Source organism: Pleuronectes platessa, chromosome 6, assembly GCF_947347685.1.
Source record: "Pleuronectes platessa chromosome 6, fPlePla1.1, whole genome shotgun sequence".
Classification (NCBI taxonomy): Eukaryota; Metazoa; Chordata; class Actinopteri; order Pleuronectiformes; family Pleuronectidae; genus Pleuronectes; species Pleuronectes platessa.
The window spans coordinates 20,506,459-20,793,610 of record NC_070631.1 but is presented as its reverse complement, the minus strand read 5'-3'; the positions used below and the strand labels follow the sequence as shown (position 1 = coordinate 20,793,610).

Below are 287,152 nucleotides of genomic sequence, written 5' to 3'. Positions count from 1 at the left end.
GGATCACATTTTGTAGATAATACAGTTAATTCAGCCTGTGTTACAAAAACTGGAAGTGTGGTCATTACTGAAATGGACATTTTAGATAACAGGCTTTAATGAAAGAAATTAATGACTTATTGGAAATGTAGGATCTGGGTGTTTCGGAGCATTAACTGCTATATTCTATTTTGACCATGTTAATTTAATTCTGTGTCTCTGCACAAGTGTCAATTTTACGCAGTGAATAACAGATTATCATCCAAATTGAATGGATTCCTCCCTGACACATACAACATCCTTCCACCAACAGGGGTGAAAACGTAACCTCCATGGCTGAGGTAACTACAGCAACTATACAGAAAGATTTTTTTTATGTAAATCATCCCATTACTGGATTATGACACATGAATAACACATGACACAATATATGTTATTACTCACATGAGAAGGTTCCTGATTAACGTTCATAGTTTTGCTGATGTGTATAAAAGAGGAAAGATAAAACAGAAATGTCTTTGTATCCTGATGATAGTGAGTGATATTAACATTAATGACCTGACTATTGGCTTGCACAGTCAAGTCTTTGTCATCGTGGGTTAATGATTAAGGACCTTCAGGTTTATTGTGCTTTGTTCTGCTTTGCTGCGTCACAATGAGATTTAAAAGAGAAAACACATGTACAATCAATGTTAGCAAAATAAGAGCTTGTGTGTGTGTGTTGAATTTTAAATGATGAGCTGATGTTCACTCTGGGAGGTGAGATGGAGAGAGAGCATCTTGTTGTTCTCTGCAGCCTCCCAGGCGGACGACAGCTACCTGGTTGCCATGATGGGATTCCCACTGATGCAATATCGGCCGAGCTCCGCTCCCCTATCTGGGCGCACGCACACGGCCTAATTTTAGTCTGTCATGTTTTCGCTCATGATATTACAGTTGTTATGGGAGAGGTGTAACAAGAACCAGTTTCTTTGTGTGTTTCCTAGCAGCAGATCATGTTTCATGTTACTTCGTATCTGCTATAAAATACATATCCACTATTTATTCCACTTCATACGCCTCTGTGTGACAGTGAATCACCAGAGCAGCCATGTTTCGATGCATAGCCTTCTTTTTTAACTCCCTTCAGACCAGCCCCACCTTTGTGTACCTGCTTAACACTTCAATGGCCTACCCATGCTGCGACTGGTGGCCCCCCCTCCTCCATTCCACCCTCATTGTAGTCAACCTGCTGTTGCCTCGGCCCAGAGGCCTCTGCCGCAGCGGATTTGTTAAGAAGGTGGTCATTACATTTCCTATAGGGGAATACAGGCCATATGTAGACAGACTCGCCGCAGCAGATGGGTAAATTGGATGGGAAGCAGGCTAGTTAACGCCTGATGAGACCCAGATAACAGGTGATGCCTTTTCTTTGGAGATTACTTAAACAATTATATACACGCAGGAGGTTTAAAGTCCAGTCTGTTGATTTTTTGAAAACCATAAATAATATCAGAAAATGAAAGGATTTTATTTTTCTGTCTTTAACAACAGAGCCTTAATATAACTCATCAAGAAACAGACAAAAACAATACACAAAGCAAGCACAACACCAAAATCCCACTAAACAATACCAGACAACTTTAGGTCCAACAGCCTACTTAAATAACAAAGGGAATTCCCTTAGGATTTTAGATATTTTTTGGGGGGTTAATCAAAGTTTTGTTCAACTCCTCAGCTTCAATAAACTTTCAACATCGATTGAAATATTTTCTAAGTTCATCATCGTAATATCCTTCCAAAACAAACACCGGCTCAGTCTCACCCCCCTTAAATGTTCAGTATGGTGTCCCGCAGGGTTCAATCCTAGGTCCCATTCTATTTTCCATCTATATGCCAAGTGAATTAAACATTGGATTGCAAACAACTTTATCCAACTGAACCTCTCCAAATCCTGTGTAATTCCATTTACCAAGTCCTCAACTAGAAATCTGTTTGTGGTCTCTGACTGAATCCTGAGCTTCAAACCTCACTCTAAGAAGGTTGTGCAATCGTGTTTTTATCATTTAAGAAACATTAAATCGTTTATCTCTCACAGACCTGGAAACAAATCATTCATGCCCTTATTTCCTATCTTCTGAACTGTAACTCCCTTTATATTGGTCTTTCTCAGAAATCAGTCCGCTGTCCACAGTTAGTCCAGAATGCTGCAGCTTAGCTTTAAACAAAATCCCCAAAATGCAACCATATCACCCCTGTTTTAGCATCCTTGCACTCTCTGCCTGTTGATTTTAGGATTGATTTCAAAATTCTTTTAAATATATTTAAAGCCAGGAATGGGCTGGCCCCGCCCTATATTTACGACCTTTTATCTCCTTATGAGCCAGGAACACTTTGTGAATTTCATATTGTTTGTTGTAAAGCACTTTGTAACCTGCATTGAAAAGCGCTATATAAATAAAGGTATTACTATTATTCATTTTATTATTAAAACAAATTTGTCCTTCCTTTCCTCCTCCCAAAACCATCTGCATAGTTTTAAATGAACATCTCAGTCGGTTTCCTCTCACAAACTGTAGAAGACAGAGTTTTTTTATAGCTTCATCTGGTGCTGTTGAAGCAGGTTTTGCATCTTGGTTTGACTTGAACAAAAGATGAGGAAGAGACCCGGGCAGGAGAGAGCAGCCTTGTCTCCTGCAGCCGTTGCAGCAGCCGAATAGTTAATGCAAAGTTATTTGCATAGGAAAATACAAGTCAAGTCTTTGGGAGTAGGGGAGTTTGAGTGTGGCCCACCACTCGAGGATTCACTAAGGGTAAAAAGTGGATGTATACTTATACAAAAAAAATGTGTGTAAATGTGTATTAGAAACTGTATTACATATTACTAGAGCTTTTTCTAGAGCTCTGACAGAAAACTCCCTTTCAGCTGCTTTACCTTTTATGTTTCTGCCACATGCCTTTTACAGTGTGATCTGCTCTGTAGCTGCAGCTCTGCTAATAGGCACAGTCTCTCCCACTCGTACAGGCCGACTGACTGATTTGCCTCTGATGCAAATATCAACTGAAGATGGTGCAGCTATGACGCAGCTCAGACAGCAATGAAAAAACCCCAGCTGTAGGCAAAAAAGAGAGAGATTTGACTTTCAGTACCAGCAGGCAGGAGTTATCTGTTCACCTGGTGAAACTTTGCTTCTACTGAATCAAAACAGGTTTCGTTATTCCATGTTCAGTTTTTCATTTTCAAGATATAGTATATTGGTATATGGAATCTGAAAACACACTGAGTAATAGACATTTATTTGTAGTGTTTGCATCGACCTCACATAATAAGTGTGACCATTTAAATGGTATATTTTCTTAAAAGATGTTTTACATCAGTACTGCACTGAGATCACGTGTCAATCACACAGCTTTGCCGAGGAACTATAATGCTTTATTTTGAGTTTTTTAGAAAACAAGATTAGTTTCATTTTTATCGACGTGCAGAATATATAGTGCAACACAAAAAACATTCTCTCTAAGCCTCTTTTTTGATTCTTCCAACATTTTATTGGCAACACCATGCAGCCTGTCCTAAAGTGTGTTTAATCCACATTAGTTTGATTAGTGATCCTAGAGAAGCTAGCAAGAGCAGGCCACACTTTGAGAGGTTCCATCGCCTCCCATGGGACCTCTAAGGAAAGTTACGCCCATATTGACACAAACTGCGTGACAACGGGCAGGGCAGGTTGCGTTCAGGCAGGCAGGCAGGTACAGTAAGTGACAGAGAGGTTCCTCAGCCAATCATTTTATTTGGTTCAAGTTAAATAATTGCTCGTGTTCATTACAGTCCTCTGAGGGCCACAGACACAGTTTATTAACTTTATTTATTGATAGCTTTCAGCACGTGAGGATGATTTCAACAAGTAAGAGAAATCGTGTTGCAGAAACAAATTACCAACCCTACCTTCAATTTGATCTCCGTGACGGTACAGATGAATTCGGACTTGAATGAAACCACCTTTAGAAACCACATCAATAGCTCCTGGATGAATGATTCTTATACTGTAGTTCCAGATGTGATTGACCATAAAAAATAATTTTCGATAAAATATTCATGACATACCATGTAATTAATGTAGCTGCCTCCAGTCTGTGTGCTAAGGTAGCTAAGCTAACATGTTGTCGGTACTAGACACACAAAGATGAGAGCCATTTAAAACCTCTTACACAAGACAGGATAACAAACAGGGGCAATTCCCTAAATTTTGAAATGTTCCTTTAAAGTGCAGAGCCTGTCTGAAAACAGGAAGGGAACTACAAAAGCAGAGAGCTACTAAAGAGATGCACCGTGCATCAGGTATTGTAGTTCTTTCACACCCTCTCCATGACTAATACATCAGGTTATGTGAACAGATAACGTTCGTCCCATTAATGTAAATAAGGTTATGTCCCGTGATATAATAATAGTGTGAATCTGATGGAACAGGTTCCACACACACCTTTCTTTGAACTGTGTGTGTGTATGTGTGTGTGTTTGTTTGTGTGTGTGTGTGTGCGTGCACTGGCGTGGTCCCTGTCTGCGCTCCCCCCCACATGAATGGAGTCGGGCCTTGTGCAGTCGACAGCTGTCTCCTTTGAACGACCAAAGACAAAAAAGGCCTTAAATCCAGCAACCTCCCGCTTTCATGTGTTCATCCGATACCAGTCTTCCTCACCTGACTGTCACTCCATTCAGCTCTGTGGCCTGAGGCTGCAGCTTGTTACCGCACTGTGTTCTACCTGCCGTCTATGTGGAATCATTAGGTCCCCCTGAATGTTTACAGGAGAGAGAGGGAGAGAAAAAGACCAAAGTGCAGCTGTGTTAGAAATGAACAGCGTTGTTATACCAGGGGTCAGGAACCTTTGTCCAATCAAGGCCCATTTCCATTTTTATTACATCCTTTGTGGGCCACTCTGAATTATTGAACATGTCACACTAACATCTTCCATGTGATAGCTGGAGCTGCTTCTCCACAGAGAGCCGTCTGATGTCGATGATGATGATACTCGCACCTTTGAATATTTTATTTTTGTTTGAATATTTTATTTAGACCTCGGAAAACACATTGAGGGATAAGACCCTCATTTTCAATGGTGCCGAGGGTACAATAAAGAGTTGATACATAGAAGAGTTAATACATTGAATAAATAAGAATGAAATAAATATGCATATATATATACAGTAATACAAGGTATAAAACAATTCGTCAGTATAAAATAATATGGCCAAGTCAACTAGTAGTTACAATCAATGCAGGAGAAGTCAGCTGTACATGAGACCAGACTTGAGAACTCCGTCAATGAGACAAATGAGGACAACTTTAAAGATTTTTGGACCTCATTCCAAATGTATGGTGCTTTAAAACAGAAGGCTGTCTTCCCCAAGTTAGACTTAACACGCGGCAGATATAGTGAAAGCCAGCTCTGGGAGCGGGTATTGTGGGTACTACAGTTCCAGCTGATGAGAGAGGAGAGATAGACTGGCAGTAGCCCAATGATTGTTTTATAAATATAAATCTTCCAGTGACCATCCCTTTTGTCAGACAGGGCTGGCCAGCCAACCTTGTTGTAAAGAGTACAGTGGTGAGTACCATAGCGGTCTCCGGTGATAAAACGCAGAGCAGAATGGTATACCGCATCCAGAGGTTTCAATGTGCTTTTGGATGTGTTCCCATAAATAACATCACCATAATCTAAAACTGATATAAAAACAGACTCAATAATTCATTTTCTTGCTTGGAAAGTGAAACATAACCTATTTCTAAAGAGAAATCCCAATTTTGTTCTTAGCTTTTTTACGAGTTGATTCACATGTGGTTTAAAATCGAGCTTCTCATCAACCCAAATGCCTAGGTACTTATAGCTGGTGACCCTTTCCAGAGTGGTACCATTTCTAGAGCAGAGTTTTAAACTGTTAAAATCAGTGCTTCTAGCTTTAGTAAAAATAATCCATTGGGTTTTGGCACAATTCAGGACTAGCTTCAAGTCACTTAATTGCTTCTCTAGCATGTGGAAGGAGAGCTGCAGTCTATTTATAGCGGAGTCAATGTTGGAGGCACTACAATACAGAACTGTGTCATCCGCATAAAGATGAACTTGAGAAAGTGGAGTGAGTGTGGAGGCAATTTCATTGATATATATTATAAAAAGTAAAGGTCCAAGGACAGAGCCTTGGGGTACCCCCTTACCACCTGATTTGAACCCGGATAATAAAACAATAACAATAGTTAAAAATCTATGTATAAATAATTGCCTTTTTATATCGTAGAATTAACTAATAATTCATAACATACTCTATACCTATTTCTGTTACTGTTGTGGTCCTCAACAGTCTTCACTCACTTCTCAGGGTAATGCAGATTGTTGTACTTGTTAAGTGATTTGAGGCGTGTGTGAACTAGTTGTTTGTAAACACATCCTGCATCCTGATCATTTGTTGTTGTAGAGCTGCCTCCAGGAGGGAATATAACTGCTATAACTGTTCTCTGACTCCAGTTGTTTTAATCAAATTACCGCAGAAATTAAGACTAGGAAGGAATCGATCGACCCTGAGGCCTCCCAACCTGTAAATCCAGCCACGCTAGACACAAAATAAAAAGTAAGTTAAAATACCCCCCGAAATTCTGAACATATGTGTGAGGCAATTGACAGAGTGAAAAGCAAAACTAAAACATTGTCCAAATGCAAAATTTACGTTTCAGTCTGCATATTGTCCTTCAAGACCCCCACCCCATGTTTGATGTTTCCTTTTTTTCCATTTGAGAGCGTGTACTTGAAAATGTCAAGACGTCTGTTTGTTTAGATCAAGCACTATTTTTTTCTGAGACATCTGCGGATCGTTTCTTCTGAGCAGGAGAAGAAGAGGCCAGTGCATTTTTTTCGAAGATTTTTTTTTACATTGTGGCTCAGGGTACAAAGTTTCAGTTAAACAAGTTTTATATTCACCGTGCCTCCCATACACCTAATGCCCTCTCGGGGAAGAAAGTTAGAGATGAAAGCTAAAAATAGGACATTCGGAAGAAGATCGGGGAGTCATTGTGTTTGTGTGTGTGATAACCCAGGCAGTCAGCTCTCTGTGTGTCTGACTGCCTCCCTTCACTGAGGGTAATTAGAAAATCCTTAGGGCAGGATCTGCTTGGCTCTGAGTGTGTGTGTGTGTGTGTGTGTGTGTGTGTGTGTGTGTGTGTGTGCGTGTGTGTGTGTGTGTATGTGTGTGTGTGTGTGTGTGTGTTTGTGTGCTCGTGTGTGTGTGAATTTCCTCTTTGCGAAAGGAGGCTGAGGCCTAACACTGTACCAGGCAAAGGTTTCCACCGAATCGTTCTTGCATAACTCAGTGAGTGATAACACCGGTGCATTCCTCTCAACACACATCACAGCTGCCAGCATCTTTGGTTTTCTCCCAGTTCCCAGTCAAATACAGTCTGTCTCACAGCCCAGGATGAGCAGAATCAAGCTGGACAGAACAAGATTCCCATTCTGAGCCTTTTCAAGAGGAGACAGGACTTAAGGCGTTGTGTTTGAAGATTCTCTCTCTTGAATAGACGGAGAGGCCTGGTGATCTGCCAGGGCAGAGGTCATATTCATCAAGAGGTAGGTCAGCTGGGGTTATAGCTGAAGGTGTTCCCACATCTATTTAGTGTCTGTAGCCTCCGACCTGATGGAGACAGAGTGTGGAAAAAGAGGATGGAGGTTTCTCTCATGGGAAATGTACAGACGTCGGTTTTGATGCTTCAGTCTTCTTCAGCGGTATAAAGAGTAGATGAAGGCAAGTGATTAGGATGCATTTGTAATTTCAAGCCGTTTATATACAGCTTGTGATATATTGCTACTGCACAGCTAACTTCCACAATGTTGATTCAGAGCCACTTCCTGAATGATCGTGGATTAGACTCTGTAAACTTTACAAAGTTTACAGACTGTAAAACACCTGCACCAGCAGCTCAGTGTATACACTCCACCTGCACCCTCAACACATCCTTGCCCATCACCGTCCGACGAACAGCTGGTCTCCATGGCTCCTGCTCTCCTACAGGCTCTCATGGGACTGCGTTGCACCTAGCTGCCACTCTGTGATTGGCTGGGAGAACGAGACAAACCAAGGTTCCTGGCGTCTGGAGACCACAGTGTTGACAGAGCGGCACCCAAATCCAAAGGGTGTGTTTGGAGGGTTGTAAAAGCCTGGCTGAGCTTTGAGAAGGGCCAGTGTGTTGAATGTGTTAATGTGTAGCTCTTTACAGTGACGGCTCTGCGTAACAGAGAGGCTTAGGTAATGTTTAGGCCTGTGGACTTTGATACGCGTTTCTGCATGATTCATACAAAAGAGGGAAATCTGCCGATCATTTACCTGCATACAAATTCAGGACAGACTCAGGGCTACTCAGAGTCGAAGCTGATCTGGGAATTTTCCAGAGTAGGATGCCTTTATAGGAGTTTTCATTTTTTAACCTCACTTCTATTCACCCCTTCATAGCAACCTGCAACTCAGGGCAATTGCCATCACATTACATTGCACTGATGTTTTTCCACTGAGGCTGAAGTTACTGCAGACGATTGGCTCATAATCATTCACAAAATACAGCCTTTGTACAGAGGCTCCATGTGTTATAAAGCAGGTGTAATTGTAATGTAGTTTAGCTCCTGGCGGCTGAGGTTCAGGAGGTAGAGAGGGTTGTCGGTTTGAACACCCTCTCCCCTATTCCGCGGGCCGAAGTGTCCTTGGGCAATATGAACCCCAAATTGCCCCTGACCGATATGCATAATTGATGTATAAAAAGGGCTCCACATAAATGCACTGTATGAATGTGTGTGTGAGTGGTCATCAAGACTGGAAAGGCGCCGTATACTTACAGACCATTATCAGACATGGGGTAAAATCGTTGAATCACAACAGGAACTAATCAGCGAAGCGAATCAGTTCCCTTTAAAATAGCCACTCAAACACCTTGATCATGTTTTTATATTTGAGGAACCTGAGCATTGTCGGCACGAGGAACAAGAGAACCAAAGTCATTAACTTAATCTGCATAGATAAGATCTGTAGAGCTCTCAGTAACACTTTCTTTTATGATAACTTCAAGAAATCAGTGCTCCTCTGTTTCCCATTGCCGGTCAGATGAGGTGAGGACTACAACACCTTTAATCGATTTTCTTTTTAAACATCCTCGAATCATAGATGTTTAAGATCTCCTCCTGATATTCTCCTCCCTATTAATATTTATGTCCTTTGAGTGGGAAGGTTGAATTTCCTGGTATCTCTCTGGGCTATCAGGGTTTCAGAGAGCAGTAAATGTCTCCAAGCTATAAATCTCACTTAATTGCAACGGCCTTACATTTCTCAGTGGTAATTTACTGCCAACAGGCCTTGATGGGAAACAATTCTTTCATTTTACTTTTATCAGCTGAAATCATGCAGAAACATAAATAAGTGGATTGTCATAGTTCTGTGTGCAATGCATGTATCTTTTGTGTTGAAAAAAATCTGGTTTGAGGAAGATCTCTGTGCATAAATGCATCTTCCTGTGAGGAACAATAAACAAGTGAAAGTTAAATTGGAAAGAACAAGCTAACAATTTCATGCATGCAGTTAGTGTCACCTGTTATGTTTGAATTGGCAGAATTTAGCCTGATCCAGCAGGTTTCTCACAATGACGATTTTCTCCAGCAGGAAACTTTGAGTTTTATCTGACAGTTGTTCTGGATGATGAGGAACACATTTGAACATGAGGGACACGTTTGACAGCTTCCATTTTCTTTTTCATTGTATTTAATATTGTGTGCAGTCAAATCAGATTTGCAGTCCCATTACTGTCTTCCTTCTAATTCCACAAAAGTCTGTCAGAGTGTAAAAGTGGACCGCATATCTCACAAACTGTTCATTTTATTGACTTCACACCTCTGTGTCCTTAGTGGCCCAAGGAAGTGCAGTGTTGCAATTTGGACACACAATATGTTCATTATTAATAGGATTTGGATAAACAGGTGGATTCAGTGGGGGCAGGGCAGTGTGCCTTCAGTCTGCGGACTGAGTTGAACATGTCTTCCTCTATGTCCTCAGGTACACTCAGTAACTGGCTGCCTGATCTTGGATCTAAAGGTCTGAAGATTGTGTCAATTGCTAAACAGAACTCTGAATTGTTGACCTGCAATGTATGAAAAAAAAACACCAGTTTAGTAAATAATTAAAATGTATATGTAAATCATACACATGAACTGTAATGAAGCAAATTCAGTTTCAGTTTAGGAAAAATGCTGACTATTGAATCTTGACTGCAGATAAACCAGTTAGGACAAACATAGCATTTTCTAACTTCCCTCTGCATCATAGACAGTTTATAAAAAATCTCTGCACACAACATCCAGCAGACAAACAATAAAAACTGGCAGTTTATTGTTCAACTGTTTGAGGAGGACTCACTGATGACAAGGCATCATTCTGAAGTACCTGAAGCATTAACATGGGAGATCAGCCCAAACAGGCAGGTTTAGAATGACTCTGCAGTAGTTCCTTTACCATGCACAGAGTAAAGAGGGCGTTGTTCTTCAGTAAAAGGCGACTGGAAAATCTGTCCTGGCATGGTGATTGTTTTTAGTTCAGTAAATGATGCAGGAAGAGCTGGGGAGAGTTCTGGGAAATGTGGTGATATGGTAACAGACCCCCAGATATTTGAGTTTATATGTTGATTTTAAAAAAGAGAAAAAACATACTACAGTAGATTTATGTTTATTGACCTACTTCCAATTTTCCTCAGGCATTTTAAAATGTCTGATAAAGTGTATGATTTTACTCTTGGCTCAGCCTTCGCCCTGACACACACAGAGGAAGTGGAGAGGTGCAGTGTACAGGTGAGGGTGTTGGGAGGGGGCTGGTGGGCAGTGTTTCTTGGTAACTGGTCCCACTGGGCTGCTTCCCGACTCTGGCTTCACCTGAACCCTGCCTCCCCGGAGAGCCTCCACATCAAAAACATGTCTTGCATCATTAGCAGGGGCTGCTGTTATCCTGCAGCCTGAGCCCATGATACACTCAGTGGGAGAGATCAGTCATTATCCAGCTCACAGTGAATACCCTCTCTGCCATGGCCTCATATCAACCAGCAGGAGCACACAGAGAGATGGAGCATTACACTGAAGGATGCAACAATATAAAGTTATTAAACATTTATATTATAAAAACCTCTACATTGTGGGTTATACAGTTGTGTCCTATGATTAGCTGTACAGTGTTTGAGGAGAAAACAATTCATGTCACCACAAAACTGAAATCTTCTAAATAAAACCAGCTCAATGAATCTTTTTTTAAAAAATAACCTCAATGGTAATTGTCCTCAATTGTCACATTGAGGAATAAGTTCCTTAAATATGTCACAGCCTCCTTGTTCAAGTTTCATTACTTTGAAGAGTTGTGTTACAGGTGAACAGTATGTACAGTATAGGATTACAGCATATGTCATACATCTATCGATGGTGATGATAAAAGTACAAATAATGAGGTAATAAAGTAATAAAATACAATGTACTCCCACATCCGCTAGTTCTTATTGATGATGTCCTTCAGAATCCTTTTTGAATTCAGGTCTCCTTCAATTACAGTAACGTGAATATTTCCACTTGTGTTCTTTTTAACCAAATAGTGATTTTTATGTCTCAGTGCCGGCGACAGCCAGGTTGTCAATCTGTCCATTGTTGTGAACACAATATCTCATAAACACCTACAGGGGCAATTTCTTCAGATTATCTACACATATTAGATTTGGGGGGGGGGGGGGAGGTCAAGGTCACGGTGGCTTCAGAAAATAAGTTTTTGGCCTTTAAAGAATTTCAAATATTTTGACCTGATTCAGGTTCAATGGTTAAAGGTCAGGGTTAGATCATGTGATTCTGGAGAATATGTAGACTGAAACTGCCCTGGTTGGCGACAGAGTGGATATTCTAGTTCTATTATCTTTTTATCTTTTCAAGAGATAAACTAGTTATTCACAAAAAAAATGCTAAATGGTTGAAGCAGGTATGAAACCACCTCTCTGCATTGTGTAAAGAGACTTGTATATTTCCACTGATAAAACCCTTGAGGACAGAGGTGGGATGTCAGGCTGACACTGTGATCCAGCAGGAATCCTTTTTACAGGTGAAATTCTTGGTAGTTCGGGGCATTGATACAAGGAGCAGGTTATTAGTGTGAATAATGGTGAGCAGACTTAGGTCTGAAGTCCTGTGATGCTTTATTTTGAGTTGACTTTCTTCTCTTTGATATAACATCATGTTTCCCTTTTCCACCACAGGCACCTTTTCTGGTACTTTTTTTAAGAACTTAACCTGTATTTCAGTAGAACTAAGTAAATTTATTTCCTCCTCCCTTCCCTGAAACGGCCCCTGCTTCAGAGATGGCACTCAGGAACTTTCGGGGCGGAGTTTGGTTGGGTACGAGCCATTCATGACATTATGGCAGCATTCATTCGGATAGGAAGCCACTGAGCGAATCAGTGAGAGGACATTACTTGCCATGTTTCTCGACATTGAAAACGTGTGCAGTGGACTTCCTGTCCGTTGTGTGTTTGTGATCTCTAACAGAACAACATGGTTACTCTCTCTTCTTGTAGCATCATGAGCAAAGATTGCAAAACAGACTTTCAGTGAAAAGGGAAAGTAGTGACACGTTGCCTGATACACAAAGAGGCCAAACCAGATTCATCAGCCATGTTGCTTACAATGAAACTATGATCCTATAGAAGGATTTCTAAACCAGTTTTGAATCTCCTACAAATTGTTCTGGAGCGAGAACGGTTCTCTGGACTGATCTGGAGGAGACAGGAGTTCCTATTTAATGTTAATGTAACTGTAAATATTGCTTTTGTTTATCTCAAGTCTTTCCACTAATCTAATAAGTGTGAAATTGACTCAAATGATCCTCAGCTGAACAGCTTCAGCTTCACAGGATGACGTTTCCAGCATGGAGGATTCAAACGGCTCATGTAATGGTACACTCCCTCTCTGTCTGTGCCATTCATATGTTTTCATGCCTGTATGAATTCAACATACAAACACGAACTAAGGCCTATAGCCCTTTCTCTGAAAATCATTGTCGTTCTGCACATGCTAATGCCTCAGTAAACACGTCAGACAGTGAGCTAATTACCCCACAGAAAGTCTTATGGAAGAAACAGGCAGGTGTGTTTGGAGACGGTATGCTATCATAGCACCTCATAATGCCCTCAATGGACACACACACAAACACACAAACACAGACACACACACACACACACACACACACACACACACCCACACACACACACACACACACACACACACACACACACACATGCACGCACCCTTCACAGCCTGACAATGCCATATTTGGCCACGAGGCACTCAATGGCTGACATGCTATTTAGAGTCGGTCACAATGAATGATGACCTTGAGGTCGGCATTTAAGCTCATTTCCTAAACAAACTGCAACGTCTCGGCTGTGAATGACTGAAACTCGACCCGGCCAGCCCTGCAGGTGTGTTTGACAGTGACTGTGTGACTGTGTGCATGTGTGTGTGTGTGTGTGTGTGTCACTGTTTGTGTAAGATGTGTGCACATGGATGTTTAAGGAGGAAAGGGTTTCATACAAAAATACACAAAGAAGTTTTTGCCGTTGGCAGTAACAATGCATCTTTTATTGTTGCACCAAAAGATACATCATGTGTTTCCGATCATTAACTATACAGAACTAATGTTTAATTTAGCTCTGCTCTCTGGAAAACCATTACAAACTGTACACTGGTTATACTCTGAACCCCAACACTCAACATTTCCACTACCATCATGCATTGCACATGATCTGAATAGTGTCAACTACTGTTTTTTGCCTCTGAAACACTACATAAGATTATAAACAACTTTCCTTTGGCTTTTCTAATGACCTAAATCTAGAGTCAGGTCACTGATTATAACTGGACTATATTTATAGTTGCATCAACCAACATCTTGGCTGAGGGGGTAGAGTGGTCGTCCTCCAAACTGAAGGTCGGCAGTTCGATCCCCAGTCTGACCCATCTGCATGCCGAAGTGTCCTGGGGCAAGATGCTGAACCCCGAATGGCCCCCCATAGAATAACAAAGTGCTGCGAATAGATGCACAGTATGAATGTGTGTGTGAATGGGTGAATGTAGAACTGTACTGTAAAGAGCTTTGAGTGCTCATCAAGACTAGAAAAGTGTTATATAAATACAAAACCATTTACCATCTTCCTCCTTTTTTGTGAGCAATTAGAGGATATGGAGGCGTAAACATTTAACTATGACCAACCTCCTTCTCTGATTTACAAACCTTTCTCAAAAACATATTCTGCTAAAGTGAAAAGCGATGTATATGATTGTATTTCTAATGCTTTGGGAAGTTTATTGTACATTTATATATCCTTACTATTAAATATATAGGCAAGTTTATATTATTGAATTAATGAATATTAGTCGAATTTTCTTGTTCCTTGTCCTGAATGTCGGACTCATCACAGCAGCAGTTTGGCTCTCCGACCTAGCAGATGAGCCAAACAGGTGTGTTGTGGAATAAGATGCAATAATAATTGGTATGCCTCGCTCTGTCTCTCTATGGCAACGTGCCCCATCGGAGATTATGGGATACGACCGCACCATCCACACACACCATCCCGCCCTAAATCCTTCGGGGGCCAATTACCCGCTGCTGGTGGCAGGCGGCAAGTCAGAGCACGGCTGTGGCTTCTGGACCGCTGGTGTGCACGTTGCTCCCCCGAGGATTCTCTGGCTTTTGTGAAACTAAATCACGCTTGAATCACCTCACATCACCAGGCAAATACAAAAATGTAATATAATACAATTTTAAATATTGCAATAAAGGAAAAATCCAAACTCCTAAAAAGGGATGTAATTCATATATCTGCTATCTACTATAGAGTGACGTGGTGTGGGGCTGTGCCGTCCCGGTAGTGGGGCAGACAGAGAGCTAATTGGTGAGAGACTTGGTAAAAATCAGTGGTTGAGTGCTGATCAGTGTAATGAGGGGCCTTTATACATCACACCTGGGCTAAGTCCTCCAATTTCCTCATAGACAAAGTAAATCTCTGTAATTATCCCACAGTCACCTGAGCAGAAGGGCCGTGTGGAGGAGACAGGTGGATAAAACAACAGAGAGGACTCAGCAGACAGATGCTGCATATTGAGAGAGATGAGGCCTCTAATTTGGGGGAAACCTATGAGAATATCATCTGTTGATGGCTTCTCACCACGTCTATGAGTTTTCACAGAGCATGGAAAGATTGTTATCCATTATTCATCACTGACGAGTTTGTTATAACACACTGGGTAGTGTTCAGGATCAGTTTCATGAGCTGCCTGGTTTACAGTACGAGGTGTCTCTTTACTTCAGGACATGCAAACACAGCCTCATCTGAGTGCTTGTCCGCTACATGCAACATTTACTGCTTTAATAATCAGAATCGGTTTGAGTTGCATTCACACTGTCTGTTCAGAGGACAACGTCAGAATATGCGATAGGGTATATCTTAAGTGTTTATATAAAGAACAAAAATATTCCAGATGCTACAGCATACATATGTGTATATATATATATATATATATATATATATATATATATAATGAGTTGGGTAAAACATGCCAAGCTCTCTTGAGACAGTTTTTCTCTAATATCTCTGATTTGTTTTGTCTCAGTCTCAGTTAATGAGATGTTGGGCACGTTTGTATTAAACACTAAAACTAATATGGTTTCTAAAGTACTACACTGACTTTAGCATTTATCTCAAAGCAGCACCATGTCCCTGTGAACAGACTCATACAGGCTGTAAACCAGCGGCACACTGGTACATTAAGGTAGATTCATTCTTTCTATCAGGCTTGAAACTGTCCTACATTCAGACACTATGTGGGTGAGTTTAGAAAACAACAGTCTTTTAAATACCTATTGTTGTTTATTTGTTGTTATTGTTTTGGGCTTAGTTCTGGCACGATCTCAAAGTGCTTGGACACAGATCTCTAGGTAAGTCTAGCAGGCTCTAAATTTACTTTATCCAATTTTGTGCTGAACCAGATGATCGTTAAATATGAAACATTATAATATTTTAATATGAATGCTTGTTAACACAGGCTTGTTTATGCGAGAGTAGCTTAAAACAATTTAATACAGTATTGTAGCCATTTTAACACAAATTTAATATTTAGTGCTTTACACTATTTCCTAAATGATGCCACATTAAAATTCGTTATTTCTTTATTGAATACCTAGCTTTGCATGCTTCCCCTGGTTTCTGTTAATGTCAGATCATTTGTATGAAAAACAACTTGCTGAGGCGTGTCACTCACTTCAGACAATCAATATAGCAAATTATACGTGGTATCCTTGGTTGTAGCTTTCTCCCCGAAACTGTGAAAGTGACCTGCAGTCATTTTGTGGCAGTTAGTGAAGACCGACTGCAGGACCCTGCACAGCACTGAAGCTGCATAAAGAGCTGTTCACCTGTTTATTCAAAGTTAAGGGAAACTCTCCTCAGAAACCAGGACCCAGAACTCAAAAATCAGCTGTCATTGTTCTTAACGTGTTGCTGTTGAACATTTCACGTGTCCAAATCACACCAAAGTTGACACTGCACTTCATAAGGCCTTTAACAAAGTGTGAAGACAATAAGATGAATAATTATTTAGACACGCGAGCCAAATTCAGACAAACAGAGATTTCTGGAGGCATTTAAAAAAAAACTGTAACAAAACCAGGTGAAAATACCACCAGTGACGAAATAAAATAATGATTAAGTCCTACTTTAACATCCAGTTGGTGACATAAAGACACAGTATGCTGAGGGATTGACTGATACGTTCAAGTTAAATGATTTATTCCTTTATCTTTCTCGTGTTTGATGATTAAAGAGGTTACACTCTATCTTCTGTTTAAAGTGAACCTCCAAGGTCACCTCTTATAATTTAACTCTAAGCCTCATAAAAGCTCCATCATGACTTCAGTTAAACGGCTGAGGGGAGATTCATGTCCAGCTTTACTAGTAACCTTGGATACTGAACGAAGACAAGTGGAGGTTTCTGCCACAGCGCACGGGGAAAGATCGAAACAACATGAGTCACTGTCTTTCTTCTCTCCGTTGACGGAGCTGTGGCATGGATCCAGACCGTGATCCCCACGTTGGCTGTTGCTGTCAAACTGTCCTGTTGTGTGTCCGTTAATGACGTTAACTGTTTTCTAGTGAGCAAGCTTGTACATGCCACAGGTTTGTCCCCACACGTCAAACCTCAGTTTCAAATTACAAACTGAAAATGTAAGAAATTAAAAGCGTGACAACAACAAAACAGTTCAAATACAGTGAGATTTATCATATAGAGCAGGGAGACGTCATGGAGATTTGTTTCCAAGTTTGTGTGAACAATTTAATCATTTTATGATTTCAAATAAAACATGTTTGCACCTGAACTACTCATTAACATTGTATATTTCGCCGCTACCCCTCTTGCATAGGCAGCGGTGGAAAGTAAGTACATTGATACAAGTAGACTTTGAAGTGTTTATATTTTAATTGTGTCATTTTTATTTTATGATTCTTTATTCTCATACGCTAAGCCATGAAAGAAAGAAATGTCCTATATAATCCACTAGAGTTGTATGATAGCTTTAGTTAGTTACTTTTCTGATAAAGATGTATATATGTTAAAGCCATATGATAATATGATATAATACAATACAGTACTAAAGCTTAAACCAGTAGTTCCCAACATTTGACTTTGACTTCTTAAAAAGACATGTGACTATAGGTCAGTTGTATTTCGAATAGCGATTTTCGTAAAAAAGCAAAAAGTCTTATAAAATCTGATAAAATATATCCCCTGGACTGACTGATCTGTGCAGTAAGCAGAACAACTACAGCTCAGAATGTGGTTAAAATTTAAAATATTGGACTTTTCTCTAAATAGAGAAACTTTTTATAATTTTGCATCAATGTTACTTTTACTTAAGTAGGGATCTACATCTTCCAGTACTGTGTGAAGGACAGCATGTAGTCCTTTAGATTTGTTTATGGTCAAAACTATCCACATTTCTCAGTCCAATATCAAAATAAATCCAAGAGATGTATAGCGTGAGTCTAAAGCTTGCACGTGACAAGACTTGTGGCATTGGGTGATAATTCATGCTTCAGTGAAAACAACGATTATTATTGTTTATGAAATTGTGGACAAACGTTTACATTTTTTTTCCTACATTACTTCCTTTATGTTTTCTCATTAGGCTTTTTATATATATAAATCCTTGCATACAAGTGTTGTAAGGCAGAGCTTGAGCGTGTGTATGTGAGCATATGTGTTTGCTCCTGGGTGTTTGTAGTAGCGATGTATCTGTTGGGTCAGTGCTGCCGATGCATACATGCATATCCTGCCTTGCGTGACCTGCAGGCAAGATAGCCATCAGTACCCAAATAAGTTCAGGTCAGGCCCCTGTGCTTCACTCCACATCTCATTTGGCTTGCAAATGAAGAACCTAAACAAGGCAATGCTTTCAGCACAGAGCCATTTACCAACCTGTCCCTTTGAAGGGACTGAGCTGCACTCAGGTTTGACGCAAAACGAATAGGTTACCTTTAACGCCGAAGCATATCCTTTCTGCCACTACTTACTAAGTCTAAGTCTATTTTGTGGCTTTAAACATAACTCATATCTAGACGATTGGTGGTTTTGGTTGTTTCATTCTTTTATTTTGTTTTGTTCGGCAGTGTGGATATATTCTATTGAGGAAACTAACCATTCAGTCTGAATGAGCTCATTATCCGCAGTTTAATTTGAACCAAAGCTTTATTGTAATGCCTTTCCTAGAATTGAAGGTAGAACTTTTCGATTGGTGGATAATAAGTGATTTATGGATGTTTGGCCCAGTATTTTCCAGACTCCTGTTTGTTTTATGACTTACAAATTCAAACAATCGCTGTCCTCCAGCTTTGCCGGGTAGCTCCGCAGCAGCCCTTGCCACGCCCCTGCTGAAACAGGATACGGTTCTGGCATTGTGCTCATTGTGAGAGACTTATCCCGACAATTACACCTCAAGACCGAAAGTGGCTGCCTTGCCCAGCATCCAGGCAAGCCCTGGCCATGCAGGCTCTGGACTGGGCCCCTGTTTGCCCCGAGGGGGCCAAGAACCCCCCCCCCCCCCCCCCCCATTCCCCCTAGTTGCTGCTCCCCCACCTCAGATTGACATCACTGTGCTGGTGGATCTTTCTTAACTTTACTCACCTGCACTTTGTTCACCTGCCGCTCTCGCTGTAACTCAGTCAGATTATTGTCAGGACAAAAAAGGTGTGTGAACACAAAGAGAGGGAAGGCTTGAGAGCAAAGGGCAGGTATTTCAGGTTATGGCGGAGCTATACAGCTGAGAAGCAGGTGAAGGTTTATGCATGTGAAAATACCTCACAGTTTTACAGACAGTATTTCTGAATAGTTAGGCCCCCATGGTGCATGTCAGGCCTCTTGATTTATTTTCTTGGTTTGGACAGGATGGGTGTGTTCTCCAGTTGAGGATGATGGTGGTTTTGCTGTTGTCTGTGTAGTAATAGGAGCAGAGGAGGTTGTTCCCACAGAAGCCTGAGCTGACATCATAAAATAACACACAACATGGTACCTGGGGGCTGATCAGGAGGGTGGAGGTGAGCGAACAGGTGAGGTGGGGGTCGGGTGGGGGGGATTTGGGTTTGGTCTCAAACGCCATTGGCTGAATACTGCATGGGGGACACACCTGTGAGCGCCAGAGGCTAAGGACATTGGCTGCGACCTGAAAATTACACCTGTGGGGGAAAACGGGAGGAGGGGGGGTCAGGCTACATGTAAACCAAGCCCTTTACAAATTCAGTCACTGTCTACTCCAGGAGCTTAACCGCCTTACACCGCTGACAAGAGCACCTGGGAAAGAAAGACAAGATCTGCTCGGGCAGCAGGAAGATAGCTGACGCTCTTCAAACTGGTTGGTTTTGTTCCGGGGTTTGTCTACAGCCGCATCGACCTGAGAGGGACGGCTTTTCTCCTCCTCACCACCACTCCAGAGGTCGACTGTCCTTCAGCGGGAGCAGGAAAGAGGAAGCCCAGCCAACGGGGCGTCAAGAGCCCTCATACAATGCCGCCTCTTGTCTTGGGTTTATGGCTCGCCGACCACACCTGGGAAAAAAGACGGGGTAAATTCACAAACGTGATCCCTTCTTTGTCTTCTCTCTCCATCTTTGAAGCTCGAGCTGTCGTCACGACCTGTTGAATAGCGCTGGCATAGTTAAAAAACTTTAAGGACATTTTTTCGGCGGCTAAGATCAGGAAATGTGCGGCAAACAATTTAGATCATTGTACGAAGCCCCCGGCGATTGTGAGCAGGTCTAGCAGGGTAGGGGTAGTTTCGATGGGAAGCGAAAATAATGTGTATCGAATTCCAGTTCCATTTAACCACAGAGAAAGAACAGGAAACAATAGAAGCCAACGCTCATTCCTAAACTGGATCGACCAGTTGGGGCAGGTACAGGCAAACTGCCAGACTTGTCAAAGGATATGAAGACAGCGGCTGACTCCTTCTTCTTTTAGAGCGCTCAAATATGCTTTACGAGGACACATCCACCAAATTACGGTATGAAACAGTTTTTACGATTTATTATCTATCAACAACAACACACTAGCTTAACAAACATTATTGTTATGTTATAATTAAATTAGTTCAGAACTAATTTTCTTCACAACCTGTTGAACTGTAAAGCCTTAGTTACCTGTTCAGAGTTTTTATTTCCACTGTCAACATGTTTCTGCTTTTCTCTATTAGCATTTTACGATAGATATCTGATAGAACAGGGACAGCTCCGTGCACTTTTAGAATGAAAAAAAGGAAGAGGATAATGAAGCGGATCTCTGTCGTACATAAAATGTCTGCTCGTGTGTTCTCCTTGCCTCAGAGGTTTTGCTGCGAGTCTAGACAGACGGCAGTGTTGGAATTATCAGAGCAGAGAGTTTCGACTCGACAGAGTCGAAACTCTATTGGGTACTGAGTTAGATATTTTTTAAGATGATGAGGACGGATGCAGTCTGGGAAGAAGGAGGTAAAATGGAGGGAAAATATCCACCGCTTACTGTACGGCGGCGGCCCCAGAGCGAGGTGGAGGATTGTGATTGGTGGAAAGAGAAACATTTGTTCATTTCTTTCATAAACCTGAATAGCAGCGAGTCACATGAGCGCGAGTCACTCAGCCAGTGTGTGACGACGGGGGCGGGAAGTGCAGAGTAGAATTTCAGCAGAACCCGGATTTGAGACCAGATGAAATGGTGGAGCGGTTTAACGCTGTTTGTTCCTGTTCCCAGTCGCAGGGTTGAGAGGAAGGGGAACTGTTGCTCTTATCACCTCATGGGGTGAGAGGTGAAGTTAGAGCTGCAGTTTGATGCAGCTGATAGGAGGAATGACCCAGCATTATGGGCCGTTTAATGGTATGCTAATGTTTGAAGAAAGCTGTTTGCTTTTTTCATCAAAAGGCCATGGTAATAAGGAAATATAATATATATTTAAAAAATAATATCCTCTTTTTGGATTTATTCCACATTTAATCAACTTTGGCAGAAGTTATGTTACCTTTTGTGCCTCCAGGGAGCCATTAATACATAATTATTCATAGTGTTATGAATGATTCAACTTTTTTTAAACCACTGAAGCTACCAGTAAAAAGGAGGAGCCATGGCTAGGTAGCTAAGTTTAAGTCTTGTAAACTTTAACTCTAATAAAAAAAAAAGTTCAAACCCCTTTTTGATAAACCCGTTGAATATTTTATTCCTTATTTAAAATTAAACAAACCCCAGAGGTTGAGTAACAGGAAGTGAGAGGTAGGAGCGCCTAGATTTTAAGTGGTTTTTAAATTATAACTACAGTATACATTCATAAAAAAGGTAGGTGCAGACGGTTGTGGTGATTATCACTATCATAGCCTGAATATTACAGGCTGCTCCTCAGTGGTCTGAGGGCCCAGTTAGGTGGCGCTGAGATAAGGTCCGTAGTTAAATAAGGTTTTGGGTTTCCCCCCGCCATTGTTTCCTCACAAAGACAGCAACTATTGATTAAGGGCCAGGCCAGTTTGCCTATCGGGTTGTTCACTTCACAGTGGAGTCACATTCCAGCACAGAGGGCAGAGTTACCTGATCACGCCTCACTTCCAACAGGCAAAACGCACGGGCAGCCGTCAGTGGCTGAAGCTCCCGCATGTAAATGAATGAGGAAAAGTCTGAAGTGTTTAACCTTGAGAGGGAGCAGAGGAAGAGATATTCGGACTAAAGGAAGGACAAAGTGAGAGGAAGTTTGTTGGACGCAGGGGTCAGACATTTCGAAAGGTAACACAGGACGTGCTCCACTTTGATCTTTCTCTTTAGAATTTTCTGGGCTAATCTTTTTTTCACTCTCTCTTTCTCTCTCTCTCTCCCTCTTTTCTTCCTCAGAGGGCCTGCAGATCTGGTTTATAATGCTGATGATTAACTAAATAGAGTCTGGGAGAGCAGGTCTGCTTGGCTTTCTCATTTCATGGGGCCTGACTGACCGGGAGGAAGACGGAGCATTCTCAGGCAGCGGGCTGGAAATTCAAGATCCTTTTTTTTCTCTCTCTTTCTTTTTTCAGCCCCCTCCCTCCAAATATACTCACTTTACTTTGGTTTTGTTACATTCTTTCCTTGGGGTACCTTTCATGACGGTAAGGTTACAGGTGCATTCTCCATTTTCCTTCTCCACCTTCTTTCCCTGAGCTTTTCCCTCCCTTATAATCTTTTTTCTTTCTTGTCCTTCCTCCCTCCCCCTCGTGCTTGTGCTCTACTTTTGCATTGCTTTCAGTATGACTGGAAACCTGTTCTTTCTTACTGAACACAATAAGATCTCAACTTATCATCAGGAGGCTTCTGTTCTGAAATAATTTTGTCATGTGCTTTTAAGAAGAGAAGAAAGATGTGTTTTTTTTTAAACAAAATGTTACACTTAATCAAATCTTTGTTTGAAAGAAAAAGGGAACTCTCCACTAAAACCAATTGCTTATGTGATAACGTATACAGTACAATATACAGATTTTGGACGGATAAGTGGATAAAATATTACTTTAATGTTTAAGTAATTAAATAATAATGTATGATAGAGCGTCCGTCTGGGGTGTGAGGATTTCACGCAGTGTACCTGTGAATGATCCACGTTATTCAGTAAACGAGGGCTGTTTCAGTGACCTTCTGCATACATGGTGTAGCCTCAGGTCGAGCTGAGCAGCATTCCATCAGCCTTTCATCACTCAGCAAACAAAGACAACGGCCTGAGAGGTCCACTAACGAAAAACTGAAAAAGAAAGAAAAATCTTTTAAAAGAATACGACGGTATAGCTTTATTAGAGCCAAGATGAGATGTTGCAGCAAAAAAAAAACACAGTTTCCCATCCGCTGGGCTACAGGAGCAGAAACAGCCTGAGGCATGCGTTTGACTTGGTGGCATTTTGGTTTGCACCTATGTGATGTGCTGTGTTTAAAATTAGTAACCTCCGTGTATTGTGTGAAAAGCAGCCCTCCCAGACTTGCCGTGCCATAGATTTAGACTAGTTGGAACAGGTTTGGGCAATCATTAACAACTACTGTGGCCCAGTCGTCTGTGACAGCAAGTTTAAGCTAAAAACCTCCACCACAACAAGGACTCAGTAATTATACTACAGAGAGGTGGTCTCCAAATATGGACTTGCACACTCTTATTTCCAATTATACTCTGCTTTTCAAACCACATATTACTCAAGGCTGAGTTCCCTTTTTTCTTTCAGACAAAGATATGTAAGTTTGGCGTACTGCTCTCACCTCAGACTGATATCCCATTGATTCATTCATTAACCTTTAATAATGGGCACTGATATCACATTATGTTCCAGAGGCAAAGGTATCTCGGCCTAGTATCAGTGAGTGCTGTTCACCTCAGTGGGTTTAGTTACAAGATGTTTTTGTGTTTGGGTGATTATCTCCATCTTACGAGGCAGCATTGGATATCATCACTCTCTCTAATACTGCCTGGTAATGATGATGATAGTCATCTGCGGCCTGCAACCAGACAAACCACCGTTGCAATGTTAGAAGCGGCGTGCCCCTGGCGGGGGCCCTGGGACGGCTCAGGTGCTTGAGCGGCAGAAATGGCTCTCAGGATCCATCTTACCTTACAGTGATGGATGTACGACTGTTGTTCTAACACTGTCTGGTAACGATGTTTCCTGGGGGACTCCTTGGTCTCCGGCGTGACTCTTGGGTAGTTGCCCATTGAAAGGTATCTTTTAATCCAAAACTGTTCATATCTGTAATTCTCTTTTTGATGTTGTCACTGGGGGTAATCACATGGTTAGCTCTGTTTTCTGAGGTTGAAAGCTTGGAAAAAAAGTGAGAAACTTAAGTTTCTCACTCGAACTTAAGTTTCCTCTCTGGAGTTAAATCTTTGGAAAGAGATGGATTTCTGTTACAAACAGGTCTTTTACACAGTGATAGCCCTAAAGGTCAGCTTTCATGTATTTTTTTTTTACTTCTTTACTTACTTCCCTGTCTTTTTTTTTTACTTTTATGGCAACCCCGCCGCACCCACAGAGTATCAGTCGGTTGATGGTTCCACCGGTCCTGCAAGGCCCTGCTTCCTTGTTCCCTCCCCTCAACACTGTTGGTCTTTGTGTTGTGCAGCATTTATTGGTCCGACTAGCCCTACTTGCGTGGCACATCTTGAAACTGACACATGAGCTCACCTGAGAGCGCTTAACTGGTTAAAGAGGAAGAAGAAGAAAAACTGCTACAGCCGCTTTTGCCTCCTCTCTGGTTTCTGAGGCTTTTCTAAGCTGATTGAGAGATACTTCAATGCTTCAGGCAGACACTACACAGAGTTCTTACCTCAAAAAAGAACTTCAGGTTTTACAATTAAATATGTAGAAATGTAAAACCTGCACTGATTCCGTTGCACTTTTGATTTAAAACAATGGAGATTAAATATGATTTAACTGAGGACACTGAAAAGACAGAAATGCAGAAATGCTAAATTAATGCCTTTCAACAGACAAAAGAAACAAAGGCAAATAATAGACTGAGGCGAGCAGAAACCTAATATTTGTTTAAGGAGGGAGAATTACCCCGCAAACATTGAGCCGCACCTTTATTTGCCCACCCAGCTCCATTATCCAAGCCACAGAGACATTTGCGTTGGCGTCACATATTTGTGTTTTACTGCAATAATGTAGAAAGATTGGAACAGAGTTAACCAAGCTTACTCTTCTTCTTTCCTCGATCGGTGTACTCTCGCCTTTTATTCTGGCTGTGCATGAAGGGTTGTAATTTAAATGGATGAATGGATGAAAGTACAGCTTAGTACGTTACAGCATCTGTGATTGCAATAAAAAGAGGAACTGCTCATTTCACTCTGTCTCTGCTACACACTGCTCTGTTTCCTACAGCACTTTGTTCTTCCTCCTTGCACAGGTGAAAGCTCAGAGGTCATCCTTCCAGCCTGTTGATAGGCGTCTTACCAGACATGGTTAGATGTAATAATTGGTGTCTAATACTGTCTGGTAATGCCGTCCATTAAATGGCATTACCTTCTGCTCTCTTACTTCCCCCTCTGTCGCTTTTCCTGCAACTGACGTGCAGCGTATTGACAAAGGGCAGTCCAGGGAAGCACATGAACAAATTGACAGTAGTGGCAGATCGGGCCAAATGAACATGACTATGGAACTATGATCCTCGCACTGGAAGATTGATTGATTATGGGGGTTTCTTCCATGTGACTTGAGTCAGAGTTTCTTCACTGAGCAGCAGTCCAGGTTACAACTCTACTTACAATAGGCTTACTGACAAAGTCTGCACCGTGGAACCGCAGGAGGGTTAATGTGTTAATAAGTGTGGAAGCCATGTAAAAATAAATGTGGAATAGAAAATACCTTTATCGGTTAAAAGTTCCTATACCTCTAACCACAATAAATAAATTCCTTCTAGGTGCTTTCAGGTAACGTACAACAATGTGCACAAGTTTTGGAACATCACTATCTTCTGTACATTACTTTAAATGTTTTTTTTTATATATGATGTAATGTAAACAAAAAGATTAAATAAAGTTGGATCAAATTTGAAATGTCTGTTCCGTTCATTTTTTCTTCCCTGAGAAGTTTTTACAATCTTTATTCTTCACATCTCCCGTGCTCTGGCCCTTTGTTGCAGCTTCTGAGGATTGTGAACTCTTCCCTCGGACAGACCGGAATGTCGAGGCCCAGTCAGGTGTGGATCAGGTTACCACTGAACAGAGCTTCTTTTTAAATGCCTCAATTTACCCATGAGTCCCCCCCACCTGCTAAGCCCTCATTGTGTCCCAGTCTATAGCCGCACACAGTAGGCTAACTTGATAAACCGAGAAGCACAAGGCGTGTTTTCACTGCCAGGAACCAGGCGACTTACAGTGGGTACAGTGCAACTGAGATCCATGTACTCAGTCTGTTGAGTCACTGGTTAAATTACATGGGATTTTTTTTCTCAAAGCACTGCTCTTTCCCTCTCACAGTGACTCACACATGGAGCCAACATGGTGTTTAAATAGACCTGTTAGTTCATGGGTTCAGTTGACTGGTTAAACGCACCTCTGATTTTATCAGCAGGAGCACAAACACAAAAACCATTTAGCAGTTTAACATAATGGGCCCCAAGCCTCATTGATGCTGGGGAGGAAGACATTATTGTGTTTTCACATTCAGGCTCAAAGACCCAGATTCGTCACATCCTTTGCAGCAAAGTCCAAATATTCAGAAGAAATAAATACACTTAACTCTGGAAAAGTATCCTTTAAGTTATTAATATAAGCTTGTTTGACACCAACATTTTCTCTGCACTTTGTAAGATGTATGAGGAAAAACTGAAAAACTGTAGTGAAATATTTGTGTGCCTTTGCAGCTGCTCTTTCCCCCTTCCTACTTAAATATTGTTTTTAAACCATCAAACTCTGCAAAGAATAAAAAAAAGAAAATAAGTAGAAGACACATTATCATTATTGTGTCCCTTCTTTTTCATGTTGGTTATATATTAGTTGAATGCAAATAGACATGTGTGTTCAACAAAAAACTAACGTCACACGTGGAGAAACACACATCAATCAGTTATATGGCTGAAATCAGTTTTAGGGCCCTTGTTTTGCTGGCTCAAAGTGAAACTGGTCTGACTTACTGGAACATTTGAAAAGTAAAAACAGAGCCACATGCACATCTTCTTCTATGACAAGTCAAAATGCGAACAAGTGTATTTATAGGGCTCAAACATAAACATAACTAAAACCAATTTGGTTGTGAAGCTTTATTTGAAGCGCTTGCTTTATGTGGACCAAACTTTCTTCATAATTAACAGGAAAATAAATTAGTCACATAACATTAAGCTCAACAACCATTCACACACATGAAAATAAAGCTTGACAAATTTATGTAAAACTCTATGAAACTCCTCAATATTCAGATATTGCCAAGTGTATGGCTTATTTTGTTTTACCAGCATTAAGTTAAGCATCAATGTTGGTTAGAGAGGTTTTTCATTTTCTATTCTCAACCTTTCAACCAGTATAAAACCATTAACCCTTTTATAATGAAAAATGTATCTTATTCTATTCTGAAATTGCTAGAGAATAGTTGTTTCTTTTGACAGGAAGTAATCTCTTAAAAAGGTTATTTACTTTGTGATGCACATGGTTTGACAAGGCAGCAAACAGAGACTTACAAGTTAAAGCATGTATCAATAAAGTTATGATGTAACCATTTCAAATACTGGATAACAGGAGGTAACTGTAATTAGTTAGTTCCCCCTTTGGTGACGTAGCACGACTGAATCACATTCCTGGCTGGCGCAGAGCCTGTCGAGGATTCCTGCGCTGGTCTGTGCATGCTTGGTGCAGTCAGACCAGATTCCTGCACCACTGCTGTCTGTGGATCAGGAGGCCAGGTTTACTGAGGAGGGTTTGTCACCAGGGTGGAACAGCTGCACAACCAACCTTAACAGGATGTGACATACCTGACAGGGTGCTGATGAACATTCAAAGTGATAAGCTGTTGTACGCCGGCAACTCCTTTAATGGTTAATCACAAAGCAATGGGTTGGAGCTGACGTACGTGCAGATCGGGTAAATATGTCAACTGCATCTGTCCCATCCTATTAATGAGCAGTGAGGAGCCACAGTGCAGCAGCCAGGACTAACTCCAGACTTGAGGTCAGTGCCTCACAGACAACGGTACGAGGCACCACTGCAGATTGTGTCCTGCGTTACACTCAAGCCCCTTTTCCATTGGTCAAAAACACACAAACACTGGATTTGTGTCTGCATTCACTCCCGGGTCAAATGCCTCTGCAGTAGTTGTGGGTTTATCAGCTCTGACTCCAGTCGGCAGTGATAGAAACGAACCACCCAGGTGAATGTATTTGATAGCCATGTGAAAGAGCGCGTCAGTTTTGCCTGACAATGGGAATGGGAAAAACGCCAATCACCTTTTTAGAGAGTTTACCCGCATTTAAAAAACCGTCAAAATGCTGCACCATTAGGACTTAAATAACTAAACAAAATGAGCATATTAGAAACGTGCACAAACATTTAACCATCTTCAGATACAATCAGAATCCACTATGACATAGTATTATGAGATACTTATGAAGTGAATGACTAGGCCTCCTCTCAAACCTGGGGCCCCTGAGTAGTGTTATGGTTTTACACACTCCATCCACCACCCCCTCTTACAGAAAGTGGTCCGATGTGGTACTTTGTAGGCGCCATCTTTTGTGTATTTTGTGTTCAGGTCTTTTCTGTTATTTCTGAAAAGCAACATTTGGTACCTGAAGACTTGATCACTGTTAGGATGCGATATAATCAGTCGGCCATTGTCAGCTCAGTGTTTGAACAGAAGACATAAGAGATCACATACGCACACACACACGCATACATACGCACACACACACACATGCGCATACGCACACGCGCACACACACACACACAGCCACACACACAAACAAACACACGTTTTTTTACGCTTTTGCATTTAACAAGTACATTTGTCCGTCACTAGTAATTCAGTGTGCGGAAAATTAGTAATTAGATTCCTACCAATCATTAAGTTGATACCCTATAAATATAGATAAGCATTTTATTATTAAAAATGAGCCATGTAAACTTCACACATGTGTACAGTTTGTGTTGTTAGAGTACTGCGCTGTGGCTTAGTTGACATACAGACACAAACCCAAGAACATTAGAGGAGATATTACTCTTCCCAGTGTGTTTGCATTGTATCTGATTTCATTTTAAACAGGTCCTTCGGCTGATAAATTCCTTAGTAGCTGAATGGACTTAACTCAGGTACACCGACATATGGCGGCCTGCAGCTGGTAGTTACTAGGAGTCAGAATGCTTAGGATTAATGGTTAAATAGTTTTAATGCTAATTGATGCATGTATGGTAATTTTCACAGGTTAAAATACGATTTGTCTTTTAGAACATGTACGATGAGTTTCACTATCTCTGGCTATATCTCTTTATATATTGTTGCTGCTTGTGTCCCATTAACTGAGGCCTAAATATTCAGCAGAAAAACCACCATAGCCCACCTCACCTCAAGCAGTTTGAATACCTAGACTGTGTGTCAGTGGTGCTGGCTTCCTTGACCGATTTCTGAAGTACTGGTCAGTGAAGTGGTCTCTGCACTCCTCGCATCAAGCACACTTCTCCTTAGTGGGTGTATTTTAAAACTGAACCTGGAGAATCTCACCAACTGCTGCTGTTATTCCTGTTCTCCATTCTCTGTCATATTATTGTCTGCTGTAGTTTGATTGGTGAGTCATTTTCCACTGTGTCTTCCCGTTGCTCTGGAGGGTGTAACCATCATCATGAGTGACGTTAGTCCAGGAGGCTGCCTTGTATCACCTGAAAACAAGCACCTTGCATGTTTCCCTGCATTTAGAGAAACCACCGAGGCTAAACCCTATCCCTCCCTTTGTGATGATGGCGAGATGCACCCAAGTTAAATGGATCACATGAAGTCTTTGTTTAAGAGCCATTTCATTACATTGATATGACTCAAACTACGTCTTTTCAGATGTTCCCTATGCCACTGCCATGAAGTCAGGCTCTGGTGTTAAAGACTGATGATGACCTGTGGATGTGTTCAGTCAACAAATATTGCACACAGACGCCTTGTTGATAGAATAATACGTCTAATACAAGTCTGACCTAATGATGTATAAAGACAATAACGGCACCACCTTTATTTAGCTGTTTATCTGGTTTAAAAAACATGTTGTACATTTTACCATGTTAAAGTCAGTCTTGGCTTCGTGTCTCCATCTCCAGCGAGAGTGAGTGAGTACACACCCTGGGAACATGGTGTTCCCCCCCGCCTCTACAACCCTCTCTGCTGTATTGGTGTAATTCTATAAGGAAATCATGAATAGCAGGGGAGTGAGAGAGAGACCCTCTTTAAATGGCCCTTTCTTTACATTGTAACTTAACTCCATTTCTTCCGCTATAACACCTTGACAAGGAGAATCCCTGCAAATAATGGGTTGTGCAGGGACACCATTGCTGCAGGCTGCATCCCTGTAATTGCTAAGCACTTCCTGGTACAGACGGCAGTTGAGATGACATGGGAATAGGCGAGTCTCCAAAGACACACACACACCTTATGGTGTCACCGCCCTGAGACACCCAGACTAGCACACACACACACACACACACAAACACACACACACACACACACACACACACACACACACACACACACACACACACACACACACACACACACACTTTGACAATAATTCATTTCTATGTGTTTCATTTAATTTTCATATTGCTGAATATAAGTTTTGTTTCTCTGATCAAACACTTAAACCTTATGAAGAGCCTTGTACATTTTCATTCCCCTGCCTCCACATGGAAAAACCTATGATGTGACGTGATGTGGGGATTTTGTGTAAAAAAGAAGAAAGGCCGAAACGAAATAACAATCATCAACAAAATGCAAATAAAAGGAAGGGAGCACAACAATAGGAACACAGACACACAAATTACACAGGCATGTACATTTACACATTCATGCATGCGTTTTCACACGCACACAAACACACACACACACAAACACACGCACGCATGCACACACACACACACACACACACACACACACACACACACACACACACACACACACACACTCAGCCTCTTGGCAGATGGTGCACCATGAGGTTGACAGGGCTGTAAAACAAGCCCGTTCTCTTTGTCCACCTACGCAGCCCTTTGCACACTGTGTCTATCAGATGGCAGCGTTTTATCAAGGTGTGGTTGACACTGGCTCCATACAAAGCTCTGTTCAACAGGAATACTGGAGGCCTGCTTCCAGCTACTGGGGTGTCGGTGCTGGACTCACGTTATTGCCTTGCAGCTCTCGGTTATCGCTGCCATTTTGCGCCCACAGTACAGGGGACATTTACAGCCATGTGTGTGTGTGTGTAAATGACTGATCTGACGAGACTGTCGGCTGACAGCTGCTTCCCTCTGGTGCATGTGAAATGTGTAATAACCCTTGCTGCAGGTTGTGATGACAGCTGCATTTTTTTCTTTAATCTGAACTATGGAGCAATAGAGTAATACGGACTCAGTAGCAGTTTACGGGGCATGGTCGGTAACCTGCGTCCCCATCCGATGTGAGCCTATTGATGATGGGGCAACTTAATATGACTAAATATGACCTGAACCATGTTCTCCTGTACTCTTCACATTGCATTTTAAGTGTCAGTGGGACTCAGTTCTTGTCAGGATTAAAACACCAGCTCCAGAGTGACTCCAGACTTTGACTCGAGGCTCCAAACATTTTCCAAATACACTCTGCTAGACATGATGCACTTTATCTACATCAAACTGAGATGTATGCATTGCTCAGGGTGACCAGACTGCATGTGTAATTATACAGATGCATAGATGCCGGGTCTTAGAGGCACCCACCCTGTCAATTATCAGGCAGTTGGGAGGAAGAGGGGAGATTATGCATAATTGCCAATGCCGACCATGGCTGTGTCTGGGTGTTATCTCCTGAGTCAAATCACTGAGACAGAAGGTGATTAGTGGATTTGCCATGCGAGCAGACAAATACTATGTTGCTCAACTGCATACTCGGTACTGGATTTGGCAGTAGACAGATTGAGTAATGACAATGTCTGCTAAATAAAATCCAAGAATGATTCGACCCGATGAATGGATAAATAAATAAATCAGGGTTAGCAGTAAAATGATGTGTAGAGGCTTTAACAAGTGGTCAGATGAAAGTGGAATTTATTTTGGCCTTTTGCACTTATAACTAATATTTTTTAAATAATATTAAAATATGTCGCCTGTCAAGATTTTTTTTCGGTTTGCGGAACAATTATTTCTGAGCCGGCAGAAAATATTATTTTACATTTTGTGTGGCAGGATATAATACCGTGGAAAACTGGCAAATCCGTTTTGATTGACACTCCACTCTCATGTTACCATCGGGTTCATACAACAGAGGCTTACAGGCAATTAATATTGTATGAAGCTAACCTCAGAGGCGGGAGGGGAGGGGGGGGGGGGGTCGCAGTTAGCTGTTGTTGTAAGATTCAGTGCGCAAGGGGCAACTGTTGCTAAGGGACCCGTTACCCAAGTAACCGCTGACTGTTTACTCCGGTCTGGTGCGCAGAGGACTGCAGACGGGCCGAGTGATTTCAGTCTCTGTCAAGTCCGTGGGTTTGATGCTTGTCTGCAGACGGACTACAAGGTTGAGCACACATGGCGGAAAGAGAGTGGACTGAGTAGGTCTATGAGGTCAGACGGTGCACGTGTGTGACACTGGAGTGGCAGGTAAATCCATTTGCTTCCAAATGTAGCTACAACAAGCTTAAGGTCATAGTTCAACTCCTGCTTTCTGTCACATTACACTGCATTTGTTTCCAGATGCTACATGTTCTTAACATGACGTCTTTAAAAAATGTTTTTGCCAAATGTTACATTAGTGGGCAGGTTCCCGGTTTGAATCCTGGGTCAGACAGGGCTTTTGTCTGTGTGTTTGCATGTTCTCCCTCTTCCAACAGTCCATAGACGTGCAGGTTGGGGTTAGACAAATTGACTGTAGCTGTCAGGCACGTGCACAGATAGACCCCTATTGGTGCTCAAGCACTGGCCCTTTTGCCCTGGATGAGAAAAGTGCCCTTCTGCTAGAGCCCAATTTTTTCTTCATTCATCAATATTTAAGAATCTAAATTACTCTCTCTGTCATCAATTCCTCCCAAATGTGTTTTGATATCTGACGGGGCATTTATTTGAGTTCTTGTGAGAATTTCGCCATACATGCTCCGCGGCACTCACAAGCTCAACTTGTAAAACAGATGAGGGAGAATCAGTAACCCTACCTGGTCCAGAGGAGCCCATCACATCACTAACTCAACCCTAACCCTAACATATTATTTGATTATTCAATATGGCCTTGATTTGTCTGTTTTTGCCTGTTATTCATTTATTTATTCAAATTGATAATTTGAGTTAGTTTGTTAACAAAAATAAATGTATAAGTTGAAAATATCCTACTGTGTATTTTATTTGTTTATTATTATTATTTTTAATTTCATAAATAATTTTGGCGATGGGTTCCCTTTTTTGGGGTTATAGCACCTGCCCCCTAAAATGTCTGTGCACGTGCCTGGTAGCTGGAATCATGAGTGTGTACCGTGTTTGCATTTGTATGTTGACCCTGTGATACACTGGCAACCTGTCAAGCGTATATTCTCACGTCTTTCACCCAATTGACTCCGTCTTCCCCCGAGACCCTCAACAGATAAGCGGTATAGATAATGGATGGATGGCTATTGTAGACAGAGTCAGTAACCATGGAGATTGAGGTAATCTGGCATGAGCCTTAACAACTAGACAAACACAGGGACAACATCCAATTGTTAGATATTTCAGTCTGAACCAAGGCATTGAACCGACCAACATAACCCCTCAAAGCAATGAGTCTATTTAAAAAGAATAATGTCACGTATCCTCTCACTCAGATGAACAGCGTTCTTAATGAAGACTAAACTGTTCAGCATATTGTGACTAAAAGAAAAGAAGATCTCATACCTAATCCCATTTTCTCACACACTAACACAGGTCTACTCTCCTCCCCTGGTGGAACATTTCTAGCCATCACCATCAAGCTGCCCATGTCATCTGAGTCCTGGCTGGAGTCGTGCACTGAGGGCACGGGGCTCGAGAAGAAACAAGATGGAGTGCAGACAGAGGAAGTGGAGGTTCCCTGCCAGGACGACCAGCCTGCAGAGCCGGCAAACCTGAGGCAAGAGGTATGTTCGTCAGTTGAGCCCAGTGGAACGCAGGAAGTGACATCAGAGGACGGACTGGAGCAGGTCCAGAGGGAGGAGATGAAGAGAAAGAAGTTTTCCCACATGAGCGTCAACCGAGAGGGCCGAGCTCGAGGGTCAGGTGCGTGTGGGACATGAAGGGAGATTTGTAATTGAGATCCTGTCTAAATGTGTTATCTGTTATTAATCATAAAAATACAAATCTACACATCTGCACATCTTCAGAAGCCACCTGAAGCTGATGAAAAACTGTTGTAATCCACTGATTTCTTTTTTTTTACATTTTTATTATTCTGCAGTGTATTATAAGTGTTCGACAAGGTTAGTGCATTAACACCATATACTGACATGATAGAGCTTATGTGAGTGTTTAGATGACTGTATTCCTGCTTGATGACAGGTGCTTGCTCAGTGCAGCGATGTCACCGGAGGTCCTTTCCCAGGGGCTTGTCAATTTGCTCCTACCCAGACAGGGACAGAGAGCGGCATCGAGATGAGCCCCGGGGGCCTGGTCCTTTCTTCTTCTTAGGTGGAACCAATGGGGCCGAAATGTAAATAGAAGTGCTAGTTTTTTATTAATTTTTTTTCCTGTGATCGTGATGGAAACCTTAAGAAAGTTGATCATTAATAAAGAGAGGTATTGTTAAAACAAAATTAAATGTTATGTGTTCAGTTTAGTTTTTAGTTTCCCCTGTCGTGTGGTTAGAGCTGAAGTGTGATTGATTTCCTCTGGGGGTTTTCCTTCAGCGTGAGCAGTTACTTTGAGAGCAGAGGGTGGAAGAGGATTTACAACAAGCACAGGGAGGATTTCAAACTCAAGTGGTGTGAAACCAAATCACCAGCCAACTACTGCAACTTTAGAGAAGGTATAAGAGTGCCTAGGACAGAATCTTGATTAATGTGTTTCAATATATCTACTACCCCCATACATCTGTGGCTGAAACACACATCTGATGTATCATTCCTCTTTCTATTCCTGCACTCATTATGCTTTTGCTAGAAATAGGTGCATGGCCTTTTGTTCACGTAAAGAAACCCTCACGTGTTGTTTCCAGGTGAACAGTTGCTCTACCAGATTCCTAACAACAAGGTGCTCACCACTAAGATCGGCCTCCTCAGCAGTCTGCGGGAATATGAGCGAGTCAGCAGCAAAGTCAACCACGGTCAAGGACTGAGGTGAAGTGTGTCCCTGTCTCCCTGCTGTATCCATCTCTCTTATCCAGACGCCTTGTATCTATTAAAAGCAGACGGATGTAACCGTCGATTCACAGGACCGACAGTTGTGGCTCAGATCTCTCAGCAACCATCTGGTACCACCATGGAGAGTCGGCTCTGCCAGACTCTGCAAACATGGAAACACGTATCAGCTTGTGATACTATTTAATAAACACAGGCAAATTGCCTAATCAGGAATTTGGGTCTACACATCTGAATCACACGACCACGGTTTTAAGTTTTTAATATGGCAACTACATAAAGTTCTTCAGGCACTAACACATACCTTTAACACAGGAAATATGACTTAAATACCAAACATGTAATTTGGTGTTCTTGTTTATAAGCAAAAGGAGGTAGAGCTGGAAAAAAAAAATGTTCACCCAAACTAACAGAACTTTTATGGTGGAATAAAACAAACCAGACACAAATAATTTTGAAAAATAGAATCAGATATTAGAGTTGGAAGTAGAGACTGACTACACTGTCAAGTTTGTATGCTAAATATATACTTCCACCCAGCAGTATAGCTTAGATAATAGATGGTGATAAAATGTCCCTGATACCTGAAAATATCAATTTATCAGACCATTAAGCCTAAAATATGACTGCTGCTTTTAAATCAGGTTAAACATTTATTTGTCTCTGGAAGGTCTGACTACACAACTAGCTGAGGACATATAGACATTTACTCTCCTGGTTGCGTTGTACTTCACAGGAGGCTGAAGATGGAGGAGTTCATTCCCATCACCTACCGCATGGATGTGAGGGAGGAGAGGGAAGCTTTCTTTGCCCAGCAGGAGGGTAACACATCCTGATGCAACAACAACACAACACCACTTCAGTTGAACATGTTTTGTTGAAGACTCCCGATCAAACATGACCTGTCCTGCATCCAACAATGAAAAGAAGCAGTATGCGCTCAGCAGTGTTAAGACAACAGTTGCCTTGGTGATTGTTTAATCAAGAGGTTGAGGACGTTGGGAAATAATAATGCACTTCACCTCCCATAAGGCCCTGATAAAATCACCTAGGGAACATGCTGTTTCCATAGAGATGAGTCAGCAGAGGGCTGAGACACAAACACAAGGAGAGACGCTCTGCCGGATCCGGGTGTAGAGTCGCTGCAGCTCTGTTCTGAACTGAGACAAATAATAACACCTTTAAGATTGTCACACGGAAACCCAAAAAGGATTTTCATTATATTACAGACTGGCTATTAAATGATTTACCTGATTCCGTGTTTTTGTAACAGCTGATAGCACAGCATTATGACCAGTGGTGTGCAGGTTATGACAAACATGGTTATCACTGAGTAAACAGGAGAAAGATGGACAGGTGGGTTAGAATCTCAAAGTGATGGATGAATCTACGGCGGGGAAGAGAGGAGAAAAGGAAAGGAAAGAAAAAGAAACAAAGAAACAACACAACCATGAAGGAAATAAATACTGGCCACACTGAAATCGCTTGATAATTCTCCTGTTGAGTATTTTTTCAATATAATATAGCCACTGCCATCATGAAACGTCAGTTGTTACAAGTCCTGCATTCGTAAGAATACTGTTATTTTCAGAAGCTATCACTTGATACACACACACACACACACACACACACACTCACATTCACACAAGATTAAAAATGTCATTACTTTTAATGATATCTGAAATGCTATCGTATAGATGACAATAAAATCTGAATCATAAAATACTCATAAGACATCGAGTGTCCCCTGTCAGTGTTATTATATATATATATATATATATATATATACTTAATGTTTCACTACTCCATAATGCTACGTTCAAATTGGAAGAACTGCATTGTGGGATTTTTACAAGCACAAATGTTGAGAAACAGAGGTTGATTCCACATACGGAATAAAGATTATTCACAGAATAATTTGTTTTATATTGTTGCCTTTTCACAAAAAATACTTTATAACAAAATACAACATTTAAAAAATTGTACAGAGCAGAACAGAAATACCGAGAACAGCACAGATTAAGAGTAGCATTTACCTTTTGTATCTGTGTGACTGTAAGCAGCTGAGAGGAACAACGAGAGCCGCATGTGGATCTGCAAACCGACGGGTCTGAACCAGGGCAGAGGGATCTTTCTGCTGAAGAGCCAGGAGGACTTAGCCGCCCTCAGACTGAAGCTGCAGCACATGGACGACAGTCAGGCCGACAGGAAGCTGCATCAGTGCCAGGCTCAGGCTCGCATCGTCCAGCAGTGGGTTGGGTCCCCTTAACTTAGCTCCAAAATGAAATGGAAAGTTTGGAGAAGTTTTAACAAGCACCGAAAGACTCGGAAATTAAATTAAAATGAAATACAAATCTCCACAATTGCAAAAGTGCATGCCACAGAATGTTGATGCCCTGTCGTTCTTACTGTCTCGAAGCTAAACTGACATTTTTGCCCTCAGTTACATCAAGAGTCCTCTCCTCCTAAAGGGGAAGAAGTTTGACGTTCGCTCTTACCTCCTGATCGCCTGCACGGCACCTTACCTGGTCTTCTTTCGCCATGGCTATGTGCGACTGACCTGTGAACTCTACGACCCCAGTTCCAACAACCTCTCTGCCCACCTGACCAATCAGGTACACCCAACAGAACGGTGCAGTTACAATGTCTTAGTGATAATGGGCAAAAAACATTAAGTGGTTATCTGCACTGGGGAAAAAAACCAGTGTGCCGATGTAACTATTTTGACACTGAGTTTATTTGGGGACTTTGAAAGTTCTCTGTCAGTCATTCACAGTGTGATTTTCTGTGTCGTAATTTCAGTGTACATCATTTCATTTGTTTTCTCTAAAGGATTTCTAATGTTTACACAAAAAAGACTAAATTCATCAAGATGATAGTGAATAAAAGCAGCACTCGCCTCCATTACTTCCAGTGAGGCTGTTTAAATCAAATGCAGTTCTTTCACCATCTGTCTCTCTGCCTCTGCTCTGTGTGTCTGTGGTCCCCCTGCTGTCCGTGTCCAGTACATGCAGAAGAAGAACCCTCTGTACAGCCTGCTGAAGGAGGACACCGTGTGGTCCATGGAGAGCTTCAACGCCTACATCAACGACTGCTTCGGGGTTGCCAAGGGTCTACCCAGGGACTGGGTTCTGGGCATCTTCGCAGTGAGTTGCTGCTCTGTGATGGAGCTCTCAGGGACCAATTACCATTTTAATGATGACTGCTAGTGCTCGCCGCTAATTGAGATGGTGGTTTGGTTTGGGTGATTTCATCGCTGTCTGAGGATGAATCATCCTCTTACTGAAATGAAGCATCACACTAACTGTTTGTTTGTTTAATCCGATGAGTCGTACATTAAACAGCACGCTGTTTAGTATCAGTGGCACATGTCAAAACAAATCCTCGATCCCTGACAGTGACACACTTTGAAATGAGTCTGTTTAGTTCAACATAAAACTGCTGCTGCGTCACAAAGTTAGGATGAGCAACTTCTGCAAACACGTGCACGCACACACGCGCACGCACACACACACGCACACACACACACACGCACACACACACACACACACACACACACACACACACAGAAATGTAATTCTAAGACAATAATGTAGGCCATTTTAATTAATTGAAAGACACTATGTTCACCAAACAAGTTCTCAACAAAATACATATGAATAAAACACGCCGTTAGCCTAAATTAATAAATGATAACTTTATAAAGGGAAATATAATAACTACATTATTTACGTCACTGTCAGGCATACAGGCTGTTCTGCTGCCCCCAAGTGGCCAAAAAACGATATATTGCATTTATATTAACACGAGTCCAGTCATGTGAGTCATTCAAAAAAACAGTCAAATAAATGAAGAAATGCAACTTTTCAATGATGAGGAAAAGTTGCAGATGAAGCTGTAGATCTCCAAAATGGCCGCTGAAGGTGGCGCTCTCTTGTGTGTCTCTGTGAAGCCTAATGAACAAATGGCTTGACTGTTTTTCTTCCTCCCCATGCATCAGAAGCACATGCAGCGGATCATGACTCAGTGTTTCTTTGCAGTCAAATCTAAGTTAGACTGCCGTCTGGGTTTCTTTGACTTGATCGGCTGCGACTTCATGGTCGACGAGGACTTCAAGGTGGGTGAGGAGGTGCCGGTGAATGTCTAAACGGGGGGGAAACTGTCCAACATGTGTCTTAATGATGTCTCCATGTGATGCTAACAGGTGTGGCTTTTGGAAATGAATTGCAATCCAGCTCTGCACACAAACTGTGAGGTGCTGAGGGAGGTGATACCCAGCACTGTCGTGGAGATGCTGGGTGAGCTCAGACCTAACGTCATCCCCAGAAACTCACGTTTAGCAGATAGCCATGTTGTTACCATGCGTATGGCCTCCTGAGCACAGCCTGCTCAGGATGCTGCACCTCTCACCAGGTGTGCGGTCAGAAAGTCAAAATGTTCTCCTTTCCTAACCACTATTCCTTCAACCCGATGGATAACGTCAGACGAACCACTGAGTAGAGAAAACCCAACTTTATTTACAACATAAAATATGTTCTCACTTTATGGTCAAGTGTCAAATAATTCTGGTTTCCTGTCAAAAACACAGTGGCACCTGTTAATAAACAATGTTTTCAGTTTACAGAGGAAACATCTCATAATTTAACCATATTCACAGGAAGCATTAAAAAATTAGATTTATTTGAAAAAACAAAACAAAAGGAGTAAAACATTATAATAATATAATAACATGAGGAATATATGTAACATAAGTAAATACAATTGTTAGTTTCATGTATTCCCCAAGAGGGAATGACTCTAGTATTTAGTGTTGCTGATGGTATTATGATATTTAATTTCAGTGTGCTTGTTGTTCACTGTGAGTCCTGACTGGACAGATGCCACAGAGACGAAATCAGGAGCTTAGATAATCTGGAACTGGTTTGTGTCAGGAGAATGAAACAGTTGTTCTCTTTTTTATATATTTACGTGGGTCTGTCCGGGTGCAACTATGATGACATGCTTTAAATGTTGCTGCTGCAATGAATTGAGGGTTAGCATTTTCTCCTATACTCGGTTAAGAAGGTTCCTAAGCAAAATGGACTATTCGAACACACCCCTGGTCTCGACTCTTATAGTTTTAAAAATCCTGATACAAAGAATACACAACCAAAACACAAAAGGATAAGATAGAGCCCCCCCTTGAGGCCATCACAAAGTCAACCGAAGACAAACTCATTATTTTATTGTTTGCATGACACAGTCACAGTTCCTTTAATCAAATGCTACATTTAAAAAAAAAATTGTGTGTGTTAAATTTTTTTAATTATATTTGCTGTGATGCTTTTCTTTAGATTTAACTCTGGAGATCTTCAACAAGTGCCGTCTCAGGCAGAGAATCCTTCCCTTGGCCAGTCAGAGAGAGTTTGTGCTTCTCTACAATGGAGTTTTTCCTCCTGATTCAAGGCTGGCCTGCAACAAGAACGACACAAACAGTGAATCCCTCCAGAAAACCACCAACAAGACACAAAAGGCTGAACCCAGAAGGTGCAAGTCAGGATTGGAGGGTAAAAATGTTACAGAGAGTGTTGCAGGAAGGGGCAGTTCAAAGTCCGGCCATCATCCTACCTCCTCATCATCATCAGCGCAGAGAGCTTCACATCCACACAGCAGCAACTACAGCACACAGAGTGTCAGGAGTAAAAACCTGAAGCCTCAGCTCCAGCTCAAGCTGAGCAAATGTACTCTGCATCCCGATTTGAAGGCCACGGGTGACGTGAAGACGCAGGTCATCATGTCACCGCCATCATCAGAGCTGAGGGAAGGGATCTCCGTCTGCGTCTCTCAGAAAACAACACAGTTTGCTCCTCTATCTGGACTTCCTGAGTGTGTAGACGAATGTGAGAGAGGAGAGGAACCCGGGGAGGAGGAGCTTGTAGAGGATACAAAGAGTTTAGTGTTAGAATGAAAAGAGGAAGTGTGAAATATAAATGCAAACAGCAGTGATCCAAGCAGCTAAAAACAATTGACACCTCTCACGTGGTGCTTTTAATTTCAGAGAAATGACAAGAAATGCTCACTGTGACAATAAAGAATCTATTTTTGTCTTCAATACGTTTTTTTTTGTGTAGGGACTATGCCATAAAGACTTGAATTCAACCTTAATTCAACTTGAATCCAACTTGAATTCAACTTGAATTCAATTTTAATTCAATTTTAATTCAACTTTAAACTGTAATTGCTGTTACCTCCAAGGTGCCGAGGCCCAATAGTCCCCTTAAATTCAAGCTGCACCAAATTTTACACACTCATAGATATTAGTTTCCTATACAACAGATTTTTTCATGTAGATCCATGAATTATTCCCCGGGCAATTGGTGAAAATAACCCCCAAAAAACCTCCTCTATTTCACAATGTAAAATAACGTGAAAATAAATCATAGATATTTGGGATCTGCACCAAAATGTAATGGTTTTGTGGTAATGTGTGCAGTAGTTTTTGTGTAACGCTGCTCACTATCAAACAATCTAGAATGGCATCAGTGGAGCACAAACCTCCTCTAAGCCCACAGTCCTCTAATGAAACCACATTTAAAGGTCCCATGTGTAAGATTTAGTTGAAAGGGATCTATTAACAGACATTTTATATTAAATAATCCTAGTGATGTTTTCACGAGTGTTTTTCATCTAAAATATACAAATTGTTGTTTTATTTATCCTAGAAAGGCCCCTTTATATTTAAATACTTTATACTTACATCAGAAGCAGGTCCTCTCTATGGAGGCCGCCATGTTGTTTGAAGTAGCCCAGACTTGACAAACTAAACACCATTTGAGTTTTTATGAAAACTGAAGATTCCTACAGGTTCCCTTTCATGTTTGGAAGGGGAGGGTGAGGTGAGAGGTACTCAACTGCAACATGCACCTTCAACACTTTATCTCACTAAATTCTACACACTGCAACTTTAAATATCAGTTACAAAAATCTCTTGATCTGCACCCTTATCTGGAATCCATACTTAAATGTAATGGGTTATTTCGTTATCTATAGAGAATCTTTCGTTTCGTGATAATCCATCCAGTAGATTTTGTGTAGTCATGCTAACTAACAGACAAACAAACAAACACAGATTGAAAAAAACTACCCTCCTCGGTAGAGAGGTAAAGAGGCTTTTCTTCCTGTATTTATTTTCTGTAACTGAACCACGTGACCAACAGCATCAACAGGACAAAACATCCGTCATGTTGCATCAAGCTTGTGTCCCTTCCAGACACAGCAGCTCACTAAGACACGGTTTTGTACAAACCCTCCCATCGTCTAATTCTAACCAGTAAGATCAACGTGAGGCTCCGCTCTGCAGTTGTTGTGTCTTGTTGTTTTGACTGCAGACGTTTACCTCTTACCATTTCATAACTCATAATTATCTGTCCAGACCCAGGGCTCCTTGCTTGTAAACACAGGCAGGCATGCTCACAGCTCTCCTGACAGGATGCTTGCCTCATCCACGTTTCTCAATGAGGAGGCTGAGAGCATCCGAGAGTCTAAAAGACGAGCTGCTCAAGGGATGTTTTCTCTCTCCGTCTCTTTTGTTCCTTGTCCCGCTGAAGCATCAGCACGTTCCCTGTGTGAGTTCAGGGTTTCAAAGTGAGGAAGCTGCTCTGCTCTGTGCAGACAGCCAACTGACAGGAAGGAAGGAACAACTTCGACTGCTACGCCACAACTCAACAAAAACTCCTCTGCCCTTTTATCTTCAGTTCTCCTTCAGAAACATCAGACACTGGGCGTCTGTGGAAACAGACACTACACGCTGGCACAAAGGGGGAACTGGAGCTTAAGCAGCAACCCCCCCCCCCCCCTCCCTCCTCCACCCGCAATATCCTCTTTTGGACCCAACCAGCCCCCGTTTTAATGTTATCTCTTTGGTTTTAGCGTGGTTCTCGCTCACACACAAACGCACGTGTGAGGATGATTGCCCGGACAGATGGTGCTCAGTGTGTGGACTAGAAGCTGAGACGAAGCTGAGAGGGACAGACTCCTCGTCCATCATGGGATGCTGCAGTGTGACCCAGAGGCATACTGGGGTGGACGAGGTGGGCCCCGATGAGATCGAGCTCCTGGAACTCTCTGGAGACAACTTAGGGTAAGACACAAGTTCATAGTTCAAAGCTACAGAAATGTTCAGAAGTAGAAAAGTCCTGGTAGGAAATGGATATTCTCATGACAGCACTTTGATCCTGGAACAAAGTTACAATGGAAACAACTAGAGCATCATCCAAAATGTGAATGAAGCCGTGTTCACAGCTTTAGAGAGAGTGGATTGTTATGGAATGTTAAAATGTGGTTTTAATGCATGTTCCGAAGGAGGAAGCAGTGTCTCTGACGTGAACAGTGCACCGTCCTTCAGCAGCTTCTCTCTAAACGCTGTGGTATACTCTGACATGTGATTTGTCACGTTGTGGAGATGAAAATGTAAAAAGTGTGTAGAGCTTGTGTGTAGCCCTTTTCAAAGCTGCAGTGACACCAGGAACTTGTTGTCACACGGTAACAGGATGTGCTCTCTGACCGAGAACCTCCAGGTTCTGTGGTGAAGAAAAGGTTCAATTACAAACCATCATGGTAACACCTGCAGAACAACAGGTCACATCGACGTGATTTTCACCCGTCAGCACCCAGCACAACAACTAGCCAGCCGAAATAATTGGCTCCTATTTAGTCAACATGAACTTGGGAACTCTGTGATGCTGCAGTGATGTGATTATCAGATTACTATAAGACAATGGCTGCAGCGTGGAGGGCTTTAATACAGAGTCGGGGCGGGACAGATCTCCACTGGTTCTCAGGCCCAGGGATTAACTGAGGCTTATTACAACAGTGGCTACTGGTCCGTGTGTGTGGCTGTGTAAGGATTCAAAAAGAGGAAGATGTGCTTTATTCAGGCGCACACTCAGAAACCAGACATAGAGTTGATCAGGTGTGTGTAGTGTGCTGTGATGCATTGATCATTTGTACAATTGACATTTTTCCATAATATTAATTGAACGATTGTATGGAATTGAGATCACATTTTCCTCTGACTCTCAATTCCATATATGGTAATGGTTAGTTTGCAAAAAGGGAGGCACTCGTGTGACGGGACATTTATAGACGGACGTCAGCAGTGGCATCTTATCACTTAATTAGCATGGAAAGTTTTCTGTGGTATATTGTGGCAGATGCCATACCCTTCTATTCTATTCCATTCTTTTAAATAGATAGATAGATAGATAGATAGATAGATAGATAGATAGATAGATAGATGAAAAGATGATAGATAGATAGATAGATAGATAGATAGATAGATAGATAGATAGATACATAGATATAGATAGATAGATAGATAGATAGATAGATAGATAGATAGATAGATAGATAGATAGATAGATAGATAGATACATAAACATCCAAATGTTTTAATAAATAGTCATGATTGATCTGGTGCTTGCATTTGAGGTGTATTATATTATGGATATTAAGGATTATGATTCCATATAAATTGACTCAGAAATACTGTGTACTGTGTAATAATGGCAAATTATAAAACAGAAAATATTTAGTTAAATAACTTCTTTGATTTTGTTTCACTTTCTGACTGTTTTGAAACTGCTTTTTATTGCCTCTTTTCTGTGTTTGTAAATCCACTAGTTTAAGAACCTGCTTAGCATTAGTTCGTGGTGACACTGAGATAATTGAGGCAAAGCTTATGTTTGCAACGGAAACAGGCAACAGAATATGGTGGTGATGGGTCAGCAGGTGGGTCTGTCTCGGCTGTGACTACTCTAAGCAGATTATGTCTGGCTGCTGCTGCTGCCGCTGCTGCTGCTTGAGGGTCGGGGCAGGTCATTGAAATAGTTGCATCTCCTCTGTTGTATTTTCCTTGGAGCTGACTGAGGGCTGCATCCAGCCCGGGCTCACACCATCTGGAGATGCAAACAAACAGCGACTCATAATTACAGTTTCCACAGTTGAAAGCCTGCAGTCAGCGTGAGTCATGTGTGTCTAAAAACTGACCACATGCAAAATAAAGTACACAGTGAGCCCCTGAGGGTTTAGTGCTGCTGCACTGACAGTGACGTCTGGTGAAATGTTCTCTTACGTGTGTGTGTTCTTTCAGGGTGTGGAGTCTGGGAGAAACCAGGCTGCAGTTGAGGAGGAGCAGCAGAGATGAGCAGCAGCCGCAGCCGCCACCGCCACTACCGCCACTACCGCCGCCACGCTACCCTTCAGTACGACACCTGGCGCAAGAGGTCACTGTGTGTGTGTGTGTGTGTTTGTGTATTTGTGTGTGTCTCTGCTTGCATGTTGTGCACTTTTCACAGTCAGAACACTCTCACAGCACTCTGCTTGGTGTTTAAGTGTGCTGAGAGGTGCCTCGCATGAATAGCAACAGTTTCCACTTGGTGCAGTTATTTGTGTTTAGGCCGGACCCAGTCTGTACACACACACACACACACGGTGGGAATTTCCATGACAAATGCGGGAGATGCCACATTTTTGTGTTTGGTGTGATTCAAACTTCAAATGAAATAAGGAAGGCACACAAAAACTTGAGTTTTCACATGTCCTTCCACTTTGATGATGAAGCATCCAATCAGCCTGCAGTTGTTTTCAAATGTATATCTCAAATTCCTCTGATTATGTGACATTTTTGAGAAAACAACAATTACTAGAACAGTTAAACACTGTAATGCATGAGTCACTGTAATGTTGAAACACGTGGACACACACACACACACAGACACACACAGACACACACACACACACACACACACACACACACACACACACACACACCTACACACACCTACACACCTACACAACTACCTTTGGGTCTCATCATGAACAAATAAAAAACAGACAATAATCAGTATGTATGGACTGACAGAGTTTTGTGTTTGCAGGTTGTCCTGTGGGGCAGGAGCAGAGATGAGCTGCACCATAGGATTTATTCCCAGCAGCCAATCATAGGCTGGGAGGGTCAACCAGCCCACATGTATGGAGAGGTTACCCACTCCTCTCTGGTGTCTCTCTACAACAGCTACACACAGGTAACATGATGGAACATCCCACTCAGCTGAGAAATTAAGACTCGAAGATTCTATAATCTACTCAGGCAACATATCCTATAAATCATTCAAAGATAGTTATAGTTTCTATTGTTGGATGCAATTAGTATGACAGGATGTAGGTCTTCATACACCCCCTAAAACTGAACGTTAAACTTGTATGTGCCATACTTTTTTTGATATATTGTAAAATATCTTAATTTTATCGACGTGAACAGAAGAGGAATGACACAAAGTTGAAGAAACAGTTTTAAAAGTGATGAAATCATGGGCTCCTTTGTCTCTGCAGGAAACCAGCGAACACTTCCTGGTGCTGTTCTCATTTCACCTGCTGATCCTCTCTCTGGACCACTCTCGACAGGACTTCATCTATCAGGTATATTCTACCACTTCAGAGAGACATCTCTTCACCAAGGTCAAACAAGTCCTGGATATTGAGCAAAGACTCAGGTCAATCCGCTCTTGGCAGCACTGCTGTCTGCTTCTGTTTCTAACAACAGATTACATGTCTGTTAATGTAAAATGTGAAGTTGTGAATCTCTGCAGATGTTTTTACATCTAAAGAGTCTGTTCTCCTTTGATCCTTTTCAGCAACATTAACTTCTTTTAAGCAGAAATCGTCTCAGAAGCAAATTGTTCAAACTGCCCTGAGGTGGTGGAGAAGAACAATAATATAAAATGCCTGTGTCTTTAAAACACCAAAATGTAGGTTTCTCTTGAAACTTATTTTTCTTCAAACGCTAAACAAATTGTCTTAATCAGAATCTTTGACCTGACTAATCTTTAGAGACACAGGAGAGATTACACAGTATATCTGAGTCTTAAACTTTAAATTGAGCTTTGCATGTTCAATTTATTGAAATGTACACATATGGAAGAAGGAAGAAGGAAGAATGATTAAAATTTGTGAATGTGGGCAGTGGTGGCATCTGATCGTGGATTATGATTTAGATTACAAATAGAAACATTTTCCACATTCTGAACACCACTTTTACTATTAATACCACCATCATTTCAGTTGTCATTGCGCCTCCCTCAATCTCTGTAAGACTTTTTCTTTTGTATAAATACTTTAAACATTGATACTCTTCTCCATTATATTAAACTATAATGCTATTTTGTTGATGTTGCTGTTACACTTGACATCTACTGCAGTTTTACTCGTCCTGGGAAAGGGATCCCTCGTATGAGACTGTCACCAGAGTCATTAATGTTGGTCTTACGCTGATTTTTTAAACTGAAGCACAATGGCAGAAATAATACAGCTTTCTTTATTTTTGTCTTTTCTTTTCTTGCAGGGCATCCTTCCTCTTTCTGGCCTCACCTTACAGGCTGTCTCCCTGGAAGCCGACACGTCACACTCACCTCACATGTTTGAGATCAGCGGTGAATCAATGGAAATTACCAAACTCAGTTGAAACACAGCGACACAATGAAGAAATGCTGAGCTTGATCTATTTCTGTTCCCTCTTTTAATCCAGGACCAATGGTGGATTCCAAGGTGTTCATCTGTGACAGTGCTGCAGCGTTACAGACATGGACGCAGCAAATAGAAGACAGGAGATACAAGTCAATGACACAACCCATGAGTCCCTCTCACTGCGCCCTCTCCTATCTGGTAATCCCCTCTTCTATATCTGGTTGTCACTGTGATAGTGGTTAAATTGTAGTTTTGAATTGGTCACTCATTTCTCCTGTAGTTACCGTGTGATATGGGCTGGAAAAGAGAAGAACTGCTCAAATACTTACTACAAGCTCCAATATGGCAGTGGGAGGGTTCACCCATACAGCACATGGGTCAGCCAGGATACATATCGATCATCCATATCATCAACTCACAGAGACAGGTAATAACTACTCTCACTCTGTTGGGATAATCTGCACTATCAGTTCAACTAAACATTTCTGACCAGAGATGACTTTTGTGTGTGGTTGGTTCAAAACTGCCCCATGTTTTCACTTCCACTTTTAGTTTTTCCACTTTATTGTCATTACATTAGACAGATGTAAAGAGGTAGTTGACGTCCAGTCTGTTCACATTCTGTAAAAAGGTCAGGCTGCATAGACACAGGTAAGGAAAGCAGGAAGTATGAAATAAAAGATACTTCATTATTTTTATATGATCATAACTTAGGTCTTATTTTAGTTGACAAACGAAAAAACAATGAGAGTTAGACAATGAGATTGGTTGTAAGCTTACTATCAGTATATATATTGTTTACAGTATTTTGTATTACCGGCCCTCCTCCAACTATTATTATCATTACTAAAGTTTCAATAGCATATTATATAGAATAATACAAATTTTATACAAGTTGTACTACATGTGCATATGGTTAATTAACATGAGTATTCATGAAGGGAGAATATCTGATGTGTTTATGTGTCACAGTTCTTCTGCAGTAGTATTAACTGTAGACAGCTGCCCCAGTAACAGTGGCCTTGTTCTCTCAGGGACGCCAAGAAAGACTGATGGTTCTCTTCCCTCAAGACGTCCTGCTGTTGTCAGTGGACAACAAGCGGCTGAATGTACGATATGAGGTAGTGTAAAATGACTCTATTGGAAAATCCATAATAACGCCTCCTCCGCCACTGTGGCATTACCGCGTGTCCCAGTAGTCATTACAGAGTGCTTGTTATTTTGACACATGACATATATCAGGGGTAGAACATTATGTAACTCAAACCTGCTGCCTGAGACATCACTGAATGAGTCTGCAGATAAGATGAAGTGATACTGACTGTACAATCAGTTGAATAATTCCTGCACATTTCATTTTCCTCTGGTCGTCTCTAACAGGGCAGGTTGCCCCGACACAGCATCAGAGCAGTGGAGCGCTCAGCCTTGCATGGACGGCTGGAGTTTGAGCTGACAGGTAATCTGCTCAAACCTGTGACTTTTTTCTTTATATATTTATTTCAGTTATTTAATATAATCTGTGTTTTGTTTCAGGTGATCTGGTGGAGCCCCTGCAGGTCTCCTGCACCTGTCTGGAGGATTACCAGAACTGGATTTTTCAACTACAACAGGTAAGACTGTATAGAGAATATATTGTATATACTGCAGGAAAGAGCTGAACATACAAAATAACTGATTACTACTTATTTGAAACTGCTTTAAGACCCTTTTCTGACATATGCTGCAACGTTTGCTCCTGGGCAACAATTTTTGGCTACAATTTTAGCCCTGTTCCTTGATTCAGGATAAAAGAGTACATTCTGAAGTTGCAATACAAATGCACCAAGGTGACAAATGCATCAACAAGGTTTTTGTCTCTGATCTGCAGCCGGACAGAAGCAGCCACATCACCGGGATTCAGGCTGCACCTCCAATCCTGCCAAAGCTGCAGAGGAGCAGGAAGGAGTCCCAGGAGCCTATGATAAAAGCCGACCAACGTCACATCAATGGACGCAGCTGACTCACCAGAGAGTGAAAGTGCACTGGAACTAACTGCGTAGATAGCTTGTACATATTGTATGTACATCTAATTTCTGCCACAGAGTTGAGATGAAGATGATCTGGAAAGTTCTCACCCTAATTTTGATGCATGAGGTTTCGTCACAGAGGAACTGAAAATACATTTAGTTCTTTCATGTGGGGACAAACTGAGGCCATGACCTGGATTCTGAGCAGATGTAGACATTGTAGAGCTGTATTGGTTTTAACAGAAACAGAACTGATGAACATACTTTTGCAGAATAAACTGTTTATAAAAAGAGTTCAAATTCATTACTTCAACACAACGTAGAATGGAAGTGTTTTTATTTCAGTGGTTAAACATTTACAGTAGTGTTGAGATATCCAGTAAACATCCAGTGTATCACAGTATCTTTATTCACTGTGGTATTAGAAATCACTCTGAATGCAAAGTTTCTAACTATGGAATGCCATCATATCTTTTTATATATAAATTACTGTTAAAAAAAGTAAATGAACAATTTTCTACTCTTTATACATGTGGCCATCTACAGAAAAGTACATTTACATCAAGAATCTCCTTAGAGAACAACCAGCTAGAGGAGTATAAATACACAGGCAACCATAGCAACCACTTAAATTACAACTAACAACTTAGAGAAAGAAAAAAAAGTTGGGTTATAAACATTTAATGTGCCACTAGTAGATTTTACATTTGAATGTTGATTAGAGTGGTTCATTAACAACAGATTTAGCACAGTTAAACTGCACTATGGATCATATGGGGATTTTAACACTATTGATATAAAGGCTTTGATTCAACTCAGTGCTATTGTTTTGTGTTGTATTAGTGTAATGCAGTAACATCAAGCCTCACTGATCTGCTGCTAAATTGATCTGTACTTTGAAGCTACATTTGCACATTTTGAATTTGGTATTGATTTTTTTGCTTTAAATTACAAGTCCATTATATCCTGCCAGGGGCTCAATGCCTTTAAAAACAGACATGTCATGAGCATATATCAAAACAAATATTTCATAAATCACTAAAATAACTCGGAACTGAAGTTTTTACCAAAATATTATTTCAACCTGAGTTAACAGTGAATTTGTCGGGGACTATATTCACAGGCAGATTAATATATATTTAATACTCTAGTCGGTATTTACAACAGTGGGATGGTGTGAAGTCCCAGTAGTAACTTTATGAATCAGGACAATAAGCTCTGATAGACAACACTTGTCAGTAAAATAAATGTATTGTTGTGCTTTGGTTCTTTCATGGAATTAAAAAAAATATTTACTTTAACAATCCTATTGGAGCATTGAAAGTATTTGTGTAGTGCAGCCCTCTAAAGAGACAGTCAGACATTACAGTTTCAGTAAAAATAATAATAACTAAACCTAACCCAATTGTGAGTGTTCATGCAGTTCGGATTACTGTTACTACACACCATTTACAGTACATACAGGGACAGTGTTTTCCTTTTTAATAAATATTAAGGCTTATTTTAACAATCCATCTCTTTAACACATGGAGGGAAACTAACTGGTGCGCTGTAGTGTTTCTGATGTGTAGTGTACTGAAATGAAAGCAGCAGAACAAAGACCAAAGATAAGAAGCCTGTGATGTGTGGGATGAAGCTCAGCAGCAGGATCTGCCTCAGGTGACTTTCTACTGTGGTAATAATACATGAATAAATGTCCTGCACGTCACAGAGCTCAGTTTACTGCATAAGAAAAAGTCACAGACGCTAAATTATCCACATGCTGCGGATAAGAGTTGGGTTAGGGTTAGGGTTAACCCTTATAGTTAGATGTGTTAAGGATGCATTCTACTTAATGTGCATTCATGCACAGTGTACTCCACATTTATAATATAGATACTAGATTTTTTTCTCTAATTTTGAATCGTATTAAAATGCCTTCACAGACAGCATGCGTCAACAGACTTATGTTGTATGAATTAGTGTTATTGTAAAACTGTGACGGAAAAGCAGAAGCTTTGTACTGTAATAGTAAGCATATTAAAGGCAATTAGTAAGAGCAGTCAAAAGTGTCAGCTTTTGGAAGAACACGCAAACTACATAAGGCTCCCACATCCATCTAGAATTAAAAGAATGATCCAGCAGCCTTAAAAATTAAACGGTTAAATTGCACCTCTGACACAGGACGAGCTGCTGTTAAACTGGTCACTCATCTCCCTCCAGTTTCTGTGTGACACATTTGATGCGGATATTTTCCCGGAGGTTGCGGAGGCGCGCGCTGCGACTCGTGATTTCCTCCACGTAGGTTTTGGGGAACCAGCCCCGTTCCCCATCTGACAGTCGGATGCCTTCCACCCAACCTGGGGAAATACAACAGGCTTCAGAAATCAAACAAATTAAGTAAATCTAGAATAAGACTTAATCCAAATTCTTACCATCACTTGTAATGGTCTTAGCGTGAAGAATGTCGGCCTTTTCCAGTGTTAACTCATCGTGCTCCTGGGCCTGATAGCTTTTGATGCACTGGACCTGGGATATATCTGAGAGGAAAAGAAAGAAAAGATGAATGAAGGCACTTTGGAGGATTGTTCATGAATGTGCAGCTCTCTACTGACCATCATTCTCATTGGCCTGCTCGATGTCTTCCAAAGGGTCGGACGGAAACATTGCTGTGATCCATCTCTGCTTCCCGCTCCTTGGAAGCCACAAAACCAGCAAAGCCAGTTAAAGCACCATCTGCTAGCATCTTGTTTTCATATGAGTTAAGTTATCATTGAAGGGATGAAGGGTTGTTACTCACTCAGTGTGGGATTTGAGCAGGATCTGGTGTTTGAGCTGCTGGCCTACACACAGCTGCAGGTGGAAGATGAAGCCTGAGATGCCCTGCAGCTTCTGACTGAGATCCTTCACTTTCAGCTCTCCTATCTTGGCATGTACGAACACCATGAACTTCAAGGTACTGCAAAAAGATGTCCATTGTTTTCATAGTTAGAATAGAGCCTTGTTGTGTTGATTTGAGCCCATTTAATTTCACCGTCTTTGCATCAGATCAATGGGGATGTGCATCAATGTCTCCTACAAGGTTGAGATGCCTACTTTGCCGAAGTTGGAAATATTTAAATCCTCTTATAAATCCTTCATATGGAATTAGAGAACATTCAGCAGCTGATTAACTTAGCTTAGCGTAGGTCATTTTAGCTGGTGTCAACCTCATTGACAACAAGACACAAAGAAGTCTTCGCATCAAGCCTAGAAATGGTCCAACAAATAATCCCCCAATAGAACCACAATGTTGTTTCTTCTACAATTTGGTTTCTGCTTGAAGTAAACTGATGAGATCTAAAGCTGTTTGCCCTTGCTTCCAGTCTTATGCAAAGCTATGCTAACAGGCTGCTAGTTATAGCCTCACAGTTAGCAATTAGTTAGTTACAATCATGAAGAGTATGGTATCAGTCTTCTCATCTAACTGTCATCTAAAACACAAGTGTATGTCAACAACTTTATTTCTATAATGTGATGCAATGTCATTTTAGTTACAGTTGATCAATGGTTCTTTTGGGTATAGCTAATTCTAGACTTTACACATTGGACCAGAAAAGGGCAGAAAAAATCAGAACATTTAATAGAAACTTTTGTTTTATCTCAAATCCATATTGACTGAAGGTTTAAACCTATTTAAACCAGTGTTCGCAGAATAGACTGTAGGATGGTTCAGAGGGATTAGTTCACTGCCAGTTTGAAGAGACCCAGTGACTTATTGAACATACAAAAAGTATCTGGCATGTGATCACTGCATTTGAATGTCTTCAATCATCAGGTCAATATCTTCCATCGACTGAACATCACTTACTCCTTCCTCCTGGACAGCAGGAGACAGTCGTTGAACAGGTGCAGGTACACAGGCTTGGTGGGTAACTTCAGCTTGGATCCAGAAATACTCATTGTTTGCGTGTCCACCTCCAGGAGTTCACCATGTTTCACCAGCCAGCGAGACTGAGAGATCAGAGGAAATATCTACAAAGAAAGGAAATAAGCTGTTTAACAATAACAACAGTGCAATAAGATGGTATATGTGGCATATATGGGACATTGTGGGTAAAAATTTAGGCCCAAATCACATTATCATTAGCATCCAGACACAATAAAATGTATTTGTAGGATGAAGCAACTTTTGAGCTTTAGCAACCAAAGTTTGACCTAGAGGTGAGGCCAGGGGAGGTGAGAAGGGTATCTCCAAAATACCGACATCATACATTTTATGCCACCGGTTTATATTGTTTTGTATTCTTATAACACACATTATTTAGAAGATTGTGCTAATATATTAACTGTGTCTTCATTTTTAATGTCGTAGTCTAATGTAGTTTTAGCAGATCTCAAATCCGAGATATTTCCCCATAAAATTATGACAAATTTACAGTTTCATACTTTTTTCTCCGAGTATTAACCTCGCTCCCATGACTCCTTACGTTTTTTCAAACCTACATACCCCCGATATGATACAGCTCTATGATGCGTTGATTCACAATTTTAAAGGAAGAAAGAAAAAGTTAATTCTTCACCATCCAGACTTTAGATCAATGCACACATATTTCAGTCACCTTTCCCTCGAAATTTATTTTCTTATTGAGGTGAATCAGTTCCTCCATCCTCTTCATCGACTGTACACTGGAGTTACATTCTTTGATGATCTAAGAAGACACACACCAACACAGTCATTACTGTTGTGCCTCACCAGCCATAATACTGAAGCTTATCCAACTGACTATTAGGGATGATAATCACCACCTTTTTCAGCTCATTGAAAGCTTTCGTGGCAGTGTCCTCATCTCGGGAGCCCGGTGTTGTCCTCTTTAAGATATTCTGAAAAATAACAACGTTTTTGAAGATATGCCGAGGAATGAAAAATGCTCTACTTATGTTCTGTTAGGGAAACAAGCCTGCTGGGGCAAATTACTTGGCCAGTCCCAATATTAACCTATTTACAGTTTCACATAATTGGGTTTCAAGTGCCAACACGAATCCTGCAGTGAACATTTAATCATGTACCTCCACCAGCATTTTAAGCCGTGTGATCCTCTGAAATGGGAGGATTAGAAAAGAGGTCAGGGGAAGTCTTTGGCAGATGGGGTCCTCCTCCAAACGAGCCAGGATGCCGGGGAAACGAGGGTTGTCGTGCCTGAGATGACAGGATGAGCACATTTAGAGAAAACCCCTTAATGACTTTATGAAAAACTCAGAAGAAGATTCAAGTTCTTTGTTTGCCTTGAGAAAAACAATTCTTAAGAAGACATTTCAATGAATCATGTGCAAGTTAAGTCATGCAGGTGTAAAACAACACGCTCAGAGGAAATTCTGGACACACTGCATGAAACAATTAGATGTTCTGCACTACAGCCATGAATGTCCACAGAGAAAGCCTGCATACATATACATATAAGTTCAAGTTTGGTTTCCAAATCAGGCTATGTTTTCATTATACTGTACATACAGTGGAGGCAGCTACTCACAGCAAACGCTGGTATGTCTGTTCTTGGTAGGCCTGGTTGGTTACATAAGGTAAATAAACCCTTCTCAGAGCCGGGCAGTGATCCAGGACAATGTCGCACACATCAAAACGCAGAATGTCTAGCTCCAGTCTGCGCTCCAGGTGCTGAAGGAACCTGCAAACAATAAGTGAGCAGAAAAGACAGTCAATGAAAGAACAAAACCTGGTCCCTGAGACCAGGCACAATGACCTGATCACAGCAGAAATATATTTAATATCAGTTGCAATTTATTTCACCTCTCACTGACATCTTTGACCTCAGGCAACTTGGAGAAGAGCCACTGCCGATCCTGAGCTCCAAGACACTCAGCGAGCTCCTGCGACAGCATGAAGTGGTCCACAGCGATGGTTAGGCTGCGGATGTACGATGCTTCAGAGGTCACCAGCTCAAACTTTGCCTGAGTGGAGGACACAGGATGTCAGCCTGCCATACAGTGCATGAACAGCTGTAGCAGTTCAATAGGAAAAAAAAACTAATGAAAACCCAAATGTAATCCATCATAAGATGTGAAATCTCTTAACTCACCTCTTGTAACTTCCTCTCCTCATTGCTGAAATTGTCAAGCTGACCACTGGTTCTTACATCGGGTATATCCTGCCACAGGGCAAAAGCAGAACCTCGTGAGGAGCGGAAGGAGCTGGATGGAGACAGGTTTGATGGAGACGGGTTCCCGTCAGACCCCTCGTCCCTGAGCCCCTCGTCCTCTGTGCCCGGCTCCTTCCCCTGTTGCCTCTGAATCTCTCTGTTGATGGCGACGTCACTGTATTCCTGGTACAGAATCGCTGCAGGAGGAAGCAGGAATCAAATAAATAAAAATACTGGCTATGGAAAAGACAGTTAGGGGAAAACATCTGGATAGACGATATAAATAGATGAAATTCAAACACTTTGAGAAGTCTTTCTTGAAGTTAAACTTACAACTCGGTAAAAACCTTGACAGCCGATTTGAATTAGCTACAGTTGGAAGTGTGGCCAAGTCGTCTTCAATGGATTTCTTTCGCATTCTGTAATGAAAATGTGAAATGACATTTATCTTTGAGTTTTGCAAATTTTTGTGTTGAAACAACGGAAGTCTGTATTTACCCGAGTTTTGTGCTCCATCTATTCAGCGGCATCCCATTGTCACTGCTGGGCAGAGGAGGTGCAGGTCCTTCAGGACTGTGGGGGGCGCTGTTACTAGAACCTCCTGAGCTTTGGTGCCTGGAGTTGGACTTATCTGAAAAAGATAAGAAGCAGGACTTGAAGATGAGGTCATGGGATGAAGCAAGACACCTCATGTAATAAAGGGTCAAAAGGCCCTGTACTGTAATATTCTTAGTTTACACCTGTCTGGATATTTTCAGACATATTGTTTGTTGTTTCATGCTCAACAACCTTCTTAAGCCATGTACCAAATATATGAATGTCCAAGCTTTTAATAATAACGTCTAGCTGCAACTATATATTCTATTAGTTTCAGGCCTTTTTAGCTCTTTACAATCAAATGGCCACAACCTACTTTTTTTGCCAAGTCTTTCCTATTGACTAATTATATATATTATATTTTATATTATGGTTGATGGAATTGCTCCCCTTTTTCATTACTGACCATTAAAATAACCCTTTGTAATATGATTCTGGTGGAGGTCCTGGGAAAATAGTGATTTCTGTGTGTTTGAGTTTATCTGAAGTTAAAATGAGAATGTGGCCTGTTGGATATGTTGCAGAATGATATATATATATCATACACATATACATTATATATCTTTCCAATGAATGTAATATAGACTATGTAAAGATGAGTGGCATGACTGCTCCCCAAAATTAAGCCAAAGCATCTCAATCGCCTCCTGGTGGCTGGCTGCAGTATAGGGTTAATCATAAATCCTACCTCCTCCATGTTAGTGGATGGGACCCTATGATGAAACGACATTAGATCTTTTGTCTACTTACAGTCAGGGTTGGGACAGAGGCTGTTGGAGCCCTGTCTTTCCCTGGAGGCTACCCGTGCTGACAGCGACTTCCCGAGCTTCAGGGTGAAGGAGTTCTTCCTCTGAGACAGCTGAAGTCTAGATATGAGTTCTGAGGCTGAGAAGCGTCGCCGCTCTTGGTCCCCATGACGACTGCGTGACAAAATGCTCCCCCCCGAGGCACTGGACATCTCTACACTCCCGCTCTCTTCCCTCATCCCCAGTATTGAGTCCTCTATTATCTGCAGTGGTTCTGTGGTTAGATCAAAAATATCCTCATGACTGAGGCCTGGGAGATCTGTAGCACCGTCTGTGGATGTGGGACTTGACATAGCCTCCAGGGAGGATAATCCACTGAGGTCCTCCTCCAGAAAGGATGCAAAAGGTCCAGGGAAGATGTAGTCCAGGATCGGGCTGCTGAGGGACTCATCACTCGTGCTATCTGGAGAATAAACCTGCATCTTTCGCCCTGGAAACCAGAAAAAAACCTCAAGAAGAGCATATAAAGCGTTTTTTTGAATCGTAATTTGTTACGTCAATCTTGTCAATTATGAAATGAGATGCACACTCACGGATAGACTTTTCTTTCACTGAACCCTGTGATGTTCTCCTCTGTAGCTGGCAGGAGTTTTGGCTCAGACACCCTGGACCTTCAGGTGAGGATGGTGAACAAGGTAACTGAGATTCCCATGAGTCTGTGTTTGTGTATAGAGAGGACAGAGGGAACGACAGAGGGAGGCTAAGAGCTGTGTGGGGGGGATGACATACCGTGGTGACAGTTTGTGGCTTTTCAGTCCGCTCGGGTTCGCCATCGCCCACTGCTGTATGAGAGTTTAAATTCAAAGTTGTTTCATGTTCATTGTCTGTCCTGTGGCAGCCGTTCTTCATGTCGTTCAGCTCATTTAGTGTGTGTCTGTAACCACTCAATGAAAGAGTGTGTGTTATGCATTGTGCATCTGGAGTAACAGCCTGCCTTGGGGAGCTGAGGCCGTTTAGTTTCGGAGTCACTGGTGGTTGTAGCTCAATAAAAGCCAAGGTTTCCTCCTGGCACACTGCAACATGCTTGAGATGGCACGGGTGCAGGAGAGGCCTGTCCTCCTGGACCTCGCTCAGAGCCTGGGACTCTCCTGAGCCAGGGATCCACATGCTGGGGCTCTCTCCCCCGCAGCGAAAAGCATGAAGGTGAGGTTGGAAATCAGGAAAAGGTGAGAATCCATACCCAGGGAGCATGGCTGAACGAAAACATGGGAGCTGCAGAGGGAGAGTGAGGGGAAAATAACTTATATTTACTGTACACTTTATACACCAAGATCCAATCAACACTTCACAGTGACATAGTTTGTTGTTTCACCTTATGACAAAACTAGAGGAGGTGTGGACCCAAACCTGAGAAAGACGATTAAAAAAAAAAAGTTGACCAATTATCTTATATATTCTTCTTGATGTTAAGAAACTATTGAATTCAAAATTATATAAATGAATTACACAACTAAAATGGCATAAAAACTAACAGAATATATACACAAAGACATTTTTAGTTTTAGACATATTAAGCTCATATTCAGGTACATCATTTTTACTTGAAAAGGTTGACACACTCTAATGTTCAGAACACACGTGACTTTCCTCGTGCCGTCCAGTATTGCGGCTTCCCTTTTCAGCCTCTGTCAGAAACACTTGGCTTTAGCTCCAATCACTTTATCACTTTTGGTTATTGTTTGTTGCTCTTTCTACTACGCTATGTGGATGTTTAAAAAAATTGACATATGATTTTACTGCCTGGGGACACACTGGGGTACACTGGAATGTTTCAACAAGAAACAAATCAGTGCCTTAGTATAAACCAGTACAGCAGCAAACCACTTATCCTGCAATCAGGTACGGTCGACTGGACACAATTCACTGTTAGCTACTTAGCTGAGACTCGCCGGAGATTCCTCAGACCCAACTGAGTGTTACACAATATATACGGTTATAATGAACAGTAATCAGACTTGTGTAAGTTTAATAAACTAGACAGTGTGTGGATGTTCAGTCGACGGTGGTCTAAAAGGGCTTCTGCACATTTTTGGGATTCATATATCAAGCGACACACACACACACCGAGCAGACACCCTCAAACTATTGACACGTGCAGGATGTTTCTGAACCAGTCCTCACACACACACACACACACACACAATCTCCCACCCTTAAGTCTAGAGTAGAGTGTCTCCGGAGCTCTGTCTTCCTGCTCTAATTAAAGACCTCTCTCTACACACAGCATCCAACCCCTGTATTTAACATCTTTCTGTCACACACACACACACCGACACACACACAACACACAAACCAGCTCCAGACAGAATACCACAACAGATGCAAAGACGAGAGGAAGAGAGCACATCCACACTCTCACCTTGCACCTGAGATCTACACTCACCTGTCACTCTGGTTGTTGATCTACCTTCCGCTCCGCCCACAATAGCGAGCAGGCACCATTCCTGATTGAATATTTACAGGGAGCGTGTGTAAGAACCCAGCAGTGGGTCATAAAGTTGGCTCTCCTGACAGGCTGTTTAAACACACAACAGAAGAGCTCAGAGTCTTCTTCCTGAGCAGGTAATCCTTAACTTCTGCCAGGTAAACACCAGGTAAAATGAATAGTACGGACACACACACACATGCGTGCATACACACACAAAGGAGTACAGAGTTTGCTTCAATTGTTTTGAAATAAGTTTAGATAGCAGCATCTATTAACAAAAATGATTTACTGTGAACCATTCTTCTTTTTTTAGAAATAAAAATGGGTACATTGATATTTCAGGTCCAGCAGCAGAGATATTTAGTATTTGTCATGGGGATTAAGAAAAGTCTTTTTGAGAAGCACTAAGCTAAGTAGCAAAAAAGCAACTTTCAGAGCTGATTTCCTGTGTGAATATCACAAGTCATGGTGTATTTATGTGTTCTATTGGTTAAGAGGGTGTGAAAAACTAACACGATAACACTCCACATAGAATAACAGACACGTTCGCAAGTACATTTTTAAATATCAGCTTCCTCCGTTGAACCACTCACTCCACAATGTCAAGTCTGTTTGAATGTTTTGTAAGATGTTGACAACGCTGCAGCGCTTCTTTACCTCTTTTTTTCCCTCTCCCTTTACTGCTCTCCCGGAACCATTGTGTGAGAGAAAACTACTTATCAACTCTACACTTATAACTCGTGCTTTTAGTCAGTTATTCCATGGCAAACCGCTATATTCTCTCAAAACACAAAATCACTACACTAAATTGATGCATTCGTAATTGTAATTTAGACTTTATTTATGATATTAACAATTTTTTTTACAAGATAGTTATATTTGACATTATAGTTATTATAGTAGTATCATGTTACAATGTATTAAGCTGTGCACCTGTAAAGTATCAGGGTTTCCCTTGAGGGGATACAAGCATAAATGAATATATTTCCTCGAAGTATAACTTTGTTTGTTTACTGGAGGGTTTATCTTCCTTTGTTTGTGCTGTATGTGACTATGAGGTTACAGAAAAGCCACACCTGTTCTTGTGGAAACTGTAGGCTGAGTCCAACCGCTCTGTTTCTCTCTGAAAAACACACAAATGTTTGCATGTATGGTGTATACACACAGACACAGACACACACACACACACACACACACACACACACACACACACACACACACACACACACACACACACACACACACACACACACACACACACACACACACACACGGAAGTGCAGGCACAAATGGTTACCTGTTCCCGACTGCAGACAAAGGCAGCCTTTATGTGGGAGCCTGGACCTGGCTGCCCTGAGCACAGGACACCTGAGAGGGTGTGGGAACTGCTTATACTGATCCACCCATATAGTGCAGCCACTGAACCATATAAACACATCCAGACCACAGCTGCATAATGACTCAAGCTTTTTGGTGTCTGGATGTGGTTACAGTATAGGCCTGCTGTAGATGTGCACCATTGTATGAACTCTACTTTGTTCCCTCCCCAGTCTGTCATATCAGATCGAATAGGAATTGCTTCCGTGTTTACAGAGTATTTGCTGACAAAGTATTGTGTCTCATCTTTCAACACTGTCATAACGAATGAATGTTGACGTAATCCTCCACAAACAGCCAACTCGTCATCAATCAACCTAATCTTTGGAGATAATTTGTTATTCTGAACGTTCAAGATCCCAGAAAGTGACGATAAGCCTGACCGTCATATTTATCAAAACATGAAAGCATCCGATCACACGTACTACACATTCATCACACCGCCAGCAATATATCACATTATTAAAGTTTCAATTCCAAAGACGTGTAATTTCCCTTGTCATAGCAGGCTGTTATTTATGACTGTTATGGACTTTGCTGCCAGCGTTTCCCCCTGTAATTTCACAACGCTGCTCTAAGACGACATGTCTGCGTACAGCAGTTAATGAGTGGCCCTCTGGCATGACTTTATTGCCAGCAGCCATATGAGAAGCATTTCTTTTAATTGTGATATTTTTCATCTCAAAGGTCTCAGAAAAATCCTTTAATGGAGTGTATCACATGAAGATGAGCATAAAATCTGTTGCTGATTCAGCTTCACTACAGAGTCGATGTTGTGTAATCGGTTCATAAAAGTTTGCACGGAGTTTGTCGCGGGGAGCTGTGTTAGAGCTGGTTGAGCTTTGTCTAATGTTAGGGAGTGTGATTGTTACACTGCTTTAATAAAGAGGCAGTATGGAGGATTGTTCTTTCACAGAGAACTATTAATGCAAATTATTGTAAACTTGTATATTGACTGCAGCATTATCAAAAGTGTAAACATTAATTGTTACTCACTGACTTGGTTAACATGATGAATTATGTAGAACTAGAATTGAACTTAAATTTAAATTAAACTTACACACACAAATTCCAGATTCCAATTCAAGATCTATACATTTTTTTCTGATAAATTGAGGAAAATGTGGAAAAAAACTAGAAAAATCCTGGATCTGTCCAGTAGTTTTTGAGTAATCCTGCTATTGAATGAGCGAACCAACAAACAAACAAATAAACGCAGCAAAATCATTACTTCCTGGGTGGATGTAATGATCTGGTTTCATTCAGAAAACGTTCACACTGACGCTTTCCACTATCTGTTTATTTACATCAAAAAAAACATTTGCCAAATGTCCTTGTTGACTAACTAAACCACAGGTGGGAGTGTACGCACCAACCGTCATCTCTGGTGTGACAGTTTAACTTGTTGTTCACCCACAGCCACCTCAACCATCTTCTCACACTCCACTACTAATAATAAAGGTGTGCTTCATTATTCAAAACAAATATTTTCCTAATGAGATGTCTTAGGTTGGAAACAGCAATCTGCTTTGTTCAGTGTGGCCAACTGTCAGACAACAATTCCAACATCAAACATCCTGGACAGTTTGTCTCTGACACTCTAATGGAAAAAAACACAATTCCACCTAAACTACAAAACAATCGTTTAAATTCTTCTGAGAGTTAATAAAACCCTCATGAACAAAATCTACAATGATTTGAAGTAACTATTATTATATAAATATGGACGCTGTATTTTGCATTAGTTTATGCCCTTATATAGTGTCCCACTGCTGCTCCCCTGATGAGAGTACAAACAAACTCACTTCTGATTTAGCTGAAATCTACAGTTTCATGCTGGTCCAACAAATAGTGTAGCCTCAAATGAACTTAGCCTCCTGTGACCCAGTGTTCAGTTTGGGGATCAGCGCCACCTCCAGTGTGGAGAAGTCAGACAGAAATGAGAGTTGGAGAATCACATAACAGAAATACGGCATATGAGGAGCCTCATCATGTAATCGTGCTGAGCCATGGCAGACTCACAGGAGGAATAACAGTGTTGAGTGGTGCTGTTGCCTGGAAGCTGGGTCCGAACCGGAGGACGTCACAGGCTGCCACTCACCGGACTAATATTCACATCTGGTGCAGGCCGATTTGAGACGTTGGTCCAGTTTTATGCAACAAACTGCATCAGTCATCTGTCCCTGTCCATGTTCAAAGGCGAACTGATAACATTTCTCAGTTTTATGATTATTTACCTAGTGTGTGTTTAGTTTCTCTTTGCAGTGGGTCCAGGGTTTATTAATGCTGGGTGGTTATTTTTTCGTGCAATGGGTTTTGTTTTCTTTTGTTGCTGTTGCACCAGTAGCCCACAATTTGCTGCTCTTATTCTCGAGGGATGTTTTCCAGGCTCAAACTGAGCTTGTGAGATTAGACCTGCAGGCTTTGGCAGGACAGAGATTTCACACTATCCTTTTGTGCGATATAAAATAAAATTCCTAAACTTTTTGAGTTCCTAGACGTGTCGAGTCTCCGTCAGCTTTAAAGTCTGAAAAGCTTAAAACAAGGCTAATTTGTAAAAATACTACAAGGTGATACACAGGATAATTAACCTGGTTACAGATATCTAGATACTGGTGTATTCACTATGAATAGAGTTGTTGGGCCAACCTAAAAAAACTACTTTGGCTGATAAAACACATATTAATTTAGCTTGTTCAACTTATACTTAAAAGTTGCTTGCAGCTGTTTTACTAATTTAGATGTTTATTCTAAGTATTTATTTCAAGTTGGTAATTCTTTTTTATTTTTTCATTGCTGCTTCCCTGGTTGAGAAAAAAACATAAAGCTCATTCTAGCTTTGAAGGCAGGATAAGGAAGTGTTGGAAACTATCTCCCTGTGCCAGAGGTCAAATAAAGATAACATGTTTATCAGGTCATCCTGATGCTCTAGTGGTGAAGATGAATACCATGAAGATGAATAACATAGTCTACATAAACTACAGCTCGTTCCAAAACGCAGGAACCAGAATTCTCACTAAACTACTAATGAAGAGCATTTTACTCTGATTTTAGCTTCCCTTCATTGGCTTCCAGTCAATTTTAGAATTGATATTAAGATTGTATTGCTGACTTGTAAGGACATTTCTGGACTTTCATCTAAGTATATTTCAGATCTTTGGACACCATATGTGACCCTCAGAGGGCCCTGCTTACCATTTCACAGTCCCGGCTGAAGACCAGAGGTGACCAGGTCTCTTCCGTCCGAGCTCCCACTCTGTGGAACAATGTCCCTGAGGAGATCCGTCTGACAAGTCCTTATCCTCTTTTAAATATTTCTTAGACACAAATATTATAGGTGTATTTCCATCTAATCGTACCCTAACACCTATTTTAATCTTTAATAATGTTTTATCTTATCTTGTTTTTACTGTTTTTCTCATCTATAAAGTTTTTTTTTCTGTAACTAAGCACCTTGAAATGTGTTTTCAAAGGGGCTGTATAAATAAGTTTTACTCTGTATTATCATTATATCATGATTGATTTGGGCTGCAGACCTTTGTTGCATGTCATTTCTCACTTCCTGTTTTCTGTCAAATAAATCAAGACAAAAAGTAGCACCAAATCAAACCATAAGTGTGCAGCATATAGCGATCAGTGTGGCAATGACATCAGAATATAGTTTCTTAACGGGTTATACATGGGGGTCATTCTGAGTAATTTGCACTGCTGAGGTGTTCAAATCTGGATATATATGGATATTCAATCATTTCCCAAATTGGGATCAACAAAGTTCCTCTATCTTACTTATACTCCCCATCAAATCCCAGTGCTCAGTGTGGAACTTACAATATGACAAAACCTCCTTCGGAAAGTGAGAGTGTCTGCTCCTTCCCCCGCACGCTTTCTGCCTGTGAGCATGAGTCCGGTGTGTTTGGTCAGACAGACTGGGGTGTCCTGACAGTGTGGTGCGACCAGCTCATGTGTGTGTGCGAGATCGCAGTTTAACTCAGTCACATCGGACCACTAATTGCCAAGCAGCAGACTCAAGTGCCGGCATTGTCTGCCGAGACAAGACGTGACATCATTCAGCGTCACTTTTGCTCCATGTGCTCTGTGCTGCCAAACCAGTTTTAATTGTTTTTGCAGTCAATCAAAGTTCCATCAAAGTCTGTTTTAAATGTATCTGTGTTAGAGAATACGTCAACAATCTCAGGTGATTAGTGAGTGATGGAGCAGTGTATACACTTACAGTCAGTAATTACCTGCTGCTGTCAAACTTAAACCACTTTAAATGGTTATCCATGGAATTATTGTGACGTCAAATATTGTATTATCATAAAAAGTGCAACTGGGTACTTGATGTTTCAATTCAGACATCGTGTAATACATTTGTGTGCTTGTGTAATGTTGGCAGGTTTTTATCGTTGGTAAAGTATATGGCTTTGAATATTATGAAACAGTCAAACTTCTATTCCACGTGTTCCCCCTTCTGTCTGTATGATGATAATGTCACGTTGATTATTGAAAAGCTTCAGAATTCCTCCTGCAGATGCTGAAGGCAACGCATGTGACTTAAATTTGATCCTGCAAAAACATTTTTTAATGATTACCTTGTTTCACCTTGTTTCACCTTGTTTCACCTTGTTTCACCTCGTTTCACTTTAAATACCTGGAATGAAATCCAGCAGCTATCATCTTGGTATTTTAATGGGCTTCATCTGAGTCTCTCAATCAAAACAAACTCCTCAGCGAGACTCGAATTCCAATCGGTGAGAGCGCACCAGATGTGAAGGGGACGATGTCTGCGCGGTGTGAGAATAGTCGAGTAAATTCAGGTCAGGGAGTTTCTTGGCATTCATTCCTCTTCCAGCCTCAACCCACCGAGACAGGTGAGCACCACAGAGGCTATTTGGGGGGAGGGGTTACACAAATGTTTACACATGGTGTGGGACCTCCTAATCCTCTCCTGTAGCCTCAGGCAACTTACCCACGACCTTCTGAGACACCATGAAGATGCATACTGACAACCTGACTTACGATCATACAAAGCTAAGACACGCACACACAATCACAAGGCACACCTGATGTGAGTTTGTGTGTGCTTGAGACGCTATGAGCCCTCCACTGAAAGTGACAGGACACAGAGAGGCTTCGTCTCACTCAGGGGTATTTCCTGAAAAAGGACAAACAGCAATCTCTTATTTAAAAGTCTGAAAAAATGGTGAACATCTCACATGTAAACGCCAAGACTTTTTGACCTTTAACCTCCCCTCCCCCCGCTTTTAGTGCCCCACCATAACAACTGCAGGAGGAGAAGCTGACATGGGAGAGGAGACAAACAGCCCGGGTAGTGCAGACACAAAGGGGCTATTGACGAATCTATGGAAATAACCTGATCTAATTATGGTGCTTTATGATAAGTCACAAAAGCTACCAAGTAGATTGAGGGGCAACGATCCAACACACAGTAAATCCCGAAAATCCCATAATCAGCAGCTTCTGACAGACGACGGTTGTTCGTATGAAACGAGTTTCGAAACAATAGAAGCTCTGATTTAGAATTTTTTTACTGCAGGTTCCATGAACATATGAAAAGTTAAATCCAACCCATTAGTTACATATCTAAACCCTGAAGATTTTCAGTGTGTTTCTCAAACAACGTGTTCAAAAACACACACAGGCCATTTTAACTCAACATGAGACCATTGTATGTTTCGAATACAGCTAAACAACAATGTCTCCAATAATACATATCTAAAATGCAATACAAATTATGTGCCAGTGTGTAATTTGTCAAATTGCCTCATATAACACAGATATTATCTCAAATATATTAAACATCCGACATTGAACTTTTAACTTTCGTGGATTTTAGCACCTCTGTAGACAAAGCGGTGTTTCCACTGTCACCAGTCGTAATAACCTCGGTCCAAACAGCGTGAAATAAAGACACATGTAGCTAGTTCAGGACACAAAATAAGAAAAAATGCTTTGACACTACAGCCATTGAGTAGTAAATACATTCGTACAGGTACGAGAAATCCATACTTCCCCCTTTTATTGTGGACAAATGGAACAATCCCACCTGAGACTATACCAAGTCACAAAAATTTTTTAGGCGCTTAAAGTTGGCTGGAATATCAAACCACACCGTAACACACAGCTGTTTGCAGGATGCATAGCAAAGAGATAATGTATTGTAATTCTCATTCCGATCTCAACCATCTTGTTCGTAAGAGACGTGGAGTTGGCGAGGGAGAGACTGGGGAGTGCTGGTCTGTACGGGTTAGACTTTACCCTTTAACCTAGCGTGTAGCCCGGCTAGCTACCCTCACTTCTGTTTCCTCTCTCTCCACCACCTTAGGCTTTTCTCGCCTGACCATCATAAATCGTTGCTCTGACCTTGCAGGTAAACTGTTCCGACAACAGTCATTGAGAATACTTGGTAAAAGCCAATTTTCTCCCTGATTGTCTCATTTTCCTGTTGTAGGTCATAAAGTAAAATAGGACTGTTTCATAACCAGTTAAAAACTCCTTGTAGGGGCTTTAAACACTCATAAATTATACACTGAGTGACTTTTAAGTCATTACCATGAGGCTAGGCACTGTTGCTCATTCCAGTATATCAAACACACACAAATATGTATCACTCCACGGCTGAATATAGTCCCCTACAAATGGACAATTTAATAATTTCTACTAAAAACTACAGCACCCATTTATTAGGAAATTGCTCAGCCTTTATTAAAAACACAAAACTCAATATTTGTGACCTATTTTAAAAGAATCACATATTCAGTGGGAACCATTCAGGCTGAAAAGAGACAGAATAAAAGCATCTTTTGTTTTGTTCTTTTTAAGGGATTTGCTGACGGTATGAACATGTTAAATATAACCAACCTTATCTGTTAAATGTTAAATTTACAGAACAGAAATGCCAAACTATATTCTTTGATATCTTTCTCAAAGAGATACATTTTCTGTCATATCATAACAGAACCAGGTTTTTTTTAGTAAGTGGGTATAACATAAAAAGTGCCATGAATGCCATTAATGGCACTTTTTATGTTATACCCGCTTACTAAAAAAAACATTATGAAACTAAAAAATTATGAAACTTAATGACTGCAGAGCCATTCATTTAGTTACATAATTTTTTTCTTCAGCTATAAAATAATTAAAAAAATTAAGTGGCTTGCTTTGCTGTACTCTAATCGTCAATCAAAGCACTTTCATTTCATTCTGATCCTTTGCAACCGAGCTGACCTACTTTACGTCAAATTGCGGGAGCATCTCTCGCTTTCATCTGCCCTTGTGTTCACTCGCCTGCTCTTCAATGCTGTTATTGAGCTCCCTGCTCCACTTTTTCCCATCTGAGCACCAGCAGTTTCTCCTCAAACCCCCTCCTCCACCTCCTCCTCCTCCTCCGCTTCTTGCTTTCATTATCTGGACAGGTATGCACAAGCAATCTGCCGGCCTGCGTGTTGTTTTGAAAATGCGATCCTGACAATCCTGAAACAATTCTACCTTAGCCCACATCTAAAGCTATAAACTATTGAGACCCCAAAACCAGCAGTGCCAACAGCATTAGAGCAATGGATTAAGAGAGAGGCTAAAATGGCCTAAAAAGGAAGGGGTAACACCTGGTTTGTCTTTTGTTTTTGAGAGCAAGGAGGCACAAAAATGCAGTTCAGGGAAGAGGCAATGTCTCCTAAGCCAGAAACTGATTATCTTGCATGAGTGAAAATGTGAAACACAGACCACGCTGTATTGGATAAGTCACCAAGTAAAATGACCGGAGGGCTGCAGTGCTAGACAGGTGTGCAGCGATCTGCACACAGCAGCTCGAGGCTACACTTTTAACCCTTTGTCTGTTTTAACCTTCACATCTGGGCTGAATATTCCCAGAAACACAGGTTTATATCAAGTAATGAAGCCTGTGCACTCCTGCTTTTCAAATAGTTTTCCATCTACGAGTCGAAGCAAAACACAAGATCATATTTTAATTAACTGAATGCACGAGTAGCACCTCAGTAGGTGGTCTGTTCTACAGTCCAGTTTTGAAGACAAGTTCATGTCCTACTTTAGAAGTGCCCAACCCCAAGATGAAACCCCCTGAGACACTTTTCCACATTCCCTGCATGACTCCGCAAACTCATTCCTCTGAAATTGACTACTAAGCTGGCCAGGAGACAAACAAAGCAACTCGAGGATACACGTGCAGGAGCGAGGGCTGTTATTACGGGCCATTAGTGGCACAGTTATTTAGGCCACAAGTCAAAAAGCTAGGAAAGTGACTGTGTCTCCAGAAGATATCAGTGTCACTGATATTTACAGGGCAGATTCGCTTTCAGTCAATGATGCCTGTAATGATTTTAGCCTGGTTTCGACCAAAACAGGTAGGTGCAAAACACAGAGTATAGACAGCAAGTCACGTTCAAATTGGCAGCTGAGCTTGTGTGTGTGTGTGTGTGTGTGTGTGTGTGTGTGTGTGTGTGTGTGTGTGTGTCTGTGTGTGTGTGTGTGTGTGTGTGTGTGTGGTAAGGGGTAGGATGAGGGCAAGGTGTGGCATCCTGGATCGCTTTCCTGCAACACACTGCATGCACGCACGCATCTGCTACAGATACACCTGGGGTCCACAATGCTCTGGAGTTTTGGAGTCAATAAAATTGGAGAAGTTTGGAAACGCTGCTGGCCCTTAGTTTTAAAACTCCAATGCTGCGTTATGGTATAGACGGGCAGAAACTGAGATGTTTGGAAACGATGATGTAGACAATCATAAACGTTGTCTTTTCTGTCACGAAAGAAGAAAGCAACCAGCATTAGCCTGAGGTACCTCACAGAATGAAAAGTGTTGCTGACCCCTCTTTGCTAACAGCTGTTGTTCACTTAAATTCTGTATTTTACAAATATACAAATGCCTACATGTAGGAGACGAGTAATTATTCAAGCAATCTGTGACAATCAGGAGCACACATGTCCAGAGATTGTTTTAGTTTGAACCCGCCATATTCAAAAGAAAATGTAGTGGTGTGAATGTAGCCTATAGATCTACAGAAGTGACAAAAACAAGAACACTCACACACGCTCAGACAGACAGACAGACAGACATGTCAGAATGGCAGGTGATGGGGCAGGTGCTCTCCAGACGTATAGTCGTGGGGGGAGGGAGGAAGTGGGAGGAGGAAAGGGCCCTGCGGTGAGCTATAAATCTCTGAGCGATAGGAGGAGGCCTAAAGAGTGACATCAAATCCACAGCAGAGTGCTGACAGAATGGAAACTGAATTCACAGCTAAAGGAAATCAAACAACCTTGATTTAAAAAAAAAAAAAAAAAAGTATTGTTTTGAAGACTTGTACTGTGGATCTCCAGTCTGTAGTAAAATCCCGACTCAATGCTGATGCACACCTAGCACAACATCCAGGTGGTGCATTCGCGTCAGACATGCCGTAGTAAACCAGCTAATCCAGAAAACACCCATTGCTGTCTAATTGCGCTCCAGCCAAAATATGCACCTTTCAGACGGTCCATACCCACAACACACATGACAGTTCCCTTACTCATCAGGACACCAGACGTCCCCTCAGCTCACCCTCATGCTGATGTTGAGCATATGTCTGGACAGCCGTAGAGTGTCTCGCAATCTCCACGTGAAAAAGGTGGAGGGGAGCAGTTTTATGTGTCGTATTAAAAATGAAACCCTGGTTGCTGAATGTCATCACTGTGTTAATGTGTATCTCTCAAGAAGCCGTGTCAACAAATTGACCCGCTGGAGGCTTCACATGAGTGAACAAACAAACAGAGGGAGACAGAGGAAAAGAAAACCCACTCATACACACCGAACCATGCGCAGGCCTCAGTTAAGTACCACAAACTCTTACTTCATCTCTTAATACAGGCCGAGAAGGTGTTTGAGTCGTATGCTAAAATGTCCCAGAGTGTGCGTGTGTGTGTGTGTATGTGTGTGTGGCGCCAAGTTTCAGCCATATACAGTTTTTAACAACCCCTCATCCAACATACTCCAGACAAGCACTTACCTGCCCTGCTCTGCAACAACTCATTGCTGCACTGTAAGCATCACATTGGAGGCTCAGCTCTCTCTGCACTGCCTACAGGGAGCTTCCTGCTGGGAACACAAGCGATGCAAGCTGCAACTTCTTCCAGGAGAATAAATGAATAGAGAAGCGAACCCTCGCCCTGGCAGGATTTATGCATCTACTTGAGCTGGATATTTGCAACATTTTGTGATGCAGGAAAAGTGGGAACGGTGTCGGGCTTGTGCTGAAGGGCTTTGCTTAAATCGCTGGTTTGTTTGGTAGAGAAGAAACTGAAATCCAGGCAAACAAGAGTGCAGATAACCCCTCTCATGGTGGTATTGTTTACGGACTCCCATTCACAGACAGTGTCTCCCTTTGTTTTCGGAGCATGTAGGTTGTCACATGTATGCAATGCACCTGGCAGGCGGCACAACAGTACTTTCTGCAAGTTGCACCAAACAAAGAACTATTTGCACTCTCGGCCCAATAACGAGACTCAACTTTCCTTTCCAGCAGCAAAATCCTGCATCTCTGAGCATAACGTTATTGGAAAGGTAGTGAAATGTGTGTATAGATTTTCGGCTTTTTATTTTTCATTTTCGTGTGTCGAAAGGTCTGTTTCTGTTTTCCAGTACTGTACCTCGTTGGCGTTAGCAGTCTAGTGCGTGTGCTGGCTGGTGGCCAGCAGCAGTGTGAGAATCCAGGCCATCCCAGGGTCAGACTGAGCCACTCTTCTATCCATTGCTGCCTTGTGTTCCTCCTGGATTCTTTCCCACTTCTCCTCCTACAGCTTCTTCTCTCTATCTTTTAAAAAAAACACAGCTGAGACTTGTTCAACTCTGTGTTCTTCCTCCTGACACTTCTCCTTCTCGTTCTCCTGCTCCTCGAGAAAACAAAAACAGGTTGAAAAACGGCCACCACCACTTGCTGCTCTCAGAGCTACTTACAATGCAGATCCCCTCTCTAAGCTCCTCTGCTCTCCCTTCCCTCTCGTTCCCTCTTCCTCCCTCCCTCCCTCCCTCCTTCTCTCTCTCTCCCTCTCTCTCTCTCTGCTACTGTTGGGGAGGTGCTCTCCCATTTTCTCTTTCTCCTCCCCCTCTCGCCCATCCTCTAACTCTAATAGTTATTTAGTTTCTAATTTCAGCACCTGCTTTGAGACATAGAGACAGTGAGCTAGCAGAGATTGTGTTCCTCATCTGAATAAAACGTTGCGTGATGCTAGTTGGGTCTAATTTATCAGACAAAATGTGTTGTATCCTATGTTTGTGTTATTTGAATGTGTGAGAGGGGAAGTCAACCAAAACAAATTCAGGGCACCAGTCCTTGCATGCTAGTGCAAGTGCACATTTGCATGTTCGTCTTTGTGCATATATGCATTAGCATCACTGTGGGAGCAGATCTATTATTGCCTGTGGCTGTTGTGTGTGTGTGTGTGTGTGTGTGTGTGTGTGTGTGTGTGTGTGTGTGTGTGTGTGCATGTATGATGTGCACATGCACCAACATGGAGCTTCCACTGAAAGTCTGCCTGTGAGATAGAAAAGATGGAAAGAAGCCGCTACTCCCTCATCTGTTTGAGTGCTCCCTGATGTATCAGCTACATTCACTAATCAAACATGAAAAGAATGGTAGTGGGTGGTGTTGGGGGAGTTAGATTAGCCCAGCACAGCAGTTTACATAGAGGTGGTGGACGTCTGATTGTCTCCATCTTTTGCTGGAGGAAAACAGGTCACTTAATGCCCCTGTTGGCATTTCCCTCTTGTATAAACATTCTTACTAAGAAACAATGTTTTTCTGGCAAAATTACTGAATGTGTCGTTCATTAATCTCTGTCTGAATGAGGCTTGCATATCTCAAGAATTCTTCATCGTCTCGGCTTCACACTTGGCATATGTTTAGCTTTGGACCCCGAGGAAGATCAGTGTCGAATTTTGCACAATTTGAACAAATGGCAGGTTCAATATTGATCAATTTTGAAAAAACAAGCGGCCAGCTGCATCATCAACAACAACGGATTTTCCAGTTCAGGGTCGTCTCTACACTTTGAATAAACAGGTGAGTTTCTCTTAGTGCAGCAGCGGTGGTGGTAGAGCAGCTTCAGGTTTCTGTGGTCGGTCTCTACTCAATTATCGAAATTACAAATACTGGTCACTTTCACAGTTTCAGCAAGAAAGCTGCAGCCAGCACCAACGCAGGCAAAGCAAACAGCTCATTGAAGCAGGCGGGTTATGATGGACACTGCTTTTCAAATTGGTCATTTGATAGATGTGCTGTACAACGGTATTGAGTTTGTGAAGTCTAACCAACTGACAGGGCTGTAAGGTCCACAGGTATTTATTAGGGGACTTTAAATATTAATCAATTTGTGTTGATTTCAGTATAAAACCTTGATATATCTGCATAAAGGTGGATGATAATTATGTATCATTGATAAATGATCAATACAGGATTTCTATGATTTTATACATGAAAATGTAACAATGTGTTTATGGATAAATCTCTCTCATGGGCAATGTTGCATTGATTTGTTCACTGCAGTTAACATGTGGTTGACTCAGACGTCTGTTTTGCATCTCTCTCCATATTCCACCAGAAGGTGAGAGAGGCAGCCGGTGTCCACCGCCGGTGCATACCTGTGCACACGGACAAGTACCAACTCAATCTTCCTGCAGGCCATGGCAGAGGAACGCACAGCAATCATAACAACCAGCAGACGAAAGTGGCAAAGAGAGACAAAGGGAGAGAAAAAGAGCATAAATTAAAAAAAATTAAGCAAGACAAAGATAAAACGAGAGAGACGGGGGAATGGGAGATAGAAAAAGGTAACAAGGAAGAGATTACATAAAAGTCTGGAGTTGCCCAAGGCCATTTGGGTGGGTGTGAAGGGAGGAGGGAGAGGAAGAGAGAAATCATTAACCAACACCTGTCTGTATCTGACTCCTAATAAATCAGTGTCCTGCAGGGAGCGTGGCAACTGAACATCCTGAGGTGAGATGAACAGAAGAAGGTGGAGAAAGTAGATGGAGAAGAATGATTACATTGCAAGTTCACCCCTACAGCAGAGCGAGTACAGTAACTACCACCATTTCAGAATCCCACACTGAGGAGCCATTGATCAAACTAGATTTATTTTAATGCAAAACAGCTCACACACAAAATATGTACTATACTGAGGTACTGTTTCACTCCTGTTTGTACAGGTACGTACCTTTGTAACTCTCTGAAATGCTCCATATGAGGACTGTGCAGATTCAAGTAAAAAGACAGGCATGCTCAGCATTCATGGACAGTTTACAGTATGTGCATTGCATGAACATAGTGCATACATTGCAGCTGTAGGTGTAGATAATTGCATATTTTTTTGTCACAACAACAGATCATCAACTTTTACTAGGCAGGTAACATAGTCTAATCAAGCTGCTTTTTAAAATGAAATCCTAAATGTTCTTCAACACAGAAACACAGGACGCTCCTGGATAGTGCAAGCATAATATGTTGATGTTATGGTCAACAGGTAATTGTATAATTTAATTAGTTAATTCAATATGTATCAAGAAACTCTGTTTCTAAGAAATTCTTTTGTATCTGGTTTGACATGGCTAATCATGTAAATACCATAGTCATGAGTTTCGACCTTTGTTGCTATGGAGAAGAACTTGGTAAAAAAAAAGACACTTTAATACATTCATCCAAATTTGTTATTTATAATTTTTATAAATGCACCTTTTGAGCCTTTGGAATAATTTGTATTTAAAGGCCCACTGTGTTAGATTCAGGTGAAAGGGGTCTACTGGCAGAAATGTAAATAATCCTAATGATGTTTTCACTAGAGTTTAATCATCTACATTTTATGAATTGTGGTTTTCTTGACCCTAGAATGGTACCTTTATATTTAAATACTTTATATTGACATCGGGAGCGGGTCCTCTCTACGGCGGCCACTATGTTTTTCACAGTAGCCAGAAGTGGACAAACTAAACCACGTTTTCTTTCATGTTTGGAAGAGGAAGGTGCGATGAGGGATATTCAACTGCAACATGCAACTTCACCACCAGATGTCCCTAAATTCTACACACTGAATCTTTAAACAGGCTTGTACCCTTGTATCTTTTGAAGGAAAGAACTATTTCCAAATGCTTTTACTCATCTTTTGTATCGATTAATATACCAGGGGAGTCTTCATGCAAAATTATTTGCCTCCACACTGTGCCAGATTTACCAAATAACTCCTCCTGCTATATAAAATTGCCATGAAACTGCATTATGGTAAAGATTAATGGAGTCTGACCCACACTACTGGTCAGCCTCTGCTGTATTGCCCCGTCAGTGCATAGTGTGCCTTTAACATTATGGCCTTCACTGTTCAACCTCAGTCTGAGTCTGACTCACACTGCTGCAGGTGAAACTATGTCATGTTAAAATCTGTCTCGCCCCGATGAACCCTGACGACAGTGTGAGAGAGCGTTAATTATGCTGCAACTTTAATTATCCAGTAGAAACACAGTACAAATATTGACATGGTTTGTGGCGTCATTGTGGTAGATATTGTGCCTGTTACTTTGAGAATGTAGCATTTTAATACTGTTTATCTTGTAAATTTAAATTATATTTATGTTCTATTTGTGCATTTTTCTCAAGACAAAAGAATAAATAAATGCCCTTGTTCCAACAAACCATTTAAATTGTATCTTATGACGTATTAGCCCCTTCAGGCTGAGGCCCAGTTGCTGTAGTCTTTACCCAGTGTGGATAAATGGTTATTTTTATATCAGGGACAGATTGTGAAGATATTACCTTCAATGTGAGGCTGAAAGGGTCGGTGAAGTGGTTAAACTGACCTGGCCTCTATTACATAGCTATTGATCATAATGTCTGTGCAGCAGTATACATTTGTGACAAAGAATCCCAGTGCGAAGACAGTATTTCACTCCGGGAAAAAGTTGACTTCCAGATGCAGAGGTGTGTCTCTTACTCCTCTGATATTCTCTCCCACCACTGCTTTTCCATGGTTGACTCCTATCTCATGTTTCCAAGGGATGTGTGGCTTGCTTCAGGGGAGGCAGTGCAGTTGGGTTTGGACAAGGCAGGAATGGGGAGAGGAGAGACAGGAGAGAGAATCAGTTCTGACAGACTAACCACTGTAAGAGGTAAAAAAAACTGCTGACACATTCAATCTTTGCTGCAACATGCTACTGAATTACAGCCTGCAACCACGATCCTACACCATGGTGACACATACTGGTCATAAAAGTGACACAGGCAATAAAACATGTACTTTAGTTACTCTGAGTTTGAAGGCAAGATTGGAATTTCTACGTATTTACTTTCTTTTCAAGGGTGAGAAATAGAATCGATGCCAATCTCATCTCTGATAAAGCTAGAGTCACATTGTGTTCTGCCTGGCTAGCTTAGCTTATTATATAAACTGGAATAAGGGGGGGGGGGGAGCCACTAGCTTAGCTCTGTGCAGAAAGAACAAAGTCCACATCTCAGAACATATAATGCTCATTATTCAAAACGTTTTATTTTTTACTTAATCTGATTAAAAAACAAAACACTAATATAAAAGAGATTATGTGTTGGACTAATGCTTGCAATTTTTTGTTCCAGGCAACAAGAAGACTCTGGTCCCTGTTTCCAGTCTTTATGCTTCGCTGCGTTAAGCGAAGCTAAACTAGTCATAAGAGTAGCATCTCATCTCAAGCGTCTTCTCACTCATCACCAGCTAGCAAATTATTATATTCCCTAAAAAGTGAAATATTCCTTTAAAAATATCACATAAACTGAAGTATAATCAACCTAAGGTTGTTTTTTTTACATATGATCATAGACTATTAATAAAGGTGGATGAATAGACAGTTCCATACAAGTGAATACCACCATATTTGTTGCCACCTGGTGGCAGGCTGCAGTATAGGGCATACATCCAACCTCCTCCACGTTAGTGGATCGGTCATGGCTCAAACTAATTGAAAGTGAATATCAAATACATTTTTCTCAAAGATGGCTTCCGTCATTCTCACTATTTATAATAACACTGATGTATATTAAAGAGCCCAACATTCCGGTGAGCTTTTTTGATGCTATAAAAACAGGGTTTAATATCACGATTGACAGCTGAGACCGACTCGTGATTGGTCGAGGGGTTATTTCAGCAAGACCTTGCCCCCACGGCTCTAATCCCCGATCACTGCTGGTTTTATTTTCATTCATTTTAACTAGAGTTAAACTATATTTGATTTAATCTGATAAAATAATGAGGTCCACCTAGAGAATTCCATTTACTTACTTGTGATGTACTCACCTGCCATCATCTGGCATAATTCACTACATGAGACACATGACAACAGCATGGGTCAGAGCACAGGGACACACACACACACAAACCCGAAGATGAGTCTACACTTTGGTGTGGGACACTTCTCTTTTTGAATGCAATGGTTTTTCTTTTTTTCAGGTAAATTTGAGTCCTAGTCTTCAGTGAAACGCTGACATGTAAAACAAGCCACCAGACTCCAGCCATCGGTCTGTGGATACAATCGAAATGCATCAAACATCGATATATTTGGCTCCGATCCCACACAAATTACCCTTAATGATCATGTTGTGTGCGGTGTAGTGGGTTTATAGCAGCTAGTGGAGCTGCAGGTGACTCACAAACACTCTGAGGAGGTGAGCTGGTGGGCGGGTGAGCTTTTAAAAGTCATTAATTGTGGAATGTATTTACGGGAATCAACAGCATTATTGTCAGGTTTAACACTGTGTGTGACCTGTGAACTCTGCTGGTGTTGTTGATTGCCTGTGTGGATCCATAGAGACCACAAAGATACTGTCTGTACAACACGTGTATGACTGATATCTGGGTCAGATCTCATAGAACTGAATAGAGGGAATTAAGTATTTTATTACCAACGTCAAAACAGTGAGGTTAGTCATTGAAGGCTGGTAACACCTTGAGTTTCTAGTGTGTGTGTTGCATGGCGTTGCTTGTGTGTGTGTGTGTCCCATGTTCTACTGACCTGGGCTAGCGGTGCCCGCACAGGCAGAGACAGCCCCTCGGTTTCGACTCACCAACAGAGCCTCCTGGTTTTCAGCCAGTGCTTGCTTGGCCAGGTAGCGCTCCCTCTTGATCTTCACCTCCAGCGACTCAGGGACGTCAGGTACGATCCAGTCGATGGCTCGCAGCACAAAGAACACCACGTGCTGGAAGATGGGAGACACCCAGACAACAAGATATAAGACCTCCACGTCATACTGAGGAAAGAGACTTGTCCTGTAACTCAATCTACGGTTTGAACGGTTAGTAAACAAGTAGTTGGACATTACATAAAATAGGACAGCAGGAGATGGGGCCCCTGTGCTACCAGCTAAGCTAGTAGACATTCCAAGATGTGATTTTGTGTTCGAGTTGGTATTTCAAGATAATTCCCATTCCCATAGATAATGATAAATAAATAATAAGGTGTAGGAATGTAACTATACTTGTGGATCTTGTATAACGGTGTCAACCAGATAGCAGACATATCAGTTCAAGCAAAGAACAGAGGAGGATGGGAGAGACTCTTTTAAGGGAAGATGAAGCAAAGGTAGATGCTCAACAGGAAATTTTAAGATGAACGGATGCGTCACAGAAATTGTGATTAAAAATGAATAGTGATCGTAAGACAGGAAATATCATCATCTACAAAATAACATAAATTAGTAAAAACTAAAAAGTAAATACACTAACAGAGGGTTAAATGACAAGAAATTCAAGTGTACTTGTGAAAACAAAGGGACAACTGACAAAAGAGATGTGGATGAAAGATCAAATAATAAATAAAAAAACAGTAACATCATTCGAACGACAATAGAATAACAGAGAGACTGAGTAGCTTTCTCGTACCTCAAAAGCAATGATGAAACTAAGTCTGACAGCGAGGAGCTCCCAGTAGAATAGTGAGTGGTTTCCATTGTTGTCTCTGTACGCTTTATATCTGGAAAAGAAAAGTAACATCGCAACAAACTGTGTAATGGTTGGTATGTTTGTGTGTGTGTGTGTGTGTGTGTGTGTGTGCGTGGGTGCGTGTGTTCTGCAGCAGAACAGATGTTGGTCACATCTATAACATGAAATCCGCATGATAAAAACTGAAACTCTGACTCTTTAGAACTTTTCAAGGTTTTAGCTTAGAGTAAAACAAAACAAAACATCTTTGAGAATTTCAAAACCAATGATTGTTTCCCCACTTCAGATTACAGTAAGTGAAAGAATCAGCATACCTGCAGTTTTCAGTGTGGTTGAGTGGGGCGTAAGCCAAGGTAAAGTTGACGTATCCGTGGAGCTCATTATCGAATTTGTACTGGTAGAGCAGACGAGGTAAGAAATCGGACGTGAAGGCTATTAGAAAGGCCTGCAGAAAGACAAAATATGAAGTCAAAGAAAAATCATGTCATCAACAGTGAGGTGCTGTGATGATGCCGTTATCTCACATTGGCGATGACAGACAAGTGCGACAGGGCTTCCAGTATGTTGAACCACACTCCGATGTTCTGGGCACGCTCGGCCACCGGCCTCCGGTACTCGCACACAAACTTGTGCGCGTCCAAACGGATTTCCACCCAGTTGTTGAGGAGGGCGAAGAGCGGAGCGAGGGGGAAGGCAGCCACGAAGATGGTGATGAACCCGAACTGGAGCACTGCAGCACAAGAGTCGTTTTTGTATATTTGTCCAATGAAAGACAGCCGACAATTTGCACACGCAGATTAAACTGCACCACATTCTTTACAGAGAGTTCCAGACTCTCACCCATTTCCAGATACTCTTCAAAGAGGCCTTCACACTCCACCAGCTTGTAATCTTCCTCCCAGCGCTGAGGCTCATGGGATGCCTTACTCCCCAGAACCTTGGCCAAAGTTCTCTTCTGGCGCCAGGCCTTCACTTTACTGTCAGAGCAGAGAGAAAAAAGTATGATCATCGATTTGAAATACACATGAGCATAGTGTTGAGATGAAGTGTTAATCAGAGGTCAGGCTCATTTACAAAACAACGGTCTGGAGCTGGTAGAGATACTGTTGTTTTATCTCATTCTAATTTGATTTGTATATTTTTTATTTCCCACTGCCTTTCGTTTATAATTACTTTTCTGGTCTTTTCCCCTGCAAACTGTGATTCAGATCTAGAACTCATATTGAAGATCTTATATCACATGGCTAACTGAGTTAACTTGTGTCAGTTTTAATAAATTGGGAGGAACGTGGGTTTTTCATTCTTCAAAGCTGGATTCAGTTAGTGCTGTTGTTGCAGTAACTAAGAGGCCTGATCCTTAAAAAGGAGCTGATTTGAGCTTTTCTGTAACACATTGCCTCAAATCTCACTGCACATGTTCAAGCTTCCATATTTTTCCATTCTGAGACAAATGCACAATCTTATTCCTTCCATCTCCAATCCCAAAGACAAACAAACAACCCTGTCGTCCATGTTCACTCACATGGAGATTTGTCACAGGTCAAAGCAGTTAAAGTTAAAGCCAGTATGAAACACATCAAGGGTTTTATAGGTTTTATTTAAAACAAGACCATTTTCTTTGCTCTGTGGCAGCAATCCTCCCAGGTTTAAGCAAAAGAGCACAATAGGAACATGTGCGCTGATCCAAAGAGGAAGACGCTGCCTCCTGAAGGAAGTCCTGCCAACGTCAGGGTTAGATTAAGCCAGTGGTTAGTGAATAGCATAGAAACTCTGTGGGCTGTGTTCCTCAAAGGATTTGGGCCCTAAATGTGGATACAGCTGCAGTAAAGAAGAAAGAAGCTAAAAAACCTCATAGACAAGCAGACAAAACCTGGCTCCAACTCACTCAGCTACAATCAATCACGTGATCGATCAAACTGCAGCAGCTTCAGTGTTAAAGAATCAGCACAGAGATCTACGTTAAACACAGTATATACACTCCTGATCAAAATCTTAAGACCAGTTAAAAAATTGCATGAATTTGCATTTGCACTGTTGGATCTTAGGAAGGTTCTAAGTAGAGCTTCAAAATGCAAAAAGAAGAATTGGGAACAAGAGACCAAAAGTTGTGAGCAGGCAATTTATTGAAAACAACAATTTAACTCAAATAGGCTGTTCATCAGCTGATCAAAAGTTTAAGACCACAGCCTTTAAAAGCCAAAATCTGTGCAAAAATTTGGATTCCATGTCATTTCCTGTCAAGTAATCACACTGTGAAGATCTCTTGATGGCAAAGGCAAAAAAGCTCACTGTCTTTGAACGTGGTAGGATTGTTGAACTGCATAAACAAGGCCTCTCACAACGTGCCATCGCTGCTGAGGTTGGACGCAGTAAGACAGTCATTTTGCATTTCTTAAAAGATCCTCAGGGTTATGGAACAAAAAAATCAAGTGGTAGACCCAAAAAAATCTCACCGGCGCTGAGCCGGAGGATCCGAATGGCTGTCCGTCAAGACACGGGACGATCCTCGTCCCAAGTTAAGGCCATTACTGGTGCTGACTGCAGCCCAATAACCATCAGACGGCATCTGCGAAGGAAGGGCTTCAAAAACAAGAAACGTCTTCAAAGGCCACTTCTCCTTCAACGCCACAAAATTGCCCGTTTAGACCTTGCAAGGGAGCACCAAACATGGGACATTCACAGGTGGAAGAAAGTTTTATTCTCTGACGAGAACAAATTTAACCTTGATGGTCCTGATGGCTTCCAACGTTACTGGCATGACAAGGAGATGCCACCTGAGATGTTTTCTACGCGGCACAGTGGAGGGGGCGCCATCATGATCTGGGTGCTTTTTCCTTCAATGTAGCTCCAGGTTGTGCAGGGGCGTCAAACAGCAGCTGGCTATGTGGAGATGTTGCAGCGGGCATCCCTCATGACTGAGGGCCCTCGTCTGTGTGGTAACGACTGGGTTTTTCAGCAGGACAACGCTCCAATTCACTATGCCCGTCTGACCAAGACTTTTTTCCAGGAGAATAACATCACTCTTTTGGACCATCCTGCGTGTTCCCCTGATCTTAATCCAATTGAGAACATTTGGGGATGGATGGCAAGGGAAGTTTACAAAAATGGACTTCAGTTCCAGACAGTGGATGCCCTTCGTGAAGCCATCTTCACCCCTTGGCGCAACATTCGCACTAGCCTTTTGGAAACACTTGCATCAAGCATGCCAAAACGAATTTTTGAAGTGATCAACAATAATGGTGGAGCTACTCATTACTGAGTCAGTTTTTGACACTTTCATTTCTGTTTTAGGAGGGTTTTTTTTTTTTTTTAGCTGTGGTCTTAAACTGTTGATCAGCTGATGAACAGCCTACTTCTGTTAAATTGTTGTTTTCAATAAATTGCCTGCTCACAACTTTTGGTCTCTTGTTCCCATTTCTTCTTTTTGCATTTTGAAACTCTACTTAGAACCTTCCTAAGATTCAACAGTGCAAAATGCAAATTCATGCAATTTTTTAACTGTTCTTAAGATTTTGATCAGGAGTGTATATATATATATATTGTTTGTTTTACAAAAATGATCCTCTCGTTGCGTGTTTATGTGCAACATGTCAATTGAAAGCCAAACCCAACATTAAACATGCCATTAATAGCTAATGCCTTGGAAGAAGCTCAAAATGTCCAACTGCAGTGTGAGACTGGGTGTGATCTGTGTTTTCTATATGATGAGAAAAGGGAGAGTCACTGGACCACCACACATTTGTTATCAGTTTTTCCATGAGCTTTCCATTCTGCTTTCAGTTGCATTCCCTTTCACTGCGCCTCATAAATCTCTTTTTACATCACAGTGCCACCGGTGGTCAAAACCTGGAAGAGCAGCCTCTTCCTAACTTTTCTTCCACATGTTTTGTTTCCTACAGCCCCCTGCAACCCTGATTCGGCACTATTGTCTGAACACACCCTCTGTGCCAGCGCTGCAGAGGAACCAGGGTGAGCATCACTGCACCAAAGAAACACAGCTGCAGTCAGGATGTCGAGCAGTCTAATGCATCACTTTCACTTAAAAAACAGCCATGACAACACCGAGAAGGTCCAGTACAACAAAACACGGATCAATATGATTAATATTATTTTCTCCATTGACGTTACAGAAGAGCGTTGTAACCCTGGAGCCACATCGACCAGCTAAGAGAAAAGTCGTGACCCAAAAAAAATGTATTCAGAGCAAATAAACTAATATTAGAAAATGGGAAAAAGGTATAAAACTGTGTACATATTTTTTTTAAAGTGAAGGAACTTTGCATCCCATAAACCATTGCGAATGATCCCTTTCCAACGGCAGTATTTCTTCTTGAATTTTGTGACTCTCACCTTTAGACTCTTTTCCTCATCTCTAAAAAAAACGCAGCATGTCAGAAAGTGGAATCATGGTCACTCTGTGGGGAACGCAGTGTAACACTGAACGAGCCGATCCTAGAAGATAGGATTTTTGCATTTCTGGTAGACATTTCTATGGTAACAGCAAGCTTCACCATCACAGCCGTCACTACCTGAGGATTGTTGGTAGTATAGTAATTCTCCTCGACATTCTGAATATAAACTGCTATTCTTAAACAATCTGCTGATATCATAAGGACTTATATATTTATATATATATATTAGGGCTGTGAAATGATTAACATTTTTAATCAAATTAATCACAGGTTTCTATGGATTAATCATGATTAATCACATTACCGATTTTTTCGGAATATTTTTGTGAAAACAAGATTTATGACATTTAACTTTTCTTTTGTGCTGCAACTCAGCAGTTCTTCAGCAGTTATCATTGCTTTTCCATATGGAACATTAATATAATCTTCATCCTAAACAGAATTCGGGTTCCTTAGCCATTGTGTGGTTGAATAAAACTTTTTTTTTAAAATTAAACAGAAATTATTTGAGCTTCTTAGCCATAGGATGGTTGACATTTTTTATATTTTTTGTCACACAACCATTAACCACACCATGATACAATCTAATGCCTCTAAAGGCCCTCTTAGCTACTCGGTCTTTAGCCAGTTGGTGAGGCAAACTAACTTGTTCAAATTCTCTGACAGTAAAGCTGACCGCTTCTTTTGCACAATGTGTCCGGCGAGTGAGTCTGGTTTGGCGCATTCCACTTGAACGCCCCTCGCCGACCAACACATGCTTCGCGTTGCGGTGGTTAGGCGGGTATTGCTACGGTGAAACGATAACGTCTTCTCGCAGAGTGTGCATATCACCTTGGTTTTACTGAATGTTCGATCTTTGTTTTTTTGGAACACGATCTTCCCGTCCAGAAGGTCCTCAGGTTCATCAGAATTATCCATGTTGTTTGTTTGTTTGAATGGCAGCTGCCGTCTGACTGCATTAGAGCGGCGACTAGTGCAGAGGCGGCGGAATTGGAAGGTCCTTCTGCGCATGCGTTAAATGCGTTAAAAAAACCAAACAAATTAATCCTGTAATTTAATCATAACACGTTAACGCGTTATTTTTCACAGCTCTAATATATATGTATGCCCACTTTTATTTTTAATACTTTAGATCTATCAGAAACCGATAGTGGAACATCACAAAAATGATAACATACGGGATAATGAACTCCTGGATGTTGTTGATGAGTTGCTTTCCCACCATGATGATGAAGAGTTGTTCAGCCAGTTCAATGAGACAACCCCCAGGACCACACTGCAATATGAAAACACACAGAAACACAAACACAGATAGATGTAAGTTTTATTTTACCTGCTTGGATAAAAAGGAAAAGAAAACACCAAAAACAATTGCAGGTTCAATATAATCACCCTAATGATACAAAAGCATTTTGACATTTATCATCCAATAGTAGAAGAGGAGACTTACATCCTCATTTCTCATCCCAAACAAGGTCCCATAGTTGGTCGGGTAACCAACAAACCTGCACACAAGCAGAAAGAAAGACACTCAAAATCGTATTGATCACAACTTTTTCTAACTTTCTTTGTGCCTGACTCAAGTCTCACCTTCCTTTAAAGAAAGCCACGTAGAAAGGAGAAGAGTAGAAGTTGACAAACTGGAAGATGAACACCTTGAAGATGAAGGCATTGTCATACTGGGTTTGTGTTCTGTGCATCTCTGCCACAAAGAAAACAAGGATGCACAGTGTTAAAGACTCTAAACCCTGGATATCAGTTTTACCTTTGTTTTCTCTCTCTGATGATCTGAATTAACCTCAGGGTCTGTTTAAAACCTGTCTGATCATGTGACTCCCCATCTGACTTTTCATAGCAGTGTTGCAACGTTCAGAATGCTGCCAGATGTGGTGCTACTGTACTTTGTAGAAATAAGCACCGAAAACAACAAGAAAGATAGACGGGTTTGACGCAGGGTGCTCAGCAATCTGCTACCCTCCAGGCTGCACTGTGTGTTTATGTCCTAAGTGAAAGACTATTTCAAGATGATAGCAAACTTCAGATGTTATGTGATCTGTGAGAATCCTCCACCTTTAGTGAGTTTAGTTGAGCGTTTAGCCTCAGTCAGATGCTGATATCATATTACAGAGCAGTAATGGTTCTTACCCCATTTAGTGAGCTGCTCTGCTAAAGCAGTGTAGACCCGGCCCATCAACAGGATGAGGCCCAGATTCACGATACTGCTGGAGATGTTGGCTATGGTCCCTGCCTGAGGAGGAAGTCATACACATGTATGAATGTACCTACAGTACAGTGTATGTATGTAGCATAACAAGAACAGCACTGCCTTCAAAATAAAATAGCAAATTAACTACATCAGTTAAAATACAGCATATAAAATGCACACATCCACGGTAGACACAATGTGTGGCGCGGATGTACCTCTGTACGCAGGACCGGGCTCTCAGTGTGGAACATCATCACAATGATGATACCGCGGCACATGACTACCGTCACCAGGAAGATCATCACCACACACAGCTGAGAGGAAAGACACACGGAAATTGATTTACAACAATGAAGTTGGTGATTTGTATTTTTTCTTAGATGCACACCATTGGCTGCTATGTCTGATGTGGCCCACTGTGCTACTTACACCACTGCCAGACTCAGCTTTAGTAAATTATTAATTATCACACTCAGTTCACGAGAGTGTAGGGAGCTGTACTGTATTGATCCTAGTGTGTTGCTGTAATCGGCATGAGTCTGAAGAGATTTGTGAAACATGAACTTTGTGTGTGTGTAATGTAGTGTGGTTGCTAGTGGGATCTACTACACACATGGGCTCCTGTTCAACTCCTGTTCATGTGAATAAATATGCAGTTTGCTTTTTATAGTGACTCATAGTCAGGGAAACAACAGGCAGTAAGTTGGCTTTATGCAGCCCAATCAGAAAACTTTCAGGAAGCACTGATTAGCTATAAATGCTTATTATCTCCTTTCAAGATGCCCATGTTTGTCTTTGACTGTCTCGTAGCAAATCGTATTTAGCCGGCAGTTCTCAATTCTCATATGTTGGAGTGTTTCCCAGCAGCCCAGACATACACCACAGCAGCAGATCTCCACAAATTGTATTTAAAAATAGATTCTCTTAATGAAAAGCACTTATTAGTACAATATGCTTATGTTTTCAAGGTTGATCCACAATAAACCAAGTGCTTTCACAGTTTCTGACCTCTCAAGAGAAATTGCTTCATTTAAGTAGATAGCAGGAAGTAGTTCCTTGCCGAACTTTCTACAAAACTGAATCAAGATTACATAACCCTGATGCAGAATTTTACACTTCCCACCTCTGTCACTACCGTCAGAAATAAAGGCTGAGGGAAAACTGATCCTCAGATTCTTGTCCAAGAGGAAGTGAATCTTGGATACAGTATGACAGCGTGTTGCTGAGATTATCAGATCATATCCAGCCCTGTGGGCAAATGACCTGGATTCATTATTAGAATAGGGTTCAGTTACAACTTTAGGATTCAGTGGGACAGCACACAGGTGTAAACCCCACCTCTCTTTTTCTTCAGGATGTAAAGAGTCAAAAGACACCGAGACTCTTCACTGAGACCAAGACTAATGAGACTGATTATACCAATAAGACAATGAGAGTTTATGCACACAGTACATGTGTGGAGGCTAATCAGGATGTTGCAGTAAAAAAACATCATGTGACTCTTGGGAAACAAGTAATTAATCCAGTGACACAAGGTGTATTATATTCATGAGATTAGAAGTTTGACACCCAATATCAGACTGATATAAAAAACTGTTGAATATTCTTGATGTCAAACTAGGTCTTAAGATGGACACAATGAAAGAATGTTCTAATAACCCAAGTACTTCCATTTACGGTATGGCTACTATAAACTGATGAGCCTGAAGTTCATAACAGCTCCAGAGCTGTCTTTTAAACATTGTAAAAGTGTCTCACCATCATTATGATGACCATGGAGCCTGTGAACATGCGGGTCAGCCTGGTTTTTTCTGGAAAGTAGGGCTCTTTGACTCCAGTCACTGGGTTCTGCTCCATAGTCGGGGCCTTGGCTGCAAACTCTGGCCGAGGACGCTCCTGAGGGAACATAGTGATGACAACAGCCTCAGTGGTAACGTGTAATTTACTTTTTCCCCGTGTTGTTTACTCCTGTTTGCTCGAAATGAGAAGTCAACTGTACTGCAACTTAAAAAAAAATATTGTCGATGGAAGATTACGAGGAGGTTATGTATTCACCCCTGTATGTTTGTTTGTCCGCAGGATGATATAAAAACTGCAGATCACGTTTTAATGAGACTTGTGGGGAGGATGCAACACAGGTCAAGAAAGAACTCAATACATTTTGGAGCAGATCCATGAAGGGTTTCGAGTTGGTTCGATTTTTTTATACATTTAGGTCTTTTTGACAATCAGATTTTCAGCCTGGGTGGAGGGATGTGCCCTTCTAGGTTAGTAAGTAAGACAAATACTAAGATTGCTCTGTGGCTGTTAAACTTTCCTGTGTGGTAAACTCATTGTTAAATCTTGTTAAGTGAAGTTCTTTTGGAAAAGGTCTAGAAGCCCAGAGGTTTGACCAATTGGGATGTTCGCAGTTACCAACTGCCTTACCAGGACTTACCCAAGAACCATAAGACCAATGTGGCCAGACTAATACTGAGTTCAAAAAAGAAAGGAAGGGTTATGAGACCTCTTCTTCATGGAAGTCCATGCAGTCCCAGTGATGGGCCAGGGTGGACATCTTTCGCTTCCAGTACTCCAGAAAGGTTACGGCCCAGAACGACATGAACACACTGAAGAGGACCGTACCTGGGTGGTCGAATAAGTAGCCCATCTGCAATGCAGAGAGGTTCACACATTAACTCATAGTCTGTCAAATTCTAATCCGTAGAAACTGTTTTGTTAACCAGTGAAATGTCTGGACAGTTCTTTACCTTAGCCATGGTGCAGATTTCAGACATGTTCCAGGCGTTACAGGTGTTACACAGAGGACACATCAGATAAGTGTCTCCACTCGTACAGATTTCCTTACTGCTGACAGACACACAGATCAGTCACATCTGAGAAAAAATGTTTTATAAAGCTTTCAGTCTAGGAGTGCCTCTTTTCAGATTTTTAATGATTGGTGGGGTTAATCACATCTACTCATAATTATTAATGGGAGAGCCGAAGGACAAACACACACACACACACAAACACACACACACACACACACACACACACACACACACACACACACACACACACACACACACACACACACACACACACACACACACACACACACACACACACACACACACACACACACACACACACACACACACTTTGCAATGGGGAGATTATCCTGCACTAATAGTGTATTATCACATGAGACGACTGCAGTTTATTGCTGCTGGAGGATTCTCTCCATCCATTCTCCACTAATCAATGGTTTTAATCTACAGTGTGAACTAATGAACGTCATGAATCTAAGCCATTGGATTGTCTTCCTTCCTAATGTATCGACTCATCTTTCATTCTCTCTAACCTCGTGTGTTATGCACCATAGTGAGAGGAATGGTCTAGTACTGAAAACTTCAGGATGTCACAGAAAGAAAACAGATACTAAGTCAATATTAGATATACACAGTATAGAGAGCCAGTCCACAGTGCTGTGAATAATGTATAAAACACTGGGCACAGACATACCCCATGTGAATTGTATTGTAGTTTTGGTTTTTGTGCAGGTCAGACTGCGCTTTCAACTGTTTGCATCTCAAATTGTAATTGTTGGATTAAATGTGGGATGAAAGAAATTTCTGGCCAAACATTTTAGGAACTAAACTTATTATTTTTTTACTGGTTAGATCGATACTGATATCATGCCCGAGGGTTGACTTCAGAGCTGCACGGTGGCTATGGTGCCAGATGCCCCATATGGACTGCAAATCCAGGTTCTGGTGCAGGCACAATGATGCGTCACTACTAGTGATATCAGGACTGAGGAAAGTCTCTGTATCCATGTTGTTCAGGTATACACAGGAAAACATGTATTTTCTACAAGGAGAGGATGGAAAATGTAAATAGTGAGATATGTCCTTGGCTGATTATAATTTATGTCCTGGGGAACATGATTTACTCACAGTAGCTCTCATTGCTTCTTGTTTATTTGGTGATGATAGAAATTGAAGAGAATTGTATGCCTTAATGATGAGAGTGAGATGACAGGATATGAGGAGAGACAGGCATGGGAGAACTATATGCAACAAAGATCATTTCAGTTAAAGCCCTTAATAGATGAACTAAATCAAACCCATCACTCAATCAACTGTGTTTTAATGTGTGTTGGTTTGTGTAATGCTCCGCTGCTCCTTGTCTTGTCTTGTACAATTAGGCATGTAATTAGAGTGTGTGCGTACTCACGCTGGTGTGTTGGTACCCATGGACATGACTCCTGAAACAAAGACTAGGGTTCCGACCACTGCTGCCGGCAGCAGCCAGGCTGTGTAGAAACCTGCAGTGACATAAAGCTACATTAGGCCACAGCTCTCAGCTGATGCAGGGGGATGGTGCCATTACACTGCTGCACTGCTGTTTAATGCTGGAGAGTCCTTGATCGAGACGTCATGTTGGCATCACAGAAAAAATACAATGTTTCTCATGCTGTAGAGATTTTATTCTCTTTGTTAAATAGGAGGGGGAAAATTGAGACCAAAGGACAAAAACAGTTCATTCCCCAATCAGCTTAATATGCATTCAAAAATAAAGGGTGATGAAGGTGTGTCACAATAAACAAATACATTTTTTACAAAATATTTGTATTTTTTAAATAATTTGAAGAACTTTGGTTTCTGTTCTTCAGTTTCGAGATAAAAATCATCACGGGAGAGTTGAATGGGGCTGAATAAGAATGTATATTTACCCAGCCATGCAAAGTAGAGTGCAATCTTCTCTCCAAAGTACTCCCTGATGTGGTCCAGAGGTTGGTACTTGTACCATTCGAACCAGCGGGCCCAGTAGTGGTAAAGAACCTGCCTCTGGTTGAGTTCTTCAGGACGGATCTCAAACTTAGGTAGTTCAAAAGGGCCCTGATGGAAAAAAACGAAACAAGCCAAAATACACATGCAACTGTTAAGAGAAGGAGGACAACACAAAACCTTCCATCAGATTTAAGAGCAGATAAATAGTATCTGACCTCATGGAGGGGGAAGGCTGCAGTGTACGCCCCTTCATTTATCAGTCTGTCCACTCCAACTTCAGACCTCTTCTTTCTGCCGTAAACCGTCTTGGTGAGAATCTCATACACCTGATATAAAACACAAACTTTCACTCCATTAGATTAAGTATACATTATGGATACATTAAATACGTCGTGGAGGAAGTCCTGCTACTCACAACACGGTGTCTCTGTGTATTAGTGAAGTAGGATTCATGGTCCTCACCACCGAGGAATCTGTAAAAGCCAGTTACACTCTTACTGTATGTTCACAATGCAATGTGAGCTGATTCTCTTATTGATCGACGTTAGTGAACTCACCTGCTCATCTTCGACTTGCGAAAAGCACATGTGTAATAGTCCAGTGGCCTGTTTGGCACCGACTCTGTCATTATATTAGGTATGCATAGTCTGCTCAGTACCCGAGCAGAGGTGTTTAAATCCAGATTTGGCTGTGCCTGGAAGACCAACACACACGGATTCAGTATTCATAATATTTGATCAACATATTCCTTATATTCAGTGAAGTTGTAATACTTAAAATCTCATTTAATTGTGTGACAACCACGGTTGTACCAGCATTTCATTCAAATGAGAGATGTCCATTGAGTTTTAGTAACAGCAAACACCTTAAGAGGTTAATCTGTCGGTGATGCAACAACAAACCGAGGACTGGGAGGATTCACGGTGTCATTAGGAAGAGGATTTCACAATCAATGATGTCGCCCAACACAGTAAGACTCTATATCCTCTACAATAAATCCAGGTTGTACCCACATAGCTCGAACAAATTCAACCAGAATCAGAATCAAAGAAGGGCTGTGATGTAATGAGAACTTTAAGGATTATAACTATTTAATAATATTTAGTTCTAGACTGCTGTGTTGACCTGTAATGGAGCTCTGAGACAGAGTTCCTCAGCATAGCACACCATCACATCCCAGGGAGCATTCACTTTCAGAAAGTGTATTGTTTTCTTTTCATTCGCTGTTTCCTCCTAAAATGACGACAGGCCACATTGAGAAGTTGTTAGTGAATATGTACACAGAAACAATGATCAGATTTGAACCTCATGACTAAGATAAATAATCTGATGTACTGAACCTTTTCCATGAGCAGTCCAGCACTCTCCAGGTTCTGAACAAACTTCTCCCTCCACTGTTCCAGCTGGGCCTTCCTCCGCTCAGAGCGGCTGGTCTCCTCGGTGGGCACGGCCTCCCCCTCCTCGCAGGTCGCCTCACTCTTCCCCTTCCCTCGCTTCTTCCTCCGCGAGCGAACCTCCCACACCAGCACGAAGTCTGAACTCAGATCAACCATAAAGAGCCACACGTTTCGAAAGGGACTGACCCGGTCACACATTAAACAGTGAGTGAATAGAAAGTGCTGCTGCTGCCTACCAATTTTAGTTCTTCCATCTCTGAAGTATATCCCCGGCTGTGGAACTGGCTGGTTACTTCTTGTATTCCAGTGACGGTCAATGGGATCGTCACCGTCCATATCTTCGTCAGCAGCTGCTGCTGAAAGCTGAAAGCATCCACAGTTTAGTTATGATGATTAAAAACCAGTTAGAGCAGCAGGCAAAATATTATTTCAGTTGTGCAAGTAAACCATCTGTTCTGTATGAGGATGGTTCATTTCATTTGGATGAGGTGTAACAATAAATTCCTGCAAGTGCCATTGCACAGCATCATAAAAACCTCCTCTTAGAGTCAAGGGAGACATGATAAGAACCATGTATGACTATATCTCAACAAAAACGTGATTTTAATATACCACACTGCCTGTGGATATCACATTAAGAAGAAAACCCTTCTAGATTCACTGCATCAGGTTTGAGGTGTGAATGCATGAGGGAGAGAAGCAGCCGTATAAACCAATGTACAGTTATTATCAAAGTTTTCGTCATGTATATAAAAGTAGCAGTATGAGGAAATAGTCAAACTGTGCTCACATATCTTGGGGGGATGTAGACTCCGTTCTGCAGACTCCCATAGCTCTCGGTGGTTTGTGCTTCGCCTCCATAGTCCAGATCCAGGAGGACTTCTCTGTCTCCCTTCCTCAGCATGATGTGTCTGGACTCGTTAAACTAGACGAATCGCCTAAACTGTACAGCCCAAGAAATTAGTGCTCATCGCTGAAGTATTTCACAGCTGACGACTCCAGACATGCTGGGAAAAGAGACTAAAAAAGGAGGTTGATACAGAACCTTTGCTGGAGAGAAAATGAGGCTGCTGCTGAGGTTTTGCACCAACCTGTGCTTTTCTCTCCCTCGTCTCTATCTCTGCATCCGTCTGGTTCCTCGGCTCCACTGATAAATAGCTGTGAAACACCGTAATGGACGTAGAATACAGTCAGTGGCGGAGACTTTTGCTGCCTGCGTGAATGGAAATGTACTTCAGGACCTACACTAGTGGCTGCGCACATCCCCGCCTCATAAATAATGCAGCAGCCAGTCAGGGGGCAGTGGATGAGAGAAAGATGCAGGATACATGAGGGAGAAATCTCCTTGATGTTAATGGGTATTCCCCCCTCCACACAAGCTATTTTCATTGTCTGTTTTAAAATGTACACCCAATTAACATAAATAATTAATTGAGGAGAATCTCCAGCCAGCCATCTACGCTTCATTTTCTGATTTGCTGAAGAAAATCACATTTTCCCTCAGAGAAGCATCAGCACCACAGCTCACATCATTTCTTTTCTGCCGCATCTCGCCTCTTTTTCGCTTGACTGCATTGCTGCAGTCAAGACGGGGCTGGATGTGAGGAGAGTATGGAGAGGTATGTAGAGAAGGGGAGGAAAAGGGAGACGCCAGGAGGAAGTTGGACAGTGTTGGCCTGACGTAGAGACCGAGAGTGAGGGATTAAAATTGCATAAGAGTGAAATTAACGAGGGACGAGCAGAGCCTGGTTTACACGCACATTTAATTTAATGGGTAGAAATACAGTTTGTTGTCTGATAATTAATAGATCAAAGTTCCCTGAAATAAAGCACTGCAAATACAAAGTGTATTTTTTAATGATCTACATATGACTCCACAATTTCAGTTAAAGGTTCAGTGTGTAGGATTTAGGTGAAATTGATCTATTGTCAGAAATTGAATATAAACATATTGCACATACGTATGTTACATCTAAATTGTACGAATGGTTGTTTTCTTCACCCTAGAATGAGCCCTTTATATTTAAACATTTATATTTACAGCAGGAGCGGGTCCTCTCTTTTACAGTAGCCCAGACTGGACAAACTAAACACCGTTTGAGTTTTTATAACAACTGAAGGCTACCACGGGTCCTCTTCCATGTTTGGAAGGGGGAGGTGAGGTGAGGGGTATTCAGCTGCAACATGCATCTTCACCACTAGATGTCACTAAATTCTACACCCTGAACCTTTAATCTACAGTTCCAAAAAAACATTTGAAAAGTGGAAATACACAATAATGGCTCCCCAAACATAGCCACTAAATGTACTGTAATTTAGTTGTGAGGATGCAGTTGCCTATCTAGGTTATTGGGGTATGTATTATGTAAATGATTTCTGTAATACCTTCAGGCCGGCACCATTATGCGCCCCAACAGAAAATAAAGCAAAATTAAGAGAGCCTGCGTGTGTTCACCTTCTGTTTCTGTCATTTTGTGTTCTTTATTTATGAAGTTTATTTATCTAAACTGCTTAGGTTGTGAAAATGAAATCTGATATTTCTTACTCCATAGGATACAGTGAGTTACATTATGGGGAATATATGATCCAGTGTTATTGGAGTTTGAAAGCAAGGAGCCTCTACTACTGCCTGTGTTTAAACCATATTTACTAAATTTAAATCATGATCAACAAAATAAGTTGCTGCTGCTGCTGCTGTTGTAGAACTTGTGTTGTGGGTTTTGTGTGAATGAGGTGACCCTGCAGAGCTGTTTCACAATATGATCTTAAAGTATTCAGACGGAGGACAGTCGTGCCTCTTGTTTATTTTTCAGCCAAAGCATTCAGAAGAGCTGAAACATCCGAGTGGTGTTAATTTGGCACTTTTTATTGTATTGCTAAGTGAAAAGTTTCTCACAGGCCACAAGTTGGATCGGCCTCTATTTTGATTTCTTCTTAATTACATGTCATTTCCTCCAGCTCTCTTGTCGCCTTGAACATCCCAGGGAGACATGACACACTCTTTTCATCCATCTCATCAATCTGATTCTGTCCCTCGTCTCGTCTCTTTCTGAGTCATTGTGTGATTGCACTTTCCAATCGACAACAATGTGTTGTGTACATCAGGCCTCGCACTTTCAGCAGCTCACTTCACTGTTGTGTTCAGTTCTCTGGATGCTTGTATTATGATCTCGATAATCTTCTAACTATTCAGGTATCTGTGACAATCTGATGGCTCCCACAGGGTTCTCTTCCTTTCCTGCAGGGGATCGTTTTTTCCCCCTCTTCTTTGAATCTGTTGAATGTCTGTCGGCTATTGTTTTTTGCAACACTTCTTGAAATATGGTTGAGAAAAACAGTTTCCTAGGTTCTTAATTGTTGTGGTCTGTTGGCAAGGACGAGAGTTACTGGCTTTGTTGAAACCACAGCAACAGCAACAGCAAAAGCCAAAGTGCACCCAAGGTGGCACTGATGTGCTGCTCAAATAACAACAATGAATTTGAGCAAGACAGTGGTTACTTGTTGCCCTAGCAACTGCAGAACCTGTGCTGACTTATATAAGTGAGAGTGTGGGAAACGTACTGTATTTGCTTTTGCTTTGACAAAATTACTTAAATAACTTGTGCATGAATTTGAAAAAAAAGAAGAAAAATCCCGATTGGATGCTTCACAGGAAGAAGATTGGCGGTTGGAATCCCAGTTTGGACCGTTCTATGTGGACTTTGCATGTTCTCCCCGTGTATGTGTGGGTTGACCGTGGGTGCGAATGTGACCATGAATAGTTGTTTGTCTCTGTTGACCCAGTGACACGCTGGCGACCCCTAAGGAGGTACTCCGCTACTCCCCCAATGTCAGCATGGATTGGCCCCAGCTCCCCCCAATGAACCCTCAAAAGGATCAACTTAATTAGTGGATTGATGTTTTTGGGGTTCAGAATAAATGTCCTTCACTCTTCAGTCAACAAGGCCCTCTGCAAATGAATCACCACTCAAAGTTGTGGCACATTTTTTCCTGATCTTTACTCAAGTCTTTCAGTTCGAGAGCAGGACTTATTGATTTCACGTTCAGATTTTGTATTGCTCTCACTCACACTCAAATAGCCCCTGCTTGTACTTAGATTTGCTTCACTTGTGCCCAAAATGTGTGCTTGCAATCAGATTTGTTGTTACTCGGACAGATTTCCTGCGCTATAGCTTCAGCTTTTCTTCTTACGCTCATGCTGCGTCTTTGCGAGCATGAAACATCTGCTCTCGGGTCTCTCCAGGTGTAATGTTATCAAATGTGCCGAAGAGCTGCAACTGGGAATGTGAATAACATGAAGCCATAACAAGAAAGGTATATCAAATTCTACTATTACTTTACACAAGATTTTGGAGAATGGCTACAGAAATTTTTCAGTAACAAGACTGTTTGTGTGGTTGGCAACCAATGAAGGGCTGTCAGGGTCTCACTCTTTCCAGTTCATCCCATATGAGTTGGATGGAGTTGAGGTCAGGGATCTGTGCAGTGATAAAGTTTTCTACATAAAACTCTGGAAACAAATTCTAATGGACCTCACAAAGTGCACAGGGAATTACTAACATGATGAAACAGGAAAAAGGTATTTCCCAAACTGCTGCTACACTGTAAAATACTGTGGAATTAGGATTTATTTTCATTGGGAAAAAAGTGAGACATTAATTTATCAGGATACAAACTTTTTGGCAATATGTTAAAACAGATGAATAGTGTCACTTAAAATGATTGAGGGTGTGTTACTCGCCATCGGTGCACTATAAACAGCTCAGTAGAAAAACTTCTAACTGTAAGAAGCTTATAACAGAGAATAAACTACATATATGACCTCTACTGGTGACTTGGGAGAATAACAACATTGACAAACCTTGCCTATGAAGCTGCTGTAGAAACAGCTGAGTTAATTTGACTAACTTCGTGTCATATCATTTTTTTTAAAGAAGGCTTTCCACTCACCAACGTGAAACAGTAGTCTAGCAGTACTGGTATAAAATGCCAGGGTGTGAGTTGTGCTCTAACATGACCCATGAGTAATTCACTGGTTTGAAGACATTAAAACGACTGACACAGACACAGTTATCACGTTTCACCACAGGAGCCATGGTTTCGTTTCAGTTTATTCAGTTACGCTGTCCAAACAGTATAAAACCCTCTGGACATGCATGTCTTTCTGAGGGACTTTACAGTGTGTTATATTGATTAGTGCTATATTTACAATTTAATAAAACTACCAAACATAACATAAATATGACATGCATTATACATTTATGAACAAAAATCAAAAAAGCGGCTTTTACCACAATGCATCATTCAAAGGATGTCATCCACCATTGGCCAGCAATGACCTACATTCAAAACACAGCTCAAAAAGACTAGTTCTTCTTTACTTACACTTCATAGGTCACAACTCTAAGCACTTGATTTGCTTATCATTGATAATAAACCGTTCTCTCCCTGGTCAAAAGGTTCTTCAGTAATCCACTGGAGGGAGAAGATTTCAATCAAACAGCTGACCAAATCCTGTTTTGGAACCCACTGAATTATTCAAGGATTTCAAAATAAAACCTTCTCCATCTAATGGTATCACGTTGCCGTCTCCCTTGTGCACGCAAAAATAAATTCATAATGCTTCATGGAACATGGGAGGAACAGAAGTAGAAAAATGGATTTTAAACAACGTGTAATTAGACAAACAGCAGCAATCTTATAAAATGCACGGTGACTCTTAAGGTTTTGGATGAGAAGTACCTTTTTCACCTGAGATTAAATTTCTTTGTAAAAGAGCAGAAGATGAGCAAGAACAAGTGGCACTTAGAACGGCTTAAAGCACTGAGTGATGCTGACTTTGAAGAAACAGTGTGCGATAGAGAAAGAAGTATGCATGTGCGAACATGCAAGTAGGAGACACACTGTATTTGTGGGGCTGATACTGGTGACTGCTCAATGCCTCTGTTTCTGTATTTTACTTAGCTGACCATGCAATTTGTGGCAGGACATTATGTCAGAGTTTCCGACTATTCCAATAATCACAGCACAAATTATGAGGATTGTTTACGTCTCCTAATTCAGCCAAATGTACAGTGTAAGGCAAATGTAATAACAGTGCTTATTACAATTGAAACTACTTGGCCAAATGATCCAGTTCAGTCAAAAAATGTAATTGTCATTGCGGAAGAAACCACACTGTTCTCTGCCTTGTAATAAGAGCAGTTAGACACTGGCACTGTCACAGCAGCAGGCCTCAGTGTTGAGGACAGATTGTAACATGCATAACCATTACCATCCACTCCCTATGTCATTTACAAGGAATATCAGATAATGTTATTGGTGAAGCATTTGCTCTACGTTTAAAGGCTATTTGAGGATTATTTTAAAAACTCAGACGCGTGAACCTAGGGAACCTAGGTCTCAAAAGAATGACCAGTGAAGTTACCACTATCTAGTGTTTTATAGCTGGTAGATTGCCAGATTAAATCAGTGTTGCTGTCACAAACTACTGGTGTAAAACAAAAAACAGCAGCTGTGATTCTAGCGCTTAATGGTTAGTGATTCTTATTTAACCAGGCTAGAGAAGTAGACCTTCTCTGATTCAGACAGAAATCGACACTAAGACAATGTAACCACTCAGCAAATCGTTTTGTAACAATTGTTCCCGCTTTCTTCTAAAATGGAAAGAAAAACAGGATGTTTTAGTGATAACAAAAATACAAAAATTGGTACCAATTTAAAAAAAGAGACTAACAGCAAAAAACAATGTGCAAGTCTGCATGGAAGCCTCCGCTCGTCTCGAGAGGGGAGGTAAAGGCAAGTCTGTTGCATTTCCTGATAGTTTATCTGACTGACAACATTTCAAGGGGTAAAGCAAGATCTCAGATAAATGAACATGTCATGTAGCAGTGTAAATATCCAGGCATACTTCATATTGAGATCCTCATTCTATCAGGATAATGTAGTGAAGAGGATTGTGTCCTCACACAAACTGAATGAGACACATACATGACAATCAGTGATTATGCATTGATACTGTACAGTTGCTCTGTAATGACTCCACAGTCAGGCTGCAGTATAACATCTTGTACAGTGACTCTGTTAACCAGGAGTCATCATCCCACAGTTGTGGGTTGTGCAAGACGAGACGGTATATATGGATTGTGTGTGTGTTTGCAAGGCAAGGAGTGTGCATTTTTCCACATCGCAAAAGAGCAACGACATACCCTTCATATATGGCTTTCTGGATACATATATTAAGTATATAATAAGAAACATCCAGCTTTCTTTAAATAAATAAATCATTAATGATTTTCTTAACTCGCTGTGCAGAGAAACTGGTAACAGATCTTTTATCTTTCTCCAAATTCAATGTATGTGTTTATATGTGTAGTTTCTTACTGACTGAAAGTCAAGGGTTGAATAAGGAAATTTAGTATTGAGACAAATCTCTTAATTGTCAAAATGACTTAATTCAGCAGGATACATCTGAGTGCAAGATGTATTGAAAATCGGTTTTAAATTCTTACAATGAAATCAGCTACTCTATATGCATTGTACATTAGTACATCACCATGTCCTGCAGTGCTTTTCTCATATATGTAAATCACATCATGTGATACCAAACTTTTCCTTCATTCCTCATATTTATTCCTACATTGCTGCTATGTCTGAAGAACCTCTGATAGATGAATAACAGTAATGTATCAATAGAATGAAATGGAAACGACTGTCACAAGGGAGGAAGTCTCATAGTTGCATATCTTTGCCATATGCATGCAGGAGGTTTCTCTGATAGAAACACTTCATCGTCACCTGACTGGTTTGTAATGTCTTTCTACATCAGTTTCAGTGGTTAACCAAAGGTAAGCTATATGTGTTCACGTGTGTCAGTCAGCACCAGGGTTCACGTTGGGCTCTGCCTCGGGCCAGACTGTCTGCCCTCTGCCAGGCACTCTTCATCAGGGCAAGGGCCTCGCTGCATCGCTTCTGCACTGACGGGTCAGACACCTCTCTGTGGGGAAGGTCAACCTGTGTAGAGTGGGGAAATTCATGAAGAGCCAGTAGTTGTTGGATTTAAGATAGTATTTGCTGATATTCTGGAACAGTTAATATTGCAGTTCTTAAAATTTTACTGTATTTTCCCTTAAGCCCATGTGACAATGGCAGTCTACAGTGTGTTCTGACCTGGTAAATGTCTTTCCACGTCTGGTCCAACGCCGCCAGCAGCCGATCTCTCTCTTCACAGCCGCTGAAGTACAACACCCATGGAGGGAGGAACTGGGTTCGATCTGTTGCAAACTCCTGGTGAAAGAAACGAGGGACAAGTTTACATTAAAGGCCTTAACACAAGATAAAAAATATTTTACAGTATTCAGGCCAATACAGTATATGTTTCTATCCAGAACAGTAGAGAACTCATAAGCCTAGTTTTCTATTTATCCAGCTCAAACACTGACTAAAATCACTTGGGCAGATTATAATAACAGTCGGGAAAATCCTGTTTAAACCCATCAGAGACACATGATCATCGAATACCAATGATACCAGAGTTCAGTTTACAGTTTGTTCAGTACCCAGTGTAGTGTGATGTATAATGCAATGAGTGGCGGGCCCCTTCTTCGACTGGAAATACTTTACATAAACTCATAGTGATGCTCTATCATCAAGAACAGATCAGTTTAATTCATATAACATCTAACTTGATGTGGGATAGTTTAAAAATAAAACCCGGTCATCTATGTTGATAGCTATGTTTATCCTGATCAATTTCACATTTCAGAAGAACAGAGAAGAATTAAAGGGATAGTTCACAAAAAAATGAAAAATCCACTCATTACCTACTCACCACTACTTTATACGTTTGAAGAAGAGGTCACCATTTAATTTAATTGTATTGGATTTGACTGCAACACTGTTCACCCCTAACTCCAAAAGTGTTTTATGGTTTTATGGGCTCAAACACTTCAGCCACCTCTCCATCATATTGGTGAGTAGATAATGAGTGAATTTTCTCTCTTTTGGGTAAACTATCCCTTTAAATAACTGTGTTGGTGGTATGGCATGGAGATCAAACATGAATCAAATAAAAAAAATTTAAAACAAATTCTAAAACCATATAATCCAACACCAGGAGGCGCTGAACAAATCATCACTCACAATGACACAGTACTCCTTGTCGGCCTCCAGGTTAACAGTGGTGACATCACAAACATCGGCGCTTCCCAGAGAACGGAAGAAGCTGGTCTGACAGTCCTGATGGCAAGTTAGCAGCTTCGTGTCTGTCACCACCAGGCAGCATGGGATACACGGGGTGGGAGCCATACCCTGAGGGATGACCTGGAAGTAACATGGTTGTAGTTTAATAAGACCGTGCTCATGTGAATGCAGCTTAGATCAATCCACATAGAGATGCACACAAGCAAAACCCGATGATCCCGGCAAACAATGAAGATCAGCAGGTCCTGTAACAGATGATTCAAACAAATGATCCAGCACAGAGAATCCACACAGGGATTATTTGACCATGTGCGTTTATCCATGGTCACTTCCTGTTGAAGCTGTAAGAAAAGCCCATCCAACCGGACTTAGAGGGGCTTTCCATTTCAGTTGAAAACGCCAATGTGTTGGATACCACAATGAAAACTTTTCTTATTATTATTATTGTCAGAAGAAAACTTGCACTGGTTCAGCATGTTTGAGTTATTGTAGTGTGAGGAAAACATGCATTGATTTCACATGTTTGCATGCCTCCAGGAAAAAGTACAAAGACAGGCTTCATCTGTAACTGCTGAAGTGAGAGTAAGCACACAACATGTGACTGAGGGGTGGAATGTGTTTAGTCTTACAGCTTGTACATACTGCACAACATTAAATACTTTTAGTTTGAAGTTGTGCTGAACAGACAGACTGACAACCACCACTATCTCCATGTCTCTCTGAAAACACTGGGATATATGCAACGAGTGCATTGTGTGACTTTCTCTCCTTACCCCTTTGGAGACGGACTGGCAGAGCAGCTGCATCCAGTCGGCCATGTCCTGCTCATTGTTGGCGCTGAGCTCCAGCGGCGGGCGCTCTGTCAGGATGACCTGGAATGCATGGGGACGCTCTGTGCTGTTTGAGCGCCGGCAGCCACCACAATGCTCTCCTCTGTTGAGAAATAAGAAGGTGGAGCAATGAGCATGAACATATACTAGTGCTAATCAGTGAACACAGTTCTGTTTACTGCTTTTGAATAGTCAAATACTCAATCGGTTCACCATCTCCTGTATCACCGTTCAGACTCTTAAAACTTACCCCATAGTGACGGACAGCTGAGGTATCCCATCTGTTCTTTCTGCATACAGGTAAAGAATCCCTTTGCTGCAAGAAAAGGGGACAATTGTTTATATTCATCTTATTAGAAGCTCATTATATTGCATAATTGGTGAAAAAATTATATAATATTGATAAAACCACGAAAGCTTGACCACCTGTTTCAAAGCATTTTGGTCTTGGTGGGGCTTTCTTATTTCTCGAAAAAAAAACAACTAATAAAACAATAATGTTCTAATCAAATCATTAGCACCTTCATTTTTAGTGTATTATTACAGGGGCTATGTAGGTTTCAAAAAGTTCAGTATAAAACTTTTAATACCATAATCTGTCATCAATGAGAGAGAACCTTGAGGAGGGACATAACATATTATAAAGGTCACCAAAATAATTCTCTTAAAATTAAAGCATGATGGAGGTGGCATTTAATGAACGGTAACAATCAAGACCTACCTAAACATAATTACGACCTAGAGCAGAACATTTTAATTTATTTAAGGCTTTTTTTAAAACTATATTAGACTAAAATTATTGTAATAGAGAAGAGAGCAGTCTCTACCCTGTATTATATATTAAACAGTGTGTAATGCTGGTTAGAAGCCTGCTGGATTGATTTGCTCTACACCCACAAAATGGATCCCAAGCTTTCAGCATGTGTGAGAGTGGCAGATGCTGAGAGGAGGCACAACCTCAAGGAAATATTTACATCCAATATGTTTTGCATCTTTCACTAAAGTAAAAGTGTGAAGTGAGGGCGTTTAGAACTGAGGACCTTACACTGCACATCTCACAGGTTTTGTGAGGTGTGAGACTGAAATACCATAAATATTACGACGGGATGTGAAAAGAATGTTTTTTGTGAAAGAAAGTGAAACATATTGTAGTGTAATGTGCATAGTATGAAGTATGGAAACAAACAAATAACATTAATGCCAGTGGATAAGGGAAACAATATGTTTGAGCTGCTCATACCTGAGCACAAGGTAGCAGCTTTTCCACAGCTCTTTGCCCAGGTAAGTGTTTCCAGACCGGTACTGTACAGTCCCCTCCTTGGTACTGGAAGAGCCTCTAGAGCTCGGTGGGCCACCTTGGGGAGACATAGTCATGTCCATTGGATCCTCCCAGTGGACCAGTGAATAGAGTTGGATAGACACCTCTGTTACCTGGAAATTCAAGCAAGTATTCACTCATTAGTGCTATAGATCAGAGTGGAAAAGCATGGACAATCAAACATTTGTAGAGCTTTTTTATAATTATCAGCATTAGTTACATGCAGAGGTTACACAAAGTTTTTAGCCAGGCACTTTCTTGGTGGATAAGAAAAGAGAAATTAAATGACTATAACCGTGTTTAGCATGGCATGTTCAATTTACATAACTTCCAAATCAGGTTCCACAGCATATAGCTCTGAACATGTTTGAGAACCTTTTCTGTTGACAAGTTATGTAACTGTTGCATGGTGACATAGTTGGTGGGAAAACTACATTGGTATGTCATTTTCATTCATCTGATCAGATAAAAGAAAGTCATGCTAAGAATGTGTTCGCTTTTTCTCCATAAGACCAGACCTATGATGGTATTCAACATTTCTTTACCTCACAGTGAGATTCCTGGGAGACAAACTTATTGAGAGCCAGTTTTTCCATGGTAGCATCAGTCAGCACGGAGGGGTAAGGTGGCTCACGACAGCCCTTCACCATGGCTGACTTGAGAATGGATAGGAACCAGCTGTATTTAAGAAGAAAGATACACTGGATGAAGTTACACTAGTTTGACCCGTTCTTGTAATGTCATGTCTTTAAACACATTGAAAATAAGTCCAACTTTCGCACACACTCAGTTCATCTGCCACACACAACTCGAGACCAAACGTGAAATAGTTAAAACAATCTGGATTCATGATCAAACATGATCGAGTGATAGCGAAATAAACGTGGTTTTCAGTTTGTGTGAAGGGATCGCTCAGACGAGCAGACACACACACAAACACTCCTGCAGACAGGAGAGAAGTTCTTTCTGCAGATTATAATAACGCATTGTTTTAACCTCATTGTTGCAGAACAAGGCGAAGCCCTGTTTAACCATGAACATAAATATGTGGGGGGGGGGGGGGGGCGGGGTTGTTCATTAATAATAATCAAGGTATAAGGCAGAAATAATAGCGATATTGATAGCTATTATTTCTAATAAGTCATATTCTATAAGTCATATCACCAAGCCCTATGATGCACCCTGTATAGCTCTATTAGTCAATGGTCTTGCTGTACAAATGTACAGAAATAACATTTAATAACCTCTTATCATTGCAATAGACTAGGGTCAAGGTTGAATGTAGGTCACTAGATTCCTGACACATAAGATTACAGATGCACACATGAGGAGTTGAGATTTTATGTGCACTTTGTCTCTTTACACAGGGACTCAGCCAGTTGAACATTTATCACAGAGACATATTGATGACAGGTGGAAATTAAAATTTACTGCACTGAATAGTACAATAATCTTAATGTGTCTGATATAGTAATTAGTCTTAGTATTATGAAACATATGACAAGGATATAAACGGAAACTCACATTGTCAGTGAGGAATCAGCTGTGTCCAAAAGGAATTTTCTTCGTCTGTTGGTGCAAACCACTGTCACCGTCTGTTGGTCAAGGCCCACCTTCAGGAACACAACATTACAACCACTTTATTAGACACATCACTAATTAAGTGCTCTGTTACAACACGCTTGAATCTTCATGAATATCATGTAGTTAACTCTCCATAGATCACACGAACAGCCTGAGACCTCGGCGCACATGAGAATATGATAAACCTTTGTTGTGCACTTACTGAAAGATAGTCCACCTCATTGTAAGAAACAGCTTCTTCTACTGTGTAGGGTTTCTCTGCAGCACCTGTGATGAAAATCAATGAAATATATTTTTAGCCATTGGAGCAGCCTTATGTAGAACAGCTCTAGGACAAAGCGTATATCTTATCGGACTAATGTATAACTATCTCAACACGACATCTCAGACCTGCTAAGAGCTTTGAGAAATAGAAATTCTCTGGGTTGCTTGGACAGGTAGACAGTGTACAATTTTTGACCTGGCCTGTTCCACCCTACGCCCATGCATTCTGGGTCCAGCCACTCACCCTTCCGTAGCAGGTAGATGTAACAGTCAGTGAGGAGCAGGTAAAGGGGCTGCAGGTCCCCCTCCATGTGGCCTGTACTCATCCTCAACATCTGAAAACACAATGATAAAGATTTGGAAACGTCTACGTTCATCCGTCTCTAACTGTTCTTGTTCATTTGTGATGGGTTCTGGAAACTGGATTCCACATTATAGCATGCTGCAACATATATATAAGTGACTGTGGTTTTAGAGAACAGCAGATCTTGGTTTTCATCAAGTATCACAGACCAGTGTCCTTTTTATTACAATAGTTACATCTGCATCTATGTTTACACAATTTGGTGAAAAAGTGTGAATGAAGGTTGTTACTTAATGCCAAACAAATAAATGATTACTGCTGGAGTAAAAGCTGTGAAACGGGAATTAGAAGCTGAGCCTTGCAACACTTCCACTGAGCAACAGCCTCCAAACCACTTTGATGTCAAAACAAGTGTGACAGCAAAACTGGTTAGACCATGTAGGAAAGAGCAAACTTTATAAAAACAGTTTCATTTAAACAGTCATGCTAAAAGTTCACTGTGCTGCTATACTTAAATTTGTCATTCAACTATACATTTTAAAGCTGGCCATTAAAATGCACGCTGTGCACTTTCACATCCCTAAAGAATGATAATTCCTTTCAAAAAGAGTAACAATAAAAATCTGTGCCTGCCTTCACCTTGAAGAGCTGCTCCTCATTCTCTCGGAATACATGGATCATCAACAGAAGCAAGTGATTATTGTCCACCCTGATGAAGAACAATGAAGAACATTAGACACACTGGATAACATTGCAACACTAACAGCTCATTTTGAAGAAACTTCATACCTAAACTCTGCAGGGTGAGAACTCTCTAAGGGACTAAGCTCCTCCTCTTGTAGCCGTTGTTTTGTTTGCACATTAAATGAATTATGGGCAATTTCTTCTTCTTGAAAATGTTCCTCCTCCTCTTCCTTTATGTCAAGCTCCTGTCCTGTTGACGCTTTTGCCTCTCCCTCATCTTTATGGCAACCTGAAAGAGTCTGTGACTGGCTATGCTCTGTAGAGTCATGGTGGCCACCACCTGTGGGAGCAGAGTCTGGACTGTTGGCGGTAAAGCAGCAAATGTCTGTCGGTGAAGGAGAGGCCTGCAGGAGGTTGAGGCCTGTGCCCAGAGTCTCTCCTGGTACCGGGTCAGGTGGCTCGCCCCCTGAGTCCTCTCGAAAGGGCTGCTGTGCAGGAGGCTCGGGCCCCCGGTCACAGCCATTTTTCTTCTCCTCCTCTTCCTCCAGGTGCTCCCAGGCTGCCTCCCTATCCAAAGCCCCATTGAGCCGCTCCATGACGTCTCGGAGGGGCTGGCCCATGGTGTCCATGGAGGTGTCAGTCATCTCTGGCAGGCGCAGGAGGCCTTCTACCCCGTCCTCATCACCCTCATCAACTGTCTCTGATCCCACCCTGCTTCTCCTCAACTCTCCTTCACCATCCAGATGCATCAAATTGCAATTTAATGAATCCACATCCTCCGAGGCCTCGATTTCCATGAGGTCAGAAGAGACAGAGTTGTGGATGCTGGTAATGGAATCTGTGGAGCCCCTCCCTCGACGTTTCTTGGCTGGTTTCCTTCGTCTGGCCATCCTGGAAGAAAACAGTACTTAGCTGCATTTTTCCTCTTTACTAAAACCAAGCTACAATACTAATACATCTGTAGATACTGTACCTGATGACCTCCAGCTCATTGCTGGTGTACTCTGGGTCATCTCCGGCCGTGATGCTGTTATGGCGGCTCACTATGTGAACTGGCGTGACGTCGGCTGAGGTGTTGGTGGTGTTGGTGTCTGAGTCCTCGTTGAAGGGGTTGTATCTTGATGTTGGGCTGTGTGGAGGAGGATGGGCTGCTACCTTCACCTTCACAGAGCTGACCGAAAGCACCACTGTGTCGCTAATGACTGTTTGGGGATCAGATCCACTGGACCGTGGGCAGCTGGCCTGGTCGGTCAGGTCACCCTCTATCATTAAAAGCCAAAAATAAAAATTAACTTAATAATAAAGCAGCTGTTACCAACAGCAATAAACAGTCTATATATTCAAAGAAAAACACTTAAGTTTTGGTGCCGTCTCGCTGGTAAGTGGAGATGCAAATGTTGACATTAAAAGGTTTTGTTTGAAATGGTAATTTAGAGCAGAGTTATCTCTATTCATAAATTTGTGAACATGTATTTAGTTTTATCAGTACTATAGAGTTGACCAGCGAGACAATTTCACAAAAATGTTGTGTTTTCCTTCATCAGCATCGCACACAAATGTTAGGGGTTGCAGCGTTTTTAGGCGAGAGGGTCAGAGAGGCACAAAATCCAATGCTTAAGATATCAAGTCGGTACACAGGCAGCAGCTTTATTTGCAGTGGCACAGGCCGAGGTCAAACTCTACTGATGTGAAACGGATGGGTCATGCATTAGAAAATGGACTGAATGCTATGTTTATAGTCACTAAAAGCTTTTGACAATTATGTATCAGCCAGGTTAAGGACAAACTGGTAATTGTAAAATAAGATGTAAGGATAATCTCACATCCTAGAAAAGAAGCAAAGAATACTATAAATATCATGAATAATTAAATAATCTATAAGGCAACAAACATGTACACATTGTGTATGATGCTTACTGCAAACAGATGCTGTAGTAATACAGAGCCATTTTTACTTTCAACCTTGAGCAACTATTTATTGAGTTTAACCTCAACCCAACAGTGGAGCTGAACCTAGGCTAGTGCCACATATTATACAGGAAGAGAAGGAATTACAACAACATCACACCAGACAGGCAAATACACAATGTACTGGAGATAGACTGGACAGGGTGAGTACCATATACGCCAGGTATTTATCTTGCTGTAGTGAATAAAGAAGCCAAGTCAGCATTAGGATCGTTCCCCAAATGAGGAACACATGCAGAACATGACAGAACAGTTCCCATGTGCCCACCCAACACTTCCCAGGAAAAAGCAAACTTACCAGTAAACTTAACATGAAAAGTGCCACCTTTTTATCTTTGTTCAATTACTTGTGTCCATACACTAAATTTTCAAAAGGTTTGATGAAAATGGACGAGCACTATCAGTTGCTTTCACTTGAATCAACATTCAGGTATGTTTAAAAGAAGTCTGTTAGCTCATTAAAAAGTTGAGCTATAGGCTTCATGAAATAATTTCCAGTTATGCAGTAATTACAGTAATGTGCCATCCAACTTTAGATGGAAACACCAGTTTCCCCACAGAATTTGGTCTATGGTGATAACAGGGTGCATATCACAAAAGTCCCTCTAATGTGCAACAGATTCAGAATGAGGTACATTGTCTAAAGAGTGAAAAACTTTCTCGCATGAGAGAGAGAACTGAATTGTATGCAACAACTGCAGCTGGAACTTTTAGGTCTGACTGTCTTCATGGATGGTAAAAACATTATGGACCATAGCACAAGCATGCTGTACTCCACAGTGCGAGAAAGCATGCGGCATACATCAGTGCAAATTCCACACCAAGCTAGAGATCTCTTATGTTATTATTAGAAGTGTCAATGTTTTGGTTCATTATGAAACAACTCAATATGAAAGGGTGCCATGGTCTAGATAATTAATAGGAAACAATGAAACACCAATCCTTTCCAGTTGAATCCATATCCCAAAATATAAGGCCCTTTCAACCAAGTCTAGCTTTCATGTTCTCAGATCAGCAGTATTTTAGATCAGTGAGCTTTTTTACCATTACCATTTGTAATTACTAGCTAAAGGACCCAGCATTAAATTAAGCACAAGTTGTGGAAATGCCATGCAAAAAGAACAGGAAGGGAGGGTAGGAAGGATGAAGGGGTTGACCAATGTCCCACCTTCCCAGTCTGCACTTTGCAATGACGGCAACACGGGGAAGATGTCACCAAAATCATAATCTAAAAAAAGGAGGGATAACACTCAGCATTAGATAGATGTAGTAGAGAGAGAAGACTGAAACATTAAAAAAAACATGACATGTGGTTTTCAAAATAACTGAATCAATGGAGAAAGAGACAAGTGGGAACTAAAAGAGGGGAACTGACTCAGTAATTGGTGAAGAGTGATTGGGAAAGCATTCACTGGCCCGCTGCAATCACACCAGTGAGAGGATTCTGTAACCAAAGGTCTCTAAATGCCACATGATCCGCTTGATGAAATGCTCTTAGGTGTCATGAGTCACGAGAGTCTGCAAAGTTTCAATCCAACTTCTGCTTCAACTGCCATTAGCTTGACATCACTTTATGAACTTGTGCCAAAGCATGTGACTGTAATTTTAAGGTTTTGATGTAGTCTGGTAGGAGTTCATATTTAAAAGGTGGCCATTCCCTGTGTAGTAGTTTAGCAGCAAAGTAACATGAGAACAATAACTGTCCAGCTAAGCACTAACAGCCCATTGAGGTGACACTAGATATTTGATGGGCTAATTTTAAGAGGTGTCATACTACCTTTAATGAGCCATTTCAAGCCCAAATTAATCTCAAACCATTTCAGTCTGTGTGTCTCCTCTAAAAAAATACAATTACTTCTGATTAAGTGAAGCATGGGAGCCAATAAGGAGGGAGTTATGGGTGTGTCTCGTCGTCAGAAAATCCCAGTGCACCTTACCTTCACTGGATGGGGCTATGGCACTGTCATCCCACTCCAGGTTGGTGGAGGTGAGCGATGTAAAGGAGTGCAGGGACAAGCTGTCTGAACTGGGCAGCCTTTCCTCAAAGTCTAGCAGGTTGTAGGGTTTGTAGTATTCTGGCATGTAAGGGGCCACATCCAGATAGGGCACATCCTGACCCAGCAGGACACAACAACAACGTTACTGACATGCTGCTGATGTTAAACCTCTGTATTTATATTGTAATGAAAGTGATGCTAACCAGCTCCAGATCAAAGCGAATGAACTCCAGGCCGGAGACCAGTGTGAGGAAGAGAGTGAGGTGGTCATGACTGCAAACCAGTGCGTTCCTAGCAGGAAAGGAAAGTAGTTGAGGTTATGTGAGCGACTTCTAAGCTTCTCTCAGACATGCACTGAAATCACATCCTCCTTATTTTCTCTGGAGGCGGTGCATGTGTGAACGCAAATATCAGAGTGAGACGTTCAGCAGTTTCTGAAGAATTTCTCGACATGGCCTCCATGTATATGTTTTGTAGAAATTCAGGAGAAGTCGATGCGAGAACACAGCAGGGGCCTCCTGCTGGATTCGCCGTGAGTGATGGGGAAGGTTGATGTCGCTACTAACATTGGACAGACGCAAAAAATAAAAAAAATCCCGCAGAAAAAGCACCAACACACATTGAAGATACCAACAAAGACAACTCTATAGTTTGCGGTAAGAAAAACTGACGGCAGTGTCTGTGTGTTGTAAAGAAAATCATGTGATCTCTGCAATGGAGTAATGACGACACTTCCTGCCTCTGCCTGATCCACCAGGCTGCTCCCCCACTCTTTTGAATAAAGCAGAGGATTTTAAAAGGAAGTTACTGTTGTGAACGAGTCTGTGCAGAGAACGTCTTGCTGTGATGTGTATTTGTGAAAGGCAACCTGCGGGTAAACTTCCGAGCCAATTCTCCGGATTTTTCCTACAGCTCATGCCTGAAAACTGCTTTATTTACCAAAAAAAAACATAAGCAGTGTTAAAAAAATTATAATGGATAAGGCAAATTTATATCAGTTTGTTTTTCAGGATAAAAGACAAAGAAAGCAATTCTTTGAGGTTTGATCCTCTTCATGTATGTACATCACGTAATCAAGGATTGCTGGATGACTTACTTGAAATAATACTTTTGTAGTAAACCTTGGTTCTCCTGGAAGAGGCGCAGATAGCTCTCTAAAGAGCTCTCAGTCAGAGCCAGGTATAACCATGCACGACCTGAACAGAATAGAGAGCACAGACAGTATATTCCCACTGCATGATGACTGAATCTTTACCCTCCCCAGGTACTGTCTGAATGTGTAAGTTTGACTGTGGGAGAGAGATGTCTCACTTCGACCAACGTTGGTTGCTATGTGTTGAAGCTCATCTATCTGGCGGACAGCCTCTTTCCGGGTGAAGTGAAGGACGAGGACCCAGTAGCCTAAGGAGATGTCCTGCAGCCTGCAATGTTGAAAACAGTCAATGATAACAAAATGTTGATGCCTAAGGAAGAGAGGGGAGTGGAGTGATGGTCCCAGAGCTAAAAGAATTGAATCACGAAATGCTTGATCAATTACATGTAGTTTGATAAACACTGTCAAATCAGGAAAAATACATGTGTCTTCTTGACATGAAACTTGAACAAACATTGATGCCAATATGATAATAATATGATCTATAAAAGGACTTTTTGTATGATGAATTAAAACTAATCTGATACTATGTGCGCTATGCATCTTCCCTCTTTACAGTATGCAATTTACTGTCAACAAGCCTCTTACCCATATAGCAGAGCATGGTCAAGGTGTTCACACAGGCGCTGCAGGACCCGGTCGTGATTCCGTATAGCAGGAGTCTCATCTTCACAGGCCGCAAAGTAACTCTGCAACTGTAGAGAGACATGATTTCTGTTCTGCTTGTTTTGGTAAAAGCAAGGTAAATCTGCTTCTATTCTAGTTACAAAAGTTGCCACAATTCTCTTTTCAATACATGAATTTAATTGAAAAGTTATGATAACAAGATACATTTGCAAAATGATATTCATTGGAGTTGTTTGTCATGGGCAGCCGAAATGTATTGATCGGCAGAAGGTATATGTTGTTGATAACAAAAGTAATGATCGTTAGTGCATATATTTTCGGCTGCAACTACTCGAGCAAACCTTACATGAAACAAAACAACAACCAAGAACAATATTAATAACTGATCAAGCATGCATAATGGTGTTCAACTTCACAACAGTGGAGGAACTGTAACCCTTTTTATACATCGTCTCTTAGGTTCACCAGAGTGCAGCAGGACAATTATCCTAAAGTGAAACCTCAAGTCAAAGTAACAAAGGAATTTAGGGCCAAGCAGTGGAATGTCCTTGACCTAACTCCAAACGAGTAGGTGTTTTACTGCTGTGATTCCAGTGTGCCTGTACTCCTTGAATTTCAATTTTACTGCTGTGGTCCAGAATTAAGGCAAAAACAGGTTAAGCAAGTAAGTGCAGCTGGCTGCAGCAAAGGAAACATGCTGCTGATGCCTTTGGGTTAGGGACTTGAGGAGCAAAGGTATTTTAAAGCTTTTCTGGTTGCCTAAAATGGAGGATTATGTGGTAAAAGAACAGCTAAGCCCATATGGAATTTGGGCAGCAATGCTTACGGAGAGAAATTATTCTAATACGAATATATTGTAATGAACTTGTCAGTATTGAATATAGACATATGGGATGTAAAGGTTCTAATCAAAAGGTCTACAAATCCAATATTGTTGATCTAATGTGGATTACATTAATGATCAAAATGTGCCACTTTTAGCTTTTTATAGTGATTATCTAATTTCAAACTCAGTCTCAGTATGTTGAGTAAAAGCAACACAAAACATAGTACAGTAGTAAGGTTTTCCATTCTGAATGGACTGCACAGACAGTTTAGTGGACTGGAACCATTTGAGTAAGCAATGTTTGTCTGAGGTAAACACTGAACACTTCCTTGAAGGCTTGCCAATTTCCTTTTCTTCATCCCTTCACTCGTTGTCACTACAGTAAGAGATAAACTGATGAACTAAAAACTTGCTAGACAAATGTGGATTCAAGACACAGTATTCCTGAGCTTACGGCACTAGACTTACAAAGATGGGCCCTTCTAATGCAATGATCTGATCATGGAGCAGGGGGGGTAGAATTGGGGAAATACATGATAAATATATCCCATATGGGCATGCATGGAAACTAAGATTTGAAAACAGAATGTGCAAACAAGCAGGTAGATGAGGTAGAAGATGCTGTGATCTCTATCAGGTTATAAAAGAATCCGTTTCATAATGCCATAGATTACTGGTCAAACGATTCTTTATCATGTATTTCATAACGGATGGAAAGTGTAACAAAGATCAAGGAGGTAACCTTTGTGCTGTAATGTGTGTGTAGTACGGTTGCAGGTGTGTTTACAACACATGCCGCAGTGGACTAACAGCAGCTTGGCTCCACTAGTGTTTACAGTGATCAAAACTGAAGCTGAATGACAACAGAGGCAGTAACACATGAAGGTGATATGAGAAATTATAGGGAATTCAGTGCGTGTTTGATTCCATCACTGAGGGCAAGGCCCTTCCATGTTAGAGAGCTGGAAGTGAACCCCCTACGACTTGAAAGTTGCCCTGTTTAGGAGACATTAGATCAGACGTTAGCTCCACTACTTCAGATAAGATGAATAAACTCCCGCAGTCCGCCCGGGCGCCGCTTACCTTCTTCACAGACAGGGAGATGTTCTCCAAAATGCGGTCCTTCACTTTGAGTTGATCCATCACTGGTCTGTTGGCAGCTCGCGGCAGGTTGTCAGCTGACTTCCACAGCACCGCTCTTGTTTTGCTAACGCTAACACCGCCCGCGTTAGCTAGCTATCATGGTCAGAAGCAGCCAAGCAACGACAGAGCTGAGGTTGACAGCTGTAAACACTGTGTTGTTGTGTGTTTTTAAACGGAACCACTACGTCATAAAGGCCATGTAAACGCCTGGGAAGCAGCGGGATGTGTCGACCTCTGTCAGCGGGTCCTGTGGGGTCCGGTTAGCTAGGAGCTGTAGCCACCAGACTTTTTAGCGCTAATCAAACTGGGGGCGGCTACTTTCACATGCCGCCTGCGGAACATGGTCACACATGGTCACACTGTCGGTCACAGCTCTCTGGTCAGTTATCGATGAATACTTTGTGTTGTCTTTAAGCGTATTTAACAATAACGCATATTACATCAAACTTGTTTGCCTTACTGACCTAAATGCTCCTAAATGAGCAGTTGACGTCACTAGTTGACTCAGTGCGCTTGCGTGGGGAGGAAACCGAACCTAATGCTCATTAAATAAAATAAAAAACAAAACCCCATTAAATAATGGTTGATTTCAATCGTATGAAATAACACTCAAATACGGCGCATGTGCAAGACTCGTGTTTTATCTTGAGTTACTTAAAATATTCTATCTATATTAATTTATATCTGCTAGCTGGCTGTTTGCATTGTTTTTTGTACTCACCTCTATAAATAATTACACAGTATACACTTGTAACCTAGGTTTTACACTTGCATACTCATGTATTAAGTATTGTATTTGTTTTCTATTTATTCGGCTCCTTTATGTAAAACGTCTTATTTTTCTCACTTTATATTCCCTGACTTTGCTCTAATTGCATTGCTGAGCTTTCTCTCTTCCAACACTTTTTACTGTACCGTTGACCATGTGTTTTCTTACATGTGACAAATCAAAGTGGAAACTTGAGATTATTTGAATGAGTTCACGCTGATCTACTTCAGTACGACCACTTGTTGAATAAACAGACACAGTTAAGTGAATTAATTTATACATTTGACTGGTAGCTTCTCAGAAGTAGTAAGTGGAGTAAATTAACTCATCCTGTATAAACTGAACCTTTTTTGCAAAGAATATGTAGATCTAAAAGTGTATTTTTATATTATTTATGGGGTAGATAGTCTACGTACCAACAGTTCCCATTACAGCATATCACTATAAACAACATTATGCAAACCGTTGCAATATCAAAACGATCAAAACTTTTGAGTTCAGAGCTCATTGTGAAAATCACACAGAGTCATAGAAATGGCAGGGGTTTCTACTGAGTGGAATGTCAGTATTTTATTAGGATGACTCCAGCATTTTTTGGAAACACATTAAAAGTCATTAAAAAAAAAAGTTGGCATATTCAGTGCATGTAGTTACCACAATAATATTTCCTGTCTTCGAAAATGTTGGTCAAATTGTAATATGGACTTCTGTTCTGAGGCAAGAGCTCTACTTGGGAGCTAATCCTAACATAAAGCAACTTTATTCAAACACCGACTGACTTCTGAACATATAATGGGTCAAAGCAGAAAGATAAAAAAAAAAAAAAAAATAGAAAAAAGTATCCCCTTTTGCCTTTAGTTGAGAGCTCCAACAAGTGAACAGAAACTGTATTTTTAGCACAGGACTGCAGTCCAAGTCCCTGTGTGAGGATTCAAGCCACCAAGACATTCAATTTCAATTCTTCACACCACATGTTCAAATTTATAATCTCGTTTTTTCCCCTTCCCCCATGGTTTCTCTGCATTAGTCAGATTTTTCCTTCTCTTTCATGTGCAGGAAGACTATGCTGAAGACAAAGAGGCCAATCATCATGGAGAAGACGCTGGCGTAGTATGGGAAGGCTGAGGGGATGAAGCGCTCGTACTGAGTGTGCTGCAGTGGACGCACTGATACCTGTCGTAAAGAATCAAATGTGGAGGTTAGCCAAAACATACATTTGAGCATGGCTGTATCATCAACAAGGAACCCTTTCAGATAACACACCAAGATTTTAGAAGATTTTCAGACTGGTCAGTTTATTTGCCATCAATACTTTTTCCATTAAAAAATGTCCATTCAATCCACAAATTTAAAATAAGCAATTAATTTATCTCTTTACATGCAAGGACATTTCCTATGAGTAACCATACTGTTGTTTTGTGCATCTTCAGGTAAAGTGAACTGTCCGATTAACTTGCCTGGGTGGAGGAGTAGAGGTGTGTGAATCCCAGTCGGTTGTAGTCCACCTTGAACTGGAAGACTCCATATACATCAGGCAACGTGAACTTGATGGTGTATTTACCTCCTAGCAAAAAGCAACACAGCATTTAATGGATACAAATAACAGTGAAGATGTGTGAAACTCAAATGTTCCTAGGAAATATGTTTGGGTTGTAAAGATTTCATACTAAGCTCAGTGAGTTATGAGAGCTAAAATACCATTTTTCTTGAGGTAAGTCCTGACGAAGGGATCGATCCTCACAAACTCGAGCTGAATGTCCTCTCCGTCAAAGGGGACCCAGCGGCCCTCGGCCAACATCTCAATGACGATGCTGTACTCCTGCATGGGAAAGTTTTACACGGATTTAGGTATAAAGTACAAATATACAGCTCCTCACTCAGGCTATAATAAACCTCCAGATCGAGGACTGTGCAAAAACATCACTGACAATATAAACTCACCACAAGGTCAGTGATGGTGTACGCTGCAGGGGGACTGATCTCTCCCACAGGATGATGGGTAACAGCTCCCACCCTGAGTACACCGGCCTCCTTAAACACCCAACGGGACAGAGCCTCAGCCAGTTCCATGTTCCCGGTTTGTTCATACCTAACAAAGACAACAGCAAGGAGAGGAGGGCTTCAAACACAGTAGTATGAAATCTGTACTATACTGAATTTTTATCAACTTATCAATGTTCTGCTGTTTGTAAGTGAGAAGATACAATAATCTATTTCAAGTATTAACTTCCTTGTTAATACTTGAGAGGTTTCAAACATGCCTAAGTGTAAATGTCTAAATACTGATGATTTACAAAATACATCAGCAGTCAACACAAATCAACCAATACTACAGAAAGAATAAGGGACTGTCAATACTGTCTAACATATTACAGGTTAACAACACATGTTTTTAAATATATTTAACTATTTCAAAAGCTTAGGCAAACTAAATTTGCCTGTATTTAAAGAAAACATTGAGTTGCACGACTGGAGACATTCATTAGAAATACTGTCTTAAAATGCACACAAGTGGAGAATCACAACAACATTAATGGACTGATAAGACATTGAACTAAAACCATCTTAAGATTTTGTAAGAACGACTAATGACACAACACCTGTTTACATGGCTTGACCATAGAGGGCTAGACACATCAACTGACAACTAGACACTGATGATAGTTTTGAATTGGGGACTAGAAGCTGTAATGGTGTCAAACAGGAATGTGAAGAACAGTTAGGCCCACCTCTGGGAGCCAGGCGTGGCCTTCTGCACAGCAGAGTTGAAGAATGCATCGCTAAAGAAGTCCAGAGAGCCACTGAAAACCACTCTGGCATTGTTTCTGGCCTGAAGGCCAGCGATCAGCAGGGTGTTCTTGCCGACAGCATGGGGATACTAGAGGAGGAAAAATGAATGAATGGTAACCTTCAGTAGTTCATTTTTTTTTTTATCACAGAAAATCGAATGCTATTATCAGCTTCTGATACTCCACCCACATGCTTATCGCATTTCCAAAGCTACAGATGACGGAAATTAATTGGAATATCCATTCAGGCCTCCAGTAGTTAAAGCCCCAAGTCCTTATCTCATTAAGTGATAAGAGTTTTAGCAAATAAGCTGGTGCTATACAAACTCAGGACAAAGGAGGATCACCAAAGCATTAAACCTCTTCTGAATTCATAATCTAGCATTATGATGATATGTAAGGCATGTTACCTGAGAGATGGGTCTGTCAGGGAAAAAGGAGTAAGCGGTGGAGGAGCCAGTCAGGATGTCCAGGACAAGAGGGTTCTCTGGGTCTGCCACCATGCTGGATGAAAGGAAGGTGAGAGGGTTAGAAAACGTTCACATAGTTTGCACTGCGAGTACAATGAGTAGATCTTATCAGATGGCTAAACAAATGAAAAATGTATTTATGTCTCTTCTGTCAAAAGTCATTGCAACAGTCAAACCTAGGGAAGTGCTGCTAAAAGTACAAATCTAGCATTTTATTCAACAGGGTAAACATCTAAAACGTGTAAAGATAAACAGTGAGGGTCAGTTTTCACTACAGCTATTTTGCATATCAGCGGTGTCAACTGCAGTAAGTCGTGCTTACCCAACACCCTTGAACAAAACTGGTTTTCCAGTGGGTTTGCCGACAATAGTGGGAGCTTTCAGCAGGTTCTCGGGGCTAGCGACAATCAGGGTGTGCTGGAGAAAATGGGGATCACTTGTAAATAACAACGTTCAATGTCAGATATTAACAACAAATGTGCAAAACTAAATGAATTGCCCTGTTGTCAAAATTCTGTTTACCTCTCCAGGATCAGACGCATCATAGTTGTGATGGTCAATGACAGAAGTTTTCTCCTCATCAAACTCAATGCCACACTCACTGCCCAGCTCCCTCAGAGGGTCACCTGTGTAGCAGGAGAAAATCGTGAATATAGGAAAATCGTGAATATAGGAAAATCGTCCAGTGTTTTAAATTATATAAAATTTGAGCAAATGCTGTTAGAAACCCACTGACCAATATCTGAATTGGCAGCAACCAGGACGTTTCCTCCACCATCGATGAAGGCTGTAATAGTCTCCACGTTTATATTTCCTCCAAAGTCTGCAGATGACCACAAACATACGTTATGCAAATTGATTCACAGTGCAAAGGTGCCATTCACCTGACAACATGATGATGAATAAGTGTCACATTTACCCTCAACTGATGGTGCGAAGATGATTAAATGGTCGTACAGGAACTGGCCATATTTGATCAGAGATAGGGAGGGATCATCGGCGGTCTTGATTGTGAGGTCAAAGCCACGATCTAAAAACGAGAGGTACATTACAAACACAGGATACAGATAACAAAACTGGCGAAAAGGCTGAACATTGCATGAGTAAGTGAATCATACATGTAATACAACATTTGAATAGTCCTATTCACAACCTTGTGTGTATTCATTTGAAGTTGCTCTAATGTGACATCGAATCACTTTGAAACCAGTGAAGCTTTATTGAAGAATCACGGCTAAAAAAATCGTAATAATAGTCATGTATTGACAATTTTATGTGCCAGACGTAAGCCGTAATGAAGACCGGCCCCGTATAGATCGAGTGCAGTATTAGCAAACCATACTTTGCACGACGAGTATCATTATTTAGTTAGAAACATGTTAAATTGTTAAATAACTGGATGGAGTTTGGTGAGGCAGAGCGAACATGGTATGGCTAAGCTAAAGTTAGCATCCTTGATGTGCAAGTCTAGGTCTTCATGTCGCTAAGGCTTCATATTCCCTGCAGAGAACCGTCTGCAACAAAACACTGATGTCTGATCGTTTAGATGAGCAGAGGTATAGATTCAAAAGAAGCATTAGTCGTGTACGCACCTGCCAGACTGCGGAAGAACATTGAATGGGTGTCTCTGATGTTGAAGTTGTCCAGCAGCACCAGCGTCTTCCCGTCAGCCGCAGCACAATGCAGCATGGAGGCTAGCGACAGGACTAACAGGACATTGTTGACCGACAGGATAAACCTCGTCTGGGTCATCGTAACGGTTCGCTTTTTGGACGGTGATACAGAACCGGGGCGGTTCGTCTGCACGACTCCTGTCAACGACGCCATTTTCCCGCAGAAGTGGACGTCAGCGTTAGCAGCGGAGTAAACTTTGACCCCGGGATCCAGCCAATCACAGAGAGGAACGCGTCATCATGACTGTCACTCAGCCAATGGGATGAAAGTTTTATTATGGAGAGTGACAATCGCGGAAATGTCACAAATTCTACATATTTATTGAACAATCACAAACCAGATCGGTATTTTTTATACATGTTTCTGCATTGTTATCTCAACGAAAACAATTTTAAATACAATTAATGTGAACAAGTTATTATCCTGTGCTAATCCAAGGTGCCTAATTTCACCATACATTTTTATACCAAATATTAGTATGAATATGATTTAAAGTAAAATCAAAGCACAACACAGGGCTGGTCAGACTGCGATGGTTCTTTATTGATCCAATGATGACCATTGGTTATTTCCAAGTATCTTGTAGGTGTTAATGTAAACAGACAACAAAATGACACTGAACTATCTTCATATCAGTGAGATCGTCTTACTGCAACAACAGAAAAATGCTGTCTTACAGTTATGGTAAAACTGAGAATTGACCTGTTTCTCATCAACACAAATATTTATTTCAATCTTCATTTAGGGGTTATAAGACTTATAAAGGACACGTAGCAAATCTATAAATATTACTCATCAACAGCATTTACAGTGTTTGCCAGAACATGAATAAATCACACATCCGATCTAAATATTTATTACCCTATATGTCCATCTAAATATAATTTGTATAATGAGCTTTCCATGAAAATATTTCAACTAAAAGCAATAAAATAGTTTGACTGCTTAGGGAAAAAATAAAACAGAGGTGTTTAAGTCGTATTTGGAATTATTGTGATCTAAATATTTAATAGATATGACAAATGCACAATCCTGCATTTCAATCTAAAAATAAACAAATTATACATTGTATAACCTTCTCTGTCAGAATTCTCAAAAGGATTTACAAAATCACTGAATTTCATCTGGTGTGTTGGAATTGGGGCTGCAAACATCATGACTTATGACCATGAATCTTATCACGTTTACACTAAGTTGACCTTATTCAGAAATTCTTGGGCCTCACAAACTCCCTTAATTTACTGTGCTTCCTCCTCCTGTATAAATTAGATTTCTGCTATAAACAATATTTAACACATCTTTTCACAAATCTGATCCAGTACACTCTTTTCCCTGTGTGGAGCTCAGTTAAGGTTTCCACTTCTCATCAGTCACCCTTTCTGACCCTTCTTCTTGTTGTCGTATCTCGCCCAACATCTTTCTGTCTTCCTCTCCTTCATTGGCATGGCAGATCAGTTTTCCCCTTCCTGGATAACTTGCTCTGTTGTGGGTTGCCATGTTGTAGCCGTTTCCCCCTCAGCGGAGGTGGTTGCGGTGTACTGGTAAAAGTCTGAGTCTGCCTGAAACATGACCAAGGCCTGAGCTGTGTGTATGCGTACGTGCTGGGCAAGGGAGCTCGCGTCCAAGAATTTATCACCACAGGAATCACAAGCGTATAAGATCTGTGTGTTGGGATCTGGGAACAGATAAAGAGTTGACAAACAAAGTAAGCCATTCATTTCCCTCATGCTGTATAACATCCTATCTAAATGTGTTACATGTTATCACACCAACTTCACCTGATCTTTTCCAATTTACCATTTCACAAAAGTCCATAAAGTTCGAATTTGGTTGGATTCGGAACCTCACTCGCTGTCTCTGCCATTTATAGTTAAATCATTTTAATTTGAGAATTACTAACTTATTTGAATTTTATCATACAACAAGGTAGGTAAGTTAGTTAAAGTCTCTTGAAGCACTTGTTTTCATTAGATTCAGTGAGAGCTCTGGCAGTGACTGTTAAATTGTGGCATTTGTCTATTACATGCATATGTGCATAAAATATTTGTTATCAAGTTGTTCCTATAATATGTGTTAATAACAACTCCAAACTACATTTTAGAATCAATGGGAAGTGTGCATGGCTAAATCCCACGTATTTAACTCAAAATATATGTTTTTTAGGAGAATCAGTATGTTTGAGTTGATATCAAAAGTACTTTTAAATTTTACCTGCTTCTTGCACTTTCTCTACTGCCTTGGTGATTTCAGCTTTCAAAGCCTCTGTCTCATCTGCAGACACTGGAACAACTGTAAACAGACAAGGGACACAAGGTAAACAAACACTTATCACTGAATAAACCCATTCATGCTTCTCTTATCACCTGCAGGGTGCTATCTGCAGCCCTTGCCAGGTCCTCTCCAGCATACACACATTTCCCTGAAAATCAATGGAGTCAGTCTTGAGGATGCTGTCTGACCTGTCAGCTGAGCCACAGCGCTTCCCTCCAGGGTGACAATATCATCTGTGGTAACGGTCACTATGTTGATCTCGCTGTCAGAGTTGGCTGAACCGGTGCAACCATCAGCCACCTCCTCTGTGCTGCCCTGGGCTACTATCAGCCGCTTCATGCCGGCCTTGCCTTGGTGGACGGTCCTGACATGAGAGCGCAGATTGTCCACCCGATTAAAACCTCTGCCGCATTTGTCACACAGGAAAGGTTTCTCCCCTTAGAAAGCCAGACAGAAAAAACAAAACACTTTAAAGGAAAGTAAAGGAGACTGCTGTTTCTATGAGTGTTCTTCCATGAAGCAACATACTAATTGGGCACACATTTTTTCCTTACCTGTGTGTATGATGATGTGCTTCGACAGGTCTCCCACATTGACGAATGCCTTGTTGCACATCTGACATTTGTGTGGTCGGACGTTGTCATGATGGCGAATGTGATTGGCTAGTTGACTGGACTGCACAAACCTATGTAGAGAGAAGCATAAGATGCATTGCTCATCTAGCTTCCTGTATTCAAATTGTATTTAAAGAGTTCACAGTGTATTTTCGACGTTGAACATGACACACCAGGGGTAAAAAAACTGAGAGGTAAACTCCTCTACTGGCAATGGAAAAGGAGCATACCGCCTTTTTAGCAGGCATAAAAAAAAAAACCTGCATACAAAGAGGTATAAAGTACAATTGAGTCAGTCACGCCACTGACCTTTTGCCACAGCGATCACACACATAAGGCTTCTCTCCCGTGTGCTGGCGGACATGAGCAATAAGGGAGCTGGCCTGGGTGAAGGCTTTGCCACAGACGACACAGACGCAGGGCTTCTCTCCTGTAACACATGAATTACTGTCTCACTCAGGGGGATTGTAGAAATCAATATAACTGCATTTCCGCTATGAAAGATTTGAATAGAGCATGTTACTTTCATTTTGACGGGAATACCTGTGTGGATGCGTTCATGCCGTTGCAGAGCTCCAGGATCACTGAACGCTCTCATACAGTGCATACAGGTGTAAGGTTTCTCCCCACTGTGAACCCGCAGGTGTCTCTTCAGATTCCCTACACAGCAGACACCATCACACAAAGGTTAGACTCAATGACTAAAAGCTAAGAAACAGCTACACAAGTCACAACAAGTTTTCGTCAGAATGAACCAGATAATGGTCTCAAGCAGGTTAAAACGGTTTCAAGATGAGCAGTAAACAGCAATTTCGGCACTTTCTTTACTCTATTCTATTTTTAGATTTTTTTAGATTAAATAAAAATTACAGAATGAATCTCCACTCAAATTTGGCAGCATGACGCAACGAGGAAAGAAAAGCTTTCATTTTGGTGTGAATCTGGATTAGCAGGAGGGATACAAACATTGTTAAATGGATTTTTACATTCTCACCAATTTCCCAGGGAATAATATAGTATATTGTAAAATATTAGGTATATTTAGGAGACTGATATCCACGAGTGTGTAAAAATTTGATTTCAAACCCTTCGCCCACCCCTCCATCAGCATAGTGGAGAGTGGATAATGAGTTCATTCTCATTTCTGGATGAACTGTCCCTTTGGGGGCAATGTTGGGCCTTAGTGGAGGTATGGGCTCTACTGAGAGCTATTCTATTTTTCATTTATATCAGCTGAAACAAAGAAGAAAGTAGAAACTAACAAAATATAACATTTCCTTTAAATTATTTAGCCACTATTACTTCTTTGATAGGTTGAGTTTCTATTGATTGATAAAACAAATAGCTCTTACTGTCTTCTTACCTGAAGTTGTAAACTGTTTGCCACATTCTTTGCATTTAAGAGGCCCATCTGTAATGTGGATCTTTAAGTGAGCCTTAAGATTCCCCACCTAAAGAGAACATATACATCAGACTTAAAACAGATTGTTCGGAAACACAATTGTGGAAACTAAATGCCTATGGGACTAACACATTTTACTTTAAGTTATCAAAATACCTTTCTGAAAGGCAAAGTTATGTTTTAATGAAGAGGTGTAATTGTGGGAGCTATATTTCCACAAAAAAAAACAAACATTCACATACAAGCTGTTACCTGGTTAAAGCGTTTTTCACAGTGCGGACACTTGTTGCCCTTTCCCGTATTGTGCGTCTCTAGATGTCTCATCTTGGCGGTGGGGTCAGAAAAGGCCTTCTCACAGAAGTCACAGTGATACGGCTTCTCACCGCTGTGCACCAGCTGGTGCCGCTTCAGGTTGCCAGACGTGGTGAAGAGCTTGCCGCAGACGTCGCAGCTGTAGCGTGCTTCACCTGTGTGGCGCTTGCGGTGCAAATTGAGCAGGCTGATCTGACGGTAGCTCTTTCCGCAAATTGAGCAGCAGTACGGCTTCAGGGGGCTAGGAGACAATAACTCAATTTAGTACTCTAGCCTGAAAGACCCCAGTAGGCAGGTGTGAGGAGAAAGATGACATGTGAACTACAAATCTCAGAATTAAAGATGTGATTCACCTGTGGGTTTTCTCGTGGGCTTTACAGGCTGCTGGGTCCGAGAAAGCCTTGTTGCAGTCCCGACAGCTGAACGGCTTCTCTCCTGTGTGAATACGCATGTGTCTCTTGAAGTTACCAGTGTGGGTGAATTTCTTCCCACAGTCCTGCAGCAAAGAAAATATGCCACTTGTAGTGAGCTGATGTATATGCAAAAATAGGTACAGAATCAATAGCGCAGAGATTGCTGACTACGCTGCATCAGCTGAATGTACCTGCGGTCGTCTTATTCAAACCTCAAAATCATGATGACAAACAGGTAAAGCTCACCTCACATCTGTGTGTCACAGAGCTGTAAGGCTTTGACTCGGACCGGTTGCTCATTGACGCAGACAGAGTTTGTCTCCCCTCCATCTCGCTGCCGGAGTCGACTCCTTCCTCCTGCGGGCTAACCTCGCCATCTTCCTCGCCATCTTCCTCTCCATCCCCATCTTCGTCATCAACTTCCCCATCACCGTTCTCCACAAACTCATCCTCTTCTCCTTCAGTCACCTCGGTCGGCTCCGCCACCTTTGACTCAGGTTTTGTCTCTGACGTGCCTTCGCACTCTGAGTCACTCTCTATGAGGGTGGAGATAGGGACACATGTAACTAACATACTGTCTAGAACCTTGAATAGAAATTGTTATCGCTATGAAAATTCAACTCTTTCAGGAAGCTGCTTCTGAAACAATTAACATTTTACAGAGATCCTGGAATTGAATGTTGAACAAAAAAAAAGAAAGAAAAGGAAACAGTGCAATAATCATATTAATTCTAATCAATCTGACTCATGAAAAATGAATCACTCCTGATGAAATCCTGAATCCTTCTGTATGATGGTACTCAACAAATTGTGTAACCAGTTTAAAGTCTTATCGACAGAGCGGTTGTGTACATTTGCACAGCGGAGCCATTGTGTGCTCACCAGGTGGGAAGTTTCGTCGCAGAGGTTTTCTGATTCTTCTCCCTCGAGAGCTCGAGTGAGAGGAGCTGCCTTCAGATTTTACCTGTAATCCTGTAAATGCAGAGAAATAACTCTGAGTTCACGTGTTGTATAAAATGAGCAAAGCTTGTTACAGAGACTACAAAGCATCATGTGGCCCTAGAACACGATTTATTTTTATTATATGCAAGCACACATGCCCAATGTACTTTCTGCAGGTACTTACCGGGTACATAACTGGTTTCGCAGGGGTCATCCTGAAATTCAGGTGCATCTTGTGCAGTGCTTTCTATGTGATTTTCTCCAGAAGGGGGCTCGGTTTTGGGTGTTTGTGCTGCAGGACTGGGCTGAGGAGCAGTCTGTTGAGTTTCTGTAGCAGTGTCTTCCTTCAAATTGTCCGGATTTTGCGTCGGTTCTTTATCTCCTGTGATAATGCCAGAATCATTCTCCTCTGCTTGTGCTGCCACTTCAGTCATGTCACTCTCCTGCGCCAGTCTCAGCTCGCTTTGACCTGTTTTTTCATCTGGTTTATTCAAGAACAAAAGATTAAGTGGCGTATGTCAGACTCCATATTTTCATAAATGGATCACAACGTGAAATCTGAAGCCGTTTTCAGACATGAACTACGCAGAATAAACACAGAGCTTTGTCTGGAAATTCTTCTGAGCTTGCCGTTTACTTATGAACTACACAGCACAGAATTCAGGTTAGGGGTTGACCTGTATGCGGGTGAGGCGCAGCGACCATTTGTTTTTATTTACAGCACATGACACAGGTGATGACCCTTATCACCAAAACTCATTGTCTTTCTAAGTTGACTTCATCTATGTGTAAGGCTCCTCTTTTTAATCCTGAGATTGTTGTGTTTGGGGCTCATTCTGACATTATACAGAGTTTTTACTCGTGGGCTGGCAGGAGAAACTTTGAAGAATGTCAGAAGCCCCTTACTCTGTCGTATGCTTCCTCACATACAGACCCTCTGGAGAGAATCAGGAGATCATAGCTCAGTGTATGTCTGAAATGAACTTTCAGACATGAAAATTTGAATCTGAATCAGATTAGGTTGATATCTTCACATGAACTGATATAACCACTAAGCAGTTTCACACGGATCAATTCTGCACAAATCCTTCATAAAACAGTATCATAATCATCATATCAGACTTATCAGATCTATCTCACTTCTTTACAGTACAGGTGAATACTAATTTGTAATGACTGCAACCAACCATGGACAGAGTGGAAACACTTCTCTGTAGAATTACAAACATGGGATAACTTGAAGATAAAGTTATGGTTCAACGTGTTAGGCTATTGAATTATCCCTTTCAACATGAGTACATAAATATTTCCAGGGCCGGTCCTCTCTATGGAGGCCCCCATGTTTCTTGTAGTAGCCCAGACTGGAAACACTAAACAACCTTTGAGTTTTTATGAAGACTGAAAGTTACTACAGGTTTTCTCTCATGTTTTGAAGGAGATGATGGGGTGAGGGGTGTTCAGCTGCCAAGTGCAATTTCACCACTAGATGTCACTAAATTCTACACACTGCAACTTTAAATAAAAAAAAGGAGAGCAACATGAACACTGAACTCACCCACAGTGAAATCCAGCGTTATGAGGGAAGGAACTGGATTTGCCATCGACTGGTACGCAGAGCAAGCGTTTACAATCTCTTGCATTTGTAAAAAGTTAGCAACGGCCAGCACGTCTTCGACATTCTGTGAACTTAAACTCAGCTTGGCTGTGTACATAAACTCCAGGACATGACCCAAACCTGCAACGATAATGAGGAATACAATAGGTCTACTGGATAGACAGTAGAGACTATGAGGTACATTTACTCTTTAAGCAAGGTACTGTAGATCAGTGATTCTCAACTGGTGGGTCGCAGGCCTTTGCCTCCTGTGCTTTTATTTTGAAGGGGATTTTTTTATGCAGCGGAGTGCCGTCTATTCACACTCCTTAACAGTATTTGTTAAGGTGCTGAATGGATCAGTTTGTTGGTTCTCATAGATGCAGTGAGTGAGTATCAACAGCTAAAGCTACATAATTTGGTTATTTTTTAAACTACTTCTCAGTAGTTGGACTTTTTTATTCTATGTTTGTGCATGAAAGCACTGTTGAGTCTGTTAAAAAAGGCTGAAGTTACTGAATTGTTATGTATGATGTATTACCGGTTTATAATTCAAATACTGATAATTGAGTGTAAAAGGGAATATTTCCCTCTCTAGCATCACCACCTGCTGGTCGTTTTGGTTTATCATGATTTTTGTGTGTGTTGGCATACACTGATATTCTGTACTATCTCAGGTTCAGACTGCACCATCTTTTTATTAAATACATTTCAGAAGTTGAAATTTTTCCTCGATTTGGACTTGTCATTAAGGGGTGATGGTGGGTCCCAAAGCCAGACCAGATGAGAACCACTGTTGTAGATGGTGTGCAAAATCAAAGCACTTGAAAAGACAAAACAAATGAAATACATAAAACAGAAGTATAAAGACATTTGAGCCCACAGCTAGGTTGAACCTACCTGCTGCATTGCTGATGTCCAGATGCACCACATCTTTCTGGTCCAGGAAGAGGGTGCGGAAATAGATGCTGCAGGCTGCCAGCACAGCTTTGTGGGCCTTGAAGTCCACCCCGTCCACAACAAAGGTGCAGTCACACAGCAGACCCTGCCTGCGCTGCCGGTTGAGCTGCTCCAGGACCTTCCCGCTGTGCCATGGGAACTCCATCGCTCTGAAAGATGGAGGATGGTGCTGGCGGCCAGGCACCTTCTCTGTGGAACATGACAAGTAAGAATGTGGGACATGGGTTGAGGTTAAAATGGCTTATACGCCAGCAGACCTTGTAAATGGTCTAAATGGTGTGTATTTGGATAGCCCTCTAGTCTTTATGACCGCTCAAATCGCTTTATAGTACAGTTTTGCCATTCACCCATTCACTGGCCTTTTATTTAACACCAATCAATCAGTTTTGCCCACCATTGATATGATTATGTCTCCCCCGAATATAGTGAAGCTGTACAATTATTCTAATGATTCAGTTGACAGACCAGACTAATCGCTCAATGGTTTGAGATGTGAGTGTTAACTGAAAAAAATTGTATCTATCAAAAGCCACGCATTTAACACTGACATTAATACATTAACATTGAATTAAAAATAATGCCACAAACCATAACTTTGGATGTTTAAATAACAAAATAATTGTTTTGAACACCATGTATGGCTGGATATTGCCAAAAATGATATCTAGATAAAAGTTAGTGGAATTTTATGATTATCAGAATAAGAGTTAATTTAGTGTTTTTTAAATATTTTGCATGAGCAGAGAATGACAAACACTTGATAAACATTTGACGGATCCGAAATAGATCAATTATGTGCTATACCTTTTTATTGTGCTTAGACAAGCCATAAGTTATTATATCAATATATATTACATTTATGTTTTTGATGAACATCCTATTGCGATAACTATTGATCAGCCAGATAAGCATTTCTCAATATCCTCTTTTCAAACTGGCACGTGGATCTACTGTCCATGACAACTTTAAAAAAAACGGTGGAATATGGCAGATCATTTTTATTCATCTGTATTTATCATGCAGGTGCCTAGTTTGGTCTGTGTTGTTTAAACTCATGGTTTTAGACATTATCAGGTTTCCTTTTCCTACACGACACCAGCGGGAAGTAGCAGAGAGAGAAAGACAGGATTTTAACCCAAAACTGTAACTGAGCAAGCATCGGAAAAACACCTGCAGCCAAATGAAGAAAATGTGTTGCACCTGATGGGGACATGATACCGTTATCTGGCTAAATGAACAACGAGTGACATTAGCCAGAATAACATGATCATTCAGCTTTAACTGGGTTCATGGCGTTTTTGCGACGAGACAACAGCACGGGCGATCTTTTCAGACTGTGAAGCTCTTTTCCCGAAAACTTTTCAAAGATTAGCTTGACGGTGCATCGATTACAATTCCTCCATCCTTGCAGCTTTGTTATCCGGGATTAATTTAGCTTGCCTTGACATGCATGTATTGCAGGAACAAGATGGCGGCTCGGGGAGTCGGGCCTGTGTTCATCTCTTGTGTTTTCCTCAGTTCGCTCGCCCTGGATTCAGGTGAAGCGCCATTTTAAGAGAAACTAACTCGGGCCTTACCTCCGTGTTGTCCGCTCTTCACTCCGGGCTCAAACCCTCCAACCAGGCGCTGTTTCACGGTCTTTGGCTCAGTTATAAACAGCGATCCCAATCGAGTTTTTCGGCGATCGATCCTGCGGCGCTGACTCCATCCACCGCCATCTTCCTCTCTCTGATCGATTGATACGGACCGGGCGGGTGTATCTGCGGAGCATGCGCAGTGTGAACACGCGCTGTGGACATAATGCCCGCGTGGTGGCGCTAAAGTATCTTTCTGATTTCTTAGATTGAATATAAAGTGTTTTTATTCCTCATCTGAGTAACCTTTGTAACCTCTGTGTGTTACTGTCCAAGATCTGTATACTTGATTGTAAAGTACTGAAAACTAAACCTTTTTGATTTGATTAGTTTAGTGTCCTATGATTAAACAAGCCTCTTTTTTTATGTAGAAAAGAAAAATCTGGTAATGCATCAATTCTTTTCACTAATAGTTTTTCACATTAAAAATAACGTACATCATACAAAGAAGACCACAAACTTGTCATAATAGCAAAACACATGGCGTGAAATTATAACATATCGACAAAACAAGAAAGTAGAAGCAAAAACTGGGTATATCAACAGATAAAAAGAAAGAGTGTCCTATAGATATATTTTAAACAATATATGGTGTAATTTATATGATATTATTACGGTTGTCCCCCAAAAATGTGAGGCTACAATGGGTTAATTGTTTTTTGTCAATTAGAAGTTGTGGATCAACACAAACTAATGACAATAGCATCTTTATCTATCTAGCATTTCTCAAAACATAGTTACACAGTGCAAGTTTAAAAACATAAAATCTCAATTATAAATGAATAACTAAAACAATATGAACAATACACTCTTGGCAGAAATTTAAGCATGGCCACTAATTACATTAATAAGTATGTTGAGTAAATTTTAGTATGCTGTACATTTTAAGCTTTTTAAAAGCACTCTGGCTTGTATGTGCTATTTGCCAATCAGAAACTTCAGGGAACTGTTGATAGACTATAAGTCAATGTTACAGTTCAGAAACTAAAACACTTCTTCTGATATGGGCAACCAATTTGGTTTAAAAAATCTGCTGATTGAATTCCACCAAGAATATTTGAGATTAAAAAATAAATGAGAAATAGGAGGTGTCTAATAGTAAACACACACAAAATCAGTTACCTCTTGCAAGGCTGTCTTTGATGAGACATATGAAAGTGATGAAATGTGTTTTGTGTAAATAATGGTGCACTACTTCCTTTTACTGTCACTTTCTGATAGAAGTGCACCAAAATACAGTTCAAACACAGTGGAGCAAAATTAAAGCCTCATAACAAAAGGCTTCCAATTTATTTTTGCTTGAATGGCGCCTTTGAGAATCTTCTCTCATGAAAGCAGGACAGATGCCACACAAATGCATTTTTACAAAAACGACTGAATAGAAGCACCTTCCATAAACTGCAGGGTGGTCGCATGATACGCTGTCTCTATTGATTAGGAGAGGAGTTTGCCACGTGATGCTCCCAGCTCATCCATCTTCATTCTGCCCTTATGTATTCATTATTTTTTCATTTGGATGTACGGTGAAGAAAATTGCAACCAAGATACAAGATGCTGAACCTCACATCGCCTCTCAAGGCTGTGCATCTAGTGTGTGAGTAATGTGTAATAGAGAAAGTACAACACAGATGCACTGTATGATGGGTAAATGGCAAAACTGTTCTGTAAATCGCTTTGAGTGATCATCAAGACTGATATTCTCTAAATGGTCTGCTGTTGTAGAACAGTTTTTCCTGGCCTTTAAACAGTAACATTTTCAAATAATGAGTATAGGGAACTAGAATCCGTATATTTTTATCATATATATATAAATACACCTTTTAATTTCTGTTCTTTCTATATATATATTTCAGTCAGACAACTCATGTTCAAACATTTATTGCAACACTAGAACAGGTTTAGTGTTTGGTGTCTAGACTCCAACTTAATCCCTTCCCCCTGATATGATTACACAGATATTATGGGAGTGATGAGCAAATATCTGTAACCCGCTGTTGGTGGATGCTGAGGTGCTGGAGGGGCTGAAGCAACTGGTACCAATACGGCAGCAGCAGTGCGAGCCAAGGGGGCGATGGGAAATCTCTCTCTGCTTGAATAGGCCACCTAATAAGGTGGGTGTGTACTATAGATGGTCATGGAGAGTGAGGTTTGTCACATGATTGGAGCAGAGCAGCTCGAGTTGGCCGCCTGAACTAGCTTGCAGGGTTTGCTTCATTCATTTTCAAATCAACTCATATAAAGTGATTGAGCTCTTCAGGCAGAGGGGGAAACAGAAGGCGCCAGCATGTTTATTGTCAAAGAAGGAGTATTTTATTCACACAAATAATACAACAGAATAAATTATTAATGAGAAACCATCAATTTTAAAATTCTCAATTTAGACAAGGGAGTTGAACTGTGTTAGACGACACAAGTGAAGTACTGGACTGATCAGTACAGTGTGTGTGTGTGTATGCTTGTCCAAATGCTATACATGTCCAAGCTTCTAAGTCTCAGCCTGTTATTTGCAGCTATGACCTATTGCAGCTGTGTCTGGTGAACTATCTCGAACAATAACTGAATTGCAGCCACAGCGGGAGGATGTGGTTGGTTTTACATTGCACGTTGTGAGTGTTACATGTAGAATGGGTTCAGTGAAGATAGGAAATCAAGGAAGATGCATAAAAAAAAAGAAGAAATCTGGTGTTTCTAGATTTTGATCTCGGTGCGGAAGGTCTGTACGAGCTCGTGCTTGGCTGGGTGTCGCCGCGCACGGACTGTTAGGGTTCCCTCTGTGTCCAGTGATGACGTCACAGAGGTGGGGTCTACATCCTCAGGTAGCTGGCACTTGTGGGTGAATGTGTTCATCACTGAACCGTCCTGGGCCAACTGTCGAGGAAGAAATAAAAGATTCAGTGAGGGAATGTAGCTGTGACACCCTGAACTCCACAGATTGTCGTCCCAGGGTTCCACCATATGACTAAGTCCGTTTTTGATCACTTGCAGACACACAGCATAGTACCGCTCTGAATCAGGAAGCAAGCAGCCCACCTTTTCTGCATGAACTTCTATCTGGTTGTTGGACGTGGTGACAATGACGTCCTCAGGGGAGAAGTCTCGCACGTCAACTGTGAACTGGTACGAATCCCCGAGAGTTTTAATGTTTCCAGCTCCACCTGAAAGCCAGCAAGATGAGAAAGCATGTTGTTACCTTTGGTTTTGTTTACACCACCTGCCGCTGAAATTGCTTCCCATTTCAGTGAGTTAAGTACCATCACTGGTAATTATAATAGCTGCAGGCGGTTAGGGACTGATTAACTGATGTTACAGGAAGTTGATTTAATAGGCTGCACCATATAATTGAAATCTTGTATTTTTTCTTTATGCCAAAACTCTAGTATACTGTTGAATAGTTTCAATAAAAAAAAGAAGCTAAATTCAATCATTCACTATTCAGAGAAAACATTTTCTCTTTTCTTTTAGTATTTCATTACTTCCTTATTTGTATATACACACAAGGGTTCAATTGATATACATACACATACATGTTATATGATGTGTGAACTTTCAGTGAAAATTTGTTAAAAATTTAATCTAATGACTTAATTATAATTATAGCCAAACACATAACCAAACAGGAACACCGTCTTTTTTTTTTTTACAGAAAACATGATTGTATCCTAATGGTGTTTGTTTTCATTTATTACTAAATACAGACAAGCAGAATGTCTGTATTGATAACACAAATGTTTTCCATATTATTGAATAGACTGACAAATGAGTATTTGTCGGCATAGTTGCTGTTTTGGTCATTATCCAAATGCATCCACTACTGTACAGAAGGCAGATCTACAGTTGTGATTAATTTATGGAAACGTACATTACTATCAACGAAAAAGTGCTTTCTTTGGCCCTCCAATTATAATTTAGTTATTTGCATCACAGCCTTTCATTTTGTTTTAATATTGGTTTTGTCATTTGTTTAGTTTCTATCAATCCCATGTCTGGAGTCTGAGCAACAATGTAATTTCAAGCTTTAACAGATTTGCATTTGTGACATCATTCCAAATATGTGTGTGTGTGTGTGTGTGTGTGTGTGTGTGTGTGTGTGTGTGTGTGTGTGTGTGTGTGTGTGTGTGTGTGTGTGTGTGTGTGTGTGTGTGTGTGTGTGTGTGTGTGTGTGTGTGTGTGTGTGTGTGTGTGTACACTGGTCACCAGGCAACCATCTGATCATTCCTTATGCAGGCGTCATCCCAGATACTCGGCGTGTGAAGTCACACTGCTGGCAGTCTGTTCTGCATTCCCCTGTTGCATGCATCAGTCTGCGTCAGTGTGTGTGTGTGTGTGTGTGTGTACGTGCCTTGCTTTGCTTAGTGTCCTAGCATCAGTCTCCTGCGCTGCTACTATGGAACACCAACAATTCTATACCCTGCCCCTGAGTCACAGAGTCCATTTAAGGTTCAAATGTAACACATTCACACATCTGTGTGCACCTGCAGTGAAAAGTTCACACCAGCTCCACACATTACTGAGCCACAGGACATACCAGACACTGTGACCATAAGAGCCTGCTGATTTGAATGTATATTTTATATAATAAAATAGTTATATATATACACACACACATAGTATGTTTATAAGCAAACATCTCTTTTTGAATTTGTTGACATTTGAGTTTAAACATGTACGAATCATATAAACATATGTATGAGTAATTAGAGCTCACCCTCCTCCAAACACTGTCAGATCCTCCACATGAAATTTAGTTTTGAAAAAGAATACATCATCAAATATACACATAATGTAGAAGTGCTCTCATGCTACAGTTAATACCAGCTATTGCCCTTAGACTGAAATCCTTCCCCAGCTTACTTTGGTTGGATTATCAAAGTAGATCATTGAAGGCGTCATTTTTTATCTTGTTTGACTTAAAATTAAAGATAACATCCCTGATCCATCTTCAAGTTTAAAAGTATTAGACACCGGGATATTAAGGTTTTGAGGGTCACCACATTACGCAGTACAGTCCTCAGATCTCAGGTCACTGTGAACTTGAGTCACTCCGTCAGTCAGTACCATGGCTCCACTCACACCACAGTCCTTTTAGCTTTTAAACTCAGCTCTGCCTGTGGTCTCCTTCCACTCAACTGTCACCTCCGACATGCTTTATCACCACTTTGTAGAGAAAAACACCACACTGCACACAAGTCGTTTCCAAGCAGCCAGTTAAATCTTGTCAAGACTGTCACTTCAACTGGCTAAAGCTACTATATTTATACCACTTGTGTATACAAAGGGTGTTACAGAAAGCTGACCTTGCTCCCAACTTACCGGAAAACCCCAAGGCGTCGCTCCCAGGCCTCATGAAGGAGCCAAAGTCCTCAGAAAACAGTCCCCGGCTTTTCTCCATGTATGGGTTACCAGAGGATGAGGATGAAGATGAAGTCTGGTGAAAACTACGCTCCGATCGATAGGCAGAAGAGTTGGTCTCACTCATGGATGGGTGTGAGTGCTGGGTGAGGCAGAGGAGGAGAGCAGAGGAGAGAGAACAGGGAGGCGTGGAGAGTTGATTCGTCTGGTCGCTCCTCTGGGAGTATTAAATGTTAAAAATAATATATGCAGCTCCTCTGTCTTTCCTTTTTTCTTTCTATGTGTTTATTATCCTTTGTGTGTCTAAGGTAACTGTTTTTCCACTGTCCTGCAGCCACTCTCTCATTGGCCCTTATATACTGTGCGGTCCTATACGTGGTTGGGGGGTTCACACGTGTGTCACAGCTCATTGGGAAAGAGAAATAACATTCTATATTTATCGTGAAACACACAGAGTGATGGAGAGAGGGCTCCGTGGTTGGAAAAGTTCTGGGCATTGAAGGGCCCTGAGGTTAAGGGCAGAGGAGAGAGTAGGATTTTGATAGAGAGAGGTAGAGAAAGAGCAGGGGGGGGGGGCAACAGTTGTCATTCCACACACACCATCCCTGAAATAGCTCCCCTCTCCTGTCTTTAATTCCCCCGCACTCCGTCACTCCATTTGTCTGTTTCTTCTGCTTGCTTCATATTTAACACCATTTCTTTGTTTTTTTGAAGGTGACGTAATGGCCGATCTTTCCACAGCGTGGTTTCATCTCATTAGTGAGATTTTCTGTGTTTTTGTCAGGCCCCGTCTCATCTGCTTATTGATTTAATCTTTTTCGTTCTGAGCATGCAACATTATGAACAAATGATTTTATGGAAGACTCTGCATTCTCCCGCTGAGCCGGATGAAAAGAGAGAAGAGCGAATGGAAAAGTGGAAAAAGAAGACGTGCCTCTTATCTCAGAGGATAAGTAAAGAGCAAAACAAAGATGGAAAGAATGTGCTTGAAAACAAAGCCGTCAGCAGCGAGAGCGGGGGACTTAGTAGGGGCATTGCTTTGTGGCTATAAATATCTGCATGAGAAGCAGTGATTAAACAACACTCACTGCTCTCCCCTCTACTGTCGCTGACAGCAAATCCATTAAAAAACCTTTAAGGACTAAATCCCTATATGTCTATAATGAAACTATAAGTATTTGACTGTTGCCCTAATCAATCATGACTAAGTGGCCGATAGTCTATGCATGACCTGTACATGACACATGCAACAAGTGACTGATTTACTGCGTGACATCACAACTTCAGTTCCTCAATCACAATGGCACTGAAATGGAAACCACATTATCCAAACAAATCCAGCACGTGTTGTCGTCTTTTGTTTTGAAGCCACGTATGAATAGAAAGGTTATAGCCATCATAACAAATGACACCATACTGTGTTATGCACCTCTCTTATCAGTACAGAGCTCAAATCCCCCTGTTGAAGGTCTAAATCCAGCCCAGCAACTCAGCAGCTCCCTGCCAGGAAGCACACAGAGCCTCCCCTCCCCCTAGTAACAGCAGGAATATTGTTTATTCATTTTATAAATGAGATATCTGGTACACTGTGTTTGTTACCACTGATGTTGCTTTAGTCGAGAGTAATGCTGGAAGAAAACGGCAAATGTGCTATCACATGCTATTGACAGTATTCACTTTACTAAATAATATATAAATGATTATCATTATCAATTACTCAATAATGTCTGTAGGGATTGTTTTCAACATAAGAAAGGTCAAAATGGTCTCCGCTGCTGTTTCGGTCTTCAAAAGTCTGATGACATTTCACAGGATTGTTTTCTTTAAAAAAAAAAGGAAATAGTAATTTACTCAAATCAAAGGTTTCTAATTTCGGGTCAAGAGGCCCATAGAAGTAAAATAGCACACTTTTGATGAGTCACGAGATGCTGAACATGTCAATAGACACCAATCAATCATAAAAATTGAATTTTATTTTTATAAGCCCAAATCGCAATGATCCTCATAGGGCTTAACGAGGAGTGTCATCCACTGCCCAAATAGGATGAGGAAAAACTACCAAAACATATAAACCTTCGAGAGCCAGAAGTGAGACATCTCTCTTCTAGGACAGACAAAATAGAATAGAATAGATTTCATATGTAAAAGGGCACCTCAAAAACAAATATTAAAAAATTATATAAATGGAGAGGTGTATCAATGTTTGAAGTTTATACAGAAGATAAAGCCAGACAGAGCAGCAATGACGATTGGAATAAGTATTGCTAGTACTGGTAGTATATGTCAGTAGGTATCTAAGCAAACTAATTAAAGTCAAAATCCATTATCAGCTGCCACTACAATGCAGGAGAAATAAACAAGAAACATAAATCTAAACCTAGACCTAAACAAATATAAGTACTGTAAGTGTCCTGTGAAGTTTTAACTGGAATAAATAATGTTAGTAGTATCTAGTTAAGTGCAGCATAAAAAATGAGTTCAAATCCTAAAAAGGAGAGAAAAATAAGACTCAACACTGACTAAAGAAGATCAAATATCAGTATTATTAAGTTCAGGCAGTCGGCCAGGATCACTGAGTTTAAAGGAATCACAACAGAGTGGGAGGAAGAAACGTGACCAAGTGAATGTGATCCAGTGGTCTGTAAAATCTCTGTCCCCCCGGTGACATTGAATCACCTCTATAATGTGTGTGTTTGTGTGTGCATTCCTATCTGTCCATAGCTGACACACACGCACGCAGACACACACACACACACACAGGGGTTGAGTCTGCTTCAGCTGCTGTGTGTTACATAATGTCCCAGACAGATGAATACATTCCAGTGACAGACTGTGACTGAGCTGGAAGGTCATCTCACTGCTGCTGTCATATTTTCATAAGCAGACAATCAGCTATGTATGCAAATGTGGTCACACTGGCGTCAGTAAACAACAAGACCCTGAGACACAACGTGAAGTGTCTTAGTTTGGTGCTGAGCTCTATTCTTCCCAAAGATATCCTGTCACAGAGTGATTTGGAGATGCTGGTGTCAAAACAATATCAAGTTTAAAACCGTGACATATATGAAAGTGGGACACGGTCGTGACTTTGAAGGACACAACATATGATTAACGTCAACTTCCTACCTATCAAACAAATCAGTGACCCCCTGCGCCCTGTGGATGAGCCGCTGACTGTGGGGGTCAAAGCCTGTTCGGCTCTCTTGGTATGAAAACCATATTTTCCACATCACTATCCACACATCACTGTAGATCATTATCAGGGTTTTTTGTGCAATCCAACTCTCAAATGTGCGTTCATGTTAGAAATGAGGGGTTTATACTGCAAACCTGCTGTAATATCCTTCTTAATGTCACACTCTCTTGCATATTTCACACTGAAAGCCTTAGTGCGCAATTCTAATTTTGTGAAGTGGACATAGCCCTGATGTGACTCGCATGCGCAGAAGAACAACAAGACCCTGTGTATGGAAATACACAAGGAGAAGAAATCAGTAATAAACATGGAGGCCACAGCTGTGAGTGTTTACAGTTTACATTTCCTCTTGATATGCTTTAAAAACACAGACAGGTTACAATATGACACCTCAAGTTTTTGTTGCACAGACGTTTCCCCCCTAGATCTTAAACCTCACTGTCCCTCGACTAACCACTGTACCTCTGTGGCAGCTGTCTTCCACGTTTGGTTTTTCGCCTGGTGACTCCCGCCCGCCCCTTTGCCTGTGCAAAATGATGGGTAATGCTGATCTAGAGTGACGTAAATGCTGCATTGAATTTGGATACGGGTCACATGTCTGTTCAGACTGAGGTCGCATTTCCAAAAATCTGATCTGTATCTCTAACCCTTACGAACTGGGTTTTATTATGATAATTTCACTGCTTGCTGCAGCTTGGAACTGGGCCTGATGAGAGCAGAGTTGATTGGATTTGGTTGAAGCATCACTCAAATTGTTTTGAAAAATCAAATCAATATTGTGAGGACATAGTTAAGGATAATTATTAAATATTACAGTTTTTTCCCCCTCTGGGTTCACTGAGATACTGTTGTTATAGGAACAGCACAGATTGGATCTCTTATTGATTCTCCATTCATTTTTTTTTACCAATTCCTTAAAATTAAAGCAGAGGGTATTTAACTTGTGTTGTTTTTTGGGGATTTTATTCTATTTATCTGTAAAATGTTTCATATTCAGTTTTGGGATTTTGTAACTGTTACATAATTTGATTTACTTATTGTATTATTTGTGAGAGAACAATTCTACGATTGGCAGATGTGATAGTTTATGGGAAAAAAGTAAAGTAATCCCCTGTCTGATTCTAGTCACTTCTATTTGCTGTTACCATGGAAACAAGTTTTTATACGAGAGGAGCAGTTTGTACGTGTGTACATTTCCGTGTTGTATGTGCAAGTGTGTGTACATGTGAGTGTGACTAACACTCACAGTGTGCAGATTTCAAATCTCTATAATAACACACATGGTAATTGAACGCCTGAAGGGGAGGAAGAGCTGAGGAAAACAAACATTAACTAATAGCTTTAAAGTTTCTCTCTCTATTGCTTTGTGTGTGTTTCCAGATCAGAACGATAATTACCTTGACCTTGAGCTGAAACTCTGAATGTGGACGTAGAGTTCTTGCAAAGTGTTCTAGGTTGTCCAGGCTCTATTCAAATGAAAGTCTTTGAAGCCAATCACTGACCTAAAGAAGGTCATTGCAGTGGCATCATTCACACCACAAACATCATAATAGGCGCCTTGTTTCTTAAAGTTGTAAACTGTTATACAACATAACAAGTAATCTGGGAGTTTTTTTTATCTTAGACTGTATAGACGGGTTTTATACCACAAAATCCAGCATCACATGGTTTAATATTTCACTGCCAAATAAAGAACTACAACTATTTGATTTTTAACATTTAACATGAAATTTAAATCGTACCAGGACATGATATAAACGAGTCAAACTGACATTAGTAAGATATATGGAAGGAAGTCAGAAAGGAAATAGAATATTCTCTGAAGTGCAGAGTATCCGCTGTTATGTGGGAGGGAAGGAAGGAAACCTGCAGGAGATCTCCTCATGGAAAAGACAAGGTGATGATGAGGGAGAAGCTCTCAGCAGGGTGAGCTGTCGATGAGGAGAAAAGAATATAGAGGTGCACATTCACTAAAGTCAATGCGACCGGTGACAGTTTAAAAGCATCTGTAAAAAATCTATTTCACATGCACTTATTAAAAATATATATATATGTGCACTACCACAGCCAGTGTAAAAATTTGTCTTAATACATCAACAAAGTTTTATTGCATATTTTACCATATTGCTCTTCAAAGGGGACCAGCTGTTCTGTTGTTGATAGAATAACAACTTCCCATCTATATTACATTGAAAGTACCTGTGCCACTTGAAGTTTAAATCAAGTTTTTTTTAACGTAGATGTTTGGAAACCATGATGTAGACATTCACAACAACGTGCTGATTTGGTGCTTTGGTCACGATATACGGTATAATGATTTGTCAGAGGGCCTCCGCCATAATAACATTTTCTTGGATCCCAATCATGAAATGAGGAAGGTGTAGAATCGTCCTGGCTTGAATTTTTTCATGACAAACATTTTGAATATGTATTTTTTTAGATTGTAATTTGTTTCTGCTGCGTGGTTAATGATAGGACCAAGAATCTATTAAAAAGTTGAGTAGCATGAAATGTATTTTTCTCTAACTCTGCACAAGACAGCTGAAGGGCACTTTCCGCCATAGAGTTATTAGCAAACTTTTCAAGCGTGACTGCTCAATATGCTAATACCTTCAAAGAGGTCAGCTGAGCCACTGACTCACCTCCACCTCTCAAACACAGAAACATAACCATACCACTTCCAAGGTAAGTCTGTCTGCATTCGTACTTCACTGTAGCTGTAGTAACTAAAACATGGATTTGGTCAGTGATATTTTCTAACCTCTATTCATACAGTGTTTGTTTGAGCCTGTGTTAACCTCACAATAACACAACCACTTCAAGGCAGAATGGAAAGTCTGGATGAGGCTCCTGGGAGCGAAAGAGATGGCGAGAGCAACAACCAAGAGCGAGAAGATCAATACGAGACATCCCATTACAAGAGTCCGCTCTTCTCCGATCCATGGAAACCATACCAACGGCCCCGTGCCATTATCAAAGGTCAGGCTGAAAGTCAAATCAATAGCTCCCAGAGTAACTTCATTATGCTTGTGATAACATACATGAATTTGATCTTAGTTTGACCTTAATCTGAGAAGTCTTAGATTATGGTTGACTTCAAGGACAACATGATCAATGTGGTTGTAGACATTCTGATCATAATGCTATTTATATGATAATGCCTCAATACAGATTTGAGATTTTTATACTTCTACTTCTACTAATCTTTTAGATTAGATAAATTGCAGTTAATTAATTGGGTTAGGTTAAGACTCATAGTTGACCATATAGATGTGAATGTGAATGTGAATTGTTGTTCTTCCCTGAATGTTTGCCCTGCGATATGATGTGCACCCCCCCCCCCCCCCCGCAGTGACCCTCAAGAGGATTATCAGTGTATATATGGAATGTATATATATATATTAAGATATATAAGGTATGTAATAGTGTGCTTTATAAATAAATTCAGACATTTTTCCTACAAGCTCTGTATTTGAGTATCAGTTCAAACCCAGAAAAGGCACCTATGTATAAAGAAATCTAGATAAACTGTTTTTAATTTGAATGCAGGAAGGGTAACGCACATGTTGTGTCCACAGAGTGGCTGCTGAGTCTGAGGTGTTGTTTGGGATCGATGTGTGGGCTGGAGTGGTACGGCTACGCTGCTCTCGGAGTAATGATGGCCTTCCTCAGCTTTCTCATGGACCTGAGTGTAACAAAACTGCTGAGAGGTACACACACACAGAGAGAGAGAGAGAGAGAGAGAGAGAGAGAGAGAGAGAGAGAGAGAGAGAGAGAGAGAGAGAGAGAGAAAGAGAGAGAGAGAGAGAGAGCAAAGGCAGAAACAATTGATGTCTCTCTCACTTCACTTGCAGCTCACCAATGGCTTTATGTGAAACTAGAGGGCAACAGTCTGCTGCAGTTCTTCTGTTGGACTCTCTACCCAGCATGCCTCTGTGCTGTCGCGTCATCATTCTCCCACAACATCTGTCCCTTCTCCACAGGTCTGTCATACATAATTCAGTGTTCATGCCAAAAAAATTCAAATCAACTTTTGTTTCATCACTGTTGTCATCACTCACAGCGGAGTAACTCCACGAAACACAAAGAGCTCCAATCTGCTTTCATTCATTGGATTTACTGAGTGCTGACATTTTAACCAGCTTCAGGCTTTACATTCTTTTTCCGTACTACAATGTGAATGTTTGAGTCATGGATTCAGTGTGCACAATATAGGATTCTAATTATTCGTTAAAACAGAGAGGAGATAAGAATTTTTGAGACGAATTTATAAATTATAACCACATCGATTCTTGAAGTGCTTGCCACTGTGTCTTAAATTTTGCACACATCTTTCATTCCTATCCAAGGTAAAAGGCCTTGAGTAAAAGTCAAAATTGATTAAAGGGAGAAAGTGCGTATGAAAAGTCAGCAATGATTTTATCTGCATTTTAAGTGTAATGTAATTCCAGGAAGAGGGGGACTCTATTGTCCATCTTCGGAGCTGGATGTGTGGTACTGACAGGGAGGTAAAAGATGGATTGGGACATAAGTGAACCCTAATGTAACGGATATGAAATCACAATGATATCACAATGATGCTGTGTTACATATGGCATATAGTTAATTCTCTCTTTCTAGTTTTACAGTCACTCCGTTATAGCATGTAGTAGTATTTCTCAGTATCTTAATATGGAGCCAAGGCTTATACCAGTTTTTGTTTTGTCTTCTCTGAAAGTGAAAGCTGAGTACTGAGCTCCTTTATTACAGTGAAGGGTTGACAAGTGTTAAGGCCTTATGGTGCCAGAATTTCGATGTAGTACCCGGCTTTGCAGCTGTTTTGATCCAATCACAAGATGGTCTTCATAATTGAAAATCATCATCAGGCGCAGACAGAGGTCCCAAGCAAACAGCAGCTAATACATTCCAGATGATCCAGCTGATTGCACGAGTACATGGGGCTGATGATGTCAAGGAAGGTTTATGTCTGCTGAAAGCTCCGTTTAGCTGCAGTATGTCAGAACATTTACTGTAATTACAGCTACACCACAGACATTTTTAACAATCCTGAGTAGATTGTAATTCAGAAGTCTTCATGGACTCCCATATTGTTGTCAGCTTGATCTACTTTAATGGATTTTTCCTAATTTCAGAAAGAGTTATATTTTAATCTATTCTTTAATTTTCAGATGAATCAATATTTCAGGACAAAAGTCTGTCTTGATATCCCCCAAAGGTAGAAGTTTAAACTCTTATCTACCAAATCGTTCCTTGTCTTTACCATTTAATCAAGACACAGTTTCTAATTAAAATTAGTGTGAGCACAGAGCTTCTAGGCTTATGACACAAGATTAATGATTAAAAGGTTTTAAAGATAATGAAGCTAATAGACGGATGAAGGTAATGAAGAAATGTTATTGAGGTTTCAGAGTGACATGGCTTTGTTAAGGCCAGAAATACAGACTGAGGCTGTTACGTGTTCAGTCCAGTGGCAGGTCTGGACTTTGTCACTCTCCGATTATCAGTCCACCTCAGGCTGATTGTGATATGTTAGAGAATATTGTTCTACTTTTCTCACAGGCCCTCACCCTGTCTCCACTGTCTCCCCTGTCTCCCCCCTGTCTCCCCCCTGTCTTTCCCTTGTCTTTCCCCTCGCCTCCCCTGACTTTCACCGGCCAGGTCTTACCTCAGTAAGCTTTGGGTCCATGTTTATTGTTTGTATCTGTACTCACCACTCCTCTGTAGACTGGCAACACTGCCCTCTCACTGTCAGGACAAAAGATTTCAGGAGAATTTTAAATGTGTCTGATTTGTGAGACCAGATTGTCAAACCAAACCTGATGACAAGGTGTAAACATCATCTAAAACACACTCGTGCTTTATTATTGCTTTGTTTGTTTTATGCTGATTGTCCTTTACATCCCTCTGTTGAAATATTCCAAAAGTATTCCCCTTTATTAACTTTGAATGGCTTTAATTGAAATTTTTGATTTCTTTAGAACCTTTGGGCTTTTCCAGAATCTTGTCCTGTTGTTTATTTCTCTATAGGCTCGGGGATACCAGAGGTACGAACCATGCTGGCTGGCATTGAAATGCCTCATTACTTGTCTCTCACTAATATGTTTGCCAAGTTCCTGGGCCTTATCTGTGTACTGGCAGCAGGCAGCACTGTTTCCCTGGGCAAAGTGGTGAGAGACTTCCCAGTGTACCTGTCTACCATACAAAATATGTAGCTATCTTTAAAAATTGTGTGTTAGCTTCATTATGAGTTATTAATGTTTTTGTGTCTCCTATCATCAGGGTCCACTTGTGCATCTTTCCACCATGGTGGGAGCCTACCTTAGCAAACTCTGCACTCTCATACAAGACAACAAGAAGGTAAAATCGAAGGTAAAAAAGTAATTAAATTATAGTGAAGGCTTTACCACTTGCTTTTTATAAAATTACACCATATTACTTCTGAATAAAACTTAAAGCTCACTCATAGTCACAAACCTATATAGAAATAAATACCTTTCCAGCAGTAGTGATAACTGAGTGTGTAGCATCAAATGGCAGACAGCCAAAGTCAGGGTTAGTTGGTGGAGATTTTAACAGATAGCTAAATGCTAGCCAGGTATTTCCTTTAAGAAGTAGATCGTTTGTAGGGGGATGAAGGAAAAAAGCTTCCCCCTTAAACAACTTGTCCATTTTGCTATCCGCTCTCTGCTATACCCCTATCCAGTATGAGACAGAGAGTTGCATGTGAGAAGATAAATAAAATCCATATGTGCAGTTGAACATTCTTATTGTTGATAACTAAGTCTAAACATAGAAATCATACCTGTGTCATTGGCAGTTAAAAAATCAATTAAGATATTATCCTCTTCGGCCGACAGGCAGGCAGGATTCAGCATAACAAGATACTGCTTTTGCTGCAGGTGTTCAATTCTCTTTAGGGGTGTCGTCCCCCAAAACCACACAACCAACAATCAACCCCGAAAGTTAATTATCTCGAAAAACTGTCCCAAGTAATATTTACACCAATGATCACTAGCGAACCACAGGACATCACTCCTGGTAAAAATGAACAAATCCAACCAAAACAAAACTAAAAGGAGAGAGAATATTGGACTTACTTTCATTTGACATGTGATATAACCTAATTCCAAATCAACACTGTTGTGCGTATAATTTCACTCTTGCTGTCTTTTTTGATCATTTACTGGGAACAATGTGCACATAACTATCTATATTGCCAAAATGTATTTGTCAAAATACAAATGTTGCCCCATTATACAAATGTTGCCTCATTAAATTAAATTCGCAACTGATCACTGACACAATCACAAAAGGGCAATCATGTGAGAGATGCTGTGTTCTGCCCTCAAGTGGCGAAAAAGCGAATAAATAACCAAGATTAAAAGCAGTGCTGAGAGGAACTTTCTTCAAAAGAATATACTTGATTATGTTTTATGTATTACAACATTAAATAACTCCAAGTTAAATGTTGCTCTCCCTAAAAGGAAAGGCACTGTTACATTCTTCAACAGAAATACACAAACTGGGAATGTTAGAGATATGTTAGAAATAATGGTTTAAAAAAATCTGATTCTAAGTTATTGTATTTCTGTAATATGTAAAAAAAAAAACACACAAAGGAGGTTTAAATTATAGACTCTTTGTCTTGTAGGACAAAGGAGCTGGAGAAATGTTGGTTGTAGCTGCTGCAGTCGGCGTAGCCAGCTGCTTTGGAGCTCCCATCAGTGGTGAGACGGTTCAGCATTAAGCATCAAATGTGTCTGGTTAATGCATCCACCTTTGATTTCCTTTTCATAAGCGTCACATGTTTACTCGTCCATTTTAACTCTCGTCCTACACCACTGCTCCCCAATCATCCCTTTCTCTCACCTCTCCCGTCTTTGATTTCGCACATCAACATCACAGGTGATTTCCTTTTTGCAACCTTGCTGGGTGTTCAGCACCTCATGTTCAAACTCCATTTGTACTAAGTCTGAAAAATGAATTCACATGTCATATTCATAATGTCTATAAAATATGAATCTGTCTATTCACACCTGAATTATACACATTTTTTAATATTGGATTTTCATAGGACTTTTTCTTTCTACATATAAAGGCAGAAAAACTATTCTCTAGTCTTTAAACTTGACAATACCTGCTGCTGTTTTGTCTAAGGCGACATAGACACCCTCTTCTCATAATTGTTCTATTGTACCTTTGTCTCTCCCTCGCCTCTGCTCTTGGAGGTGTGTTGTTCAGCGTGGAGGTCATGTGTTCTCACTTTGCCCTGAGGCATTACGTCCCGTGTTTCTTCTCAGCTGCGTGTGGGGCGTTGACCTCCCGCCTCTTCACGGTGTGGAGTGGAGATGGAGGTAAAGGAAGCCCTGATCACCACTCGCCAACTCACAGTTGTCAAGGATAAGGTTCAATTTAGAATCACTGTCACAATAGTCTGAGGAAAAGTGACCACAAAGCCATTAACATGATCACAAAGCTGAGGATGTATTTATGTATGCTCTTTGAGTTTAGCTTGGCAGCAAATCCCCTGTTTGAGAGCCCTCGCTGAAGATTTGGATCGGTTAGTCATGAGGCTGTAATGTTCCGCTGTCCACGTACTTTAGGACAATGTAGTGCGTTTGCTGAAATCAACAGACAGCCCTAACAATTTGTAAAATATCTTGTATTTCATATTTTTCTGAATGTATGGTTGCCAAAAAAAATGGTCAAATAAAAATGCTACATTTCTAAATTGAGTTTGGTTTGAGCATTTTCCTGGAGAGTCCCAACACAAGCTAGACTGTCATTTTAGCTTGTTGATAATGTTGACAGCTATATAATCACCTGTCACAACAGTAAACAGGAACAGAATTTGCAGAATCATTTAGGAAGACAGATTGTATATTTCATTATAATACAATAAAGTAAGGGAAGAATGAATTTTTGAAAAGCTGCAGGAGAGAGAAGAGCGATAACCCCAATTTATTCTGTCTCCACAGAGACTCTTCAGGCGCTGTTCAAAACTAATTTCCCAACTGCTTTACCGTTCTACCCGCTGGAGATTCTGCTGTTTGCTTTGTTAGGGTAAGTGCATTCACATGACGTCTGTTTTTCCTGTCTTACAAATCAGAGCTGACATTTGGTGGTCATACACATATCATTAATAATAAAAATCATTTGACCGGTTCTTTTATGTTTTCCTTCCTTTGTAGTTGGCATTTAGTTTTTTTTCCTTTCATTTTTCGATCATTTCCAGTCCTCGTCCTCCCCTTGAAGATCCTAATGACTTTTGATAGACCATTGCTCCCAGGGTTAAAATAAGCCTCTCGTCTCTCCCCGTGGATTCAGCTGGCTCTCTCTCTCTCTCTCTCTGAAAACAGGCTGCTGTGTGGAGCTGTGAGCTGCTGCTACCTCTTCTGCCATCGGTGGATGCTGCAATTTACCAAAACAAACACAGCCTTCGTCAAGATGCTGACGACAGAGTGAGCGCTCAGTCCTTTACAATGTGTATTGTGATGAGTCACCATGCTGCATAACACTGACTCGGTATAACGTGGCTGTATGTGACTGACCCCCTCCTCGATGACCTTCACATGTGCACGGTTCACACTGTTCATATTATTTACACAAACAATTCAATTCAATTCAATCAAATGTAATTTGTATAGTGCAATATCACAACACATATTTTCTCCAGACACTTCACACAGTAAGGTCAAGACCTTACAACATTTTAGAGATATCCAACAGTTTCTCATGGTCAAGTATATTAACCTGGGCCCATGTCCCGTGAAAGCTTATACTAGATACATTTTGTTTTTATAATTGAAAACGAGCATGACTCAGTAACAATGGTGACTATTTGTCAATGTTTCTCTGCAGGAAGGGTCTATACTCAGGCCTGGTGGTCTTCCTCCTGGCATCTGTGACGTTTCCCCACTCTGCCGGACAATTCATGGCATCTAAGGTGGGAATCAGTTCTCTCCGTCTATTCATTCTAGGTGGACACTGAATTCATTGATAGTTGATTAGTTAACTCTGACCTATATCTGCACTTTCACAAAAAATATGTAAATGCCTTCGGCGCTCAGATTTCAAATGGCATTTCTTGTGCCATAGCATGATGCCATACTACAGCTTGTCAGATGTGTGGTTTCACAGTACCAGCGTCTTCAACATCACAATTGGAATATTTCCAAATGATGGTTGGACACTGACACCTAATATTCTTTGAGAATATGGTGCTCCTGTTAGATGATGGTTGTAATATCGAGCTGATTGCAGAGAGTGTTGAAATCTAGGATGTGAATCTCAATAAGATGGAATAGTGCATCATGAAATCAGCTCTATCTGATGTTGTCGGCATGATGACTTTTCTTTCCACATATCCTCGATGAGTATGTGTAGACTGATTTGGACTCTTTGCCAAGTGTTTCGACCCTTTGCCAACGTCATTATACTTGACATGGAGTCATGTGAATGTGATGCACGGCTCAAGAGACAAACAATCCTCTACGTTGGTACCTCCAACACTTGTGAATGTCACATCTTGACCCTTACCCCCCTCTTCTTCTTCTGATGCTGCATTATGGAGTTTCTTGCGAGAGCGTGATCTTTCATTTTGAGAGTCTAATTTCTTCATTTCACGTTCAGATTTTCTAAAGCTTGACCTCAAAATCCTGACGTCTCTCTCAAATCGCCCCTTCTCACATTCGCATTTGCTCTGCTCCTGCTGCAAAAATGTCCTGTGGTTCAGTTTGATACTTGATTTCTGATTTGTAAAATGACCTAAATTCCCCTACCAAATAGAAAGCCAGGTCTGAGTAAAGACTCTTCATTCTTGTATACAAATTAAACCTTATATGTATGAAACCTTTTCTAAGATTTAGTGCCGGAGGAAAGTTGGAAAGGCAGACAGACTTTTAGGTTGTTTTGTATTTTCATGAGATTCATTGACAAAACCTAAAATAGATTTAAATTTGTTTTTAATTGCAGGGCCATATTGATCTTTTGTTTCACAACAGCATCCATTGCATTTCAAAAAGTAATGTGAATGACATTTCTTTCCCAGTATACCATGAATCAGCTCCTCACCTCCTTACTGGACAGCAGGCCGTGGAGCTCTCAGCACCAGAATACTTCTATGCAGCTGCAGCCTGAGCCTTTGTTGGAGTGGAGCTCATCAGGGAGTCCTGTCTACCTGTCTTTGGCTTTCTTTCTGCTCATGAAGGTGCACACAATGATGACACAAAACCTGACACAAAAAAAAGTCTGTCAACAAGATAACCCCCATGTGGACATTATTGCAATGCAAACAGTTTATTATACCAGTCTTTGTTTTGCTTACAAGGTGGGGTAGGAGTTGACCTGATTTAACATCTATTAGTGAAAAACTGATCTGAGAGCGCTGCGATTTCCCTGCTCACAGACTGAAAGTGACTCATGCTCACAGAGCTGCTGTGGCTGTTTGGCAGGGACTTGACAGTTTGTGTTGTTATTTCTTCCGAGATGTGGATGTTGGTCCTCGCCTGCACTCTGCCTGTTCCAGCTGGATACTTCATGCCAGTCTTTGTCTATGGTGAGTGGGGGGGAAAGGGAAGCGACAAGCTTCACTTTCAAAATTACAAACATTTAAGTGTGAGGGATTTGCCTCAGAGCCTCCTCTAACCACAATGTGAAAACTCTGTGAGGGGTTTCCTGGAATATAAACAGAGAGAAACTCTTGTGATGTGTTTTCTTTTTCCTAGGGGCAGCTTTGGGCCGTTTGCATGGAGAAGGAGTAGCATATGTGTTTTCCTTTGGAGGGACTTCAGACCAACAGCAGGTTTCCATAAATCCTGGGGGCTACGCACTGGCTGGTAGATAAACAATATACAATTTTAGATTTGACAAGTGGTCTGTATACACGTGCATTGTTTTTAGTCCTCTTAAATGAACCTTAATTCTTCTTTCTTGTTTCACACAAAATCTACCAAGAATATATCATATAACAATTCTTATTAATTTGATTATTTTTGGAAAGATATGCAACTATTCAGATCTGGATGTTAATTGGGTTTATTGAACAAATTGGATTAAGTAGACAGATCCACATATCTTGAGTATAAGCTATTTTTTTCAAAAATGTATTTTCTTCTGAATTAAAGGTGCAGCAGCTCTTTCTGGGGCTGTGACACACACCTTGTCCCCAGCTCTCCTGGCAATCGAGCTTACCGGCCAGTGTAGCCATGCCGTGCCAGTTCTCCTTGCCACTCTCCTGGCCAATGCCCTGGCTCGCTTGGGACAACGCCCATCCTTCTACGACGCCCTCTCCATCAGCAAGAGGCTCCCACACCTGCCCTCTCTGAAGAAAGCATGCCCTCGGTAAGATTAAAAAGTGTAAGTGTTAAGTACATGATGATTCGTCTTTAGCATATTTTGAGAGTAGGACCTTAAAGATGACTTTTTTGTCAGTGCATGAAAATTCTCAACCATCACATTTTGAGCTTTGTGTACTTGATAGTGTTAAAAATAAAAGTAGTTTACTTGCCCAGTAGCCTGTAACCTAATGAAACGGTCCAGCACATCATCATGGCTCAGTCTCGGCGATGGCCTCCTCTAAATCCATTTTAGCTGCTGCAGTTGAGTTTAGAGTTCTTATCGGATCGGTGAACCACTTTTAAAAACATAAACAACACCAACATCCTTTCTTTATTGGTCAGAGCATGACAATTCTCAAACAACAGATTTTTGGGTTTTCTATAGGACATGAGACAATTAAAAACTCAACTCAAAAACATCAGATTTTTAGGTTGGCTTCATTAATAGCAACTCTAGGGGATCACACTCGTGTTGATCCCCAGAACAATACAGACTAGGAACAACAATTATATTGTTATTTCAAATGTCATGTTGTCAAACTCTTCAGTTCACGAACCAACGCTCACAAACTAATGACTGAATCCTTGTTAGCCTCAGGTGTTTACTTTCAGATCATTGCTGACATAGCATGCTTACTTGTTAAATCTTGACCAGATGCCAATATGGCTAAATGCAAAATATCACAGGACCAAACATTAGCATGTTATCAAGCTAACAACTACCAATGCTTTTTAAAGTTGTTCAATTTAGCAGATTAATAAAAACAAAAATGGTCTGAGAAACAACCATTCAGATTTAGGTAAGATGTCATTTGTCATAGCACCAAACACAGAACAAAGTCTTCATTGTTTACCTCGCTAGTGGTAATTGTGTAGAAATAGTCGTTCATTGTAAACTTGTTTGCCTGGTTCACAGTCACTGTGAACAGTGGATTAAGTAGACTTGAACCTGTGAGGCTGAAATATGTGATTTGTGATTTTTTTATTAATAGCAAGAAAATCTCAGGAGCCGACCAAGTAATGGATGAGTCACTGTTAATTATGAAGAAACCCATAAACCACCCACTCATCTATTACTTTCAATTTGTACACCGAGAGAAGAAAACCTTTCCTACAAATGAGCGCACACACAAAAATAACATTTAGAGAGTCTTACGTGGCAACTGACAACAGCAGTTCAACGAAAGCCTCTCTAGTGATTCAAGCTCTCTGAGTAATGTAATTTTCCCAGACACTACACCTGCCAGACATCTCACTTATGATATAAGTGCTTAAAATATGTGTACCTGCTGAGCGTAGCCTATAATGAAACAGCAGTCCACTACATCATCATGGCTCAGTCTTGGATTGCATTATACAAATGTGTTGAAGTAGAAAGTACAGATATGGGCTGATGTACAGTATGTAGTGAAGTAAAAGTGAAGTTTCTACTTAGGTAAATCACAGTTCCATGAAAAATGTTAATGTACTTTGTTACATCCCACCACTACCACATGAAAGTGTGACATGTAAAAGGACAAATTAGAATCCTTACTATGACTCATATGAAAAAAAAAATTAGATGTAGAGATTTGTAGAGCAATGTAGTCAGGATGTAAATATCAAAGCAATCTCATGGGATGAACGTGTGCCCCCATATTGCCTCAGTGAAAGCAGTTAGCTGCACCATTGAGCTTTTTTTCTTTTATCTGTCGGTCACCTGACTGATTGACAGCCACTAATAACAACACGCTGAGATAGAAACCAAGACATCATTACTAACGGCTCATTGTCAACAGCGTTCAAGCTGAGGTGACTTCAAATGCTCCTCAAACCCAGACACCCCATGGATCTTACATTTGACTGATGGAAACCTCAAACTATTTGAAAACGTTTTGGGAATGAGAAAACCTTTCAAAGCTGGTTTAAAGCTCTGCACTGTGTCTATGATGACAGCAGGAACTGCGCTGTCGGAGTTTCCAGCTGTTATTATAGGACAGTAACCTTAGGGCTAAACATTTAATTATTCAACAGAGATTTTTTCAAATACAGACACAAATACAAACACACATAAAATGTTTTCACATACTGGTAGATACATACAGCTTAGACCACGTCTTGTGTAGCCATCATCAAATTTAAGCATTCATTCTTGAATTCTTTGAACTCAAACATTGAAAAAATGGTTTTAATGTCGACTTATTCACAATTTACTTGTTACATTTGATCATTTCATTCAACCTGAGCTGCTTTGATTACAGGTGTAACATCACTCTTGTTCCTCGTAGGCTTCCCTCCACCACTCTTGGACAGTTTCTGGGAGTGAAATCGGTGCAGCTTCAGAGAGCAGCTGGTTCAGCAGAGATTCAACATGCTGTCAAAACCAGCAGTGAAACTCAAATCCCTGTGGTGGAGTCCCACGGTGCGCAGACAAGTATTGAGCCCCAGTCTTTTAGCTAATGACACATTTTGTCCAAATCTTATAATGAAAAATAGTATTGACAAATCAAGCAAAAAATCAACAGGATCTCGAAAAAGATCCTATCAAAACATGATTGGTTCTGGTCACAGATAGTTGTGACCAGAACATTGAGCCACTGAAGAGAAGAAAGAGAAACGCTGAGAGAATATTTGGAAAAATTGTAACAGCCACTATACAGCAGCGTGAAAGGACTTCGTGTAGACAAGCTGACAAGGGAGAAAATAGAAAATCGGCCAGCTAAGCCTTCAGCAGCAATCAAACAGCGAAGTTTAGTTTGCAATAGATAAAAAAGCCCACTACAGACCTGCACACACTCAAGCTATAGACATTGGCAATTAAAATTGATTTCCCTTTCTTTTCTCCTTCTGAAGAGTCACAGATTTTATTGGGGTTTGTGCTTCGATCAGAGCTGCTGATTTTCCTGCGTCGCCCCAAGACTGAGGTAAAGGCCTGGACTGAGTTCAGATGGTGTAGCGCAGAATTCAGATGGAGGCGCAAGATTAAACTGTGTGACACTGTTTAAAAGGCAGGTCACGTCTTTACAGCCAGTTTGACACTGACTGAATGTGAAACAGTTCCACAAAGGAGGACGGGAGCAGGATGCTCAGACAGCGGCTGCCTGATGTAAATGCTAATCTCATGAAAGCACACGCTGTTGTCATTTTTACTGCAAAAGAAAAAAAAAAAAAAAAACAGTAAAAGGATTTATGAGACTGTAGCAGCACCCAAGCATGCAGTCAATAAAGTGTGCAGTCAGTATTAACTGTGACTAAAAATGTATTAAGTGATACTGAAAACACCACACATCTGATAGAAATTATTAAGAATGAATATGTTTGTGCTGTTCTTCAGACTCTGGAGAAACATCTACATGAGGTCTGTAGTATTCATCCAACCTCTGTCCTGTTATCACCTCACAACACTGTTCAGGAGGTAGGAGAACCTAATGTTACGCAGTTGTGACAAATACGAAGGAATAATTTATAATTTAAGTTAAATAATCTTTTCCTTGCTTCCGAAGACTTATATTAGAAGATTGATACCAGTCAGCTAGTTAGCCTAATAACGACTTGAAGTTGGTGGAAACAGCTAGCCTGGCTCTGTCCTCTCTTTGCTTAATTCACACATAAACATACAAATAAAAAATAAAAAAACTAACAGGAAAATAATTGTCAGTTCTGTCAGATCCTGTCCACAGAGAACCTGTGTACCTATTAATGCTGTTGTACCCAAACTAGTTATGATTCACCTTCAGGGCAGTGGTGAGCTTTTCCGACTGGGGCTAAATGGTTAAAATAATGATTTAAAACCTGAAGCCCCACATTTTATTTATATGTATCAACATATATTATCTATTGTTTATCAGAATAAAACATTAAAAATACTTGTTTCTTTTTCTTGCGAGGACAGCGATTTTTTGGTCACATCACCCTCCCATGAATGTATGCCATTTGGTCATTTTAGGATTTACTACTGATTGGCAGTAATTGCTGCCTCCAAGTGGCCAAAATAATTTAGTTAGTTTAGTTAGTTTTCTCATCTAGCTTCCAGAAAGACAGCAAATCAGCATTGTCACCTATATTGTAAAATTATGGTATGTCAGACACTTGAAAATGTCTTGTGTCATTGCAGGCCCAAAGAATACTGAGTGTCCTTGGAGACCAGACCTTGTTTGTCGCAGAGAGAGGACGTTTGGTTGGGTTACTAACATGGACACAGGTATCGATCAATAATGTGTGTGTGTATTTGCACTCACCAGCGTTTTAATAATCTTTATTGGTTTTAATGATGCAGCCTGATTTTGTTACCTTCCTCAGTTGTCATTGGTCTTATCCATATAAACACAACTATATCCATGTATGGATTGGTTAATATTGTGCAGATTGTTTTTAACATTATAGACAAGTGTAGGAAGCAACCTGGCAAATTATGAATTAATAATATCTCTCCCTCCCTCCATTTGTTTCTCCCAAATCATCCTCTAGATGAAGAAGATATTGGAGGACTTGGCCAAAGAAATCTGAGCTTTCACACATAGGAACTGAGTGAATCCTTGATCTTTTGAAGCATCCATGAATCGATCCAAGCCCGTCTCTTCTAATGACATGATGTCATCAGTCTCCTGTTATTACAACATTTCCACATAAAATGTAATACCTGAGCTTATTGTCTTGGCTTTTATTGAAAGTTGAAGCATGGTGTCCATTGAGGAGATAGTAAACGTGCCTCATCAGTGAACTGCACTTTGTGACACAACTATATCAAAAGTGTTTCTATCCAGAATGGGATCCAGGGGAGAGGAAAACAAAAAGCCAATAACTAATCAATGAACACATCAAAACCCTGCTGATTGGTTTTGAGTGGACATCTCGCCCCAACACTTCCATTCATTATGATCAAATAAAGATATTGATCATGCAACATTTTAGACTTTACTCATGTAATAATATTATATTGATGGGTTTTCTAACTACTGTTATTCTCTGTCTTGTTTGTGACATAATCATGCTCATGTTTTGCTACAACTGTTCTCATTTTTGGGGACTTAAGTTTCAGTTTCTGAGAAAGAGTTTGCCTCACACAAGCGTATTAAGGGAGAGCACTTTAAAACTGATTAAGGGAGAGTTCACATTTTTCAAACTTAATAAAACAATAGAAAAAATACATAACATGCCTCCATACTGCTGGTCTGTTGTCATCTTATAGTCCAGAAGCCTCCACATTTGTATTAAACTCGAACCGACGTCATTTACACTGTGTGACCTTTGCATTCGTATTTTTCTTTAATGCACTTTTGTGAGACGTTTCGGCCAATTGTATTTGGGGAATGTAGAAAGATTAAAGTCAGAGGCAGTTAGGTATCTTTGTCTTATATCTTGAGCCCTATTTTATATTCATCACTGAAAACGTACTAATTAAAAGTATATAAAGCCAGAAGTACTTCCTGTTCACAATGTACGCATCAATATAGTCATGTAGACATTTCTAAGCAGGTTTATCAATATATTTTTGTGATGGAAATCACAGTGAATCATATTATTGATTAGTCACAGTGAGTCTAAGGATCTATCAGCATGTTTACATTTGACTAAAGTTATGACTCAGTTTTAGCAATGGGATGTACTGTAATAGCTTCCAGGAGCTGTGATTCATTTGGACTCATGCTGCTTCAGCTGCTGACTGTGTTGGAAAATCAGCAGATACAGTTTGGTTTCATGAAAGCACGCACCTCTCACCTCTCACCTTTTACCTCACCCTAAATATGTCCTGCACATCTCTCCATCGCATCTAAACCCCTTCAACTCCTCTCCCTACAGGAAGGCATCGCAGTTTTATAACCTCTGCTCTCAAACATACTGTAAGTTTGAAATCGACGCAACGTAAAATGCTAACTGAATTCCCACAGCCACATGAGGAATGTGGCCAACGTTACCACGGTAACAAGTTTCCTGTGCAGCGTAATCAAACCTTGATTGCAGTCCAAATAATTGTTAGTGGTGAATCATAATAAACCTCATAAATCAAAATAGATGATTATTCTTGTTAAATGAATCTGCTAACGGCAGAGTTTGCATAGCAGTGATCAGGGGGTGGAGCCACATTATCAAGGTCGCCACCAATACAAGTGCTCAACAATCGCGTTTCAGTCCCAGCTGTCCATCGTGACGTTTCACCTAATTGTCATAGCATCAAATAACTAGTTAAAAACAAAGTGTATTAGTAAATAAAATATCTGTATAAGAAGAACTACCTAGAATGAGAGAAACCATCTTGGAGAATATTTTTTTGATGTGTACTTTGACTTCTTGTTTATGTCCTATCCACAAAATTATATACTTTCTTGATTTCTGTAATCTTGGGTCTGTACCTTCAGGGTTGAATGCACTTATTGTAAGTCGCTTTGGATAAAAGCATCTGCTAAATGAAATGTAATGTAATGTAATGTCAAAGAGGAGGCAGGATTTATGGCCTATACTGTAGCCAGCCAACAGGGGGAGATAGAGACGCTGGCTTCACCTTGTGGAGCTATGTTGTCCATTTTCATATACAGTCTATGATCTTAAACAATGTCTGCCCAGGTATGAAATATAAATGTCTATGATTTGATCGTTATCCAATGTTTGTTGGTTGGTGGGTTGTTTGTCCTGTGGAGACGTTAATTTGTTTTTTAATTTCATAGATTTACGCATCACGTCTATCAATTAATTAAAAATTAATCCAAAATTAATTAAGAAAGTTGTTGGTATCTCTAAACTGAAACGTCACTAGCGCAGACTTTCAAATAAGTTTTAATAAACTTTAATTAGCGTCTAAGGAATTATTTCAGTGGTATTATTTTATAATATGACTTTAGTTACACCTGTACATTTTAAGGAAATTATTAATATATCAAATTGAGTAAAAAGGAAAAAAGTTTTAGCTTCTTACCAGACTCCTCAGACATTGTATTGATTTTGACAAATGATTTTTGCATTTATTTCTCTAAAACCATAAGCTTGTAAAGATGCAACACTTCAATAACCTGCAGCCTGTCAGGAGGTACCTGCGTCCAATTTGTCACATTTCCTTCTCTCTGACTTATTTACTGAGGGTTGGACTTCATACCTTTTTCCCATATTCAAGTAGAACTCGTCAATGTGATAGAAAAAGGGATCGAAACAGAACTGGACAGCGTGATACAGAACTTGTATTCAAATTTCAAATTTATAACAATATTTTACATATTTACACCATTACTGTTTGACTCTTCACTGTTCAGTCCAACATATGATATTTACAATGAATAGAAAATTAAAATGTTACATTAGAACTTTACACATTCACAGAGATGAGAGAAAATCTTTAATTTTCTCTGCATATATCTCACAGATGTCTTTAGTTACTTTCTTTGTCTGTCACTGTGGTGGTGAGATCTCTCGGTGAGGATCATTTCAGAGTTTGCCAGCGAGATTGCCAGTTTGTTTTCCTGCTAGTTATAAAAGACATCGTCCTCGGATAGCGAACTGCTGTCTACGTGTCGGACAGCAGGTACTGCGGTCACAGTGCTTCTGTCCGCAAAAGGGGGGGGATCTTTGTCCTGCTGAGTGGCTGATGTCGGGGAGATTGGGTCGACCTGTGTTACTGGGACCAGGTTGGCTGCCCTGCTGTTGCCGTAAGCCGGGGTGTGGATGCTGTACAGGTGCTGGGGAATGCCAATGCTGCCTCCGTCCAGCAGGAACTGGGACAAGAAGTGGCTCGGTGCTGCTGAGGAAGGATGATAAGTATAATCATAATCATAGCTCAATCAACATAATCATCATAATCACAATCATAATCATAATCGTTATAATAACAGACATTTGGTTGCTTCTTGAAGACACTGAAAAATTATTTGAAGCATGTGAGAGAAAATGGTGACACCTGGGGTCTCTCAAGTTGTATGGATTTTTTAAGCCGTAGCTCTTCACACTGGTATCTTACAGAAATGGTTCAGATGCCCTCAGTAATGAAATAAGTAAAAAAAAAGTGCTATTACTTTGAACCAGATGCTGCACATCATGAACGTTTTATCTTATCTTATCTCTTAATGTATTGTAAATCTCATGTAACTGCTATTTTTATACACAAAATATAGGTACTAATAAGTAAAAATAATATATTTCAGCAATCCACTGGTGAGTATCAGTCCAATTCATTTACATAGTCACACCAGAGGAGATGACATTTTAACTAAATCAAGGGTATCTCTTCTGTATGTATGTATGTATATATTAAAACTCAGCTGCACCAATACTTTTGTATCTAGCTATGAGTGCTGGTTGTATGGTAGGCAGAGTTGTTTATGTTGAGTCAAAACAAAGTGCAGTCCTAACCAACTTCACCTAACCTAGCCTAACCTAACCTAACCTAACCTAACCTTACCTAACCTAACCTAACCTAGCCTAACCTAACCTAACCTAATCAAATCGACCGAACTTAATCTAAATTAACCTCACCTAACCTGACCTAACCTAACTTAGCCTTACCTAACAAAGCTAACCTCACCAAACCCAACCAAACCTATAATAACTAAACAAAGCATACCCGTATCAAAGCTAACCTATCTTAACCCGACCTAACTTAGCATTACCTAACATAGCTCACCTCACCTCACCAAACCCAACCTAACCTAACCTAACTCTACCTAACCTCCCCTTGAAAGGGTATAGCCTTTAATACAAACAAGTGTATATTTATAGCAGAGTAACTTAGAGTAAATTAGCATTACATCCAAAACTCGAATATGGTTATTATGTGGTTGTGGATATTTGAACCTGGTAAAACGTCATGGTATCACCTAGGTCAACAGTTTGGAGACCATGAACGTCTATTTCAATGTGTGTTTTCAATTTCCTTCAAAGAGATCTCATCCTCATCAGTCAAAACACATTCATAAGCTTATTAAAGAGGGCTGTCCTCTTATGTTATTTCAGGCCGCTTAGACACTTGTCATTACCTTTGCATCATTTTTTGAAACACTAATGAATTCTGTTATCTGTCTTATTGTCTCAGACATCCATCATCAACATAAGAGAAAAGGCTTCTGGCAAAAAAAAACCTTTGAGATGACAATTAATCACAAACTCAACCAGTGACTAATTAAGAAGAAGCCAACAGTTTTTTAATGTTGCCTCATTCTACATGGTTATAATCTTTTGGAGAGGAAATCAGTAGGAAAAGTAGCTGTAAACCCATTTAAATAACACTCCTAACAAACATGTTATTCTATTCCTTGACCGACCTTGTAAGCTGGTGGAGGGCTCATCTATGTTGTCGTTCAGTGACCACACATGCATGGCCGCCTCAGCCAGGGCAAACTGCTCCGCCACTCCTGTGAAACAAAAGGCCCAGAAAATCACGTTTTATGGGGCTTTTCTTGGAAGTCGACACCTGCTGTTTGTCACCATGTGAACCACCATCACAAACAAACGGAAATTGAATAAGTGCACTGGATTTGAGTCCCCGTTGATGGGACGTCTTAAGGGATATCGATTTTTGTTGAAGCTCCCTCTGCACAAAGCTAATCGAATGAAAAGGCTGCCCAGAGGGATTGGAGCATCACTTCATCTCCACTGACCACATCTTGTTTTTCTTGATTTAAATGCGTCGGTGTGTCTCACCTGCAGCGAAGCGAGCCTCCTTGATTTCGTCCGTCATTTGAGAGTAGAACTGTTCATCCTCCTGCAGCCCAGCCCCCCAGCCTCCTCCTCCTTTTCCACATGCCCAGCCGCCTCCACGTCCCCCGGCATCGCCGCCACCGCCCAAACCTTTCCACTCAATCAGGTGAGCGACTCGCCCCTGAGCCATTGCTGTCGGCTTGGTGATGTGGTCCTTTATCGTGGCCACCAGACCTAAATAAATTGAGGAGAAGGGAGGGATACATCTTGATGAAGTGGAGTAGATAAAGGGTATCTTTCCTGAAATGATGGAATAAACAGTGAGTCTGATAGTTGAGGAAACAGGGAGATGAGTTGAGGAAAAGGTAAAGTGATAGGATGCATGAAATGACATGCAGTGCGTGCGAAGAAGGGAGAGGAACGGAGGAAAATGCCACAGCAAGGAACAGGGATATTGAAATGGAAGAAAAGGTTGCACATGAAAGAATAATCACATGATGGTCAAAGTATTCTAGTATTCATTTGCATAATCTGAAACATGAAAAGCCGCATTTCTGCCTTGTGATGTAGAACTTCACTCAAAATTAATTGAAGAGGATGGAAAATGAAGGTGAAAAAACATCTGAGGTGATACTAAATCAAACGTAACTTGTGGCTTGAGATCTCTCTGCTGCACTGTACGAAGCTCACATGGATAGAAAATCTGTTTCAAAATCCTTTAACTGACTCACAGCATTTACTATTTGTTTATTCCCAAGCTGTCAAGTCATTTCAAGGCATATCAAATAAAGCAACAAGCACATTTCAACTGTACAGACATTATCTGTAATAAGCTTCTCAGATCATGCAGACGTCATGTGTGTGTTGGTCTGTGCGTGACTGTGTTCAGCTCAGCCTCTGGGTGGCCTGGCTCAGCCTTAGAGACAGGCTGAGGATTCCAGTCATGCAGGGGGAGCTCAGAGTAGAAGTGTTGCTCCTTCATGTCGAAAGGGGACAGTTGAGCTGGTTCTGGCATCTAGTTATGAGGTCTATCAGGAAGAGACCCTGTGGTAGACCTACAACTCGCTGGAGGGACATCATAACCCATCTGGACTTGGAAGAGCTTGAAAGTGTGCCAAGGAGGGGGGCGTCTGGGACACCCTACCCTCAGCTAGCTGCCTTTGCGACCCGAGCCTGGATCGGACTCTGACTATTCTCAGAAACAGTATCTTTTCTTTCCTTCCAGTTTCCTTGTCTCAGACCTTTTAACTCGTATGAATCTCCTCCTCGGCTCATGCCAGGGGTGGGTGATCTCACCAAAGATTCAAATGTTTATTATTTTTCAAGTTTTCTTTTGCTTTTTATCAGGCCGGATAACTGCAGGTAGCTCGCTAGCTTTAGCTACCCAGGAGGTGGGAGAGAAACGTATCAAGCCTTCCCACTGTTCAGTCGACTGAGTTGGCTCTGATACCTTGTGACCAAACCTTAACCAAGAGCACAGATCAGTGTGTGCAAAAGTGCACTTTTGAATAAATCGAATCAATTCGATTTTTTGCCCAGTCTTATTTTGTGCCATCTGGAACATACTTGCACTGATTACTGAATCTTTCCATTAGTTTGTGCAATCAATCTTCATCTAATGTTGCCTTGTGTCTGTCTGAACTCACCTTAACAATATAACATTCAGTCTAAATAATAGTTTCTGTGCCACTGTACATGCATCAGATGTGGAACATGTCTCTTGGCAGACACCCAATGATCTATAAATAAAACTGCATCCATTATTGGGTACATAATTTATTTATATTCTATAGTTGTATGATTTTGGCAGGTCAAATTTTGAGCAACAAGATAAGTGATTTGTTATTCATTACCCATAAATCCCAGGTCATAACTACAAAGACGCCATCATTTATTTTAATCACATCAGACAAGGGTAGAAAGGTCTTGGGAAATGAAGAGATGAAATGAAAGTGAGCAACAGGGAAATTAAACGAAAAAAGGAAAGGTTGAAGTTGGTTGAGAAAAAAGAGGAAGAATAAAGGCTAAGATAAGAAATTATAAGGCATAAAAGGTCAAAGCCAAGACTTAAGGAGGACAGGGTAGAGAAGAGGAACAGAGGTGGGAGGGGAGGATATTTCAAAGTGAGAAGTGGATATAGTGAAATGAAGGACAGGAGTCAGGAGAGCTGGCAGTCTGGCCTAATTGAAAAACATCATGACAAGTTATTTTCATTGGATTCAAGCTCAGCAGAGTGCGTTCTGTGTTTTGTTATCCATTACAACACCTACTGCTGTCCCACCTTTACCCATGCTGTCACACCTCTGATGAGAGGCTCTGCTCTTGCTGCACGTTGATGGAGAGGGGGATCTGTTAAATCTGTTTTGGTAGTGTTAAAACGAAAGAAAAATTCCACTTGTTGTGTTTTAAGATGGGAGTATTATGGGTTTACTGTCCCACTGCAGCACAAAAACAACCAAATCACATTATAGGTTGGCATGACAGCTCACATGATAGATTGTGTTTACTGCAGCCTGAGAGGGCAAGCGGTTCCTCTGTTGATTTGTAGCTACAGTGCAGTGAACAAACAGCTGACTCACACCATGTTGGATATTTTGGATAACAAAATGTTCGATTTGTATAGTCTGTGTGTGAGTCATAGACTGTGTATAAAGATGGACGACATAGCAGTTCCCCCAGAAGCGTTTCTGTCATGGCGGCACTGACAGATAAAACAGGTCAAATTCAAATGTGTAGATTTTAAATGCCAATGTCCACTGTGCACTTGCCTGTGTGAGAGTAATAAGCAAGTTGCGAAGTGACTCGTGTTGGTTTCAAGCAGTGGTAGATGGAAACAATAAAAACAACCAAAGCCAATTAAAGCTTCAGTGGTGACTATAGTAAAAAAAAAAAAAAAACAAGACAGCTAGACAGCAATGCCATTAAGTAAGACTGAGGGCTCTATTCTAACAATCTAAGTGCATGGTCTAAAGCGCGTGGCGAGCGTTCAAGTCTGATAAATAGTGTGTTTTGTGTGTTACATGTAATAAACCAATCAGAATTACCTTTAATCCCTTTAAAATACTTTCGTACTCGGACCTTGGCAGATTTCTATTATGAGAGCAGTTTTACCAGATAATGCTTCTCTGCAGGGAAAACAAATCTGTGGGAAGTCAACATGTGTAAGTAGACCATCTGTGTGTATAACAAGCAGTTTACGCAAATTGTGCACCTTCCTACGGAGGCGGATATTACTATCTTAATAATATGTCCTTAAAATAAAAGTGAAATAATGTGTCACTGATGGCAGAGCAAAAGTGTCTCATAATTGCATCAGGTGCATGTAAGACTACACCTCTGTTTGCTTGCACCAGCGCAGTAAAGCTAAATGCTGACATCAGCATTGTAGCAGGGGTAAAGTCTAGCAGGCGTTTTGTGGGCACCATGTTAACCATCTTACTTTAATATGTTAGCATGCTAATTTGCTATGATTATTATAAATTATTGTTGCTGTTGTTGATAATAATAACAATAATAGTAATAATAACCCTATATTAAATAATAATATTAATAATAATAATAATATTGGGCTAGTTGAGGGCAGGAACATTTGAAATATAGATTAATAGCAACATTTCATAGTTTTTTTTTAAATTAGCTTTTTTGATTTGGCAAAATACTACATTACTTTAACATTTGGATTGAACAAAATCCCATCCTGTTATGTTTATGTTTGGAAATGAGTGGATCTATAGTTATCTATATCATAACCAAAATAAGGCGGATCTTAAAAGAGGTCCTAATTTTAGTTTTAGTTTACCCCTCCATTCATTGCTGCTTAACCCAAAAAAATCTCAGCCGTAGTGCAAGAAGAAAAAGCAGAGGATGACAAAAGTTATTGTATTCATCATCTGGGCACCATCTACTGTATGTTTGAACCAGTGCTGGGTGGATTGACCATGTGATCACTTGCTCCCACCATTATGTTGAAAGAATTACAAAACTGTCATTACCCATATCTCATTTGTTTGGTACAGCTCAATTGCATTTGCAGAATTTAATAAACATTTCACTTTCTCTGAGTCATGAGCAGGGCTTAAACCCATTACTGTGACTAAAATGTCATCAGACGGAATAATATATCAAACAGCTTCATACAAGAAGAATAAAATCAGCAGTCTGTGCTGTATTCTTCTTTAAATGACTATATTCATATAATATTTGGGGTTGCACAGTGTAATTTGATTTGAGCAGTTACAGGTTTTCAGCTGCACTTTGTGACTGATCAAGTGTGCAGGACTTTCTTCATTGTCAGACAGACAAGTCATTATGTCTGAGTAAATGTTAAAAAGCTTTTTCATTTTTTTTACAGGACCGATTCTGTGAAAGCAGGTGTCATCCTCTCAGCTGTCTGCCTGAACGTCTGTATTCGTCTAACGTATTCATGAGCGTTCCATGCGCTTAATAATTATACTGACAGGGTAATAAAGGGGCTTTCACTGGAAAAGGTTCAGCAAGGCATAACACATTGACTCAGATAATTAACCTCCCGCAGAGAGATGGAAGCAGCCGAGATGTGGCAGACAGACACAGGATGGGGAAGAGGAGATGATAAAAAGAGTCGGCGGCTCCGACGTGAAGAGAGGGAGGAAGCAGAAGTCAGTTGGAGAGGAAAATCAGATAGGAGAGGGAAATGAGTTTGTGCTTGTGTCTGATTATTTACCCATGTCTGTCTGGGTACACTTGTGTAACAGCATATGTGTGAGAGAAAGAGAAGGCATTACGGATATTACATGACTGACCCTCCATGGTTCCTAATTCAGTGTCCCTGCTTGTTTTTTTCCCAGTCTTGTATATTTCATCCGTAATGAAATACAACGTAAACTAAACACAACAAGTAAGCCTGTTTATGTTTGGGCTGTGTGTGTTGGTGTGTGTGTGTGTGTGTGTGTGTGTGTGTGTGTGTTTGTGTGTGTGTGTGTGTGTGTGTGTGTTTGTCCAGTCTCACCGAATAAAGAGGAAGTGGCTAGCTCTCCGATATCGTAGCGGCTGGTTTTATCTGGCACGTTTCCGTTGGAGGGATCCTGGAGATATGATACATAAGAATAAGAAGAATCACTATAAATTAGGTGAATGTTGTTGTTGTGTTGTGTATTTCCACTGGGATCTAAGGAAACAGCTTTATATCAAATGTTCATTTACACATGAACGGATTAGAATTTGGTGGTCATAGGTCAAAGTCAGAGTGACCTCATATGAATCTAGAAATAAACTCATACAGACTGAAACTGCGCTGGTTGGTGGAGGCAAACAAACAGATAGTGATCATTCTAGTTGACATTTTCAATGGGATTGGAATGGGTTCAGTGCCCGAGATGAAGAGAGCAGAGTCGTGAGGTTTTGACAAAGATAGCACAGACACACATCTCGTGTACGTACAACACAACCACCCACAAATGCACACACACAAAGAACACTTGCATTCATCCTCTTTTGACAGTCACCTCTTATGTGGTGTGACACAAATTTCCCACTTTTTTCCTTGTGCGGGGATAACGACAATAACAGACCGGATTTATGGGAATCCTGCAACATTCACACCCAGTCTGAACAAACTGCGAAAAAGGAAGGTATTTTAAACTCCAAGCCGTATGGTGTTCGCATCCAAGTAGCTGCAGTCAATATGGAAAGAGGAACTGCACTTCAAATAGATTTCTTGGTTTTGTATTCTTGGCCTGACAGAGTGAAACCTTTAAGCTTTTTTTAAAGCCGGTGCAAGGGAAATGGGATTGCTGGTAAATATGGGCTTTTTTACATCAGTGCACGGTGCACGGTTCCAATTCAAACGGGTGGAGTCCAATGCATTTAATGTTTTATAGACAATATAAATCTGAATAAAATTAACTTGAATGTAAAATGACCAAAATGGTAAAACCGAGTATCCTCTTGGGTAAATGAATGCCATTTCTGTTTTTCCGCCTCAACGCACTGCTGCTTCATTGCCAGATGTGTGGTCACTGCAAAAGCACAGAGATCTTTTCAATTCCTTTGTCTTTCCTTCTTCTTGTTCCAAACTAAATACAATTGTTATTCAGTTTGTTTCAATCTGTATATATGTTATAGAAGAATATATATATGTTATAGAAGAAGGAATGTTTAATATTGTTTAGCAGATTAAACATGTATTTTATTTTGTAATGCCATAAATAGTATATTATAGTGGTAAATAACAAGGATATACAATGGTTAGGTGTAATTGTGACTTGCAGATATCCAAACATAATCTAGTTTAATAACTCTGTAATAACATTTTCTGTGGTGGTAATTCTTCTTGCTTGTTTTGCTTAGAACAAATTTGAGTGTGATGGAGGCTGGATGAGGATCAGACAGAACATGTCATCTGTAAGAGAGATATCAATCTTTAAATGAAACCACTCCTCCCACAGCTACAGCTAATTAAATATAAACCTACCATAAGCAGATGATTTTTATCATTTTAATTATATATATAATATATATATATATATATTATATATATAAGATAATCTGAGCATTCAAAAAATCATCCCTTTTATGTCAATCTTAGTCAATCAACAGCGCTGCATTCACACTACAACCATACTAGTTTGTTTTTCCACTTTTAATCCCCATCCATACTAGAATGCCTGAAACCACATATCACATGGCCAGTCACATACACTGTGCATGTGCGTGCCTTTGTTGTTGGTTGACTAATTGTGGCAGATTGCTGGAATAACAACTTGTAACTCTCAGCATGTTGGCAGTTGTATCGTTGTGAAATGCAGAGTTTAACTGCAAAACAGGATCAGTCCTGCTGGTAATTGATGTTCCATGTTCTGTTCTGCACTGGTAGGAGCCTTCCTGACGTCATCTGGTGAATCCACTGAACACATCATCAACTGTTTAAAACAGGACTATTTTATTCCTCTCTTTTTGTGTTAACAATGTGGTGAAGGCTGTTTTCTGGTAAATGGACACAAATACACAGTCAGTCTACGTGTGGGATGGATCATGCAGACCCAGAGAAAAGGCCAGAGCCAGGCCGTGAACTACAAGGGGAAAGTTGTTGCTTCCACTGACCTTGACAGTGGATGGCTGCTCCTCCTCAGTCTGGTCCTGCAGTGCTGTCATGGGAAGGTGGAGCTCTGTGGGGAAACACACATAGAAACCAAACACTGCTGCTAGATTCATGCTCTGTGTGTCAGTTTCTATTGTGTGTGTCTATGTGTGTGTCTCTTAACACGAATCATGGTCTCTGGTCTTAAACTGAGACAGACAGAGAGACAGACAGACAGACAGAGAGACAGACAGACACAGTCAGACAGACAGACAGACAGACAGACAGACAGACAGACAGAGAAAGACAGAGACAGACAGAGACAGACAGAGACAGACAGAGAAAGAGACAGACAGATACAGACAGAAACAGAAAGAGACAGACAGACAGACGGACAGACAGACAGACAGACAGACAGACAGAGACAGACAGAGACAGACAGAGACAGACAGAGAAAGAGACAGACAGATACAGACAGAAACAGAAAGAGACAGACAGACAGACAGACAGACAGACAGACAGACAGACAGACAGACAGACAGACAGACAGACAGACAGACAGACAGAAACAGACAGAGACAGAGAGAGAGAGACAGACACAGACACAGACACAGACAGACAGACAGACAGACAGACAGACAGACAGACAGACAGACAGACAGACAGACAGACAGACAGACAAAGACAGAGACAGAGACAGACAGAGAGAGCATTGAATACTCATGGCGTCATTTAAATGCAGCCTGTCAGTGTATTTAAATTCGTCTTGGCCTACGCTCTGTCTGTTTGCTGTATAATTGATGGTGATGAGGCTCATATGAATGACAGTGCGATGGAGAATCAACATTATTAGAAAGGTCAGTGGAAACACACACACACACACAAGCGTACAAACCCACACTTAGGGTATCCCCTGGGAGGTGAAGTGTCTTCAAGGCAATTGGCTGTCACTATGGAAACAATACAGTAACAGGATGCAAGTGATACCCTTCCGATTATTTGAGTCCAGGTTGCCAGTACACACATCCACGCGCACACACACACAGCAGCATGGATTATGTGGTCTCTGGCCTCATCAGATGCTATTAACATAGCACAACACCCTGTCATGATGACTGAACCAATTCTCTGGGCTTGTAGGGGTTAAATCCCAGCTCGACACACACACACACACTTTAATAATGTGAATAATGTGCGAGACTGTGATGTGATGTTAAATGTCATGTACTGACAAAATAGCAGGTGATGGTTGTTTGAAGATATTACAGAACACTTAAAATCCTCTTTTTAGTTTTTTCAATTTTCTGTTTTGACAGCACAGTTTAGTGCGTGTGTTCTTCCTCAATGAGGCCCCGCCGCCCACTGAGCCAGCGTTACTTTATCCAGACAGCTTTCTGAGACACAACAAACACTAGCTTATTTTCACTTAAACCAGGGACAGGAAATATATGAAAGAGAAAATTTGAACCCGGTGCACATCTTCAAGTCACGACAAGTTAAGGACGAGCTTTGAAAGGAGCCATCACATAGTAAAGCCAGCGCTGTCCTCCGCTGATCCTCACAATCCCTCTCATTAACCTCCCACCCCGGTCTGGTTTCCAGAGCATCTCCACAGATTCACTCAAACAGGAATCGGAATTCGGAGTGAATGACAGGGTTTATGTTGTGCAACAGTTTCATGTAAATTATTCCTATGTTAGCGACACATCATAAACACACCTTTCTGATGTAAAAATATGGTTCTATCCTCCATGTTTGCAGTCGACAGCTCGACGACGTCAGTCAGTCTGCCTGCATGCAGCTACAGGATGAAATGATTCCATGTGATAATGTAAATTCTCCTGCTCTCTAGTTTTAGGTTACAGGCTCCTGTTGCATACCTGCAGGTTGATCCAACCTCCACACAGACACACACACATGGACGCACACACAGGTGGTATTAGACACTGACCTTTGTGACCTTTGCAGAGGCAGGCACCCATAGTCTCAGGATGGCCGAAACGGTTATCTGTTCACCATGGTGGCTCGAGGATGAGGAGGATGAGCAGCGGGCAGGTGGAGGGGAAAGAAGGGTTGGAGAAAGAAAGTGTAGAGGCAGCACTTGTGGCAGGAGTACGGTATCTGTCGGCAGCAGGAGCAGGGAGAGAGGTGAGGAACTGAGGACGGGGGAAAAGTAAGAGTGGATGCCCGACGAGCTGTTTGGCTGCTGCGAAAACCTGACTTCTCTGTATTGGAGGAGAGAGGTGAGAGAGTGACACCGACCAAGTGTGGGGAGGGGGCATGGAGAGAGAGAGAGAACCAGAGAGAGAGGGGGGGGAAACGGAGAAAACATGAATGCCTGTTTGGAGACGATTTTCAATCCCCTCCCTCTATTTCTCCTCCTCTCCTCCCACTGTAATCTTCCTGTCCATACAAGGAGGACTCATTTTTAACATTGTCCATCTATCAATCTATCCATCTATCTATTTGTCTGTCTGTCAGTCAATAAGTCAATCAATCTAGGTGCCTATGACCTAGCAGGTCTGTATGCAACACACACACACTGGGATAATATGCCCGAGACTTTGCTGACATCACCTGCGTCAACAGGGGGGGATCATGTTGCCATGGCAACCAAGCCAATCTTTGCATTTGGATCTTTTTTTCCTCCACTAATTGGCCAGAGAGGAGGCAGGGAAACGTTGGTCAATAGACTGGGGATGATGGTGCTGATAAAGTTTGCAAAAACACCAGATACTGATGTCAACACTGGAAAATATTTCGGCATGGTAAGAACGAGCTGTTGTCTCTTTAATAAAAAGCTGCATCTGCCCTTATTTATATCCGTCCGCAGCTCATCACAGAATATGAATATAATGCATTAGGCCGTGACTATTCATTTCAGAGGTTCTGCTCTATTGTAAAAAGAAGCACATCTCTGAAGTCTAAATGGTGAGTGCTCATAAGATTGCACTTATGAATGACTTCAATCTTAGTATCACATTCACCAGGGGACCTGCTGTGGCCATCAGCAGTGTCTTACTTCTGCATGTGGGCAGGATGGATCCATTCACTAAACCTGAGATAAATACCTCTTGAGGCAAAGATACTTGATACTGATCCTGCAAATGTAACAGGCATGAGGAAATTAAATTACTTCATGCACCTTTTACAGCTTTTTGTCACCACAAACCATAAAGCAATTTGGATTAGATAAATATAGATTAAGAAAGGTGGGTAACATGTCCATGACAGAGTAGTCAAGAACAGCACCAAAGAAAGAAAGAAAAAGAAAAGAAACTAATTAGCAATGAGGTTCAATATTGCCCAGGACACCAGCAAGGACAATATAATGTCTACTGATGTCTTTTAACAGTGTTACAGGCCTTCTGTGTGTGACACCTTCAAGAAACTCATAGACCTATGGAGCCTCTCAACAACAGCCTGTCACTGTTCAGTGACTCCTGAATAGTTAGAGGAACCTAAACTCTTTCAAAAAATGATTTAAAGGCTCAATGAACTTTTTTTTAACCTCCAAAGAAAACCCCTGTATAACATTTTCTTAATTTCTGATGTGTTTTCCAAAAACTATTTTTCGGCCACATCCCAACGTACTGCAGAGGGCAGGTTTAGGAGCAGTCTGACCTCTTGTGGTAAAAAGGCAAAAGTGCAGCAGTGGCGCTATCATATATCTTATAATGTTATATCTTTATGATCGGCAGGAAAAAATCTCCATTAGCTCCCAGGGGTAAGCTCCTACCTCTCACTTTGCATGTTCCAGAAAAGTTGATTCTCTGGTTGTTGTGTAAACCTGTGTGTTTCTGTGTGCAGTTCTAACATACTGTCTATAAAAGTGGTTTACTGTGTTTCTTTTCCCCCGTTGGTTTTGATCTTCCATCTAACTGAATAAATCTTGAATCTGATTAGATGAAAAAGCTGTTTTTTTCCCCCAGTATTTGAGGAGGATTGTGTAACGTCCACTTACACACATTCACAGTGATGCTCCCAGCTGCAAAGCCACAGACATTCGGCAACACTCATTTCTGTGGTCCCTCGACTCAAAGCAGGAATTGGAGGCCTTTCAGTTCTGGACGATTCTCAAGTATTGCCATTTATGTGCACATCAAACACGTCCTTTATTTTATACTGTCTATGTTTTATGTGATTGATATGATCCTCTATTGGAAATGAGTCATAATTCAGCTTCTGGGAACATTTTACATCTTTATATCAGTCTGAATGTGGGAACTCCTCACCCTGATGTAAGTGAAAATTGATGACATGATTTTCTTGGACGTATTTAAACTTCTAACAAGGTCAAACTGACAGAGTACCATGTTTTTTTATAGACCCACCCTGCTTCACATCCACATAGAACCACATTTAACACTAAGAGCCGCCCAGTGAAGCCCTGAGCTGTCGGCCGGCGGGAGCTGACAAAAAAGGTTTTATGTGAAACCTCCGCTCATGTTTTGGCTGCAGTAGATTTATTTGAGGTTGTGCGATCACGTGCAACAACAGTATCAGTCCAGCTGAGGCTCCGATCATTGCTTGTTTGGAAAATGACTTAATTCTTGATCAAATAAAATGTGAAACTGAGATGAGCGTTTGGAGTTTCTTGGGTTTTTGGAGTCCTGCTATGCTGGTTTGTATCAAAAGTGGCCACTTCAGTATGGATAAGGAAAATCGTTGTGATCACAAGCCAAAATGTTTTCTGTGAAAAATTCATGCTTTCAACCACAGGATCAAGTTTGATGAAGTATCTTGATTAATGCACTTTTTATGTGAGAACTTGCCAAATTGGATTATTAGAACTTGAGTAAGGTGTTTTTGAGTATTAGATACTTGGATATTTTTAAAGAAATACCTACATTAATGAGGTCATGTTTCATCTCTGTTTATTTGTTTGTCTGTCTGCTAAACAGCAGGATTACAACACATGGATGGATTACCATCGTTTCGATCAGGAAACAATCGATTTCATTTTGATTTGGATCCAGATCAGGGGGCGGATCCAGGAATTTCTTTTCTCTTTTTTTAACATCATGAGATAAGACGTTTTTCAACATTTTCATTATTTCTACGAGAATACTTCATAAATCTTCATGAAGAAAACCAGGCATGTTTAGGGGACTGATAATTATGAGGTAGATATAAATCTTGATTGAGTGAAGTTAGATGAGGTTTCACAAGAGGACTGCTGGGCCTTGGAGAGGTATGTGCTCTCTTTAAGTATAAAAATTACTGCTATTAATTTAGCATACATTAAGTTTTCTAAAGTGGATGTATTTTCAGTGCTTTATAACATATACATTTATACATTGAGTATTTGTACAGCAGGCCCTCCTATCAGTTTAACTCCATCAGACTATGAAATCCCTTAGTAATTCTAGTAATAGTACTAATTCTTTAGGAATTTTAACTGCTACATTGTTTTGTAAGAAAATTATCTGTTTTACTGAAAACGGCTGCCTCTACTGAACCACAACATAAAAGTTTATATTGCAAAGTTAAACCCACAACTTTTCCTTTTATACTATTAGCAAATAATAACTATTATATATAACTTAATTGTTAGTAATATACTTGTTATACCATACCAGCAAGTTGGCTCCTCTAAAATCAAAATGTAATTTTAAATTTTTTGTTGTGTTTTGTTATGATTAAATGAACAAGACATTATTAGTTAATAAGAGCGTCAGATGTTTTTCTCTGTGTTTCCAGTCTCCATTCTATAAGCTACAGCCTTACACCCTTCAGCTCCAGCTCTCTTCTTGATGAGCACATGTGGAAGTAGTGTTGATTTTTTTCCACCAACTTTGGAAAGCTGTCTTTCGTAGAATGTTGAAAAGCACAAATTCCCTCATTTCCTCAAGTTTCATTCATTCTTCACTATATTTGATCCACATTTTTATAACTCCGGAGTTTCCAGCACCCGTGAATAAAGCACCCAGCACTAATAAAAGAGTTGGCCGGTGAGTGATGTGTTGCTATGATCTTATCTTCAACCTGCAGGATTTGGTTTGCCTTTCTTTGCTTATGTACTCTAGAGTTATTACAACAGCTAACATTTCACTCAGAGATGTCATTCATAAGTCAGCAGACTGAACCTGTATAGAGCTCCTTGTTCCTTCACTTAGGCTTTTTTTTCAGTTCAGAAACTCACGTGCCAAACGCAACATGAAGTGTGCTTGGAAATCCCTCGCAGAAACAAGGGGGGACAGGCCATTGTCCAACATGACGAACCTTCTGAGACTTTCTCAGGAAGTGTGAGGGACATTCTGTGGCTCTCCTGCACATGTGGATGGTGACTGGAAGTCTTACTTCCATTTCCCTCAATAACCAAATAATCAGAGTTGTATGTATTATGTGTAACAGCCTCATTCTGCCAGAACTCCCACTGTGCGCGGCACCATGACACCATAATATTAGCTCTAGCTTCATATGATAGACAGAGTATGTTGAAAACCACTCTCTGCAGATTGACCACTCTACCCTCCCTTTCCTGCCACTTCTGATCTCTTTTTCTGTGTTTTGCCACAGAGGCACCAGAATAGCCCTCTTAGCTTTGCGGAAAACATATTTTGATGACACCAACATTAATGTCCGCTGCGCCCCACAAAAAGAAGGATGCGAAAATTTGGGGAGGACTTTTGCTGGCACTGCATGGTTACTTGGCCTGCAGCGAAGTTGGCAAGCTCTCTCAAGGCTACACCAACAGGAAATTGCATTAATCCAGAGCTGGAGCTGGAGTAATTCACTCCCTTCTTTATTTAAGGCTTTGCCAGAGTTTCAGCAGACCACCTCGGCCGTCCTGGAAGAGAGGAACAGGAGTGGGAGGCCTCAGGGCCTTACTGAACCTCCCCTCCATGTGCTGCCTAATTGGTTTAATGACGGTGATTATCTACTGGGGTGCATGTTGTGCAGGGGACGATTAATGGCCTCTAAAACACATGCAGACGGAAATCCAGGGAGGGGAGGTTGGTGCTAAAACAAAGAAATCGCAGCAAATAGGAGCCATGAAGTTGCGGGGAGAGATGCATCCTGCTGAGTAAGGAAAATAGACGAATGACCTAGCGCTTTAGCGTTTTTTTTTCTTGCTTCTTCCTTCTGTGAACCTTTGTAGCTGTTTAAATGTTACTTTAGTTTCTTTGACTTATTTTGAAGAGAAAAAAAACCTTTTGAATAGACGTCCTATGAAACACATCTATACGAGACATACCACCCATGTAGGTTAAAACTTTAATGATGTTCCACAAAACATCCACATGCGGGCACCGTTAACAGCCGCTGAGAGCTGGCTGACCTAAGCTGCAGTACCGCTAACATCCTCTAGGTGATGGGTCTGCAACATCTCTAAATAGAGACAATCTCAGCCTTTCACTTGAAAAAGTGAGCGAACTTCACTCTGGGTGCCTCGTCTTCTTCGATCATTCTGTTGTTGTTGTTCACCACGTCAGATCTGGTGGTAGTTTGGGGAATTAATGTTCCATCTTTATTGTAATTGTTCAATGTGAGTCAAAGCAGGCTGCAATGCATATGCAGTACAGACACACATGATACCCCTTCTGTGTGTAGAGTCTGTGTAGTTTATACACTATACATAACCAATGTGACCTCTATATGTTGCATGTTTCTTTTCCGGCTGTTGTTTAACATTATTTTCAAACATGCATTCCAATAAGAGCTGTATGTTTATTTTTAATTGTTTGTGTTTGGTTGTTTTTGAATCTTCCTTGTTTTGTATATGTCGTCCACTAACTGGAAGGTTGAAAATGTTCCATCCCTGACTCCTTATGTCAACATGTCCAAATATACTCTGGCATAGGCTACACTCCGAAGCAGGGGCGGATCCAGGGATGCATGGGTCCAGGGGGCACTGGCCCAAGCTGATGTCCGATTGGACCCAAATGTGCCCCTTTCCTGTCCGTAGAAATTGTTTTACTAAACTAGTGACTTACAAACAATATTGGCAAGATATATTGCAATTTGTCAGAAATGTATTATTTTCTGAACTTTTACAAAGAACACAATGTGCTTGAACATAGAACAATTTTCTAAATGTATTCAATTATTTGTGTCTTTGCTCAAAGCTATTAAGCTAACAGTGACCAGTAAAAGATTTAAATGTGCACCTTACTGAATCAGATATTTTGCCCGGATTTTGAATATATAATTGGACTCTGTATAACTTGTGGCCCCTTTACTGCCCTGCTCCTGCTCCACTTTGAAATGTATTTTTTTGTCTAATCAGTTCTTCCAAACCCTAAGATATTCAGATAACCATCATATGAGACCAACACATTTTCCTTAAATAAACTGCCATAGAAGCTCAACCACGGCACTCATATCCATGCAAATTATGCAAAATCATATGAATAGAACTAAATGCTCTTAGGCTCCAGAGAAAAATGACTTGCATATATTTTCTCCGTCAAGGTCTGATATTGACAGGATCCAAGAATACTCCTCCACTTAGATTATTGTGTTAGTGGTAAACTGGAGAAGATGTTGAAAAAAGAGGATTATTGAGTTTTCTCTGTCAATTTGGGAATTATTGGGCTTAATAAGATCATTGTCAATTTATTCATTGATGAAGATGATATAAATATACTGCATATATATATATGATTGGTTCATCTTTTCTAACTGAAAGATAAAACAACTGCTCTGATTTCCAGTCTGCAAAGCCCTTGTGGAAACATTAACATTATAATTCAATCTTTTTATCACCAAATATTATACTTTCAATTTAATATTTCTATCTATTGTAACTGCCTGTGGTTTCAGTTAAGCTAATTTCATTTCTCATTCACCTATGTAGCTGCTATAGAACACATACTGTCGGGTCAGAAAACATTGAACAAAATAAAAATTCAATACATGTTGTTGAGACTGTCTTTTCATACGTAGGTGCACGCGGCAACAATCTTAAATAAGAACCATATGAGCTGCTTCAAACTGCAGCCTCTAATCCTGCCACCTCAGGTTTGGACCAGACCCTTTAAACAAACATCTTAGAGAAGATTTTAGGTTATTTTGTTCGGCCAAAGATCAGGTACAGATGTTTAGCTTAAAATGTTTAGTCTAAATCTTAAACTGCACGATTCTCTCCTCGACAAAAAGCTTCTAAAAAACAGCAGCCGCCGAAAAAGCTCCTTCGTAGCAGCAGCGACATGTGTGTTGAGGCTCTCGTAAAGTCTGACCTATGAGAATTTTTATGTGTTGAGTGACATCAGCGGTGCCATTAGGAGGAATATGGAGTGAATTAGGCCGGCATTGCAAAATATACAGAGAGTCTGCGGAAAGACGAGGCTTATGTCAACAGGGGCTTGTGTTTCTGCTCTCCACTCCCACTCATGTCGCCTCGCGCTGACATCAAACAGATCTCAGCAGCACAGTTTGGGGAAAGTAGGATGCTGGTAACAATTATTTGCTCCTCACTATCTTATTAAGCACGTTTATTACAGTGTTAAGGCCCAGCAGCTTACTTTGTTTCTACGTGGATTAAACCTGGAGAGGAGATCTGGCAGCACTCAGGGTGTAATCTTGGATCGTGACTTATACTTTTTTTTTTTTGTTGAGAATGCAGTGAAAATAGGAAAATTGAGGGGCTCAGAGGAGGCTTACTGAGAAGAATAATCTGCAAAAAGCCCTGGAGTGCTGGTGAGAGAAACTGCAGCGGAAAGACGCACGAAGACCAATATAGACAGAAATTGGAGGATGTGTTTTCTGGTCAGGAACCCATTGCTAAAATTAGTGAGGATGTAAATTCCTCAGTGTAGCCGGGTTTCAAATCCGCGCATGACACTGAGAGTTGCCAGGAGAACATAAAACAAAAAAAAGAAGAGGGAAGGCGGCGGTATAGGGAGAGGTCATACATGAACAGTGCCATGGTAATGTTTTCCTTCTTCCTTATTTCTTTTTAAATTGACCTTCGCCCAGAGAACAAAGACATCTGACAGGCCACAAGAAGGAGGGAAAAAAGCCCTAGAAGCCACGGGCCCCCACACACAACCGTCCACGGGAGGAGGCCTCGGGCCCTGGACGCCAAGCCTTCAACACAATCACCACACATGATATTGTGGCCTGCAGTAATGCCCTGGTATGATTCAAATCTCTGGGCTAACCCCCCTCTGCCACCAGGCCTCACTCTCCCCCCTGCTCTCTCCCTGTCTCTCTATGCATCCCTGTCATTTACAGTCCAAATGACAAGACACAAACTTCCACACACTCAACCCCCGCAGAGCGAGGATAATCACGTTACAGCCGACGGCAGGGGCCACAAACCGAATTCCTCCAGCAGTCTCTTTGGACGCCCTCAGACGGGTATTTGCATAAACCCAAACAGCACAATCAGCAGCTGAACGGTGTGGCGCTGCCCCTCTTTTTCCATCGTGGATGAAAGAGAGAGAAAGGGGAGGAAAAAAAATCCACCACGCTGTGAGGCACTGAGGGGAATGGATGGATGGAGCTGGAAAATAGTAGAAGGACTTTCTCGGTTTACAGTTGCCAGACAAAGCCAGGACTATTTCGAGGCATCCTATTGGTTTAACACAGGCAAGAACACACAGCCAGCTGGAAGTCAAGGACAAAGGCTCGTGAAGGACTTAGCGGTAGATCCAAGTTCCCATACTCTGTCCACACTGGACTTTGTCTTGCTCCTTCCCCGTTGACCTACAGATTAATTCAATACCTAAATATTGACATTCTTCTTTCTGGTGCACAGCTCTTATCTGAGGAATGCATTTTTACGGCTTTTGTCACTTGCATCAATCAAGCAAAGCTGATAATTCTCTAAATGAAAGGCGCCAGGGACTTCCTCGCCACTGCAAGGTCAGCCTTGGCGAGATAAGGCGAAGTGGGGTAGTCAAGGTGAAGCCCAGAGTGTGTGTGGGGGCGTGCTTGGAGGACGTCTCCTGCTTGTACCGTTACATTTTGTTAACTTTTTTATCCTCAGCAGGTGTGAGCTATGAAACCTGATACGGTAACCGATGCAAAGCACAAACTCAACATTTGGCGCTGACCTTTACCCGCTGCCCTGCCTGCCTGCTTCTCTGCACTGACTCTGACCTCCCATAAAAAAAAACGAACCAAGAGGTCATTTGTGCAATCAGCTGATCACAACCTATAGTTTTTATGGTGATGTGACCTCTAACGCTTCCGCGAGACAACGTCAGTCTTTTCAGCAAATGGCCCAAAACGACAAGTTGACATACAAGGGACAAAGCTCTTTAGTCGTTATAGTGATTATAACTAGAGCAAAAGGAAAGAGAGGGTTAATGCAGCATCAAGGTCTGCATAGGTTACAGTTTACAATCACTACAGCAGGGCCCATTCTAAACCCACCTGTTTGTAATGGGCTGTTCTCGCTCTGGAGCTATTCCGGAATTATTCCTTGTCATCAGTGAGTCCTCCTCAAACAGTTCTACAATATAATCTCGCTTTTTATTGTTTTTGTGCAGAGCCTTTTATAAAAACCGCAGGAGTGATTTTAGAAAACTTTACGTTCATCCTACCTGGTTTATCTACAATGAAGATTTTATCGTCAAAGTTTTTGTAAACTAAAACAGAATTATTATATTACTGTTCATGTGTGTGGTCTGTATACTTTTGAATGATCTACTCCACATAGTTTACTGAATACAATTATTTTTTCCCTTATTAGCAGACATATTTTATTCTAAACTGAAAACCCACGGTTTCTTAATTCTCAATAGTGTCTGTTGATTGGTTTGTTTGTTAATTTGTTGGATTGTTTGTCAGCAGCATTATGCAATAACTACTAAACCGATTTTAAGTGGACTGTTGGGCCTTGACAGCGCTCTGGTTTTTGGACCATTCTAATTTTCTTTTTCTTTTATTCTTGGACTTCTCTTAAATTTCTTTATAGTGCAGCACTTAGGTTACTCTGGGTTTTTTTATTGCGTTTTATAAATAAATGTTACTTGAATTGCCTACAGCGAGCAGATTGGTAGGTTGGCAGGTTGGAAACATAAGTTGACCATTATTTATTTCCTGTTTCAAACCAGATCAGCCTTGTTTCTTATCGACATGTTCACATTATAGCCACGACAACTGTCTACGAACTTAACTAAGTAACTAACACACAATCTGTCACTAAACCTATTTTTGTGTGCGTATAAACTAACCACATCTTAACCATAGCGTTGTCACATTGTAAGAGGGTTATTTATTTATTTTTCTTCGGGGATGTTTAACAGTTTATGTGTAGCGTATCGAGATCAAACTGACCGCTGACTCACACTCCAGTGTATAAGGAAGAGTTTAAGAATTAAAGGGCCATTCCAGTGTATTATAACCTGTGTATGATTTGTATACATTTTGATTGTACAGTACATGATTGTACTGAAACCCAACAACACAGAGTAAACCAACAGATTAGCTAAACGTTGGATGCTAGATATTGGCAATAATCATTTTTGCATGAGAACAAATGTGTGTGCACCATGCCACAGATTACCTAATGAGTTCATCTGTAAATTTGAATAGACGTTTACGACTGATAGTTTGAATAATCTGTGGATTTATATGTAACTCATTTGAGCCTCTCATTAATCATCCCTCACTTACAGGAACTCATATTGTGCACGATGGCTCACTGTCACACTGGCATTAGCAACACCAGTGCTTTAGTGAAGATTATAGTATGAAAGGTCAATCATGACCAAAACTATAAAAGTAAAACAAACGTCATAAACCATAATTAATCTTTACTGTGGGCAAAATACAGACTGTAAATTATTATATAACTGCAGATCGGCATTGAGGTTTGTGAAGCAGATGGAAAGCATGATCAGTGAAGCTTGACACGCGACACCATAATGACATGTCTGTGAAATTAAATGACATTTCTTGTCCCTATTTTCCTTCTCATTAGTCCAAAGTAAAGGGTCTTTAGTAAGAGAGAAGTTCTGACCTTGTTGGATAGAGCAAGGGATTTCATGAGAGAGGAACATCTGATATCACACTGGAGGTAATTTCTCAGTGCAAGAGGTGTCTAATGGCAGATCACAGTGGGACTTCTGTTTAACCGAGACAAACTCAAAGTCAAAGTCTGGATTTTAGATTTTCAAGTTTACTTTTGATCTCATATTTGTTTGATTCAATTTGAACCCCAAAAGCATCTAATCCATATTGTAAAGCAGATAAAGTGTACAGTGCAGTGTGTGTGTGGTCAGGAAGCTCTTGCATGTTTCTACAGGTTCTAACAGTGGATTCAGGAGCATTACGAGGAAATCCAGGTGGAAGTATAAACATCCTGGCACCGTTTAAACAAACATGAGCTTATCTTTGCTCTGTTCTGTATCAATCATACAGCAAGACGTTTCATTTAAGGCTTTATTGCTCAACAAGTGCACCAAAGGCAATGTCAGGTGAATAACTGCGCAATAAATGGACATTTAAGATTTTTTTATTATTATTATTATTAAGAATGAGAGAGAAAGAGAGCAACCTTCAGTTATAATCCCAGCTCAGTGTTTATCAGGATAAATAAATAAAAGTAAAAAATAAATAGACTATTAAATACAGTATAAAACAACAGGGGGGAAAAAGACAAGTTTGCTCTTTGATGAGGGAACTCTCAAAATGTTTGGAAAGACAGCAGAAGTAAGTTACATCTCTTTGGAGGAAGGTGATGGGAAGAACATAAAAAAATATTCAGTTGAGTTATACGGCAAATAGTGAAATCATACAAAATGTACAAAGTGTAATTGCAACCAGTAAAGCAGAAAACAAAATCCCTTATCCGAAGATGGGTCTATCAGCTACAATAAAATCAAAGATACAATTGAAAACAAATTACAAATTCAAGTAAAGGAAGGTGCGCATCAGTAACACAACGATTTGCAGTCATCAATTAAGAGAAGAGGGGGAGGGGGGGTTGAGTTTTGTGTGGGAGCAGACTCCTGCTCCCACACACACTCCTCAAAATGTTTTTCAAAAAGTCTAAATGCTTTATTGTCAAAGCTTACAGAGAAAATGTCTGTTTAGTTTCATCCACTCACCAGAAAAGATGTATGAGAAGCTTCTAAAACATTAACATTGAATTTGCAAAACCAAAACGATTATTAAGTATGAAATCATTTCAACCACAACAAAAGTCATTGTGATTTTTTTTCATTCTTTTTCTACTGGAGGTAAACTTCCCCATCTTCCTCTTCATTACCGGCATGCTAACACATGTGCTGCACTCTAATTGAAACTGGTCGAATTTCGCACTTCAGCTGCTCTCAGACAAGCACTGAACTCCTGATAATCTCCGGACATCCGCTGGATGGGCTGTATGTGAGGAGTTTATCCTGCCAGCCCCCTAGTAAAACCTTTGGGTAATGTCTGAAAAACCTGATGTGAGAAAACGGGGGGGGGGGGGGGGGGGTTGATGACATTTCTAGCACACAACAGAATACAAAAAGAATACAAATATCTCAGGATAAAAGCAGAAGACGCCAACGAAGAGGTCAAGAGAGTTTTTGGTTACTAGAAGCGACCTCGGTGTTGATGTGTTGTGAACAAAAACACGTGATTTCCGACGTTACCTCCTGCTGCACCAGCCCTCACCTCCAGAGTTTCTGTGTTGTAGTGCGCACGTCTGAGCTGAGAACCTCCTGCTGCGTTGATCATGTTTGAAAGTCAAACTCCGGAGAAAGTCTGCATCCCATTGTGAGGACATTCCCCGGAGTTCATGTCTGAAAACAGCTTTTGATACCGTTCCTTTAGTTCAGGAGTTTTTTTTGTCATTTTTCTTGCAATTCTGAGACAAAACGACAAAGAGATCACGAAATTCTTGATCTAAGTGCTACATTATTAGGTCCTAATCGCAATGTTTTTTTGGGGGGTGTCTACCCAAACACAAAGAAAAAAGGAAACAGTGAATCTGTACAAAAAGAGTACCTCATATATATTCTAACACCACTTATTTGATTATAGCTTAATTTCTGCACAGAGCCAGTAGAAGGTCCAGAAACAACACCAGGTCGGTCTGTGTTCACACACCTAACGACACGTCTCTTTAAATCTGGGCCAACTCAAGCTCATCTCAGCCCTCCTGGCGCTCCGTCCTCATTGGTCTAACGGGAAAGGGACCAAAAAGGGCCAATTAAAGGGAGACGCCATGACATCAGCACTGACCACAGACTGAGCCGGGGCTGGATTCCACTGCACCCATACCATCACACTGACTGCGCCTCCCTTGTTTGTTAGACACTGGAGGGAACGAGCTCAGGGTCTAGTCCTGTAGCTGGTCCCACAACTGGATTGATGATTGAAAAAATAATGAATTAATTTGCACTGAATTGTATCTGTACAGAAGACATGGGTAATAAAAATAGATATCTAAATATACAGAGTCTAATCGAGTCATCTACTGCCGTGGTATAATTTGCTCCATTCCCATGTGGACAAGATGAAGAAATCATAAAAATCTGTCTGATTCGGCCGGCCCCAGAGGATGGGCTGATATCCCTCTCGGTTTTGCCGATCCAGCGCCGTCCCTGCAGAGTCGCTCCAGCTCAGCTTAGAGTTCAAAGGGCTGCCTGCTTCAGTGCCCGATTTTAATTCCCTTCGTCGACACGATCACACTGCAAACACGCTCAGGGTGCTCGTCTGGTCCTTTAAACCCAATATGCTGTAGGCAATTCTCTTCAAATGGCCAGGAAGCCTCACCCCGATGTTCTTAATATCCCTGTGAAAGAGAGACATGACAGTACATAAGCAGAGCTGCATGTGGATTTACAGTTTGGACTCGCTCCAACACATCACACACATCCTTCCTGTAATCACAGACAGTTTGTTGAAATGCTAGACGCCGAACAGGTTTGATCGCTGAACCAGGTTGGCTGGGTGGGGTGTCTTCCCTATCAGAAATCTGCCATGGTTTTAATTTATCTTCGCAATTAAAGGTTAATACTGAGGGTTTAACTCTTCGCAAGCACATGATGCAAACCTGCAGAAGCCCTGCAACACAGCCATCCAACGTCACGGCTTTAATTACAGCCTTAATTACTTAACGCGGATTCTCCCAGTTGACCATGAATCACTTGTCTGGCGAGCAGAGGGTGGGCTGTAAATAACTGCTGGTTTCTCAAGAGTGCTACCAGATGCCCCGAGATGGAAAAAACGGGGCCATGAAATCACACCCTTCTGTATGACAAATACTTCAAAAGGGTTTGTCGTCTGCTTTGCAGTCTGCCCATCTTCCCATAATCATGAGCAAGACCAACGGAGATACGTATACCATGGTAGCGGAGAAAGTGTGTGTGTGTGCGGGGGGGTTACTATTGGCTGGTCATGCGGTTAAGAAAAGCTCTGGTGCTCATTATTGCCTCCAAACAACCTTATATCATGTGCTTCACTGAACCCTTTTTTTCCAAAAGGTTGAGCCCATTTTACTAAATTGCCCGCTTAGTGCTCCAACACATCTGAGAAGAGCCATTTGCCTTAAACTATCCCTGTGATGGGTTCAGGGGGTACACTCGGAGTGCACCTCCTCAATCTTTCTACGAGAACAAATGTGACGACTGTGCGGCTTCAAATCTCATCTATCTATTTCAGTTTCCTAATCTCCTCTAGTTGCTCCTGCTCCAAAAAGGTTATTCTCTCCTCCTCCCTCCCTCCTTTAATGTTGGAGAAGCCACAAAAGGCCTTTGCCCTAAACAGCCGAACCCAGTGGTTTTTTCGGGGCTCCAGCAGAAGTGCTGCCCAGGGCTGCGAGTGTGTGTGGGTGAAGGGAGGGATGAGAGAAAGAATGGAGAGAGGAAAGAAGAATAAGGACTGCGGGGACCACAAGCCACCACCACCAGCCCACCACAAATGAGCCCACTCCTTCTCCTTCCCTCTATTGCTTTTTCCATCTCAAACATTTCTCAAGTTGTAGCTAGGGTTAGAGATCATATTGTGCACAAACTATTCTGCTGGCTGTTAAAAAGAAACAATCTTAAGAAAACAAATATATCAACTAGAAGCAGGAAGTTCATTACAGAATTCATTGTGTGTGTATGGGGGGGGGGGGGGTCATACTTCAAGACGTATGTTTATCCTTTTTGACAAAAACCTTAGTAACAAGCAAGTTCAGTAAATAGTTCCAAGCTATTTAAAGAAAATCATATCCCACGTACTCGTTCTTCATCTGGAGGACCTGGTCCATGGTGATGATCCCAGCGCACGTGAAGTTCTCACTGTACTGGTTCATCTTGATGGACTCCAGCCATTCAGACACCGACCTGAAGGGGGAGCCGTCCGAACCGCTGGTGCTGGGCAGGCGGATGGATACACTGCAACCAAACAGAAGTAGATCCAAATATTAGATTCGACTGATAATAATAAACAGGTTTTCCCACAACAAAGGCGGATGACTGAGGACTGTTATTATTTTTGAAGGAAATAAGATGCGGGGGAAAAAAACAGTTGGAGCAGTTGGGGCAGGGGCCGTTTAAGATACAAGCCCGACAGCCCTTTGTTCTTTCTCTCTGTTTCTGAAAATATGCATTTTTACAGATTATCCAAAACAACCGAAATTTATTTTCCTCCAGGAGTTCACATATATTATTTTCATCAGCCGGGCAGGCATCAGGTGTCAGTTTGTCCTTTCAATGGTTTAACTAGACCTTCTTAAAGCAATTCCGCTTTCTTCCCCAAAACGGCCCTCGACATGCCCCTCACTGTTTGTAGGTTAGAGTAAATGGGAAACTGCTGCCAGGGCTGTTTTAAGTTTGTTTGAGAAAATCTGCAGTCAGCCCACATACATTAAATCCAAGTCACTCAATAAGTGTAAGTCAAGGGGCACGTTTAGAATGACAAGTCCAATACAAATCAATTCCAGGTAAAGTATCCATTTTGAATTGGATGAATAAGGCTGCATCCATTCGACTATGTTTTCAATTGTATCAGTGTTTTCAAACTTAAATGATCTCTGTCCACACAAGTGTCCTGACTCTGTTTCAGTTTAATCCCCGTCCATACTAACACCGCTGAAAACATAGATCATGTGACCACTGGCGTACATGTGTGGGCATTGTCACATACTGCTCGAATGATAACTTTGTCATCGTTTCAAAAAACCTGGTTTCTGCCTCTCCAAATTAAAACGCAGTTCAAGCAAGTCCAAAGGCAAAAATCTTTCAAAGCAAATAAAAAAATACACAAGGCCTGTTGACACTGTATTATTATTGTTGTTCCAGGATTTTCAAGATGATAGTGAATCCCTTCATTAGGTTAATTCTTTGCCCAGTCTCCAATCACATTTTTCAAGTTTTCCTCTTTGTGACTGAAGTCTGACTGAGAGTCAAAGTCTACAGCTCAGGCTGCAAACAGAATGTGGCCATCATTAACATCACTGCTCTTTCTATAATTTAGAAAGTTCCCCTTCCTCATGAATACATATCACCAGCCAGACGCAAAACTCACTGAAACTCACAGAGTTCTGAAGAGAGGTTGGACTTAACATGAAATCTGTATTAGTTGTATTGGAAACATTGTGGTTACTCGGCTGTTTCCAAAAAGTGGATGCTGATAGTGGCAGCAGCTACCGTAGCATTAGTACTAGAGAAATATGCATTTCAAGCCCTTAGTCTGGTATGAAAATAAATCTTACCGTGGGTCAAAGTCCGCGATGGTCTTCAGGGAGTCTGGGCTCCGCAGCAACTTGTCCAGCAGGCTGACAATGTCTCCGAAACGTGGCCTCTTGGAGCGATCCTGCAGCCAACACTGCAGCATCAGCTGGTAAACGGTTGAGGGGCAGTCCATAGGCGCCGGCAGCCTAAAGGCCTCGTTGATAGCTTTCATGACCTGCAGGATGTTTATCAGGGGACTGATTAGATCTTCTGTCACTGGTAGCACCCTATCAGTGACAGAAGATCTATGTTGATGTTTGTTAACGAGGAAACTCACCTCATGGTTACTCATGTCCCAGTAAGGCCTTTCGCCAAAAGCCATGACCTCCCACATGACGATGCCAAAGCTCCACACGTCACTAGCTGAGGTGAACTTCCTGTACGCTATTGCCTCTGGAGCAGTCCAGCGAATGGGGATCTTGCCTCCCTGGTCAACAAAAATGCTTCAAGTTAGAGACAGAGAGAAAAAGACTAATACTCATACCCTTCTGCAAGGGTTGACTGAGATGGGTAAGTATATCTACTTACACTTGTGGTGTACGTCCCCTCAGGGTCGTCCTCCAGCACACGGGACAGGCCGAAGTCTGACACTTTACACTCCAGGGTGTTGTTGACCAGGATGTTGCGGGCAGCCAGGTCCCGGTGGACGTAGCTCATGTCAGAGAGGTACTTCATGCCTGCAGCAATGCCACGCAACATGCCCACAAGCTGGAAGGAAGGAATCTCGCCATCGTGGTCCTGACGGGAGAAAACAAACACAAATTAATTTGAGTTTGTCACCAAATAAAAAAGAAACATAAATATGATAGTGCAACATAAAATGCCAGATGTAAATCCTGGCAATAGTGACAGTAGAGAAATTTCCATCAATAAACTGGTATGTGTTGGACTTACTTTCAGGTACCTGTCCAGTGCTCCATTCTCCATGTATTCAGTCACGATCATGGCATGTTTAACTGCACACACACAGAAAAACAACTAAATACTTGCCCCAACTGGCCAGAAATGGAGAGAAATTTGCAAAAATGTGTATCAAAAGTGGCGAAACTCACAGAAATCCTTACATTTGGTGACCACCCCCTCCAACCGAATAATGTTCTGGTGGGAAAACTGTCCCATGATGGAGGCCTCGCTCAGAAAGTCCTGCCTCTGCTTCTCCGTGTAGCCTGGCTTCAGGGTCTTGATAGCCACCGCCACCTCTTTCCTCCCCGGCACCTTCAGAATACCACGGTACACCTCTCCAAACTCGCCTGCGGGAGAAAAAAACCATCAGGAAAGTGATATCAGATGAATGTGCGTTTGATTTTCTTTGTTGGGTTTCCAGCTGAGTGATGAGAAGGAAGTTTTGCCCGGGGCGCTCCTGCAGAGGTGTGTTCTGGCTGCGTGTTGAGAGACCGGGACTATGTTGTGTAATTGGTGGATGGCCTGTGGTGCGGGAGCATGGGAATCAGCTGTCACATGAGGAGAAATGGGGGGATACGCGGCCGTGGGAATCAAGGGGGGGATGGATGTTGAAAAAGACGGCGGGTTCAAAGGGTAAAGGTGGTCTCGCTTGAATAAACGTATCATGTATGAAAGATGTGTAGGGCCCAGGAAGCTGCTCTGATATCCTTCCAAAAATACAGTGTCTGCTACACTTTCTTTTGTGTAAATGTCAACCTGTGCCAAAACACATAGATCCCGCGGCCAAGAGTTGCAACACAACAAAATGTCTCAACTTGTTGGGCGAGAGCTCAGCCAGATAGATGATAATCTGGCGGTTAACTACCGTCAGTCAGCTGCTTGAGCCGTGGAAAAGGCTCAATATAAACAGCGAACCTGGGGATTGGAAAAATCTATCAACATCTCGGAGTTAAGCCCCTCAGCAGATTGTCTCAGCAGGGTTGTCACTCACCAGCTCCAATGACTTTCTGTTTGGTTATGTGGCTGGGTTGGATTTCAGTAGCAAACTTCAGCACGGCTATGTTGGGGTCCTCGTATGTGTGTGGATCCACGTAGGTCTTCAGAGGCTTCAATTGCTCTGCGAGAAAAAGAAAGAGGATTTGTTTAAAACCAATGATTAATATAAATAAATGAAGTAATGAACTAGAGAAAGGAAATTTTTCTGTTCTCTACCTGAGCTGGAGAAGTAGGTGTCCTCTGGTCCTTGTCTGGTGTGAGAGTTTCTTTTCCTGATTAAAGAAATAAAACCCACATGCAAATAAATATTCATCTTTCAAACAACATGTATATCCATATCATCTGCACTCTTTGATATCGATAGCACATAGCAACCTTTGTAACAGTGGTTCTAGGTGTACTTAGATCCCGTCACTGGTGCAATGTGTCCATTCACAGAGAAGCGGCCCTTTGATAAAGGCTGACGACAGACTGTGTTTGCCGAGCTGACTGAAAGACAGACAAGCAGGCAGGAGGGAGGTGGACCGACTGGCCACACTCTGCTGAGTACAGGCCCAGGTCACCTTCACAAAGTGCCTGAAGTCTGCTGCAGAAAGAACCAAGCGCCTCTTATCACCGACAATGTACCACTCTGGACCAATTTCCTTTCAAAAGCCCCGACACTCACTAAAATGTAATCATTGAGCAATGACAAGGCTCATTCAACGCAAATTCTCCCCTAGTGAGAGCTGGGACACAGACACAGATAAAGGGGGAAGAGAAAGGTAGCTAAAGGAAGAGAGAAGGAGAGAGCCAATGCAACGGCCATTTGGCGGCCTCACAAAGGAAGGGCAGAAGAATGAGAGAGGAAGCCGGTAAATGAGGGTGTATGCCAACTGATTAACAGAACAGAGGGAGAAGGAGAGGGAGAGCAGCACTGACCGTCTGCGTAGGAACAGGACCACGACCACTATGAACAACATGGCCGCTCCTCCAACTGCTGCAGCCAAAACCACTGCTGTGTTCGGGTTAGGGTGTCCTGCTGAGGTAAACAAAGTGTAGGCGCACATCAGAGAAATCCTCCACTGAACAACAACAGCAGAGCTTCTTCTACGATGGTTTTTCCCTCTGTACCTTCAGAGGAGGTCTCAAACTGTTCCTCGATGCTGGAGGCCCCGGCGCTGCCGTCGCTGCTGAGGGCCTGCACCCTGAACAGGTACGCTGTGCCGGGGGCCAGTTCGCTGATCTGTACAGAGTTCTTCTCCAGCATGTGCACGACGTAGGTAGTCACATCCAGGTTGTCACCCTAGGAGACAGAGGAAGAGGCATCAGAGAGTTTGAGTGTTATCGTGGAAGCCACATATTTAATTTTTAGCATGTGATTAGTGTCATTAGTGTTCCTCAAACGGTTCTACAATATCACTTTCTATTGTTGGTGTGCTGGATGTTTTATAATTCAGCTCTTGTAATGCATTACAACAAAGACACAAATGGGCTTTTACTTCGGAGACAACTTGCTAAAGAGGAAACTATTCTATAAAACGACATCCGGTCATGATAATTGTTTGTAAACATTTGTGGAATTAGTAGGTAGATTTAACACCAAAGCTCTAACTTGAAACATTTGCCTGGATCTGTTTTTCATGTTAAACTACTTAGAGGATATTTAGCTTTAAACTTTTAGAGTGGGAAATGTATAATAACATAATATGAACTCTAATTTCCACATAGAGCAGAGGATTGAAGCATAGTGGGGTACCTTCTTGCGATAGGTCAGTTCGTAGCGGATGGGCTGAGGCTGGATCCGGGGTCGGGGTGATACGTCCCAGGAGAGGGACAAGCTGGTGGGAGTCCTATCAACCAGTCTCATAGAGGTTAACTTGGGAGGATCTGGAAACAGAGAGTAGTGAATGCTTCAGTATCTTAGGGAAATGAAGACGTCAAAAGATACAGCAGAAATTATGCAATCTGCCCTTTCTGTTCTCACTCCTGCAGAACGATTGGACTAGTAAAGCTGCCGCTGCCTAACAGAGAGTATCTGTCAGTACTGCAGCACAAATATCATCACTCCACTGCCTCATGTCAGCAGCACTCACCTGTGTAGTGCAGAAACGTAGTCAGGGCGCTGGTGGATGGTGGCTTACTGGCGGACAGCGTCACGCCACTGTGTGCCTCCACGGTGAAGGTGTAGTTGAGGTGAGCATCCAGCTCGCTCACTGAAACCTTGGTGTCAGTCAGGCCCGAGCTGCTGGGCTCATAGCGGATTTTCTCTCCGCAGGCCTGGCACACTATGCCCTCGCAGCGCTGGCAATCAACGCTGTAGGTGACGTCAGTTCGTCCTCCGGTGTCTTCTGGTGGACTCCAAGAAAGGAGGAGTTTTCCTGCTGAGAGCTGGGTGGTGGTGGCCACGAGGTCCCGCGGGGCAGAGGGAAGACCTGATTGAAAAAGATATCAAGAGTACAAACAAAGACAAATAAGGGTTGTTCCTTTTTCCCACGACATAAGAAAGTATAAATAAACATCCTTTGAATTTTGAAGGAAGTCACACAATCATGAGATTAAAACCTTTAAACCGTTTACTAATGTTTGCAGGGAATACAAGTGCAACAAGAATAGAATATTTAATCCCTGCTCATCCTACACGAGTCAAACAAAAGTCACTTCCTGTGCCAAATTTTTGTATTTACAATGTGACACTCAGGTGTGACAATGACAGCATTTGACGCTCAAGGCCCTTTTTTCACTGGTTAAAAAAAACACTAACACCGATAACACCTGGTTTTTGTCTACAATGGGAACTGATACAGTTGGAATTTGCTCCTCGGTCATGTGTTTTAATCAGCTCCAATCAGCAGTGATGGAAATGTGACATCTGGATGAATCCGCTAATTTGTCATGACAGCGAGAAGGTGAGAGATCGCCTCGGTTTTCAGTGATTTGTGAGGACAGCAGGGGAGGGGGGGGGGGGGGGGGGGGACAGAACTCCTCTACTGGAAATGGGTAATGAGTTAGTTGCCTTTTTAGTGGGTTTAATTGTGTATACCCTCAATGTTTTCTTAACACAAGCTTCTCATATAAGATCAATGGGTCTCGTTACCTGAGCAGGGTCCAGTAGGGGGATCGGTTGGGGCTCTGTAGAATCCATCCTTGCATGGACAGAACAAAGCCCCGGAGTCGAGCCTCTGGGTGTTGGTAGGACACTGTTCACACTTGTCACTGAGAGCATCGGCTTTGAAGAAGCCAGGCTGACACTCTGCAAAGACAAGAAAAAACATTGACATAAGCAGGAGAACAAGCACACCAGTGACTTCAGGCAACATCCTGTATGATGCGCCACATAGGCAGTTCATTCAAGTGATAAAGATCGGTACTGGTGTGAACTTTTCACCTTGTGAGCAGGACAACGAGGATGAGTGGATGTGTTATTATGTCAAGGCTAAAGGTCAGGTCTGGACGAGTCACAGAGATATAGGAGAGAAAACAGAGGCATGGCTCTGCACAGTGTTGACTCTACTCTTTAAAACACTGTCCATCGCAGCTCACATGAGCCCAGCCCTAAAACTAAAACACATACTCCTTGCGTCGCTGGCACTCCTACTCTTTACTTTTTCAACCAACAACTCCTCTCTGCTGCTGCTTTCCGATTGTCTGTCTGTCTGTCTCTCTGTCTCTCTCTCTCTCTCGCTCTCTCTCTCCCTCTCTCAACAAACACAACCAGTCGTCCCACATTCCACAACAGCAGGTCAGTCTTCAAAGTCGTGAGACAAATCGGAAATGAAGACAACCTTAGTCAAAGAAAGCTCCAAGAATTAGAAGAGAAACAGCTTTATGCTGAGCTTCCTTCTGCACTCAACAGGCTAGTGCATTGTTTTTCCTTCAAACCCCCACAAGCAGACTGTGGAAACCGTATCGCCGAGATAGGATGACATCTAATTTCACACGTCAAACACAGGATAAAGAAATGCAGGTAGAGGATCCAGCTGTGTGTAGCAGTGGTGAAATCTGAACTTAATACGGTGTGAAATTTCTGAGAGGGCGCGCCATGAAGGAGAGTGAAAATGAGACGGCCCCTGCTTTAAGTCTCCAAGAGCATTCCAACGGCTGCTGCTCATGTCCTCACACCATCACACATTCATCCACGTACACACACACTCAGGCACGAGCATATGTAGGCACAAAATACACATACATGTATGCAAAGCACACCCATGGACACATGGGTAAATCAGAAGAAGTATTAGGCTCGCTGCCTGTCACCTGTTCATGTCCCTCTTCCATGTCGATTCAGCCCAGCCATGCACACACTCACACACACACACATACAGTATACATGTATAGTATTACAGACATCTTTCATTTCGTCCCTCCGAGTCATTTGCCTGCCATGTTTAAAAAACTTATGACAGGTAATGATCATAAGATGTTGTCCATGCCAATGAGGAACAGCATTTAGGTGCAAGGGAGATATAGAGAAACAAGAGAAACGAGAGAAAAGAATGAAAGAATACAAGTGGAGATGTCCATGGCGCATGAGTGATCAGACCAGGCAGGAGGACATGATAGCCTATTGAAATGAAGGTTGCAAAGCCAGAGACGGCAGTGCGTGCCAGTGACCAGAGGAAGCAACGGAACATAAAGTCAAAGGCAAACACAAAGTTTTCATGTCAGATTCCAGCTGAGGAGAGGAGACAGAGGAGATTTAAGAAGTGGAGCCAAGGACGAAGATAATATCAGATTCACTCAGAGATACTGTCTCGGTCTATGGCTCCGTTTCAATGCACTTCAGCTGAGTGGAGCTGGTTCTGGAAGCCTTCAGTGACCACACACACAAGACACAGAGCACACGGCTCCCACTCCATTTAAATCATATCAAGGGGATTTACTCGACTGGCCATGAGGTTTACTTCGCCTGCGATCAGCTTTTTTTCCATCATTGTGGCTAAGCTGTGGCGGAGCTGCTGTGAAGAGTTGTGCATTAACTGAGGAGTATGACAACAATGGTGGAGAGAAAACACACTCAGCATGTGAAGAATTTGTAAGTTTGTCCAATAGGCTTGCATGTTACTCAACCCTCCCCTTCAACACAACATCTTTTCTCTTTCTCAGCCAGCTGTTTCACTAAAAACTAGTGCTACTCATTAACAGGCACGAGGCCGAGGATGGGCGAGGCAGGGGAGAGGTGGTGTGAGGGGACAGAAGGTTCAAGAAAGAAAGACAGGAATACTGTATCCTGCTGGGGGCTGAAGAAAAGACGGGAGGAAGAAAAGAGACAGGCTAGGGTGAACTCCTCTATTGAGAAGGGGTAACAGCTGCTGCCTCAAACCCAAATTCATACCCCGACCTCTCCTCCTCGTAATCCCCAAATTCCTTCCTCGCCTCCTTTCTCTCCTCCCAGTCCTCACTAAAAAGGCTCCCAGCTAACCCATTAACATTGCTATTCACCACTGACCAGCAGGCAAGGAGAGTGCCACGCCATTCAAGTGCTGAAAGAAAAAGCATACACACACAAGCATTGCAGATCGGAATAACCAAGATGCCACATGGCAACTGAATAGAGGAAGACTAGCCTCTTTTTGGCGCTACAGGGCCGGCTGCAATGCATCGTGGTCAGGCCTGCGGAGATGATGGCCTTACTCTGCGAGCTGCCTCTATAATCAAGATGCATTCCAGTGCACACCACCCAACAGGAGGCCTGTCGCAGAGCGGCTCCAGTGCAGCTTCATTTTCAGCCTGCCCCTGTGTCATTAAGGTGAAGGAGTTTGTATATCTCTAATGCATGAGTCACAGGGACTGTAAATTCAGATGACTCTCTGCCGAGGTATTTAACAAGAGGATTCTTCGACAAAAGAGCAAAGACTAGTGAAAGGAAAACTTCCTGGTTCCATGGGCAAGGTGGAGGGGGACTTGTTGAATTGTTGCTGGACACAACAGGAAGCAGGAAGCGTGAGGCTGACGCAGCCTTCCTTCCTAAAGCAGCCAATCAAAGCATGGAAACACAGGGGAGCGTGACCAAGAGAAGAACCAGCACTGAGACCACCAGAGTCCAGCGACAGAATAATAACTTAAAAGGAAGCCAAAACGTGTTGATCCAACATGAACAAGGGCTTTAAACCTGGGAGGCAGGGCTGTTTAAGATTAATCCTCCCTCTCATAAACAAATGTCTCTCAGCCTCTTCTAAGTCGGGACATCTGACAAACATAGACCAGCCACTTTCCCCCTCCCTATTGCTACAAAGCAAGGAACTGTTTGTCATTTGAGAGGCCCCTGTGCACCTTGAGTGGCTCTGTGTTTGTTTATTGAGAGTGGGTGCAGGGGCCTGTTACATTCTGGGAGCCTGAGTGGCTCTGGAGTGGGGGTGCCCAAGGCCCCCCCCCCCCCCGGTTTGTCGGCAGGAGTTAAGATGGATGAGATGGCGACAGTGATGAATGTACGGTCAGATAGACGGATGAATGGGTAACATGGGGGCTTGACAACAGAAATCGGCCTCAGGACTGGAAAGGTAAGTGGTATAGGGGGCCCCCCACACAATCAAGTCCGGCGCTGGGCTTCTAAGAGACAGAAAGGTCATGTCTGCCTCAGGGTAGTTGTGAGTTAAACTGTGCATGGCTTACAGGGAGTCAGTGGCCAAGTAAAACAAACACATGCTCGCAGTGATGAGGAGGAGGAAGAAAGAGTTGCAGCAGCAGCCGGTGGCCTGTCTCGGTGGGAAGGAGGTTAAATTCAGAAGTATGGCCCGTGAACAATAAAAACATGTTGGAAAAACAAATCCATACAAAATAAAGACAATATCTTGATCCTAATCAGGGCAGCTCCACAAATATATTCTGGAGGAGAGCGAGTCCTTTCTCCATCTGCAGCCTCAACTACTTCACCTCTCCTCCCCATCCCCCATTTGTCTTTCCCGAGGTGCTCAGACCCGTAATTGCAATATGTCATGTCATTTTGTTTGTATGCACGGTGACAACGTGTCATTAGCATTTTGGGGGAGTCGGATGTTCTGTGGAACAAAGGGGGTCTCTGATGGGGGAGGTGAGCCAGAAACATGAGCCAGGGGTCACTGAGGTAGACAGGAAGGGAGGGGTGGAGTGGTGGGCAGCAAAGGTGTAGGGGCTGATGAAAGTGTGCGCATGTGGGGGGGTTGTGGGGACATTAGTCAAAAGGATTAGCTGACCAATGGAGCAGCTGTAAGGGCATTACATCTGTTTTACAATTGCACTCAGGCTTTCATCTGGGGTTGTTAACAAAGGTAATAAATTCCCTGAATCCCCCCTTCTCCTTTCACTAGCTCTGTCCAACCAGACCCAGAGACAGAAGAGGAATACTGGGACTGAAGAGTGGATTCAAGGAGGCACGAGGCACGCTCAAAAATAAAGTGAAATAAAGCAGAGGCCCTGAGGAAACAAATCCTGGCTGACATAAAAATGTCACAGACTGTTTCCTGAGTTTCCTCAGCTGCAACACAGCCATGGTCATCTGGTCACGTTTCTCCGTGTTGCTGGTCAAATCCAGACAGCCAGGTGGGAAACACAACACCGGTTTTACTGCACCGCTCTGAGCCAACAGGTCACACACTGGAAGCCAGTCCACTTCCTGGTTAGGGGAAGGGGGACAAATGGGACCAAATGCACTAATAAACGGAATGACTTATCAGGCGGGACAACAAAATGTGGCTGAGCGATGCCGCCGAGTGCCGAGCGACAATGGAAAGCCCTGAGCCAACGGGTTGGGGAGTCACCGAGGGATTAGGTGACCTCCGGTTTCCGCTGCGGGCTCGTCCTGTTAGCAGTGAAGGGTGGGTGGGTTGGTGGGGGGGGGTGTTACTGACTGACATGGTGGAAGGAAAGTGCTGACCTCACACACCAGCAGTACAATACAATGCGCTTAACATTGCCCTGGATTCCCTCCCCGTCCACCACCAACACAACACACACACAAAGATACACACAACCTCCAGGCTCAGGAATGTCATCAAGAGGAAATATGTCCCAACTTCCCCACCACAACCAACACACATGCTGAACAGGCGAGAATGGCTGAGGCTCAGTTATGTGACTAATGGCAGAAATGAAATCAGGAGCGTGTACTTGAACTCAAACAAACACATAGAAAACAGGGGAATGTTTCGGCAGACATTTAATGAAGGATTTACAGTTATATTTTGTTACTGTATAATCACCTAAAACTGAGAATCATTATGTTTTCCGCTAAATTCTACACACTAAACCTTTGAGGTCCTTCCCTAAACAAATCTCTGAATCATTAATTAGCTACGAGTGATCATTGGCTAGCCTGTTCTCTTTATGATTATAATCTGTAATTGCGATATACAATTTTCATATCAAGTGGTAAATAAACAGGGAAACAAATGTATCAATAAATGCAGCTTTAAATATGCACCATATTTTGTTTTCGCCATTCTAACAACCATTTAACAAAATCCTCATCTGTGGGTTCGAGTTAATATGTCGGCCTCCACCCTAAAAATGGCCGATCCAGCAAAAACAGATTGTCATTAGCTTCAATGTGCAGCACATCCAATGATAACATAGACAGGTTTTACATAATAGTTGACACAGAGTGGTTTATATGCTTACTGACGCATCAAAGGCTCGAAACCATCAGATTGATCAACACTTCGTAAACCACAACAGCACAAACCCTCAAATGCACAATAAAGCGCTCCAGAGGCCTGCGGCTCTAATCTCTGCTACATTTCCTGTCATCTCCCTCACAGTAACTGCCAGTGCTCTGTTCACTAAATATTTGACCCAACAAGACGGTGCACGACATCACTTGAAAGCACCTTCAGCGTCCCCCCATTAAACCAACTCCCACAAGTTCAGCCTGCTAGCAGACGTTACCTTGGCACAACATCTGAGAGATCCACAAATTCAGTGTAATCAGTGTCGCTCTCCTGAGCCGATCAAGACAAGGAGAGGTTATATCCAGCCCGCTCATCTAAATGAGCAGCGCTGTCCGACCTACACCTTTATTTTACATTTCAGAGTCCGGCCACAGAGGCCACAAGCCCAGGGAATTCAAGCAGAAAATATCAGTGTGGGGATTATCCCACCGGAGTGAGATGATTCCATTATGTGAAATCTACCCTAAGCCAACTAAATCAAATCCCTGAGACGCTGAGGTGTGGCGCTATGTTCACATTGCTTCGTATACTCCCCATCAGATAAGCTGAAATTGCACAAGTCCTGGGTCTTAAAGGGTCTGGGGATATTATGACGAACCAGCTTGTTCCAGGTACGAGCAGAGTTAAAGACTGTTCAGCATGTAACACTTGATCCCGGCTTTTGTACAATGTATATTTCAGACAGAACAGTAATCCAAATCCCCAAAATACAGCAACCAAAACAGAAACCTTACATTTCACCTTCATTAAATGTGTATGCATTTACAACTATCCGAAAAGGGCCAGTTTTTTTGTCCCGCTCTGCTAAACCCTCTGATTGGCAGAATTGTTCAAATTTTGTGAGGAGTGGAGAAAGGTATTCATGAGAGAGCAAGACAAAATCTGTATACAGTCTAAATAGTTCCATCAGGGCCGTGTGAAACGGGATGTTTAAACTCTATTGGTGTCATATCCATGACCTGTGCCAAAAATACAGCCAAAAATAACAGTCGCTCTGTGATTTCATAGACAACAAGATCACAACAAATGAGGAAAAAACGGATTGTTTGTACTTGGTACTGCTTGCGCAACAAGCTCCCGAGTGCATTGCATTTATGGTCATGGGAATAATGTCTTGAGATAAGAAAACTCTCAAATAAATACAAGACAAGAGGAAAACTGAGGCCTAAGCAGAAAGAGTCTTCGGGGAGGACGTTGAGAGAGATGCAGAGAACGGCACAAAGGCAAAAAAAGCCAGCAGAACCAGTAGTTACTTTGCATAAAAAGCACAAACACACCCAAGTCAATTACTACCCATACCAATCACTCACCACAGCGCACTCACACAGCTGTAACTTAGTCACCAACTGTTACACATCAGCTGAGGATGAGTTTGGAGACACGGTCAGAGAGGGAAGGAGGGGTGGGTGGGGGGACTCGGGAAAATCGTTTACTGGAACCTCTTTGGCGAAAGAAATAATAACTTTACTGGAACTCAGTGGACAGTTGTTCCACCAAGACGCCATTTTCTCCGAGGCACCAAAAACTGCCTTGAGCGGTCTAAATATTCCACACAGTGTCTCCCTTTTTAAATACAGCCTTGCGGAAACCATAATGTGGGATTAAGCCCTATTTGTTGAGGCTTTAGTGTGGCTGACGAGGTGTGGACCTGGACGGTTACACACAATCCCGAGGACCAGACGGTGCAGCCAGTGGTCCTTTGTGGGGATGACACAAGTATGCTGTTCTATTGTGCCAGGGAGGATTATGGGTAAGGAAGGGCGTGATAGGCAGTGGAGGAAAATGGTCTAAGTGTCAACAGTGAGACACAAGTGGAAACACAGCCAGAATTGAAAAGGCAACCACCTAAATGCAAAAAAAGTTCCAATGTTTTTTTTCCTGCATTTAAAAAGAGATAAAAGGGGAGATTAAAGGCGAATCTTTTATTTTTGTTGGTTACACTAATTAATCTACTCACGTACAGCACCTTAATATATTTTTAGGTGTGCAAGTATTTTTACTTAGTTAAACTTCTGAACACTTCTTTCTAGGGAAAGAGGGTTTCGTCCTTGAATTTCATCAAAATCTAAAAAGAAGCTGGTAATGTATCAGAGAGGGTTTGTGAGAAAAAAGCAAATAAACATCAAAATGAGTGCAGAGAAGAAGAGAGATGCATAAAAGCTTTAAGAACACACACAAAAAAACAGTCACGAGACTTATGACGATCATGTTAACAAACATAAATCTTGACCTCAGTTTTCATCAGACCTTCTCTACTTCAGTCATTTGACAGTTGATGCTGATGTATTTTGAGAACAAAAATAATTCTCCGTTTACAGATGACTGCAGTGCTCACAGTAAAAACAAAGCCCCGGTCTGTGCCTTGCTTCAGACGGATTTGATTTACAACAAGCACATAAAAGCTTTTACATTTGCTTCTCTAAACACTCTGGTGGGTCTGCAGGGCACAGGGAGGGATGTGTTTTATCTTTAGAGTCTGTTTGTCTGAAAGAAGGACTCTATAGTTAGTATATGAGGCACAGTTGGCCTCCGAGAGAGGAGTGCCTCATGCCACCTACAGATACCTCAACGGGCGGCTTAAGGAAAAACAGAGACTGGAAACACACTTTGACGGACGAGTGATCTCCAAGCCAAGAGCACCAGAGCAGTGAGTGCTGATGACGAGACGAAGACGAGAACCAGATAAAGTCACAGATTTCTGCTTTAACAGGTCCTGTGGGGCCGAGGAGCCATAAAACTGAGCGATCACATCGCTGAACATGGAAACTTTCAACCCAAGTAAGAAGAAAAAGCACCACAAGTCAAGTTTTGCGGTTTCTCCCTCAACAGCGCGCAGCCCCGGAAAAGAGTAGGGAGAATGATTAACTGTGTCTGTATTAGATTCCATCGAAAGCCTTTTTGAGCCGTACAACTCAAACCTGCACTGCAGCCCTATGATTCATGTCCACCTTCCTACACAACTGCCCTCATGCATCTCATACCCAACATTTGACTTCATCTAGTCATCCAGGGGAGGGGGGGGGGGGGGGTGTTCAGTAAGTTTTATGTGAGGCCTGATGTGGTGCTGCTCTTCCTCCCCTGGGAATTCCACAGGACTGGAGTAATGCTGGGAGGCTCCTCCTCGGCAAACTGATCAGGAATGTACCGACCAAGTGGGAGAGGAGGTGGAGGTGGGCTCCTCCAGCCTCGCACGGGAAACACAGCTCCTCATTGTTCGCCCTACCTTTACATTCCATTCCTCACCTCTCTCTGTTTCAGAAAGAAATCACACCGCTCCACTAAACACAACCTCTCGATCACTTTTGTGTGACTCTTCTCTCTCGCTCCTTCCTGCCTCTCCTACTTCTCCGCCTCCTTCCTAATCATCTCACCTGGCACTTTCCTGCAGCTAGAAATGAAGTAGTGACAGAAAACTTCATCACTTTGATCAACTTGTTGCCAGTTGAAGGGAAAGCCAAACCAGTAAGAGCAGGCAGCATGTGGACTTATAACTGTAGTCCGAGGTGAGCGTGCCCGGGGGCGATCACGAGTACTCATACCTGTACAAGTGTGTTTCAGGTCAAATGTGCATGTGTGTGAGTACAAATGAGTGTGCCAAACAAAAGCAGCATGAGAGGAGGAGGACTGCTTTGGGCTGTTCTGTCATGGAACAGATCTCAACAGGTCCTTGCATGTCAGCCTGTTGTATGTGCACATACACAGCTTGAGTCACACAATACACCCCATAGCTGAGGCTCAGCATGTTTGTGAAAACAGACAGGGAAGAGGGACAGAAGACGGACATGTCGGTGGCATGCCCGATCACATGAAGAGGGCCTCTGAGCCCCCCCACCAGCATTTAAGATGCTAATCCATCACAGTACAGTAGCCTCCCGACTTCTTTCATCACACTGACAGCCCTTCCCACAACAACGAAAGCCTTTTTTTTTTGCACGACTCAAAAACTAAGCCCAAAAACTAAGCCCAAACTACAAAGTCAAAAGGACTGAGTGATGGCTACATGCTGCAGCACACCCATAAGATAAGAGAATGAGAGAGCAGGAAATCACCTGATGCAACAGGCTGTAAGTTATGTACTAGGTGTTGTCACAGGTGAAGTGTTAGAGCTTGACTTCCTGTTCAATGAACAACTTCTTAAATGGTTTCAAGTTAGGATTGTTGCCAAAATAAAAGATTGATAAAGATTTCTCCATATCTGGTGCTAACAGATTGCTTTTTTGATCTAATCAGAGAAGAAACTAAATTTAGGTTTTCAAAAGAGGGAACAACCAAAATTTTAGCATTTAATAGTATAAGCAAATTGTGCATGATAAAACTTCTCCACTGAGCTGAGATCCACACCCGAAACTCAAAAGTGTATTTCCTAATTTTATAGGTATCGGTTCAAGGTCAGGGACGATGCTGTGACATGTACTAGTAGGCCTAAACATTCCTTCCATCACAGAGGGGCCGTGTCAGCCAAGGGGAGAATTCCATTGAACAATGATAATAGCAGCTATGATAAATATCCGCAAACTGCCATTCAACCTACGACAAAGGAATTGAGGTAAAGTGGGGACCAAAGCCAAATTGTCAATAAAAAAAAATGACATTATCATAACAACTTAATCCTGGATTTAAATCAACATAAGATGATGTGGCCCTTACCTTGACACGTATCTTTGACCTCTTCATAGCCTGGTCTGCACTGACACTGTCCAACTGGCACCACCCACTCTCCATCCACGGTGCAGTAGATGCGAGGCTGCTCCTCGCTGACTGCGTTATCCACACAGACCCCGCTCACTTCCCTAAGAGCCTGGTTTTCTCCTCCTGCCACGGTCTCAGGGAATGACGCAAGGCTCTTCACTGTGGATGCACACGTTTTGTAGTAGACTCTGACAGAGAGGAGAGCAACGCAGGCTCCAATGTCTTGAAAAGCCAAGTAGAAGCCTTTTCGAGACAGGTTTTCCACCACTTTGGTCTCTGTGTTGATGCGTAGGTCGTTTTTGCCAGTGATCTCGTCGGGAGCAATGGTGGCCACTTTCTTAAACTGGCCCTTGCGGAAGGTAGTGCCCACGTCTGCGTCCGACTCAGATGTAAAGAGGTTGAAGGTTTCTTTGCAGGTCAGCGAGGCACCGTCGAACGAGTTGCAGTCACGCACAATAAACTGGATTTCAACGAAAACCCGCGAAGCCGATGGACGCCTCTGGATGAAGGTGGTGCGCAGCCAATTGTCCTGGTCACGTTCCCCAACATTGCAGATGGAGTAGGTGTAGAGCTGGGAGCCATTCAGAGTCCTCTGGACGACCTCCCACTGAAACAAACCACAGAAATCAACAAGTTTAGAGGTAGGAACAGTGACCCCTGGGGAGCCCCTAAGAAAGCTGGGCCGAACCAGCGCTGTAAGGGAGGCAAAAATAAAAAAGGACCAAAGCAGTTCACATGCGAGTTCCACCACTGTAATCTAAACCTGGAAACAAAAACAGTCTGCATGAAGGGACACCCATGGCCTCACACATTGCTTAATTGCTCCCCCAGAATATTTTAGTAGCCCTTCAATGCAATAACACATTTCTGCAACGTGGAGAACTCCATTTTATTAGCATTTACAGCATGGACTGAGTGTGAGAAAGCATGTGTGACATTGCAAAGATTCCAAATTATTTCCTTCGCATGCCATCGCTAATGTTGGCATCTTCCCCAAATGTTAACGCTCGCAGACTAAATAATAGGACAGATATTTGGAAAACAAAAACCCACTGTGTCTTTTAACATAACCTTGGCTCTTGAGGAACAACTGTGGCAGTGGCAGAGCCTTTGCTTTTAATCAAAGAAATGTGCTTTGTTGGCCGAGTGTGTGGCTCTGCATATAAACGTGATGTACAACAGCAGGACCAGCACCTCTATTAAACAGCTGGTGAACCTTTTATGAGGGGCCTTTAAAACTTAAAATAATAATTCTCATAAGTGATGGTGGTTACATGAGTACACATCACTGTAAAAAATGTTTCCAGTGAACTTCTAAAATTTACAACAACACACCATGCCGAAGTTAAACGTGGGTTTTAAGTGATTATTTAGGCAGAGAAACCTCTTTGAGAAAAGTAGGGTGAGCCACTGTAAACAGCCCCTCTGCACATGCCTCAGAGTCATCAGCATATGAAATGAGTTTATTTACAGCTAATTTGCATGAGCCGGACCAGGCAGTTTCTTTGAAACCACAACACAGAGGAGGAGACACAAGCCTCCTGTGTACTGACAGGTAGCCACAGTGTTTGGTTGTACTATTATCAAGACACCACTCTGAACATAGAGGTTTTACCATGGTTTAAGGAAAAGGTAGCTCTGGCTGATTAATGCCGTCTGAAACCCCTCCCCCTCTGAAAAGAGGTACCACATGCTGCAAACTTTAAAAGTTAATTGCCCTCCAACATACAATTCTAGAGCTGAAGCCTTGAAACCACAAGAAGCCACAAGTATTTCCAGTTCAGCGCTAGCAGCTATTCTGTCTGCCTAAGGTTCGGTGCAGTCCAGACATGCTCTGCAGGCAACTCCTAATAGGATCCAACAATTCTCTCTGTCATCCATTCCCAAGCAACCATTAGGCTCTAATTGACAGATTTGATAGAAACCTGACATGTAGACACACACACACACACACACGAGGTCCACTGACAAGCACTCAGTCAATATTTTACTGGAGGCTTTCTGCTCAGCGAGATTTTCCCTGCACATTTTCTTCAAGCACATTTATCCTAAGGCAAATTCCAAGTGAAAAGTGGGACTGGGAGGAGGAGGCGATGGAGCAATACTCACCCCGGGTTTGTCTCCCTGACCTAAGGGCCATGTCAGCCAGCCCAGTTCACCTTCTGTTGCCCTCATATCCAATAGAACCTCTGTGGGGACATGAAGACACCGTCAGTACTTGAGGATAAACATTTAATCTCATGAACAAAGATCATCCAAATCTAAGGCAGTATATTTCACCAATAAATATGTTTATTTATTTATAGGTCATTGTACAGATAAAGACATGTACTATTTACAGTGAATTCAGGTGATGGTTGCACAATCACCCTTAAGCTGAAAATATGTAATAACTACTTCACAAGGCTGTCTCACACGGACAGGTTTTGTAGTTTGAAAAAAGAATTTGAAACTCTAAACCCTCGCTGTAGACGTATATGCAGTTTTAGCTTTATTTGGCAAATGCAGCCTCGTGACTTACAGTTCAAATTATATATTTATCAGTATAATTATTTACTTACTTATACATATGCATTACTTATACCCGGCTATACTTTAATTAGGTTACATTTTGTTTAGGTTTTGCAGTTATATGGGTGTTAAATTAGGTAAAAATAAAATTGATCACTGAATATCGAAAACTCAGACAAATACACAATCTGATCCACAACTTTCAACAAACTTTCTCCAGAACAATTCACCTGCTGGTGTTGGAAAGCTCAGAGGAGCGCACATGCAGACGCAGTCTCAAATCAATAGATCATCAATTTACAAAAAAGGTAAATGAAGGACAACCATAGAAACACTCGTAGACGTGAACTGTGTTGTCGTGGAACAAGACTTTGAGACGCAATGTTACTGTCACAGGAGTAGGAGACAATGTTTCCTGGTTGGAGAGAGTTCCTCCAGCAGTTTACTCCGCATGGCACGCGTGCTCACAGCCCTTCAGGGTGAAGTTAGAGAACTTTCTTTAAAAATGAACAAAGCGTACTCACCCTCTTTAGACTGCAATGTGATAAGTATACCGTTAATGAGTACATAAGAAAATAATAAAGGTCTGACTCCTCGAAAGAAATCCATTTTCCTATGTCTCTCTCTCTCTCTCTCTCACACACAAACACACACACTCTGCTCCTGGGCTTGACTGGGACTGCTCTGAGCCGAGCGCTGCGCTGCTGCTCATTCACAAACGAGCTGCACGTCACGGACTCCGCCTGCTGGAATGTGTGTGTGCGTGTCTCTGTGTGTGTTTGTGCGCGTGTGCTTGTGTGTGTGTGTCAGGATCGTGGGTGTAGGAGTGGGGGTGGTGGCACATGAGAAACTTTTGCAGCCTTCAGGGACCGTCGGAAAATCGGCCTTTAAGGCACATGTGTTGCGCGCATATCAACAAATCGAAAAGCTCAAGACTCCAGGTAAAGACTGATTCATGCAATTTATTCTCAGGTCCCGTTTCCTCGTTTCGTTTGGGTTGATAGGTATAACTAATATATGTGTTATCTGAAACAAACCATAGAAACTGCTGCACTTTGTTGAACCCCAATCTGATGATTTTTAGTTTGAGCCACTAGCCTACACTTGTGCATTAAGGAGGTGGAATAATATGGTAATTGATTGAATTGATAAATAAAGAGGTAAGTAGATCTATGAGACACCAAAAGGACATTTGCAAAAATTGGTTGCACCTATGAGAAATAATCGACTGTTTAATTCCATACATTAAACAAACGATGTCAAACATTTAATAAAACATAAAAAATAAATATCTGTGATGGACAAAAGTAATTGCCAGTGGTAAAACACCTTAAATGTAGGCCTCACCTGCATTGGACGGCACAGTGACACAGAGAAGTGAATATAACAGGTCAAAGTTCACCAAAGTTCACACGAAGCCAAACTGCGATTTGCCTTCACGGCAGGAAGTGAATGTTCTAATCGCAAATGATTGTGAAGTTTCGCCTCTGAAGCAATCGCTCATATGTGACCGGGAATATATATAGATAACATTTGAATAAACAGGTGACCAGCATTTATGGCTGCTGCGGGTGCTGATCTCCAAAATGGGAACAACATTCAAAGAATCTCTCCTTTAGCAAATTTTCTTCAAAGTACAAGTAAATGTTTTGTTGCTGAAATGTTTTAAGTAAAGCTACGTTACAGAACTTTTATTTTGAAATGTTGTCAACTTAGTTCTGCAGATTTTGTCGATTGCTTAACAGACCTCTGAACTAGTCAACTTGCAGTGTATAAAAAAATCATTCAAAGTTATTTAAAAACCACACGTGAACAGTAATAAAGCAAATTCAGTTTCATGTTGTGGAAAACATTGACTCTAAAATTGTCTTGCTGATAACCAGGCTGGATAAACACCAAGTTGTCTAACTTCACTCTGCTCACACAACATCAAGCAAACAAACAATAGCGACAGTATACAATTTACTTAAAGGCACCGGTGGTTCCAGTTTTTCCTACCTGGCCATGAAGCTGCCTGCAGGGCACAAACATTATTTGCATGTGGATATTGATTTTGAATAGTTTGCCACACTGAATGGGCCCGAGGTGGGAAAAAATGGAGCGTGAGCCGCTTTACTTGACACCTCTTTGTTCTGAGCATCCCCACATACAGGGGTGGAGTCATTGTGACAAGCGGAAAGAGATGTATTCATATCAACATAATAGCTACTCTGAATACCAGAATTCAAGAGTACAGCTGGCCCACTGATAGGCCTTCATAATTTATGGGAAATATCTCAAATATGTTGCACCCTGCCAACCGTGCAGATAGACGATGGTCGAGTCATGGACAAAAAATGTTTAATCTAGTTATTCAGTCTCAGGAGGGCATGTGGGGGCAAGAGAAGGGAGTTCACTGGGAATATGGGGAATTAAAAAACTCCTTCACCTAGCAACTGGTGCTGAGTGGAATTCTCTGTCCAGCTTTATCAGACCTACTTTCATTGTGTGTTGCCCAGTGTTACAACGGTTAAATGTTGAGCAACTGCAATGGAAACGATAGGGGGGCGCAGTGCTTTACATGTTGCTTCCCACTCCATCCTTCGGTCCTGTATTCCATTGAATTCAGTGCTCTAGGCAGAGGGCTGAACCTGGTTCCTGGTGGTGTTTACCTTTGAGAACCAGCCTTGTCTCCACAATAGATGATTACAATACAGTGTGTCATTGATTGGACGTGGCTCTCGCTCGCTCAAACGACCACATGCATTGTCGTTGACACACCTGTGGCGCTGACACTGCGGGAAAAGAGGTGGGCTTCTGCTGGTCGAGGCCGTGTCCCAGACCTCCCCCCTCATGAGCCCATCCTCCCATACCCCCCCCCCCCCCCCCCCCCCCCCCCCATGCCTTCTGGGCGCTCCAGTTTCACAAAGGCAAACCGCAGAAGACGCTGGGGCTCAGTGTGAGCTTTTGAACCCCTAAAATCCAACCACTCTCCCGCCCACTCTCGCCTCCACAGTCACCCCAAAGCTTCAATTATATACTCCCCTGTGAACGTGCACATTGTGGACACCACGGACACGTATTGCTCCTTATTATACAACTTTCTAGACCACTTGGATTGCTTTGGGGTGTAATGTGCAGTTGTTGTCCATAAAATTGGTACATTTCCCTCTATAAAGAGCCATGTATGCACACTCTGATGATGTCATTTTGCCCCACCGAGACCAAAGTGGACGTGGAAAGTATAACACCAGCGCAAAGTGCCCTTTACCCTCTCACAGCTCAGGCCTCGATATACAAGTATATATACTATATATAATATACAAATGCATACTTGTTCTTATGAGCGGTTTTCAGCTTCAGAGAATGTCCACACAATTGGGTCTGGACTTTCTCCGGAGTTCCCTTTACTCATATGAAAAATGCAGCAGGAGATTCTACGCTCATGCTGCAGGGTGGTGTAGCATGCAGGAGAAAGTACGTAATGTATAAATTCTGCTGCTGAGATCATGTGTTTCAGTTTACAGCTTATTGACCGGCGTCAGTCCTCCTCAACAAATGCTCCAGAATATTGAATTTCCAAATTCACATATATTTCTGCGTCCTCTACATTTAAGGCACTTCTTTTTATCTTGAGATATTTCGAATCAGTTTTTTTTCCCGTTTTATGTCCGTTGCATGTTAGAAATGTCCACGAGCTTCTGGCCCCATACACACCTGGTATTAACATGTCGTTTTTGTGATCCCATCACAAGCGGACAGCTCAAAGAACAGGTGTGAACACAAGTCAGATCGGATAGCGATCCCATCACACCACATTCAGAGGTGGTTTGGGCCACATGTGTCCACTTGCTTTTTTAGCAGTGTGAACACAACTCTGTCCTGTGCTACATATGAAGAACCTCCTACTCATCTGAGATGCTGTAGATTCACTACGATTCTAACTTTCTTTTTTTTTTAACTCGTTGATTTGTTTGTGATCACCCCCAAGATATCAACACTGATCACCACATAATGATCAATACTTTCATTAAAGTGGTAAAATCTTTCTTCACAGTCGCATGTGATTCATTCAGAGTCTCTCTCTGACTTGTCTCACGCTGACACACGTACACACACACACACACACACACACACACGTACACATCTGTAAACTCAGTCTTGTTCGGTCTCAACTAGCACAAATCACGTACGTGTTAATTTGCATGTAGAGCGGGAAGTGAGATTTGTTCACAAGTGGTCCCAGGAGACACATCCAGGATGAATCTTAATGCCAGTTGTGATCACACATACTTAACGCTGGCCACTTAAGATGGGATCTCTCAGGATGGTTGTTAATACCAGCTGAGTACGGGGCCTCTGAGTATGTGATTTGCATTCTCCCCCAACGAGAATATGGGGGGTGCATGTTAATGCTACACTATGCCACAACTGAACCTTGTAGCGTAGTGGACGTGCAGAACAGCACTGACACAACACATCGGAGGATACGTTGACATCTGCACAGAGCCTCATGTGCAATCCTCAGCAACTTGAATGAATGAAGCATAACTCTAACTCCACTGCTGGTTCTCAGTTACGAGCAGGAGTCGGATGGGTCAAGGAACTGGGATGAGTGGAGTTAGGAGAAGACAGGTAGAGCAGGGAAAAGAAGAAAGCTTTGAAATCGTGCCTCTTCTGTGTTGATATGAGATGATAAGATGTGCCTGAGGGGCCACATGTGCATTATCTGAGCTGGTGAGCCTGTTGAATATGCATTGTTCTTTGTAGTGCAGCACTAAAAGCTAATGCAGGATGTAAACTGAGAACTAAAGTGGATTGGGGTGTGTGTGTGTGTGTGTGCGGTTGAGAGTTGAAGATTGGGGGTGGTGGTGGATATATTGGGGTTATGTGTGCGTGTGTGTGTTTGTGTGTGTTGGGGATGGGTGCTGGGAGGTCTGCCAAGCACAGGTGTAAGGCAACTTCAGCAGCAATGGCAGATGGGCAAACAACAGTGCCATTGTTTCAACAGCCACACACACACGCACGCACGCACGCACACACACACACACACACACACACACACACACACACAAAGTGCAGCAAGTGTGGCCCATGCAGGCCAGCATGTGTGAGAACAGGATACAGGCTCATCTGTTAGTCTGATTAGCTTCCATCTCCTGCACATAACCCGCCCCACACACACACACACACACACACACACACACACACACACACACACACACAACACACTCACACATCTACCAACAAAACAACACCTGATCCCATTGATCCAGCTAAGTTCAGTCTTGTAAAAGTAGTTCCATGTGCCTTGTCAGATCTACTGCCACCTGATGAGGGTGATGGTAAATTAAGAAGCAGGATCAAGGAACAACCGGCTGTTTGTGTGAATAAATTGGTGGAAAGGAGTGAATCTCAAACAAGATGAATTCACATTTATGCAGCCTTCAATAGCCTGAAACCACACAGTGTTTGAAAGTTTTCATCAGTCACTCTAGAAGCTGCACACATGGCGGCTGGATTTTCACCAATCAACCGACAGGGGGACATGTGTGAGGTGTGTATGTTATGCATACGGACGTGTATGTGGTAATGAGCAAATGTTGGTGGTAATGTGGCACTGGTGTGTGTGTGTTGAGGTGAGAGGCCTCGAAGCCTGAGGGCATGTGTGACCTACGTGTTGAGTTGTTATGTAAATCATCCATGTGTGGTTGGCTTCAGTGTGGTCATTTGTATTTCAAACAATGAGAGAGGGTGATGTTGAAGGGAAACACTCAGTGACAGCTGATGCTGAAATCAATCTCCCACACGTTCAAAGTTTAGCCGGTGAGTCCTTTTCATGGTCAACTCCTCTGGCACTTTGATTACTGAGCGGTTTACATTAAATTAAAACTCATTTGTTGTGCCCAGTTTCCAAATTCAAAAGATGATTTTTTAATGTTATTGTATATTTTTTTTCACAAGCACTCGTCAAATTGTAGGATACACGTTCTCAATAAGTTGCTCATGTTACTCTAACAATCAGGTTAAAGAAGGACTGCAGGGATTTAGCACTGATTCTACCTACTTATTCCACCAATGTCTGCGGTCTGTATGTGGAACACATATCTCGCAAACTGTTCAGCTACTGGCAGCCTGTGGCAAATAATATCTGCCCTGTCAGATCATTTTGATCATCTGATTATTTTAGTTTCACCATATTGGACTGACACAGACATTCACGGATTTCACGTGTGCAGCCAACTGTCATGTCATCAACATTCATACAATCACCTCTTCTTTAGTATGTAAAAGCATAATTGTCGTTTTTGTTGTTGTAATGCTTAACCCTTTTATTTTGAAATGTTGTGAACTAGGATCTGAACTTTTTGTAGATTGTTTAACAGACCTCAGAAATAGCTAAGATTCATTGTAGAAAATAACCGCAGTTTATAAAATCAAACAAATAATAGACCGAATTCAATTCCATTGGTTGAAAATGTATTCTTCACAGCAGATAAACCAGGTTGGATGAACTTCACTCTGCACCATAGACTATTTATAAAAAGTTCTGCACACAACGTCCAGCTCACAAACAATAAAAAAGTGAAAGTATTTTGTAGAACTGTTTAAGGAGGACTCGCTAATGACAAGGAATAATTCTGAAATAGTTCCAGACCTTTAACACAGGCAGGATTACAACATTTACTAGTTTCCATTGATTGGGGAAAATTGCAAGAGGCTGCGAGGTAACAAGAGGTTTCATCACAATGTAGCTGACAGAGCCAACCATATCCTGACTTTTAGTCCATAGTGTCTATAGGTCAACCTCCAGAAAAACATTAAGCTCACACCACTCCCCTTTTAACCTCTCCAGAGTCACATTTGACTGTTTTCATAGTAGCCTACTGCTCATGGCAAGCATACTAAACTTAATGTGCATAATGGTTTGAGTTCCACTTTACTATTTTTGTTGGCCATAGGCCTCGACAGGATTTATCTACAGCGGTCTTCTGAATGTGATCTGTCGAGTCAGGCGTCATTAAACATGACTATTTTGACAAGTTTCAAGTGTAAGTGTGGTGTGTTAGTGTGAGTCAAATGTTAATGCAATACTGACTTGTAAAAGAATAAACTAAATCCTCAGGATGGTACAAGCCCAAGCTTCAGCTGCAGGTTGGAACGGTTGAGACTTAAAACTGGTAACATGCAAATGAAAAGAACTGTATAATCCATCCAACCATAAATACATACAGACATACAGACATGGTCAGTCCATCAAAGGGTAACTATAATGTCCCTGACCTGAAAACAATAAGCTTGAGTTTCTTCTTTCTTTTTTTAACCCACTGCTGTTCAGACGCCCTACTTATTGAATGTAATGATTAATGGTTTATCTGACAGAAGGAAACACATAGAGTGTATCTTACCCGGAGACTTTATTTTAGGCCATTTACCACATTCTCACTCAAATAAATGTTAGCAGAGAGTACTCATAACAACTAAGATAGACCAGAGTTTTAGAAGTTGATAATGGAGCTTTTGGCTGCTAATCTGGAAAACTGCCATGTTGGGTTGAATTTGAGCAGCAGTGATTACAGACTTTGACCTGACCATCCAAAGATGTTTTGCAATTTTTAAGTTAGCCACAAACGTCTCCATTATTTATTATCTCTGAAACTTCCAGATTGAGGTTTAAATAAGTATTTGTGATATACAGCAATTGATATTAGCAATATTTTTTCTATATATTGGGTACATGAGTCAAACCGGAGTGACAGATGTTCCCATTTGTTAACCCAAGTAGAATGACCTACTCCTTAAGGCACATTCTTCATCTCCTCCATCCATATCGTGTGACTGCCAGCGGAAAGGCCATTGTAGATGTGTAAGGAAGCGCAGAGGGAAGAGCGAGAAGAGTCACAGCTCAGAATAAAGTTGTGGTGGATTCCTGAAGGGCTGAGGAGCGAGGTCGTCCTCCAACTGACTGACATCCCCCCCCCTTAAGTCTCCTCAGATTCTATTCAAAACCACCTGTTGATTCAGTTCCAGATGACCCCACTGGGCTCGCTGATATCAGATGAGCTGGAGAGAGGGAGGAAATGGAACAGGAGGGTTTGGATAAGGCGGGGAATTAGCGTTTTATGGTTATCCATGAATGCCTCCATGTTTTTGAGTCTGGGTCATTGTTTCTGCCCTGTTTGTCAAAGTCAGAGGCCAAATTCTGAACAAAAAGTAGAGTATTAAATGTGAAATTAAGCAGAACAGCATTTAAGATGAATTGCGAAGTGAATATAATGGGTCAAAGTTCTTCAAAGTCCACGTGAAGCCACGCCGTGGATTTGCTTCGCCACAGTAAGTGAATGAACTGGAAACTTTTGCGTATAAGTAACCAGGCCCCACTCACGTGTAACACAACACAATAATTAGCTTTGTGTTTGGCGTGAGCACAGCATGAGTCTACAGGGTAGCAGGAGAACCCAGAGGAAACCTATACAGACTCATGGAGAACATGCAGACTCCTCCCAGGAATACCCCAACTAAGCTGAGAACCTTCTTGCTTTGATAGAGCTAACCACGGCCATCAAGCTGTGTTTAACCTTCACTATGTTTGATTAGTTTGAATAAGTTTTATATCGACTAACACAATTTTTCTTCATAATTTTAACATGCTTACATTTTCTTATCAGCACCAAACATAAACAGCAGCCAAAATATGAAAGAGAGCTAAGAAGAAAGGAAAGCTTAAACAAGAATACACAAGTATGAGCATGGCAGTGTTTATTTTACCTTTGGTTGTATTTTGTTATGGTTTGCAAAGGCATCATAATATACAAAAAAATTGAAGAAATACATGCAGGAGGAAAGCTTTGAATCTATGTCGAATCGGCGATCCCATCAGGTGGTTTATCACACCAGCATGTTCTGGTTTTAGTTTCCTCCCGGAGCGACGGGTCTGGGATACCCCCAGAGAGAGGCCAATACCCAAACCACTTCAAATGGCATTGTTTAATATGAAGGAGCAGCATGCAACCCCCCCCCCCCCCCCCCCCCCGCCATATGTCTGTGGTCCTCACCCTACAGACACCCTGTAAAGAAAACTAATGTTGGCCACTCGTAACCAAGGTATCATTCTTTCTATCGGTCACGACCCAAAGCTCACGACCACAAGTTGGATTGTAAATCAACTGGTAATTTGAGAGCCTAGACCCTGTGCACCAATCTTGGTCCATAGCTCGCAGCAAGGCCCGCAAACCCCAGTGCGCGAGTGTACTCTCAGCTGAGCTTCCAATAGTTTAAAAAAAAAACTCTAAAAAACTGCTTTTCCTGGTCTAGCTGAGTATAATAGGTCCATCTGTGAGGAAGCTGGCTAATAACGGCACCCCCAAATCTGAAATTGGCGGTAGGTAAGTTTAAAGAGCAACAGTAAGATAAACACTCAGAGTTTCCGTTCCCCTCCTCCAGCCGCTCAACCCGCCAGTAGCAATTAGCTGCAGGTGATTGACACCACAGACTCCAGCTTCCATTCTGCACTGATCCCACTTGGTCGGATGCCCGAGCTGCAGACTCAGGTTGGAAGCAAACAGGACTGACGATTATGCCAAGATTCTGACATATTCCGCCGCTTATTTATGTTCACACATTTGCTGAGCCCACCAAAAATATCCGCGCACAAACCCTCTATACCCACAGGTACTTTACCTCATCAGCGAAAAGTTTCATTCTGCATGGTTTTTGATTATTTAAACAGTTGGTCAGTCGTGAGTTATTTTAAAATCAACCTCATTCATTCATTCATCATTTCCTTTTGTTTGTGAACCTGTCTCGCTCATGAATCTCCGTCATGGCTGCAGCTTGTCTCCACTGCTGTTAAAACCTTTAAGTCTGATGTCGTGCTGGCACTTGCATTGTCTGTCACGCTCTCTTTATTGTGATATCTTCATTATCTCACGGTTGTAGCCGTCATCGCTGCTAGGGCCTGGGATATGTGAGAACTTTAGGAGCAGCACCCGCCCACAATAGGCCCTGATGTCACCTCTACAGCAGCACCTGTCCGGTTGTGTGGAGCCCACCTCCCCTCAGCGGTTTGTGGTTTGCTGAGGTAGGCATGTCTGGCACGTCCAACTCTGACTCCGAGTAATGGAGGGCTGTTATATGCCAATGAAAGTGTTGGGACAGCTGTGTGTGTGTGTGTGTGTGTGTGTGTGTGTGTGTGTGTGTGTGTGTGTGTGTGTGTGTGTGTGTGTGTGTGTGTGTGTGTGTGTGTGTGTGTGTGTGTGTGTGTGTGTGTGTGTGTGTGTGTGTGTGTGTGTGTGTGTGTGTGTGTATCTCACATGCAAATAAAGCAGATTTTGGAAACACTGGGTTGCTGAGATAAATTTTAGTCTGTTATATACATTGACAAATTAGTTATTTAAATGTTTGTGAAAGGCCCCTGCACTTGTTCCTGCTTTATGAAAAACTCCAAATATACTGTATTTTCAATGGGAGTTTCTCGATCGACTAAGATTCCATTCAGACCTGGCATTAACATTGGTACTGGGGGATCAAATCACTAGTGGTCTCAGGTCTGAATGCATAGTAATGTTATTACTCAGATGACATTTGGAGTTGGTCGGGGAGGTATGTGTTCACATTCTTTACACCGTGTGAAATATCTATGACACATCTGTAAACTCAGACTGGGAAAAAACAACATCACTGGGCCTTCGCAGTGGCCTTCGGATGTTAATAGCAGGTCTGAATGGGGCCTTATTTCTGCATCCGGCACATTTGTGATTCAGCCAATGAAACAGCAGTGACTTTAAAAAAAAGGAAAAGGATGTAGCAGGTGACAGAGACATGGGGAAGTGGGGGGTACAACAATAGCCCCACACCTCAGCCATCTGGGGGTGAGATAGGCTTTACTTCCTTTAAAGCAAAGACATCAAAATGCTTGAGGTACTTCTCACCACTGGTGATTGGAATAAATGTATTTGTTGGATTATATGTTTGTTGAAGAAACTGGTCAGGTTTGCAGGGGATTAATTCTAAGAGGCTGATCCCTGTCCAGCTTTGATTGGTGGTGGGAGCAGCACGGCAGCAGCAGTAGAAACACAGCAACAGTTGTGGTGGTGGTTGTAAGACAATCCCCGGTTCCACTGCAGAGATGTTTTGTCTCATTGTGTAAGCTCTGTTTCTGTTTCCACATTGCAAGCTCAAAATTCTTGCGGTAAACACGGAATACTTGTCGTGTTTTTCAGTCTCACTTCTGTCATGAAAATGGTTTTAAAAAATGTGAAGAATACCAGCACGAAATATTTGGAAAGTACCGACACACACGAATCCTCGCAGGCTGGCACACCCAGATGTACCAGGCATACTTACAAAACTGTACAATACAAAAAAGAAAAAGAGAGAGAGAGAGAGAAAACTTTGCGGCTGCAGATCAGGTGATATTGCAAGGTGAGGCATGTATGTGTGGGCAGATGTAAAATGCCAGCATAAGAAATGGTATCGCATCGCTACCTTGTTCTCAGAGCAACTAGAGGTGGTGCCATGCAACTGCTGCCTTCACCAGAAAGGTTTAAATAACCTCAGGGTCGTTTAACCTCTCGCCACCATAAACACACCTAAAATGACCCTCCAGATGGTAACTTGCCATAAACGCACACACGTTCACTTTCACTCGTGGCGCTGTCACAAGAGGCTGCTGCATTGCAGTGTTTAGACAGCCTCCCTGCAGCTGTTACATCCATACTGTGTGTGAATGCAGGGTGTGTGTGCATGCTTGCATGTGTCTGTGTGTGTGTATGTGTGATGTGTGTGTGTATGTGAGCACTAACAGGCAGGTGCAATCATGTACCTACTCGCGCCTTTGCCATATGAGCGAGTCACCAGTCATGAGTGCTGTGGGAGCTGCTGGTGCTGGTCAGTGTGGTGAAGGTGGTGCAGCAGAGCGATGTGTATGACAGCTGTTTGTGGAATGGCAGTTCATTTCCATGCCTGTCTGTCAGAGCCGCTTTGCCGAGAGCCTGTTCTCGCTTGTTGATCCCTTTTCAACAAACACCAAATACCACAGCAAGTCTCTCTCTGCACCTGTGAGGCCGATCAGCTCTGCCTCCACATGGGCGTGAGACGGGAAGAAAAGAGCCTCACAATGACGGTGAATTTTTGACATGCATAGTTTCGTCCTCAGGAAGTCCAGCCCACACATGTTCCCAAGTGGATCTGTCCAGTCTCACCAGACCAAACCACAAAGTGAACAGAGTTCAGACATATTTCCAATTACCTCCATAACTTGATTTCCCTGTACAATGAAATTTATTGAGTCTATGCAGGCTTTCGACTCTCCATATCTTCCCACAGACTGAACAGGAATCTACAAACACGCTGCAGGGGCCTGCACAAAATATGAGGTCGATCTGTCAAATAAAAGTTTTGCTGTGTAATTGAAAACTTTGACCTCCTGAGGTCATTGGTGACGTGGATGTTTGTACAAAACTTCATACTAATCCTCCAACTGATAGCTGCTGAGATACTGTCTCCCAGGAGCAAGGTTTTGAACATAGAGCTGCATTGTTAGTGGGATTATAACGTGTATGTAAGTTTCTTAAAGGCAGTATATGAGGTAAGTAAGTACAGTTACTCAAATGCTGTACTTAAGTACAAGCCTGAGGTACCTGTACTGAACTCTAACATTTGTAGTTAATGCTATTTACATCCACCAAGGAGATTATATCCTTTGTCTGCCTTTGTTTGTTTTTTATTAGGAGGATTAAACTAAAAGTACTTAAAATTAAATATTGTGCAAGGATGGGGTACTACCCAGAAAATTACAGTTTGGTGAGGATCTGGATAAAGTTTCACCCTGCAGGCATTTTTCACTTTCTTGAACATTTTCCCACATTTTCATTCATTTGTCAGAGAATAATTCATGGATCTTAATGGATATAATCTAACGTCTTTAGTGGACTCATATACATGAGCGTGTGCAATATGGTGCGGATCCAAATAAAAATTCAGATCCAGTGAATTTAAAATTAGTTTCGTAAGGAGACTGTTGGGCCTTCTCTGAGCTATACACTCTACTGAGAGCCATACTTATATGTTTTAATGTAGTTCAGAGATAAATATTGTACCTTTTAGTCAATTCAGTTCAATTTCATTTGTATAGTGCCAAATCACAACATGCACAATCATCATTTTACATAATGAGATCGAGACCATACAATATCATAGAGGAACACAACAGTTCCCACAATGAGCAAACAGTTAGTAACCGTGGGGAGAGAAAGGACAGAAACTTCGAGCAGAACCAGAGTCTGTGTGGGCGGCCGTCTGCCTCGACCGGTCAGGGTGAGCAGGGGGAGAGAGAAGAGACACACACCAGGAACACTGCATTTATTCTAAACCTTTAATAGAAAATATAATCAACTTTATTAATACTATTTGGTATGATTTAATGTTAATATTAACTATCAACAACTGGTTGGGCGACAGAATTATTTTTATTCATTTATTCATTTCACAAATTGTATAGACAAACTGTGGAAAACTAAATACATTAAAATAATTGATAATGACAATATTTGGCCAACCTACATAAGGTTTTATTTACTGTAAATTTTATGATCTTTTTGATACATATTTGTTTATATCACTTTCTGAGATTTCTGCCACTACCAAAATACAATAGAGGTTACTGTAGGAGTATTTGCAATGATCAAAACATTTAGGATTGATGGGGTGAAACCAGCAGTAACTCAGGATACTCCTCCAATCATAGCCTGAGATACTTTCTTGGAACTTTGTTTTAACTGCCCAAGGCGTATGAGGTGAAGCGGTTTCCATGACATGACAGCTCCAGAGTGAGACGTGAGTTATTTAAAGCTTTATATGCAAAACGATAATGATAAGAAAATTGGTCCTTTTCAAAATAGGTTTCAGCAGTGAGAAATGACTGGGAGCCAGCAGCTGGGAACCATTAGTGGTGCGGCACCTGAAGGCAGCTCCGCTCTGACCTCAGCTTTTGGCCATGGTGCTGGCGGCTTGATTGGCCCAAATGTAATTCTGGTGTCAGGTACAATCAGCTCTCCTCCATGCAGAGGACGCTTTATGCACATGTGTAGAATTTAGATCTTTGACTTCACCTCTCCCTTTGCTTCCTCTCTCATAAAACATCATAGAGGGGCTCGGCTGGTAAAATATAAGTGTGCGTGCAGCTCGCTGACGTCGTCTGGCAGCATTTTTAAGTGTTGACATCCTTTAAAACAAGTTGCATCTTGATGGCAGCTTTTAGGACCATCAAGATTCCTCGCATCAGATAAACGGTTTGCTTTTAAAAACCACTGTACTCTGAAATGTTCCTTTGATTGCACAGACATTCCAACTGTATATTGCTCCTTTTCTACCTGGTCACTCAAAGCCACTTTAGACTGTTCGTCTAAAAAATGTGCAGTGAAGTGGAACGAGACTCTTCCCGCGAATGAGAAACAGTTTTCTTTTCAAATACACATGTTTGAGAGCAACTTCACAAGAGAGAAATAAACTGAGTCTGGGAAAGAAGAGAGACCCTATCCAACCTCCTCTAAGAATGCAGAACGGACAAATATTACGATTGTCAGAGGCACAGCTTTCCGGTTTACACAACTTAAAAGGCTCCAGAGTCTCTCACCAAGACATAAATCCTCGTGAAACTAGACTTTGGTAATTGCCTAAATCTCTGGTGAGGCCACAGTTTTCCATAAATCATAACATGGCTGAGGTTTAAGGGCAGCAGTGATATTCTTGTAAACAGCTTATAGCTTGTTAGTGCCCTGGATGCTTCAGGAGAAGAGACTCAGAAACCGGCAAATAACAGAGAGAATAATTAGCTGCATGCGCGGGTACACACACCCACACACACATACGCACACACAAGCACACAGTCATGGCACCATAACCTCAGAGTATAAAACATTGATTTACAGAGAAACTTATTTAAAACTTGACCTTAGCTACTTGCCAAACCTAATCTAAACCTAAATCTATTCTCAATCTTACCCTCAACCTAAATCTATATTTAAAAGAAAACCTAAACTTAAACCTAACCTTGTTCTAGAGCCAAACCTAACCTTAGCCTAACCTTAATTTAAACATTTACCTTACCTAAACCTAACCTTAAATGGAACCTAGACAAAATCGCAACCTAAAACTAAGCCTAGGCCTAAACCTTGATCTAAACCAAGGCTGGCGCTATGGCCTTTAAAACTTGAATTCTTTACCTAAGTTTATAGAGGGATTTCAAGCATGTAAGCATGGTTATAATAAGGGACTGACTAAATGTTTATCTTATCACCCACAGCCCCCCCATACCTGTCCCTCATATTGCTCATTTGGGGTGTTGCATTTTTTTTTCTTTTTTAAATTAAGTTTACATTATGTAGACCTGCTGTCTGTCCCCATAAGGATGACAAGTCCCCATAATGTGACTGTGTTAACAGATAGACTAGGTCCCCACAACATGACTAATACCTGGACTGCACACACAAGCACACACACACTTCTGAGGAGTCCTTGCTGTCCTCTTTAAACGACTTCCTTTGTGTTTTTTTTATATCTTCTCTATTTCCACTTGAGTGTTTTCCAGTATTAAAAAATAGCAACCCTATAATTTTCTCTACTAGTGACTTCAGCGCTGAGCAGGCAGAGCCTGCTGAACAATCAACACACCCTGACTGGCATAATAGGTCTTTGTACTCCCCCCACCCCACCGCTGCATGGAAAACATTTTATTCAGAATGAGTCCAGGCACATGCACACTGTTTTCAAACCTGCAAGCACCTCATGAGAGCGGAAATCCAGGTTTGCTGTGCAAGCACAATCTCAAGTCTTTCACACTTATTCATAACTGGCTGACAGATTGGGTTCTGGAGGCAAGAGAGTGCTTAAAACCCAGAATAGATGGAGGTTGAAAAAAAGTCAACAACAAACAAGCCTGTCTTTTATTTTCCCTGAAATGTGAAAGAACCACAAATCAACGTTGCATCTCCCTGGAGCCAGATCACGACCCAAAAGCCTGCCGCTCCCGGGAGGCAAGGAATGGAACAAGACACACAATGTAATATGTGGACCATAGCACTAGATTTAACTACTGCTTATTTGAATGCAATAGTAGCCAATGTTGGCTTAACATGTTCATGCCTATTGTATTCATTTGTTTTATTTTAAAAGGCTTTTTTGCATGATCTGAAGCATGTGTGTAAACGTCCTGATAAGGATTTAAAAATCTGTACTTACATATTATGAAAGAAAAACAAGGTAAATGGGAAATTGAATATGAAATCTGATGCATTACATCTCAGATATCAGATTGCAACTAGGACACGGAGCCATGATGTCACAGAAGGGCGTTGTGTTTATGGGGCTTGAGTCACCAGGGTGAGCCAATATAGCTACAGTGCTGCCTGTCACACCTATGTATGTACTGTGACCCCCACCAGGCACTTGATCTGGTTCCCATTGTAAAGTGGAGCGATCGCATTATTGCATTTCATTCAGAGGTGTTAGCCTGATTCTGACCTTTCCTATCCGTCCCAGAGAAGTGTTCTCACTTTACGTGGCCAGGTATTATAAGTCAGCTGCGTGTCACACTGTTTGCATGACAGCATGTTTACAGGGTTACAAGATGGATTGGAAGTTGAGAGTTACACAAAACATTTTTCTGAATGACCTGATAGAGCCTGTGTATTTATCTACACGACCTTTGCCTCGTGTTCCTCCAGAAACGCTCTGATCAAACACTTAAACACTAAACCACCATTTTATCAATCTCATTCCAAGCTTTCTATACAACTCGTGGTCACACAACTTCTCTTAGTTCAGTTTTAATAAAGTTTTGTTTATCTTAGCTTGGCTTAGTCAAGCTTGGCTTACTTTACTTTTGCTGAGTGTAGCTTAGCCTTTATGAGGTTGGATTAATTTATTTTAGTTTAGTTTAGCTTAGCTTAGCTTCAATGCATATATGTGTGTTTGTGTTTGCTTGTGAAAAATTGTATTCCAGAGCTCTTATCAGTGGGGGATCTTGGATTTTTGTCAGAGGCCATAAAGGGGCCACAGTTTACACAACTTGTACAAATCCTGATTCAATAAAGTCTAAAGTACACAAATCATTGAATAGATTTGGAAAATTCGTCCTTATTCATGAACATTGAATACTTCAAAATAAAAAAAATAAAAATGTACTCTTAACAAATATACGTTACAAATGCTGTTTCTACCACCTTCAACAGTGATTGGTGATTAGTTCGGCTGTTTGATGCGCAGTAATCAAAGTAGTACATTTCATAAAGCTTATTTTTCCTTTGGTTTCAGTTCTCTCATGTGCTCAAACACCAGCATGAAATGTCGGGAGTCCGAAGCCAAAACAGACACAAACAGCAAAACAAGCACTTATCAGACTCTGAAAAACCAGACTGTGAATGTCCAACATTCTTTTCATTTTCGAGCTAAAGCTGGATTTTCCAAAATGCCATCTTGTGGCGAAGAATCTAAGAGGGGAATAGCTCAGAAGTAAGAATGAGGTTTACTTTAAGCATGAGGGCACACGACTCCTCCTCGACTCGGCTTCTTCGCCCAAGGGCAGAGCCTGTAATCTTAGTAGAACTGTGAATCAGGAGAAGAGTTGGGCAACAACGCAAAGGAAGTATCTTGAATTTCCTCCTTGTCTTGCCTTTCCACCATCGTGTCCCGATCTGATTTGCCTCTTCCCACACAGCAAAAAAAGTACGTCAATTAACATTCCAAGACTGGTTCCGTCAGGGTAATCATTAACGCCTCTCCTCTCCTGCATGGCCACACTGCTTTCTCTCTACTGTAGGCATAATGACAGGACACTGAAAATGTAAGTAAATCATGGCTGTGACCCTCCTCACCCTTCCCAGGGGGCTCGGTCGCCAGCTCCGGCTGCTGCAGCTGGGGTTTCTCAGTGTCATCCCTGACCTGCTGCTTCAGACTTGTGGTTTAATGATGAAAGATTACAGCCCATGATGCATTGCAGGCACATGTTTTGTCAGAAAAAAATCACAACTTCTTGGCTGAGAAGTTTTCTATGATCTAAAAGTCATACAGTGCCTCTGAATCCCTGCAGGCCTCCCGCCGGGATTATCTGTCACCCACTGTGCTCTTGAATTTGATGGGTGCAGCCGGAAACCTTAATGTTGAAGCCGCAGTCTTAAAATTCCCAAAACCATGGAGCTGTTTTTCTCTGGGATGAGTCTATAACTGCAGCTTGGACAACCACGTTGCTCATGTGCCTTGCTCCACAGCCATTTTAATACCGATCTAAAAACTGAGCGGCTAGGATCTATAATTTGTCTCTGGCATTCGTGGTTTGCCAGAGTGTGTGGGTGAATAGACTATATATATAAAAGTATATGTAAACACCTGTAATGCTTATATGTGGTATAATACTTAAAGATTTAATAATTAATAAGAATAAGAATACAAAAGGGTGGAACGACCCAAGTATGCTCCCAGCAGTATGCAGTAGACCTATGCAAATAATTATTCCTAACCCAGACAGACATGTCAAGACAAGATCCCCCACAATTCCCTGTGCGGCAGACCAGAATTAAACCCAGGTCGTGTCTTTCAAATGAACACAATAGGAGTTGACAAAACACAAAGATCTCATTTGCTTATATGTAAAGTATCTCTGTTTCATAGGTGCATTTTTTCCATGTGATACCAACTTTGCTTCAGATAATACACAGTCATATCATGACAACACATTTCACAGAACCACCTATTTTCCCGGTGAACTAAAAATACAACTGACTTCTGTAGTAGGCTGATCCCCTCTACTACTACTGACCGTGGAGTTATAGTTATTTGCTGACATCTTCTGACAGCAGAAAGCACTGCAGCACTGACTGTGATGATGACCACTGATCAAATGTACAGCTCTGATGGAAGCACTTTCACTAGTATAAGTGTTGCAACTCTTAGAAAGAGATTTTTTTAGTGAGTATCACTGAAAGTATTTGATCGCATGTGCAGAAAATAGGTAATCAGTTATGAAAAACAATGTCATATATTATTTAACATTATATTTATTAACCTGGACACATCCCACCTCACCAGTCTGCATCAACATGATGCCACTTTAGTTTCTAAAGAAAAGACACAGAACCAGAGTGACTGACCATTTAATGATCTTCAGAAGTAAGTTAAACAACAATTTATTTTACAGTTTAAAATGTCCTCATGGAGGAACAGCAAAATACACTCAAAATGAAGATTGATCAAAAGACAGTTTTCATATTAATCACCGTTTTAAGTTTTTTTTTTGTATTTTTCTTTTCATTTGTTTATCAAAAATTATAAGTGCCTTCAACATAACAATGAGAGTATTCAGCTTGCAGTCATAGAAATATTTACACCACAAAAAACTGACAAGCACGGTTTTACTTTCAGCATCGGTTTCACACACCTCATCTCCCGTCTCTTTCAGACTGCTTTGTTTTGTTGCACAAAACAAAAATAAGGACCCTGAAGAAAGACAATTATAACGGGGAAAATACACAAGAGCACATATTAAGGACGTTAGTATTTACAGCTCGGCTCAAGGAGACAGTTCAGGAAAGGGATGGAGGCAGATCATCAAAACATCCAATAGCGGCATGATGTCAAGTTCAAGTCACATTCTTTGCCTTTATGATTTCACCATGATTTGAAAATAAAGCATGCTCTATAGAACATCTGCTATGAAGTCACGGCGTAAATTACCTCAGGGTGCAGAGAATGATTTCCAGACAGCAGGGGGCAGTAGAGGACCATTTCACAGAGAAGGAAAACAGGAATTTAAACAGAAAAAGCAACCCCAGACAATGCAATGGTTCCTTCAAAATGAGGATACAATTTCAAAAATGTAAAAGCGCTGCCGTAACAGAGTCAGGTTGATGAACAATACCAAAAAAAGGAATCAAGTCTGCCCTCTGAGTGGCAAAATACAAAGTCACATATGAAAATAGGTTCTGAACAAATTTAGTTTTAGATACATTGTGTTTTGAGCGATTGCAAAAGATATTTTGGCACATAAGTAATTTTTTTTTTTTTTTTGCGAATATCACTCCTGGATCCTAAATAGATCCCTTCCACCAGTCCCCTCCATGCCCTTGACAGAGAGCGAGAGAAAGAAAGAAAGAAAGAAAGAAAGAAAGAATCAAGAAAAAATCAATAAAGAAACACAGAAAGAAAACATTAAGATTTGATGATCTGTTTTGTAAAATATTTCACTTGGTCTCTCGACATTGCTTCAGTCTTTAAATATTTATAATATTTACAGTTTCACAATTGTCCACAATACCCTTAGGCGTAAAGAAAATGCAAACAAAAATAAACAAATTAAATATTCTTTTTATAGTCCCCTGTTGAGGCATTGAGTGTAAACTGTACAACTCTAAACATCCCCTCATGAGTTCCTGGGGGAGGGAACACGTCATGATGGAGAGTCGAGTCCGGAAATGAAGTAGAAGTTGGCTGATGGTGAAGGAGCAAACGCAGTATGACTGATCAGGCCCAAAAGATCCTGATCATTTTCCAGGCAATGATTTCTCTTTTATCTTGCGCTAGCATGGCTGACTACAAGAGTACTTCCATAACATGTATCATATTAAACTCAAATCTGTACAGTTCCCAATTTTTGTCCCTAACATAGTGCAATGACTTCTCACATAGTCTTTAAAAAAAAACAATCACTTTTATGAAGGTAAAAAATATCCCATAGGAAGGTCTCAAGCCATAGCTCTATGAATGCCGTGAATTAGAAAAGGCTATGCACAACACCTCCAAAAAGTCAAAAATGAAATGAGTAATCAAAAATGAAAGTCGAAAATCCCCATTTGACCCTTCATATCCTCAAGGTATAGTTTTTGGAATTCAACGTCACTGGGCGATTTAAGGACTCGGTGAAGTGAAGGAGAAAAGTTGAGTGCATGCTAAATTGGATGTTTTTTATAACTCAAACTCATAAAAGTATGAGGCAATTCCAGTTTCACAAAACTGGATGAATCCAAAAGGGCTGGTGTTGGCTTTGTTCAGGAAAAAAACTGGAGGTAATCAAACGGAGGCAATGACAATCATGAGGTGAGGGGAAATGCTGGAGATGCTGTTGAGAAGATCTGGTGCCAGGTGAGAGAGGTGGACCTCAGAGAATTCACACGGCGGGAAAATCTGCACCACATAAGCTGGCTGTGAATCCAAAGATAAAGAGATTAGGATGAGAGGGAGAACAACTTCTCATGATTCAGAATGTCATTATGAAATTGTTTAAAACAAAAAGGTAAAGAGAAAGGCTGAAACCACGACAGACCTGATTAGAGCCAGGGTTTGGCACATTGATGATTCCAGCTGCTTGTTTGGCTTGCAGGTAGGTGATGAAGCCACTTTTCAAAGCTTGAGTTTGACCGTGGACGTCTTCTTGGTCTCGACCACAGGGTAGAGCCAGTAACAAACAATAGTCATCCTCCACCTGTCATGAGCGAAAGACTTTATCGTAAAACATACAAAAAATATATATACATATTTTGGCATTTGTTGCCCGTTGAGTTTGAAATATTTGCAATGGAAAGGAAGGATAAGCCACAGTAAGCGGTTAGATGAAAAACTGCAGGTGACATCTCCAAAAACAACCCAAAAAAGAAATAAAGTACTGCCATTTATTTACTGACTTCCTTTACTATAGGTGGTTTTGATGTAACCGGTTGTATAAAACCACTTTTGCGTTTACCATCAGCAATGTCGCCAAATAAACAAATTTTGCAAAGTACCGCTCAAAACCAAAATACTCACAGTCATCCGGCGTGCCACACTGTCCAACTGGGAAGCCTCAAGCCTCATTCTCTGGACAATTCTGAGAAGAGACCCTCCCTCTGGGGGCGGCAAAGAGCGCTGGGCCAGGATGGTGTTGCCAGAGACAAAGTGCAACTGGACAGCAGCCTGGTCGTTCTTCAGTGCCAACAGGCCTTGCCATACAATAGGATATTTCTAAAGAAAAAATATATAGAACCGTTATTTTCTCTGTGGTATTGTTTTGGAAGGGAAATGCATTCCGTGCATTATGACAACACTGATTCCTCTGTCTTCCTACCGTCATAAGCTGCACCATGTCGATGGATTGGTGTCCTGAATGTTCCAGCTTAGCATCGGGCCGTGACTGCAGTATACTTGATGGGGGTGCTGCTGGCTGAGGGGTTGGTAAGAAGGATGGGGGGCCTTTTTGAAGAGACAGATCTGGCTTGTGAGTAAGACTCATGGGCGAATTCATGGGAGACTGGTATGAGGGTGAGACCGTATCCCCTGATATTCTGGAAATATGGGAGAGGTCTGTAGAGGTAGCATGGCGAAAATGAGGACTCTCAGGCTTGGGATCACTTCCTCCCCCATGTGCCTGAGATATTTTCCCCCTGTGACCCATGTCAGGTTCCGGAGAGACCTGATAAATAAAATACATATCAAATCATTAGAAATAGGCACACGGTGTATTATCTAACAAATAAACATAATACATAAGAAAAACATTGAAATATTTGCACGTAAGTGAAGATAATAAAAGCATATCTAGTGACCTGTGAAGATGTAATCCCTTGATTGGCCAGGTTGTGTCCTGATGACTGATGTCGTGGGAACTGAGATGGGAAGCCTCGCATGTCCCGATAGACTGAAAAGGAGCCTGCACCTCCGGGAGGCATCAGCTGAACCCCATGAGGGTGAGGAGACACCATGACAGGACTGGATGTATGAACTCCCCGGATTCTACTTTCATTGGAGAGTGGATGTATCAGCTTTCCTTCGGTTGGTTTGAGACATTCTTTTGCGGGAAGTTCAATGGTCTTCCCCACTAAAGGACTCTTTGAAGGCACAGAGATGTTGCTTAAAGATGCACCAGTCTCTGAGGTTCGTGACTGTCTTGCATCTACAGCGGCCTGCTCTCCCCGCTGCTGGTGCATGAAGATACGCTGGTGCATGTCTCTGTACTGGTCCATACGTATACTCGAGTGCAGCCCTCTGCGATCACTGTGAATCATCATTACATCCGACTGGAGCTGGGGCCCTGATGGTCTACTTAGAGCTTGGTTAAAGCGTCTGGAGTCTTCTTCAGTTACACTGCTGCTGCCGCCACCTGACACTGACCCCTTGGGACTTGAATGAGACTGTAGTACCATGTCACGGATCACATTAGGCTGTGTTGTGTTTGAGCGCTGAGGTGGCCCTTGATGGGGTGAAGACAGGGCGTCACCACGCCTTCCATAGTTTATCCCAGACATTGGTGGGGTGTTCATCCTGGCTTCATGAGTCATAGACTGTGTGACACTGTGAGGTTGAATTATGACAGAGGAATGTTCTGAGTGTGTGTGATGTATATTTGAATGATATGTAGACATTTGTGGCATCCCATGACCCAGCACAACTGAGGTTCCAATGGGAGAACCACCCGGAACACAGGCTTTGGCAAAGGGTGAAGATGAGTGAACAGCTGTTCGTGGAGACTGGGGTTCTTGCTTGAGGTGTAGAGCGGACCGATCAGTTGGGATGCCAGGGCTGGGGCTCATGCGGGTTCCAGATAGCGATGGGTGGTGTGGACTCATTACTGGACTGAGGTTAGAATGCTGAACCGCTTTGCCAATGTCCATCTTTTTTGGGAGAGGTTCTGTCCCTGCTCTCTTGCCATGCTGCTGTTGTATCACAGCTTGGCTGTACATTAATACTTGAGGAGAACTCACTGGCTGTTGGTACATCTTCACCACACCACCATGGGATGCTGTGTGATATGGAGCATCAGATTTGTCACAGCCATGACTCTCCTGTTTGGTACTGGAAATTACAGGTTGAGAATTATAGGATTGGCCAGTCAAGAGGACCCCTGTGTGCCCATACGCTGAAAGAGGTGGAGGTGCTTTCGGGTTAGGTGACTGGGACGATGTGATGAGTGGCTCTTGCTTTATCTGAGATTTGGACACAGATTGCTGAAACTCTATGTCACCAGCACTCGCTGGAGGGATTTGACTAATTTTGGCTCTCATCCTGTGAGGCCCCTCAGTTTTCTGACCTGAATAACTCAGAACAACAACACCCTCTGATGTATTGACCCTTAGGCCAGCACTGGAGCCTGTACTGTAGGGAGTAGTCTCAACAACCGAGCGCCCTCTACTCCCATCTTCTACTATATCCATGCCATGGTAGCGATTATTCTCATTGGAGTTTGACCTAAATTTTTGCTTGGGAATAGATAAGCCAATGCTTCTGTTACTTAGTGAAATTCGTGGAGTTTCCTCTGTGTCGTAAGGCATTGGAATCCGACTTATTACTGATGTAGCAGGAGAAATAACTGTATGCTGGGTCTTCTCTCCACAGTTCTGCTGGGACTCTGTCAGAGGAGATGGTTTGTGGTGTGTGGGCTGGATGGGGAAAGGCGGCCTCTCTTCATGATGTAATTGTCTTGAACCCACTGCATCCGGGCGATTTTCATTCTCTGACATACGCAAAGGATCAGACAGTGTAGATGTCACCATCGTGGTAGGTATAGAGTTACTGTTTGATGCAGATACATATTTGGGTTCCATTAGAATTTTTCTTAAGGTACTAGAACTAGGGTCAATATCTGAAGCCTTGGTGTCAGGGGGCATTGGGGGATTTGTTGAAGGGGTTCCACTTAGCGTAGTCGGCAATGGTACAGAGGGAGTTACCACTGTAACTTGACATGAGGGTGCAACATGGATTCTACTTTCTTCCTTTCTCTGAGGCCAGTCAGGCAAAAATGGCATTTTGGCTGGCCGCATTAGGGGTACGCTGAACTGGGATACAACCTGTGGGCGAGCAGAGGCAAGAGTAGGTGTGGATGGCTCTGATGCTTGAGGATGTTTTTTGCCACCGGAGATCTTGCTTGTGCCTGAATGGAAAGCAGATTCCTTAGGTACAGGCTGTTCAACCTCAGGCTGTTCTGCCTCTTTGGGCGTGTCAACAGTTATAGAACTTGTAACGTCACGCCTACAAGTTGCAACAGCAGTGACCACAGACGTTGCTACTGTTGCCCCTGCTGTAACAGTAACTGCTTTTGAATTAATGGTTTCTGGGTCTTCTGGGATAGACTCTGGTAACTTGACTGGAGAGGGCTCTGGTTGTGAAACTTCCTCAGCAATATCCCCTTTCTTGTTAGCTGCACCTTTACGATTTCTTGTCTTCTTTGGGGTTTTTGCTCTAACTTTTACTGTTTTCTTGGGTGTTTCAAGTAGAGGGAGGTGTTCAGCTGCCTTAACATCTGTCATTGGCTCCTTTGGGCTGGGTGTTAGAGGACCATCATCTGAGTCTGCTGCAAGAATACTGTTTATCACCATGTGTGTTTCAGGATCCATAATCTCGTTAGAGGAGGGGGATGTTAAAGATTCAGGGGTGGGAATACTAGCAGTGTAAGTAGGAGGAGCTGTAAACCCATCCGCATCTGCACATTCTTCTGCTGTAATGGAATCAATAGCTGCAGCAAGTTCGGTTTCACTAGCAGGAATTGCTCGTTTCTCTTCCTCAACCTCACTTTGCGGCTCCACTACGATAGGAGGCAATATGGCAGGTTGTCCTGTAGGTGGTTCCTTGTAAGGCCGAGGAGGTTGCTCAACTGTAAGTTTGGCAATATTTTCCACTGCCTGCTCTAGCTCCATCTGCCGTGCTAAGAGAGCAGCTGGATCAGGAGGAAGTTCCGGTTCTGATAGTGTATCTTCATTTTCCTGTACATCATCCTCATTTGATTCTTCTGGAAAGCTTGTTGCCTTTGTTTCCTCATTCTCTTTTACCACCATTTTAGTTTTTGTAATAACAGGAGTTTCAAATGTCCCTGGAACATTGTCCTCTGAACGAAGTAAACCTTTTACATCATCAACGCTTACACGGATCTCAAGATTTTTTAAGCTGTGTGACTTATCTTCAGTGAGCTGCTTGGTATTTCTTTTCAACCTTGGTGTTTTCATTTTGGCAATCTTTACAGGTTGTCTTCTCTCTGAGGAGCTGGTGTCTACCTTCTCGTCATCAGTAGATTTCTTTCCACCAGAATCTTTTTGATCTTTTTCCTTTCTGTGAATTGGTGGACTTACATTTTCTGTTCTTTCAGGTAACTCTATAAAGAGGTCTGGTCCATCTTTAGGCTTAGCCTCAGACTCATCATAACTTGATAGATAATCTGGTTCAGCTAGCTCTGTAGGGCTGTCAGGCTGGTTGTCTACTGTGGTTCCTTTCTTGTTAACGGAAGCAGATGAGGTTAGATGTGATTGCTGCACCTTCTGGGTGCGGGGCGAACGCCATCCTTCAGAGGATTTTACAACCTCTACTGTACTTGATGCCTCCTTAATTTCTTCATCTTCTTCCATCAATTTTTGCTGATCATCTTTTACTGGTGATGCATCCTCACTTCGTTTGATGCCTCTTTTCGGTGGACGGCCTCGCCTGGTATTGGTAGCTGGAATTTGAACATCTTGCTGTATTGGTTCTTTGTCAGTAACCCGTTTACGCATGGAGCGTGCTGACTCAACTACCTCTTTACCAGCTTGGTCATCTTCATGTAGAGTGGCATAGACTGACCTTACATTCCTACGACGTGTCCTCCCATGAATCAAACTTGACTCTATTTGCTGCTCGGAGTCTGACGCATAGATTGGTGATTTGGACGTGGTTTTAGACTCCAAAGATGCTTTTGGTGCTTCTGCTCGAGGAGATGAGGCTCTTTTGAGTTTCTCTCTGTCAATTCTTTCACTCTTTCGTGTTGCAGGTTTCTCAGTGGCAACATTTTGGGAAGGCTGTGGACTACGCAGTAATGATAGTGGTTTTGCCCTTTTACTCTTGGGCTGCCTGCGATTTGGTAATGGTTTTATTTCAGCCTCTAGTTCTGGCATACATACTTCACTATCCGTCTCAGTCTTCTGAGATTCCTCAAAGCCCTTTGTTTTCAGCTTTTCTCCTTTAGGTTCTGTTTCAATTTCAGGTTTTTCTTCAATCTTTGGGTATGAGTACCCTAATTCTGAAGCCTCTCTTTCAAACCCACTTAGGGAACCACCAGGAGTTGCCGGCCTATCTTCCACAAGAGCCTTATGTCCCAGTGCCAAACTATCCAAACTTTTTACTTTGGGTTCATTTAACTCTACTTTTATTTCCCGTTCCTTTTCTTGTTCTAAAAGGGCATGTGGAGGGTTTATGGTTAGCTTAGGAGCAACTGGCTTAAAGTCATCAAAAGCAAAAGAATGAGGAGGAGACACCTCAAGAATTGGCACCACTTTTTCTTCTTTGACAATTGGCATGGGTTGATCGGAGGATGCAGTAAACAACTCTCTCTTTTCTGGAGACATTTCTTTTGGGGAAGGAACAAATGGTGAAACAGACAAGGTTAATCGGGGACTGGCAGATTTGACATCAACCTTTAGTACAGGCTCAGATTCCTTATCAGACGTCACATTTTCACAATTCTCCACTTGGTCCGTTTTAAGCTCTACTTCTGAATCAAGCTCTGTATCAGTTAGGGTTTGGTCCTTGTCCTTTTGTTGCTGAAGCTCCAAAAACCTACTGTGGAAAAGCACAATCGGCTCTTGCGGGTTGTCACCTCCCCCAGTTTCAGGCTGTGGCTCAGTTGCACTTGGCTTACCAAAAGGCTGCCCAGTCGCACTTTCTACATCTTGGTCTTTACGTTCAAGATGCTGCAAACGGCGGGAATCTTGTTCAAAAATTGAGCTGTGCAGGAAGCGAGAGGCAAACAGTTCTTGACGCTCTTGATCCTGTGGCTTGAGTTCCTCTTTTTTATCGTGCAGCTTTTCCACAGAGTCAGTACGAATCTTCTTCTTTTTCATATACCAAGAAGGAATAGGTCGAGGTGCTAACTCTACCTTGCCCTTTTCTGAACAGCTGTGGGAGGTCGGAAAGCGCGAGGGAAGAAAGGACCAGTTATCTTCCCTGGAGGAATACAGCGTCTTGGCTCTTTCAAGGAGTGCTTTTGTATCAGGAGTTATAGTTTTGTCTAATGCAAAAGAATAAAATTTATTCTTTTCCAAGGAGCCAGACAGTTTCATGTCTGACGTTCTCTCGTCACGCTCCCTGAGGATATAAGACAAGGAGCTATTGGACTTGGGAGATGTGTGTTTGTTTTCCACATCCTCATCTGAATCAGACTGCACTTCACCGGGTTCTAAATCCTGCCCAAGGCGTTTGCAGATACTTTCCTGTTTTGCAATATCACTTGGGAAAGTCATTTCCATTCTAAGTGAATCAGACTTGATTCTTCTTTCCCAACATTGCATTAACTCCTCATCACATCCAAGCAAGGTAGTCTTAAGTTTTGGAAGCTCAGGGTCAGAAGAACGAAAATGTCTGGCTGGCAAGCTCAAACTGTGCTTTATTGACTCCGTGTGTGAGAATGTATCATCTACTTTTGGAGAAGATTTTCTTTCTTTGTTAATAGGGATGATCTCATCTTCGTCCTTTGGAGAAACGCTCCCTGTTTCTGTTAAGGATGTCATACTTGGATAAATTACCTCATTCAACTTTTGTGAACTTGTAAAACTATGATCACTTTTTGGAATCACTATTTCAAAGTTGAAATTCTCCAGTTTCTTTCGTTTAGACGAGGAGGAGTCATCATTGGCCAAATCCCGATTTGGTTTTCCGAAATCCTGCATGACACAATCCTTTTCAAAGTCGGGAGTCTCATTGCTTGGTGGGTTTTCAAACTTGACTAGTTTATCAGGATCACCAAGCTCGGGTCGAATCCATCTACTCTGTTCAATTTGTTTTATGCAAATATTAGTCTGGTCATTGAGCAAAAAGTGTTCATCTTCGTCATCAGAGTCTGTGCACTTCCCTCTTCCTTGTTCCTGTTCAAACAAACCCTGTTTCTCTTCTTTCAATTCATCCACACTGCAATCATCTGATATTTTTGTGAGATTGGAGGTGGTTTCACTTTTTGAGCCCTCTACATCCATTTGAAAGAAGGCAGAATCTAATTTATCTGTTGAATCCCCAGACATCTCCCTAAACCGTGATTGCCGTTCCAAAGACAGGCTTACAGAGGTACTTTCACAGTCTTGTCCATCCTTAGGAATATTAACTGGGACCATCCGCATACACTTATCCTTGTGGTGTTCCTTTTTGTGCATCCCTTTAATGGAAAGGTTCTTATCAAAATCGGTCTCCTTTGTATTGTTCCATAATTTTTGAAGTCCAGATCTGCCAAGTTCATCCTCACTAGTTCTCTTTTGTCGATCCGTTTTCCCAGACTCTTCAAAGCGCCTTTTCCTTGCAGCCAAGCGGTCAATATCCACAGAAATACCACTATCAGATCCCATTTCAGATTTTCCGACTTTCTTGGATTTTACTTTAGCATCCTTATCAACAACTTCCACTAAACTGTACATATTCTTGTCTCTGGGCACCTTTCCATGCTTAGAGATATCGCTTTTCGATGGTTCTGGGCGGAATGGAGGACTCCTCTGGTCAGCTGAAGGTGATGCCAATCTAGGACTGTCACTCCCACCTCTCTGTATCGGTTTTTCTTGGATGGCATGACCAATCAATTTTCCTTCTTTTTCTTTGACACGTGTTAGCTGCACAACACAAGGCAGAAGGTCTAACCTTCCTTTGCTCAAGCTTTCCTTTGGAATTTTACTGGTTTTACTCCGAATGACAGACTCAGGGCTAATATCTCTTTCCAGCTCAGGCTCTGTCTCACATGCTTGGATAATAGGTGATGCAACTTTGAGCTTCTTAAGCCTCTGTTTCTCACTTTTGTCCTTGTCACTACGATCCTTACATCCAGCCCGCTTCTCCTTATCAACCAAATTCCCTCTTTCAACTTCAAAAAGACGGTCCTTTTCAGGTTTGTCAGATTTGTTATACCTTTCAGAGCGTGCTTTTTCAAGTTTTTCAAATCTTGGAGGAGAGATTGAACTGCAGCTTCCACTTCTGTCAGAAGATCGACAACAAATACGACGGTCTGAATCACTTGGTATCCTCTCAGAGAGTGAAGGAGATGCAGTGGGGCTAGCAGGACGACGAGTGGCAAGTTGTGATGGGCTTTGGCTACGCTCTATGGTCCTCCTCCCATGATCACGTCCTCGGTCTGTTTCAAAGCGCTCCCTCTCTCTTTCACGTTCCCGTTGCAAATAGCTGTATTTGCGAATGTCCTGCTCATAAGGGTCGGTTCTGTATTCCCGATACTCCCGTGGGTCTTCAAAGTATTGTGGATCATAGTAATCTCCCTGGTATGGGTCCCATTCAGTGTAGAACTCCCGGCTTCTAGCAGGATATTTACGACGTGGATCTTCAGTGAATGTTCCGGGAGTCCGTGCATTTTCATAATATGGTCTTTCTGTTGGAAATTCATATTGAGTTCGTCGGTCATCCCTGTTAAAACAAACACAAAAGAGCAAGCTGTAATTTCACCATACTTTGGAATCAATCACTTTTGAGCTTATTGTACTGCAGGATTTAAGCTAAATTATAATTATTCCCTAAGAGATCTACACAAACCTTCTTTCAGTGAGAAGGTCATAAAAGTCTCGAATATCCTGGCCAGACGACTGCATTGAACGGTAGAAAGCCATCTGACTTTCCTGATTGGCAAAGTCAACCTAAAAATAACAAAAAAGAATGTTAAGTTACATTTTTTTTCTGTCTTTCGGTCTTTTAACATGTCAGACAAAAGATATGTTTCACTTGCCTTAATTTTACTGCCCCCTATCTTCCAACCCTTTGTGTCTTTGACAGCGGCTTGTGCATACTCAATGTTGTTGTACAGGATAAGGGCCATTCCTTTCATTCGGTCAAATACAACCTGTGGAAGACAGAGGAAAACATGAGGAGTCACAAGGTGCCGAGAATTCAACAATGGGAAACTATGAGGGGAGGAAATAAAGAGACGAACCTTGACAACGTGTCCATAGCGGCAGAAATGTCGAGTGAGAAACTGCTCAGTTGTATTTGACGCTAATCCATCCAACCAAACACATGTTGTAGGCATACTCTTTCCAAAGCCCAGCTGAAAATGTTAGATTAAATAATAGCACTTAACTCAAAGATTTCAACAGTTCAAAAAAATTGTACTTAAGAATGTGTTGTAGTTTATAAAATTTGAAAGAGTATTTTCACCTTTAGCCTGTTGTTACCAAGGTACTCCCCATCCATCTTCTTTATGGCCTTGCAGACACTTGCAATGTCACAGTACTGTAAGAAGGCATACTGTGGGGCTCCATTCACCTTCTTAATATCAATATCCTTTGAAAAGACAATGAAAACATAAATATGTTGTATAAACATTGTGAACAAGATCCTCTCAAAATGTGCAGCATGGTAACCACTGCATGAGACTTTGCAGTGGAGATTTCTCCACCATTTCACATTAACTTACCACTATTTCTCCAAAGCGTTGAAAGATGTTAAGCAGGTCATGGTAAGCGGTGGTCTTCTCCAGGTTTCCGATGAATAATGTCCTCGTGGCCTTTGGATGAAACTCGTCTATCCTCTCGTCCAAGGGCCGAAACTCGTTTTCACTTTCCGTCTCTGAAAAGAAAGTCATCCCATTGTATCCTTGTGCATTTTTCAATCTTCATTTTTTATGGTGGCAGGAATTTTAAAGATCAGAACTTACCGGGTCCATTCCATGCTGTGACTTCAATTTGCATGCCAAAAAAAAGCTTTCCCTTTGATGCTCCAAGTGCTTTCTCTTGGTCCTCTTGTTGGCGGAAAAATACAAGCCCATAACGATCCTCTGAAGCTCCATGGATTTGTACAGATGTGACTTTTCCATGTTTCTTAAATTCATGGAACAAACCATCCTTCAGGCTTGTATCTACAGTAAATACATCAAATGTTGTTTTTAGTACGCATACTAAAAAGTTACATATAAGTATTTGTATATAATACACAATATATTAGATTTTTTTATAAAATGTGTTTATATTTGAGGGCTATATAGAAGTTGCACACCATAGGGGCACCTCATAACTAACCTGTAGAGCGTACAGGAAGATTTTGGACCTTGATGCCAAAGCTTTTACGTGGTTCATCCTTGTCAAGGGAGGATAGAGGAAGTGCTGAGGGAGCAGGAACAGCTGCAGACTGCACTGAACGTGCCGGAGACTCATCACTTGAACTACTGCTGGAATCACTGTGGTAAAGAGAAAGATAGGGAAAACACTGACTTAAAGATAAAAGGGTGGGTTATCTGTGTTACTCTACCTGGCTATAATGACAATAACAAGTCATCAATATGTTCACCTCAATACAATACATTTTAAAATAAAAAGGCATTTTACAGTAGTACACTTTAAGTGCTACACATTCTTCCTCTGAGAAATTAGAAATTCAAAAGCAGTAGTCAGGGTTCAAATCCTATCTCTTTTTCACATTTGCATGTTACAGCCTTATGCTAAAATAGTTTAAATATTTTTCCCCTAATCAATCTACTCTTAATATCCCATAATGAAAATTCCAAATTATAACAAAAAAAAATCTTTTTACAAATTCAAGAAGGAAAAATGGAAACATCACATTTAGATCTAGCTAATGTGCCTCCTCATTTCTCTTTATCATCTTTAAAATGTTTATACATCTTGATTGGAGTCCACCGGTGGTAAATTAATTTGACAGACATGACTTAGAAAGGCACACACTCGTCATTATAAAGGTCTCACAGCTGACAAAACATATTAGAGCAAACGCCTTGAAGGAGCTGCCTGCAGAGCTCAGAGACAGGATTGTGTCGTGGCACAGATCAGAGGAAGGCTACAAAGATATTCTACATTGAAGGTTTTCACAGGAGCACAGCAGCCTCCGTAATTCTCAACTAGAAGCAGTGTGGAGCAACCACTCTTCTCCTGAGAGAGCTCGCTGACTGCCCACACTGAGAAATCGGAGGAGAAGGGCCCTGGTGAGAAAGGGGACCAGAAACCCAATGTGCCTTCTGGCAGAGCTCCAGAAATGCCGTCTGGAGAAACTACCAGAAGGACAACCATCACTGCGGCACTAAACTCATGTCAGAGAGGCCAAACAGAATCCTCTCTCCAGTGAAAGACACATGAAAGCATCACAGTGCTTTCAGACAGTGAGAAGTAATGATCATCATCTGCCCAATACCATCCCAACACTGAAGCCTGCTGGTGGTAGCATCCTTCTGTGAGGGAGTTTAGTCAGGGTGGAGGGTAGGCTGAACAGAACTAAGTACAGAGATATCCTAAACGAAAACCTGGTCCACGGTTCTCCTGGACTTCAGACTGGACTAAAGGTTCACATTTCAACCGGACAATAAGCCAAGACCACGCAGGACTGGCTTAGGGACAACTCTGTAAATGTCCTTGTGTGGCTCAGCCAGAGCCTCGACTTGAACCCAGTCAAACATCCCTGGAGAGACCGGAAAAAAGGCTCATCCAACCTGATAGTGCTCGACTGGATCTGCAGACAAGGATGGCAGAAAATCCACACGTGTGCAAAGCTGTTCACATCATATTTCAGAAAACTCGAGGCTGTATTGCTACCAAAGGATCATCAGGTTAAAGTGTCTGAATACAGTTTTTCCTTGCTAATACATTGGCAATTTGGTTTGGCTTTGTCATTAAGGGATAAATAACAAAATGTGAAAAAGGGGAGAGGGTCTTTATGCAGTGTAATTGCATAAAGTCATACATTTGCATTTAAGCTCAAGCAAAACATGTATTTATATTCTATCAAAACTGCAATATGTCTCAGCTGAAATAGAAAAAAACACCCCCTTTCTCCTCCTGTCTCCTTATCTACATGACGCATCTGACTACGAGTGTATAAAGATGGATTTGTCAGTGGAAAAGTCATGGCTGCCTCGTGCACCTTTTTCGTCAAACCATTCCCAGGCCTGTCTCAGCTTTCTAGGCCCTCTGCTGTTTGTTTCCCTCTCACTTTCTCCTCCTGCGCTCAGACACTCCCGGAAGTGCTGCTGACGGAGCCTGGCCTGTGGGAGTGGGCAGGCAGCCAGCACTGGCCAGAAAATTCCAGTTCCAACTGGATCTCACGGAGGGGGGGAGCCATTGCCCATTCAGAGAGGTAGGCAGTGAGAAAAAAATACCAGCCGTCTCCTGAAATTCCCCCCGCAGCACTCCCTCGACAAACCACATGTGTCGCTACCGCTTTACAAACAGTCGATGGTCGTTCTATGTCCATCAGAGGTCTGGACTCTTTTCAAAGGGGAGGCAGTATAACAAAAAACAAACAGTGAGACATCTTTGGCATTTGATCCTAAACTTCTGGTATGTATTCCCTGTTTGTACAATTGCTAATAATACAAATCTCAAACCAACTAATAAAATTAAATGAACGACCAACTTCAACACACACACACACACATACACACACATAATTACAACAAATGTTGCCACACTCATTAATAAAGTGTTATGCATTTTGCAGCAACACTGTTTACCCCTGAGACTCAAACACTTCCCCCACCACTCCATCGGCACAGCGGTGAGTGGATAATGAGTAAATTTAAATTTTTCTGAGAACTATCCCTTTAAATAGTTCCAGGGTTACTTGAGAGCAGTAAAATGGACATTAGCCAAATCCCAAGTAAAAACAGCGGGATAAATGAAAATGATTCAGATCAAACATCAAAAGTGTAATCACAACCGTTAAATGCAACGAAAGAATTTTGCAGGCTTTGATTCCCATCAGCAATCAAACACTCAGGCGAGTGAATACAGATCAGTCCTTTTAAAAGTTCACTAATGATCACACAGAAATGAGCAGAGTAGATATTCACACACTTATTCCTTTAAAATGTACACATTGACACGTGTGCTGCTTGATTGGAACCCTTACAATCAACCTGGGTGGGACCCTCGCACATATCAGGATTGCTTCAAATTCTCAAGAAATTTGGGCGTGAAAGAAAGATAGAAGACAGCAATAATTTTCCCTGTCATGGTGTGTCTTCTCAATATTTCTTCTAACGTGCAGACACTTGCATGCAATTGGTGTTGCCTGCAGGGTGGAGCATGGAGGTATGTTCAAATGTTGGATTCAGAAAAAGCAAGTCTGTCGTTGCAGCCGTCACAATGATTGTGGACTTTTGCGATATGCAGTGCTGGCTGTTTTACTTTAAATCTCCTGCACAGTATTAAAAGTCAATTCCATTCATCATTCCTTACGTTTAAAATTATAACCTCCTAAGGAACTGACATAATGACACAGCTGTTTCTAGTATTAGGAGTCATGCCATGTTGCAACGGTTATTTAAAAAACCACAGCTTCTGCAAAGAAAACTGTTGCGCAACACACTGTTCTTAATGAGAGAGCCCTCACTACCCAGAAATTAGATGCACAGCCTAGTCGTAGCTTGTTGGCAAAGGTGGTGCAGTTGCAGTATTCAATAGAGCCAATATAATCATACCTGCATGTTGGGGACAGGGCATTATTACGTATTAAATCAAACTGGATCCGCAGGATGGTATGTTTACCAACACTTAGATGGTGTATGAATTAAATTAAATAAAAGATCTATCCACTGTGATCTATTGTGACATCTGGAGTCCACATGAACACAACTCTGAAGAAAACTTAAATAAAATGACCTCTGAGATGTTATTTAAACTTTTTACACTGGATTTATTCAGCTCAAGAATTGATATGACAATAATTGATTGGTGTAACTGTATTGTATAAAAGCATGAGATGCACCATGTATTACTACTACTCTTATGATGTATTATTAAAAAACAAGTTCCCATCCTGCTACCACTAGTCCCTGAACTCAGGTAAGAAGGAGAAAATGATGGATGGACGACATTAATAATATCCTGAACTGGTCCAATGAACTTCACTCCAATGGACATGCCCTCATTTGTCATCTTAGTGTTCAGTGTTCAGACTTCCCTCTTAAAATACTTAATGTTTCCAGCTGCTGTTCAAGATTAGTCTGCACATAAGTAAACACCATCCCGACACACGGGAGTAAATATCGACACTGAGATTAGTTTCACTCACCTGCCACTCGTGCTGCTGCTGGTGCTGCTGACTGAGTCCGAACTGGAGGAGCGACTGTGAGAGCCCGACCCACTGTGGGAGCGTGGAGGACGGCTGGCCTGACTCGCCAGTCTCTGGGGAGAAGGGTTTGGCGAATGCGTCGAGTGCGGTGACCGGCTGCGACTGGGGCGGTACGAGCGCTCCCCACGCCGACCCCTGTCCTCCCGGTAAAGGTCCCTGTGGACCACACTGGCCAAAGTAAAGGGTTCCCTGGGACGAGGCTCATAGCGAGGCTCGGGCGTCTCAAAGCGACAAGGGCTCCTGCTGTGGGATCGGTAGAAGCCCACCACGCTGGATGTAGATCCTCCGCTTCCTGCTGCAGGGGCCCCTGTTGAACCACTTGTTCCTGTGTTGCCAGCAACCGCACTGACGATAGCTCCACTAACTCCTGACGACACGGTTGTAGCGCTTCCACTGGAGGTACCAGACCCAGCCCCTGCTGTGCTCAGAGTCCTGTCTCTTGCATCACGGTAATAGTCTGTGTCGTAGTGCCGCTGGCGGTCGAAAGTGCTTCCAGGGCGCTCGTGGTGACCGTAGGCACTGTGATCATACGCCCGCTCCCGAGTTTCAGCAGTCCTAACAAACAAGAAGAGAGGACAACAGCACATTACACTTTCATCTAAGCCGCTGAAGAAAGGTGCCAGCACAAGACAGTGGATAAACCAACATTTCAGGTGTCTCTGTTGGGATCGCCTTATTAGACACATGGGAAGAAGGGGCACTCAAGCTTTTTGAGGAGGGTAGTTTTAAAACATCTTTACAAAAAGAGATCTTTACCTGCTTACAAACTGAACTACAAGGGGATTGTAATAGTTGACTGTTTAAGACAACAGAGCATCAGGCCTCACATGTTTTCTTAGACTAAATGTTTGTGTCAAGATTATAAGTATCAGATCCTTTTGCCACCAAACCAAGCACTTGTTTTAACAATAAAAAGCTCATTTGAGGTGTTTACATGAGCTTCAATCAGTTTCTGTTTAGAATGATTCTCTTTGAACACTTGAGACGTGTTTTTATTCAACCTCTTCTTGGTTCAAGCATCAAACAGATGCTTAGTATTTCCTATTGTAAAACGCCACACTTTACTGAAAATACATATCAGGAGACATTTTAAACATAAGCCATGCATTCAGAAATCTGCAGCTCATTTCAAGGTTTAATTGCAGGATATAACAGACGTGCACGAAGACTTCTTGTAATAAAGGGAATTAAATGGGAGTTTTGGACTTCATAGATTGTCAAGTTGTTTTGCTCTTGTAACATCTGGCAACTCGAACAAAAGCCACTTTGGGAGGCGTTTCATCTGAGGGGCTTTGTTGAAGGTTTTTGGAGGTGACTTGTGACAAGTCTTTTGTTTACGATGCTACACGATTTGACACCACTTGTTCTCCGGAAGAAAGAAAAAAAAACAAGCTCTCCAAAGCATATTGTATGAAGATGCACATTAAAAAATGTGCAAATAAGGACATTCTGTTCAGACCTGGGCTCCCTCTCTCTGAATAAAGCAATCACACTTTAATTTGGGAATACAACGGCTGTGTCATTACAATATTCATACTACCAAACTCCCTGTAATGAGCGGGACAGGACAGCTATTACCACTGTTTGAATTCAGATCAAATTATAATCAGCAAATTGGTTGTGATGTTCCAACACAGGATTGGATATGTTTTAATATAACATCAGTTACAAAAGCTCATTATACTAGTGATTAATATAATACGATTTTAATCTTTGACCACTTCAAACTTTAGAAAATTCTTTAGTTCCAGATTTTATTGGACAACAAACCTCAACTGTTAATAATGATATTTATTAAGGATTTACCAAAAAGTCAGTATAATCTTACTCGTGTGACACTGTAATACATTGGAGATTATATATATTTATATAATGTTTGTATATATAGTTGGTACAAATGTGCTGTATTGGACGTAGATCTTGGGACAGTCTACTTAATAAAATAAGTTAGTAAAATGAATATGACTAAATAATCATGGAAATTAAAACTGTCCAGATGAAAAATCATACAAATAAAGTAGTGTTTATACCACAAATGATGCAACATGGTTGAGAAAAAACAATCACATGACGTCTTGTTGGACTAGCGTCCTAATGCTCACATCACCTAACCGCCACATTCTCAGTTTGAGTCTGGGCAGCGTTCTCATGTTCGTGGTGCTGGACTCTTTCAGGCCTTCATCATCTCCGTCTCTCACCCTTAAATATTTTCTGCAAATGTTCACTGGCCATGATCCCGTTTGACATGGCAGTCTTAAAGAATGTCCGAAAGACAAAATCTGTTCTGCAAGATTTCAACAAAAAAATATACATATAATATATATATAATAGTCCCTGTTCAGCAACGATCATCGAGTATGAGAAAAGACATCTGAGATTCACGAAAAAGTGTCTTAACTGATGCTTTGGATATGAATCATGATTTCCCTTTATGATAACTAATATAAGCACTTAGATCTTCAGGAACTGTTATGATTTAGATGATCAGAGATGATTGTTGTGACTACGTCTGTGTCAGGATGTGTTTCTGAATTCTGCTCGCTTGCCCCCTTCAAGCTGCTGAACTGTCTAACGCCAACAAAGATCTGTAAGAGCAAATCAAAGACCTTTTTAACAAGGAGAAACCTCTGAAACGGTTTTTTTCATTAGAGACCTGGCAGCAGCTTTTGCTTTATTAATATAAGTGCAAATGAGGGCACAATGTGTTGTGTTCTGAATCTCCAGCAAATGTTGGTGATCAGCTCCTTCAGCAACGCAGCACACGTTTATAGTTTCTCTTTTGCACCGTCTTTATCTTTTATGACTTTACAAACTTAGGCTTAAATATACGTAATGTGGCGTATCCTCTATACAAACGATCAGCTAGTTATTTAGGATGTTGCAATGTCAACCGTTTGATTGGGAATCTGATCGTCAAACAATAGCACAACTATGAACTGCTTGGATATTTTCTAGTGCTTTTGCCACGCCTTCTAATCAAACATCTGAGGATCCAAACTGTGTGCGTTTCCGCAGCCAGCCCCGTTCCTGAGGTGAGCTGCCTGCATTTCAATCTGAGCTTCAGAAACCAACATGTGTCACACCAGGTGCTGCTGACAGAGGGCCGCTGCCATTTCTCTGAAGATGTACGACACAAGCCTCCTCCTCTGCATCACTGATGCCCTGTGATGTCCTGAAAGGCCATTTGATGAATCACCCACAGGGAAAAAACTAAACTGCAATTCCCAACCTGACCTTTTACTCCTGACAAAAATAACATGATGCGTATATTCACACTCGCATTTCCCTGCCAAACTTGTCACGACTTTGATAGACTGCGCTCTTCATCAAGATTAAGCTCCTGTGCCATATAATGGACCTTTAACCTCTTCCCCGCTTTTTATTTTTATTTGATCTCTTTCAAAGATACGTACATGCGAGCAAAAAACAAAGCCCCCACGAAATAACCCATTAGTGACTGGATTTAAGGGTTTGCAGGACTGGTCACTCTGCAGGAACAAAAGACTGCCTGGGATAAACACACTCTTGCGGATGTTAAGATAAATCAGTTTAGGAGACTCGCGCCATGTCTGTATTTCACTATACATTAAGTACAGCAGGTCAGAGGCTTATTTGATTTTATCATCTGTGTGCAGGATTCATGAATACCATCTATGGAATAACAATGTCTCCTGTGAAATTGATGGATTACCTTGACCCCTAGATGCTCTCGAAAATGCTAATTTGCCGGTGCAGGCTCGCTGTTCAATAGATAGCCTTCAATTTCACTTTAGACAAAACAGCTTCTACATTATTCATGGGGCTTAAAAATAATTCAGTTGGACTTTTTTGGGCAGAATTTCCATCAGTGTTTGATTATTAGTCCGCTCCAGTGCATTCTAAGCACATCAACTGTTTTGGGATTACGTGAACGGCATAATTATAAGGATGCATTCCAGCAGCGTGCCAAAAGGGCGTCTTATGTGGAGCCTCAGTCATGTGGGAGCAAAACATATGTTTCAATTTAATTCAACGTTCCCAAAAGTGTTAGATTCAGTTTTACTGTTAAAAAATCCTTCTGCCATGCAAACTAACAGTTGAACTGTGCAGCTGTGGAGGGTCAAGTCATTGTCGCAGTTTAAAGCACAAACTGTGGAGCTCAGGTTTGGCAGAATGAATCAAATCTTCTCTCACAGTGCATGTGATTTATATCATATTGCTGAAATGGACTGTGACACGGAACTAGAAACTCAACATAGAAAATGTGTCCGGTGTCTGTTGTATTAATTCATTCAGTAAATTAAATATCTGACAAATCAAGGTGATGCATAAAACTGATGCAGCAATCTAAACCGGGTGTTGCCATTAATCTGTTCTGCCCATTGGTTTGCAACAGAAATTAAAAAGGGATAGTTAGCAAAGATAAATGGTTTAGGAAGAATCTCGGACGGCAAACCAACTCAAGGTAATGATCATGTTAATGGCCGACCCTAAAAGCAGCTGCGACATCCTCTGTGTGAATCAAATCAGGGACCTCAGACGGATGCTACATTTTCCATATGCCGCTATCCTGCATAGAAATCAAAATCGCAGAAGTGTTGACGATATCAGGACTGGAATCACTGATTATTTTCATTATTGTTGAAAATACATATTATATTTTTCAATGAATCAAGTTTTTACAATGAACCCTTTTCACGTTGGTCGTTTTCGCTTGATAACAACCTTAATTCATTATTTATTGTTTTGTTAAATCTCATTGGTTTGAAAAAAAAAATACATATGGATTTTTTTTATTTATGCATTTGTATTTTTCTGAACCTTTTCTTATTCTAAATGGTCGCACAGCACATACCAATGCACATTTTGGAAAAATGGATATGAGTTGTTTCTGAAATTTTTGAATTTTTGCACAGCTCAATCCTAATGTATTATTAAGACCATGTTGGGTATCGATAGAGTTTTTCTTTTCTAAACAACTTCAATGTGGATCTATTCATCAGAAGGAGAACAGGGGACAGGATCTGAAGGTGGGGTCAGGTGAGAGGAAGAGATAGGAAAAGGGCATAAAGGGTAAGGCACAGATTCCTGCATTTAGACACACAGGCAGCAACAATAGGTTTTGTAGCAGCTACTTCGGTTAGTGGGGGAAATGGAGTGAGACAGGGGTTCAAACTAGGGGGTTAGAGAGGACAGCTAAAATACGCAGGGCAGGACATACCAACCTTTTGAGAGAGTGGTAACTTGACCTATAATTCCGAATACAATCTAGGGAGATAGAACTTTGTGAGCAGAAAAATGGGCAAAAATGTTGAGTGGAGGGGAAAAATATGGAAGCAAAATCGTTCCGAAAAAAACGTAATCCTCATCGTTCGGGGCAGGGCGACCCTTGTGTGTATAGATGAGCTGGAGTGTCTGTTTGAATGAAGAAAAACAAAACAAAAAAAGCAAGCTTGGCCTCGTACGAATCCAGGTTGGGATTTATCTGTATGCTGGAAAATTTCTGTTTTAGTCAATATATCCATCCGAAGATGTGGGGAAAAAACAATCAGCGTTTCACTAGAGTCCAGTAAAATACATACGATATCCAGGAGTCCAAATACATCAGTATTGATCCCCCAACAGCCATTAGAGATGTGATGTTAAAAAGAAGTCTTGCATCTTTATTTTCGCAGTCCTGCACATTCCAGTTCGGTCACAATGTGCACGGCGGTAAAGTAGTCCAACCCTTTTGTAGAAGGGGAGTGAGATTAGGTGCATGTCTCTTAATGGTAATCCAGATTTTCTTTCCCTCCGTATCACTGTATTAATTCCCGGGCTGGAGGACATTCAGTTTTGAAGCTCTTGGACGCTCATGTCTGTTGTCGATCCGTGATCTCCTTTACAGGTGGAAGAGCTTGCATGCAGTCCCAACCTGGGCTGAGTCGACGAGGAACGCAGTTCAAACGCACAACTAAGTTCTCTGACTCTGTGCGATTGTATCCAAGGTTTAGTTATAGTTCCACGTTCGGGCAAGAAGAGATAATCCACAGACATGAGATGAGGTTATCTCCCAGCAGTAAGGATGGCACAACTTTCCAGTCACACTTTCCAGCATTCTTCCTCTAACGGTACGATCCATAGAGTCCATCTCGGTCCTCGGCACATCTGCGAGTCTCAGTTGTTGAAAAATCGGAAAAAATTATCTCCACAAAAATGAGGCAGATGAAAAAAAACTGTCATTTGCTCACTTGTTCAGTGATCTCTGCTGACCTTGATCACCAGCAGAGGTCTCCCAGCACTCAACTTGTAATGCCCTGATCTCAGACATAATCCCAAATTAAAACAAAAAGCAAACAAAAAGAACAAAGTACCAAGAAAACCAACCATACCTTTAGCATGATAGCATATCCTTTAGGTGTGTGGCCAGTGGTAATCCAACAGGAGGGAATACACATCCTGTGTTATCCACATGACTCCAGATTAGACTAATCCAGACAATGGTGTCTTAAATATATATAATGTGTGCTCTGGGTTGTTTTATTATATGAGGAAAAAAGGGTGACATTAATCCATCGAGCAGGGCATGTAACTCCAGATTAGGGAAATCCCAGGGATGGCAGTCGGAACCACTCTCTCTCTTTTTCTCTCTCTCTCTCTCTCCAATAATCCTGGGAAATTTTACGATATCCAATCTTTGCCCCGTATTCTCCGCAAATGATATATCCACATCACAGAGATGTTTAAACTCACAAAGATAATCCCCAACAGCCGCTTAGACTACTGACTATGCGTTAAACACATGTGTACCTTAATTCTGGACCATGAACTTGTTTCCTCCCCTTTAACCCACAAACAAGTAAATAAATAGATGGTGGAAAGATGCTTGCAGGTGATGTGTTTACCAGAAACCACGGCTCCCCCTGGCTTCAGAGAAACGTTGTCCACTTACCCGTCTAGCCTGCGTTCATAGCGTCCCTCTCTGCTGTGGAGCGACGTGGGGGGGACGTAAATGGCCCCCCCTGCCGCCCTTGTGAACCCTGATACATCCCGTCCACGGGAGCCTAAGGACAGACTATCGTCCAGCCCCCTCGCGGCACTAGGAATTGTGCCCGGTTCATTGTAATCGGTGCGCAGGTCTCTGTCCCCCATCTTGTTGATGGCATTGTGAGCCTTCTGAGCACTTTTAATGTCCACAAAATCCACAAAGGCTGCGACTCCACCTTCTGAACCCCGCTTTGGCAGGACCTTGACACTCTCCACACGTCCATATCTGAAAGAGAGCAAGGGAAACACTGTGTGATCACCAGGCTTTTGTCAAACAGCGTTCATGTTTTATTCCTTTTTTTTTATAATGATAAAACATCATTAGAGGGCACTGTGCTAAATTCAGTTATATGTGTGTGTGTGTGTGTGTGTGAGAGAGAGAGAGAGGGAGAGAGGGAGGGTGGGGGTGGGAGTGGGGGGGTTAGGGGTGGGAGGGAGTGAGGTGGCTTCACTGTTCCTATTTTCTTCTCTGTGGTATTTTCTTATGCGAGGCAAGGTAACCCAGCAACTGGCCTCGAATCCTCTGCACGTCACATGTTAATCAATGCATAGATTTTCCGGCATTAGCATGTTTTGTGGGAGGAGGGTGCTCACATAGGCTTTTCGCTCATGGATGAAAACGCACACGAATGAGGTTTGAGATTACATGAACTGATTTGCAGCAGAAAGGTTTAAATAAATAATATAAAGAAGGTGTATAGGTTTTTTTTTTTTCTGTTTCACTATAAGACAAGAAATAATACGAGGTATAAAAAAAATAAACAAATATGAAATGACTTCCCTCAAATCAAGTTTTGAATGTGAGGGCAAGCAAACCATTGTTTATTCAATAAACCTATAAACAGCTAAATGCGTGGTGATACGTGATGTTTGGATTGACTGAATGTAGGAGCCAGTGCAGGGTTACAAAGCCTGCCATCATCTCCGTGCGCTCCCTGTCCCTCCTCCTCCCTCCTCCTCCCTCTGAGCATCTGTGGGGAGCGCGTTTCTCCGTCCGACAGGAGACAGTAGGGTGCCCATAAATTTATTGGCATGCCAGCTTCCCAACATCGAACAAGCCTCCGACGCCATTTTAGAAAAGGGCTGCTCTCACTGCTTACTCATTCTGCCGTCCCCCATCTTCAGTGACTTCTATCACACATCGGGGGCTGTCATGCACCTGCACGCGCGGACTACCTCTGCTTTACACGCCGGAGAGCTGAGGCTGGAAAAACAGCACAAGCCAGCGGCGGACACACTTCCCCCCCCCCCCCCCCCCCCCCCCACACACACACAGCAGGCAGTCAGTCAGCTCCATCACCTCCCACAACAAAAACATAACCCGTTCAGAGCTGATGTGAATATAGGTGGATCATCATCATCATCATCATCATCGTGTGATCCCCACAAGGCTGCGCGGATCGGACATGTCTGTCGTCTCGCCTCTGCAGAGCAAAAAAGCACCACAACCTCATCAGTTTATGTTCAGGGACAAATGCACTTGTGTCACAGGGTCGAGAGCTTCAGCAGCCTCTGTGCCGCTATGGTGACTCATACATGGTTAAAAGAAGCTCCGCTCTTACAGGCGCGCTGATGCTTTTCAGCAGGCTGCTCTCCGGCACATATTGACGGAGACAGAGAGAGAGGCGGGCTGCTGCTTCCTTGACAGCCGAGGTGAGAGCAGCGAGAGCGGCCACACAATCGTGACAGAGACCCAGAAAAAAACATATAGATACTATTTCCTCCATCAGGAAGAGGACCAGGAGATACAAATCCTGCACAGGGCTGCGCGTCTGCTCCAGACAGAACCAATTGAAAACAACACAATGCGTGAGGATCATAATTAGGATATCGACATGTTGTCTGGTTTCCCTTCAGGCTGCAGCTCAGAGGAGCAGCGTGCTCACAATGAGCCAAACAACCATTTTCTCTCTGCGCACAGAGTAAACAGCAGCGGCACAATGTGGCACATACGAGCGAGCACGCAGCGTTCGATCCCAGCCCAGCCTACGGCTCCGAGGCAGCGTGAGGTCCGCCGTCCCCTCCGAGCTCCCTCCATCCTCACACTAACACATCACAACACAACACAAACCATGCAGCTGCAACAGTGACAGGCAGGTATGTGCTGGTGCTGGTCCTGGTGCAGATCTCCACACACACACACACACACACACACACACACACACACACACACACACACACAGTGCACACGCTCGGTCAGGAGCAGTGACCTGACTAACTCGCAGAGTCAAGTGAACACGCACTGCTGTCTGCCACACATGCACGCTGCCCCGTGCTGCAAGAATCGGGAGCAAAATAAAGCCTGGTGCCGCGCGGATGAAGTTTGTTTACACTGGCTGCCTGCGGAGGGGACCTGCTACCGGGAGGAGAGACGTGCCGCTCCGAGGTCTGATCGCAGGGGGGGGGGGGGGGAGAAGTGAAGAAAGCCCAGGTGAAGTTACCACGGAGGCTCCAAGTGAGTGCACGGTGTCGAAATGGCAGAACCATATGTCGGCTGGCTGGAGCGTGCCGCTGGCCGGTCGCGCTCCGAGGGGGCTCGAGTGCAGCACAGGAGCTGACAGCTGCTGCCAAACGGGACTTCGCTACGGGGGGAACCTCCTGCTTCATCCACCACGGTGTGACACCACAGAGATGCTGGCCGTGCAGCCGTCCTTACATTGCAAAAAACCTCACGCACACGCACACACAGACGTCGCTCGTCAACTCACCGCTTGAAGTGCTCAATGATTTTCTCCTCTCGCACATTTTCGGGTAAATTTCCCACCCATAGATGCCTGGTTTCCCGGACCATACTGGGAGCTCCTGCTCCCCGACCATACACCGCGCCGCGCTATGTCCGTCTCCTCGCGTGCAGATCGGCAGAGGTCTGCAAACCAAACGCCTGACAAGAAAGAAAAGGGAAACGAGAAACACGCTCCGGTCGCTGTGGCCCAATGTAAACCATTAGTTTCCCCCCGCACGCTGCTTGATACTGTTCACTGCTGGAAGCGCGATCTTGCACCTCATGAACGCGCTCCGGACTGTTCCCGTGACTAGGCGCGTCCCTGACACCATGCGACCTTTGGATGTCGAAAGAAAGCATGAAGCTTCCTAAAAAGATGCAGCAACTTCGCTCGTAATGAGAGGCACACAGCGCAGGCGTGGCTTTGTGTGTGAACTTCTTTACTCTCTCTCTCTCTCTCTCTCTCTCTCTCTCTCTCTCTCTCTCTCTCTCTCTCTCTCTCTCTCTCTCTCTCTCTCTCTCTCGCTCTCTCCGATGAGCTAGTCGTCCCACTGTGCGCATGCGTGAGAAAACCCCTGGTTGTGTTGCTTTGACATCTGAGAAGCTTTGACTCTCCGGAGGATCCCATCATCAGTAGGGGATGTCAGGGTGAAGCACTCAGCATGAACGGTTTATTGTATGATGAACATTTTTTATCAATACAGAAACGGGGGGGAACAACAAAGTAACGTTCAAGATTTCTCAATCTAGGAATATCAATCACTTACCGCTCAGGCTAAATACTCACAGGGTGTAATTGGTCTAATTGTCTCCTTTGAACCTGAACACAATAGCTAGTTTGAGGAATGGATGGATTGACTAATTGCTGACGACCATCACTAATTGCTTTATTTTTTCAGCATCATTAAAGCATGCCTGCGTGCAGAGATTCAGTCATACAGGGCTGGACGGTTTGAGTTGAGCCCCCTCCGTTCAGCAAAAGGTTGTGTCAGCGAAGACTTTGTTGCAGAAACCTAAACTTAAAGAGAACTAAGTTAGAATCCATCCAATGTTTTCCTGAGGTTGGTAGAGAAGCTTATATTCTGTTGATCCTGATAAATAAACTCCAGTCTAAACTCACTATTTTAAAATTCCAGAGATTATTTGTATCTTTTATTTAGATATAAACTTGTAGAAACCGGAATTGTATATAAATGGATGGCAAATACAAGGAAGAGAGAAACACAATAAATGTACATAACATTTCAAAACGTATTGGTTCGACGGGTATAACAATAATTTGAATCTTATGCTACAGCTGTTATAGCCATCAGATCTGAAAATTGATTAGAAAGAGCTCACCATTATCATAATGCCCAAAACACTAATGGGCAATATACTTTGGGAGAATGCTGTTGATCCCTCAGGCAGAGTTCATACTCGAGAATAATTTTATAGAGTCAATTGAAGCTGTTACTGAGACACTTTACTTTGTCACATATGTGTATAATAGCAGACAGCTTACTGAAGCCTGTAAAAGACTCTGTTCACAACTCCATTATATCAGGCATAAGAATATCAATTTAAACAGTATATTGCCAAAACTGGATTGACATGAATGCATTAACTCATAAAATAAAAATGATCAGTGAACTGATTTGAAATATTCTGATAAAGAGACCATGAAACAGTAAATGTGAGAAAAGAAAGAATCTTTTATATATACAGTATATATATTTATTTATTTATTTATTTATAAACACAGCATATAACATGTATGCTTGTACATGGCTCAGTATTTATCTGCTGACGGCAATATGCTTGTAACACTGTTGGTCTGTCAAGGCAAATAAATATTTGACTAATTTCCTTGTATAACTACTCGTGGGTGGCAAAATGGCAAAGGGGCTATTTAGTGAAGAACTTTGACCTGGCCACTGCCTGGGTTTAAGCTAATGAGTAACATGAGGAATTGGGCCCAAGTCCTAAGGTACAATATAGCATGTTGATAAGCTCTGATGAGAGATAGGCTTAAGTAAACCTGCACTTTCACTTGAAACATTATCCCTCTACGTGTTGATGATACAAACCTAGCGTGTTGATCACTGAAAATATGTCAGCCTCATTCAAACAGTGGATAAACAGAGTTTTAGTTCAATAATTGCTCAGAGAATATTGTCGATACTCAGGCTGGAGCTGATTCTAATGTTTAGCCTTCAGAGAATGACAACTAAATGAAAGGTTATTAAAGAAACCCTGTGTTACCACACTCTTCTGCTTTTGTTGCTATATTAAGCAGGCATATTAAAAGGCAGGAGTGCGCATGCGTCAAACTGCGGTAACAGGGGACGAGCTACCCCGCACCCGCAGTGCGCATGCGCCCCTCACATGAGAACAGACGGTGTGAAACCTCCGGAGCAGGAGACGACAGCCGCGGAGAAGCCATTACTGGGGACACCTCCACCATGACCGGCCGCTCGTGGAGAGCGTCCTCATGTGGGATTCTACTCGACAAACTAACTCACCTTAATAATCCGTCGGGAGTACAATGATCGATTTGGGTGGATCGACTAGACACCAGATCTAAACGTCCCAGACCTGCTGGATTTATCCTGGAATCTGGACCCGCCATTGTGTCCACTGTCATTTCACAAGCTTTACGGGATGAAGGGACTGATATCAAACCATCTCCATCACAAACCCTCTCATGGAATATGTTTCTGTCCGCTCTCAATAAAGACTAATGGGCATAAGACCGGCGTCAGTGTGTGGACAGAGCCGGTCCCGGGTGTCTCACTGTCGCAAGAACCCAGAATATATCAGAGACGCGTCTGTAAATGACTAATGTTCCCTCATTAAAAACATTGGCGCGGGTCGAGAAACAGTCCGTGTCAATAGATACCGCCTGTTCGTTCACAAACGGTCTTTGTTCGACGGATCAAAGGTCAGAGCTAAAGCGAAGTAACCGAGCCTTTTCTTTGTCTAACGCCATTTTGTGGGACTTTTTATGCAATAACGTTGTCGTCAGCCATTTTGCTTCTTTCTTCTCTGCGAGCGGACAAGACACGGGGAGAAAAACAATGACATGTTATTAACGTGGGAAAGAGGAAACGATAGTATAATAAAAAACAAAATAAAGACGTGTACCCACCGTGCAAGCTGTCAGTTATGGTGCCAATATGTTACCACATAAAAGAGGACATGTCCATGCTGGGGATGTTTGTGACAAACGTGTGTAAAATTTTATATTTTCTGCGATCAGTTCATTTATGTGCTATAATAGATGTCCAAGTTATTTGTATGGTTAAACCCGGATTTGGGCTGTGTGACAGTCATGAAATACCAGCTTTAAATTTTATAATTACATTCAGTTATTATAAAGAATAATGTCAGCAATCTTATTAAATTTAAATCTGGGGCTTTACATTCGTTTGTGTAATCTACTAGATTTGTATCTTAAAATTCAATCTGAATGAAATACATATTATTTTCCCTTTTCATCTGGAGAATAGATTTGTCCTTTTTAAGGCAACACAAATGCATAAAATATAAATATATACACAGTGAATAATGGTTTTATATTTATAAATTCAATATTTCTTTAGAAGCATTTGTGGAGACAAATTTGTCTTTATATGCAATATATTTCTTCCATTGTTGAAAATATTCGAACATTTAATTAAATATTAGAAAATTAAAAAAATTCTTAAGCTGAAAGTCTTTTATTATTATTTCTAAAAGCAGATCAATTAGTGGGTATATAAGAATTAGCTCATCGGATACAGTGTATTATAGCAACAGCTGTGGGCCTTTAAACCTCGATTATTTCTACCTTTGTTTGTCAGATGGTCAAAAGGATACAAACTGGTTTTAGAGCCAAACAAGGACTATATTTAATAGTGAATCTTGCTAGGAGTTGGTGGCTAAAATACCTCAAGGATTACTCTGCTAATTTGTCCAAGAGGTCATGCAGAGACATAGAATAACATCCTAAACTGCAGGTTTGTTGCCGGAGCTTGTGTTAGTGAAGCGACCAGAAAGGAAATGAAATTTATAAGATAATAACAGTCAAGAACATCAAGTAAAGCAATCTCCAAAACCTATTGAGACAAGTTATACGTGTCTGAATATACTGAGGCTACCACAACAATTTCACATTGAGACAACGAAAGCTGATCAACCAAATCAAAATAAAAATATAACATGTTTCTGTTCTGGGTTCATTTTTATCTAATATCAAGACTGAGCTGCAAACTAGTGTACTAAGTTTGAGTTCGAAAAACATCACACATTGAAAATGCACCTCATGGCATTTAAGTGACAAATATTACATTATCAGTATAAAAGCATGAATCGCTTGTGTTGCCCAAATAATACAGAGACTAAATCAGTCAGTTAGAAGGGCTGTTAGTTGTAGAAGTCTCTTGTGGCTTCCTTCTCTTAAGCCCGAGGTCTTCTCCAATGCTCTCTTTCGACGTCATCTGAATAATCCTCTGCATCATATCTGCACACAACAAACATGACAGATGAAATGTGTGGCACAAGACGATAGGAGAGCTTACAGCCAAGCTGCAGCTGCAGGACGAGCTTAGACCACAGATAGTCTGGATATCTACTAACACTGCTACTGTATGATATCATTTTCTGTAACATTATACTGAACTTAAGTCTGGAGTCCTCAATTTCCTAGATTTTTTCTGTTAGTTGATTTGGGTCTTAAACAGTATTTTCCTTTTCATTAGCAGAATAGATTAAACCCACTTTTTAAACCAACATTAACTTTTGTATGATTCAGCTGCATGTTGAAATTTGAAACTGTACTATTTAATAATTCTACCTCAGTGATAGTGAAAGTAGGCCCAGTGTTCTGAATGAGAGACTATTCTGACCTGAATCTGTCTTGGGGGTCTTAAACCTTGTCCACCTGGGATACAAGTTTGAGATGTTCAGTCTCATCTTGGGACCCAGTGTAATGAACACAGCGGTACTCTGTCCCAGTTTGTGAGTCTCGGCGGACAGAGAGTGCTTGTGGCCGTGTGCGCTGCTTCCAGGGAGACTCACTGACCTGTGAGGATGCTGCATCCAGCAGATCCATAGTGGGGATTAGACAGCTGGCCTCGCCCAAGAAACACATTAGGATGTGGAGCACGTCAGCCCAGCGTCCAACCGTAAGCATCAGGACCATCAAGCCCCCGAGACGCACCATCACTGTGTTCAGCACAACCTCGCTGCCAGACGCACCGTGCTGAGCGTCTGCAGAACCCAGAGCGCAGCACGATGGGGAAATATGTGGTGAAAATGCAGGATGGGCTTGTAAGACAGCTACTAATTTTGGATGCCTAAATTTATTACATTTGCATTGATGATCAGATAAGTACTGGGGGAAGCAACAAACCGCGAACCACAATGTTTAAAATACATGTGCATGTTTCTCTCTGTTCCTCACCCTGCATGTACACCACCAACAGTGTGTAACAGATAGTCAGTGGTGTCCAGAACCTGAGGGCCTCTGTTGCAGACAGGAAGTGTTGATTGATGATTGATACAGAGGCCACCGCAGCCACGATGAAGATGAGGATCATTGTCCTGCACAGCATGGGCAGCAGGAGCTGGCCTGATGAGAGGAGGCTGATGCAAACGCCACAGTAGCGCTGCGAGCTGTGGAGTTTGTACAGAGCCATGACATGGTGCATCAGGCGGGTGGCCTGCCGAGCCAGGAACCAGCTGAGTGCCGCTGCCAAGAGCAGACATAGCCAGCGCTGGGACGCCCCCTCGTGGAGAAAATGCAGACTGCAGCTTAGGGCACAGCCCACTGAGAACTGGCTTTGAACCAACACTTGCTGCAAACATGTCCTATACTCCTGAGGGAATAAAGGGTCACATGAAGAGGAATGATGGATTAATGAACATGCAACAAGTGATTCAAGTGATACATTTGAGTATCAGGCATATTTTCTATCAAATCAATGTCTTACTCTTCCAGATGTCACCAATCCAGAGACAGTCCGAAGACAAAATTCTAACACCACCAAGGACGCCACACGAGAGCCCACGACAGACAGTATCCCAGTCACAATGAAAAACTGGAGCATCCCAGTAAGTCCAGTTTTAGTTCTCCTCTCACGGCAAGGCGTCCCCCTCTTCCTTCCTTCATCACTTTCATCACTAGAGCTGTGGGTTGTGAAAAATGAAAACAGTGTGAACCTGAACACTGAAGTAAAAGAAACACAAATTTGATGAAACAGTGAAACTTACAGACGAGTCAGATTATATATTTTAACACCAAATTCATCTTCAAGTACAACTCTATTGAAAAGGCAATTTCCTCACCTCTCTTCCACTAAAAACAAGTGTACTCTCATCAAGGAGCACAGCACAGAGATCCCACATGCACCTACCAGTCCTGCAGGGCACACAACAATATGCAGCCACACACATGTGCAGTTTAGAAACAGCCTGTCGCCATGTTGACATCATAGTAAATAGATGGACGAGGAGCTCACCTTGAAGTACACTATCCACTGGGTTTGTATCTAGGATCAACCATCCCGGTAGGAAGTAGGAAGTTGGTAGAAACGACTTGATAAATGATAACATCGTACAACCCTTGACTCAAAAGAAGAACATTTCTTTTAAAGGCCCCACGTAGCACAAGAATCCAGATTTGACAAGAATCTAAGCAATCGCACACCCAGGAAGCATAGTTGGTGGGTGCTCCAGATCGGGTTACACTAGCGTGGAGTCTCAGCTCAGCTCTTCCTGTATTTTTTTTCTGATCCTTCAACTTTGAGCCTGTTCTATGTCCTGTATCAAAGGTCATCTGAGCGTCGGTGGTGCAGAGGCCCCCAACAGCCTGAGTCAGAACAAGATAATGAAGCTGTTGCACAATGGGCGAAAACTTTACACTCTGAAATGACGGCAGTGTTAGTTGTCCGGTCTTGTGGTCCACAAGCTACGGTATAAAATTTGCTCTGAAGAGGCTGTCCTCATCTCATAGACATTTATGAAAAATCATATTTTACCCAGAGCAGCATTTTCAAGTCCAGTTTATTTACAGAGCCTGGAACTTCGAGGGGCTTATGGTCTATACCACAATGTTCACCCTGTATTTTTACATAATACACACACACACAGGAAATGAGTGCAGATTTACATGCGATACATTTGAGAATTAGCAGTTGAAGAGTGAAAGACAAACAGCAGGAAAATATTAATTAAATGAAAAACATGTACGCAACAGTTGAAGTGTTTCCAAATATGTGTATTAAATCGTAGCATTTTATGCAAAGGTTGTAACTTTGCTTGCAACTATATTTATAGACATACCCAACAACACTCTTTATTGTTATTGTTGTATTGTATCTGTTTATTGTTGATTCTCAGTATTGTCACAGCCCAGCTCAAGACTGTGGCAAAGAAAACAGCGATAGATTTATCAAGTGTTTGTCATTCTCTGCTGATAACTAAGAGCTCCACTCAGGAGAAAAAAATAAGTCTTTAAACGTAACAGAAATAATTATGTGATATTTATTGTGATATTTATTGGTATGAACTATAGGAAGATTTTTATATAATTTTTGGTAAAATCACTCCAAGTCAACCTTGTGCCCAGGTGGAAGGTCTTCAAAGTAAATATCAGAGAGGGAAAAGTATGGCGTAGCAGCGTTCAGTGTCCGAAGCTGATTGTCCACTAGGGGGGAGAACTGTACAAGATGTACACAGTTAAAGGTTCAGTACACTAAATGTGTAAGTTTTACACTTGTGGAACATGTGTAAGATAAATCTAAGTATGAATGGTTGTTTTCTTTACCCTTTATATTAAACACAAGGAATCAGATTTACCACTTAAAAGGACCCAAATGTTGCATTTTAAGATCAGTGAGTCATCTAATAAATAAAAATAGCAGAAAAACCCTTTGACACAACAAAGTTATATTATATTTGACCAAATCATATTTTTATTCATTGAACAGAGCATATTTGCTTTACAGGTCACTATCTGCACAGGATGTGATGAAACTGGAGACTAACCACTGCTTGAGTTGCTCTTTATCACTGAGTAGGAGTCATATAAGCTGGTGAATGTCCACAGTTGGAAAACAACCAATCAGTTTATGACAGAGTGACCTTAGTAAACACATGTACTAAGGCCAAGGTCTCTTTCCGAGCAGGAGGAATGGCTCTCACCGTCTCAGTGTAAGTCGTGGGTTTAAAGAGCTGGAGACCAGAGCTTTATGTGCAGAGCGTTGACTGGTTCTGACTAAGGTGAGTACAAACTGAGTTTATTTTCATGTGGGGACATGAACTGAACTCTTATTTGAGTGGGAATCATCAAATCGCTGCCTTTTGAATCTGATTATTTCAGTGACATGGTCTGATTAAACAATGTAAATACTGACTGACATGATCTTCTCTAAATATTGTAAATGTTAAAGGTAATAAACACATGTGATAGAACTTCTTTAAAATATTATTAATACATTTGTCGAAGTAGTAATATGTTCCCTTTATTTTGTAAAATTACTTAAATATTAGGGTTAGATAAATATTCAACTTTCCTTTTTGTAACGAGGCCTTAAAAATACTTAATGTTCCGCAGAGTTGTCGATGTTTTGTTGCACACAATCCACTCGTAATTCTCACTGTGTCAGAGTTCATGTGTCCAGGCTGAGCAGTGAAGCAGTGAGTGAACAGTGATTCCAGCATCAACCTCTGACGAGAGGCAGGATGTCCCACATGGACTCCAACGGAGCCGGCAGCGTGCAGTATGATCGCTGGAACGAGGACAACGTCAACATGAATGTGGAGGCATCACAGTCCACTGGGATGAGGTGAAACATGAGGACGTCTGACATAATGATCCGAAAGCATTGTGATGATGCCATCAAGGAGCTGATAAGTAGAGTGATAGGAAGATGTGTGCGAGATAAGTCACAGTACCTCTGATAGCAGAGAGCAATGATGTAATTTCATCTATCAGTTGGTCATTTTTTCTCCCTTTCCCATGTCCCCCAAATCCTCCAGTTGTATTTTGATCACTAATAACTGTTCTTGTTCAAAGTGTTTTTCACCTTTTCATAAAACGTGAATCGCCAAACAAATTACAATCAAAGTCATCTCTGAACACCTCCTTTTCTCCTGAATCCACAGGATCTACAACAGAGTGTGTGTCGGTAACACTGGGGTAGTAGTGAAGACAGCAGGAGCTCTGGCTGCACTGGTGTCCATCTACATCATAGGATACGCGACAGGATACTACATCCATAGGTGCTGAGTCAGTGATGAAATAATACTTGCATTCATGTTATGAGTTATTAGGTTAATATATTCTCATTTGTGTAACTGTGAGATTGTTTGTATTTTAATTTAGAAATTAAATGATGACAGAATCTTTCTGTGTCAAAGATTGTTTCCCTTAAAAAAAAACACGAAGAACCCAACCAGCCAGCAGTGGTAGTACTGGATTTATCAAATCAATGAGTGTGTATCTTTTAATATGTGATGCTGCTGGAATTAATAGGACTTGCAGCCATCTACCTAAAGCATTATTCCATATAGATGAATGAATGAAGCCTCTAACCAAGAATCCTTCTACTTCAATTTTTAAATAGTGAGACATACAAAGAGATGTTTAGTGCTGATGCATCAAAAAAGATTGAATTACAATTTAATAGTATTTTACATTTTGCATTAATCAACAACAGCATCACTGGTAAAATTGAAATGGAAAACACAATTCTGCAATAGTCACGTAAGAATGGAACGTAACATTACAAATGGATACAAATGTACACGTGAAAACACACAGAGATCCTTTCGTTCTAATGAAGCCCGCAATAAACGTCGATCATGCAGTTTTAGCACAGCACGCATGATGCCACTGTGGACAACATGCAGAGAACTGCTGTGGCTCAATATGAAACCATCCTCTAAGGACTGAGATGACTTGTACTGACCTCCTAGAGGAGGTGACAAGGCTACTTCTTCTCAGTGAGCATTTGCAAAAGAAAATGCCGACAAAGAACAATGAGTAGTGGATATTTTTACATTTAAAACACTGCTGAACCCGTCTGATACAAGTGGGATTTTAAGTGAAACTGATGTTCTCCCCAAGGATTCAATATCCTCTGGAGGGTCGTTGTCATGGTGCAACTACATTTCAATCTTAATGATCACATTACTATAAAGATCTGCAGTCAAAACATTAAAATGCACAACACATGACAATAAGAGCAGACACACATCCATCTACACGTATATGGTATGTTCCTCAATCACAGACGAATGAAACAGCCCAACCCAAACTGCAGCTTTACACACTTCACAAGACCCATTCCCACAGGAATATCCTACTCTTAATAATCCCATGTGTTCAACACATCCTCGTCTTTCTTTCAAGCTGTTGCTGAGAGGCTGCATTATGTACTTAGCTCATGATTCAGTGTTGTCACATAGAGGCTTTTGCAGCACTATCTGAGTTTTTACAGTGTGGACCTATGTTTTCTGGGCTCTCTCCTCCACGTAGAGCTGCATCTGTGAAAGAAATAAGAACAAACACATATCAGTAAGTGTGGGAGCATTTGAAAACAATTCAACAAAACATAAATCACAGAATTTGATGTCAAACTGTTAATCTGAGCAAGAGGATTAAAACTCCACTTGAGAAGGAGGTTCTCTGGTCAGATATGTCCTCAACAACAAAGACCTCTCTGGAGGGTCAGGGGCGGTGCGGCAGACAGGAGGCAAAACGTAATGCAGAGATCCTGTTTCTGTTTGCAGCACATTGATACCGGCGTCTGGCTTTATACCCAGAGGATCTCTTCACATCTGCGTCGCTCTACTACGTGTGTAACATTGCTCTATTGTCCTGAGATATTTATATATTCTTTGGGGTTTTGTTATTTTTTGCTTTCGTGGCATGTTAGAACAACATCAATACATCCACTTGCTCGTGGTGACTCCTGCGTAAGATCTATTGCTGTTTCCTCACATCAGCTCCTTTGGACATTCTGAAGAGTTTTCATCACGGGGCTGGCTGGAGAAAGTCCAAGAAGAGTCCGAAAGCTCTAACTCGGACATTTGCACTCACACATATGGCATTTTCTGAAAGATCTCTTGAGTTCAGTGCATTTCTGGAAGACAAGATGCTGTTTTTTCCCTTTGAACTGATGAGAAAGATGTTTGCTCACTTTTACTATGTCAGATGTCATGGTCTTCAGTGGGATGAGTCTCGGCTCCTGCATGTGGACTTCTTGTTCATCAGCAACTATCCACGGGAAATCCTGAGAGGGAAATGCACAAACAGGAAACAGCAAATGCATGTATTATTCTGTGTTTACGTATAATTCAATTTGTTTGTGTTGATGCAGTGGTTTTAAAAAAAAAAAACTCACCTTGATGACTTGAACCTTCTCCATGTTGCGTGTGGCAGCATCTCTGGTGTGTACTAGTACTGTAAATGAACACCCTGTGACAAAAAATAAATCACATTATTCAATCTATGATTTGTATCTATTCCCTTATGGATATTATTTACATGTCATATAATCTGTCAAAGAGGCTTTGCGACCACAATCTTAATTATCTCCTCGTAATTCTTCTCTCTAGTTGCTCAACTTCTCATTTGCTCAAAGGCACCTTTTGTAATTTGAGTGAGCCTACTGCTTATTAAGAGCTGGATAGAGTCATGTTCTTGACTCAGGAGATTATTATACCCTGAACTAAACCTTGCAGGCTTACACTTCCTCTCAAGCTACATCCAAATCCTGTCTCCTTTGCTAAAACATACAGATGAGTATTTCCCCTCGTTGAGGACTCATATGCAGTGAGAGCACAGGCAGCAGGTGGCTTACTGATAAACAGGTGCACCAGTGAATGATTTATTGTGGAGAGGATGACAATGAAAAAAATAAAAAGTATTTTATAAACAAATCAAATGTATCGTCAGTTACACAGAATCTTTTATAAATATTTGTATTCTAAATGAATAATGCTTTTACCTGGCGGGTTGCTATTTAAAACAGCGTCACACACACTGATCTTCAGGATGAATGCCCTCAGCAGCTGCTCCACATGTGAAAGTAAAGTGTCAGAGCTGCAAAGCAAAAGGAGAGTTAAGGACAAAGATCACTAAACAAGCATGTCCATGTTTCAGCAATACATAAGGATAGATATCTATATTAATTTCTGAATCATTACATGAATAAAAGTAGAAACCTGATGGACAGCAGTGTAGGCTGGGAAATCTCAAACACAAATCTCTCCACTGGATGATGCTCTTTGTCCATGATGACCACCACCACCTTCTCTGCATCGTTCTGGGAGGTAAATGGAAGATTTTAACAGAGGGGAAACACTAGTTACCGAATATGAACCGGTCTGCTTCAGGTCGTGTCTTACCTTTTCAATCAGCGGCTTTACACAGTGCAGCGTGTCTTGGATATACTGATTCAGCTCCGGGTGACATGACATCTACAAAGAAAAAACACACCAAAGACACAAGATAGAACTAAATGGGACTTCCAACAATATGGGATCATTTAATAATTACACGTAAAATTATCTGTACCTGCACAGGTACGTTGTATTTCTTCCTCTTCTGAAATATTCCAGAGGGATAAACTTCTCGGACGTACAAGATGAGGTGAATAGCGACCTCCAGGAACTCACACAGGATGTCAGCGACCACTGAAACGAGACAGGAACTATCTCACTCAGTGTCTTTGCTCTCGTATTGACCGACTCACACCAAACCCAGAACAACTGATCAGCTCCAGAGTGTTTACTTATAATGACAAGAAAAGAGTGTCGACCGCATGTAGGCGAAAAACTTTATAGAAATACAGCACCGATTAGTTTCATGCAAAGACCCTCGCGTGTTGGTGAATGAGGACATGCATCTCTAGGCATTGCCAGAGGAGAGCATTTGGCCATTTCACGCTTACCTTGTCCAAAGTTGATATCTTGTCTCGTTAGAGTCGTCATGTTGTCTTCCTCACCAACGGTCGAATGAAACAAACACAAGCTAATTTCCCAGCGGGCTATCGCTAGCAGCCTGTCGAGCCTTCATCTTCTGTTTGTGTTTGTTCGAGGTCCGACTGGACGACGTCAACCCGAGGGAAAGCAGTGCTGAACTGTGGGTTTGAACAAAGATGCTATGGAAACACTGAGGCGGATTTTAAACAGAATCAAAATATAATATAGTTCACGAGCGGTGTTCTAGTTTAGCTGGGGATTTGTTGTCTTTATTCCAGATGTTGTCGGTCGGTTGCAGACTCGTTCGCAGATTCGTCATTTTACTGCCCTATGTCTGAAGTGCGGGATCTACTGAAGGTGTCGTTGAAATAAACCTAACCCCCCCCCCCACAGTTTATTTACTTCAGACACAGGCAGTAAAATGACGAATCTGCGAACGAGTCTGCAACCGACCGTCAACATCTGGAGTAAAGACAACAGTCACCAGTTGCCAAGATCCCCAGCTAAACTTTAACACCGGAGGTGACGCCGCTCGCCGTTGTTAAGATACCGACGCGACGTCGCCCATCTCTGTGTCGTCACTCGTTGTTTACGAGCAGTTCGCCGTTCACTCGTGATGACTATTCTGTGACTCTGCAGATTACTAATTTACTTTGTGTAAGAAAGGAGAACAAAAGCATTACAATGGTTTTAAATCTGTTAATTCTCCGACATTTTCTGAAGATCAGTGTATAGAGAAATTCATGCAGAGCATCAAAGGTCAATTTATATAACCAGAAATGTACTTACAATTTCAAGTTCCTCCACTTATAATAAATCAATTTCGTATTTTTCCCTTTCCCTTTTGGTAAAAATCAATGTCATACAAGGGGCCCCTATTGTAAGTATCTATTTATAAATATAAATCTCTCTCTCTCTCTCTCTCTCTCTCTCTCTCTCTCTCTCTCTCTCTCTCTCTCTCACACACACACATACATACTCACACATGCACAAACACACACACACACACACACACAAACACACAAACACACACACACTCGCGTCACGTGACGGCTCTCTGTTTACTCCCTCCTCTCACCTAATTACCGCTACAGGATAACTAGTCGTTCACGGAGGAAACCACATTTAGAAAGCGTAAAACCCAGAGAGTAGCGTCGCGTCTGTTGCTTGGATCCATCCATCGAGTCAGACCACCGGGATACAGGTTCTTCTACAGACCGAGCGTTCTCCACTGCTCTCCGGGTTCAGACTGGATGATGCACCGGTGTTAGTTTGGCCGTGTGTTTCGGAGTGGAGGCTTTCTTAACTATAGTAGGGAGAATCTGTTATAAAATGCTAAAGTATGTTTCTCATGGAGGCCATGAATCCATCAGGCTTTAATATAACCTTAAATCAAGGGTACGTGGGTCCTTGTCCAATTCTACAGCCACTATGTTTACATTGATGAGGACGTGGTTCAAACAATAAGGTGACTTACACAACAGGTAAACCAGTTTGACTAACATAATACATCTTTGTTTGCATGTAGCTTAATGCTTTAATTCATTCACCTGAGGATAACAGTGTTGTTACACACAAAATGTCTGTTTCAAGCCATTGATAAAACACAACTGGAGAAAAGGTCAAGTCTGGAAACCTTTTTTGAAACTCCTGTGAAGATGAAATGCCACAAGTCATATGATGGGGCCTAGTAGGATTATCAGAAGTATGGAGTGTTGTGTGACAGTGTAGCAGGATTATGCCTTCACACTTTGCCTTAATTTTACATAATCATAAACCTCACTCATAAACATAGGTGCAGCTGGCAAATAATGCGGAGAACGAAGAGACTCCTTTACAAACTTTTGTGAAAATGAATATATGTAGAGCATAAGCTTATATTATGAGGAACATTTAAAGGTTCCACACCAACAGCCCACATTTCATGTTTATTCCATGTTTTTTTTAAATCAAAGACGTGTTTTTGTTTTATTTAAAAGAAAGGGTCATGTCATGTAGCAATTAAGTAATTCGATAAACCTTTTTTTAAATAAAAGGGATACATGTTATTACAGACAAAACATGAAAGGCTGTTGGTGGTCTAATCCCCGGTACCTTCAGTCAGTCCAAGTGTCCTTGAGCAAGATTCTGAACATTTTAAGGCTCTGTGGTGTTTTTTTTTAAAGCGCTGCTAAGAATGTGTGTTTGAATGGGTTCATGCGACTTGTTTTGAGTGGTTGTTAAGACTGGACAAATCCTATATAAAAACAGTATATTTAACCCGTCGACGGATCCAGTTGAAGCGGATTTATGTTCAACAGTGGATGCTTACGGCAGCCTCTGCCCCATCATGGTCAGTCATATATTAACCACTCTTGGTTGTGAAACAACTGACCGTTTGCATTATAGCTGTAAAACATCAGCCTCAGGGATTATCTTTACCACTGTTCAATCAGGCTTGTTTTCTCTGCAGGTTGTGAAGCTGTGGAAGTCATGCCTTTTGTGGAGTTCATAGCTGGGAGCATTTCAGGTACAACGAAATTGATTAAATAGAGTATTATTTGTATAGTAGTATTACAGTTGTATACATGTGCAGAAATAACATTTGTTTCCTGATTATTGTATTGTAGGTGCACTGGGACTTGCACTTGGACATCCATTAGACACTGTGAAGGTTGGATAACACAAACTAATTCATAAACATGATGAGTTGCATAAAACCAGCTTTTTCTCTGACACATTCTGTTTTATTTGTAGGTGCGTCTGCAGGCCCAGTCCATGTATAAAGGGATACTTCACTGTGTGGCTAAAACGTACTCTAATGAAGGGGTAAAGGCCACACACCTTTCAACTGTTTCACAACACATCACCGCATTAATAGCACCAGCCTCCACATATTGATGCTCACTTACTGTTTTCATTTGTTTTTTTACATCAGCTCCATGGTTTCTTCAAGGGCATGGCATTTCCTGTGCTGACAACCGGCATCATCAACTCCATCGTTTTTGGCTCTTACTCGAATGCCTTAGATTACCTTACTCAGTCTCAGCGCTGTGACCGAAGCAAACCGGCCTCGACAGCACACGTCTTCACTGCTGGCTGCTTCTCAGGTCTGATGCAGGTAAGAAGACATCATGTTCACTGGCTGCTTTCATCCAAAGCCCTTGGAAGGATGATGGCTGCAGATATTACTGGCATGACGACTGTAGGGCTCCTCAGTATTATAGATATGACCATTCCCATACCGTGACAATTCTCCATTCATAACGGCAGCAGCAAATGACTTCTTGTCTCATTTAGGATGTGTGTGTTCCAGAGCTGCTAAAGAGTAGGTGAAGGGGTTGTGGGGAAATAAGATTTAATCTGGCCCATTGAGGTCCTAGTGTTCACTTGCAACCCATTGAAGAAGGGTTGGTCAGAATAAGAGACTGTACATAAAGATGGACTACACTTCCTCCCACTATCAAGAAGTAGTAGCGACACCACCAATCGCAAGTCAGTCTCATCTGTACATCCAGTTTCACCCTGTTTTATAACATCAACATAAACTTATCTGAGAAATCTATTTTTGGACAGACATCAATGTGATGAGAACAAATTAAAGTGACAGAAAGCATTGTTAAAAAAAATCAACTCCATTAACAGGAAGGAGGATGTGTTTACCTCCAGAGGGTGATTGAGATACTTTGGCTTGACTTTTAAGGAGCCGGCACATCGTCCATCTTTATATAAAGTCTATTGTCTGAACACGGTTGAGAAGGTGAAGTGTTGCGCAGCAGGTGCTGAGGAGAGATTGAGGGCTCATGAAAACCACAAGGGTAGCGATCAACTATGTTAAAGGGATAGTTCACCCAAAAATGAAAATTCACTCATTCTCTACACACCACTATGCCGATGGAGGGGTCGGTCAAGTGTTTGAGTCCATGAAACACTTGTGGAGTTTCAGGGGGGGGAAAGCGTGCAACGCAGCGCCAAATCCAAAACAAGTGAAGTAAATGAAAAGTAAAAGAAAAGAAAAAAACATAAAATGCCTCCATCATGCTCGTGTGGTGTCATCCAAGTCTCCGTAAACCCAGACATGCATATTCTTCTTGAAACAGCATTATTGACAGCATGTTTTGAGCCTAAGTGTCCTCTGTTGTCCTCCTCTGGAGACGTGTTTATGCAGGGATCACTGCGGACATTAAGGCCAAAAACATGATGTGCATGATGCCGTTCCGAGTCGAATTTCCCCGTCGGGGCTCACGGACACTTCGATGACACCAAATTGTATTGGATTTGGCTGCAACGCTCTTTACCCCTGACACTCCAAAACTGTTTTGTGGACTCTAACACTTGACCCACCCCTCTATCGGAATAGTGGTGATTAGATAATGAGTGAACCATCCCTTTGAGTCGGCAGCAGTGAAAATGTGGGCCATCCACTAACCAGAAGGTTGGTGGTTTGATCCCTGGTTCAGTGTCCTTGGCTAAGATAGATAGATAGATAGATAGATTACTTTATTCATCCCCGAAGGGAAATTAAGTCGTCATAGAAGCCGGTATATTTGAATACAATAGAATAAAATAAAAATATTGAGGTAGAAAGAATAAAAACAGAAACACAAGATAAATAGGTAGATAAGGTGCAGTGGCAAGATGATGGTAATAGTACTGATGATATGATGGTAATGTTATTGTTAGACAGTATATAAAAATAGTACAGTATATATAGTATATAATATAACATAATATATATTTATATATGATAGTAATTATACCAATATAATAGCAGCATATAGTAATAATGGCAGCAACAGTATATATAATAATAATAGTAAATATAATAATAATAACATGTACACATGTATAAATATGTGTATATAGACTTATATATACAGGGAATATACAAAGAGTATGATATAATATGATATGATATATAGTAGAGGTATAAATATAAGTATTTGACTATACAATAGATAATATAATATACTATGAGTGTAAGAATATGTAGACAGAGTGTGCAAAAGACAATATTATTGTATAAAATGATATATAGTATCAATATGGTTTATATTAACACATATCACATATGATGTGAAGTAAGTGTTCCAGTATATGGAGCGGAGTGTTGTACAGGGTACACAGTGCAAGGAGACAGGTATGTTTAGTGCAGTTCTGTGATGGTGGCTCTGACAGAGGTAGATGTGTTCTACAGTCTTATTACGGTTGGGAGGAACGATTTTCTGTATCGTTCCTTAGAGCAGCGGGGTTGAATGAGTCTGTGGCTGAAGCTGCTCCTTAGCTTGTCCAGTGTTTTGTGGAGGGGGTGAGAGGGATTGTCCATGATTGCCAGTAGTTTTGCCAGCATCCTGTCCTCCACCACCTCCTCCAGGATGACAAGCTTAGAGCCAACCACAGATTCTGCCTTTCTGATGAGTTTTTTCAGTCTGTTGGCGTCCTTTGCCTTGATGCCCGCACCCCAGGACACCACAGCAAAGAAGATGGTGCTCGCCACAACAGACTTGTAGAACTGAATTGGCTGTGCCACCTGTGTCTGATTGGTTTATGAAAGAGAAAATGCAGCACCGGCACTGTATGAATGTGTGAATACCATAACTGTACTGTGAAGCACTTTCAATGGTCATCAAGACTATAAAAAGGGTTATATAATGAAATACAATTTAAGGTTGATAGTTACTGTTTTCAAATGGTAATTGACCCTGGTTCTCATGTTCAGGCTGAAACAATATTTCAAAAATTCCTCGTCATTGACACAAGTGTAAGTCAAAGTTAAATGTGTAACTGATTTGGAAGGCGATGGTCAGGGACTCATTAACATCAACAGGACTCAATCAGAGGTAAGCATGAACACCATACCGTTGTCAATAATAAACCCAACCTTTAGCCCTGTACATTCATTATCAGGGACCAAGGTGATTAATCCAAATTAAAAAATGAATCCTGCTGACCTGGTGCTGGAGGAAAGTTTAGCAGGTCATCAAACTCATCATCCTCAGTGGGTCAGGAATACTGTGTGCTGTCAGTCAGTATGTTATCTGACCACCAGGAGGCTTCCAAGAGGCTCGTCTGTACCAAGAGCTGACTGGAAATGTTCACAAAGGAACAGAGAGCTCTTCAGCAAAGAGAAAAGGAAGCACCTTAGCCTGTTGTCACTGAAGAGGATGTGTTTCATGAATGGGGTGACTGGACGATAGATGTCTCCTCTTCATAAGTTAACTCCTTGTAAAATAGAAGCAACACAAAAATAGGTTTTGGTGTGATCATTGTAGCACAGAAACATTTTTTCGGATCACATGCTTTGAGATAAATTGAGCCATAGACATTAGTGACAGAGTCACCAAGTAGCCAAAGCTACTATTATCAGAGGATGCAAAAGATTTACTTTTATAACAGGAATCATAACTTCTGCCTGGTCACTCTCCGACAGTATCAACTCATAGTTAGGGATCAAATAACCATTGTAATGTGGTTACAGTCATAGCCCTGTCCTACAGTGAATTCACTCTCACCAATTCAAACTGGAGAGTTGTTATCAGTTGGTGAAAACCTGTTTAACCCACAAGGAGCCAGCATGTGGGTTTCCATTGCAGCCCTGCGGATCAAGTTCCACCGTCAACAACGGAACAGGGTGGGATAAAAGGTGGAAGCATTTTTCTGTTTGTCCAAAACAACACGCTGGAGCTTAGAAAATTGTACAGTTTGAGCACAAGCTGAGCCTATATAAGCTCAAGCATAAATACTGTCTAAAATAAAAACAAATCCTCTTTTCATTTAGGTGGACTGACCCTTTTAATGATATCTTGTTTCAGGTGTTTGTTTGTGCACCTGTCGACCTGGTGAAGGTGCGTCTGCAGGGTCAAACATCTGCTCACCGATACCGTGGACCCATTCACTGTGTTTCCGTCATCCTGAAGGAGGAAGGACCCAGGGGTCTGTTCAGAGGAGGGCTGGCCCTCGCCCTGAGGGATGTACCCTGCTACGGACTCTACTTTCTGCCCTATGAGGTCACTCGAATGGCTCTGACAGGGAGCGGCAAAGAATCAGGTCAGCTCCAGAGCGATCGACTCAACAGCACTAACCCTAATGAAGCACTAAGTCACATCAGTTTGAGGCTTCAAACGGAATACTGCTCATTCAGTTTGAATGGGATGACCCCATGCGTTGCTGCACAGCAAAGTGGTTTTACTGCTTTGCTTTGTTTGCTTGCGTTTGCATGTGTTGTGTATGCATTACAAATACAGGTTCTGCCTGGGAGCAAATGGCAGAATGAGCCTGGAGAGAGGAGGAGGAGCTGATGAACCTGGAGTGTGTTTATTTGGTTGTGGACTTTGCTTTGAGCATTGCATAGACAGCCAGCGTGGCACATTATCACCAAAGCTATCTATGTTATCTGTTAATATAAAAGTGTGATTGGTTGTTGTCGCCATGATGTTTGCACCAGCACCAAGGGTCAGGCAGGCAGCCTACCCACTGTTAAGTGTTAAAGCAGCGCCTGCATGTGAGTGCTCTGTGGAACTTGTCACCAGGGTAGTCTGGGAGGTACGGTGGCCCATTACTGTCGGGAAAAAAGGTAGAAATCATAAAAATAAAGATACCCTAAAATAAAATGATGAGATACTAAAAGACTAAGTGAATGACTATCTGTCAAATTGAGTAAAGAATATGTTATACTTTTGATATAAGTCAAAGTGTTGTATTTTTTGTCTTCATTATGATTGTCTCATATTTTTGATTCACCATGAGGACATTTGGGGGTTTTCTTTTTTTTCCTCTACCTTTCTTCTTTTGGGGTTTCTTGGTAGAAAAGTGCTTTCATAAAAGACATCCCAGATATTTTTAAAAGGCCAAATATAACAAAATATAAAAACTACAGATCAATGTTCAGATTTCCAGTAGCTCTCCCAAATGTTATTTAAGTTAAATTTCACATTTCACACATGACTTTAGATTTGCATTAAGTCCTCAACTTTTCTGTCATCAGATACGTTTGCTATATTGATGGCCGGTGGCACGGCAGGAGTGGTGACCTGGATCTTTGCGACGCCCATGGACGTGGTGAAAGCCCGACTCCAGATGTCAGGGGCAGGTGGACGGGTATACAGCGGAGTCCTGCACTGCCTGAGAGTGAGCGTGAGAGAGGAGGGAGCCAGGGTCCTTTTCAAAGGCCTACTACTGAACGGCCTGAGGGCCTTTCCCGTCAACGCCGTCACCTTCCTAAGCTACGAGAGTCTGATGAAGATGTTCTGTCCACCCGCGAGATGACATGATGTCTGACAGTGACAAACTGTTTGTCCTGCCAACTGAAAAATCTTCTGTCCAGTCTGACTCTGGTGGCTGGAACACAGTGGAAGGCCAGGACATGTGGCATCTACTTCAAGGACATTGACTTAAAGCAGCGATTCAAATGACTGAGTATAGTGTGAATAGGGTTTCTCATAACGACAGCTTTAGAGGACTTTAGTTTATAATCTTAACTTTTGATTTTGATTAATTCCCAATACTCACATTAGCCTGGTTACACCATTAGCCTGGTGCCAAAAAGCTCCTCAAGAGTGAAACCAAAGTGTTTAGCTCACCTCCTGGTGGCTGGTGTCAGGCGTGTTGGTTTATCCTAAATAAGAGATGAGCCGGATTGGTCCAATTTAAGTATTTATTGAGATGCAATGAAAGTTGAACAGCATAGCTATGGACAATTATCACAGCCTAGGCTAAATCAGTTAGCAATGGGTAGTTAATAATGGCCCCGAACAAAAGGGGTTTGATATAATTATAACAGTAGATTTAATATGATTGGTTATAAAAGATTGGAGGAGAGTCACCGCAAATCAATTTGGTTCTCCCTTATTGGTCCAAAGCTGTAGTCCACCGCCTCTTGTCAAGGAATCCAGGAAGTGACAAGAAGCCGCTCTCCGTGACGCTACTACTCTGATAGTTGCTAAGCAAAATGTTCTCTTCATGAAAGGCCTTGACACAGCTAATGCCATGTGGGCCTTTGGAGAAAGGAATATGATGTTCCTGCTATATCCAAACAATGTCCTGTTGATGTAAATATTAGAATCCTCGAAACCAAAACAACGAAACAAAACAATGTCAACAAAGTCACTCTGTCCGACCTCCAGAACTTTCAGACAGCTGCATGAAATATATGTGATGTGAATGAATCTAGGGGAATAATGGTTTAATACCAAAAGTTAGAATTCAGAACAATTATAAGATTCATTATTAACACTATGCAGCAAGGGTTCTTTATAAATCATTTGTATAAAGGCCTTATAACTGTCCCAACCTGCTCAAGGCCCCCCCTCCTGCCTTTATTGAAAATAGTACGGTCAGACCCACACAACAGCTAAAATATTGAATTCTCACACTGGTTACATTATATGTCAGAAATTCCACCACCTCCATATAAGAAGATGTGACATATCAAAGTACCTAACAAACACATTCTCTCAAAGATGGCTTCTGTCATTGTAGGTAGTTTTTATCACAATGATGTTTGTTAAAGTGTTTTTCTGGTAAGTTTGGTTTCAATGAATTCTTTGATGCTCTAAAAACGTCACGAATGGTCGAGCACATATGGCTGTACCTTTAATGAGGCGGCAGTGGGTTAGAGTTGTTGTCCTGCAACCAGAAGGTCGGCGGTTCAATCCTCAGTCTTCCCCATCTGCATGCTGGGCAAGATACTGAACCTCTAAATGGCCCCTCACAGATGTTGAAAGCACCAATTGTAAGTCGCTTTGGATAAAAGCATCTGCCAAATGACATGTAACGATATCAACACACAAACTACATGAATTTGACCCTTGAGGCAGCACTTCAAACACTAAATAATGGAAGATGAGTGTACAAAGATGTTTGTATGGTATCAGCATTAAATCATAGTGTTGCTTTTTATAAGCATTTTACTGAGAAACACTCAGACAATGAGAGGAAACATGTAGAATGAACGTGTTTATTACGTAAATTCATAAAATGTTCTAATCAGAAAAGAATGAACAAGTTTTGCTGAGGCACAAAAAGTAAAAAAAGGTAAAGAAAGTAAAGCAAACATAAAACATTTGTTAAAAATGCATTTGAAAAGACAATTTGTGTTACAATGATGACCACAGATGTGTCCTATCAGAGACCTGATGGACTTTGTCACTCACTAACAAATCAAGTAGAAGATAAACTGAAAGAGGCCTGGACACATGAGCAGAGCAGCAGACTAATTTGATTGAAGCTGCCATGTCAGAATAACATTATCATGATTGGATTATTAGCTCCCTGCAGTTTATGTTTGGCAAGATAATAAAAGTGGCACTTATGTGTTGTAGAAGAACAGAAAGGGAGTCGTTTCAGCTCTCATCCTGAAATCCTGAACGTTAAGAGTAGGCCACGCAATAGCACATAGAAGTATGTTTGACATTAAATTAAAAGGGGTCATATAGCGTTTTAAGAAAACCAGTAAAACTAAGTTTCGTATTTGTTTATGATAACACAGCAATCACCTGAGATATTGGTACAATGTGACATCAGTCAGATGACTACTAAATAAACATGATTTACTTTGTCTGGAGGTAAAAACGAATGAGCACACTTGTTACGTTGCTTTTAATCTCTCTTTGCACAAGGAGCAAACAACTGGAAAAGAGACAAAAAACAATTTTGCCGTTTTAAAAAGTTGCCTTAAGCTAGGCTAAGCTTTGCCTCGACAAACCTCCAAACAGCGTCACACCTCAGGCCTTTGTGCCCTGTTCACAACTCAAACATTACATTGTATGACACAGTGTCTGTTACACTGTCACAACGGTCAAATCTTACAGCTTCGGTGCTCCTTAGATATTCACTGTTGCACACTGTACATTCAGCAGCTGATGTACCACAGATGAGATCAAAGCTTACAGAAGCCCCTTCCTTCAGAGAACCCTGAGCTCCCTCGTTTCACAAACCAGTTTTCACCAAAGCAAAGAATCAGGGAGGATTATAAAGGGCAAAGAAACTGTTCCACAGGACTAGTGTTGACATGGTCAGACCAGTGACCTGAGCCAAGCCACACACAAAAGTCTTCTTGTAGCATTAAGACATGACATTGACACTGAATATAAAAAAACATTAGTGGTTTTTCTTTAAAGCAATTTAACGAAACTATTGCACCTTAAAAAAATATTCTGGGCCATCTCTCATCTCCCATTACTTCAGTGGCTTAAACTGCCGGAAACAGGCGCAGCAGGTTTAACAGGAAAGCTGAAGTGAAATCAGTTCAAATGTCTTTGACAGAATAAAAAACTCATCTCCAACATTCAGTGTGAAAACTTTTCAAATAATTCAGAGTGTGGTCCGGTTCTGGAAGCTGGTGATCATGAGGAATATAAACCGTTTGGCCGTGTTTCAGTTCAGTCAGGGGAACTTCACAGTCGTTGCTCAGATCAGGAGATTGTGACAGGCTTTGTTTTTCTGTCCATGAAAATCAATGAAAAGGTCCGCTCTGTAGGATTTACACGGATCAAACAACAGAAATGGAATATCATGTTTATAACTATGTTTATATTTGTATGTTTCAACAGCAGCCGGGGAGGGGTAGGGGGCAGTTGTTTGCAGTGTGCAACTTAACTGCTAAATGCCACTAAAAGCTGCACACTGAGAATTTTAGCTGCATGGACTTTCAGACCAATGGAATCAATCACCGCAAAGGTTGCATATTGATGCTTCTCTTTTGTAAATATCCAGTCCCATCTGGACAGCCACAGGCGAGCAAACAGATCATCGTTCATAATTTGATCCCATTTCTAGCAGCATGTCTGTCTGTCAAGTGCCGAAATCTTTGTGAGTCTGAGCAGCGAGGAAGTCCCGGTCGTCCGGTAGTGGTTTCTGGTTCTGCTCGGCAGCCATCTTCTGTAAGCTCCGTCTCTGGATCTGTCTGGCCTTGTTGTAAAAGAAGACCCCGGTGAACACGAAGACGGTGCCAGCAGCGTTGACGACTGTGATCTTGTTACTGAACACGATGATGCTCATCCATACTGAGAGGGCGTGCTTGACAGTACTGGCGACACTGAGGGAGGAAGAAAGTATAAGCGTTGTTACCATTGCTGTTAAGATCAAATCAAGTCAGTTCCTGGTCTCAGTAAGATCATTGTCTGTTATGAGAAACATGGTTTGGATGCTTCCTTCACTCCCTTTTTAAACTAGTTAATCTAACAGTAATTACCTCCTTCTGAAGTCAGTGAGCATTAGTACAGTTCTTCCATTATGGGGCTGCAACTCACACATTTAGGCTTAGGCTGCTTTCAGACATGCATTGTACTCCGGAGATCCTCCAAAGGTGGTCTATGTGAGAACACAAATGTGAGTGTCTCCAGACAGTTCTCTGGTAAAAACTCTGCAGAATGTCTAGAGGTGCCAAGGAGAATCTCCTTCTGCATGTGTAAAAGGCAAACTCAAGAGAAAGTTCAGACCCAAATCTGCAGACATCCTCCTCACTTCACATCTGAAAACGGCTTTAGTAATTAAGTAGCCAAAAATATTATGGAAAATTTAATTGATTGTAACTCCAACTGGCAAGATTGTGGTTTGCTGAATAAGAATTAATGGAGGAATAGCTTTTGTTGCTAATCATTGGATTTCCTTGTTTTAAAAATGTGATGATGCCCAGACAGCTCTGGAGAATTATTTGCAAATAATTCAAGATATTTGTAATACCTCTTTGTGTCGAGTGGGTTATGACTCTGTCTCTCTATTTATACCCCCTTTCAACATTGAAATTAAAAACAAGAAAAAAAATACTGTCATAATTATTATATCTACCACCAACAAGTAACACTGAAAACATAACAACAATAAAACAATTGAAAGGCTAATGAATAAAAGTATGTTTTCAGATAACTTTTGAAAACTTGTATTGAGAGGGAGAGTCGGAAGGGAGGGAGAGAGTTCATGACTTTTGGAGCAGTGACGGAGCCAGCCCTGAACAAACTGATGGTTACAAGTGCGGTGATTCAAACATCTCAATCACAGCAGTTTCCAAACTCAAGAATCACGTGGCATGAGTTCACAAAGAACAGTGGGATTTAAAAAGTGCAATCAAAGGTGGCTCGTCAATCAGAGAGTTAAGAGGAAATCGGTGTCACAGTAGTTTGTAGAGAAGTATGAATGTTTATGTAAAGTAGTTTGTCGACCATGCAAGGTACCACTACCACTGACAGTCTGGTCCTTAGCTTTAGCAGATTTGAGAAGTGAGCTTCTGATGCTTTCATTTTAAAAGCTTGAATTCCTCAAATCCAGACATAGGCCATTATGACAACAAAGACCTGTAAACAGACTTGATGTATAAAATAGGCACAGTTCCCCTTTAAGACAGGAGAAGCTGAGGGTGTACATTGTGCGTGTCAGAAATCTGCAGACACACTTTGTTGGCATCTAAAAAACCGCACCATGAACTCAACTGCATTGGAGATAGCGTGATCATACTAGTGTAGTATTACCTGTAGCTGGTACAAAGGAGTGGTTACACAGGTTTGCACAGGTTTCCTACCTGAATGTAACAGGGGAAATCCGACCCATGAGAGCATAGGCGGTGACGCTCTGCAGGTGGAACAGGCCGCCGTCAAATAGCAGCAACAGGACTATGTCTTGACTGAAGATAAAGCTTCGCCCATTCTTCCCGAGCACTGGAAGGTCCTGAAAACACAGACACACTCTGTGCCATTTACACTCATACAACAGCATTCACCTTTAGTCCTACATGCAGAAAACCAGTCCCAAAATTAACTTAATTATAATTTGTACAGTAATTACCCAGGTTCAGCCCTGCAAATTATGTAGTGCAATTATAATTGTCACAACATGTCCATGTACACCTACCATGAGGAACACCCAGGCAGGTATAAGCATGATGACTGCTGCTGCACTGGTGTAGAACTGCAGCTCTGGAGGGCTAAAATACATTCATTAGATCATTAATGAGTGTCTATTTATACAGAGAGGTGCCATTTTACATTTACAAATGGAAAGTGTCACAGTATTTTACCTGAACTTGTATGTGTCTCCACTGAGCAGCTTTTTAGAGAACACGTTCTGTAAACTGAAATCAGAGATTAGCGGTTATATGACTGAGATCAAACTGTTGGGGGCGTGGCTGTGTTGTTTGCTGCAGTACCAGTCCATGACGTTGGTGGAGAGCGCGGCGGAGAAGCCAAGCATGTTGAAGCTGACCTCTGTGGCTGTGCACAGGGCCAGGCCGGCCATGACAGGGAACAAGGACAGGTTCACCCACAGCCCTGTAGTTTGCAAACACAATGAATAGGTTGAGAACTCTTAAATGCCACATCACTCATTACCTCATTTTTAACGGAGCGCTTCTGGTATTATTACACGTGGTATTCAAGCATTTGTTCCAGTTGGAGAAATGGTTTCAAACTTTCCAAAGTGTATGCCTTGGAATGTAATTTTTTAAGCTGATGTTTTTCTGACAGTTGTGCTTTGCAAAACAATGACATCAAACTCTACACTGCTGGAAACAATGAGGGGGAGTCATGTCAGAGAGGAAGAAAAGTCCAAAGCATGGAATCACACTATTCCATGCTACAGCTTCCCAACGTCTGATGCTGAAAGTTAATATCCTGTTATAGTAACCTTACAGATTTTGTTATTTGAAAAATAATTGATGCTGTAAATATTGTGCAATTTCTACCACAGCTAAGAGAATAGAGATTCACAGCACAATCACTAAATTTGTAGTTGAAGCTTTGCATCCCATTTTAAATAGCAGAATAACCTGAATTATGGAGAGTCACTTGCTTTCCAGGAAGTTAGTGTCACTTGTTGTCAGACAGATCTAAAGTTATCTCTAGATAATGCGAGTGGGTTAAAGGTGGTTTCTCCTCCAGGGCTTAAAACAAGAAATCCGAAACTATGTTCATACAAGAAACAGGAAAAAGTGTGTTCTTGCTGACGGGGGAAATGTTCTTGTAAAAACAGCTCAGAATTATATATTGTCACAGATCCAGCAGCATTATGGATCGTGGTGGCAGCTGATGGTAGATTATGATTTCCACCAGATTGTTTAGATATACAATATGCCCACTCACATGTACACCTGTCAGACATGTTCTTATATAGAAGTACTTTAAACATTAATAAACCTCTTCATTTATGTCTTTTCTCATGAATGTTGTAAATACTGTTATTTGGTTTTATCTGACCTTGTGTATATAAGCTATATATGGGATAATAATTTGATGGAATGATATTTTGCCATTATTTTGGGAGTTACATGACACCTTGGTTAAAATATATCAACAGATACCATTCTCGACAGCTGGTATTACCACATTTCTTGAACTCATACCTGTGTACTCCCCGAGGATCAGCCGGGACATGATGACAGTGAAGATGGGCGCTGAGCTCTTCACCGTCTCTGCAAACGACACTGCCACATTCTTCAGGCTCACCAGGCCCAGAACCACGCTGGTGAACCTGACCAAGAACCGGCGAATTTAAAAGATCCATGATTACGTTTCCACTGCTTTCTTATACAAAACTGTTGTGATTGTCTAATTTGGGTTGCATCACTACAAAAACACTGGTAAAAGCCTCAGGAGTGTTTATTTACACACGCATACATATAAGAGACATGTGTCTTTGAAGTAATCCTGCAGTTTGTCGAAAGATGAGCTTACCTGATGAGTCCAACAAATAACATGATCATGAGGAAGTTGGGAGGGTACTCGGTTCTGGACTTGTGCTGGTACAGGCAACAGGGGACATACATCTTCAGGAAGCCAATGACCGTGGTGGACACCATCTGAACAGCACCTGGGGAGCGTGAGAGAGACACAGTAGAGCTACAGCAGCCGACCCCTGCAACGTCAATGTCAAACAAGCTCCTTGTGTAAACACCTGAAACTAATTCACTATCACCTTGTTCTTCCCGAAGACAAAGCTCACAGGCTCATTCCAGTTATAGTTAGTAGCTGCAGCTCTACCTGCTGCAGGCTGTGTTCTTTAGAATCAGTCTTTTATTTCCATTTATTAAAGTCAGTGAGAATTATCCTGCAGTGACACATAAATGATTGAGGTAGTAAATCCACCATTGTTAACTATGTCATATTATATTATATTGAAGCGTAAAAGTGAAACTGTTTAAGGCTGTAAGATTCTGAATAAAGACAGTGAGCAAACTTTTGGCATGTGGCAGAAAGTCTGGTTATTGAGGTTTCCCTGAATGCATCAGTTGTGCAGACGATTTGTCTCGAGCAGGTTTCACATCTCAGCATGTTGTTTTATAAGCCTGGAAGAAAGTCAGTCTGAGCACTCGTGGCATGCCACAGTTATGATCATCATGCATATGCATGATTCATTATACTGCATTAATTCTAGTAAATATCAATATGAATAGTAGCAGAAATATAGTTTGTCCTTACCCAGCATGCTGGGCTCCCCCTCCAACAATGACAGGATGTATTTGTTGAGGAACAGAGTGCAGAAGCTGAAGAAGTACCAGAGGCCCAGGTAGGTGAGTGAGCGCCAGTTCCACACACCAGACTCAGCCTCGATGACTGTGGTCTCTGTGACTGTGATCTTCAGGACTTGTTCCCCTGGCTGGCTCTCGCTGCGGGCCAGCACCACTCGCTCCTGCCGCGTGCTGAACGGCAACAGGAGGCGCCACAGCGGATGCCTGGCAGAGTGCCGGCTGTCGGACATCCTGCTGCGTGCTCCCTGAGGGCCCTCAGGGGCCCTTCAGGTGAGTGATAAGATGAGGAGCTGATTCCGTTTTTTTTTTTTTTAAAGGTTAGTCCATTTTTTGATTGGTACAGCAGGAGATGATGATGATGATGGGAGTGCTTCAAGGACTGGTTCTCTTCTGCTGCAGCTGGAAATAATAAAACACATTTGCTGTGAGGTGAGAGGAAATCAGGGACTTCAAAGCAGTTTATAATTATTACAGTTCTGTTAATATGATCTGTTTTGTCTGATATTTCATATAAAATCAGTCACGATTTTTTTTAATGATTAACACTGTATTATTTTTTTTAACATTAAGATAAGATGAGATAAGGCATATCGTGATGATAGCAATGTCCCCAACTCTCATGCTGTGCTGAGGAATTTATTGCATTATTTTATGTATATGTTAACTGATTCAAAAAAGGTCATCATCAGGGACTTAACTGATAAAACAAGGAATGACACAAGGTCTTGTTGTGTCACTCAAGAAGTGACTAATCTTGTTTTGACCTGCGAGTCAGAAAGAAAGCTTATAAGCATATTTGAAATGCACCCACAATACTTTGATTACCTACTTACAGGTATGTTGTATTAAACACATATGAACTGCATAGAAACACAGCAGTGTGGCAGAGAGAAACTGAGGACTTGGCTGAGATCAGAGACAACGGAGAACCTCCACTAACGGTGACACGGGTTACGTTTACTTTGAAGGCAAACACTGTGAAGTCTGCTCCAGCCACAGGTTCAGTGTGGTGAGCCTCTACCAGGAGGTACCAGCTTCAATCTAGGTAAGTGGGTATAGTGGGGTTCCGTGTATAGGCAATATGTAATTTTCCTTTCAAATTGATGCAAAAGTTTCGTTTTCACTTCTAAGTTGTTTGTAAGGGTCTACAGAACAATTTTGGTCCGAGGGCCAGACATGCCGGTCAAAATATTGCCCTCTACGGGGCGTTGTTGGCTCCGAACCTACCACCAGCCTTAATAAAATATGGTAGCTGTTATAATTCTTGATCAGATTATCTGATCTGAACATAATAAGTATGTATTGATTCAGGATCAGGAGTAGCAACTGATATCTTTATAATATGACCGATATAACCTATATGTATACGAGTGAGGCAGGATTGGTCCACTGCTACCAGCTGCTTCTGTATGTGAGTTTATCTGTAGACATTCTTGGTCCAGTCCAGGCTTCTGTGTTGTAGGAAACTGAAAAGGTGAAATCCCAGTTCCATGGAAGGATGAGGTAGCAGTACGTGATGTGGGATTATGATCCAGGTTATCCAGGGCTGCAACTGTGAATATGCACTGACGCAAATTTGTCTGAAAAAATATTTTTTGCGCTGTTCCTTGTTCGATCTCCAATGGCCTTTGCAAAGCTAGCTTCAATGCTGAGGACCTTCTTATATGACACGCTCAGATTATATTTGTGTAAGAGTTCGACCAACTTCTTGTTTCTTGTTTGCAAATGCAGTTCGAGGGCCAGGAACACTGCACATGGAGGCTCATAATACAAGTTTGAGGAAAGAGAAGTCATATTTAGCATGGCCATCTGACTCACAGAGAGTATCTCCCGAGAATTCTCCTGTTCGGGTGATGATTTGGGTCCTGAAAGGAGATGACGGAAGAAATACTTCATACGTTGTGGAACAGATGATTCTTTGCAGTCTTTCGGAAATGAACCATCACAGGTACCTTTCTCTTCTGTCCAATCCGGAAAGTGTTTTAGGACTGTTTTCTTCCGGTTCACAGTCTTCTGGATTCCAGGTCGTTCAAATCGCTCCGTCATATCGGTCAGATCTTGTAATGCAAAGATGTTGCGACCTCCAGCAATTTCTTCCTGTATGAATTGGAGCAACTTATTTTCGGCTGTGACTTCAAAGTCTTCACTAGCTGTATCTCGTTTACAAATTGCATTGTAACGGCGTTTGAACCCTGTGTAGCAATTGCGATGATACTTGGCCTCAATAGTGACAAGATCTCCCTCTGAAAGGAGTGCCACAATACGATCTTCCCCCAGTGCAACTGCCATATCATGTACAGTGCCTTGCATAAGTATTCACCCCCTTTGGACTTTTCTACATTTTGTCATGGTATGACCACAGATTAAAATTTATTTCATCGTGAGTTCATGTAATGGACCAACACAAAATAGTGCATCATTTGGAAGTGGGGGGAAATATTACATGGATTTCACAATTATTTACAAATAAAAATCTGAAAAGTGTTGAGTGGATATGTATTCACCCCCTTTACTGTGAAACCCCTAACAAAGATCTGGTGCGACCAATTGCATTCACAAGTCACATTTGCAAGTCACATAATTAGTAAATAGGGTCCACCTGACTGCAATTTAATCTCAGTATAAATACACCTGTTCTGTGACGGACTCAGAGTTTGTTGGAGATCATTACTGAACAAACAGCCTCATGAAGACCAAGGAGCTCACCAAACAGGTCAGGGATAAAGTTGTGGAGAAATATGAAGCAGGGTTAGGTTATAAAAAAATATCCAGAGCTTTGAACATCTCTCTGAGCACCATAAAATCCATCATAAGAAAATGGAAAGAATATGGCACAACCGCAAACCTACCAAGAGGAGGCCGTCCACCCAAACTGAAGAGTCGGACAAGGAGAAAATTAATCAGAGAAGCAACCAGGAGGCCCATGGTTACTCTGGAGGAGTTGCAGAGATCCACAGCTGAGGTGGGAGAATCTGTCCACAGGACAACTATTAGTCGTCTACTCCACAAATCTGGCCTTTATGGAAGAGTGGCAAGAAGAAAGCCATTGTTGAAAGGGATCCATAAAAAATCCCGTTTGTAGTTTGCCAGAAGCCATGTGGGAGACACAGCAAACATGTGGAAGAAGGTGCTCTGGTCAGATGAGACCAAAATTGAACTTTTTGGCCTCAATGCAAAACGCTATGTGTGGCGAAAACCCAACCCTGCCCATCACCCTGAGCACACCATCCCAACAGTGAAACACGGTGGTGGTAGCATCATGCTGTGGGGATGCTTCTCTTCAGCAGGTACAGGGAAACTGGTCAGAATAGAGGGAAAGATGGATGGAGCCAAATACAGGGAAATCCTTGAAGAAAATTTGATGCAGTCTGCAAAAGACTTGAGACTGGGGCGGAGGTTCATCTTCCAGCAGGACAATGACCCTAAACATACAGCCAGAGCTACAAAGGAATGGTTTGGATTAAAGAATTTTAATGTCTTAAAATGGCCCAGTCAAAGCCCAGACCTCAATCCAATAGAGAATCTATGGCAAGACTTGAAGATTGCGGTTCACAGACGCTCTCCATCCAATCTGACTGAGCTTCATCTTTTTTGCCAAGAAGAATGGACAAACCTTTCCATCTCTAGATGTGCAAAGCTGGTAGAGACATACCCCAAAAGACTTGAAGCTGTAATTGCAGCGAAAGGGGGTTCTACCAAGTATTGACACAGGGGGGTGAATACCTATGCACCTAACAGATGTCAACTTTTTTGTTCTCATTATTGTTTGTGTCACAATAAAATTTATTTTGCACCTCCAAAGTACTATGCATGTTTTGTTGATCAAACGGGAAAAAGTTTATTTAAGTCTATTTGAATTCCAGTTAGTAATAGTACATAATGGGAAAAAGTCCAAGGGGGGTGAATACTTATGCAAGGCACTGTATCTGATGGGATAGTTCTACCTTCTGGAAAGAATGGTCTGCTCTTTTTGTTTCATCACCACAGAAGATACATATTTTACGATTTACAGGTGCACCAGTTTGGCAGGATCTTCCTGTGGCAGGAGACAATCCTTCAGAATAATGTTTTTTGCATTTTCAAGTGTTGTTGGCTGGTAAAGCTTAAGACACTTGTGCCGTGTGATGCATGGATTCTTCATCTGGAAGTTCTAAATTTGGGTGGGGAGCACCACCAATTGCTCGAAACTGACGTGCGAGGCTGATAAGATCTGTGAATGCTCCCTCTCTACGACTGACAATTGGATTAGCAACAGGGCAAACAAGTTTTTCCGTTGTTTGGTTTTGGCAAAGAATGCATAGCTTCCAATTCGTTGTCCCAGCCATCTCATAATACCTGTTACACTTAGTCTTTCACCCTTTTAGGGTTGGTTCAGCAGTAGCAGTAAAAGAAGGAATACTTACTTTCAATGTTCAGTGCAACTTATGCAGTCACTTCAAACAGTACAATGAGAACTTATTCCGTAAAGAGCCAAGTGGTTTAGTGAATTTTGATTACTGGGGGCATTAATGATGGAATTACTATATTCTTCAGGCATTTATTCACTCATCCTACATGGACTGAATGGACTTTCCAAATGAATAACACAGACGAATGAACTTTAATCTATCCAAGCAGGAGAATAGAGAAAATAGTGAAAAGAGAAATAGAAGATAAATAACTAAAGGGTATGAATTGTAAGATTGTAAAATATTCTTGACATACATCAAATTACTGTATATGAAATGGAATAAATAATAAAAACCTTCCCTTATTCAAAATACTCAGGACATTCTCCAAAGTTACTATAGCTATTACAATTATTTATTTAAAAAAAGGTATGAAAATTGGTAGCCACCTTATTTTTTTGCCATACCATAATTTTCATAACTTCCATATTTGAGCAAAAGTTCATTCCCAACATAGTACTGAGTTGCAATAGCAATCAAAAATGATATATCATCGCAAATATAAGAAAATTAAGACCCTTTTAAAAAATATATATTTCTGATTTTGGCCATTTTAGAAAATGGGCCCAAAACCAATTGTTTTTTATCTGGTTTCTTGGCCCTCAGACCAAAATTGTTATATAGACCATTATGTTCAATTTAGAAAATAAAATAAAACTTTTGCATCATTTTGAAATGACTGAGTGCCTAGGCACCCCACTAGTAGGGAAGGAAGTAAATAGATAGATAAATAAGTAGGTAGGCAAGGAAGTAAGCCAGTAGGTAAATGGATAGGTAAGATTAGATGTAGGTAAGTAAGTAGGAAAGCCAGTAAGTAAATTGATAGGTAGGTAAGTAAGTAGGTAATGACAGTAAGTCAGTAGGTAAGCCAGTAAGACACCAAACTGTCAGCTGTCTGTATTCAAGGGTTCAGTGTGTAAATGCTAGTTACATCTAGTGGTGAACTTGCGTGTTGCAGCTGAATACCCCTCACCTCACCCCCCCCCCCCCCCCCCTTCCAAACATGAGCGAGAACCTAAGGTAGCCTTCAGTTGTCATAAATAATCAAAAGGTGTTTAGTTTGTCCACTTTGGGCTACTGTAAAGAACATGTCGACCTCCATAGAGAGGACTCGCTCCTGATGTTAATATAAAGTACTCGAATATAAATGGTTCATTCCAGGGTAAAGAAAACAACAATTCATACAATTGAAAGGATTAAAAACTCGTGAAAACATCACAGCCTATCATTATCTAAATCTTACACAGACTGATGAAACAGACCAGAGATCAGATTTCAAAACAACCTCCAGTCACACAAATCTGTGCTGTCTCAACAACACAGGCTCCGTGTCAGCCACAGCTGTTTGTTTTGGAAACTATCTCTGCGGTTGGCTCAAGCCTCAATGACTTCAACTTTCACACTCTTACCTGTGTGTTGTTTTTGTGTGTGTGTGTGTGTGTGTGCGCGCCTCAGCCTGCAGCAGGAAACGAAGTGTGTGAGTGGACGAGGCGGCGGGCTGGAGGCAGCAGGGAGATGGTGTTTAAAAAAGGCGGAAGTTGCAGGTTTACGCTCGCTGCCAGCTGTTTGCAAGTGGTGACGGCGCAGCACACAGAGAGGAAGCCACCGAGCCGGGCGTGATGTCCGCCATGTTCCACAGCACAGAGAGGAGACTACACGTCCACACTCATGCAGCTTCTCCTCGGCTGGTAAATACACCAATGCTGCTGTCAGAGCGCTGCAGCTCAAAGCTAACGAGAAACTACCAGAAAGTCACAACTCCAACCTTTCAAAATAAAAGCCCCTCTCCTAAAATACTGTCAGCACGAACCCAGAGGCTAGATCTTGAAAGTACTTTTTATTAGTATTTATTTCCCTTATCTTTAATATGTTTATGTTTTTATTTTAAACAGCCGGAATCAACCCGGATTTAAAATAAATATGCTTTTAATTTTAAGATAAAGTATTGTTGTTTCCGGTAAGACATCTTTGAACTTGATGCAGCTGCCACGAGACAAATTGGCGATGCTGTAAATGATGCGTTCATTGTCTCCAGGTTAATTAGTTTATTCAGGTGTGGCGTGGACATTTGAATTTCCAATTGTAAATTAAATGTACAATTAAAAACTCACATTGTAATGTTGAGGCCAATGTTTGAAGAAGGAGACATAACTCGAAATCTTCGCCCGTTTTTATTTAATCATCCAAAACTGCAGGATTATACAATTTCAGAGACAACAGTGATATCCTCAATCTATAGAATTTAACAGAATTATCACTAAATGCTTGTCTTTCTACTGGTATGGTTCGGCATATATAATCATGATTTGCGGTGTTTTTATTGGTTTGCCTTTGTGTTTAATAATTTTTCTTTGTGTTTTTTGCATTTGCCATCGTTTTTCTTATTTGCCTATATGTTTACCTATTTGCCTCTGTGATTTTAATTTGCTGTTGTGTTTGTTTTTATTTGCTGCTGTGTTTCCTTTGTGTGTTTTGTGATTTGTTGTTGTATTTTGTGATTTGCACTCCAGGACCTCTTCTGTTACCAGCTCAATCTGAAGGGTTGTGAGATGATGGACAAAGTTCAAATGTGTAAAAAACGTCTTAACCCAAACATCACATCTAGGCCTCCGGCTATTTTTTCTATCACTGCTTCGCTTTTCGTTTGTATCGCCATGGTTTCCCTTGTCTGAGTGAGTGATGTGTGTGCGTGTGCATGGGTGTGACAATAATGAATCATTAACTCTGCTTTTGAGATAACACACTAGATTGTTCCTCACTAGGAATGTTTATAAAGGAAGATTGACAGTTAAGCCTGCAGTTGTAACGCACTCACTTTGTTTCTCATTTATTGAAGGCGAAACATAACTGCTATTGACTTTGTTTTCCATAGATGTGAAGAAATTTCAAATGAATAGAAAAATATAACTAACTGCAAGTTAAAGAAGCATCATGTGATTAAAAGTGGCAGAGTGACAGCAGGAAAAAGTGGCTGTGGGGCAGTTAAAAACATTTTATAGACAGAGGCAGACTCAAGGTGCTGTACATTAAAATAACACAGAGACTAAATTAAAAGGAATCGATTTGAAATCAGAAGGCAACAATTTCTGGCAATAAAATAGGTGAAAAGGTCAAAGAAACAAGAGGAATAAAATCTGTCTAATCTCAGAAAGGTCATTTCAATCAATCAATCAATCAAATTTAATTTGTATAGCCCATATTCACAAATTACAATTCATCTCATAGGGCTTTAACAGGGTGTGGCATCCTCTGTCCTTAACCCTCAGCAAGAGTAAGGAAAAACTACTAAAAACCCTTTTAACAGGGTAAAAATATGTAGAAACCTCAGAGAGAGCCACATGTGAGGGATCCCTCTCCCAGGACGGACAGAAGTGCAATAGATGCCATGTGTAGGAGAACATCATCAATAATCAAAGTCTCTAGCAGCATTTGATGAGGGTAGACATCCCGAAGGACAACCCCAACATGCCATGCCAAGCAGTCCCGCTGCAAGCACAGTCCATGCTCAGCAACCATCTAGACCACGATCCACCATCCAGACCAGACGCCACTCCAGTCCTCAGTCACCGTCCACCGCCGCCCACCAGGACCCATCACAAGCCACCACCGCGGTCCTGGTCCACCGCCCGTGCCCAATGCCAACGCGACACAGGGTCCGCCACCAGCACCACGATCAGCCCACATGACTCAGAATCCGCCACAATGGATCCACCACCGCGACCCCCGGTGCACGATCCACAAACCGCAATCCATGGTGCGGCCACAGAGGCCCTGGATCTGCGGGTGATAAAGCAAAGGGATTCCGGGGAAGGGGGATA

At 41.6% G+C, this 287,152-nt stretch overlaps 16 protein-coding genes and 3 long non-coding RNA genes across 28 annotated transcripts; 6 read left to right on the top strand and 13 right to left on the bottom strand.

Moving 5' to 3' along the window:
• The first annotated feature begins 19,870 nt into the window (after positions 1-19,870).
• On the top strand, positions 19,871-41,653 carry ttll10 (tubulin tyrosine ligase-like family, member 10). Its single transcript, XM_053424405.1, is given in 12 exon segments — positions 19,871-20,165; positions 34,157-34,486; positions 34,835-34,916; positions 35,113-35,231; positions 35,421-35,541; positions 36,299-36,384; positions 37,626-37,812; positions 38,006-38,177; positions 38,568-38,708; positions 39,563-39,679; positions 39,767-39,860; positions 40,896-41,653. Coding segments are annotated over 12 exon segments (2,136 nt in total). The 5' UTR covers positions 19,871-20,107; the 3' UTR covers positions 41,525-41,653.
• On the bottom strand, positions 40,770-43,245 carry LOC128442137 (uncharacterized). Of its 2 annotated transcripts, none has more exons than XR_008338801.1 (3): positions 42,945-43,245; positions 41,170-41,473; positions 40,770-41,013 (listed from the first exon to the last, which is right to left on the bottom strand). It is a non-coding gene; the product is annotated as an uncharacterized LOC128442137 (long non-coding RNA). The 2 variants fall into 2 exon arrangements; XR_008338802.1 differs by lacking the exon at positions 42,945-43,245 and adding an exon at positions 42,299-42,313.
• Positions 42,823-50,888, top strand: LOC128442135 (uncharacterized). Its single transcript, XM_053424404.1, has 11 exons — positions 42,823-43,681; positions 45,692-45,824; positions 46,479-46,625; positions 46,933-47,019; positions 47,942-48,029; positions 48,125-48,261; positions 48,344-48,490; positions 49,098-49,184; positions 49,444-49,519; positions 49,597-49,673; positions 49,931-50,888. Exons 1-11 carry the CDS (start codon positions 43,587-43,589, stop codon positions 50,060-50,062), a joined length of 1,206 nt encoding a protein of 401 aa, XP_053280379.1. The 5' UTR covers positions 42,823-43,586; the 3' UTR covers positions 50,063-50,888.
• Positions 50,390-72,416, bottom strand: arhgef19 (Rho guanine nucleotide exchange factor (GEF) 19). 3 transcript variants are annotated; one of them, XM_053424402.1, is made up of 17 exons: positions 72,050-72,416; positions 59,969-60,100; positions 58,119-58,797; positions 57,530-58,015; positions 56,681-56,813; positions 56,516-56,601; positions 56,123-56,379; positions 55,834-55,994; positions 55,559-55,711; positions 55,098-55,227; positions 54,837-54,911; positions 54,650-54,739; positions 53,899-54,062; positions 52,849-53,007; positions 52,664-52,743; positions 52,484-52,588; positions 50,390-52,408 (listed from the first exon to the last, which is right to left on the bottom strand). In XM_053424402.1, the coding sequence occupies exons 3-17, from the start codon at positions 58,774-58,776 to the stop codon at positions 52,254-52,256; spliced, it is 2,892 nt and encodes a 963-aa protein (XP_053280377.1). In that variant the 5' UTR covers positions 58,777-58,797; positions 59,969-60,100; positions 72,050-72,416; the 3' UTR covers positions 50,390-52,253. The 3 variants fall into 3 exon arrangements, with proteins under 3 accessions (XP_053280377.1, XP_053280376.1, XP_053280378.1); XM_053424401.1 differs by lacking the exon at positions 59,969-60,100; XM_053424403.1 differs by lacking the exons at positions 59,969-60,100; positions 72,050-72,416 and having other exon boundaries at positions 58,119-58,196; positions 58,315-58,449.
• A 6,001-nt stretch (positions 72,417-78,417) lies between these two features.
• ano11 (anoctamin 11) lies at positions 78,418-93,279 on the bottom strand. The gene is made up of 22 exons (XM_053424686.1): positions 92,935-93,279; positions 92,381-92,507; positions 92,088-92,281; positions 91,873-91,980; positions 91,305-91,441; positions 91,163-91,220; positions 90,963-91,073; positions 90,690-90,855; positions 90,191-90,281; positions 88,720-88,816; positions 88,476-88,619; positions 87,728-87,865; positions 86,185-86,283; positions 85,909-86,011; positions 85,354-85,465; positions 85,214-85,268; positions 84,942-85,039; positions 80,192-80,328; positions 79,876-80,081; positions 79,666-79,796; positions 79,292-79,382; positions 78,418-78,609 (listed from the first exon to the last, which is right to left on the bottom strand). Exons 1-22 carry the CDS (start codon positions 93,046-93,048, stop codon positions 78,418-78,420), a joined length of 2,709 nt encoding a protein of 902 aa, XP_053280661.1. The 5' UTR covers positions 93,049-93,279.
• Positions 93,280-97,214: 3,935 nt separating this feature from the next.
• On the bottom strand, positions 97,215-114,533 carry plekhm2 (pleckstrin homology domain containing, family M (with RUN domain) member 2). Of its 2 annotated transcripts, none has more exons than XM_053424320.1 (20): positions 113,984-114,533; positions 112,036-112,142; positions 111,606-111,715; positions 111,391-111,490; positions 110,498-110,585; positions 110,235-110,409; positions 109,466-109,525; positions 107,303-107,591; positions 106,435-107,220; positions 106,279-106,354; positions 105,586-105,676; positions 105,280-105,344; positions 105,018-105,106; positions 104,039-104,171; positions 103,416-103,606; positions 102,426-102,491; positions 102,119-102,278; positions 101,286-101,465; positions 100,314-100,430; positions 97,215-100,157 (listed from the first exon to the last, which is right to left on the bottom strand). In XM_053424320.1, the coding sequence occupies exons 1-20, from the start codon at positions 114,041-114,043 to the stop codon at positions 100,020-100,022; spliced, it is 3,081 nt and encodes a 1,026-aa protein (XP_053280295.1). In that variant the 5' UTR covers positions 114,044-114,533; the 3' UTR covers positions 97,215-100,019. The 2 variants fall into 2 exon arrangements, with proteins under 2 accessions (XP_053280295.1, XP_053280296.1); XM_053424321.1 differs by having other exon boundaries at positions 106,285-106,354.
• An 814-nt stretch (positions 114,534-115,347) lies between these two features.
• Positions 115,348-119,937, bottom strand: ddost (dolichyl-diphosphooligosaccharide--protein glycosyltransferase subunit (non-catalytic)). The gene is made up of 11 exons (XM_053424319.1): positions 119,664-119,937; positions 118,991-119,101; positions 118,808-118,894; positions 118,594-118,697; positions 118,394-118,488; positions 118,012-118,105; positions 117,542-117,690; positions 116,754-116,901; positions 116,511-116,631; positions 116,270-116,376; positions 115,348-115,985 (listed from the first exon to the last, which is right to left on the bottom strand). The coding sequence occupies exons 1-11, from the start codon at positions 119,896-119,898 to the stop codon at positions 115,836-115,838; spliced, it is 1,401 nt and encodes a 466-aa protein (XP_053280294.1). The 5' UTR covers positions 119,899-119,937; the 3' UTR covers positions 115,348-115,835.
• Positions 119,938-120,267: 330 nt separating this feature from the next.
• Positions 120,268-130,013, bottom strand: zbtb17 (zinc finger and BTB domain containing 17). Its single transcript, XM_053424816.1, has 15 exons — positions 129,831-130,013; positions 128,194-128,442; positions 127,255-127,434; positions 125,884-126,180; positions 125,640-125,729; positions 125,004-125,293; positions 124,698-124,840; positions 124,285-124,585; positions 123,994-124,081; positions 123,174-123,290; positions 122,940-123,060; positions 122,571-122,701; positions 122,205-122,453; positions 121,957-122,034; positions 120,268-121,420 (listed from the first exon to the last, which is right to left on the bottom strand). The coding sequence occupies exons 2-15, from the start codon at positions 128,396-128,398 to the stop codon at positions 121,197-121,199; spliced, it is 2,514 nt and encodes an 837-aa protein (XP_053280791.1). The 5' UTR covers positions 128,399-128,442; positions 129,831-130,013; the 3' UTR covers positions 120,268-121,196.
• Positions 129,718-133,888, top strand: LOC128442384 (uncharacterized). Its single transcript, XR_008338831.1, has 4 exons — positions 129,718-129,791; positions 131,417-131,481; positions 131,843-131,998; positions 132,873-133,888. It is a non-coding gene; the product is annotated as an uncharacterized LOC128442384 (long non-coding RNA).
• Positions 132,175-135,569, bottom strand: hspb7 (heat shock protein family, member 7 (cardiovascular)). Its single transcript, XM_053424817.1, has 3 exons — positions 135,198-135,569; positions 132,918-133,042; positions 132,175-132,755 (listed from the first exon to the last, which is right to left on the bottom strand). Exons 1-3 carry the CDS (start codon positions 135,361-135,363, stop codon positions 132,576-132,578), a joined length of 471 nt encoding a protein of 156 aa, XP_053280792.1. The 5' UTR covers positions 135,364-135,569; the 3' UTR covers positions 132,175-132,575.
• A 3,765-nt stretch (positions 135,570-139,334) lies between these two features.
• clcnk (chloride channel K) lies at positions 139,335-155,823 on the top strand. The gene is made up of 19 exons (XM_053424815.1): positions 139,335-141,411; positions 142,011-142,142; positions 142,287-142,415; positions 144,460-144,599; positions 144,712-144,789; positions 146,084-146,159; positions 146,661-146,786; positions 147,411-147,495; positions 147,792-147,893; positions 148,294-148,378; positions 149,483-149,641; positions 149,920-149,989; positions 150,159-150,269; positions 150,558-150,774; positions 153,038-153,171; positions 153,603-153,673; positions 154,084-154,164; positions 154,864-154,950; positions 155,217-155,823. The coding sequence occupies exons 1-19, from the start codon at positions 141,261-141,263 to the stop codon at positions 155,253-155,255; spliced, it is 2,073 nt and encodes a 690-aa protein (XP_053280790.1). The 5' UTR covers positions 139,335-141,260; the 3' UTR covers positions 155,256-155,823.
• A 2,377-nt stretch (positions 155,824-158,200) lies between these two features.
• Positions 158,201-169,406, bottom strand: fam131c (family with sequence similarity 131 member C). Its single transcript, XM_053425795.1, has 6 exons — positions 169,376-169,406; positions 167,448-167,512; positions 165,355-165,430; positions 160,371-160,601; positions 159,992-160,081; positions 158,201-158,475 (listed from the first exon to the last, which is right to left on the bottom strand). The coding sequence occupies exons 1-6, from the start codon at positions 169,404-169,406 to the stop codon at positions 158,201-158,203; spliced, it is 768 nt and encodes a 255-aa protein (XP_053281770.1).
• An 11,345-nt stretch (positions 169,407-180,751) lies between these two features.
• Positions 180,752-204,459, bottom strand: epha2b (eph receptor A2 b). 2 transcript variants are annotated; one of them, XM_053424973.1, is made up of 17 exons: positions 204,283-204,459; positions 203,357-203,436; positions 201,206-201,854; positions 191,011-191,166; positions 190,010-190,348; positions 189,673-189,803; positions 189,048-189,219; positions 188,856-188,955; positions 188,151-188,206; positions 187,930-188,055; positions 187,088-187,285; positions 186,930-186,991; positions 186,564-186,773; positions 186,313-186,462; positions 186,017-186,210; positions 184,542-184,697; positions 180,752-183,109 (listed from the first exon to the last, which is right to left on the bottom strand). In XM_053424973.1, the coding sequence occupies exons 1-17, from the start codon at positions 204,365-204,367 to the stop codon at positions 183,001-183,003; spliced, it is 2,973 nt and encodes a 990-aa protein (XP_053280948.1). In that variant the 5' UTR covers positions 204,368-204,459; the 3' UTR covers positions 180,752-183,000. The 2 variants fall into 2 exon arrangements, with proteins under 2 accessions (XP_053280948.1, XP_053280950.1); XM_053424975.1 differs by having other exon boundaries at positions 187,100-187,285.
• Positions 204,460-222,869: 18,410 nt separating this feature from the next.
• spen (spen family transcriptional repressor) lies at positions 222,870-249,947 on the bottom strand. The gene is made up of 15 exons (XM_053423838.1): positions 249,487-249,947; positions 246,684-247,004; positions 239,714-240,328; positions 235,711-235,868; positions 235,350-235,550; positions 235,110-235,261; positions 234,851-234,976; positions 234,627-234,740; positions 234,423-234,536; positions 234,233-234,333; positions 226,306-234,106; positions 225,828-226,172; positions 225,530-225,724; positions 225,051-225,209; positions 222,870-224,929 (listed from the first exon to the last, which is right to left on the bottom strand). Exons 1-15 carry the CDS (start codon positions 249,567-249,569, stop codon positions 224,798-224,800), a joined length of 10,617 nt encoding a protein of 3,538 aa, XP_053279813.1. The 5' UTR covers positions 249,570-249,947; the 3' UTR covers positions 222,870-224,797.
• Positions 249,948-251,834: 1,887 nt separating this feature from the next.
• Positions 251,835-258,201, top strand: LOC128441757 (uncharacterized). Its single transcript, XR_008338763.1, has 3 exons — positions 251,835-255,575; positions 257,651-257,744; positions 258,146-258,201. It is a non-coding gene; the product is annotated as an uncharacterized LOC128441757 (long non-coding RNA).
• On the bottom strand, positions 253,348-256,333 carry tmem82 (transmembrane protein 82). The gene is made up of 6 exons (XM_053423839.1): positions 255,983-256,333; positions 255,810-255,882; positions 255,455-255,650; positions 254,926-255,340; positions 254,545-254,732; positions 253,348-253,983 (listed from the first exon to the last, which is right to left on the bottom strand). The coding sequence occupies exons 1-6, from the start codon at positions 256,074-256,076 to the stop codon at positions 253,978-253,980; spliced, it is 972 nt and encodes a 323-aa protein (XP_053279814.1). The 5' UTR covers positions 256,077-256,333; the 3' UTR covers positions 253,348-253,977.
• Positions 258,202-259,129: 928 nt separating the features above from the next.
• Positions 259,130-262,819, bottom strand: mad2l2 (mitotic arrest deficient 2 like 2). The gene is made up of 8 exons (XM_053423841.1): positions 262,424-262,819; positions 262,048-262,166; positions 261,879-261,950; positions 261,696-261,796; positions 261,479-261,573; positions 260,873-260,946; positions 260,669-260,761; positions 259,130-260,012 (listed from the first exon to the last, which is right to left on the bottom strand). The coding sequence occupies exons 1-8, from the start codon at positions 262,461-262,463 to the stop codon at positions 259,974-259,976; spliced, it is 633 nt and encodes a 210-aa protein (XP_053279816.1). The 5' UTR covers positions 262,464-262,819; the 3' UTR covers positions 259,130-259,973.
• Positions 262,820-263,531: 712 nt separating this feature from the next.
• Positions 263,532-274,255, top strand: LOC128441752 (solute carrier family 25 member 45). 2 transcript variants are annotated; one of them, XM_053423837.1, is made up of 7 exons: positions 263,532-263,922; positions 264,907-264,963; positions 265,064-265,107; positions 265,191-265,262; positions 265,372-265,554; positions 269,246-269,480; positions 270,418-274,255. In XM_053423837.1, the coding sequence occupies exons 2-7, from the start codon at positions 264,927-264,929 to the stop codon at positions 270,696-270,698; spliced, it is 852 nt and encodes a 283-aa protein (XP_053279812.1). In that variant the 5' UTR covers positions 263,532-263,922; positions 264,907-264,926; the 3' UTR covers positions 270,699-274,255. The 2 variants fall into 2 exon arrangements, with proteins under 2 accessions (XP_053279812.1, XP_053279811.1); XM_053423836.1 differs by having other exon boundaries at positions 263,532-263,938.
• Positions 272,369-285,057, bottom strand: LOC128441751 (solute carrier family 35 member E2A). 4 transcript variants are annotated; one of them, XM_053423834.1, is made up of 10 exons: positions 284,744-285,057; positions 280,705-280,983; positions 278,837-279,285; positions 278,093-278,228; positions 277,762-277,889; positions 276,571-276,691; positions 276,442-276,495; positions 276,276-276,348; positions 275,947-276,092; positions 272,369-274,467 (listed from the first exon to the last, which is right to left on the bottom strand). In XM_053423834.1, the coding sequence occupies exons 3-10, from the start codon at positions 279,114-279,116 to the stop codon at positions 274,224-274,226; spliced, it is 1,182 nt and encodes a 393-aa protein (XP_053279809.1). In that variant the 5' UTR covers positions 279,117-279,285; positions 280,705-280,983; positions 284,744-285,057; the 3' UTR covers positions 272,369-274,223. The 4 variants fall into 4 exon arrangements, with proteins under 4 accessions (XP_053279809.1, XP_053279810.1, XP_053279807.1 ...); XM_053423835.1 differs by lacking the exon at positions 284,744-285,057 and having other exon boundaries at positions 280,705-280,751; positions 280,839-281,199; XM_053423832.1 differs by lacking the exon at positions 280,705-280,983.
• Positions 285,058-287,152: the final 2,095 nt, after the last annotated feature.

Bases quoted from the DNA above. Each gene is read 5' to 3' on its own strand.
- epha2b (XM_053424973.1), bottom strand. From the start codon at position 204,367: ATGGATTTCTTTCGAGGAGTCAGACCTTTATTATTTTCTTATGTACTC. The intron at 201,855-203,356 runs GTGAGTATTGCT...GGTTTGTTTCAG, and splicing joins GTCAGGGAGACAAACCCGGG to TGGGAGGTCGTCCAGAGGAC. The intron at 188,056-188,150 runs GTAGAGAACAGA...TTTTTCTCGCAG, and splicing joins CACCTACTTCTCCAGCTCAG to AGCAATTGAAGCCTCTGAAG.
- ano11 (XM_053424686.1), bottom strand. From the start codon at position 93,048: ATGCTGAGGAAGGGAGACAGAGAAGTCCTCCTGGATCTGGACTATGGA. The intron at 91,442-91,872 runs GTCAACACAGCA...TTGGTCTTCCAG, and splicing joins GTCTCAGAGCTCCATTACAG to GCACAGCCAAATCTGGATTT. The intron at 90,282-90,689 runs GTAAATATACAT...ATGTCACTGCAG, and splicing joins ACTCTACTTTGCATGGCTGG to GTTTCTACACAGCCTGGCTG.
- ddost (XM_053424319.1), bottom strand. From the start codon at position 119,898: ATGGCGTCGTTGACAGGAGTCGTGCAGACGAACCGCCCCGGTTCTGTA. The intron at 118,895-118,990 runs GTAAATGTGACA...GGTCATCTGCAG, and splicing joins CTTCGCACCATCAGTTGAGG to ACTTTGGAGGAAATATAAAC. The intron at 116,377-116,510 runs GTATTTTAGCTC...GCTTTTTGCTAG, and splicing joins GACTTACCTCAAGAAAAATG to GAGGTAAATACACCATCAAG.
- LOC128441752 (XM_053423837.1), top strand. From the start codon at position 264,927: ATGCCTTTTGTGGAGTTCATAGCTGGGAGCATTTCAG. The intron at 264,964-265,063 runs GTACAACGAAAT...ATTGTATTGTAG, and splicing joins CATAGCTGGGAGCATTTCAG to GTGCACTGGGACTTGCACTT. The intron at 265,555-269,245 runs GTAAGAAGACAT...ATCTTGTTTCAG, and splicing joins GCTTCTCAGGTCTGATGCAG to GTGTTTGTTTGTGCACCTGT.
- hspb7 (XM_053424817.1), bottom strand. From the start codon at position 135,363: ATGAGTGAGACCAACTCTTCTGCCTATCGATCGGAGCGTAGTTTTCAC. The intron at 133,043-135,197 runs GTAAGTTGGGAG...GCTGGCTTTCAG, and splicing joins CGACGCCTTGGGGTTTTCCG to GTGGAGCTGGAAACATTAAA. The intron at 132,756-132,917 runs GTGGGCTGCTTG...CTTCCTCGACAG, and splicing joins TAGAAGTTCATGCAGAAAAG to TTGGCCCAGGACGGTTCAGT.
- tmem82 (XM_053423839.1), bottom strand. From the start codon at position 256,076: ATGTTATCATTTATCAAGTCGTTTCTACCAACTTCCTACTTCCTACCG. The intron at 255,883-255,982 runs GTGAGCTCCTCG...TGTGCCCTGCAG, and splicing joins AGTGGATAGTGTACTTCAAG to GACTGGTAGGTGCATGTGGG. The intron at 255,341-255,454 runs GTAAGACATTGA...TTATTCCCTCAG, and splicing joins GATTGGTGACATCTGGAAGA to GAGTATAGGACATGTTTGCA.
- zbtb17 (XM_053424816.1), bottom strand. From the start codon at position 128,398: ATGGAGTTCCCATGGCACAGCGGGAAGGTCCTGGAGCAGCTCAACCGG. The intron at 124,841-125,003 runs GTGAGCTTTACC...TCTTTGCTGCAG, and splicing joins CTGTGACACACAGATGTGAG to GACTGTGGGAAGAAATTCAC. The intron at 123,291-123,993 runs GTAAGAAGACAG...TCTGCTGTGTAG, and splicing joins CAAACAGTTTACAACTTCAG to GGAATCTGAAGAGACACCTG.
- fam131c (XM_053425795.1), bottom strand. From the start codon at position 169,406: ATGGGTGCCTGCCTCTGCAAAGGTCACAAAG. The intron at 160,082-160,370 runs GTGAGACACACC...TTTGTTTCACAG, and splicing joins GGAGGCTCGCTTCGCTGCAG to GAGTGGCGGAGCAGTTTGCC. The intron at 158,476-159,991 runs GTCGGTCAAGGA...ATCCTTCCTCAG, and splicing joins GCCCTCCACCAGCTTACAAG to CAGCACCGAGCCACTTCTTG.
- LOC128442135 (XM_053424404.1), top strand. From the start codon at position 43,587: ATGGGATGCTGCAGTGTGACCCAGAGGCATACTGGGGTGGACGAGGTG. The intron at 46,626-46,932 runs GTAACATGATGG...TTGTCTCTGCAG, and splicing joins TCTACAACAGCTACACACAG to GAAACCAGCGAACACTTCCT. The intron at 49,185-49,443 runs GTAGTGTAAAAT...CGTCTCTAACAG, and splicing joins GGCTGAATGTACGATATGAG to GGCAGGTTGCCCCGACACAG.
- spen (XM_053423838.1), bottom strand. From the start codon at position 249,569: ATGGTCCGGGAAACCAGGCATCTATGGGTGGGAAATTTACCCGAAAAT. The intron at 247,005-249,486 runs GTGAGTTGACGA...GCTCTCTTTCAG, and splicing joins ATCATTGAGCACTTCAAGCG to ATATGGACGTGTGGAGAGTG. The intron at 234,537-234,626 runs GTTCGTCTCTTT...TGTCTTCCACAG, and splicing joins GCTATGGACACGTTGTCAAG to GTTGTATTTGACCGAATGAA.
- mad2l2 (XM_053423841.1), bottom strand. From the start codon at position 262,463: ATGACGACTCTAACGAGACAAGATATCAACTTTGGACAAG. The intron at 261,951-262,047 runs GTACAGATAATT...TTTTCTTTGTAG, and splicing joins AATACAACGTACCTGTGCAG to ATGTCATGTCACCCGGAGCT. The intron at 260,013-260,668 runs GTGAGCAAACAT...TTTCTTTCACAG, and splicing joins TGACATCTGACATAGTAAAA to ATGCAGCTCTACGTGGAGGA.
- plekhm2 (XM_053424320.1), bottom strand. From the start codon at position 114,043: ATGGATCAACTCAAAGTGAAGGACCGCATTTTGGAGAACATCTCCCTG. The intron at 112,143-113,983 runs GTAAGCGGCGCC...GTCTCTCTACAG, and splicing joins TCTCCCTGTCTGTGAAGAAG to TTGCAGAGTTACTTTGCGGC. The intron at 100,431-101,285 runs GTGAGTGATGAT...TTCTTTCACCAG, and splicing joins ACAAGGAGTACTGTGTCATT to GAGTTTGCAACAGATCGAAC.
- LOC128441751 (XM_053423834.1), bottom strand. From the start codon at position 279,116: ATGTCCGACAGCCGGCACTCTGCCAGGCATCCGCTGTGGCGCCTCCTG. The intron at 276,349-276,441 runs GTAAAATACTGT...AATGTATTTTAG, and splicing joins GGAGACACATACAAGTTCAG to CCCTCCAGAGCTGCAGTTCT. The intron at 274,468-275,946 runs GTAGGAAACCTG...TTCCTCCCTCAG, and splicing joins ATTTCCCCTGTTACATTCAG to TGTCGCCAGTACTGTCAAGC.
- clcnk (XM_053424815.1), top strand. From the start codon at position 141,261: ATGGAAAGTCTGGATGAGGCTCCTGGGAGCGAAAGAGATGGCGAGAGC. The intron at 142,416-144,459 runs GTCTGTCATACA...ATTTCTCTATAG, and splicing joins CATCTGTCCCTTCTCCACAG to GCTCGGGGATACCAGAGGTA. The intron at 154,951-155,216 runs GTATCGATCAAT...ATCATCCTCTAG, and splicing joins GGTTACTAACATGGACACAG to ATGAAGAAGATATTGGAGGA.
- arhgef19 (XM_053424402.1), bottom strand. From the start codon at position 58,776: ATGCTCCCTGGGTATGGATTCTCACCTTTTCCTGATTTCCAACCTCAC. The intron at 55,995-56,122 runs GTGAGTTAAGAG...TCCTCCACTCAG, and splicing joins AGGAGAGGAAGTTACAAGAG to GCAAAGTTTGAGCTGGTGAC. The intron at 53,008-53,898 runs GTAAGTGATGTT...ATCTTTTTGCAG, and splicing joins CTGCTGTCCAGGAGGAAGGA to TACCTTGAAGTTCATGGTGT.